Source organism: Pinus tabuliformis, chromosome 9 (assembly GCF_031772625.1).
Source record: "Pinus tabuliformis cultivar Carrire ecotype Pingquan chromosome 9, CPIR1, whole genome shotgun sequence".
Classification (NCBI taxonomy): Eukaryota; Viridiplantae; Streptophyta; class Pinopsida; order Pinales; family Pinaceae; genus Pinus; species Pinus tabuliformis.
Window position 1 is genome coordinate 1,663,536,772 of NC_142307.1, and position 288,358 is coordinate 1,663,825,129.

The window sequence follows — 288,358 nt, forward strand, 5'->3', positions numbered from 1 at the left end:
TCTGTTTTAGTGTTTTTGAGTGAATTTATGATTAAATGTTGGAAAAATAACATGTTTTCACTTATATATGAAAGTGGTATTAATTTCATGATGTTTGTAGGTGTATTTAAGGACTCCAACAAAGTCATATTTGAGCACCAAGCCTCAAATTCGAATTTCTTCTTCAACCCCTTGAAGATTTGATGAATATTTGGGAGATTCCTTCAAGCATATTTCATGGAGAAGAATCATGGAAGTTTTGATAAGGTTTGATATTAAAGATATTAGAGATTTTTGAGAGGATATGCAGAGGTGTTACTTGCTAAGCGTTAGCACATGGTTTTAACCACATGAGAGATGTGTGGCTCTCAAATATTTGTTAGTATCTCAAGTTTATGTATCAATAGGAGTGCCTCCTCCATTCCAAAGGAGAGGAATCTTGGAGCATGTATCAAACTTATGTTGGAATATAGTAAATCCTATTTTTTTACATATATTTCCATTATATAGTTTTAGATGTAACTTTCTTTAATGTATTGTATGAGTTTATGGAATATTTAGTGGCTTTTATCTTAGGAGAATTAAGCTGACTCCAAATGGATATAGGAAGAATTTTCTTTCATTATAAATAGTTGTGAACATTGGTTAGATCTATACATTGGTTTATATTCTTGATTGTTAATAGGTCCCATGAAACATTACGAAGAGACCTACTATAATGGAGCCTAGTGTTTTCTTGGCTACAACAACTAAGTCATGTAACTCATCCTAAAGCTTTCTATAGGTTTATATGCTTTAATGTTTTCATTAGGAATACTTGATAATTTTGATTGTTGATAGCTCTTGTGAAACATTATGTAAGGACCTACTGTAAGGGAGATTAGTTTTTTGTTTCTTATAACAACCATGTTTTCTTAGATTAGAGTCAGTTGCCTACTCTTGCACTTATTTTTCTAGCATGATCACAAGCTTATGAGTATTCCTGGTTGATAATTTAATGAAATAAATTTAAGAAATTGATTTCCCGACATAAGATCAGTCATTGGGTAAGGTGATGTGCATTTGAACTTAGTGGCATGCCCACAATTGCACACATGAATGTGTTTCCACCAGGTGTGTACAATGTATTACTGGGCATGGACTGGTTATACATGAATAGGGCTAAGGTGGATTGTTTTTCAAAGGAGATTGAATGTCTAGATGAGTAGGGAGAGAGAAAAGTTTTGCAGGGAAAAAGGAAGCCTACATAAGTAAGGTAAATATTTGTTATACAAGTTGAATATAGAAGTAGGAAATGATTCACCTTCTTTGCGTTACAAATAACCAATGATACAAAAGATAGTAGTGACCTTGAAAATGAGGAAATCAAATTGCTAAGAAGGTACCATGTTATAAAACAATATGTAGTTATTTTTCCAGTGGAGGTCTCTAGCTTACCACCTCGTAGGGAGATAAACTTCTCACTTGAGTTAGTTTTTGCCAAGGCTACATATTGGATGAGTAGTCCTTAGTTGATGGGAGTTAAAATTGGAGTTAAAGGAAATTTTTTACCGAGGTTACATAAGGCCGAGTGTGTCTCAATGTCCTGAGCACCTTTACTATTTGTGAAGAATTAATGAAGTCTTTGGTAGTTTATTCATAACATACAACTAAATAAGGTCACCATAAAGAACAAGTACCCATTTCCAATAATTAATAAATTTGTTAATTAGTTGAGGGGGGCAACAATCTTCTCCAAAATCAACTTGAGGTCGAGATAGAATTAAGTAAGGATCAAGGAAGAGGATATTCATAAAACTTACTTTAAGATTGGGTATAGATATTATGAGTTCATAGTGGTACCATTCAGACTCACTAATTCTCCTTCCACATTCATGTTATTATTGAACAATGCGATGTATCGCTATTTGGACAAGTTTTTCATTGTATTTGTGGATGACATATTCCTATCCTCCAAGACAACGAAGGAGAATGAAAAAAATTTCGTTGTAGTAATAAAATTACTAAGAGAACATAATCTCTATGCAAAACTAGGAAAGTGTGAATTATTCTAGTCATAGATACATTATTTGGGGCACACTGTCTCCAAGGAAGGGATCTTAGTTGATAATGAAAAGATTAAGGCCATAATGGAGTGGCTAACTCTAGGGAATGTGAATGAGGTATATCATTAATGGGATTGACAAGTTATTATAGGAGATTTATTAAGAATTTCTACAAGATAGGCTATCCCATTACATCCTTGTAGAGGAAGGGGATTATGTTTGAATGGACTTCCCAATTTGTCGAAATTTTTAAGTAGATGAAGTAGTTGGTCACAAACACACCAATGTTGAGAATTTTGCATCATGAAAAGACTTCATTGTGTACACAGATGCCTGCAAGGAAGAACTAGGAGGGATCTCGACACATGAAGTTTAGGTAGTATGCTACAAGTCGAGGAAGTTAAATGAACATGAGGAAAATTATGTGACTCATGAATTGGAGTTAGTAGCTATTATTCATGCATTGAAGATGTCGAGGCACTACATCCTTGGTAGAAAATACATACTTATGATATACCATAGTGAGCTTAAATATTTGTTTGGATAACACAAGATAAATGTTAGGTAGGAAAGATGGCTCGCCACGATTAGTGAATCTGACATTGAAATTAAGTACATCAAGGGAAAATATAATAAGGTGGATAATGCTCTTAGTAGAAGAGTTAAAGCGAGTTGTTGGGTAGTAGTGAGCTCATATAAAATAGACCCACTAGAAAACATCAAGAATGTTTAACTATATGATGAAAAATATTAGCATGTGAAGGAAATACTACTAAAAGGTAGTAAGGATGAGGCATATAACATCGCAAATGACAACCTAGTTAGGTTTAGAAACATGATCTATGTGCCCAACCACAAGGAAAAAAAAATTTATAGTGAAAGAATTCCATGTTAAGCCTTATTTAGGACATCCAATATAATAGAATACCCTTACGTCCATTAAAAGGTATTATTATTGGCTGAACTTGAAGAAGGGAGTGGTTGATTTTGTAGTAAGATGCATTGAATATCAACAAGCAAAGGTTGAGTGCAAGCATCAAATAGGATTATTGTAGCCTATTCCCACTCCAAAATGGAAATGGCGGGTAGTCTCCATAGATTTAATTACATGACTACCTAACAAAACTAAGAAGCATGATGCAATCATGGTAGTAGTGGACAAGTTGAGCAAGGTAGCTCATTTTGTGGTAGTCAAGTATGCCAATTCTACTAGTGAAGTGGAAAAGATATTCATAAAGTGGTTTTTCAGTTACACAACGTTCCCAAGATAATTATATCATACAAAGATGTTGCGTTCACTTCCCAGTTTTGGGACGAATTGTTTGCAGGTTTGGGAACAGATCTGGAATTTAGCACAACCTACCATCCACAAACATATTGGTAAACAGAGAGGATAAATAAATTCCTTGAAGATATTTTGAGGATGTATGTAATGCACCAGGGAAAGAAGTGGGAAGAGTACGTACCGCTTGTACAGTTGGCTTAGAATAAAGGATACCAATAATCCATAAGAATGAGTCCATTTGAAGCCATATATGGGAGAAATTGCAACACTCCTGTCAGCTGGAGTAATATCATGAATATGGTCATGATTAGGCTTGACATGCTCAAGGAAATGGAGTAGCAAGTGAAAATAAAAATAAAAAAATTGAAGGTGGAAAAATACATGTAGAAAATCTATGTAGATCAGAATAGGGTGCGTAAGGATTTCCATGTTGGGGAACATGTGTATCTAAGGATTAAACCTAAGAAAAGATTCCTAAGGATGGGGACATTTTCCAATTTTGAAACATGATATTTTGGACCCTTTGAGATCCTTGAATGGATCATACCAATGTCATATAAGTTGTTTTTACCCCCATCGATGAAATTTCATGATGTTTTCGATGTTTCTTTTCTTAAAATATATGTACACATTTATAATCATGTCACTGATAAGTTTATGGTCTACGTGGAAACATAGTAAGAGGCCCATGTAGAGCCAATGTGCACCCTAGATAGGAGAAGCCTCACGCTCTAGAATCAAGCCATACAATAGGTCAAATTTCAATGGAAACACTTTGGGCCAAAGGAAGCCACTTGGGAAATAACAAACTCCATGTATGAAACATACCCATTTTTGTTTGTTCATTGCGCCAAACATGCATACAAGATAAATAATGTACAAAGATGTGTATATAAGGCTCCATAACACAATATGTAGTTGTATTTTTCATAAGGTGTTACATATGGGAAAAAGAACACCAAGGGAGGTGTTCCCTCAAGGGGGATGGGATTGTAATAGCCCCAACCACAGTACTCGTGTAACACACATTGTAAACATTTCATAGAAATGAAACTAAATGGTTTGAGTCAAAGGGACATAGATTCTGGAGCTAGGAAGTTGCTTTCTTGAGATTGCCATGCGTTTCTTGTGAAAGAAATTTGAATTGTTTTGAGACAACTACTAAAGGAGTTGGTTTTTTATGTCTTAATGGAATGTCCATGAATTTAATATGGGATGTAAAGACGTATGTAGGTCATGCTACTTTGAGATACACTCACAAGACAAGAAGTTACAGTGAAGACAATATGAACTAGGGGTCAGCCCCCTATGTAGTAAAAAAAAAAAAAAAATACAGAAGAAGACATTCAGCGAGGGAGAAGGTTGGAAAAAGGAGAGAGTATCAAGAATGATATTGAAGCAGGAGAGAGAGAACGGTCATAATCTAGAGAAGAGGAAGACAAAAATCTAGTTTTCGTTGGAAATAAGGGTGAGTAAATGGTTTCTCCTTGGTGACGAACAATGCCTCTAGAGTCCCGGTAAAGCTAAGGGGTAGAGATGGTTATCTCTAGATTCCCTTGATGGTGTGGCTGGAGGATTGTGTCCTTGGATTACTGGAGGGAGAACCTTTAAACCTTCTTGTTGTTTGTTCTCATGTGTTTTGGACTCCCCTATGTGGGTGAAACCACTATATGTTGTTCTAAGGGTCGAGAGGTTTCTCTCTGGATTCCATTGTTTTCTTAGGGTCAAGGGAGGTGGCCTCTGGAATCCCTATGTTAATTGACTATTTATTGGCTGATGGGAGGAGGTGAGAGGTCCTCCAGAGTCCCTGTTTTAGCTAGCAGTTGATAGTATCTCTACAGTAAGCCCCTTAGTCTTTGGAATCTAACTTGGGGCACGATAGCTACAAGTGGTTTTGTTTGTAGTTTCCTATGGTCATAGGGCCATAGAACTGAACCGGTTGAAATCATGCCATGTCGTTTCATCCTTGGCTCACCTGTTAGAAATCATGAATAGTGAAATAGTCCAAGCAACTCTTACCATGTAGAATTTTTCTCCATAATTTCTTATAATATTAATCATAATACAATTTTTCTAATGATCTCCTATGAGGGTTGATCAATGAAGAGGCAGGTTCTATCACTGCATTCAGAAAATGGAAGTAAAACATTCAAATAGAGTTATTCAACACTAAGGAATTTACTATAGATATAAATTTGGAATTCTCTGGGAATTGAAACCCATGGCATTTCTAAACAATACTGAATGTGCAAGATCATGCTGATGAATAATCAATAATACCAAGAGCGGAGGAGCCAATAAAATTCATGAATATTAAAAACAAAATATTAAAAAAATGGCTTTCTAATGTTAACTTTACAGAGTATGGAATTTGCATAATCGGGCGCAAGAACAATCAAGGTGTAACTTAAAGACTCGGGAAGTGAGTATAGGCTTGAGTTCATGACTTTACATTATGGGTTGAGGATTAGTTGGAAGTGAGGTGTGAAGGAGCTAGGATTATGACCTTCTGACCTCAAGTTGTGTATATAGAATCTTGTTGGCAGTCGGAGGATGAGTAGAAAGTTTGAAATAGGAGAAAGCCTCCCCTCGTGACTTGGAGTGGGCCCATAACATGTCTTGGCCATCGTGACATAATTCGTTCACGTCAGGTTGTTCCATTATCAAAATCACCATATCCTAAAAAAAAAATAATGGTGTTCTTAATGAAGAGAGTAGATTTTTTCACAAGAAACAATTATCATTCAATAAATGAACCAATAAGCTAAAAAAAAACAAAAAAAAATATTCATCAGAGGGTTTCCCATATCATTTATGGCATCATATTTAAATTGTTTAAGCAAAGCTTAAAGAAAGACTAAAATGAGGAACCTTTTAAAGTCAATATTTTCACCAATCAATATGTCACAATAAGAAAACACAAACAAACAAAAACAAAAACAAGGAAAGGGTTCATCAAAGGGTTGCCCATATCTTTTTCAACATCATAGTTAAATTTTTTGAGGTGAAATGAGCAATATTCTACCATCAATATTTTCACCAATCAGTATGTCACATTTGATCAGGCTTGAGTGTTAAACTGCAGTATTTATTTAATAATCAGAACCAACTAAGTAGGCTAGAAATAAAATGTAAGGAATTATGTTGTGTAAAGGATTTAGATTCAACAATCCAGAGAGGGTTGTCAACTTTCCAGCTATGTAAATATGCAGGTATGCCCATACATGTTCTCACATTTCATTACAAGTGCCTCCTCCACCAATTCATATTACTCCCAACAAATTGGGAAAGTTGAATTATTATCATTATTAATATGTTCTTTTGAAATTATTATGAGGGGAAACCACTGCATGATGACTCTATCAATAGGTCAGACGCATCACATATTATTATTTTTCATATTATTGTTATAGGTAAAGCTAACTCCCAAGCAATACTAAGAAATTCTTCTCTTCTTTCCCACAAATTTCCTGTCAAATTTATTTTCATATTGTGAGTTGGTGCAGCTAAGTTACTTGTGATGTAATTTCATTGTTGAACAATTACAAGATTAGATAAGGAAGCCATCACAATTCTAGTTCATAGTGGTTTCGATCTTCTGAAATTGATCATGTCAATAGCATGATTCAGGTGATTGGAACTAATGATCATACCATATACACTTCTTCTCCTACTACTCATCCTCCCATCACTATCCACACTCTTACCTCCACATCTTTTTTCTCATCCTCTTCGAATTTCTCCTTCCATTTCTGTTGTGGGGAAAAGTATCCGATGCGGATGACACTAACCCTTTCTAAAGGTGACAGACTTTAGCAACAACTGAATGACAAAGTTTTCATGTTCATCTTTATGAAAGCACAGAGAGAATGGAAATAGGGTCAACCAACCTGGTGTCTTGCGCTTAGTCGATCGTTGTCCTTCTCTCTTTGTATCCGATTCCCAGCTCTTTACTCTCCAAGCCGATCCAGCTACACACAGAATCTGCACAACAAAAGAGAGCAAACTACGAGATACAAGAAATCATAATTGAAGCATGGATTAGGTTGCATCAAATATACATGTAAACACAAAAGCATCTATGTAAAACAAGTATATAGGAGAACATGCAAACTTTATTGATAGAAAGTAACAGGGTTCCAGAGGAAGTTACAACCAATGATGTTGGCTCCAATCCAGCAGCACCTCCTCGGCAGCAAGAACTCTCTTCTTCACCTCTAGTAAAACAATCACCCAATAATCCTGGCAGTATACCAACAACACCTCCTTGCTTATACAAAATTCCAGCCTCCTTAGACCTCATAGAAGAGCTCTATATATAGGAGGGAAGAGGAAAGGATGAGTCAGCTGGAGGCTGGCATATAGCTGACTAGTGTCCTCTCCATCTTCAGTTAATCTTCAGTTCCTGTGTCCACTTGGAGATCCTTGCTTACACATGGTGATCAAGTACCTCTTACTCATCACAGGGCGAATCTCATGACCCAAGTGTCAGTTTGGAAGCTTCCTGGGCAACTGACACCTTGCAGGATGACTGTGCCACTTGGCCAATCTCGCTCAGCGCAGGTAGCCTTCATTGTTTTTGACTTCCAGCGCAGGTACAGAGTGGGACAGTTGCAATACAACGCAGAAGCTCAGTTAGGCAGCTGACATGATCCAAAATAAGCCTGTTCTGAAGTGTTTTCAGGTGGAGAACTGATTGGAAGTGCTGTTGATTGATGACCTTGTTCTTTTAGGGGTAAGAACAACATGTTTAGGGACTGAGGATCCCTGTAATTATCGACATTCCCTGCTCCTTGACGCGAGGCACAAAAATGTCTATAACAGTTGCCCCCTAAAGTATGAGGCCGTTAATCGGGTGAAATGCTTTAGCTAGAGGGTCCGAAGTTCGTTCCAGTGCTGAGGAGAGTGCCCTGTAATACAATACAATACAATACATTATCTTTCATTCATCATTATTCTCATGATCTAGCTGAGGCGGGTATTCCCATGCTCAGCTTTCTATAAATACATTTTGGTACATATGACAGACGATCGTCTGAAGACAGACTGATAATCTTCCGCTAAAATTATCATCCTTTGAGGAGGATGATCATCTGCTGCAATGATGTACATGGCAAATGCTTTTATATTTCCTGAATATATATCGCAGCCCGGATGGATGAAACTAGATCTGGGGTCTTCAAACTCGTTCGATCTTCACTCTAAGTACAAGTCGATCCATGTGAGAATTACGCTGAAGTCGAACATGGAAAGACATCGCTTGATTACCGGTCAATAATGAAAACCGTTAACAAGCGCGAGAGGAATCACCAATAATGACGATGACCCTCAAGGTACGGCAGTACAATTTACGTGGCGTGAATAAAGGACTTGGCGTCGAACGCCACGCAAAATCTTCTGGTCGAAGGTCATTGATGTATACCTGTCGCCGGAAGTGAGAAACTTGCCATTGAGGCATGCAAGCTTCAAAGTACTGATGGGGGTGTTCCTAGATCGACTTCTTGGATAATGAGCTGAAGTCGACAAGAAGTGATCCGTCAAAGGAGGGCCTTGATGAATCCCACATCAATGACACGGAACGGAGCTAATGATTTAGTGGAGGTGAAACAAACTGTGACATATGATTCAGGGTGGCGATCATGAAATGGATGAAGGAAAATGTATGGTAGTGGATGGGACACGGTTGACACTTTCTGAATGACCCCTCTTGAACATATAACGACACTGATGTGATGGATCGGTAGCATTACCCCGACTGGATGGTGTGGCGAGGACCATGGTGATGAAACCGGTGAATGAGACAACCCAACCTGATGTGATACGGAAGAAAAGTGTCATGTTCAAGAGTGACTTGCTACCTCTAAACTTTGATGTTCTCCCAATTTTTCCCCAGTCATTTCTGACTAGTACCTCTTTATTTTTGTCAAGCTTGAGGAGGATAACATATGCTTGTTCTATAACCTGCCCTTCGGGCAAGCCCATCGCTAAGATTTAACGAGCCTAGCGATAGGGAAACTCGTTCTCGTCTAAAGACAAGTTTGTCGCTATTTAATCATTTTAACGAGTCTAACGACAAGGAAAACTCGGTCCTTTTCATTTTTAGAGAGTCTAAAAAGGTACAGAAAGTTAACTCCATAATTTCTTTTTCGTCAGCAAATCCCTTAAGTCCGAAAAAGTATAAAACAATACAGAAGGGATGGCTGTTCGGTACTTTTAACGAGCCGAACAAGGCAAGCGCTCGATCCTTTTGTGCAATAATCCCTCAGGTCCAAAAAGGTTAAAATTTAGAGGAGGGATAGCGTTCCGGTCATTTAACGAGCTGGAAGGCCAAAACTCGGCAAACTTTTCATATTTTACGAGTCAGTGAAAAGAGCTGAAAGAAGACTCGTCTTTTGAGGAACGAGTGATAAACAAGGATAGCTACAGATTCCAGGTACAGGTTGGAATTTTCCAATCACGGCAGTGTCACAAGGATGGCTAGGTGAAATCACTCTTCGCAGTTGTTCCTCAAAATGGGTAAACACACAAATGGAAGTGAATGATCGGCCCAATGAAAAGTGGAGGTGACAGTGCACAAACACGACCAAGGCTTTTATGGCTGATGAATTTACGATCTCAAAAGGTTATTTACCGGTACTGGGTTCATTTTTTAAAGAGCTTGAATGCGCCAAAACACTGCTCAAAAGCTTATGTTTATTTTTTAACGAGCATGAACTATGACGCTAAAACTGCTCGAATCTTTGCATGCCCCCAGCATCATAATGACGCATGTCAAAGGAGGGTGCCCCCCAAGCTTCATTGCAATCAACTCGGTGATTGGAATGAAGGTTTACCTTTGAATTTTGAAAAGGGGATTTGTTTCATTTTTTAATGAGGTTGACATAATAGAAGAACTATCCTCATGACTCCTTGTTTCATTGTTTAACGAGGTTGACACGAGATAAGAACCGTCCTCAGGGCCCACTGTATTTACAGTATTTCCATTAGGGCGACGATCCATGCTGACAAAATATTTAGGAATCTTCTGAATCCGTTGGATATGGAAGATTTTATATTGTAGGTTTCCACTGTGGCTACTTCTGCCAGATTACCTGCCGGCGGTAGGGCAAAAGTACCCATTAAGGTTGGGTCTTTTAGGAGACCTACTCCAATATTTTGGAGCGATTGATTACTCTCATGGATTATTGTGCTGCTTCCTGTAACTTGAGAACTGTTGGGGAGAAATGTTTGTTGGTCGACGATTGCAATTTTTCCTTGAAAAGGAAATACAATCCTCCTGAAGTAGGTCGACACAACTGCGGCCATGGCATATATCCAGGGCCTTCCTAGTAGGATGTTGTAATCGAGGTTTCCATCAATTACTTCAACATCAATTCCTACTGTTTTGCCCCCTAGTTCAACTTGCAAGTTACTCAAAATCCCGTATGGAGTGTATGATCGTCCATCAAAAGCTTTTAACGTTGTTGACGATTTCGACAAGGGTGGTGAGCCTAAATCTTTCCAGCAACTCATCGACATAAGACATGTAGATGCCCCCTCATCAATAATTGTTCGATGAACAGTTTTGTTGAGGGCGTTCACTTTAACAAGGAAAGCTTGTTGAGCTGGTAACTTAGGGTCATATCCTTTATGATCAAAGGCCACAAAATTGGAATCCATTGGGCCAATCTCACCTATGGCTGATAATAAAGCTTGCTCTTGGGAGGTGCAATTTTGCACTACCTCAGGTGTCGACATAGCGGACGATGATTGAGCCAGGTCCTCTATTATATTATAATCCTGTGTTACTTTTGCACGAGGATTAAATGTCGATTTGTGTACTACTCCCTTTGGCGAGTTTATTATTGGCTTAGGAACGATGGGCGGCACAACTTCGTTCAAAGTTGTTGTCGAACTACTAGGTTGTTTATCAGCCTTGTTATTCGACCGCTGTGGATTCCGGTAACCTTTATCCCTTGTCAAAGCATTATTCTGCTGCTTTGAGGTGGACAACATAAGCACTTGGGATCGGGAAGCATTTTGATTGGCAACCAGATTTTGACCAGGATTAGGAAACGGATTATTCAACACAGCTGATGTTTTCGGACTCTTAAAGAATCTTTTAAGCTCAGCTTTGCATGGACAATCTGCTGTCCAATGATCATCATCGCATATATGACACCCCGAAGGGGGTTTTCCTTTCTTTTTCTTCTTGCCCCCTGGTTGCTTCAGTTGTTTGCCCTTGTCGTCCGACACGGCACTTACTTCCGAGGCAAGAAGTTCTTCATTTGCATTTTGATTCGAAGTCTTACGGGTTTTCTTAGACGAATCCCGTGTTGACTTTGCATTTGCAGTGCCAATCACACCATTGCCGGCATGAGAGTCACTATTTGATCCAGGAGGGGGAGGAATTGAAAATTCCGGTCTAGGGGCATCAGGTATCTTGTCATAGAGCGTGCCAGACTGAGTATATACTAAGTCCAAATATTGAGCACGAGCAATAACTTGCTCCTCTGTTACGACGCCTCCCTTGGCCACATCTTCTGTTATTTCCGGCAGAAGCGACTTTATAAACCACTCAGCTAATAGCTGATCTGGAACATAGGTTTTTACCATTCTGCGACGACGATGCCACTCATGTATATGATCAGATATATGTGTGGCCATTGTCTGCTTGAAATTGGTCAAGATCTCAGTTCCAGTTTCGTACCTTATAGGTAACTGAAAGTGTGTTAAGAAAGTCGTGGCTAGGGAACTAAAATTGTTGAACGAGGCTCTAGGTAATTCAATATACCATTTAGCCGCCGGACCAGTCAATGTCCTCTGGAAAAGGCGAAGCCTTATTGAATCATCATTCAAGGTATTCGACGAACACCACAGATGGAATGTCATCACATGATTCGACTGGTCTTCACCCGGATTTCCATTGAATTTAGGAATGTCCGAAGGAAGTTTGTGAGGAATCGCTGGCCACCAATGGGCGTAGGCGATTGGATCGTTCGTCAAGCGATGTAAATCTGGTAATTCTAAGGTCGCCACGAATGGCAACTGCTGATTCAGGTTTGGCGAGGCGTACCCAGGGTACGATGGAATCGCCTGAGCAGTAGGTCTTTGCATACCAGTATAATGCAACTGATGTTGATATGACTGATATGGCTGGTGGGCTTGGCCACTGTAAAGTGGTTGGTTTAACCCGTTCTGAATATAGGGTTTCCCACTATTCGCAAAGATCTGTTGCTCAGATCCTTGGTACACCTGTTGAAACTGAGGTTGTTGGTATTGCACCATCCATGGTTGTGAAGCCATGTTTTGCTGTGCGACACTAACTGACGGACCAAGATGCGGGGGTATAGTCCCCGTTCGTATCTGTGTCGTCCCGGCAGTTGGCGATTGTGGTTGTGTTGCAGGGTCAATTGGCTGTTGCATTACAACTTGGGGTTGACATACAACAGGCATCGATTGAACTTGCGACACGGTTACAATTGCTGGCGTCGTCGGGACATGAGACATAGGTACACTTTGTTGCATAGAATATACAACTCTTGGTTGTTGGGGTAACATAGGTACCCAACCGCTCGTCGTTACTTCAGTCAAACCTGAATGTGGTTGAAAACTGCCGTATGGGTATCCTCCCGAAAGAGGAAGTGAAAGGGCATATTGCCCCCCATATGGTAACAATCCGGAGCTCAAGGGTATAGATGGCCTTTGAGGACTGGATGGCCCAAAATGATTCCCAAAGGGATCAATTTGTCTAGTTTCAACATAAGAATTACCGGGTATTATACCGGAAGAGCAAACTGGAACAGACCAAGTTGTCATAATAGTCCCTGGGTGGACTCCTTCTAGTTGATGAGAACTAGTTGGGACAGATGGTATGCCGGCAAACATCGTTGGAATGGCAGCAGGAGCTTCTGCTGTCGCTGTGTCATTTGGCACAGTTCTAGATGTCGACGGTTGTTCAGACATTTTAAGTCTATCCAATAAACTTCCTAACGATTCTTCAGGAGCTTCCTGTGGCGATGGACAAACTTCTGATGCAGAAGGAAAAAGAGTGGAACCTACTCCAAAATGAATTGGAGTATTTTCTTGCTGGTCCTCTACGATTTCCTCTATTGCAATCAGACCAGGAGGAAGAGGCAGACCGTCAGGTCCGTAATAAATTTCTGGTGCCGAAGAAGGGGTTGCCTCAATAGCGACAGTTGTTTGAACAACAAGACTCTGTGGACCGGTTTCAGATGGAACTGGTTCAGTTAAACAAGTACTTGTTTTCAGACTAGGATCAATACAATTGTCCTTCTGTTGCCGTTGAACTTCTTCAATAGAGGCAGGGATTCCAGAAATATCGGGAGTGACCAGAATCTCAGATGTTGTTGGAACTTCTGTTCTAACTTTAAAAGGAGATTTTGATCTGGTCCAGCGAGATCGCTTTGCTCGTACTACTTTCGGTTCCGGAGACAAAGATGGTCGACCCGCAAGTCTCCCTGAACGACGGGGTTTTAATTGACTTTCCTCCACGATTGCGGATTACTTGATCAACTAAAATACAAAAAGGGGAATTATGTTTCCGTATTGAATGAATTTTATTAGACGCTTTTAGACACAACTTTGCTTTTTCATGTTTTAAGAGTCGAGAAAAAGCTAAAGATGACTCTAGTCTCCTTCGATGTATTAACGAGCCCGAAGTGACAAATGCTCGGTTGGACCTTTTCAGTTATAGAGTTTGAAAAGGGCCAAAAGAAACTGCTCTGGAGATCTAGGCAGAGGGTGTGCCAAACCTTTCGCGAAACCACAGAATACGTTTTACGGTACGGGTGGTCGATCTTCGTGAATGCTGTGTTCACTGCATCGCGATCAGTAGGGCGGTCGACACAGCTTCCTAAGGATAAAGGATAATTGCTTATAGGGGTCTCCCAATATACGCGACGGTACGCGGGAGCTCAAATCCGTATTAGTGCTATCGTCCCTCAGGAGGAATCACCCACCTTCGTAGAGATCGACAGTCACTACGTTTAACGACGCCGGAACACGTCTCTACCTAGACCTCTATTGTGAGCGTTATGTTACAATGCGTTTTTAGATTCATTCAATATATTTTAAGTTGATCTTTTTATCAGTTTGTCTTTTAGGATCACCACGTGATGTATTGGTACAAATTCCTAAATGCAGCTAAAATGATAAGCAAGCTTTCACAATCCTTTTAGCTTTGAAAATCCTAACTACTGAGGGGAGAGAAAAACAATATCTTTCCACACAGAGCACAAAGCACAAACTAATGCACTTTCTCCTAGATCAGACACCCAAACTTATCAAAAATGCAAATGCAAGATGCATGTATTTCTTTTCTTTTCCTTTAATGTTGATGCTAACAAAAGGAAAACTGTTGTATGACTTTCGAATTCAATTTGAAGCGTAAACAAACAAGTATTGCCTAAATGAAAAGACGCTTTACAGGTACTTGTTTTACACCAAAAATATATGAATCCAAACCATAAAGTGAAAACAAACCAACTTAAACAGCTATGAACAGTGATAACACTAACTCATAAGATCGCAATCTAAGAGGCCACAGCTACTAGGTTCGCTTTTCACAATGGGAAATTGTAACTGAAACAAGAAATACTGAAAGAACGTTTACAATTTCATCACACAACTGAGGCGGAATAATGTCAAGGAGATGAGGTCTACAACAAATACAATAACCAGCAAGCAATCAGCCAAAAACAAGTGCAAACAGGGCCAAGACACAAAGGAAGAGCTGAGCTAGACTAAGGCCAACTGGACCAGCGCAGGCACTAGTTCACCAGTTTCACTCTCAGCGCAGTTCCCGAAGGGACTACCTGCGCTGTAATGCAGACTGCCTGTGGACAGCCTGCACTGACTTACGAGAGTTACGTCTGCTAAGAATTCCGGGTCATAAAAAGCTCAAAAATGTACTGTTTTGACTGAAATAAAATGCTATGGGTTAAGTACAGGCTAAGGGATGATCAAGAGGATAAAGATCTATCACTAAGAGTAAGGATTCATCTGTAGATTAGCTCTTTAAATCTTGAATTTGCTCAGCAAAGGAGCAAGAGTAGCAAAACCCTCTACTTCGCTTTTGATAGAGTCAAAAGCTTTTCGATTCGGTACTCCTTTCTTCAAGAATTGAATAGCAAAATACTACAACAACAAGATACTAGGATCTCCCCAGCGGAGTCGCCAGTTTGTTGTGGGGAAAAGTATCCGATGCGGATGACACTAACCCTTTCTAAAGGTGACAGACTTTAGCAACAACTGAATGACAAAGTTTTCATGTTCATCTTTATGAAAGCACAGAGAGAATGGAAATAGGGTCAACCAACCTGGTGTCTTTCGTTTAGTCGATCCTTGTCCTTCTCTCTTTGTATCCGATTCCCAGCTCTTTACTCTCCAAGCCGATCCAGCTACACACAGAATCTGCACAACAAACGAGAGCAAACTACGAGATACAAGCAATCATAATTGAAGCATGGATTAGGTTGCATCAAATATACATGTAAACACAAAAGCATCTATGTAAAACAAGTATATAGGAGAACATGCAAACTTTATTGATAGAAAGTAACAGGGTTCCAGAGGAAGTTACAACCAATGATGTTGGCTCCAATCCAGCAGCACCTCCTCGGCAGCAAGAACTCTCTTCTTCACCTCTAGTAAAACAATCACCCAATAATCCTGGCAGTATACCAACAGCACCTCCTTTCTTATACAAAATTCCAGCCTCCTTAGACCTCATAGAAGAGCTCTATATATAGGAGGGAAGAGGAAAGGATGAGTCAGCTGGAGGCTGGCATATAGCTGACTAGTGTCCTCTCCATCTTCAGTTAATCTTCAGTTCCTATGTCCACTTGGAGATCCTTGCTTACACATGGTGATCAAGTACCTCTTACTCATCACAGGGCGAATCTCATGACCCAAGTGTCAGTTTGGAAGCTTCCTGGGCAACTGACACCTTGCAGGATGACTGTGCCACTTGGCCAATCTCGCCCAGCGCAGGTAGCCTTCATTGTTTTTGACTTCCAGCGCAGGTACAGAGTGGGACAGTTGCAATACAGCGCAGAAGCTCAGTTAGGCAGCTGACATGATCCAAAATAAGCCTGTTCTGAAGTGTTTTCAGGTGGAGAACTGATTGGAAGTGCTGTTGATTGATGACCTTGTTCTTTTAGGGGTAAGAACAACATGTTTAGGGACTGAGGATCCCTGTAATTATCGACATTCCCTGCTCCTTGACGCGAGGCACAAAAATGTCTATAACAATTTCCCCAATGGAAACTTTTAATGTCGCACAATCCCAAACCAGCAACTAAACTAGATTGTTATTCTTCTGACGAGGCACGAAGGTGATTCATATATTAAAACTACAAAGTTAAAGATGAAACACATTAGTTGATTCATAGATAGTTGAAAATCAACGACAAGAGTTTGGCTAGTTGCATGTTATGATTCCAATTGCAACATAAGTATAGTAGGTCCTTGCATAGGAAGGACCTGATTTGGCATTGAAGGATACTATAAAAAAAAATGCAGAGGGATGCCTATTGTGGAGGTAGTGGGATCAATGCGAAAACGCTATAGCCAGGGTTGGCCTTGCTAATACCTTTCCATGAAATCAACTGATGGAACCTAACATTGACCTTGCATTGTCTGTTCGACCACTCTGATTGCTAGAATGAAAGGCATTGCATTACAAGTGATCAATCACATCAAATTCAAATTCGATCTCCTTCCATGCTTCAGACGTAAAATGTAGTTCAGTACTCCATTTACAAGTTTCACTAATCACTTCATTACCTTAGTGAGCAAGATCACATCCTTCATTATGAGCTTGTACACAAGCTTTTAGAGAAACTTGATTAGCTACTCCACCAAGTGTGTTTACCCAAGAATGTCCCAAATTTCTCCCAGCAAAATGTAGTATGGAATCATCCCCAAATATCTTGGTCAGAAAAGGAATATGCCAAATTTGATTACCTTCTGAAGCTACAGGCATAACACCTAGCATAGATACCCAACCTTGAGTGAAGTAAATACCACGATCTCAAACTTTTCTCGATAAAATCATCACGTAGTAGATCAAAAAAACCCTAAAGTTATGTCTTGTTCCCTTCAATCTTTCCTACTAGAGTATCGTCGTGAATACAATCTCCACTGAACATACAAAATGCTTTAGCTAGTAAACACAAATGCATACCATTATTTCTTTGTTTGTCAATAACTGCATGCATCGCATGGTGAATGTGAAGAAGTAGGTCATTGTTTCGACAATAATCAGCCAAAGAATTATTTACAGTAAAACCTCCCCTTACCTAGTCATGCATAATGATAGGAACTCCCAATTCTCTTGCAAATACTTCCGTTTTTATCATTTCTTCACATGTACCTACATTGGCATTCAATTAATGTCCCTTAATTTCACCTGTCTCATCTTGAGCATTACAAATTTCTTTCTCACAAAAGAAAAAATGGTCTCTCTGGGGCATGAATGGTTGGGAATTTACATTCTCATCATCCTTGGTAAAATCAAGTCCACCACGGAGACATTCATAAAATTCTCTGCCATAGGTTTTGGCAAATAGAGCCAATTTTGGATTGATAGAACATCCCAATAAAGGATGACCATATTTGCTCAATTTATCTCTTTTAACTTAGATAGCATGAGGTGGACCCTTAAAAGTTTTGGAATAAGAAGGGGGAATCTGCAAATCTTCCAATCGTAGAGCCTGGAGGGCCTTGAATCCAAGTACATTACCTACAATGGAAGTGTACAAGTTGTAACAAAAACTTCCTCGAAAAGGTCTAAGGGGCAAGCTACATAGGCAATAAATTGATTCTCCTCTCTATGAAGGGGCACGATGTCATAGCATCACCCCTTGTAATGATTGATATAGAAATTCCATCAGTCAAAATAGTGGTCTATGTATCGGTGGAAGATTCAATGACTATTGCTAATCCTACTTCCTTCGGTGGCACCCGAGGTTGAGGAGTTACTTGGAGTGTTGCCAGGATATCTGTATTTTTGGTGTGATATTCAGGAGCATAGTAAGTTAATCTATAATCTTTAACACTAGCTTTGAATCTGTCACTATATTTAGTCTCTATTTTTGGTGACATAAGTGCCTCTTTTACTAATAATTATTTCTCGCAAGTACGAGGTCTGATTGACATGGATCGAATGTAAACAATTGATTTTGACAGAAATATCCCCTAAAAGAATCGTTCGTTATTGGACTATAAGATCTACTAGATACAATCTCATTATATAATGTTCTTTATGTATCATGCAACCGAATCTTTACCTAGAAGTATTTCCTCCATGGATTGACCCGAGCACCTTTCAATGGTTATACTAGTTCATGAATGAAATCAAGGAACCAAATTGACCTTTGACGATAATGGTGTGAATTGTCCATATGAAAATACATATACAAATGTGTGTATGAAAAGAAGAGATAGCAATCAATGAGAGAAAGGTCATGAATAGGGTTTGAGTTTTATATTTCACAGATGATATTTTTTGGTTTTAGTTATGGAGAAATTGATTCTAGTTATATATAAATCAAAGACTTCCTCATGATCCCTATTATATCCATCTACCTACTTCATATTTGAAATATGGATGAATTTAAGATTTTCAATATATTAGGATATTACCAAGGTGGCAACTTCCATTTCTCATTAACTGATCTAATCGACCCGATTAGTCAAAATTCAGCTCCGAAGCAGCAGTCGGCTTATCGTAGTCGAAGGTTGTCCATGGAAGCAATGTCATAGTGGAAGTGGGGTGAGGATTCCCGACTTCCGATTTGGAGTGGTTCCGTGGTACCTTTTCTGTCTCTTTGTGTGAGTATATAATCCATAGTTATGGTATAAGATAGTAGAGATTATAGGTTTCTCATAGGGATAGTAATGTCGTACAAAACGTTCATTTTTTTATTGTACAAATTCTCAAAGCGCTAAGTGTTGTCATCCCAATCGGCAATACAAGTCATATTCCAAAATTATTCCCAAAGTATGACGATACACATCATTACTATAAACAGAGGTGAAAACATCACTACGATTTTGGAAAGAGCTAACCAGCCATATATTGGGTATTTAATGCCGAAATATATGCGCGCAAGTTAACGCGATAACACGGGAGCGGGCAATTTCGGCATTAAATAATATTTTCCCGCTCCCGTGTTATCGGGCTAACTTGCGCGCATATATTTCGGCATTAAATACCAAATATATGGCTAGTTAGCTCTTTCCCGAAATAGATCCCAAGGCCTCTTAACCAATCAAAATCCAAAAAAACATGAATTAAAATCATTAACAAAGTAAATTGATTTCATTTGTGATGTTAACCTTACAAATTCTAGTTTATTTGTTCTGTCAACTAAGAGTATTTGAAAATCAACATATTATCAATTGTGTTATATTCTCCGAACGACCGGGATAATAAGTTGTTTGTGAAAACAAAGAAAAAGTGTTAATCCAATTTCCCAATTATTGTTAATCCAATTTCCCAATTATAAGTTTTGAGGTACCTACAAGGCACGAAAGATTACATGCTCATGTATAGAAGATCCAATGAATCAAAGGTGATTGGATATAGCGATTCAGATTTTGCTGGATGCATCGATACTAGGAAATCGACTTTTGGTTACCTGTTTATGTTTGCTCAAGGTGCCATATCATGGAAAAGTGCGAAACCGACTATCGTTGCTTCATCGACTATGGAGGCAGAATTTGTGGCTTGTTTTGAAGCCACAATTCATGCATTATGGTTGCGGAACTTTATTTCAGGACTTGCGGTTGTCGACACCATTAGCAAGCCGCTGAAAATTTATTGTGATAACTCTGCAACAGTATTTTTCTCAAAGAACGACAAGTACTCTAAAGGTGCCAAACATATAGAACTGAAGTATCTTGTTGTGAAAGATGAGGTTCAGAAACAAAGAATGTCAATCATGCACATCAGGACAGAACTTATGATTACAGACCCTTTGACGAAAGGGTTACAACCAAGACAATTTAAGGAACATGTTCAAAGAATGGGTCTTGGTTGTGTTAATAATAATTGATGTGTGACATTCTGAGCTCTTTTATGTGTTTCTGATATACAATCATGTGTTTCTTGTTTTGATGTAGTAATACGTATTTTATGTAATTTTAAAACAAGAAAGAGTCTTATAAAGATATTATGTTTAATCAATATGATATAAGACATTATGTGGACCATTATGCTGTTTTATATAAATTATGAGTATGAATTGATGGATTGTTGGTATTGTAGTATATGGAAGGAAATGCATTGAATTAATAGTGCACAACTGCCATAACTCTCAGCAATTTATCATAGTATGATGTTCAACACTTAATATTATGAATAGTCGGGTCAAGTGGGAGAATGTTAGAAACTGCTATTAGAAATAGCAAAAGGCTCATTGCTTTTTAACGTTAAAGTAGTTTCTAATCTTAATGTGACCCGATTTAATCTTAAAGCTTTTAGATCTTATATTAAAGCAGTTTCTAATCTGAAGCATTAGATCTTAAGCGTTGAATTGGTATATGATGGACGTACCAGATTAGAGTTAAATAATATATAAAGGATTGGGTTCTCTCTCTCCCACACACAAGAGTTGTATTCTTCTCCATCAAGAAACACATAAAGGAAGTGTGGGCAAGAGGAAAGAAACCGAATTCTGAGAAGAAGAGTAGCAGCTGTCAGGAGACAGAAGACATAAGATGGCAGCCATTACATCTTCCGTTGTTAATCAAGGTATGTCATCTTAAAATCATGTTCTGTATGTGAAATATTTGGTATTGATGATCTTTGGGCTGTCAGTTAAGATTTTTACATGTAGTACCATTTTTAAACCTAAGTAGTAAGGGGATAAGGAGTCAATCCAAACTGGAATTGTTTCTTTGTGTAGGTAGCAAGAGGATTCACCAGAACTAAAGATTTTCATCTTCAATGCTAATTATTAAGATGTAATTTGAATAAATATATGATACATGCATATATGACTTCTATTACAATATTGGACAATAACGATATATTTCTTTTCTTGAACTATTTTAATATAGACAAAATTGTTAACATTCTTATCTTTTCAATTATCATGTTATATAGAAAAATCATTAATAAAGTAGTTGCAATAAATTATACTATATAATAATGATATATTTCTTTTTCTTGCACTATTTTAATATAGACAAAATCGTTAATATTCTTATCTTTTCAGTTCTCATGCTATATAGAAAAAGCAATTGTATTGTACAATAACAATATATTTTGTGCTTGAACTATTTTAATATAGACAAAATTGTTAACATTCTTATGTTTTCAGTTATCATATTATATAGAAAAATTCTTTGAAAAATCATTAATAAAATAGAAATACAATAAAGTGAAGTAGGTAGAAAGAACATGCATACGTGGAGTCATGGATTACTATTTGTAAATCCAAGTAGTAATAAGATAAGTAGTCAATCCAAATTAGAATTGTTTATTCTTTGTGAGTAACAAGAAAATTCACCATTACTAAAAATTTTCATCTTCCATGCTAATTATTAAAATGTATTTTCAATAAATAAACCATACCTACATCTACGACTTCCATTACAATAAGTTCTGTTGTACAAAAATGATATATTCGTTTCCATACCTACATCTACGACTTCCATTACAATAAGTTCTGTTGTACAAAAATGATATATTTGTTTTCTTAAACTATTTTAATGTAGACAAAATTGTTAACATTCTTATTTTTTCAGTTATCATGTTATATAAAAAAATATTAATAAAAAAAACAAAATATTAAGAAAGTTTTCCTACTTTCTATTAGAATAATGGAAAATAATTATCATGTTATATAAAAAAATATTAATAAAAAAAATAAAATATTAAGAAAGTTTTCCTACTTTCTATTAGAATAATGGAAAATAATTTTCATTTCAAATTTGAGAAGCAATTTTTAATTTAATTGTTATTTGTTTATAGGACCATGAGGGAAATGCAGACTTCAATTTTAAACTCTGCCAAAGCTCCCCTCCAATTAACCAGCGTAGGCAATGACGGCAAGAAGGCAACGACGACTTCAATTTTAAACCGTGATCCAAAGCTGCCCCTTCAATTTACTGTTAAGAAAGATGGCTGTTTCAGTTTGTTTTTCAATACTAATTCGGTTTATCAGTAGCGATTGAACCACTAACAACTTAAAGAGTCCACATCAAGTGGAATGAACTACTGAGTGGTTTTGCATCCAAGAAGAGAACCATGTCACTATTTTGCATTTGCATTTATGTATGTTTTCCTTAATGCATTAACAACTGGAACAAGCTCTTCCACTTCCACTAAGGGTGGGTTAGTTTTTATGCCTATGAACTGGAATTTGCAAGTTTAAAACCTACAGTTTCCACCTTCAAGAAAGTTGGATTAAAAGCACATCCTATGCTTGAGTTGTACTTTACAAGAAAGGTGGAGTTTCAATCCAGCAACTACCTATTTTGTTGGACCATAGTTGGATTAAAAGCACATCCTATGCTTGAGTTGTACTTTACAAGAAAGATGGAGTTTCGATCAAGCAACTCCATATTTTCTTGGACCAGGCAGATTATAGTCCATAGATATACAACTACAAAGAATACATAAAATACATATGGAGCTATCACTTTATTAATAAGAGGGTATATTTGGTTAAATCTAATAAGTAGCTTATACTACCTAGGTCATTAATGTAACGATAGCTCCATATTTATTGGTGGCAGATATGCCGAGTTAAAGAATCCAGTCTGCTGTCAATTTCCTTTTCTGGTAGCTGGGTAGCTTTCTCGTGCGTGGAAAATGCAAATTTCATCATGTTGACAGATGCCTAACATTGACTCCAATATTTAAAACATATTTATATTACAATTACTATATAGATTTAAAACATATTTATATTACAGTTACAATATAAATTAAACTAACATTGACTCCCTACAAATTAAAGTTACTATAGTTGTTATAGTATTGTCAACGCAGCCAAACTGGACCTCTTTATGCATATTGCAGATATGAAGCACAAACAACAGAGGAACGCGATGGTCTACAATTTGTAAAAGTAGGAGAATGACAGAATTGGACGTCCAATAAAACAGTGGTAGTGTGTGGGCTCATGAGAAGCCAAGAGGATTAGAGTCCAACCACAAAGTAGAAGAATGACAAATTTGGCCGTCCAATAAAAAAGTGGTAGTGTGTGGGCTCATGATAATGTTGGATTTAGAGACGTCTAATTACAAATATTAAGTTGGACATACGTGCATTGTGATTATAATGTCAAATACTGTCAGTGAGATTACATTTATGTAATGATTAAAATATGCCAAATAATGTGATTAATTAAATCATGGCATTATACGTATTTAAATAAGGATTTGGATACAAATACATATAGAATAATGTTAAACAATTATAATTGTTAATGGACCGATTATAATTGATTAAAATAATAGCAGTAATAAATTTGAGCTGAATAAGGAAATCAGAATCTATTCTGATTGATTGATTGATTGATTTCAAAATCTGAAATTTCAGATTTCTTGACAGACTTGTTTCAGCTAAATTTCAGCTGCCCTAGGATTGGGGTTTTGCACTGCTATAAAAGGGCTGAGTCTCCAAGGCTTGCAATCATCTCAGAAAAATTGTCTGCTCCATTGAAGACTAGATACTCTGTCATTTGGGATAGCCAGAGAAAAGGATTGCAAGTTCTTGGAAGGATTCAAGAGCCAATAACTCAAGTCAAGACCAGGAGCCTTTGAGGATGGAAAGTAAGTTCCGCTGTGCATTAATTTCAATTTCTTACAAAGGAGTAGATCTTGGTTGGGGTTTAAAGTAATTAGGAAAACTCACAAATTAAATCTATCAATTGGTATCAGAGCTCCCTTATGTAAGAATCCGTGCTTGATTTTTGGAGATTAGCTGATTTTGTTTCGTATGTGAAGTTGTGAACTCTCATAACAATTTTAATCCAAATGCTCACGCAAAAGAGGATCGAATATGCAGACATATAACTGGAGAAATTAGATGGTTTATGTTTCAGCTCTTATTTCTCCTTTCACTTATGGTTTCGATTTCTTGCATCTCGTTTTATATATGGCCAGTGCGAAATCGAAGTTGGAATTCGAATCTTGCATAACACGATATTGTTCAGAGATTTATTTTTCGATTCCTTCTCTACCCTTGTTTTAATTGCAGGTTAATTTCAAATCTCCCTTCATTTAAAGAGAATTTGGTTCACCAGTTTGTGTTTCGGTTGAGATGTATTGTAAATTTACAGTGGTTGGGATTGACTATTTTGGTTTCTCCGAACTATAATTTTTGTTAATAATTTTACCAATACAAATATATTATTGAAAATCATTCTCCCAAACAATGAACCTACTTTAAGCAATCTGTTGTATAAAATGTTGCCTTCTGGCTGGTAGTCAGTTGGAAGAAATAGAAAAATAGTCACGGGATTGTTTTAAAGATGAGCTAGGGAATGGCATGAAAAAAATGTTATTCCTAATTTGTTGAACAGTTAATAAGCAACTTTATGATTTTGATTCTAAGTTGGTGTGGTTCCGCATTCAAAGGAAACCCTCCAGAATTGCTGTAGATGCCTGTTGCTCTAACTTGGCTCGGGGCGTCTTTGCTAGCAGCAAAGGTTCTAATAACCTGTGGAGTCTTTAAATTGTTGTCAAGCACATTTATCTAATTTAGTACATGTATGTCTATCAGTGTTTACAAACAATAAAAACCCACCAGCGCCCTGTAAGGTTGGCTCTATCCATATGTGCATCAACTCTGGCCATTTTTATGTCTGAATTTTATTCAAATAGAATGTACATGTATATTTCTGTTTATTGGAATAAATTCTTATCATCGAGAAGAGTAATTGTACGTAATTGTAAGTGATTGTAATTTAGGTTATAATAATTATAATTACTATAATTTCTATAATTACTATATGCTATATTTAGGCTAATCATTAGGATTTAGATATTATTTAAAATTGGTATTAACACCAATTAAAGGGTATAATACTAAATTCTAAATTGATCACAATAATGCTAATTATGGCATAAAAATTTGTATTAACGTTAATTACTGATATAATACCAAATTCGGATTTTATCACAATAATGCTAATTATGGCATAAAATTTGTATTAACGTTAATTATTGATATAATACTAAATTCGGATTTGATCACAATGATGCTAATCATGGCAACCATAAAATTATTTAGTATTCTCTGAATAAATTATTTAGTATTCTCTAAATAAATTATTGAAGCATTTCTAAAAGGTAATCATTGTAGAAACTGCTAAAGTTTTACTAAAATCTAATAATTATTTTGATGAATATAGTTGACATATTAAATTTAAAAGTGTTATAAGATACTGTATTCTATATAGGACGAGTAGATTCTATAGGTACGTCCTAGATTAGGTTTTAGACATAATTTTGGAATCTAACTAAAGACGGTGTTTGGTATACATGTGTTGTTTTCGCATGAGTCAAGCATTGATGTTCGCAAACGAACCGCTCTCTGTAAGACAATTGCAAGGATGACTCATGACAAGTTGAAGTAATGTGCTGGCAATGGACGTGGGTGTTAGCTTTCCCAAAGGAGGGTTGGCGCCTGCTAAGTTGTTTGGTGCATAAGGGTTGCCTGAAGGTAATGATTGCACCCAAAGGTGTTTCATTACTGAATGGTGTTTTTGGCTAAGGTTTTAATGGAGCAAATAGTTTTACACATGCCTTTAGATAGATTTTAGAATTATGATTAAGGATCAAATCATGACACATCGTATCTAAATTATTTCCTTGTTCTTGAATTTTTCAGATCCAAACATAATGTCAAGTCTGAGTCAGATTAAGCCCCTCATGGGGAACAATTTCAAACAGTGGGAGGAAAAGCTGAAATTAGTCTTAGGGATCATGCAATTGGACACAGCACTGAGATTTGATCGCCCCAAGCCTAATAAAGAGAGTGAGGTAACTCCTCAAGAGAACGCTGATATTGCTAGATGGGAGCATTCAGATCGCATGTGCATAATGGTGATGAAGCAAACGATCCATGAGACCTTTCGAGGCATCATACCTGATACAGAGACAGGCGCTGTTGCATACCTTAAGGTCCTTGAAGAAAAATTCACAAAGAGTAAAAAGACTGATGTTAGTACACTCTTTGTGAAGTTGGCAACAATAAAATACAAGGGAAATGAAGGGGTTAGAGAGCATGTTATTGAGATGACAAGACTTCAACGTGCCTTGAAAGGGCATAATTATGACATCTCTGATGAGGTTCTCATTGAATTCATTTTTCTGTCTCTCCCGTCTAACTTTAGTCAATTCAAGATGACTTATAATTGTCAAAAAGAGATGTGGACATTACCTGAGTTTGAGGCTCGGTTGGTGCAGGAGGAAGAGAGACAGAAAATGACTAAGGGAGAAAGTGCTCATGTAGTAACATCTAATCCTAAGGGTAAAGGCAAGAAGCGCAAGTTTATTGCCAAGGAAAAGGGACCTACCAAGGTAGCTGCAAACAATGCCACGCAAAAAAGCAAGAAGGAAGATACTTCTGCGAAAGCAGGAGAAAGGAACTGTTTTTTCTGCAAAGCGCCAGGACATACAAAGAAATTCTACACCAACTATCATGCATGGTTGGCAAAGAAAAGTATGTCTCTTGCTTTGGTTTGTTCTGAAGTTAATTTAAGTTCTGTATCTAGATATACTTGGTGGATAGATTCAGGTGCAACGACTAACATCAGTATGTCGATGCAGGGTTGCCTAAGCCATCGCAAGCCAAGTGAGGCAGAGCGCTACGTTTACGTAGGAAATGGCAATAAAGTAGAAGTGGAAAGCATAGGAAAATTTATATTATTATGTAAGAGAGGATTTTATTTAAGTTTTGATGCTTTAGTGGTTCCATCTTTCAGAAGGAACCTAATTTCTATATCTTATTTGGACAAAATTGGTTATGTATGTTCATTTGGTAATGGAAATTTCAGTTTGTGTCAAGATTCTAAGCTTCTTGCTTCTGGTATCCTGTCTTCTTATGATAATCTTTATTTTCTAGATATAGACACTTCACATTCAGAGGCACTGCATATAGATAATAGAAAACGTAAATTAACTTGTGAGAAATCTGCAACATTATGGCACAAGCGATTAGGACATATCTCTATGAAAAAGATAGAACGTCTTGTGTCTAATGATATTCTCCAACCTTTAGATTTTACAAACTTAAGTGATTGTGTAAATTGTATAAAGGGAAAACAAACTAATAAACGTAAGTATGATGCAAAAAGGTGTAATGATGTCTTAGAATTAATTCATACGGATATCTGTGGTCCTTTTCCAAAGGCTACAAGAAATGGTGACCGTTACTTTATCACATTCATAGATGATTATTCAAGATATGGTCATATTTACTTAATAAAAGAAAAGGCGGAAGCATTAGACGTGTTCATAAAGTTCAAAACGGAAGTTGAGTTACAACTTAACAAACGTATAAAGTCCATTCGTTCTGATCGTGGTGGTGAATACTACGGTCGTTATGATGGATCAGGAGAACAGCGTCAAGGTCCCTTTGCAAAATACTTAGAGGAATGTGGAATTGTACCTCAGTATACGTTGCCAGGTTCGCCTGCAATGAATGGTGTTGCTGAGCGACGAAATCGCACCCTTAAAGACATGGTGAGAAGTATGATTGCTCGTACAACTCTACCTGAGAATTTGTGGGGAGAAGCCTTAAAGACTGCAGCATACATACTTAACAGAGTGCCTACTAAAGCAGCTAACAAGACCCCTTACGAGTTATGGGTTGGGCGCAAGCCTAGCTTGAATCATTTGAGAGTTTGGGGATGTCCATGTGAAGCTAGGCCTTACAAGCCAAGAAAAAAGAAACTGGACGAAAGAACCGTTAGTTGTTACTTTATAGGCTATTCTGAACGATCTAGGGGGTTCAAATTCTATAATCCAACAGAACATACAGTTTTCGAGTCAGGAAGTGCAAATTTTTTTGAGGATAATGAGTTTGTGGGGGGAGATATGACAAAAGATAGTATTTTTGAAGAAGAAGAGACGAATGCGAATGAGACTATGGACCAAAGTCCTAGTTTTGTTCAAATTCCGATTGCGTTTAGAAATACATCTTTTGACAATGTGCAAACTTCATCATCCCAAACAACTCAGTTAGAAACTCAACAGGGAATAGAGAACACAAATGGACCTGAACCCAACCCAAACCTTCACATTGACATGACAAATGTTGATGGCCTAGGGCCTGTGGGAGATTCAGAAGTTGGTAATGATGTTCTTCCTCCTGTTGAAGATCAAGTTGTAAATGAACCTCAAGAAAATCTAGAGCCTGTGCCAATTAGGAGATCTACTAGAGAGAAAAGATCTACACAATCAAAGGATTATGCATATCTTCAAGAACATGAGTTTGACATTGGCATGTTTGAAAATGATCCTGTTAATATCAAACAAGCTGTGGAAAGCTCTAACTCTCAAATGTGGATTAATGCCATGAATGAAGAGATGAAATCTATGTAGGACAATGACGTTTGGGATATCGTTCCGTTGCCTAAAGACAAGAAACCCGTTGGTTGCAAATGGATATTTAAGACTAAGCGGGATTCTAAAGGCAATGTTGAAAAATACAAGGCACGTCTTGTTGCGAAAGGTTTCACACAGAAAGAAGGCATTGATTATAAAGAGACTTTCTCTCCAGTTTCATCGAAAGACTCTTTAAGGATTATATTGGCGCTTGTAGCACATTATGATTTAGAACTTCATCAGATGGATGTAAAGACGGCGTTTCTCAATGGTGACATTGATGAAACGATCTATATGAAGCAGCCAGAAAACTTTGTATCAGGTGATGCAGGGTCTATGGTTTGCAGACTTAAGAAATCTATCTATGGGCTAAAACAAGCATCTCGACAATGGTATTATAAGTTTCACCAAGTTATTAGCACATTTGGTTTTGAGTCTAACATAGTAGATGAATGTATATACCTTAAGTTCTGTGGGAGTAAATTTATTTTCTTGGTTTTATATGTAGATGACATATTGCTTGCCAGTAACGATAAGGACATGTTGCATCAAACTAAGAATTTTTTATTTAAGAACTTTGAAATGAAAGATCTTGGTGATGCATCATTTGTTCTAGGGATTGAAATACTTAGAGATAGATCTCAAGGTATTCTGAGGTTATCCCAGAGGAACTATATCGATAAGATTCTAACAAGATTTGGCATGCAAAACAGCAAACCAGGAGATACCCCTATATCAAAAGGAGATAAGTTTAGTCTGAAACAATGTCCCCAAACTGACTTAGATAAAAACCTCATGAAAGATATTCCCTATGCCTCAGCCGTGGGTAGCATCATGTATGCGCAAGTATGCACGCGTCCGGATATTGCGTTCATTACCGGAATGCTAGGGAGATATTTGAGTAACCCAGGTATGGAACACTGGAAGGCAGCCAAGCGAGTGTTGAGATACCTAAAGATAACAAGGGACTATATTCTCACATATCGGAGATCGGAACAGCTCGAGGTCATTGGATACACCGATTCTGATTTTGGAGGATGTGTCGACAGCATGAAGTCAACATCAGGATACATCTTTATGATGGCAGGTGGTGCTGTGTCATGGAAGAGCGCTAAACAGTCATTGGTAGCCTCCTCCACTATGGCAGCTGAATTTGTTGCATGTTTTGAAGCATCTAATCATGGCGTATGGTTGAAGAACTTCGTCACAAGTCTGAAAATTGTGGATTCTATTCAGAAACCACTCAAATTATTATGTGACAACAATTCAGCAGTGTTATACGCAACCAATAACCGAAGTTCGTCAAGGTCGAAGTACATTGACATTAAGTTTTTGGTTGTAAAAGAGAGAGTGCAGAATAATGAATTATGTATAAAACACATAGGTACAGACTCCATGATTGCGGATCCTCTTACTAAAGTATTACCACCCAAGAAGTTTCACCAACATGTTGCTTGTATGGGTGTAATATCTGTTTAGGATAATTAGAAAAATTTGGGAGTCTGAATATGTTTTAAGTTCTGTTTTTTTTTTGATGTTCTATGTAATGCGATTGTAAACAATTTTGATGATATATACAAGTTGCATTCAGTTTCAGTTTCATTATTTCTTTCTTTAAAGTTTAAATTTTTTTGGCCTCATAAAGTAAAGTAAAGGTGACTCAATTAGAAATAGGCACGTCTAATCACACTTGCGTGAAATTTCTAAACTATATGTCCAAATCAGATTCATGTCATTCAGTTATGTTGGCAGCGTGATTTATGTCAGTTTAGTTGCGAATAAATGTGACAAATGCCGCTTAAGTCCTTTGTTAGCATAATTGATGGACGGAATTGTTTAAGAAATACGATAAGTAAAGACAGAAAAGTTGCATGCAATAAAGTTAAGGATATATAATCAAAAGGTTGCACTTGTCCATGTGGGAGATTGTTGGATTTAGAGACGTCTAATTACAAATATTAAGTTGGACATACGTGCATTGTGATTATAATGTCAAATACTGTCAGCGAGATTACATTTATGTAATGATTAAAATATGCCAAATAATGTGATTAATTAAATCATGGCATTATACGTATTTAAATAAGGATTTGGATACAAATACATATAGAATAATGTTAAACAATTATAATTGTTAATGGACCGATTATAATTGATTAAAATAATAGCAGTAATAAATTTGAGCTGAATAAGGAAATCAGAATCTATTCTGATTGATTGATTGATTGATTGATTTCAAAATCTGAAATTTCAGATTTCTTGACAGACTTGTTTCAGCTAAATTTCAGCTGCCCTAGGATTGGGGTTTTGCACTGCTATAAAAGGGCTGAGTCTCCAAGGCTTGCAATCATCTCAGAAAAATTGTCTGCTCCATTGAAGACTAGATACTCTGTCATTTGGGATAGCCAGAGAAAATGATTGCAAGTTCTTGGAAGGATTCAAGAGCCAATAACTCAAGTCAAGACCAGGAGCCTTTGAGGATGGAAAGTAAGTTCCGCTTTACATTAATTTCAATTTCTTACAAAGAAGTAGATCTTGGTTGGGGTTTAAAATAATTAGAAAAACTCACAAATTAAATCTATCAGATAAGCCAAAGAGAATGAGAGTCCAACCACGTTTATTAAAACGTAATGAATCTTATCTTGTGTTAACTAATTCTTGAGGGTGCTATGGGGATTGAATGCCGTTAATTCCGGTGAGTACATATGATTCTGATTGGCCTTATCCACTATAAAACACTGTGCGTGAAAGCGACAAATGCACATCGATGGTATTATAATACTCTTATATTTAAGTCTATCAAGTGTCATTCATGTTATAAGATTCGGTCTAATCATAGTTACGTGTTTCATTCATACTCTAATACTTGTATGATTAAATCTATCAAGTGTCATTCGTGATATAATGTTGCCTTTATTCATGGATCGCGATTTTGCAAAGCCGTTAAATTCAATGTTTTTCCCTGACAAGTATTTCCAGAGAGGTTTCTGAGAGGACACTATGACTTTATGAGTATTATTAATGTGACAGAATAGCTCTACCAAACGGAAATGTTGGAAATGTTATATTATAGTACTGTATACTTATTGTTTATTAATTTTTATTATGTATTTTTTTTATTTATTTCTTATGTATTAAGAGTGAACAAATATTTTGAGGTTAAAACTTACGGAAAAGTTTATATCTAGAAAGGTTTATTCCTTGTAGGTAGATCCAAATTTAAATGAATTTAAGTGGTTTCACTATGAAATTTGAAGAAAAACATGCACCTAAATGGATTTCTTCACTCTCGAGTATGAATGATCGAAAACTAAATGAATTTAATTTGGTTCAAGTTACAAAAAATCATCATTGTACATACATATTTATTTTAGATGGTCATTGATAGTTTGAAATTTGGTAATTATCATCTACAATCAATTTTTTTTTTATAAGAAAATAAATTTAATCTTAAAACAAAGCACTATCACATTTACATTTTTATGAACTTAAATAACACTAAAGTGACCATGTTTATGATGAAGATTTTAATTAATAAATAAAAAATGAAATTATTAAAATTATAAATAGCATATATATTATATTATATTTTTCAAAAATGACATGAAGAAGATATTAAATATACTATATATTATATAGTAATTGATGTAAATATGTTTTCTCTAGCTTTTCTCCTAAACAAACAAATACACTTTCTCATCTTTTCACATTGATTATATGGAAATTAAAGATTATGAAAAGCTTTAATATGAACTATTGCAAGAAAATTTAGACATTATCCCTCTTATTTTTCAATTTTAATTGTTTTTTTGGAATTATGGATTGTTGATCACCAAGCAAGTCACAACTAAATTTATCTATTACTATTGTTCATATAGAGCTTGATTATCATTTTGATTCAAAGCTCTCAGCCGTGTTGGACCCCAGTTCCTAAATGAGGCGACAATGTCACGCATATGATAGCTACCATGGGGTCCAAGGGGAGTGAAAACTACTTTTAAATAGCTCCCTTGGCAGGGGTTCGAGGTCAACACCCCCAAAGCTAAAAATAGATGAAAAATTGCCTTGTAAAATATTGTAATTTCATAGTCAATATGAGTCGTTCATTAGGCGGATGATCTCATGGTAGAAGTTATGTTAATTTAGGGTTTTTCCCTTGAAAGGAAACCCTAGTTTTATATGAGGGAATTGTATTTCTATTCTGCATTATTATTCTGAGAGAGAGAGAGGAGGTTGTCTGAGAGCGAAGAGGAAATTACAACAGATCTAATGTAAGTTGTATCTTTTCATTTTGTTGGATAATATATAAAGAAGGATTGACTATTTCTCCGTGGATGTAGCCCAAATTAGGTGAACCACTTATATATGTGTCTATCTTGTTTTATGTGTTTCTCTATTTTTGTGTCCCAGTATCTTATGTGTTCCATTCTTCTCTAATATATAATTTTCTAACTACTACCCCCTTCAATAGTTGAAATAACATCAATCTAAGGAAATAATTCATCACATGGAACTCCACATGGTTATCAAATATTACTATTATATATGCAAGACGTTCAGGAGGGGATGCCATAGAATTAAACCAAATATGTTAAATTACCCAAAGAGAACCGTTGACAAATCTTGCATTGGCCCATAATTTTGAAGTAAGAATAAGTCTATATCCAACAACAATAGTAACTCATTGTCCAATTCCTTATTTTCTTCCATGACGTCTATCCCTATTCATATCTTAAAAAAAAATTCCAATTAAAAATCATCTAACCACTCATGTCATTGAAAATAATGTATTTGATGTGTCTCCCCTCCTTTTTCAATGTGATCATATGGTAGCATTGGGAATTGGGCATGTCTCTTGCTAGTATATGAGTATAAAGTATATTATCCATGTAGATATGTCGAATTTTGTAACACTATTAGGGCTCAGGCCATGGGCTCTTATGAATATGGGATTAAATTTCTTGGGCATGTTTAACAGTGCCAATAAAGTAAGAACTTATTGTACATGTTTTCCCTTGGATAATCATACACAAGGGTTCTCTGTGAGAACCTCCTTTGGAATGTTGAAGAATTTTATTATATGGTAATTTATGGTTTTTCTCTCAACTTTCAAATATTTAAAAATTGTTTAAACATTTAATATAAGAAATTTCATTTGATTTTTTCTTCCAATATATGAAGTTCATTGCATAATTTGAAGTGTCTTCATTGACAAAGTTGTAGATGAAATTTCCATAATGTTATGATATATGGCTCAATTCCTTCATAAATAATTTCAAAAGTATATGAAACCATTACTACATTAGATGTTGTCCATTTTTTTCATCATCTGGCACTATTTTTAATTACCTAACAACAATAGTGTCTACTAAGGTGGCATGATAGTTGAATGTTCCGAAATTTCCATTTGAATTCCCGTGAGTTCAATTATACTCTGAAACCATAAGTTCTTGCATGTTCTATCATGTTAATTTACATGTATAATTATACATAAAACATGAAGAATACTACTACTGAATATATATGCATAACCATTCTATATGAAAACTACAATAGAACCCATAAATATATAGTACAATAGCATTATAATAATATAAACACACACACTAAAAAATATGTCACTTATATTTACCATATTATTGACGAGTTGTAGAGTTCAAATGTTCCTCCATATTGTATGCTTTGTTACTAAATCAAAGAAAATGATGACACAATGTAAACTATGGTTCACAGTCAACACCAAACATGGTCAAGACCAAGGTACCAAACTCAAGTAGCACTCTAGCCTATAGTTCCTCATCCCCAATCAAATTACAACATCCAAGGAAGTGCACTCCATTCTCCAACTTACAATTCCTCACGTTATGCCACTACCCTTCAGCACAAGGAGAACAACTTCTAGAGGATGTTTTTATGGAACCTCCGTGAAAATTATATGCTTCCCAATTAATAATTGAGATCTATAATAGAGGTTAACAAATGAAGATATTTTTATGGGTTTCCTTGATGGTGTGCCTCGCTCAACATGATGTCATAGTGCACTACATAATCTAACAAAACACTAGAGATAATATAGGGAGCACCAACAACTGTATTATTATAAAATAGTAGAACACCGCTTTTTATTATAAAAACAAAACATATTTTTTCTCCAAACTAAATTAAAATCACCCATGCGTGTGTGAAGATTCAATTGGATTAGATTTGAGCAATTCATTATTCAACAAAATATTTTAATTTAAAAATTAGAACCCTTTATGAGTGTGTTTGAAAATGCATCTCTATAGATAACACGTCACATGCACGGGTCTTATAATAGATTCATTTCATAGTTAAAAATATAATACAATGCATCAATGTGTTCCTATGCGCTTAAACACCTCAAAGAATCTATATCATGGGTGTACTATGAAAGAATAAAAGAAAAGAAAAATTACCAAACTAAATTTCATAACCAATACATTACCTTCCATGATTCAAAACTCTCATACAAGCACCAATTCTCAACGTCATTTTATGACAACTTTGTTTCAAGTGCTTTACAATTTTTGTTTCTTAATTTGATAGATTTACTAATTGATTGAATTCAATTTGAAATTATGTAAAAATAGTGCACATTCTACTTTTTTGTAGTAACACTAGTGAAATCAATCTCTACTTAGTTTTTTTTTTGGTACTACCACCAAAATGACATTGACTAGAGAGAAATTTCATGTGTGGTCAAATAATTTAAAATCAAGATTGTGGTGGAGAAGGAAATCTGGAAAATACAAGGTTTTAGCGGGAGAGAAAGATTGGACCTACATAAATAAAGATTCTATCCCAAATATAGTAGGAAACTCCTACGGATGGAGGACACGAAAATGTGAAAGCTACTAATTATTTTCCTAACGAGAAGGTAGCCTAGAGATTGTAGGGAACTGTTGAGATAATAGTTCATTGGTTGGGAGGAGCGTGGTAACTCCTATTATGTTTCTAGAAATTCATATTACTACCTAGGTTATTTGTGATTCTTTGTTGAGTATATGAGTTTTAAGATTTTCTTATGGTTATAAGCAGGAGATAGAAGTGAAGACAATAATCTATCAATTTTGGATTTTCTGAAGAGGGTGGGTTTAAGTTTTGACATACTTGGCTCTGCGGAATAATATGTATATAAATGCTATGGTTGACACTACATAATTGGTTGTGTATGAATAGTGGAAGGAAAAGGAAGAAATATATTCAAATATTGAAGTGATAGATTCTGATACATTTCATACATTTTATATATGTAAATATACAAATTTATATAAATACATAAGTGGCAGGGTTAATAAGATTATGGTTCAAAACTAGGAGAATACTATCAGGTTAAACCCTAAACCTCATGTAGTCCCTATCAAATGGAAACTCCTTCAAGAATATAGGAGAACAGAAACCTGAAATCTAGGAGTCATGTACTCTATTTCTTATATACAAGGACTTCCCATGACTACTAGAATATATATATATATATATATATATATATATATATATATATATATATATATATATATATATATATATATATATATATATATATATATATATATATATATATATATATATATATATATATATATATATATATATATATATATATGGTTCAACACTAGGAGAATACTATCAGGTTAAACCCTAAACCTCATGTAGTACCTATCAAATGACAACTCCTTCAAGAATATCGGAGAACAAAAACTTGAAATCTAGGAGTCATGTACTCTATTTCTTATCTACAAGGAATTCCCATGACTACTAGAATATATCTATATATATATATATATATATATATATATATATATATATATATAAATATACATATACATATACATATACATATACATATACATATACATATATATAAAGGATACAAAGGTGAAAAAACCAAGTCGAAATAATGTATAAATATTGGTAAAAGAAATTAGTGAATATGGTCAAACTCTTGCACAGTGTTGCTCAGGAAGATGATCGGATGAAAAATCATAGCCTTGAGAACATAGCAGGGGTTTATTAACTATTGATAATTTAAAACATATTAGTGAGTAAATAATCGAAATTCCATACAGGATTTCAAGAATCCAAGACAGAGTGAAAATAACTTGTCAAAAATTTGTGAATCCTTCAAAAAATCATTGCAATCATCACCTTAAGCACATAAGAGCTCCAATCTATGTGTAGTGAGAGGATAATTTAAGCAACAAAGGGTTTTTTCCTTTATCAAAAAAATTATTTAGCAAACTCCAATGAAAATCCAAACCTTGCATTCATCCTTTCCCTATAACAAGGTCAAAATTTCTTAAAAGCATCAGTTTGATAGTTATGAGAAAATGGTTGTATACTAAATAAAAGAAGTTAGATGAAAGATGTAAAAGAAAAAATGTTATGCTTAATATAATTGTAGTTAGAATAACTTATGTTGGAAATCCATGAAACCTCTAACCATTCAACTGGTACCACGAGGAACAAGAGATGTGGTTCAAAAAGATTGTCATCGAGCTATTGTTATAGTGTCAAAACTTGGCAAGGAAACCCATTCCTTTCCATCCTACAAGCAAATTTTTGTCAAGATTTTCTTGGACTACAGATGAAACATAGGGAAGAGGATGGGTAGGCTAGTTCTCTAACCACCAAAAGGAGTATCTAAAATCATCAAATAAAAACCTAATATTTTTCCATTGATTTCTTGACCACCCATATGTCCAGGGTGACGTGTCAGGGGTATATTCATCCATGAAGCCCTAAGATATATGTACATTGGCACGATGAGGAAATGAATACAATGTAACATCGTTTCTAAGGAATTCCAAGATGTATACATGGAATTAAAGCTATAATATTATTTGTAGATGAATAATCTTATAAGTTCAATAATAACACATTGGTAAAGTTTTTGCATTAATTGCTATAGTGTATAGAGTTTGAACATTGTAAGGGTTATGTAAAGTGTTATAAATGTGTATAAGACATATTTTTCCAAGTGCGGTCAATGCGAACACATGAATCACCAACCTTCTAAAATTTACCTTTAACATTGATCTAATATAAGGAAGGTTCTCATATAATAGAAGTGGGAAATTAGAAATGTTAAGCGAAGAAAAATTACAATGGCGAATAATTTCAATAAGTATTAACATATGAAGGGAAGAAATTTAGACACATTGAATAAAATACTTAAATTTAATTTGCGAAATAGTTTCTAGTAAAAAGGTGACATGTAAATAATTATGCAAAATATGATAACCTTATATATGTGTAAAAAGTTAAAACAACGAAACTTAGGAATGAGGTACATTACATATAGGTGCTCCATTAATTGAAGTTGCTAAATTTTGAGGTATCTTACATATGGTATGATAGAAACTAGTTGTGTCATTGTCACCTATGAGCTCAATCATGATTTTGATGTAACAAAATAAATGCGTTGATCTACACAAAGAGTGTAGAGAAGAGAAGAAGTGATGGTAGATCCATCGAAAGAGACACACATTGGTGAAGAACGGATTTGGGTATATTTAGGAATTGAAGCACAACTTCCTACAAGAAAATTCTTGAATATGGTAAAATATTTGATGATAATGTTAATTTGTCTTCATGCAAAAAATAACCATTTACTAATGACCATCACTGAATAAGAAAAACTTGTTAAGAATCTAACAAATAGATCAAACCCAAAAATTGTGGAATTGGTAGTGGAAGAGGAAGATATGGGAGAAACCTCCAAACAAAAGAATACTCATAGTGTATATGAGAGTAGAGATGAAAAAATTAAAAATGTGAAGGAGCATAGTTTAGCCAAAATGCCTTTGAATCAACGAAAGAAAACGAAAATAAAGATGCAAGTGGAATTCAAGAAGATTAGACCTTCGACTTATGATGGAGATACTCAAAACACAATAAAAGCATGATTATTAATGTTATGACCAAAAAATGATCACCTAGTCATTTCTAACTAGGTGGATCGAAATACGCCATGTAGGATAAATTTTACCATAGTGAAATCACTTTCACCATGGGAATTAATTTAGTAAACCATTTTTATTAAATTATTTTCCAATTAAAATTAAAACCCCATGAGAATAACTGAATAAATCATTATTTGTTTAATTTTCTCTAGGAAAAATATTTAAATCATTGTTTGATAATTATTCCTTGTCATATTTGACTAAACCCCATAGGAATAATTAAATAAATCACTAATTATTTATTATTCCTTATTTCTATTATATGAATAATTGTTAAATCACTATTTAATTATTATTTCAATTTCACACCATTCTTAATCCTCGCGAAATAATTAATAAATCATTTTATTTAGTAATTAGTTCTAAATAAAGATATTTGGCCATTTTGAATATCTTTACGCTCTCGAAAAAATATAATAAGCATTCCTAGTGGTTAGATCGTGATTTGGTTAATATTAAATTATTATTCTCCATTTTCGAGATTAACTCAATACTTTGTTATAAATAGGATCGTTTTCCATCCATTCTTCACCGTGATCATTATCAGCTTCACCATTATCATGTATTTTCTTTTCAGCTCCCATTTGAGTCCTCCACATTGTTTTGGGTTTTTCACACATTCAAAGATAAGATCGATTACTGAAGTATCAAGCACATCAAAGGACCCATCCCATGCACGAGGATTTACAGACCCTTTTTGTAGATCTCCTTCACCACGTGTTATCAATAATGAATTTATTCATTTTAAAGTCTTTCCATTAGGGTTATTGCATTAGATATCTATGTTGTTGTTTGTTGTTATAGATCGTATATGTTATCCCACAAAGGGGGAATGTAGACCCTTTTTGTAGATCTCCTTCACTAGGTGTTATCAATAAAAAATTTATTCATTTTAAAGCCTTTCCATTTCGGTTATTGCATTGGATATCTATATTGTTGTTTGTTGTTCTAGATCGTATATGTATTTTTAGGTTTTTCCATTTTTTATTGTAGATCTGAATCATAATAAGGCACAAATTGTTTTTAGGGTGACTTGTCACCTAGTGACTTAAGTGAAGTGCTTTTGGTACACCTTCCAAGGAATTTCACACTAACAATTAAATATTAACTATTATTTTAAAGTTTAGGATTAACTGAGTATTTTGAAGGATACATTAGCTACATATTAGATACAGGACACATATTCTGTGTGGTGCAAAAAAATACAATTTATACATAATTTGGAAGACAATAGTATTAAATGGGAAGAATTTGAAAATTTTTCCAAAGAAAAATAAAATTAAATATATTATGATAAGGTAAAGAATTTCATGAATTGAAACTTGTCCAAATGACCATGGATGAACTAGTTACAAAATTTACCTACCTTTTGGGATACATATCTTATATTTAAGAAGAAAATCCAAGGTACAATGGTTCATTTGTTTCTCTATGGTGGATATAGAAGGCAAACTTTTGAATCAAATTGTTTCTGATTTAATATATCTAGGTACCAATTTAAGTTATATTACTCCCTAGATAGTAGAAAATGTAAATTAAACTCATAAAAATACAAAAACTCTTATTTGATCCAGTTGGTTACCCACACAAAAAACAAAGTTACTAATTGGGTGAAGGTTTGTTATACTAATTTTAATGGAATTAAAACCACTATGAACCTGAATATGTTTCCCTTAGGTTCTTATGATAAACTGGTAGGGATGGATTTGCTCGAAAGACATAAAGCTACTCTTAACTGTCTAGATAAAATAGTTCCCTGTACCATGGATGAAGGAGAGGTACAATATTGATACCCATTTCCATTCTATACATATATGCCTTACAGTACTAAAGGCATGCTTGAAAAGGGTGTGATTCTTTTGTTATTCAAGTAGAGGATAATTTGGAAGAAACAAAAACTAGAACCTTAGATGAACTAGAAGTGATTCATGAATACAAATATGTGTTTTTAGATGAGACTCCTAGATTTCCACCTAAGAAAGATATTCACTTTTATGTCAAGTAGGTACCATGGGTGGACCAGTGTCTAAACCATCTTATAGAATGAGTGTATGAGCATTAATGGAGTTGAAAATGTAGCTTCAAGTATTATTAAATAAATCTATCTCAGATTGAGTGTTTCGCGATGGAGAGCACTAGTTTTATTTGTTAAAATGAAGCCTTCCTCTCCTGTATGCTCAATTTCCCAGCTCAAGGCTAGATACCATTTAGAATTGTGAATTTTCTGAGCTCTAGGCTCACTCATAGTCGAGACTGCACATTTCCCAAAATTAAGGCAAGTTTCCCTCAATAATTGTGTAGTTCCCTGAGCCAAGCCCAGAATTGTTGAGGGGCGAAGTCAAGAGATCGTCTTGTGGGTTGGAAAATGAACTATGTTAGAAAATGAAGGCCAAGTTGAAAAGAATAAGGCTGAGTCAAAGAACAAGTACCTGGATCAATGAAATATGAGTTGTTGTGGTTTAGAAGGAAGGCTTCAAAATCAAAGAATAGGAAAGATTTTGGAGGGTGGTTTTAGCCGCTACAACAATTCCGTATCTCAAATGTGAGAAGGACAAGATATAAATGTTCATTAGTGTACTACCTATGGAATTGAAGGAAAAAATTGATTTGATGGAACCTTAGACCCTAAAGGATGCCATAAAGAAGTTAAAACATTGTTATGAACAAGAAACATGCAAACGAAAGATTAAAAGTAACTAATAGCGGAGGAAGAATGCTAGGAACAAGAAGAATTCATGTAAGAAGATCTTAAAAAAGAGGGAAGATATGTAGCCAACCCTTGTAAATCAATTATAGAAGAAGTCCAATGCTGTTGTCATGAAGAATGGCAACAATTAGCAACAGAGAAAGTTAATTTTGAGGATTGAGAACCACTAAGATGTCGTACTTGTGGCAAAAAACCACATGAAAATGGATTTTCCAAAATTAGAAAAATGTTGGGCCATATATTTTCAATGCTCATGAAGCTCACACAATAGGAGAGGTAGCTCAAAATGTATCATAATTTATGCAACATTGGAAAACTACCAGGTAGATCACCAAGAATCCATCATTGAGATGGAAGGTAAGTTGCATGATCAAATTATCTCTTGTTTAATTGAACCATGTACTAATTATAGTTAGATTATCTCAGATGTTGTTGATAAACGAAATCTAGAAGGGGAATTGCATGAAGAACCATTGATGGTTTAGTTAGCCACTAAAACCAAGAGGAATATGTTGGGTCACGCAAATACCATATTATTTCCAACCTTTCATTTCACTTTTAAATAATATTATTCTTTCCGATACCCTTACATTATACTATTTTCATGATTAAATCTCGTTTAGACTTATTATTTTCCAATGAATTTGTTTTATTGTTTTTGAGTGAATTTATGATTAAATATTGGAAAAAAACATGTTTTCACTTATATATGAAAGTGAGCTAAGTTTCATGATATTTTTAGGTGTATTTGAATACTCCAAGAAAAAATTATTTGACCACGAAGCCTCAAATTCCAATTTGTTCTTCAACCCCTTGAAGATTTGATGAAGATTTCCGAGATTCCTTCAAGCTTATTTCATGGAGAAGAGTCATGGAAGTTTTGATAACATTTCTTCTAAAATATATTAGAGATTTCTGAGATGATTTGTAAAGATGTTACTTGCCAAGTATTAGCACATCGTTGTAGCCACATGACACATTTGTGGATCTGGGAGAGATTTGTCGATCTCAAATCTTTGTTTGTTATTTCAAGTTTATGTGTAAATAGGAATGTGTCCTCCATTCCAAAGGAGAGGACTCTTGGAGCATGTATCAAACTTATGATGGAATAGAATAAATCTTTTTTTTTTTTTTACATAAATTTCCATTCTATAGTTTTAGATATAAATTGCTTTAGCATAGTGTATGAACTTATGGAATACTTTGTCAATTTTCTCTTAGGAGAATTGAGCTCACTCCAAAGGGATAAAGGAAGATTTTTATTTCATTATAAATAGTTGTGAATACTAGTTAGGTTTATATGTTGCATTATAACCTTGATTATTGATAGGTCCCATGAGACATTAAGAAGAGACATCCTATAAGGGAGCCTAGTGTTTTCTTGACCACAACAACTAAGTCATGTAACTGATCTTAACGCTTTCTATAGCTTTATATGCCTTATTATTTTCATTTGAAATACTTGATAATTTTAATTGTTTATAGGTCTTGTGAAACATTATGGAAGGACCTCCTATAAGGGAGCTTAGTATTTTCTTCCCTACAACAATCAATTTTTCTCAGCTTATAGTCAGCTTCCTAGCCTTGCATATATTTTCCTAACATCATCACAAGGTTACAAGTATCCCTGGTTGATAATTTAATGAAAGAAATTTAAGAAATTGAATTGCTCAACATTTTTGGCGTCGTTGTCGGCAATGGTGCTAAGGGATTAGGCATTAGGAATTGAATTCACTACCAATATTTTTATTTGGTTCTATTCAGGGAAAAGCTAACTCATGTTGATAGGATGACTTGGTGATAGAAATATCTTAGTAACATGGGGAAGTATACATAGGGGTTAGCTTTCAATCCGATTTTTAGCTTCATATGTAAAGATTGATAAATAGGATGCAAAAATTGCATTCAATCTTTGCACTATAAGAGTTTTGAATTAATCCATTTATGGACAAAAGATCTAGAATGATGTTCAAACACTTGGAGGAGATCCAAGAGAATGAGGACTTAATTGAATATTGGTTTCAAAAGGTATATAGGCCACGACATTCTTCCATTCTTCAACAAATCCTAGCATTTAATTCAAATATAAAATTGATCTCTCATATCCTTTCAAACATTTAGGTATATTTTTCAAATTTGCATGTGAGCACACTAGAGATTTTGATCTGTAAATTGCTTCATTGGAAATACTACTGCACTAAAAAAAAAAAAGGAATTTCTTTGTCAAAATAGAGTAGGATAGAATAAGAAAATAAAACCAACCTTGAAGAGTTTTTGAAGCTTTTAATTTTCAAATTTGATTTCATTATTTCTTTGAAATTTTGGTGGTGCATTAAGGGTCACCTCATTCACTAACCATTGGCAGGAAGATATACAATCAAAGAGATATTTGTGAAGAAGGAAAACAAGTGGAGTTTAGAGAGCTAAAATTCCATGTTTGAAATTAAATTCTTCTTATAATGCTTTTCAGATTTCAGGTTTCATTTAGATAAAGAATTCCTCAGTTTTCTCTCTTCTTGTGCCTTGTAGGGACATGGAAGATTAGAAAGGAAAGTGGGATAAGTCAACTTTGAAATTTCACAATAAAAAATGACTAGGAGATCTAAATTTTCCATTGACTCTAAAATGAAAAGAAAAATGGATAAAATTTGATCACTAATTGCCATATAAATTTGACTCATAATTTGCTAATTTTCTTTTTCATTAAAAAAAATTGTTTTATTTTTTTTCATTTTCAGTAATAATTAAAACAAAAAGAATAATTAAAAAGAAGGACAAATTTGAAGAAAAGAAACAAAAAACAAAAACAAAAAATACTTAAATAAAAAAAAAATTCAAAATTTCAAAATTTCAAAAATAAAAAAAATATTCAAAAAATTAATAATAAATAAATAAAATATTAAAAACTTAATTTAAAAATATAATCAAAAAATTATTTAAAAAATATTAAAAAAAATAGTATTATAATCCATTTTTTTTTAATTCTCAACTTTTTGTTTTGGCCCAAATGACCATACATATATGTATGGCTAGGCCATAAGCCATGGCCACATATATATCTAGGACAAAGAGGCCAAACACATATGTGCACGGCATGTCCTATGGCCGATGGCAAATATGCGTAGCCCTACACCCCCATGCCACGCACAAAAACCTAGGTTGAGCACATATCACAACTCCCACGTAGAGGCCAGGGCCTAATTTATATTTATATATATATATATATATATATATATATATATAGATATATATATATATATATATATATATCTATATATATATATATAAACTTTTTTAATAAAAACAAAATAAAATAATGAAAAAAATCCCACAAAGAAATACAACCTACCAAGAAATATTCAGGGAGATGTCAGGAAAAATTTTGCTCCCCGCTTCCAACCTGCAACAATAACTTTATTTTTTGTCTGAATTTTGAGTTTTGGCTCAATTTTTATAGAATAAATTGACTGTGAGATCCATTATTTTTGGCAAGAGTATGAGATCAAATGAAAGTAAAAAAATTTGGTGGCATGAAATTGACTGACAAGTGACCCAGGAACATTTTTTGACCATATTTTCTCCTAAAAATCTTTACTTTTTTTGCTATGAGTTTGCAAAAATTGTTGTTGCATTAGTCAAATTTGTCGAATGATTAATATTTATAACTTTAAATAAATTTTTTATCGGTCCTATTTTACAAATTTGAATTTTGGTTTATTGGCAAGTCTTTGAATTTGTAATAAGGAGGTTATGAGTTCATATCCAATAGAGAACAAAATTTGTTAACTATTTGACAATTTTCACAACCCTTAACTATGCAACATTTTCACTACCACATGGCGACAATTGATTGGTCATAAACATTGCACAGTCATTGCCCAATAGTTTGCCATGTCACTTTGTCTAGTGAAAAATGTACTTTACTCTGCCAACTCAACACGCGACATCAACAGTTGATCATTCAATGCAAGGTCATCGCCATGTCAGCAATCCACATGAATGCACATCATCACTACCACATCATCATCTTCTGGGTCATCATGCCACATCAAATCTTTTCCATGTCATCAATCGATGTCGGCATCGTATTGCTAGGTGGTAGCCTCTACAACTGCCATGTCACACTCCCTAGTGCTACCACATGGCACTCCCTGGTGCTACCACATGGTACCCATGCCTTGATTTGTACTATTTTACTAAAAACTTCAAGTAGCCATACGTTTCTCATACGACTTCCATTTGAGGCAATTCAAGTGTCATTGGAAATATCTCAGTGAGATCTACATGATGAGATAATTTTAAATAATGTTTGAGACAATAAACAAATGGTCATTTTTATGGACTTTGCATCAATTGAACTTGGAAAAAGCGTTAAATCGTCAGAAAGATGTTTTTTATATGAATTTTCTTTAACGTGGTTTTTGAATCACTAAAATTCGATATGAAACAAAGAAATTATCAATGAAACATTGACGAGTAGTCCAAGGTGCACCACTTTCTCGCCAGTAGAAAAAGTGCATTTCATTTTTATTTATCTTCCTTGAATTTATTTTATTAGATCTATTTATGAATTGGTTGCATATATATCATAAGAAGAGAGAACTATCACTTATATTATTCAATAATCTTACGTGTTGTTGCATATAAGTGCTAATTTTTTGCAGGCTCGAGGAAGATAAAGGAAGACCAATTTATGCACAAGTTGTTTTCAAAGACCAATCTATTTTTCAAAAAACAACACGAAGAAGTCAAGCTCATTTCAAATCACATCCATAATACCATTGCTACTCATTCATTTTCCTCCTTCTAAGCTTACAGTCCATCTATCAATTTCCATCTTCCTAGAGCATAACTTCAAATCATTTTTCCTTTGCAAGTTTCACACTTTCCTATCTCACTTACATTTCATTTCTAACCCATGAATAACGTCATTCAACTCGCTTACAATGTTGAGTTACCTCATTGTCATTTTCCTTTTTCAAAATAAAACCTTCTTCATAAATGCAAATATTTCATCTATGGGCTTATAAATAATTACTTTATGCTCATGTTAGATGACAGGGGATTCATTAAGGCCATCTTTCTAGCAAGTTTTCACCCATCGACTTCAGCATATTACCTGGGTTTGAGACTAGAGTTCTTTTTAGTAGCTTGAGGCTTGCATGCCTTAATGCCAAGTTCCCTTTCTAATGAATAGTGGGAATACATCAATGTCCCCAGTTTGTCTTATCTTATAGGTGCCTCATCTTCAACTCATTTATTCATACCTAGTAAGATTTACTTGGACATCTTGACTCTCATTGACATTAATAGTGAGTAGTCTCGTGTTGGTTAACGAAATTCATTAATGGTCAGTAATCCAATAGTTTCTTTCTATATTCGACATCAAAAAAGTTTATTCACATAGAAAAGAATTATGTCATGATGTGGATATGAATGAAGACTATATGGTTCTACGAAACTTACACCAACTTGTAGCAATCTTCCAATAAATCAAAATAAAGCTCTATATTTCAACACGAGTATCTTAGTTCGAGCAATAAGATGGTACGAATGTACCAATTTCATATATCATTCTAAGTTCATACAACAAACCAGATCAGAGTGTTTCACTTTAGGATCGATGATCCAAAAAGACTCCAATTATACAAAGATCTGTCATATGCATAGCTAAGGGCCTTCTCATGTAGGTGAAGGTATGTTGTTTTCCACTCCTTAATCAATAATTCCTTGATTTCTAAAATACATGTATTTGGAAAATCCCACTATTTGTCCTTTCATATCCTTCCCTATTTCATGCCATTTTATGTCTTGCTTATTTGCTACATTTTTGAAGGATGGAAAAGACCTTCAGTTAGGGGGATATTCATAATTCTTTATATTCATTACATTATTTGTCGATTCCATATTTCAGAACCTTATATACTATTGAGCAACATGCCTTTCCCAATTGAAATTTTTCGTTCTTATAAACACCTTGATTGACTTCCATAATGCATCATTATTTTTCATATGAAGCATACATTCCTAAGCAAAACTACGATGTTGAGGATGTTCCAAATAATTATTGTAGCCATAGAAACATAAATTTTCAACAAGATATCCATAATTTTGTGGTTTCCTATACATAACCTATTTAGAGAACATGTTTTCCATAATAGCCTAAAATTATTGAATGGCTGAGCACACATTAATGAATCATCATTTCTAATGTATTCATATGGTTGAATTTTCAAGATCATTCTTTGTTGTAGTAAGAAGAAGAGTAGAAAGGAAAGCGTTGTCACACAAGAACCAACACTTGGAATATTTATGGTTGTCACACAAGAACCAGACATAAGAAAAAATGTTGTTACACATCCAATAGGAAGACTCCAATGCACAATTCAATAAAGCCAATGCAAGATTGCATGAGGACATTCATCACCTTCAGTTGGGGGAAATGTTGGGTCACTCAAGTACAATATTTTTTCCAACCTTTCACTTCACTTTCACTTCACTTTAAAACCATATTTATCTTTCTCATACCTTTACAGTAAACTAATTTCATGATTACATTTGGTTTAGACTTATTATTTTCCAATGCATCTGTTTTAGTGTTTTTGAGTGAATTTATGATTAAATGTTGGAAAAATAACATGTTTTCACTTATATATGAAAGTGGTATTAATTTCATGATGTTTGTAGGTGTATTTAAAGACTCCAACAAAGTCATATTTGAGCACCAAGCCTCAAATTCGAATTTCTTCTTCAACCCCTTGAAGATTTGATGAATATTTGGGAGATTCCTTCAAGCATATTTCATGGAGAAGAATCATGGAAGTTTTGATAAGGTTTGATATTAGAGATTTTTGAGAGGATATGCAGAGGTGTTACTTGCTAAGCGTTAGCACATGGTTTTAACCACATGAGAGATGTGTGGCTCTCAAATATTTGTTAGTATCTCAAGTTTATGTATCAATAGGAGTGCGTCCTCCATTCCAAAGGAGAAGAATCTTGGAGCATGTATCAAACTTATGATGGAATATAGTAAATCCTATTTTTTTACATATATTTGCATTATATAGTTTTAGATGTAACTTTGTTTAATGTATTGTATGAGTTTATGGAATATTTAGTGGCTTTTATCTTAGGAGAATTAAGCTGACTCCAAATGGATATAGGAAGAATTTTCTTTCATTATAAATAGTTGTGAACATTGGTTAGATCTATACATTGGTTTATATTCTTGATTGTTAATAGGTCCCATGAAACATTACGAAGAGACCTACTATAATGGAGCCTAGTGTTTTCTTGGCTACAACAACTAAGTCATGTAACTCATCCTAAAGCTTTCTATAGGTTTATATGCTTTAATGTTTTCATTAGGAATACTTGATAATTTTGATTGTTGATAGCTCTTGTGAAACATTATGTAAGTACCTACTGTAAGGGATATTAGTTTTTTGTTTCTTATAACAACCATGTTTTCTTAGATTAGAGTCAGTTGCCTACTCTTGCACTTATTTTTCTAGCATGATCACAAGCTTATGAGTATTCCTGGTTGATAATTTAATGAAATAAATTTAAGAAATTGATTTCCCGACATAAGATCAGTCATTGGGTAAGGTGATGTGCATTTGAACTTAGTGGCATGCCCACAATTGCACACATGAATGTGTTTCCACCAGGTGTGTACAATGTATTACTAGGCATGGACTGGTTATACATGAATAGGGCTAAGGTGGATTGTTTTTCAAAGGAGATTGAATGTCTAGATGAGTAGGGAGAGAGAAAAGTTTTTCAGGGAAAAAGGAAGCCTACATAAGTAAGGGAAATATTTGTTATACAAGTTGAATATAGAAGTAGGAAATGATTCACCTTATTTGCGTTACAAATAACCAATGATACAAAAGATAGTAGTGACCTTGAAAATGAGGAAATCAAATTGCTAAGAAGGTACCATGTTATAGAACAATATGTAGTTATTTTTCCAGTGGAGGTCTCTAGCTTACCACCTCGTAGGGAGATAAACTTCTCACTTGAGTTAGTTTCTGCCAAGGCTACACATTGGATGAGTAGTCCTTAGTTGATGGGAGTTAAAATTGGAGTTAAAGGAAATTTTTTACCGAGGTTACATAAGGCCGAGTGTGTCTCAATGTCCTGAGCACCTTTACTATTTGTGAAGAATTAATGAAGTCTTTGGTAGTTTATTCATAACATACAACTAAATAAGGTCACCATAAAGAACAAGTACCCATTTCCAATAATTAATAAATTTGTTAATTAGTTGAGGGGGGCAACAATCTTCTCCAAAATCAACTTGAGGTTGAGATAGAATTAAGTAAGGATCAAGGAAGAGGATATTCATAAAACTTACTTTAAGATTGGGTATAGATATTATGAGTTCATAGTGGTACCATTCAGACTCACTAATTCTCCTTCCACATTCATGTTCTTATTGAATAGTGCGATGTATCCCTATTTGGACAAGTTTTTCATTGTATTTGTGGATGACATATTCCTATCCTCCAAGACAACGAAGGAGAATGAAAAACATTTCGTTGTAGTAATAAAATTACTAAGAGAACATAATCTCTATGCAAAACTAGGAAAGTGTGAATTATTCTAGTCATAGATACATTATTTGGGGCACACTGTCTCCAAGGAAGGGATCTTAGTTGATAATGAAAAGATTAAGGCCATAATGGAGTGGCTAACTCTAGGGAATGTGAATGAGGTATATCATTAATGGGATTGACAAGTTATTATAGGAGATTTATTAAGAATTTCTACAAGATAGGCTATCCCATTACATCCTTGTAGAGGAAGGGGATTAAGTTTGAATGGACTTCCCAATTTGTCGAAATTTTTAAGTAGATGAAGTAGTTGGTCACAAACACACCAATGTTGAGAATTTTGCATCATGAAAAGACTTCATTGTGTACACAGATGCCTGCAAGGAAGAACTAGGAGGGATCTCGACGCATGAAGTTTAGGTAGTATGCTACAAGTCGAGGAAGTTAAATGAACATGAGGAAAATTATGTGACTCATGAATTGGAGTTAGTAGCTATTATTCATGCATTGAAGATGTCGAGGCACTACATCCTTGGTAGAAAATACATACTTATGATATACCATAGTGAGCTTAAATATTTGTTTGGACAACACAAGATAAATGTTAGGTAGGAAAGATGGCTCGCCACGATTAGTGAATCTGACTTTGAAATTAAGTACATCAAGGGAAAATAGAATAAGGCGGATAATGCTCTTAGTAGAAGAGTTAAAGGGAGTTGTTGGGTAGTAGTGAGCTCATATAAAATAGACCCACTAGAAAACATCAAGAATGTTTAACTATATGATGAAAAATATTAGCATGTGAAGGAAATACTACTAAAAGTTAGTAAGGATGAGGCATATAACATCGAAAATGACAACCTAGTTAGGTTTAGAAACATGATCTATGTGCCCAACCACAAGGAAAAAAAAACTTATAGTGAAAGAATTCCATGTTAAGCCTTATTTAGGACATCCAATATAATAGAATACCCTTACCTCCATTAAAAGGTATTATTATTGGTTGAACTTGAAGAAGGGAGTGGTTGATTTTGTAGTAAGATGCATTGAATATCAACAAGCAAAGGTTGAGTGCAAGCATCAAATAGGATTATTGTAGCCTATTCCCACTCCAAAATGGAAATGGCGGGTAGTCTCCATAGATTTAATTACATGACTACCTAACACAACTAAGAAGCATGATGCAACCATGGTAGTAGTGGACAAGTTGAGCAAGGTAGCTCATTTTGTGGTAGTCAAGTATGCCAATTCTACTAGTGAAGTGGAAAAGATATTCATAAAGTGGTTTTTCAGTTACACAACGTTCCCAAGATAATTATATCATACAAAGATGTTGCGTTCACTTCCCAGTTTTGGGAGGAATTGTTTGCAGGTTTGGGAACAGATCTGGAATTTAGCACAACCTACCATCCACAAACATATGGGTAAACAAAGAGGATAAATAAATTCCTTGAAGATATTTTGAGGATGTATGTAATGCACCAGGGAAAGAAGTGGGAAGAGTACCTACCGCTTGTACAGTTGGCTTACAATAAAGGATACCAATAATCCATAAGAATGAGTCCATTTGAAGCCATATATGGGAGAAATTGCAACACTCCTGTCAGCTGGAGTAATATCATGAATATGGTCATGATTAGGCTTGACATGCTCAAGGAAATGGAGTAGCAACTGAAAATAAAAATAAAAAAACTGAAGGTGGAAAAATACATGTAGAAAATCTATGTAGATCAGAATAGGGTGCGCAAGGATTTCCATGTTGGGGAACATGCGTATCTAAGGATTAAACCTAAGAAAAGATTCCTAAGGATGGGGACATTTTCCAATTTTGAAACATGATATTTTGGACCCTTTGAGATCCTTGAATGGATCATACCAATGTCATATAAGTTGTTTTTACCCCCATTGATGAAATTTCATGATGTTTTCGATCTTTCTTTTCTTAAAATATATGTACACATTTATAATCATGTCACTGATAAGTTTATGGTCTAGGTGGAAACATAGTAAGAGGCCCATGTAGAGCCAATGTGCACCCTAGATAGGAGAAGCCTCATGCTCTAGAATCAAGCCATACAATAGGTCAAATTTCAATGGAAACACTTTGGGCCAAAGGAAGCCACTTGGGAAATAACAAACTCCATGTATGAAACGTACCCATTTTTGTTTGTTCATTGCGCCAAACATGCATACAAGATAAATAATGTACAAAGATGTGTATATAAGGCTCCATAACACAATATGTAGTTGTATTTTTCATAAGGTGTTACATATGGGAAAAAGAACACCAAGGGAGGTGTTCCCTCAAGGGGGATGGGATTGTAATAGCCCCAACCACAGTACTCGTGTAACACACATTGTAAACGTTTCATAGAAATGAAACTAAATGGGTTGAGTCAAAGGGACATAGATTCCGGAGCTAGGAAGTTGCTTTCTTGAGATTGCCATGCGTTTCTTGTGAAAGGAATTTGAACTGTTTTGAGACAACTACTAAAGGAGTTGGTTTTTTATGTCTTAATGGAATGTCCATGAATTTAATATGGGATGTAAAGAGGTATGTAGGTCATGCTAATTTGAGATACACTCACAAGACAAGAAGTTACAGTGAAGACAATAAGAACTAGGGGTCAGCCCCCTATGTAGTAAAAAAAAAAAAAAAATACAGAAGAAGACATTCAGCGAGGGAGAAGGTTGGAAAAAGGAGAGAGTATCAAGAATGATATTGAAGCAGGAGAGAGAGAACGGTCATAATCTAGAGAAGAGGAAGACAACAATCTAGTTTTCGTTGGAAATAAGGGTGAGTAAATGGTTTCTCCTTGGTGACGAACAATGCCTCTGGAGTCCCGGTAAAGCTAAGGGGTAGAGATGGTTATCTCTAGATTCCCTTGATGGTGTGGCTGGAGGATTGTGTCCTTGGATTACTGGAGGGAGAACCTTTAAACCTTCTTGTTGTTTGTTCTCATGTGTTTTGGACTCCCCTATGTGGGTGAAACCACTATATGTTGTTCTAAGGGTCGAGAGGTTTCTCTCTGTATTCCATTGTTTTCTTAGGGTCAAGGGAGGTGGCCTCTGGAATCCCTATTTTTATTGACTATTTATTGGCTGATGGGAGGAGGTGAGAGGTCCTCCAGAGTTCCTGTTTTAGCTAGCAGTTGATAGTATCTCTACAGTAAGCCCCTTAGTCTTTGGAATCTAACTCGGGGCACGATAGCTGCAAGTGGTTTTGGTTGTAGTTTCCTATGGTCATAGGGCCATTGAACTGAACCGGTTGAAATCATGCCATGTCGTTTCATCCTTGGCTCACCTGTTAGAAATCATGAATAGTGAAATAGTCCAAGCAACTCTTACCATGTAGAATTTTTCTCCATAATTTCTTATAATATTAATCATAATACAATTTTTCTAATGATCTCCTATGAGGGTTGATCAATGAAGAGGCAGGTTCTATCACTGCATTCAGAAAATGGAAGTAAAACATTCAAATAGAGTTATTCAACACTAAGGAATTTACTATAGATATAAATTTGGAATTCTCTGGGAATTCAAACCCATGGAACTTCTAAACAATACTGAATGTGCAAGATCATGCTGATGAATAATCAATAATACCAAGAGCGGAGGAGCCAATCAAATTCATGAATATTAAAAACAAAATATTAAAAAAATGGCTTTCTAATGTTAACTTTACAGAGTATGGAATTTGCTTAATCGGGCGCAAGAACAATCAAGGTGTAACTTAAAGACTCGAGAAGTGAGTATAGGCTCGAGTTCCTGACTTTACATTATGGGTTGAGGATTAGTTGGAAGTGAGGTGTGAAGGAGCTAGGATTATGACCTTCTGACCTCAAGTTGTGTATATAGAATCTCGTTGGCAGTCGGAGGATGAGTAGAAAGTTTGAAATAGGAGAAAGCCTCGCCTCGTGACTTGGAGTGGGCCCATAACATGTCTTGGCCATCATGACATAATTCATTCACGTCAGGTTGTTCCATTATCAAAATCACCATATCCTAAAAAAAATATAATGGTGTTCTTAATGAAGAGAGTAGATTTTTTCACAAGAAACAATTATCATTCAATAAATGAACCAATAAGCAAAAAAAAAACAAAAAAAAATATTCATCAGAGGGTTTCCCATATCATTTATGGCATCATATTTAAATTGTTTCAGCAAAGCTTAAAGAAAGACTAAAATGAGGAACCTTTTAAAGTCAATATTTTCACCAATCAATATGTCACAATAAGAAAACACAAACAAACAAAAACAAAAACAAGGAAGGGGTTCATCAAAGGGTTGCCCATATCTTTTTCACCATCAAAGTTAAATTTTTTGAGGTGAAATGAGCAATATTCTACCATCAATATTTTCACCAATCAGTATGTCACATTTGATCAGGCTTGAGTGCTAAACTGTAGTATTTATTTAATAATCAGAACCAACTAAATAGGCTAGAAATAAAATGTAAGGAATTATGTTGTGTAAAGGATTTAGATTCAACAATCCAGAGAGGTTTGTCAACTTTCCAGCTATGTAAATATGCAGGTATGGCCATACATGTTCTCACATTTCATTACAAGTGCCTCCTCCACCAATTCATATTACTCCCAACAAATTGGGAAAGTTGAATTATTATCATTATTAATATGTTCTTTTGAAATTATTATGAGGGGAAACCACTGCATGATGACTCCATCAATATGTCAGACGCATCACATATTATTATTTTTCATATTATTGTTATAGGTAAAGCTAATTCCCAAGCAATACTAAGAAATTCTTCTCTTCTTTCCCACAAATTTCTTGTCAAATTTATTTTCATATTGTGAGTTGGTTCAGCTAAGTTACTTGTGATGTAATTTCATTGTTGAACAATTACAAGATTAGATAAGGAAGCCATCACAGTTCTAGTTGATAGTGGTTTCGATCTTCTGAAATTGATCATGTCAATAGCATGATTCAGGTGATTGGAACTAATGATCATACCATATACACTTCTTCTCCTACTACTCATCCTCCCATCACTATCCACACTCTTACCTCCACATCTTTTTTCTCATCCTCTTCGAATTTCTCCTTCCATTTCCCCAATGGAAACTTTTAATGTCGCACAATCCCAAACCAGCAACTAAACTAGATTGTTATTCTTCTGACGAGGCACGAAGGTGATTCATATATTAAAACTACAAAGTTAAAGATGAAACACATTAGTTGATTCATAGATAGTTGAAAATCAACGACAAGAGTTTGGCTAGTTGCATGTTATGATTCCAATTGCAACATAAGTATAGTAGGTCCTTGCATAGGAAGGACCTGATTTGGCATTGAAGGATACTATAAAAAAAAATGCAGAGGGATGCCTATTGTGGAGGTAGTGGGATCAATGCGAAAACGCTATAGCCAGGGTTGGCCCTGCTAATACCTTTCCATGAAATCAACCGATGGAACCTAACATTGACCTTGCAATGTGTGTTCGACCACTCTGATTGCTAGAATGAAAGGCATTGCATTACAAGTGATCAATCACATCAAATTCAAATTCAATCTCCTTCCATGCTTCACACGTAAAATGTAGTTCAGTACTCCATTTACAAGTTTCACTAATCACTTCATTACCTTAGTAAGCAAGATCACATCCTTCATTATGAGCTTGTACACAAGCTTCTAGAGAAACTTGATTAGCTACTCCACCAAGTGTGTTTACCCAAGGATGTCCCAAATTTCTCCCAGCAAAATGTAGTATCGAATAATCCCCAAATATCTTGGTCAGAGCAGGAATATGCCAAATTTGATTACCTTCTGAAGCTACAGGCATAACACCTAGCATAGATACCAAACCTTGAGTGAAGTAAATACCACGATCTCAAACTTTTCTCGATAAAATCATCACGTAGTAGATCAAAAAAACCCTAAAGTTATGTCTTGTTCCCTTCAATCTTTCCTACTACAGTATCGCCGTGAATAAAATCTCCACTGAACATACAAAATGCTTTAGCTAGTACACACAAATGCATACCATTATTTCTTTGTTTGTCAATAACTGCATGCATCGCATGGTGAATGTGAAGAAGTAGGTCATTGTTTCGACAATAATCAGCCAAAGAATTATTTACAGTAAAACCTCCCCTTACCTAGTCATGCATAATGATAGGAACTCCCAATTCTCTTGCAAATACTTCCGTTTTTATCATTTCTTCACATGTACCTACATTGGCATTCAATTAATGTCCCTTAATTTCACCTGTCTCATCTTGAGCATTACAAATTTCTTTCTCACAAAAGAAAAAATGGTCTCTCTGGGGCATGAATGGTTGGGAATTTACATTCTCATCATCCTTGGTAAAATCAAGTCCACCACGGAGACATTCATAAAATTCTCTGCCATAGGTTTTGGCCAATAGAGCCAATTTTGGATTGATAGAACATCCCAATAAAGGATGACCATATTTGCTCAATTTATCTCTTTTAACTTAGATAGCATGAGGTGGACCCTTAAAAGTTTTGGAATAAGAAGGGGGAATCTGCAAATCTTCCAATCGTAGAGCCTGGAGGGCCTTGAATCCAAGTACATTACCTACAATGGAAGTGTACAAGTTGTAACAAAAACTTCCTCGAAAAGGTCTAAGGGGCAACCTACATAGGCAATAAATTGATTCTCCTCTCTATGAAGGGGCACGATGTCATAGCATCACCCCTTGTAATGATTGATATAGAAATTCCATCAGTCAAAATAGTGGTCTATGTATTGGTGGAAGATTCAATGACTATTGCTAATCCTACTTCCTTTGGAGGCACCCGAGGTTGAGGAGTTACTTGGAGTGTTGCCAGGATATCTGTATTTTTGGTGTGATATTTAGGAGCATAGTAAGTTAATCTGTAATCTTTAACACTAGCTTTGAATCTGTCACTATATTTAGTCTCTATTTTTGGTGACATAAGTGCCTCCTTTACTAATAATTATTTCTCGCAAGTACGAGGTCTGATTGACATGGATCGAATGTAAACAATTGATTTTGACAGAAATATCCCCTAAAAGAATCGTTCGTTATTGGACTATAAGATCTACTAGATACAATCTCATTATATAATGTTCTTTATGTATGATGCAACTGAATCTTTACGTAGAAGTATTTCCTCCATGGATTGACCCGAGCACCTTTCAATGGTTATACTAGTTCATGAATGAAATCAAGGAACCAAATCGACCTTTGACGATAATGGTGTGAATTGTCCATATGAAAATACATATACAAATGTGTGTATGAAAAGAAGAGATAGCAATCAATGAGAGAAAGGTCATGAATAGGGTTTGAGTTTTATATTTCACAGATGATATTTTTTGGTTTTAGTTATGGAGAAATTGATTCTAGTTATATATAAATCAAAGACTTCCTCATGATCCCTATTATATCCATCTACCTACTTCATATTTCAAATATGGATGAATTTAAGCTTTTCAATATATTAGGATATTACCAAGGTGGCAACTTATATTTCTCATTAACTGATCTAATCGACCCGATTAGTCAAAATTCAGCTCCGAAGCAACAGTCGGCTTATCGTAGTCGAAGGTTGTCCATTGAAGCAATGTCATAGTGGAAGTGGGGTGAGGATTCCCGACTTCCGATTTGGAGTGGTTCCGTGGTACCTTTTCTGTCTCTTTGTGTGAGTATATAATCCATAGTTATGGTATAAGATAGTAGAGATTATAGGTTTCTCATAGGGATAGTAATGTCGTACAAAACGTTCATTTTTTTATTGTACAAATTCTCAAAGCGCTAAGTGCTGTCATCCCAATCGGCGATACAAGTCATATTCCAAAATTATTCCCAAAGTATGACGACACACATCATTACTATAAACAGAGGTGAAAACATCACTACGATTTTGGAAAGAGCTAGCCAGCCATATATTGGGTATTTAATGCCGAAATATATGCGCGCAAGTTAACGCGATAACACGGGAGCGGGCAATTTCGGCATTAAATAATATTTGCCCGCTCCCGTGTTATCGGGCTAACTTGCGCGCATATATTTCGGCATTAAATACCAAATATATGGCTAATTAGCTCTTTCCCGAAATAGATTCCAAGGCCTCTTAACCAATCAAAATCCAAAAAAACATGAATTAAAATAATTAACAAAGTAAATTGATTTCATTTGTGATGTTAACCTTACAAATTCTAGTTTATTTTTTCTGTCAACTAAGAGTATTTGAAAATCAACATATTATCAATTGTGTTATATTCTCCGAACGACCGGGATAATAAGTTGTTTGTGAAAACAAAGAAAAAGTGTTAATCCAATTTCCCAATTATTGTTTAACGAATGCTTAATGACCATGTTGATGAAACCTAATAGAATTCGAAAGAGATCACATCCAGTGTGATTCTTTAAAACAATCTTAGGGCACATTCCATTGGTTTGTGATAATTATAAACCAGTCTGACAACTATGCGAACATTTAATCCTCCACGCACACTAATTCAACCGTACCTCTGGCCTCCGGTGATGCTAAACGTGTTCAGGACTTGACATCCACCCCAACACCCCCGTGCATAGTTGCACTAGCCATTGTGCCACATGGTTAAAAAATGACCGAGGTCCGAGAGTCAATTTATACAACTTGGATCTTGTGAAGAAGATCTAATTCGGATGAGATCGAATTGGGAGCCACATATCAGCGACCAGGCCGATTCAATCTTGGCTGTCAGTTTGTTTGTCACAATCTATCCGAATAACATCACGAGGTTTTGAATATCATCGCAATGCGACAATTTTCTTTTGCATGACTATCCACCGTTCGATCTCCCAGTCAGTTTCCAACAACTATAGCCTGGTAAAAATTCACCAATCGCCAGAATTAATGTGATGGAGATATGTTACCCTAGCACCTAAAGTCTATATGACACTTTGGCTTGGTCAGCCATATGATTTTTGATACATTAAATTGTCGCAGTGTTAATCTAAGAGGATATACGAATGAGCGATCTAGATTCGGCCAGCTAACAGGTAATACATGGTTCTTTTACGATTTTTGTTTTCAAATTGTTTTATTACAATATTTGTATTATTATCATTGGGCTAATTCGGCCAGCTAACAGATGATACATGGTTACTTTGGGACTTTTGTTTTCAAATTGTTTTATTGCAATATTTGTATTATTATTGGGCTAATTGTAGCTTTCAAGAATAGAGATTAGTCACCTAACGTTTGTTTTTTGTGTTTTCAATTATGGTTCACCATTAGACCTCTTTAATTAGTAAATTACTTAACAATGAAACTCACCCAATTAAACGATCCCTTGCGACTATCCTTCTTCATCATTGCTAAATAATTTTAAAAATAAAAATTTAAATACTTAAAAAATAATTAAAATAAAATCTATATTAATGAATTTTTTTTTTTATCAAACATATTTTTAATTTATAAAAATTATTATTATTATCTTTACAAGTTTAGCCTTACTAAAATTGTCTTATTAATGAAATAATCATAGCTCATAACTAATTATTGTTCTCAATTTCTTCAACATATTATTATATTTTCTACCGTGATGAACGAAGATATACATATATAAACTTTAAAAATATATTTTTACACAAATTTTATATGATTGTATTTTTATTAAAAGTTATATATAAAGATAAAATATTTAAATGATTTAAATAATTTGCTATTAGTAAAAATAGGAATCACTTCAGTACAAGGCCTTTTGTAATCGCATATAAGCCTTTTTGTAGCCCCATCTCAATTGAGAGGATATGGACATGTAAACAATAACAAGGTCATTAGTAATTAAACTTCCATGGGTGCTAGAATTTCTTTCGCTTCATTAGTGTTAGAATTTGTGAATTAGAGCATGCTATTTTTATGCTTCATGATTATATGTGAATTCTAGTGAATGCCTTTAGCTAATGATTTACTTTAACTAATAGCAATTGATGAATATTTTTCTTTTGTGGATACTAGTTTAGCTATGTGAAGATTTCAAGATACATTATTTCAAATTTTGGAAATAAGATAATAAAATGAAAATAAAATTATTATAAATTTATCTGCTTTTTGATGGAGAGTTATAAATTTAATTTTAAAATTATATTTATTATTTACTAATTTAAAGTTGTATCGAAGTGAAAGTTTATAAAAGACACCTAACAACTAACAATCTTATCAACATTATCTTTATGATATAGCAATCATCTATATTAAATAACAAATAACAAAAATTACTTTAATTATATTAAATAAATTAAATACGAGGGAAAAGCTTAACTTAATTTAAATAGACAGTGACTTATTAATTTTATTATATAAAAATCTTATTATTATTATTATATTGAAATAAGTTTGAAAAGATAATTTAGTTAGTAGAGTTTTAATTAGTCACGGGATCAAATCTTCTCAATGTCATTAGAATTAAGTTTACTATATGAACCGCATTTAAAAAAATGTTAGTTTATTTTTGTAAAAATTATAATAATAAAATTTATCAAAATCAAAATTAAAAATTTAAATAAAATTATATATATAATATATTTTTAACACATTATTCTTATTCCCATGAACAAACTCAACCATCTCTTCAAATCCAAAGCTTTCTTTTCGGATGGAAAGTTACCACCTAATTATCCCTAAAAACTTCATTATCTTTCAATTGTTATTTCTTACTTTTGCATTAAACAAATATTACTTTTATTATAATATTACATTGGAATATGGACTTGTAAAATATTTATTTTACTGATCACGAACACTGTTTTAAGTGTTTAAGAGTATTTCATTTCAAACTTACTTAATATATATATTTATAAATGGTGTAAATATTAAATTTTTTCCTTTAAAACATATATATTTTACTTTATACTATTTTTTAATAAAATTATAGAGTTTTAATATATATTGATATATTTGAATTACTAATAATTTTTTTTTTCAAATTATTAAATATTTTATTACTATCTATTTTTCCTTTATAAAGGTCAAAGAGAGAAGAGAGAAAGGGAAATAGGTAATTATTAGGAAATTTAGAAAAGTTATAATTAGAGATAGAGTCCCAAACAAGAGTGATAAATAAGGGATAGCATCACTCCAGACCTTTCTCTGGAATTGTAGTGGTTTTCCATGGTATAAAGGTCATATGTTAAGTTGGATCTCGAGTGACATTGATCTTATTCCTTTCGTTGAAACTTGGGAGCATGAAAAATATAGTGTCCCTGACCTTGATAGGTTCACTCTTTGGTCTGCCTGGAATAAGAAATCCTCCAAGAGAGTTTTTGGTGGTATATTCTATTATATTAGGAACATTTTTTCCTCTCACATTCGACCTCATAAAACTGAACCCTTCAATCAATACATTTAGATGAAAATCTCTTATTCTACAACCAATAGGATCTTTCTTGCAATATGATATTTCACTCCTATGTACTCTACACCCTATAAGAAAAACAACCTGAATAAGAATTTTCCTTTCAATATCTTAGAAAAAGACATCTACAATGTAAGGAGTGAAGGAAATATCCTTTTTCTTGGGGACTTTAATGCTCAAACTGCTACTAACCGAGCTATTATGTTAAGTAAAAACTCTAACCCCAACCCATTATGGCTTGATGAGGATGGTAACTTAGCTAATAGATTGAAGAGAAAATCTTAAGGCATAACCGAGAACTTATTTGGCACCGAGCTCCTCAAAATTTGTAGTTCCCAAGACCTAATCATTTGTAATGGTGCTAATAACTGGCCTCTCTCTAGTCAGATCATTTTTTTCAGAGGGCAAGGTAGTAGCGCCATGGATTATATGATTTTTGACATCCATGTCCTCAACCATATTAAAAAATTTGAACTTATTAACATGTACAAGCCTGACTCTCACCACTGAAATTTGTCTTTATATCTCAATCTTGCTAGGCATACCACCCACATGTAGGAGAGTAGTGAATTAAAAAGTCACATTCACTTCGATAAAAGTAATGTCTACCTCTTCTTAAAGTATTTGGAAAGGGATTTAGGCTCCCTGGCATATAATTACAACATTGATCAAATCTATTACGATTTTACTACTACCCTTTCCACCACCACTATCAAATTCTATAATAAGACTTCTTATAAGAAGATTAATAGAACTTCCAAAACTTGGTATGACAAAGAATGTAAAAGTGCTAGGAAAACAATCAGAGATGCCCCTAATGAAAGAATCAAGCTCCAGAATATAAGTACATACAAAGCGCTCAATAAGAGGAAGAAGACATCATATACTAATAAGAGACAAGAGCATCTTCTTCGCCTTTCTAAAGTTGCACCAACAAAGTTTTGGTGGAATATTCTTGTTTGTAAAACTAGGATAATCATTCTATTCCCGTTGAAAATGGGGATACATATCTTAAGAAATTGTATGACTCTCAAGAAACCATCGGAACCATCTTAAACACTCCTATTAAGGATGGTATTTTTTCTCTGGAAGACGTTGTGTCTGGGATTAATAAGCTTGCTAATGGGAAAGCCAAATATATTGAAGGTTACCAAGTTGAGATCTTTAAAATTGGAAGACCTATCCTCATTCCTCATCTCCACAAGCTTCTAAATTTCATTGTAAAGGATGGCTTCCGTAAGCTTTGGATGCAAAGCCTTATTGTCCGTATATTTCAAAATAAGGAAAAAATCATTCCCTCTAACTACATGACCATTATGATTAGCCACATCATAGCCAAGCTTTATGGGCTCCTTCTTGAAACAAAGCTTAGCCTTTGGCTTGAGAACCAACGTAAAAGAGCTAAAGGGAAAGCTTCTTTTAGTTGGCATCACTCAACTATCAACCACCTTGTCACTCTTAGGATCATTGCACGGGAATTTCATAATACTAAAATTGATCTCTTCTGTTGTTTTGTGGACATTAGAAAATATTTTGACACTATCCCTTAGGATAAGTTATGGGAGAGGCTTGAAGAGATCACAGTTCCTACTGAACTGAGGATTGTTGTGATTCGCCTCTACAAGATTGTCCTTGCCAAGCTTAAGACAAATGAAGGGTGGTCTAAAGATATTAAATAAAATATAGAGGTAAAGCAAGTTTGTCCGCTTTCCCCTACCCTTTTTGGTATTTACATTGATAAACTAGAGTAGTGTCTAGAAGTTGCAAGCTCCAAAGGCACCAAGCTCGCTGGGATTATCATTTCTCTTCTAATTTATGCTAATGATATTGTTCTTTTTGCAAAGAGCGATGATGACCTAGACAAGCAGCTTAAGATTGTTCATGTCTATTGCTCCAAGAAGGGTATGACAATTAATACCGACAAGACTAAAGTCATGAACATTATATCCAAAAACATTACCCATGGTAGTTTCATATATGATAACCATTGTGTAGAGCAGGTTTCCTCTTATAAATATTTGGGTATTGACTTTCCTCATGAGCTCAATTGGAATTATAGTATCGAGAAAATAATTATTGGAGGTTGGAAAGCTTATTATGAGCTTGAAAACAATTGTAAGTCAGTCGATCTTTAAATTTGGTGTAAAAAAAGGTTCGTCTTTGAGACTCTCGTTACCCCTGATATCTTATACGGATGTGAAGTTTACGGGTGCAGTATATCTAGGGAGTCATGGAGAAAGATTGAGATGATCCAAAATAAATTCATAACCTATAACCTCAAGATCAAGGGAAATACTCCCTACCCTATCCTCTTGGTCGAAGTTGACATGTTCCCCATTGAAAGTGTGGCTATGTTTAGATATCTAATGTATAAGAATAAGCTTCATAATATGGAATTCAAGAGGCTTCCAAAAATTGCTTCTAACTTTAGTCAAACCCCCCACCTACGCCTCAATCACGGGTGGCATCAAGGTGCTCAGTCTTGGCTCAACCTTTGGGGGATTATGGAGGAGAACGTCATGGGGAGCAATGACAGTATCAAATATTTTATTACCTCAAGTTTTAAGGACAAGATGTGGGATGCTATCTCCTGCATAAAAGGAGGCTTAGGTGCTATAAGGAGGTGATTAACCCCACCCTTGATAACCACACTTATCTGTCTATGTTGACTAGCACTAAGAAGAAAATGAACATCGCTAGGATTAGAATTAACTCTCATGATCTTTGAAGTGAGATTAGGTGGTTTTCTACTCCCAAGACTCCCTGGGATGATAGAATCTGTCAGATTTGTGGTCCTAAAAAGGTGGAATATGAAAAGAACTTCCTTTTAGACTGCTCGCCTCTTTGCCACATCCTCTCTCAATTCCCTATTATCAGCCACACCTCCAATATTCTTGACTTATTAAGTCAACCCAACTATATCGATCTTGGAACGCTTATTTCCCTGCTCATTGATCACAGAAACAAGATTTTGAAGTATAACAATTAGATCATTTTTTCTTCAAGTCCGATAGACCACATTAATCTTAGTACGACATTAGTCGTCATCATCATAATTTCATTATCTTTTCATATTTATTTATTATTTTACATTAAATAAACATAATTATTAATTTTGATTTTTTAAAAATTATTTAATTTTTATTATTCTCTATCCTTTCTTAAAACTTCGTTATTTTTCCATTTCTCCTTATAAGATTATAACATTTATTATAACATTTTTCATTTCTATTTGTATTATTCATTATAATAATACATTTAAATATTAATTGAGAAAATATTTATTTATTTATTTATCATTAATCATTAATTTTAAATATAATTAATATTTTTTAAAATAAATATTTAATTAATTGTTTTTTTCACATTAAAAAAATGATTATTCAAATTTTTTAAGATGAAAAGGAAATCTATTTTATATTAACTTTTTAATAAAATTCTACACTCTCAACATAAATCTATACATTTATTTTAAATAAAATAACTTTTTTTCAAAAAAAACTAATTTTCTTTTATTACTTTACAAATATTATTAAATGTCCAAATATTATTATTATTTAATCATTTAACTATTTATTGTTACCAATTGTCCCTTCTAAACTTAGGCATTTCCATATTTATTCATTATAGTTACATTAAATAAACATTATTATTAATTTTCATACGAATTTGTTTTGCCAGTAATTTTTCTTTCTATTTTTATCCATTCTTACCAATTTTCCCTTCCAAACTTAGGCATTTCCATATTTATTCATTATATTTACATTAAATAAACATTATTATTAATTTTCATACGATTTTGTTTGGCCAATAATTTGTCTTTATCATCAATTCTTCCTTCAAAGCTCATTACTTTTCCATCCCGATCTTTTATTTTCACATTAAACCATCATTATTATTCATTATAATATTGCATTTGAATATCAGGTAGTTATTTCGTTTTCCGTGACCTTTGTTTTTATTTTTCGGTAATGAACTAATAATTATTTTTTTAAGCGAATAATTATATTCAAAATCATTTTGAGATTAATGTAAGAATATAAATTTCAAGATGTGAAAGCAGGTCTCGACATGAAGCTTCCTTTCTTCTACCCGCAGGGAAAACATTAAAAGAAAACAATTTTAAGGTAATTATGATGAACCTCTTCGATCGGAGTTTAACCGAGATGGGAAACGTACACTAATATACGATAATAATATTGCAAATTTACAATGTGATGTTTAATATTTATTTTAAATTAATATAATTTATTTTAAATTTGGATTTAATATGAGTTGCATGGGATTTAATTTTTTACATGTAATTTATATTATTTGACTGTTTTATATAGAAGCGTTTTATAATTTATAACCTGAAAATTAAAAGTAATACACTCTATCATATTTTCTTTATAGAAGCAGGTCTTTCCCCTATTGAGAGTCTAGCTATGCTTAGGTTTTTGTTGTACAAGCACAAAATCAGTAACATAGACGATCATAGACTTCCTAAGCTAGCTTTAAATTCTAGCCAAAACCACCTAAGGCTCAATCGAGGGTGGCATAAAGACACAAGGGCCTGGTTAAACTATTGGGAGATCAACGAAAATGATGCATTCCAAAACATAAATAACATTAAAGATATTGTTACTTCTAAGTTCAAAGAAAAAATGTGGTGTGAGAAAGACTTAGCGGCTAAAAGAAAATTAAGTTATTATAAGAAGGTCATCAACCCCACCCTGCAAGATCAAAAGTATCTCTCTATTTTAACTAGCTCAAAGAAGAAAATTAATATAGCAAAGATTAGAACGAATTCTCATGAGCTCCATAGTGAAACAGGTCGTTAGGCAGTTCTTAAAACGCCATGGACGGAAAGGATCTGCCATATATGTGAGAATAGGAACATCGAGGATGAAAACCACTTCCTCTTAGAGTGCCCCGAGTATAACCACATTAGATCTCAGTTTCACAATCTTTGTTACAATATTGACCTTCCTAGCCTTTTACAATGTCAAAATTATAGTGAGCTCGGGAGGCTTCTCTCCAAGCTTTTTGAGCATAGGAATAAAATCTAAAATCAAAATAGATAATTTGTTTCTTTAGGTGCGATAGACCATTATTTGGTCTCATCGGACATTAACCATCATCATCATCATAATTATTATTATTATTTTAATTTTTTTTTTAAATTTAAATTAATATGAAAAATAATTCAACATTACACATTATATTGAACTATGAAATAAATCTCTAAACTTAATAAACACATCATACTAAATTATAAAATAAACTTCTAATCTCAATTTTTTTTTTAATTTTAATAATTTAATTTATTTTTACCATGCCAAAACCTCTAACCAACAAATTACATCCTATCAATGAAAGTAAACTAAACTTCGCACAATAGCTGACGTAATCCACTTATTATTGTTTCAGAATGAAAGTCCAACTCCTCCAAAAACGTCCGTTTCAACTTCATTGTGCAATTTATTCACTAAATTATTCACGTAAGATTAACCACTCTATTGGTAATTATGCTAAGGAAAATAATTGGTCGGATTTACTACATAAACTTCAACGCAATTGCTAAATTCAGCATTAATCATTAGCTTTAGTAAATGGCAAATTTCATTTCTTACTGATCTTACATTGTACTATTTCAATGAAAATTATCATACATTCTGGAACTAGCTTATATTGTTTCTATAGCTACAGTATGGTGGCACGGATCACTCATCATCTGGAGCAGGGCTCAAATTTGAAGGAAGGGTTTACATTTTAATCATTTTAGTGGGAAGGTTTAATTTAATTTTAAAATTTTATATATTGAAAATTTACAATTTAAAGTTTAAAGTTGTTATATGAAGTTTTACTATATAGAGGAAATTCTTCTATAGAACCATTTACTTATAATCTATATAGAAATGAGAAGGAGAAAATCAAGTGGACCATTTATTTATAGTATATATATAAATTATATTAAGGGAATTTATTAGATCATTTATTTTTCTATTACATTATTTATTTTCTTATAAAAAACTGTTGTTGTTTCTTATAAGGTAATTGTTCCAATCATTTAAACATTTGAAATAAGCTTTTCTTAAAAGAAATATAGGTTAAATTTTCCACGCAAATTATTTCCCTTTTGATTGGTGCACATGTGCATTATAATATAGTACACCAAACATAGAAATAATATTATTCCTCACAAGAAAAAATAGTGTTTAAATTGAGCAGTGATTAAAAATGAATGTTTTTATTGCACATGTGCTATAATGTAGTACACCAAACATAGAAATAATATTGAGGAATAAGACATGCCTTGAATCAGTTTTGATTCTATGTAGTGATTTTTTATCATATAAGTCGGCATATCGAAAACACACTAGTACTATTCATAAATCCAAACAAATAGGGGTCTCATTAACACAAGGAATATTGAATTGGGTAGAAATACACTAAACTGGAGTAGGTAGAAAGAAATTCCATAAGTGGAGTCATCGAGTACTATTTGTAAATCCAAGTAGTAAGGGTACAAGGAGTCAAACCAAATTGAAATTGTTTCTTCTTTGTGAGTAGCAAGAGGATTGACTACAACCAAATCTTTTCATCTTCAATGCTAATTAATTAAGATGTAATAGACGATACATGCATCTATGACTTCCACTACAATAAATTCTACTGTGATTTATTTCTTTTCTTTAGCTATTTTGATATAGACAAAATTGTTAACTTTTCTTATTTTTTCAATCATCATGTTATATAGAAAAATGATTAATAAAGTAGAAATATAGTAAAGTGGAAAGAAGATCCATAGGTATAGTCATGGAGTACCATTTGTAAATCCAAGTAATAAGACGATAAAGAATCAATACAAATTAGAATTGTTTTTTTTTTAAGTAATAAAAAGATTCACCACAACCAAAACTTTTCATCTTTAATACTAATTATTAAGATGGAATTTCAATAAATAAACTATACATATATCTATGACTTCCATTACAATAAATTGTAAAAAATAATATATTTCTTTTGAACTATTTTAATATAGAAAAAATGGTTAGCATTCTTATTTTTCAGTTATCATGTTATATAGAACCATTATTAATATTTTTTTATTAAAATAATATAAAATAACTTTATTAGGAAAGTTTTGATACCTTCCATTACAACAATCTAAAATAACTTTCTAAAATAATATTGAGAAGCAATTTTTAATTTTAACTGTAATTTGTGTATCATACGCTGGAGAGGACAATCAGGGCAATGCCGACATCAATTTAAAGTCTGATCCAAACCTCCCCTCCAAAAAACCAAAGAAGGCAATGAGGGTATTAAGGCAACGACGACTTCAATTTTAAACCGTGATCCAAAGCTTCCCCTTCAAATTAGAAGAACGGTGGCTGTTTCAGTTTGTTTTTCAGTACCAATTCCGCGTATCAGTGCCGATTGAACCACTAACAAATTAAAAGAGCCCACATCAAGTGGAATGAACCGTTGAGTGGTTTTGCATCCCAGAAGAGAACCACGTCCCTATTTTGCATTTGCATTTATGTATCTTTTGAATCCTTAATTCATTAACAGGAGTTAATGGTGGGTTAGTTTTTATCACTGTTTTAAAACCTACAGTTTCCACGTTAAGAAAGTTGGACTAAAAGCGCATCCTATCCGTGAGCTATACTTTACAGGAAATGTATAGTTTCCATCAAGCAACTGCCTATTTTGTTGGACCCGGCAGATTATAGCCCATAAGGAGCTATCACTCCATTAATGAGCGGGTAGTATATGCCATTTGTAAAATAATATATTTGGTTAAATCAGATAAGTGGCATATACCACCAATTCATTAATGTAGCCATAGCTCCATATCTCTCTTCCTATATACGACTTAAAGCCAGTCTGAGTGGCAGCATAAGATTTGCTTTTATGGTAGCTTTCTCGTGCGTGGAAAATGAAAATTTCATCATGTCGACACACGCATAACATTGACTCCAGCATATTTATGCTATCAATATAAATTAAAGTTACTATAGTTGTTATAATAATGTCAACGCCGCCAAACTGGACCTCTTTAGAAAAAAAAACAAAACAACAAGGGATCGCGATGGTCTGCAAATTGTAAAAGTAGGAGAATGACAGAATTGGCCGTCCAATAAAACAGTGGGAGTGTGTGGTCTCTTGATAAGCCAAGACGATGAGAGGCGAACCACGTTTGTTTACTAATTTTTGAGGGTGGAGTGGATGCCGTTCATGCCGGCGAGTACATATGATTCTGATTCGCTTTATCTATTGTCAAAACACAGTGCGTGAAAGCGACAAATACTGATAGTATCCCATGGGCAATTCCTATTTCCAACCCCATTGAAACATAAATGCAGCCTGACATGCAAGGGGAATAACAGTTGCTTTGTTGTTAAAATGCCAAAGTCAATTTTGAGGGAAATAAATACAAGAGAACTGCTATATCTCTAGCATGTCAGGGTGCATTTATGTTTCAATGGGGTTGGAAATAGGAATTGCCGTATCCCATGCACATTGCTGGTGTTATAATACTCTTATATTTAAGTCTATCAGGTGTCATTCATGTTATAATATTCGGTGTAATCATGGTTACCTGTTCCATTCATACTCTAATGCTCGTATCATTAAATCTATAACTGTCATTCATGATATAATATTCGCTTTATAGATGGATTACGAGTTTGAAAAGCAGTTAAATTGAATGTTGTTTTCTGTGAAGTATTTTTCCAGAGATGTTTCGGAGAGGACACTATGACGGTTTTATGAGTATTATTAATCTGACAGAATAGCTATACCATACGAAAATGTTATATTATAGTAGCGTATGCTTATTATTTATTTATTTTTAGTATGTCTATTTTTTTTGGATTGATTTTGTATTAAGAGGGCACAATTTTTCTGAGGTTAAAATTTATGCAAAAGTTTACACTTAAAAAGGTTTATTACTGGTGGGTAGATCCAAAGCTAAACGACTTAAAGCTGGTTTTGAGTATGAAATTTATCGGAAAACCTCCACCTAAATGGATTTATTCACTCTTGAGTATGATAAATTCAAAACTAAATGAATTTAAATTGGTTTAAGTTGCGGACAATCATCATTGTAGATATATATTTATTTTAGAGGGGTTTGGATAGTTTGAAATTTGGTAAGTATCATTTACAATAAAAAAATTTGATGGGAAAATAAATTTAATCTTAAAACAAAACATTATCATGTTTAGATTATTATGGAGTTAAATAAGAGTAAAGTGACCATGTTTATGTGACAATTTTTATGATGAAAATTTTAATTAATAAATTAAAAATGAAATGATTATAGCTTATATATTACATCATATTTTTAAGAAATGATATGAGGAAGATATTGAATATATAATATACTACATAGTAATTGATGTAAATATGTCCTTTTTAATTATTTTTTTAAACAAAAACATACTTTCCCATCTTTTCACACTCATGATATGAAAATTAAAGACCCTGAAAAGCTTTAACCTGAACTATTGCAAGAAAATTTAGATATTATCGCACTCACTTTTCAATATTAATAGTTTGTTAGGAATTATGGATTGTTTATCCCCAAGAAAGTCACAACTAAGTTTATTTATTACTATTGTTGGGTATGGAGACCGATTCTCCTTTTGATTCAAAGGTGTCAGCCGCATTGGGCACCAGTTCCTAGATCGGGAGACAACGTCGCCCATATGATAGTCACTAGTAGGGTCCAAGGGGGACGATGACTACTTTTAAAGAGCCCCATTTCGTAGTCAATCTGAGTCGTTCATTACGCAGATGACCTCATGGTAGAAGTTATGTTAGTTTAGGTTTTTTTCCCTAGAAGGTAACCTTTGGCTTATATGAGGGAAATGTATTGCTATTGTGTGTTATTATTTTGAGAGAGAGAGCGAGAGAGAGGAGGTTTTCTGAGAGCGAAGGTAAATTACAACATATTTGCTCTAGGTTGTATCTCTTTATTTTGCTAGACAAGATGAAGAGAAGGACTAACAGCTTCTCTATGGATGTACCCCAAATTGGCTGAACCATGTATATCTGAGTCTATTTTGTTTTATGTGTTTCTATATTTGTGTTTCCGCGATATTTTATGTATTCCATTGTTCTATAATATATAATTTTCTAACAACTAATCCTTCAATAGTTGAAATAGCATCAATCTAAGGAAATAGTTCATCACATGGGACTCCCACATGGTTATCAAATATTACTAATATATGTGCAAGAGGTTCAAGAGGGAACGCCCTAGAATTATACCTAATATGTTAAATTACCCAAAGAGAAGCATTGACAAGTCTTGGATTGGCCCATAATTTTGAAGTAAGCATAATTCTATATCCAACAACAATAGTAACTCATTGTTGAATTCCTTACTTTATTCCATGATGTCTATCTGTATCAATACCTTAACAAAATTTTCTAGTTAAAACTCATCTCATTACTCTTCTCGTTGTCAAGAATGTATTTGATGTGTCTCAACTGCTCTTTCAATGTAATCGTATGGGGACATTGTGAATTGTTCATGTCCCCTGCCAGTATATGACTATAAATTATATCATCCATGTAGATATGTCGAATGTTGCAACACTATTAGGGATCATACCAATGGCTCTTATGGGTATGGGATTAAATTTCTTGAACATGTTTAATAGTGTTAATCAAGTATGAATTTTTCTTGTACATGTTGTCTCCTGGATAATCATACATAAGGGTTCTTTATGACAACCTCCTTTGGAATGTTCAAGCATTTTATTATATGCTAATTTATGGTTTTCCTCTCAACTTTCAAATATTTAACAATTGTTTAAACATTTAAGATAAGGAATCGCATCATATTTTTACTTTCAATATATGAATTTCATTGCATAATTTAAAGTGTCTTCAATCACAAAGTTAGAGATGCAATTTTACATAATGTTATGATCCTTGGATCAACTATTTCATAAATAACTTCAAATTCATATGAAACCATTACTACATTAGATGTGTCCCATGTTTGTCATCATCTAGTACTAAGGTGGCAGAGTTGTTGAATGTCCCGAAATTTCCATTTGAATTCCCACAAGTTTAGTTATACACTAAAACCATATAATTCCTTGCATGTTCTATCATGTGAGTTTACATGTAGAATTATACATAACACATGAAGAATACTACTAATAAATATATATACACAACCATTCTTTATGAAAACTACAATATAACCCATAAATATATAATATAATAGCATTACAATAGTGTAACCACACACACTCAAACATATGCCATTTATCTTTATCATATTATTAACTAGTTGTACAATTCAAATGGCCCTCCCAATTGAACTCTCCATTACTCAATCAAAGAAAAGGATGACACAAAGTAAACTATGGTTCACAGTCAACACCAAACATGGTCAAGACCAAGGTACCAAACCCAAGTACGACTCTAGCCTCTACTTCCTCGTCCCCAATCAAACTACAGAATCGAAGGAAGTGCATTCCATTCTCCAATTTACAATTCCTCGCGTGTTGTGCCACTACCCTTCACCACAAGGAGAACACCTCTAAAGGATTTTTTATGTAACCTCTATGAAAATTGTATCCTTCCCAATTAAGAGGTCTATAATAGAGGCGAACAATCGAAGATTTTTTTAGGGGGGTGTGCCTCACTCAACATGATGTCATAGTGCACTACATAATCTAACACAACACTAGAGATAATATAGGGAGCACCAACAATTGTATTATTATAAAAGAATAGAACATCACTTTTTATTATAAAAAAAAAAGTCATATTTTTTCTCGAAACCAAATTAAAAGCACCCACACATGTGTGAAGGTTCAAATGGATTAGGTTAGACCAATTGATTGTTCAACAAAATATTTTAATTTAAAAAAGTAGAACACTTTACCCATGTGTTTGAAACTACATGTGCCATCGATGTTTGTAGATAACACTTCACATGCTCGGGTCTTATAAATATTCGTTTCTTAGTTAAAAATATAATACAGAACATCAATGTGTTTATATGCCGTTAAATGCATCAAAACATCTATATCATGGGTGTACTATGAAAGGATAAAATAAAAGAAAAATTACCAAAATAAATTTCATAATCAATACATTACCTTCCATGATTCCCAACCTTCACACAAATACCAATTCTCAAACTCATTTTATGACAACCCTATTTCGAGCGCTTTACAATGTTTCTTTCTTGATTTGATAGATTTACTAACTGATTAAATTCGGTTTCAAATTTTGTAAAATAGTGCACATTATATTTTTTTTAGTACCCCTAGTGAAATCCATTTATACTTGGAATTACTTTTTGGTACTATCACCAAAATGATAATGACTTGAGAAAAGAAATCATGGCTGGTCAAATAATTTAAAATCAAGATTGTAGGAGAGAAGGAAATTTCGAAAATACAAGGTTTTAGTGGGAGAGAAAGATTGGACCTACATAAATAAAGATTCTATCCCAAATATAGTAGGACACTACTAAGGATTGAGGATGTGAAACTGTGAAAGCTACTAATTGTTTTCGTAACTCAAAGGGAGCCTAGAGTTTGTGGGGAATTGCTGAGAGAATAGTTCATTGGTTGAGAGATGTGTAGTAACTCCTATTATATTTCTAGAAATTCAGATTAGTAACTAGTTTATCTATGATTTATTGTTGAGTATATGACTTTCAAGAATTTCTTATGGTTATAAGTAGGAAACAAAAGTGAAAACAAAAATTTATTACTTTTGGGTTTTCTGAAGATGGAAGGTTTACATTTCCACATACTTGGCTATGTGGAATAATATATATGTATATATATATATATATATATATATATATATATATGCTATGGTTGACACTATAAAAATGTTTGTGTATAAATGGTAGAAGGAAAAGAAAGAAATATATTTGAATATTAAAGTGATAGACTTTGATACATTTCACAGATTTTATATATGTAAATATATAACTTAATATACACACATAAATGACAAGGTTAACAAGATTATAGTTTAATACTAGAAAAAGACTCTGAGGTTAAAACCTAAACTTCATGCAGTCCCCGTCAAATGAGAAATCCTTGATGAATATAGGAGAACAAAAATCCAAAATCTAGGAATCATGTACTCTACTTCTGGAATACAAGGACTTCCCATGACTACTAGAATATATATATAAGTAAATAAAAGTGAAGAAACGAAGAGGAAATAATGTATAAAAGAAATTAGTGAATATTTTCGAACTTTCTCCGGATAGTGATCCGATGAAAAAACCTAACCTTAAGAACACATCCGAAGGGTTTATTAACTATTCATAATTTAAAACCTATTAGTGAGTAAGTAGTCTAAATTTCCCATAGGGTTTCAAGTAGTCGAGACAGATTGAAAATAACCTACCGAAAAATTGTGAATCCTTCGTAAAATCATTGAAATCGCCACGTTAAGCACCTAAGAGCTCCAATCTATGAGTAGAAAGAGGATAATTTAAGCAACGAAGGGTTTTCTCCTTTGTCAAAAAAATTACGTAGAAAACTCCAATGAAAATCCAAACCCTGCATTCATTTTTTTCCCTATAACAAGGTCAAAAACTCTTAAAAGCATCAGTTTGAGAGTTATGAGAAAATGGTTTCATACTCAATAAAACAAGTTAGATAAATGTTGTAAAAGAAAAATCATTTGGCTTAATATAACTGCAGTTAGAATAATTTATGTTGGCAATCCGTCAATCCTTCGAGCATTGAACTGGTGCCACGAGGAAGTGAGATGTGGTTGAAAAATATTTCCATAGGGCTACCATTCTAGTGCCAAAAGTTGGCAAGGAAACCCATTCCTTTCCCTCCTGCAAGCAACGGTCCGTCAAAAATATTCTCTAACTACAAAATGAATCCTAGGGAAGATGATTGGTAGGGTGGTTACCTAACCACGAAAGTGAGTATCTACCATGATCGAATGAAACATTGTGCATTGATTTCATGATCACCCACATGGCCAGGATGATTTGTCGTGGTTATATTCATCCACGAGGCCCTAAGATTATGATTTATGCACATTGGGCCGGTGAGGAAATTTATACAATATAACATCATTTTCTAAGGAATTCCAATATGTATCTAATGTATCGATCGAGTTAAAACTATAAATTCAACCACAACCCGTTGGTAAAGTTTGTGTATTAGTTGTTAGAGTGTATAGAGTTTGAACATTGTAAAGGTTATGTAATGTGTCATAAATGTGTATAAGACATATGATGCCAAGGGAGGTCAATACAAACACATGAATCCCCGACCTTTTAAAATTCTCCTCTAACAATGTTATCGTATAAGGAAGGGCCCGATATAATAGAAGTCAGAAATTAGAAATGTTATGGGAAGAAAATTTACAATGGGGAATAATTTGAATAAGGATTAACATATGAAGGGAAGAAATTTAGAGACATCGAATAAAATAATTAAATTTAATTTGTGGAATATTTTCTTGTAAAAAGATGACATGTAAATAATTATGCAAAATATGATAACACTCTATATGTGTAAACATTTAAAACAACGAAAATTATGAATGAGGTACATTATATATGGGTTCTACATTAATTTAAATTGGTATATTTTGAGGTATGTTACTTATGGTGGGAGAGAAGCTAGTTGCATCATTGCGAGCTATGAGCTAAACCATTATTTTTATGGAACAAATTAAATTCTTTGATTTACACAATGAGTGTAAAGAAGAGAATAAGTGATGGTAGATCCATTGGAAGGGACACACATTGATGAAGAGTGGATTTTGATACATTTACGAGATCAAGCACAACTGCCTACAATGGAATTACTAAATATGGTTAAATATTTCATGACAAAGTTAATTTGTCTTCATGCAAAAAATTAGAATTTAGTAACAACTTTTACTGAATAAGAAAAAATTATTAACAATCTAACAGATAGATCAAATCTAGAAATTGTGGAACTAGTAGTGGAAGAGGAAGTAATGGTAGAAACCTCCAAATAGAAGAATCTTTATAGTGTATGTGAGAGTAGAGATGAAAAACTTGAAAATTTTGATGAGCATAGTTCATCCAAAATGCCTTTGAATCAAGGAAAGAAAACCAAAATAGCACTGCAAGTTGAATTCAAGAAGATTAAAACTCCAAGATTGATCTAGATTTAAACATCAACACAAAAAATTACAGAGATAACCATAAACACAGAGATGCAACAAAAATAATACTTCATTTCATTAATGTAAAATACTGAAATATGCTTACAAACAAGAATGGAAATAAAGCAACTAGAGCGATGGTAGCTTATCTATGAGAAGAGATGTGGTGGCTACATGCCTCTGAACTGCCTTATAATGAGGCTCAAGGGCCTTTTTTTTATGGAACAATAAGAGCAAACCCTAAACAACCAAAACCCTAACCCGAGGAGATGTAACACCAAGAGTTTATGGGCCCCATTGGGGTGAGTTGGATAGCCAACTTCCCAGGGTTGCGACTTGGTCATATTATCTCCGCTTGATGTGCATGATAGCCCATTGGAAAGATCTCTCCAAGGACTATGACAAAAAAGACAATTTTAAACAAAAAATCACTAGCGGTAGATTTCCAAAAAAATGTCGTTTAGGGCTTCAAAATTGTAAAACTAAAAGAAACAATGGTGGGGCCCAAGTGGAATTGGCGGGTGGCCACAAATATCCACCTGGATCATTCCTCCCGCCTTAGGAAGCAATGGTCCCCATTGCGTTGAGTTCCTCCATGAGATGAGGAAACTTCTGCTAAACTTGGTCCCTCGTGAGCCACCTGCCCTAGTGAAGGAGATGGCCTACTTTGACAACTCGATACAGTTGGATATTCTGTTGGCAATTGTGCTTGATCTTTGTGTCCATGATCCGATCAGTTACAACTTGTTCCAGGCAATCTGGATTTAACTCTGTGGGGGTGAGTTGTTTTGCAATGTCGGATGTGTCTTGAAATGGTGGAAAGTATGGCTGAAGGCGGTCCACATTGAACACTGGGTGTAGGCCAATGAATGGGGAAATGCTGAGCTCAAATGAATTGTCTCCCACAACCTTGGTAATGGTGTAAGGACCATATCAGAGTAGTCTGAGTTTTTGATAGGCTCCGGTAAGGTATTCCTTTTGCAAATGCAACGAGACTTTGTCGTCCACATGAAACTTGTGTGGCACCTGATGTTGACCATGTCACTGCTTGTATGGGATTTGATTTCTCCAGAATGTCATGGGCTTGATGGTGAATATTTTGGACGTGGTCAATGAAGTTGTTTGCATTATCTATTTTGGATTGGACATGAGCCGAATCTGTGTGAGTAGCTGCAATTGGCATTGCGACATCAATGGAACATAGTGGCTGGAACCCCAAGCCCACCTAAAAAGGGTTGTGACTAGTTGAGCTGTGAAAAGCCCGGTTGTAGCTGTGCTGAACATAGGGGAGGCTCTCATTCCATGTGTGTGGATTCTTTGAGTTGTACGTGTGCAGAATGTGTACAATAAACCTATTGACAACCTCTATTTGGCCATCAGTTTGACGATGGAAGGCTGTGGACTTAGTGAGTTTAGTGTCCAGCATTGACCAGAGACTGGACCAAAATGTACTGAGGAACCTACTATCCCGATCTGAGATGATAGGCTGTGGGATTCCAAAGTTCACCCACACTTGTTCAAAGAAGAGTGTCTAGTTAATTTAACGTCTTAAATTGCTCTACATAAATTATCAATCCAGGTATTGTAAACTGATGAAGTATGGTGCACCGTATGTGCTTAGTTAACCTTTTTCTTACTTCGTTGTTTTATAGTTTATGTTGTTTTTGGGGTTTTATTCTTGTTGGTTTCATAAAGTGTTTAATTCAAATGGAAATCCTATTCTGAGGTCTTAAGAATACTTTTAAAGGTCAAATATGGATGGAGATTTCAAGACAAGGTTTATGTCCCTAATGGTAACTTCCAAAACTTAGCACTTCAAAAGATCTCAAAGCATTCTATTGATCAAATCAGTACTTGAACAAACTGTCTCTACTGCTTATCTCAATACAGAAATAAAAGTTAAGCTATTACACTTAAACAAATCAAAAACTTCAAACTAATAAAAGTAAAATCAAATCACATCATTCATAGTTCGATAGCTCGCCAAGTAGTCTAAGCTATGGCTTTAGGAGATAATGTCAATGATATGATCAATTTGATATCTAGTTGCAGAAAATTAAAACTAAAATCAAATCACATCATTCACAGTCTGATACCTCGCCAGGTAGTCTAAGCTATGGCTTTCAGAGATAACGTAAATGATATGAGCAAGTTGATATCTAATTGCAGAAAAGTAAAACTAAAATTAAATCACATCATTCATAGTCCGATACCTCGCCAGGTAGTCTAAGCTATGTCTTTTGGAGATAACGTCAATGATATCAGCAAGTTGATATCTAATTGCAGAAAATTAAAACTAAAATAAAATCACATCATTCATAGTCCGATACCTCACCCGGTATTCTAAGCTATAGCTTTCGGAGATAATGTCAATGATATGAGCAAGTTGATATCTAATTGCAGAAGAGTAAAACTAAAGTCAAATCACATCATTCATAGTCCACTACCTCCCCGGGTAGTCTATGCTATAGCTTTCGAAGATAACGTCAATGATATGAGAAAGTTGATATCTAATTGCAGAAAAGTAAAACTAAAATCAAATCACATCATTCATGGTCCATTACCTCACCAGGTAGTCTAAGCTATGGATTTCGGAGATAACGTCAATGATATGAGGAAGTTGATATCTAAACTAACTAACAAAGCAAATGAATAAGACTGAAATCAAAGCATAACTGAAATTGAAAAGATAAGAAAAACAAAGTCAGCAGAGAGGTAAATCTCATGTCACTATTTGATTCAAAAACATGTAAAGAAAAACTAATCTACAGTCAACTAGTTGAACACACTTACATGAATTAAAATTGCATGAATGAAAAATATAATCTGTCAAACTTGAAAGCAATCAAATGACATAATAAAATCAAAGCAAAATTACAAAATAAAATCTACTCTACCTTACATTCTAATGTGCTTCATAACATCTACTTCACATCTCCTTCCATGTTGATAACATCAAAGCTTTATTCAAATTCATCAAAATTACAAAGTACAACAAATTTCTCCAAATCTTTCCAAAGCCATCTCACAAGCTAACAAGCTTAAGAACTAACAGGCTAAGACTAACAAATGAAGGAGAGAGATATCCTATTTATACAAAAAGATGAGAAGCCATCTCATTAATGAGAGTGCATGAATCTCTCCCTCCTCTAGAGTCCTAATCAAAATATGAATTGATAATACACATGTCTTCTTAGAGTTTCAATACGATTAGGAGATGTGACACATATCCTCATGATCCCATGATTCTTTCCACTCAAATTCGAATTTGGCCTTAGAGTGCCACATAAGGTTCTTCTAGAAGCCTCCTTTTGACCTACACATGTCAACAATCTCAACCGACTTGTTAGGTATAAGAATATGCACATTATTTTCTAATTTTTAACCACAAATTCACTTAAAAGGCTTCGAATTAATAAAGTTTAGAAAAACATAAATGTGGCCCAATGATAATGAAAGTGGGATGAATGTGGTGACATAGTAGTGAAATAGAGGTGATATAATGGACATAATAGTGAAAGTGTAATAGAAATTAATGACATTTTCAAGACCCAACATATCCCCCAATTGAAGCTATTACATGTCCTTATGCAATATATATATTACATTAATTCTTTTGATCCTTGAGCTTTGGCCTAACTTTGCATGATATCATTTGATTACTTCGTATTTTTGCAAAGTGTTTTACTTGAATTGCAACATGGTTGGTTCTTGTGTTACAACCATTTTTTTTGTTGTTGCATTATATTTTGATCTTTGAACTTTTCATAATGATATTTTGATTATTGTTGCAAATTATATCTTTATTGGATTGTATGATGGTTGGTTCTTGTGTGACAATCATAATTTTGTTTGTATCCAATTTATCATTTAAGAACTTTTTTTGAAAAGCCATTGTATGCTCATAATAACAATGTAATAGTTAATATATATGTTGGAAGTATGTGGGCTCCTTAATATGATATGGACATGGCATGATATGAATATGAATGTATTTCCCCCCCAACTGATGGGATTGGCAATTTTATTAAATGAGGAAGAGAAATGCTTTTCCAACAATTATCATCTAGCTTTTTATGGAATTCTATGGTCAAAATTTTAGAAAATGACGTACCTTAACTTACCCTTTGGAATGGATGAGTTGTATGTGTGGTGGCTGCAAAATTCTGATCATATTCTTCTTCAAGTCACTGAACAAGAGGAGTCATGGGTAAAGAGTTAAGATGACTTTTTATTACTTCTGCTCCAAAATGCTGAAAATAATAGTCTTCATGCCTTCAAAACTCATTGGCACAATTCCTACTATGTGAAAAAAAATGTTCTGATGTCGAAAATAGCAGGAAATTGTTGACTTAGTGACCATTAATGGATTCCACTAGTCAACACAAGAACTCTCACCATTGATGACAATGAGAGTCAAGATGCCCAAACACATCTTGCTAGGTACGAATGAATTTGCCAATGTCGAGTTACCTAGAAGATCTAACAAACAAGGGACATTAATGTATTCCTATTGTTTGTCATCATGAGAACTTGCCATTAAGGCATGTAAGCCCTAAGGTGTCTTTTCGAGAAACTTAGACTCAAAGGACTATGGACTCAATAATTTTCGTTGAAGCAGGGCTTATTTGCAAAATGAAAATGATAGGAAAGAGAAGATAAAAATGGAAGATGGCAATGGAGAGCAGAAATGGCAATGGGAAATAAGCATGTGAATGAGCCTCTTGATTTTATTTGTGGGTTATGAATGGAGAAAAAGAGATAGAAAGTGTATGTGAATGTAAATGGAAAATATGGAGTGAAATGAGGTGAATGGTTTATTATGAAGTATGGATGTGATGGAGACAATAGCATCTAAAAGTTTTTCAAGTGTTTGGATCTGATTTTGTATCAGCATATTTCCTCTTTGTTGCTGATCATCCTCTTATGAAACAAATTGGTCTCTTAGAGAGACACCATTCTTTTATAGTCATTTGTCCTTCTTCTTGGAACCTGCAAAAAAAACTAATACTTATTCTGCAATGGAATGTAATATTATCAAAGGAGAGAGATGGCCAATCTCTCTAGTTATGATATTTACACACAAAACTAAGAATTTGTATTAATGAAACAAGTTCTCAAAGGAAAAATCAAAAGAATTTATACCTTATTTGGAATTAGTGCCTCAAGTTGATGTTGCTTCCCTTCAGCAATTTATTTCATTATTTTCCATTTCAAACTCTAATAATGGATTTCTCATTGTGTAAATCTTGTTGAGATCTTTCCAACGATACTTGAATCATCAAAATCTGATTTTGTATGAGAAAGTTAGGCTGATTTGAACAATGAGGTTTTTCAGCTGCGGAATTGGAGAACAACTGTGGAATTGGACTTTAGCTGCGGAATGTCGACGGTTTTTGTAGCTAAAAATATTGAATAAAAAGTTAGTCATTCATCTTTCATCATCAGTCCAAAATTAATTAATACCTTCAGAAAAGTGAGCAAATAACTTATTCATTTCATTGATTCAAAATTAGTATTATTTCTTATTTATTTTTCATGCGGTGACATAGTGTGGCGACTTAGTGATAACACACAACTTGACTTCCCTTTGACTGGGGCCTTTTCCATCGAATTGGATCAAATGAATAGGACACCCTCCATGAACTGACATTTTCCTAGCTACCCATGTGGTTCATTTCATCCCTTGACACCTATAACCTATAGAAGTAATAAAATGGTTGTGGAATTGCCGGTTAGCTATAGAATCAGGCTGCATTCTGCAGCTAAAATACAGTCAACCATCAGTTTTGATTTTATTTTTTTTGTATGTATAGAGGATTTTTTTGCAGACCAACTACTACAACATTCAAACTTGTTTTGGATTTGACAATTCTCAAGAAACCATTTCCCAAAATTTCATAGTTGTTGAATGAGATAGCCATGGTTTTTTTTTGTTTTTTGTTTTTTAGAGTTTAGTTGTTCTTTGTTTAGGCATGCATATACATGCCTTCCTTAATATGCTTTTCAATTGTGGATACCCCTCCATGAATTTAGGCCCGTCCGGTTCTGCTCTTAGTAAAAGACCCATTCCTTCCTCCTGCCTTAAAATACGTCTGTGAGTGATGGACTGTGAGTAATAATCATATAATACAAATCCATTGAACACAGATTTCGCTGTCTGCGTGTGACATTTATAGTTTATACCATCAGCCAAAAGAAAGTCAAGGTGCTGAAGTCTTCCTATCCCATGACCAATGATCAAATTTAACCTCCACAAATCTCAAACATATTTTAGTTTCAAGATGCTCACATTCCAAAATCATCAAGAGAAACCTATCCGTATGGTGAATTTAGAGTAGATGAGAGTCTTACTATGCACTCCATAGTGCAGACAAGGAAAAATATTGTGAAGGCACTATAGAAGCTAAAATTAAATAAAGTTGGAATGCCTTAACCAATTATCTGAACTTGAGAGAAGCTCAAATAGGACAGATAGGGAAACCTATATTGTTGTTTATGAAATAGGATAGATAGAACGACCTATATGATTGTTGATGTCCCAAACGATCTCACTATCGAACTGACTCTTTCAGCAAAAGCATGTGAGGTGATAATAGTTGTGTTAGCAGGGAATGGAGAAGGTTTGTGGAGAAAAACCAGTAGTTATAAATGGGAGAGCAGAGAACAGGTAATGAGAATGAGTTCATGGAGATGTAAATAGGCCAGAAACAACAACTGCAATTTCAATGGGAATGCCACGTCAATTGGTTGGTTGCGTATCCAATTAATATTATTGTTAACAGGTGTTACATCTATCAGCAAAGAGTCGTATCCAATTAGAACTATTATTAATAGGTGTTACGTCTATCAGCAAAGAGCCGTATCCAATTAGAACTACTATTAATCGGGAAGTGTCAGAGCACGTGTTAGATGGGTGGCAAAAGATGTATAATCAGAAAATTGTTAATCATCAGCACGTCATTGATTTCAAATCGAAAGTAGCTAAATTAAATCAACTGTCAATTAATTAATTCAAATCCCATTTTTTTTCTCCCGACCTACAAAAATGGGCTTCAAAGAACCGAGAAATTATCCCAGATCTCCAAGAATTTCTTAAAACGATTTCTGGGTTATCTAACAGACCCTACTGGCGAAAACACCCATGTTTTCTTTTTTTCAAATTCACCTCCGTTTGGCTAAATCGTGCATTCAAAGTTTGACGTTTTTCTCTGTTTTGCATTTTTTTTCTAAATTGTTGTGGTTGAATTTCATTTGCAGGTCTGTTGTTTCTGATTATTGATTCCTAATGGTTGTGGTTTTGACATTATTTGTAGCAAGTAAAATCTACTTTACAGGCAATGTAGTACTCGTGTGCATGATCAGTTGACAAACCCAGGCACCAACTTCCTTTATCTGATCAAAACTGCCTTCCCACTCAATATTCTTCAGGTTAGTATCGGACTCATGGTCTCTTATAGCCAATTTTGCACCAGTTGAATGACAAATTTACTTAGAGTTTACAACACCTTTCCAAATTAAAACACCAGCAAGTGCAACATCGATATTTATTATTTTCTTGCAGTTGCTGAAGCACCAAATGTGGCTATAACTGCCATACTAGGAGGAGTAACCTCACGATAGCTAGGAAGACCTCCAGACTTTCCATCTAAGCCACCAACGGGGAACCTACTACCAAAAGGTCTTGTTGCTATATCATGTTTAGGATTGTGTGTTACTGCATTTACCTTCCCAAGCTCCTTTTCACCATGGGCAAAATGGCACTTATACCCAAATCAACATCTAATATCAGTACCAAAATTACCACAAAGAATCCAGGTTTCTATTGAGGCCATAGTGGAGACTGGAATTGGAGATAGCCATATATTTTTCTTCTTCTCTGAAATTGTGAAATTTTATAAAAATAATTAATGATTTTCGATTTCAGGCACCAAAGTCTTCAAAGAAAACATGCTAAAAACAGGACTTTGACTGAGGTCTTAGGCTGGTTTTTTTATTGATCTGAGCTGGGTGAGTAGGATAGGATCCATGTCAGGACAATTCTGGAGATGCCCATGTGGTCGGTTTCTTCATTGGACACTTGTAACCTGTTAAACCTTCAAATCGGCTGCGAAATTCTTAACTAGCTGCTAAATCAGGCTACATTTCACAACTAAGCTTCAAAACCTTATTAAAACATGATATGGTGTTTTGACGACCATTACAAACCATAACCAGTCAATCTTGGATAGTTGAACCTATCAAAGCAGTTGGGTTTCATTATTTATTTATTTTTTTTATTTTTTTTGTTTTTTTTTGTTTTTTTTTTAATCAATTGAAATGATGAAGTTTATTTTGTCTCATTTTTTTCTTTTTCTATTTTATTTTATTTTTAACATAAAAATTCTTTTTCTGGTCCTTCAGATCACACAAAGTGCAGGAGGAGAGAATACTCAAGAATTATTAATTTTTTTACATAACAATCCTTTTTCTGATCCTCCAGATCACACAAAGTCCAGGAGGAGAGCATACTCAAGAATTAGTAATTTTATTTTTTTTTAGATGTAAGAGATAAGGTCTCCTAATTACACATCCTTGGCAATGGCACCAAAATTTCTAGTCCTTAAATTGCTCTACATAAATTATCAATCCGGATATCGTAAAATAATGAAGTGTGGTGTACGATATGTGCTTAGTTAACCTTTTTCTTACTCATTGTTTTATAGCTTATGTTGTTTTTGGGGTTTTGTTCTTGTTGGTTTCCTAAAGTGTTTAATGCAAATGGAAATCCTATTCTAAGGTCTTAAGAATACTTTTAAAGGTCAAGTATCGATAGAGATTTCAAGACAAGGTTTATGTCCCTAATGGTAACTTCCAAAACTTAGCACTTCAAAAGATCTCAAAACATACTATTGATCAAATGAGTACTTGAACAAAAATGTAAATATCCAGCTACTTAAATCAAACAAAATATGAAATATTGATCATGAAATCACTGTGTCTACTACTTATCTAAATACGGAAATGAAAGTTAAGCTATTGCACTCAAACAAATCAAAAACTTCAAACTAATAAAAGTAAAATCAAATCATATCATTCATAGTCTGATAGCTCGCCAGGTAGTCTAAGCTATGGGTTTAGGACATAACGTCAATGATATGATCGGTTTGATAGCTAATTGCAGAAAAGTAAAACTAAAATCAAATCACATCATTCAGAGTCCGATAGCTCGCTAGGTAGTCTAAGCTATGGCTTTCGGAGATAATGTCAATGATATGAGCAAGTTGATATCTAATTGCAGATAAGTAAAACAGAAATCAAACCACATCATTCATAATCTGATACCTCGCCAAGTAGTCTAAGCTATGGCTTTCGGAGATAACATCAATGATATGAGAAAGTTGATATCTAATTACAGAAAAGTAAAACCAAAATCAAATCACATCATTCATAGTCTGATACCTCGCTAGGTAGTCTAAGCTATGGCTTTCGGAGATAACGACAATGATATGAGCAAGTTGATATCTAATTGTAGAAAAGTAAAACTAAAATCAAATCACATCATTCATAGTCCGCTACCTCGCCAGGTAGTCTAAGCTATGGCTTTCGGAGATAACGTCAATGATATGAGCAAGTTGATATCTAATTGCAGAAAAGTAAAACTAAAATCAAATCACATTATTCATAGTCCGCTACCTCGCCAGGTAGTCTAATCTATGGCTTTCAGATATAACGTCAATGGTATGAGGAAATTGATATCTAAACTAACTAACAAAGCAAATGAATAAGATTGAAATCAAAGTATAACTGAAATTAAAAAGCTAAAAAAAAAAAGTCAGTAGGGAGGTAAATATCATGTCACTATTTGATGCAAAAACATGTAAAGAAAAACTAATCTACAATCAACCAGTTGAACACACTTAAATGATTTACAATTGCATGAATGAAAAATCTAATCTATCAAACTTGAAAGCAATCAAATGACATAATGAAATCAAAGCAAAATTACAAAATAGAATCTACTCTACCTTACATTCTAATGTGCTCCATAACATCTACCTCACATCTCCTTCCATGTTGAGAAAATCAAAGCTTTATTAAAATTCTTCTAAATTACAAAGTAAAACAAAGTTCTCCAAAGCTTTCCAAAGCCATCTCACAAGCTAACAAGCTTAAGAACTAACAAGCTAAGACTAACAAATGAAGGAGAGAGATCTCCTATATATACAAAAAGATAAGAAGCCATCTCATTAATGAGAGTCCATGAATCTCTCCCTATACCTCTAGAGTCCTAATCAAAATAGGAACTGATAAGACACATGTCTTCTTAGAGTTTCAATACAATTAGGAGATGTGACAGATATCCTCATGATCCCATGATTCTCTCCACTCAAATTCGAATTTGGCCTTATAGTGCCACATAAGGTTCTTCTAGAGGTATCCTTTTGACCTACACATGTCAACAATCTCAATCCACTTATTAGGTATAAGCATATGCATATTATTTTTTAATTTTTAACCACAAATTCACTTAAAAGGCTTAGAATTAATAATGTTTGGAAAAACATAAATGTGGCCCAATGATAATGAAAGTGGGATGAATGTGGTGACATAGTAGTGAAATGGAGGTGATATAATGGACATAATAGTGAAAGTGTAATGGAAATGAATGACATTTTCAAGAAACAACAAAGAGTTTAGCAGTGGCTTCAGTTGTGATATTCTTCTTGCGGGATGCCATAGTGGCCATCTTCGAGAACCTGTTGACGACCACAAAAACATAGTCATTTCCATGCTTAGTGAAAGGAAGGCTTGACATGTAATTCATGGATATGGATTCCCAAGGTCGACTAGGGGTAGGTATCGGGGTATAGAGGCCTTGCTTCTTGATGGTCAGTTTGGTAATGGCGTAGGTAGTGCATGATCTGATGTACTTCTCGACATCATGTTGAGGATTCAGCTAATAGAAATACTTCTACAATATTGCCACCATTTTCTCGACCCCGAAATACCCAACATCCTGACTCTAGTGTGCTTCCCAAATCATCTTAGCATGCTCACCTGAAGGAACACAAAGGTGACCTAGGTGGCATAGCAGGGCATCCTCGAGGAGAAAATATAGAACATGCTGACTCTCTAAGAGTGTCTGGTATGTGTGGTTGAATTCTGGGTAACTTTTATAGAGAAGTGGCCAATCAGAAGTCTTGTGCCCACAAGAGTTGAGCACGGTGGTTAATGCCATGATCGGTGGTCAATGAGGTAATCTGAAACATTATTGGTGCTGCCCTTCTTATACTTGATATTCAAATGGAAATGTTTCAGGTATCTGGACCATTTCTGATGGCATCATTCTGCAATTTCCCTTGGATTTGTATGAACTACAGGGGTTGGTGGTTTGTGTGGATGACCATTTTCTTCCCCAGAATGTAATGCTTCCATTGTCGGCAGACCTGCACAATGGAATACATCTCTTTGTGATAAGTGGGATACTTCCAAATTGTGTCTGAAAGTGTCTCATTGTGATATGCCACTGGATTCCTGTGTTGAGTAAGGATTGCCCCAATAGCATAGTCAGAGGCATCTGTCTTGACCTCAAATGGTCGCTGCAACTTTGGTAATGTGAGCATTGGTGCCAAGCAGAGGCGATATTTCAGCTTTGTGAAAGCCTTCTGTTGAGATTCAGACTAAAATAATTTTTCTTTCACTCCTCCCTTGGTGACTTGACTCAAAGCCCGATTGATAAGAGAAAGTCCCAACACGAACCTGCGGTAGAAGTTGGCAAGACCTAGAAAGCTACGAAGCAATGTCAGAGTGGTTGGAGATGGCCAATCCCGAATGACTTGGATTAGGGCTGGATCCACATGCACTCCCTTTTCATCAATAATGTATCCCAGATACTGAACCTGGGTAATGCTAAAAGTGTATTTCTCCAAATTGGCACATAACTTGTGTTGCCGCAATGTTTGGAGAACTTGTCGGATGTGGTGGAGGTGCTCTTACCAACTCTAGCTAAAGATCACGATGTCATCCAAGTATACCACTACAAATGAGTTGGTTAATGGCCACAAGATGTCATCCATTAGCCTCATGAAGGTTGCGGGAGCATTCATCAATCTGAAAGGCATAACCAACCATTCAAAATGGCCCTCCTTGGCTTTGAAGGCAGTCTTCCACACATCGAAGGGTTCGATTAGTACCTGGTGATATCCTGACTTCAAATCAATCTTGCTAAAATATTTTGCCATCTTCAATTGGTCCAGGAGGTCATCAATCCATGGGATTGGGTACCTATTACAGACAATGATCTTGTTCATCACTCGATAGTCAATACAGAGTCTCCAAGTCCCATCCTTCTTCTGTACCAACACGATCGGGTTCCCACAGGGTGATGAACTCGGATGGATGTGACCTTTTTGTTGTAGCTTCTGAATCTACCTCTTGATTTCATCATTCTTTAGAACGGAGCTCTGATAGATTGGTTCATTGGGTAGTGGCACACCTAGGGTCAGATCGATGGAGTGCTTGACCTGACAGTGCAGAGGAACCCCTGCGGGGGAGGTGAAGATGTCCTTGTACTCCTCCACGACCTTGTCCATCTATAGTTGTCGTGTGGAGGGGCCTTGTTTGGAGGTTGTGACCACCGTCTTCTTCTTTCCTTGAGGGCATATCATCAGGAAAACAAATTTATCTGTTTTTGGAATGAGCTTATTGCATTGTTTTGCAGTAACCAAAGAGATTGTGGTAGGCAGTGCTACCTCTGGTATCCTATACAACTTATTTCCCAAAGTAACAATAATAGCACGGGGCCTTGATTCATACACAGCATGTCATTTCCACAAGCATGGTTGTCCTAATAATACAACACAAACATTAAGGGGAGAAATGACACACACAATACCTCATCCATGAAGGGCTTGATGTTGTATGGAAGGTGACATTGTTAGCTTACATGAAGATCCCGTCCTTGGTGAAGCCACCCAATGGTGTACAGTTGTGGATGTCATGTGGTTAGTATGCCTAGCCACTTGACGACCTCTACCCACATCGGGGAGTGGAAGAGACACTCCTCCTACTTTGGATCTTCAGGTTCGTCCTTTTAGATATTCATGGTGGCAATAGTGGTGTTGGACTCTGCATCGATAATATTCTTCCTTTGTCATTCCCCTTGTCGGGTTCCCATTGGAGACGTGCCCCCCAACCCAACTTTAGTAGGAACCTGCTTCAAATTCATCATTTTTAGCATAGCAGCATTTGGCTTGGGTTAGTTGGAGATGTGCCCTCCCACCCGAGGCCATGTAAGCACTTGCTACTTCATCGAAAACCAACATGACAGATATGGGTCAGTCGCACAAAATACTTGTCATCGAAGTTCATTTTCTAGGCCACCTACTGTTAGTATCACAGTTGGTCACAAGCATTACAGGGCATCTCTATCCTTGGATCTTCATTTGTCATGGTTATGGGTCATCCACAAACCCACACTTCATTGAAGTCCATTTTCTAGGCTACGCACTATCAGTATCATAGTTGGTAATAAGCATTACAGGGTATCTCTATCATCGAATCTTTGTTCATCATGGTTATGGGTTAACCACATAAAACCCTTCTCTTTAGTGGGTCTTCATATTCAACAAAGGCTTCAATAGAGGGAACTTCATGCAATGGGGACCATTACTTCTTAAGAAGCGAAGAATGATCCGAATGGAAAATAGTATCAACCCATGGTATTCATCCACCCATGGAATTTACCCATGGTATTGTAAGTGGCATCCACCTGGTGAGCTCCAGTATTGCAGCAATAATTTTGCAACTCTTGGGACTCCCTTCTTTACTTTTATAAACCTAATAGTTCGTAATAAACTTGGAAGCGATGGTTCTGTATGCACAAGTACTAGCTCTTGCCGCAGCTGTCACTTGGTCAGCTAGCACAACTCTGCTAGGAGCTTAGGCCAACTTCTATGAGCTCTGAGAAGAAGCTTTTTAACTGATGGACAAAAGCTAACTCAAATAAGTTTGCTCTAGTTGCAGAAAGAAACTGGAATGCTGAAAGGAAACATAAACCCTAGCAAACCCTAATTTTACTGGCTAGCCCTACTGATGCAAGAAAGAGGATGCAAGCTACTGGAAGAGATTCCATTGACTTCTAGGAAGGTAAATACATGTATCTAAGCTACTTCTATGGTAACATCTAAAAATATCTCGAGATGTTTGTGTATTCGTCCAGTTCCGGTCAGTGGGAACACTTCATGCATGGGTTTTCACAACTGCTCCTACATCTTGAACTGCTCGTATCGTGTATCTCCTACTCCTACCTTTGCCTTTGATGCCGTATCAAGTTTTCTTTCCTCGCCTACCCGCACCCCCTGGTAAGAGATGGTTTCAGGCTTACGATCTTGCTTGGATCATCTACGGAGTGAGTAAATCGAACCGTTCGTTCTCTAAAGGGTTGTGAATACGCTAAGGTGGTAGGTTTTGTATTTTTGAATCAGTTGCCAGAATTATCATGCATGTGATTTGACTGTTTTTGACTGTGCAGAGGTGGATTGGCGAGAGAAAATGCTTGGAGGAGGTCGGGAAGGTTCAGAGAGGGCCTAAGGGGTCCCTAACACCCTTCCAAAGAGTTTCACAGAGTTTGGCTATCAGGAAACCTCATTCATGAGCCTCCACAGGAAGTCTACAGGGGTTTTACAGGATGTCTGTAATTTTCTATAGGATGTCTGTAATTTTCTATAAGTTGTTCAGAAATGGGATTTTGGAGGATGGATGGAGAGATAAAGGTGAAGGAGTGAGTATGGAGGTAGGATAAGGGTTTGAGGTGTTGCAGGACTTTGTGGATTGAGTTGAGAAAAGATGTAGATGGATGGATTTGTTCAAGGAGGATTGAAGCAATGTTGCACAAAAAATAGCGTTATGTGAGCAAATGGAAAACATGAGGCAAGAGTCCATGTTAGGGGATGGAGCAGATGGGATTGATGGAGTATGGGCAGATAGAGAAGTGGTACAGGTGCTTTGCAAGTTGTTTTTCCAATTGAACCAACAAAGACTTGTAAAATCTGAGACCTAGCTACATTGACCTAATCTGACCTAACTAACAGTAAAGAGAATGAACAGAAGTTTTATTCGCAAGGAAACCTTGTATATTAACTATGCAACAAAGCATTCAAGAATCTGAACATGTAACTAACTTATGCAAATTAAAATCAAACACTAATGATTGCATGGCAAAGCAAAGTCACTGTTTTTGTTGGGAGCAAGGTCACCTTGATCCCAACTCCTGATCCCACCGAGGGAGAGGTGAAATTAGAGGTGCTTGATTGCCCTTTTCTAAAGCTTTTCCCTGTTAATAACCTATCAACTCAATCTGAACATCAAAACTATTTCTAATCATCAACAGTGACTTATTTAATCAACAAGATTTAATCTACTTACCAGAAATGATTTTGCAAATACATAAGAACAAATAAAAATACATAACCCTAAGAGTTGCTGGCTCCTATAAAGAACTGAGATCTGATGCCAAGTAGAGCTGCTTTTCATTACTAAAAAATAATCATCATAAGAAAGTTATACAACATTAGATACAAGAAAACGAGCTAAGAAAATGACAACACTATAGTGCAAATACCAACAGTTCCAAAAGTAAACTACGAAGGCTGAGGCCTTCCTATTTATACACTACGAGGGTCCTATCAGCCCTCCTAAATTCAAGGGACTCGGCTATTCCAACTGCTAGTAAACAGTCACTCTTCCCAAAGCTGCTCGGTTGCCTTTAGGATTCATTTTGGTAGCCTGTTGAGCTCGGAGTTAAGGGTGGAGATTTCGAGGAAGGGCCATTTAATTCCAGAGACAACCTCCCTACGAATTCTCACCTCAATCTTGGTTGTCACCTGGCCCATAATTTCTTGGTTTTGCTCCAAAATTTGTCCAAAAAACCTGAAATAACCACCTATTAGCCTCCTTGGTAGAGTGACCACCCTTATCCGTTGAAATAACATAAACATACTAAAAAAACATGCATAATATATGAAAAATGGAGGATTTAACAAGGACAATTAGGTAAAATGAGCCCAATAAGTTATCCAATTCGGGGCTCATCATCACCCCCTTGCTAAATGGGTTTCTCATCCTCTGAGCAACTAGTCCCGCTCATCACCCTGTATGGCTTTGACCTCTTCCCTCACATCCTAGGCCTCCGCGATTATATCCTCTCCCCGGTCATGGAATCCTGCTTTCCTTTCCACCTCCTCCCATTGTCTACCTTCGTCCTCTTCCTTAACTCCTTCTAGCAATCCCAAAAGCAAAGGAGGACTGAATTTCAGGCCAATCCAATTGGCCTGCAGATTCTGCATCAACTGCTTGTAGAGAGGTACCTGTTGTGCTTTACAACAAACCCCCATTTCTTATCATTATTTCTTTAGAAAAACTATTATATGAAATGGGTCCCTTTTAGTTTTGATTGGTATCAATATTGTATTGTTCAAAAAGGTCCGAAAACAAAATGAAAAACATTATGAGAACCTTTTCGATAAACCCATTTTGATCATAATAAAACAAATAATCAATCTTTGATCATTGCGATAAAGCGATCGCAAGATCGCATATCGCAATGACATAGGGAGCATAAGTTGATGGCCCATTGGTTTTCACCGATGCGATATCGCTATCGGCTCTTGGCAATATTCTATGCATGCTCTTAAAGCGCCCCAGGCCATTCACCCCGATGCAATGCGATTTCGCTATCGGCGATCGGCGGTATGCTATCCATATTTTCATAGAGCACCCATACTCCCGATGCGATGCAATATCGCTATCAACGATCGGGGATTTCAAAAGGTGCTAACATAAGAAGTTAAGCTTTCCCTGATGCCCGATTGCGATAAAGCCAAAAGCGCAGATTTCAAAAAGCCGTTAAGATAGAGGGATATTACGATCAATTCATATTAAAAGCTTGATCTGTCGAATAGTGATTTACCTGCACTCAACCGTCAAAACATCCAAGGCACGCTTAAATGAATCATTTGGTCGATTAATGATATGATGGGAATTTAAAGGATTGGCAGGTATAAACGAACATTTAATGTAATAATAAGTTCTGAAATCTTCCCATAGATTGTATTTGCAGCCATTTTGAAAGCTAATCCCTCACCACGCATTGATCAATTTATCTTTCTCATCCAAAGAAGAAAACTCAAGCAGAATGGGGAAGAAATCTAAGAAAACCATGAGCGCTTCCGTTGCGCCAGCCACAGGACAAGCCGTCGCTGATCCAACAAACAAAAAGAAAGGATTGATATATGATACTATATGTTCTGGTCTCGGCAGAAGTACTTGGCAAAGTACCTACAACCTGATTGAAGTCGAAGAACCTAAAGTGACAACAGTACAAGCTTCTGCAGATTCAACTCGGAAATCTGATGGTACTTTAAAAGAGCTGGCTGACTCTTTCCTTCATCGGATAGCAGCTCGGGAGCAAATTCTCCCATATACAGATGTAGTGCGATGGGCAATTGAGGAAATCTCGATCATGGACAGAACCTTCAGCACCAGAGACGGGAGGATTTTCGGGTCATTCAAGGCTGATGATTTAAGGCAAATGTATCATTTTCCTGAGCCAGAGAAGAAGTACAATAAGGCATTTTTGGAGAAATTCTGAAAAGAGAATGAGGTGGAATCCGAACCCATCCGGGATTGGAGACAAAATCTAGCAAAACACAAACATGAATCTTCCGGTAAGTACTCGGTTGATTCCCTATGTTCTCCTTATTGTTATGCTGGAATAATGATGTGTAGATTGTGGGGGTTGAACAACTCTTCTAATTTCACTATAGAAATGGTTCCCTTGATGGAAGCGGCATGCAACAGTGAAATAATAGATTGGGCCGCTATTCTCTCAGATAAACTAGCAACAGCTATTCTTCAGTTTAGAAATAAGACCCGCGTTACTGAAAGGGTAATTCCCCCATTCTATTATAGTGCCTATATTTTAGACACCTTGTTTTTTAACTCTGAATTTCCTGTGCTCGGCTGGAGGTGGACGCCACAAGACCCCATGCCGATTCACATATACCATCAGAAATTATGGAAATCCTCGTATAAGCACCATTTATACCAAGTCTGCAATGGCTTTATGTTACCTATTCATTATTCTATTTTTGATAAACCTGCTTCCAAGATTTCCTACCAAGCTGGAATTGACTTAACATCAGTAGGAAGATGGTTCGGGGAGGAGAAGTTCACTTATATAAGAGTTTTCGACAGCCAAGCCAAACCTCACGTCCTTCCTTTGTACATACCTGATAAACTGCTGGCGAGGGAAATAGCTTACCAGATCATTGTTGAGAGTGTTACACAGACTCTCAAGAAAAATAAAAAATAGGGCTAGCCCTCTTTTCCTTTGAGATGCGGTGTTTATACCTTGCATGATCTCAAACATGCAGAGAAGGAAGCTACTAAAATGAAATCATTAACTCTAGCAACTCTCCCTAATAGGCAATTTGATCCTAACAAAGTTGCCTATAATGCACTCAAACAGGCCAAATTGTCAAAATTTGATCATAAAGAAGATATGTTTGATGACCTGTTCTCCTCAGCTGAGTCAATAATGCAGGTTAAGAAATTTACCATAATGAAATATCAAGATGAAGGGTTGATTGAATTTAACAGACTTAGAGAACAGAGGTTGCAAACTCTGCCTCTAGATCTATTAGCAACAACCCCAACAACATCGTCAAGTGAGCCTGAACGGCAACATTCAAAGGAGCCTCCGGTTACAACAAAAGAACAAGAGAAGCCGCAGGAGAAAGAGCAGGAGAAAGTGCGGGAGGAGACCCAAACTAAAGAGAAAAAACAGACCAACATTGAAATAAATGTGGATACTCATATCGATCCTAAATTGCTCCAGGAATGGCAGCAATTTGATTCTATTATCAGTAGTCTGGAGTGTTCCAAGAACACTGAAACTTCTAAAGCAGCAGACACACAGGAAACCACTTCACAACAGGTTCTAAGTGGAACCAGCGGCCCACCCATTTCAAAAGAAGTAGAGATAATACCGAAGGACCCCTCCGATCAAATCATTTTGCAGGTAGAAGAGATTCCTCCCTTGGATGTCTTCTACAGCCCAAGACATAAAGCTGTAGTAAAACGACAGAGGAAGAGAAGAAGGACTGATCAACCTTCTCTTTTCCCAGAACAGACGGTCACGGGCAATGTGGTTTGGAAGGAGGAATTTGACCCCTCTGATGACCTGACAAAACTGTCACAATATGCTGGAGCCTATTCGGCAACAACAATAGATAAGGCATTGGAGGTGAGTCTTTTACTGAAAACAAAAGACCAGGAAGTCTTCTTATTACTGTTATAGACATTTTTGTGCCTAACAGCATCGAGCATGAAATGTCAATAATCTGAGGGATCCAAAGTCCCTAAACATGCTGTTCTCACCCTTAGAGGAACAAGGTCAGCAAACCACAGCACTGAAAATCAGTTCTCCACCTGAAAACACTCAAAAACAAGCTGTTTCTGGATCATTTCAACTGCTCCACTGAGCATCTGCGCTGAATGTCAACTGCTCCACTCTGTACCTGCGCTGAATGTCAAAACTAATGAAGGCTACCTGCGCTGGGCGAGATTGGCCAAGTGGCACAGTCATTCTGCAAGGTGTCAAATGCCCAGGAAGCTTCCAAACTGACACTTGGATCAGGGAATTTGCCTTGTGATGAGTAAGAGGATCTAGATCTCCAAGTGGAAGCAAGAAACTCCAAGTGGACTCAAGAACTGAAGTATAACTAAAGTGGGAGAGGACACTAGTCAGCTTCATGTCAGCCTCAAGCTGACTCATCCTTTCTCCAAATCTCCTATATATAGAGCTCTCTCATGAGGTCTAGGGAGGCTGGAATTTTGTGCAAGTAAGGAAGTGTTGTTGGTTTGTGTATAGAAGTATTGGGTGATTGCTTTGAAGGAGGTGAAGAGGAGATTTCTTTCTGCTGGGAGGTGTTGCTGGATTGGGCCTATTATGGTTGTAACTCTCTCAGAACTTTACTTCTTCCATTAATAAAGTATTTGAGGTTCTTCTATATGCATGTGTCTCTATGGTGAATTGATGCTTGTATATTTGACTTATTCTAATCCTTGAATCAGTTATAGATGTATGCTTCTTGTAGTTTCCTTTCTTTGTGCTTTTACAGGATCTTTGTGTAGCTGGGCCAGTGAAAGAGCAAGGAGCTAGGAGCAAGCAGCAAGAGGGAAGATTGGATCAACCATTAGCGGAAGATAACGGTTAGTGGATCCCTTTTCTCTTCTCTCTCTCATCTCATAAAGAAGTAATCTTGAATAGCTTTGTATTCAGTTGTTGCTGAGGTACTATCACCCTTAGAGTGGGATAGGGTCATTCCGTATTGGATACTTTTCCCAACAACAAATTGGCGACTCCGCTGGGGATTGTATCTTGTTGGTTGTTTGTGTTTTTGCTATTCATTTCATAAACAAAGGGAGTATCAAATCGAACTGTGTTTGAATCTTTCAAATACAAAGTAGAGGGAAGCTACTCTAGCTCAGTTTCTGGGCAAGTTTATGATTTGAAGAGCTGATCCACAAGGACTCTAATAAGCTCTTAGTGATAGCTTTTCATCTTCCTTGTCATCCCTTAGTGTGTCCTTGACTGATAGCTTCTGATTTGAGCAAAAACTGTGAATTTTTTAGCAATCTGTGACCCGGAAACCACCAGAAACGAAATTTTCGTTCTTCAGTGCAGGCTGTACAAAGGCTGTTTGCATTTCAGCGCAGTTCCCGAAGGGGCTACCTGCGCTGAAGGTCAAACAGGCAATGTTCCACCTGTGGTGGACCAGTCCTGCCTTGTGCTGCTGGGGTTTCCTGCTGGTTCGTGCCTTGTTTTCACTCTTGTTTTTGCTGTTTGTTACCAGTCAGTGTGCCTATCTGAAACCAACTTTACTTGTCATTATTCCGCCTCAGTTGTATAAAGAAATTGTGTTTGTTCTTTGTGTATTTCTTGTACATTTACAGTTTCCCATAACAAAAGTGAACTAGTCTTGCTGTGGCCTCTTAGATCTAGACCTGTGATAAAGTGTCGTTTTGATCTTAAGAGTTAGTTTATTTGCTGTTCATAGCTGATTGAGCTTTTTCTTTCGTCATTTGGTTTGAGTTTATATATTTCTAGTGTCGAAACAGGTAAATCTTAAGGTGTCTTTTGATTTTGGACAAGCTTGTTTGCTTTCACTTGAAATTGAATTCAAAATTATACAACAACTTTCTTTTTGCATTTCACCAACATTAAGAAAGAGAAAAGAAATACTTGCATTGTGCATGTGCATTATGACAGCTTGCATGTTGATTTAGGAAAAAGTGCATTAGTGTGTGCTCTATGATCTGTGTGAAAAGGTGTTATCTTTCTTTTCCCTCAGTAGTTAAGGTTTTCAAAGTTGAAAGATTGAAAAGCTTGCTTATCATCTTAGACTGCATTTAGGAGTGTTACTATACATCTCGTGGTGATCCATAAAGGCAAACTGCTAAACAAGATCAACCTTAAAATAAATTGAATTTACATAACAACGCATTGAAACATAACGCAAACATCTAGAGGTCTAAGCTAGAGACGTGTTCCGGCGTCGTTAAACGTGATATCTTAGTGTCGAGTGGTTGGGTGATTCCTCCACGGTGAAGCGATAAGTATCAATACGGACTTGTGCTCCCACGTACCGTCGCGTATATATTGGGAGACCCCTATAGGAATAAAGCCTTTATCCAATAGGAAACCGTGTCGGCCGCCCTACTGATCGCAATGCAGTGAACACAACATTCACGAAGATCGACCACTCGTACCGTAAAACGTATTCTGTGGTTTTGCGAAAAGTTTGGCACACCCTCTGCCTAGAACTCCAGAGCAGTTTCTTTTGGCCTTTTTCAAACTCTATAACTGAAAAAGTCCATCCGAGCATTTGTCACTTCGGGCTCGTTAAAACATCGAAGGAGACTAGAGTCATCTTTAGCTTTTTCTCGACTCTTAAAAAGTGAAAAAGCAAGTTGTGTCTAAGCGTCGTTATAAAATTTATTTTAAACGGAACATAATCACCTCCTATTCCCGCGTTGATCTTAAAGTTGAGAACATGGAACGCCCCAACCAAGGAACTCCACATGATGGAAATCCTAGTCCATTCTCCTCTTGGGGAGAAGTTGGTGCGCCCCACATGGCCACATTGTCGCTTCCAGGACTGACAATTGGCCTGCCTATTTGGCTATTCTCAACCATTGTAGTTCAGAACACCACGGTTCCTGAACAGTCGAGTCAACAGTTAGATCAGTCTAGAGCTGCCCACCCTACGGAATGACCCTATCCCACTCTAAGGGTGATAGTACCTCAGCAACAATTACAGGCACAACTAACTGAAGCAAAGCAGAAAGCGCAGCAGGCAGAACAACAATTGTTGACACAATAGCAATTAAACAATCAACTAATTCAACAATTGCAGGCGGAAAAACAAAGGATTGACCACAGTGCAATCCAAAAGAAGAAAGAATTATCAGAGGCCTTGGCGCAATTGAAGGCAACAAATGAAAAAATGCTAAAAACAAAAGATGAGAAAATTTCTCAACTATCAGCACAACTCGAGAAAACAAAGGGCGTTCCACAAGTAACTGAATTCAGAATAGAAGCGCTACAGATAAATACTGCATTGATAGCCCAAATTAAGCTTCTATGTCAACAAATCGCCCAGGCAGAACCACTATGTGAATTAACGGCATCCATAAGTGACAAAGTAGAAAAGGCTAGGACGGAATTGGATCAAGATGAAGAAATGATAACGGCATTTCTTGACTAGCAAGATACTGATCAAGGACAAGCGGCGAATTTACCAAGAATTTTAGAGTCACATAAAGATATACTATTTACAGAATGGCAGTCCCAGTTAATGAAAGTAGAGAGGGCAGTTTCAAGATGCAAATCAACTTCAACCAATTTGGTTGAATTAGTTAATAACACTCTCTACTTGTCAAACATGACTTCCCAATGCACACCAGGAAAATTGACAAGGATGAAAACATTGGAGCAGTCATGTTATCCGGATCTAGAAGAAAAGGGAAGATTAATTGCTGGAATTAACAGTTTAACGTGGGACACCTATTGGTTCTTCTTGGTAAAACCACACACTTAGAGAGCCGTCCTCAAGTGCCTTACAGATGCAATCAAGTATATTATCCCCGATATTCAGGATGCCACCTATGCCGCCTAGCTCAGCTCTCGCCTCAACAAACCACCCGAAGTGGAGCCGATGCTTGTGATAAGTCAGCTCAGATTTAAAGGCGAACAGCCTACTTGATGATTCATGCCGTCGACTGCCATATTGCTGAGGAAAATATTATCAAAATCAATTGATACCAATTAAGTAGGATTTCAGTTTCATAGATAGTTAACTTAATTAGGTATTTATAGACCCTTTCATGTTTTTAGAAAGGGTCGTAAAGTTTTGTACTTGACTAAAAGACTGAAGTTGCACTATTGTGCTTCCGTCATATTCTTTTATAAAACTAGACCAGTTATTCTAATTTTGATAAGGAAGCTTTTATGCAAATGTGCACTACTGTCTTTGTTTGAAAGTATTTCTACGTTGAAGCAAGAATCTCAGATAGCGATTGATATTGGGAGTGTTTACCAGCTCATATGGTACTATTATCTATGTCTGAATCCATTCTTTTCATATGAATTGTTATTTGATTACCTTTGCTATTATCGAATATATGTATGTGTTTTAATAGCATTTCTGTATTCCTTCCACTATTGGATGTTTATGGGATGCCTTTCCTTTGATCATATATGTGTCGATGATATAAATAGTGTAGAAATATTGCGCTAATCCTTTGTTTAACGATTTAAGCAGAGTAATTCTGAATGAATAAAAGTCCATGTTTATTGAATAGAGCCATCTACATGTCCGTTTATAAACATAGATCATCAAGCGCTACACTTTAAAAGTACAATAGTTCCTGGGATTAGTAGTAGTTCCTTTATTTCGTCAATAGATTAAGTTATTCACCTATCATATGATTAGTTAACCAATCATTCACTTATCCCGCTTATCCATTTACTGGGAAACTGGTCCCATTATCCCCAGTCGGAGAGTGGTATTCCTTTATCTTCAAGCTGTAAGGCAGTGTGTTCCACCGCCTTGTGCATGTATGCAAGCAGTTTTCTCCCAACAGTGTCTCCATGTCCTCAAAGTGGGCAATAGCTTGAGCCTGTTGCTCAATGTATTCCGGTAGATCCTGAGGGTTGTTGGCCAAGTGCTGGTGGGCACTTATCACTGCTGAGAGGTCATCCGGCTCTGCTCTAATCATTAGTGGCTCACTGAGTTCTCTACCTATGATGCTGCGGACCTTTGCTGCTCTCTTCTCCTCATGACTCATCGAAGAGGCCATGGCCATAAGTTGGACATCTCCTATCACAGTGTTGGGATCCCATGCATTCATGTTGAAAAGGGCGAAGTTGTGGAAGTATAACTCTGATAATTTGGCCCTATCCTTTGATGAGCTACTGCCTCATAGAGTTGGAAACTGATCATAATTTTACAATGGGGTGATGCCCCTTTGGGCGAAGGTGTTGATCTAAAACTGTAACCACTGATCGTTGAGGTATAGGGCATAAGATTTTTCAGGCTGCCTACATTGCAGAGCTTCCATTGCCCAGCTGGCCATGCAGGCCAGTTGGGCCTCCTTTTCTTGTACCTGCTGTTTTAAAGACTATATCTCCAGGCCTGCTTGCAATTCTTTTTCCTGTAGCTGTCGATTCAGTGTCTCAATTTCAGCCTGCATCCCTTCCCTTCTCTGTTGTTCATCAATGGTATCTTTGGTTGTTGTGGGCTCCTCCTGTTATTGTTGTTCTCTGAAGATGTGAAGCATGTCTTCCTTGCTCTGTCCCTGTAACTATAGATGTTGTCTAAGCAGCTCATTTTCTTCTTGTAGCTTGACCCGCTGGCTGCTCTCCACATGTCATACCATAGCCAATTCCCTTCTTGCCTCTTTGATTTGTTCCTCCAGAGGACCTATATCTGCCACACCCTTGGACTTAGCGATCTTCATCCAAGTGTGGGTCCCCACTCTCTCTTCTTCTAGTGCAAGGAAAAGAGGCACTGTGAATTTTTGAGGAATGATCTTTCCAGCCTCTAAGAAGCTATAGTAGGAGCCCAAGCTGACTAGGGGCTAGGTTCCATAATGTTCTCCACCTTTTCTTCCTCCTGTGGTGATTTAGCTGCCTCACCTTCCATTTCTTTGGTCTCCTTTAGCCTAGCCAGTGTTTCCTGTAGAATAGTCTCAGCATCCTGTAGAGAGGCCTTTGTGTCCAACATTTTCATTCTTTCTCGCCAGGTGGATGTCTTCGGGCTTCCCCGTTCATAAGTGATGGATGCCTTGGAGGGATACCTCTCCTTCTGTGTAGTTGGGGTGTCCACAATCGTGATTGATTCCTTTGACGGTGGCTGGGGTCTGCCAGTCTTTATCCTCACACTCCTTCTTGCCTTAAAATACATGGAAGGCTCCCTCTTCCACTTCCCTTTCTGCTTTGGAGATGTGCTTAGGGTGACCAGCACAGCTACTGCCTCCCTGGCTAAAATCTCAGGTGATTTTTCCTTTTGCTGTCCTTTTTCCAGACTTCTTATAGAAATTCCTGTGCTGACTGTTTTCTGGCTTCCTGTAGAAACGGTTTTCTGGCTTTCTGTAGAAACGGTCTTTTGGTTTCCTGTAGAAATTATTTTCACTATTTTGGCCTGCTTGGTTAGGGGTTCCTTCTCTTCTAATTTTTTTGTGGTTGCCTTGGGTGTGCCCTCACTTGCTTGGACATTTTTAGTCCTCTCTGCCCTGATTTGTAATCGTTTCTCCCTTGGTGTTTGTGCCTTTATTCCACCCACAGTTTTGGCCTCAGCAGCTTGGCCTTTCCCTCGTTCCTCTTCTTATTCCTTCTGTGGTGGTCTATCCTGGGTTTCCTCACCCTTATCTTTCTCCTCTAGCTCAATATGCTCCCTTTCCTCACTACTGGATGAAGTGAGTTCCTCGGCCAGAATTCGAACATCATCATCCTTGGACATATTGCGGAAAATCTCCTAGGAGAGAGTGACAGTGTAGGTATGGAGGGCATCTTCCACTAGAAGCCTGATAAGCCCATGATGGGCCAGCTGGTTCTGTGTCCCTTCCTTCAATTTTGTGCCACACTAAATTAATGATTGTAGGAGGAAATAGGGGATGCTTAGCTTTTGTTCTGGGGGTAAATCCATCCTATGTCTGAGTTCACTTAGCAACCGGAAGTGGTAACCATAAACAATACTAAACCGCCCCTCACAGGTAATGTATTTCATGATCTGAAGGCTGACCTCACTCCAAAAAGGGTGTAGGCTGGCTCTCCGGACCCCATTCTTATCTTCTAAAAACTGTTGCTTTGGTAGGAAGAATTATTTCTTGGCTTTTTGGCCCAATGCCCTCTCCTCTTTGTTCCAAGGTATCCCCAATGGTAGATTAGTGACTCAACTAATGAGTTTTTGGGTAAGCTTTAAGATCAACCCTCTGAAATTTACAGTGGCCAATGTCTTTGATTTAGGCTGCAAGGACATTAAGAACTCTTCTGTTACCTCATCGTCATGAACTTGAATTCTGTCATAGAAGGTCATCCAATTGGCACGGGTAAATAGGTCTACCACCTCGAGAGTTTCTCACAATTTCCTAGAATCTGAGGGTTCCTTTCTGATAAACCCTCCTGGCATGGTGAGAATTCTCTGTTTTGGCTTGTGCTCTGATCAGAAGGGGAATTTTGTGTATGGTTTCCTCCCCAGAACTTTGAAGACAGTATCCCTCAGGTGTTTATATTTCACTTTGCACCAATTCCCTAGTTATAATGCTGTTGATGCCCACAACTCAACTGTCAAAAGGGAATTAGGCTCCCACAAAAAGAGTGCAAAGCTTAATTTTCATCCCCAACCACATAAAAGTCACATTCTTTATGCACAGGTTAGCTGTCACAGTGGTTTATCGTTTATATAGGAGGAATTTTTCAACAGGGACTGTGGAGGAGAATTTGATGCAGAACCAACTGAAAAATTCTGTGTATCACACAGGAAAACTACTATTCTTGACCCATAGGAAGACTTGTTTCTAATTCTCCTATTTCAGATAGTTTAATCCACCACCTTTCGAAATATCATAAATGGGAATGGTGTTTTGGAGCCTACCTCTCTTCGAAACTTCAATTTTGAAGTAGAAAGTCCAGGTTTCTCTGCTCTGTGAGGCTATGCCGTGTTTCCTGTAGAGCTCCTTCCTCTAGAGAGCTTTTCTGGGTTCTGGAGGACGTCATGACGCTTCTGAACGAGCCTGGGACATGGGAGGATTTGGAAATGGGCCGAGAAGCTCAGGCTAACAAACTGCAGAGGAGGAGGATGCGTGCTTTGCTGAAAACGATTGCAAGTGTAAATGACAGTGGTTCATCGTGAGTTCTTTGGCCGAGCAATTTTGAATTACGGTGCAATTCATGGTGACGGGGTGAGGTGTCTAGGCCGATCCATTAGCCAACGTCACGACCATCATTCCTCGGCGTGTCTCTGACTTCCATTTCCTTTCTCTGCAATTAACCACCGCGATTACTGCTAATCCGCTGATTCTCCTTGACTGGACACTTTCCACATGTCGACTGCACATCTCTTTGGCGTAACCGAGCTCGTTCGGATCCCACGAGGCCATTTGACTGACTGTGGGTGGCCAGTTGACTGGCCACCGAATTCGTTCAATCCGCACCATTTCACAGACATGCAGTTTTCAGAGTATAGTCTATGCAATTTGACGAATAAGGTTAGACACTTACTTGTGTGGCCGTGGACATGTTCTGCAGGCTTTGGGATGTGGAACGATGGCATTGCTCACTGCTGCTTTATGAACAGCTGCTGGAACTCCTTCTTTCATTGGCTGATGTTGTATGCATGGCTTCGGGACTCGATCCTCTAGTTGTAAACGCTGCATGCACATGCTTCGTCTGATTTCAGCTATTGAGTTGGTGTTCATGTCCAAGCGGAGCTTGTTACATGTCCCCTGTGTCGATTTCAGCTGCTATTGACTCCATAGTATGTGCTCCAGACGGATCAGCTGCTACAGGATTCCTATAGGACATCCTGTAGCTGCTTCTCCTCCTGGGATGCATGCTGAAATGAGCAAGGTTGTATTCGTAGATGAAGGGTTGTGATGGAGCTTTGACAGGTAGAGTCTATGAGCCTTTGTGTGCTTGATTTTTCACTTGGGAAAAAAAATTTCAATCTGAGGAAAACAGGACTCTTTGTATGACTATGTAGGAATACATAACCAGATTGTTGCAATGGTGGTGGAAAGAGATGAAACCGGTGATGGATGGAAGAGAGGGGTGGCTGCAAACCTCATCATTAGAATTCAAGCTTTAAATCGCTTTCCAGAATCGATTTTGGCCTGCTCGAAAGCTCTACGGGATGTTTCCTATAGAAATGCAGAATTTCTTGTAGAAAGCCCCAACACTTCCTGTAGAAAGATCAGAACTTCCTGTAGGAGGTTGAATCTCGACCCGAATGTGTTCAAATCCTGGAAAAAGTAAGTGGATATGGAGGGAGTGTCTATAAGGATGTCTGGTAGCTTGGTACGGACCCCTGTCCTCATTTTGCGCGACCTTCTTTATCTGCACTATATTCCCTGCAACCTGCAATAATTCTAGAGAATAGACCTGTTTCTTTTACTTTTTCTCCTTTTCTCCTTTTTTCCTTTTTTCTTTTTTCTCTGAGAGACAGCAGGGGCGCCTCCATGAGGATTTCAACCCCACTATCTTCCCTGGGCGCCTCAGAGAGGTTTTCACCCAAGGATCTTTTTTATTCCATTTCTTTATTTTTTAAGAGACAGTTGGGGCGTCTCCGTGAGGTTTTCACTGTCACTGTCTGCCCTGGGTGCCTCAGAGAGGTTTCACCCAGGGATCTATTTTATTCCCTTTTTTCTCTCTCTCTTTTTTTTTTCTTTTTTTGTTTTTTTGATGCTCAAGGTGTGGGCGGAATAGAGGCAGAACCCTGCTCCACTACCAGCACTGATTTTTCCAAAGTTTCAATGAACTCCTACCTCGAATGTGGTTTCCTGTAGATTTTCAAACGATGCCCATTGACAAGAATGGGGATGGCTTCTTCATCAATGGTCCTGATAAGGACTGAACCATTGTCATTGCATTTCTCCACTGTATATGGTCCTAACCATCCTGTCCTCATCTTTCCTTTGAAATCCTTGTATCTTGAGTCATACAGCAGCGCCCAATCTCCTAGCTGGAATTGCTTTTCAATAAGGTGTCAGTCTTGCCATATCTTCCTCTGGCGTTGAACTACTTCTGAGTGGAGGAGGGCCTGCATTCTTTGTTCATCTAATCCATTCAGTTGCAATAATCTTTCACGTTGAGCATGGCTGAGATCTAGGTCTAGCTTTGCTGCCACCCTCAATGTGTTATACTCGAACTCTATTGACAGCAAAGCTTTCTTCCCGTAGACTAGCTCATAAGGTGTGAAACCTGTTGTAGTCTTCCAAGTGGTGTTGTAGGCCCAGGTGGCCTCAACTAGGCAATCTGCCCAATCCTTTCTGCTGCTGCTGACCACCTTTGTCAAAATCCCTTCCAATGCTCTATTAGTGACTTCTACCTGCCCATTTTCTTGAGGATGATATGGGGTGGAAGTACTGTGCTTGATCTTGTGATGCGCAAGCAAGTCTTCAATCAAGTTGGAGGTGAACTGGCTTCCTTGATCTGTGACTAACTCTCTTGGCTAGCCAAACTTGTAGAAAATATTTTCCCTTAAAAACTCAACAACCTTTTCCTCTGTTGTTGCTTTGATTGCGTTCGTTTCTACCCACTTGGTAAGATAGTCGGTGCACACAATGATGTAAGACCTTTGCTTTGAAGGAGGGTTGATATGACCCACAAAATCCATGCTCCACTTCTCAAATGGCTCAAAGGTCACTTGAGGTTGGAGAGGCATTTCATCCCTTGGAGTCAGCTTCCCCATCCTTTGACATCAGTCACACTCGCTGATGTATCCTTTGACATCTTGATGAAGAGTAGGCCAATAGTAGCCTGCATGTAGAATTTTAAAGGTAGTCATTTTGGCTGCAAAGTGGCCTCCACAAGGTCCATCATGACAGGTTAGGAGGATGTCAAAGACTTCCTCCTCCCCAACACAATGCCTCAAGATTTGATCTGGGCCAAGTTTAAACAGATTGCCCCCGATCCAAGTGAATGGAGTGCTCTTCCTTACGATTCTGCTCTTCTCCTTTGAGGATAGATGCAGAGGGAACTGTGCTGAGACCAAGTAATTTGCTATATCAGCAAACCATGGAGAGAGTACTGAGATAGCAAACCAATGTTCATCTGGTATCTGGTCACCCACTATTCCGTCTTCACTTGCAGGCAAATCCAATCTAGACAAAAAGTCAGTAACAACATTTTCCTTACCTGGCTTGTCGACAATAGTCAAATAAAATTGTCGCAACAAAAGTAACCATCTAATGATACGAGCATTTACATTAGACTTATTCATTAAATATCTAATCAGAGCATGATCAGTGTGTACAAATGTTTAATAACCAGTGATGTAGTGTCTGAACTTGTTTAGGGAAGGGACTACAGCCAAGAACTCTTTCTCGGTTACAGTATAGTTCATTTCTGCCTTGGACAGGTTTTTGCTGACGAAGTATATGGCAGATGGCAGTTTCTCCTCAACTTGTCCTAAGGCTACGCCTATGGCTTTATTTGAGGCATCAATGTGGATGTAGAAAGGTAGGGCCCAGTTTGTACCTCTCAATATCGGGGCGGACATTAGCTTATCTTTCAACTCCTCCAGCACCCCCTGACAGTCGTTAGTCCATTTTAACTCAATATCTTTCTCTAAGAGGCCAAACAATGGAGAGGCTAGCTTACTGAAATCTTTAATGAATCTTCAATAATATCCTACTAAGCCTAGGAAACTCCAAACATCTCTTACCTATTGAGGAGGTGGGACCTTTTGGATGATAACAATCTTGTTAGGATCCACCCATAATCCTAGCCGAGAAATGGTATGACCTAGCACGGTCCCTTTAGTCATCAGGAATTCACATTTTTCGGGACTGAGGGATAGATTCATCTCAATGCACTTAGTTAGGACTTTTCCCAGATTAGTCAATGCTTCTTGGAAGTTGGACCCATAAGGAGTAAAGTCATCCATATAGATTTCTACCGAATCATGGACCAACTCAGAAAAGATGCTCAATACTGCTCTCTAGAAAGTGGCAGGAGCGTTTCATAGCCCAAAGGGAAGGACTCGGTAGGCAAAGGTACCCCTTGGACAAGTGAAGGTGGTTTAATCTTGGTCCTCCGGGCTTATTTGGATCTGGTTATACCCGCTGAACCCATCTAGGAAAGAGAAGGACTTCTTCCCTGCCAGTCCATCCAACACTTGGTCTATGAAAGGCAAAGGGAAATGGTCTTTCTTGGTGGCTTTGTTAAGTTCTCAGTAATCTACACAGATTTTCCACTTCCCGTTCTTCTTGGGCACAAGCACTAGAGGTGAGACCCACTCACTATCGGAGATAGGGTAGATGAATCGTGCATCCAACAATTTTTGCAATTCTTCTTTGACAATGTCTTTAAGGGCTGGATTCATTCTCCTCTGAAGCTGCCTGACTAGTTTACAATCTTCTTTAATGTATATGTGATGGGTATAGACCGAAGGATGGACTCCTTTCATCTCCTTATAACTCCAAGTGAAAGCCTCTAGGTGATTGTTCAGTGAGCTACATAGCTCCTTCTCCTGGGAGGGAGATAGGGAGGAGCTGATCTTCAAGGTTCTTTTGGGGCCAATTACACATTCTTAATTCTGGGAGTGATCGGATCAGTCACACAGAGGTCTACTAAAGTGTTGGCTTGGGTATCTTCCACCAATTCCTCTAAGGACAGTGCACTGAGGGGTGGATTTTGAATCAAAGTCTCAATCAACTCATCCTCGGTTGGAGGGCCCCCCCTAGTGGTTTCTACTGTGCACAATGGTGTAGAGTAGACCTCATCCTCATCTCCTTCTTCCAACCACAGTGGTAAGTCATGTTCTAGCAGAGGTTGGGCAGGAGGATATAGGACTAGTTGATTGGACATGGGCCCATTCTTGATGGTCATGCTTCTAGCTCGACAACTGATGTAAGCATCTGCAGTGCCTAACCAAGGCCTTCCCAAAATGAGGGGGTATCCAGTGAGCTTTGCCTTTGGCTAAAGGACGAAGAAGTCCGCAGGGTACTCCCAAGAGTCAACAGAGACCAAGAAATCTTCCACAATCGCTTTTGGAGTCACGGTGGAGCGATCTGCCAACTGCAGGACTGTCGAGGTCTTCCTTAAATAACTCTGAAGGTTGAGTTTAAGCATGGTATCCTTGGTCATCACATTAATGGCAGCCCCTAGATCGATCAAGGTATGGGGGATTATAGTGCCATTGATGTGGACATCAACTACAGGACTCCCAGGGTCCAAATACTTTGGACAGATTACTTGCCCCAACATTAGATCAGACAGTTGTTCTATGACATTGATAGTCGAGGCATCTCTCTTTTGCCTACCTGGGTGCCTGAAGCACTTCTCCTTAATTAATTTGTTGTATATTAATACATCTTTGATGGCTTTGAGAAGTCGTATTTTCACACACAACTGTTTAAGTTCTCTCCAGAAGTTCATTCTCCTCTGGGCCTGGTTGCATGGTTACTGTTAGTCGCTCAAGAAAGGGTGTAACGGCTTCGGGTTCACTTTCCTGTTTCTCTTCCTCGTCGTCTGGGGGAGGAGGTTGTCGATCTGGAAGGGTCTTCCCAAATCGGAGGTTGATCTCTTGGATCTCCACTGCATAAGTAGGGCATGTTGTCTCCCCAGTGTATACCTGTTAGGCCTGTTGGTTGTTGGGGTTCGGGTCCGGTTGAGCAGGCATCTGGGGTGGTCTTGGAGGAGCAGGATGTGATGGTTGTGGCTGAGCCGGTGGTGGAGGCAGAATGGCGAGAGGAGAGTTGTATTGGGGCCTCCACCCTCGGTTGAGGTGCATTCCACTGAGGCTGTGGTTGGACATGTGAGTGAAACGAATGAGCAGTGGGTTGAGTATGGTATTGAGGTGGATAAGACCACGGAGGAGGTGCAGACCAGGAAGGATGAGCAGGGGGACTCCAAGAAGGCATGTGAGCAAATTGGTTGGGGCTATAATAAGCTTGGGATGTCCCTTGCATCCCTTACTGGTAAGGTCTGGGCCCATGCGGCCTCCTTTGGTTGAGGAAGTAGAGAGGTTCAGTGGTTGCCTCAGTCCTTTGGTACATGGCTTTAAATCTAGGCAAGGTTGGGCATTGGTTCATGGGGTGGTTTTCCTCACAAACGAAACATACCTCTACTGAGTGTAATGGACACTCGTTCTTAGGGTGCTTCCTCGTACATCTAGGACAAAAAATGGCCAAAGCCCTCTCAGCTTCCTCTTTCTTTTTTGGATTCATAAAGTATCAAGTTACATGGAAATGGTCTGTCTCATCTCATTTTTGACGTCCTCCATCTGATTAGCAAACTCATGCTTGGAGAAGGTAGTACTAGCTGAAAGTGAATTCCCCCTACCTCTTTTCCGGGATGCCCTAGAGTGGTTTCTAAACACAGTATTTATGTCCTCGTAAGGTAGTTGGTAGATGTCTCCTCTAGCTAGCATGTGAAGGGTATTTAGAAGGTCTTCAGGGACTCCTCAGAGCAGAACTAGATTTAGAGATTCAGGGTCAAGTACGCACCTAGCCCGTTAATAGTTGAGTTGGAACCTTCCCTCGTAGTCTTCTAAAGACTCATCATTTCCCATGGTCATCCAAAAGATTTCCCCCATTGTTTCCTTTGACCTACAGTAATCCCGGTATTTGTTGTTAAAGGCTTACTGCATCTGAGCCCAAGTGGTGATATTGTTTCTAGGTAACCCCATGAACCAACGTAATGCTACATTCTTGAGGGTAGAGGGAAAGAGTTTCAACTTTTTCTCGACTTCTGCATAGTCATAAGTTTGACAAAGTACAACAAACTCAAACAGGAAGGTATCAGGGTATTCAGTAGTCAATCCATGGAAACGAGGCAAGGCTGAGGGACTTATGTTCTTCATCTTCATGTCCCCGTTGGTCTCTCGGATGGGGAAGGTACCTTCTATCCTTTCATCATCGTCTCTACTGTTTCTGTTTTCAGCCATGGTCTCAAAAGGAATGTTTTCTTGCTCTTCTTCTATTATAGGATCTTGGTATATCTCAAGAGGTTCACCTATAGGTTATTCTGGGTCACTGCCACCAAAGAAGAGAGAGGTAGGAATTTTCCGGTATTATCTCTGTTCCTACGAGGGATGAAAATATTTTTGGTTTCTTTTTCTTTTTCTGCTTGTACCTGCAAAACTAAAATAGATGGAATTGCAACTAACTAAAATCTATCTTGCAGACATCAAAATTCTGAATTGAAATGAAAACAGGAAAGGACTAATCTATTTTGCTGAAATGAAATTGTGAGAATGAAATGCTAGACTATGCTTGCAGAATTGAAATTGCGGAATAGAAAGGCTAATCTATGAAAGCAGGAAATCTCTAATATACTTTTTCAGAAATGAAATTGCAGAATGCAATTGGAATAAACTACTTAGCAGAAGGTTAGAGTAGGAAAATAGAAGAAAAGAAGCAATCGCAAATACTCTGACGCTTCCCCGGCAGCGGTGCCAAAAAGAGTGGTGAGCTCCAGTATTGCAGCAATAATGTTGCAACTCCTGGGACTCCCTTCTTTACTTTTATTAACCCGGTAGTTTGTAACAAACTTGGAAGCGATGGTGCTGTATGCACAAGTACTAGCTCTTGCCGCAACAGTCACTTGGTCAGCTGGCACAAGTCCGCTAGGTGCTTAATCCAACTTCTATTAGCTCTGAGAAGAAGCTTCTTAACTAATGGATGAAAGCTAACTCAAAGAAGGATGTTCTACTTGCAGAAAGAAACTAGAATGTTGAAAGGAAACATAAACCCTAGCAAACCCTAATTTTACGAACTAGCCCTATTGATGCAAGAAAGAGGATGCAAGCTACTGGAAGAGATGCCATTGACTTCTAGGACAGTAAATACATGTATCTAGGCTACTTCTACAGTAACATCTGAAAAAGAACATCCTTTTTGTATTTTTTAATCAGTTGCTAGAATGATCATGCATGCGATTTGACTATTTTTGACTGTGCAGAGGTGGATTGGCGAGAGGAAATTCTTGGAGGAGGTTGGGAATGTTCAGAGAGGACCTAAGGGGTCCCTAACACCCTTCCAGAGAGTTTCACAGCATTTGGCTATCAAGAAACCTCATTCGTGAGCCTCTACAGGAAGTCTGCAGGGGTTCTACAAGATGTGTGTAATTTTCTAGAAGTTGTTCAGAAATGGGATTTTGGAGGATCGATGGAGAGAGAAAGGTGAAGGAGTGAGTCTGGAGGTAGGATAAGGGTTTGAGGTGGTCTAGGACTTGGTGGATGGAGTTGAGGAAAGATGTAGATGGCTGGATTTGTTCAAGGAGGACTGAAGCAATGTTGCACAAAAATTAGGGTTATGTGAGCAAATGGCAAATATGAGGCAAGAGTCTGTGTTAGGGGATGGAGGAGATGGGATTGATGGAGTATGGGCAGATAAGGAAGTGGTACAGGTGCTCTGCAATTTGTTTTTCTAACTGAACCAACGAAGACTTGTAAAATCTGAGACCTAGTTACGTTGACCTAATCTGATCTAGCTAACAGTAAAGAGAATGAACAGAAGTTTTATTCGCAAGGAAACCATGTATATTAACTATGCAACGAAGCATTCAAGAATCTGAACATGTAACCAACTTCTGCAAATGAAAATCAAACACTAATGGTTGCATGGCAAAGCAAAGTCAGTGTTTTTGTTGGCAGCAAGGTCACCTTGATCCCAGCTCCTGATCCCACTGAGGGAGAGGTGAAATCAGAGGTGCTTGATGGCCCTTTTCTGAAGCTTTTCCCTGTTAATAACCTATCAACTCAATCTAAACATCAAAAGTCTTTCTAATCATCAACAGTGACTTAGTTAATCAGCAAGATTTAATCTACTTACTAGAAATGATTTTGCAAATACATAAAGAACAAATAACAATACATAAAGGAGGCCTTGGCACTCGAGTTGGGCCCAAACCCAAGAGCTACAAGCTCCTATAAAGAACTCACATGTGATGCCAAGTAGAGCCGCTTTTCATTACTCAAAAATAATCATCACAAGAAAGTTATACAACAGTAGATACAAGAAAATGAGCTGAGAAAATGACAACACCATAGTGCATATACCAACAGTTCCAAAAGTAAACTACGAAGGCTGAGGCCTTCCTATTTATACACTACAAGGGGCCTAGCAGCCCTCCTAAATTCAAGGGTCTTGGCCGTTCAAACTGCTAGTAAACAGTCACTCTTCCAAAAGCTACTCGGCTACCTTTAGGATTCTTTTTGGTGGCTTGTTGAGCTCGGAGTTGACGGTGGAGATTTCGAGGAAGGGCCATTTAATGCCATAGACAACCTCCCTACGAATCCTCACCTCAAGCCTGGCTATCACCTGGACCATAATTGCTTGGTTTTGCTCCAAAATTTGTCCAAAAAACCTGAAATAACCACGTATTAGCCTCCTTGGTAGACTGACCACCCTTATTCATTCAAATAACATAAACATACTAAAAAAACATGCATAATCTATGAAAAATGTAGGATTGAAAAAGGACAATTAGGAAAAATGAGCCCAATAAATTACCCAATTCGGGGCTCATCACCACCCATGGTATTTATCCACCCATGGTATTGTAAGTGACATCCTCCCATGGTATTCATTCACCGATGGTATTTTCCCATTGTATTGTGGCATCCACCCTTGGTATTTATTCACCCATGGTATTGTGACATCCACCCATGGTATTCATTCACCCATGGAATTGACCTGTGGTATTGTAATTGAAAAATACTATAAGTAACAAGTCATATTTTGTAAAAAGACAGTTTGTCCACCACAATGTAGTCCTTTCATTTATTATCTGTTTTAATAAAAAGTTTCTTTGTGGTTTGGTTTGATGGGTATTCTCATCTTTTTCTTCTGGCATTTCAATTTTTCAGATCTTGGGGGCCTCCGCCCAAGATCCGAATCAAACTTGTGATGGGGAGACTAAGGAAACAACAAAAGAATGTTGATTAAATATTAACTAATATTTCCAAGTTTATGACTACCAAAGTAATTTTAAGTATAAATTAGGTACATATTACATACAAGTCAAGGCTTCCTTGTGGTGGAAAAAAAAAAATCTACGTAACTTGGAAGACAATAGTATTAACTGGGAAGAACTGCAAAGATTTTCCAAAGAAAACTAAGATAAAATATATTATGGTAAGGTAAAATAATTTCATGAATTGAAACTTGTCCAAGTGACCATCGATGAACTCATTACAAAATGTACTCAACTTTTGAGATACATATCCTGTATTCAAGAAGAAAATCCAAGGGACAATGGTTCATTGGATGCTTGATGGTGGAAATAGAAGGTAAACTTTTGAATCAAATTGTTTCTTATTTGACAGATCCAGTTACCAATTTCAGTTATATTAGTCCCAAGATAGTAGAAAAATGTACACCAAATTCATAAAAATACAAAAACTGTTAGTTCGTCCAGTTCATTACCCACACAAATAATAAAGTCACTAATTGAGTGAAGGTTTGTCCTATTGATTTTAATGGAAGTAAAACCAATATAAACGTGAATATGTTTCATTTGGGTTCTTATGATATACTGGTAGGTATGGATTGGCTAGAAGGACATAAAGCAATTGTTAATTGCATAGGAAAAAAAGTTACCTATACCATGGATGAAGGAGATGTACAATATCGAAACCCATTTCCATTCGATAGATATATGCCTTACATTTAGAAAGGTATGTTAGAAAGGGGTGTGATTTGTTTGTTATCAAGTAGAGGATAATTTGCAAGAAATAAAAACTAGAACCTTAAATGACTTAGTATTGATTCATGAATAGAAAGATATGTTTCTAGTTGAGATTCCTAGATTGCCACCTAAGAGACATACTGGCCTTTCTGACGAGTAGGTACCAGGGAGTGCACTGGTGTCTAAACCACTGTATCAAATGAGTATAGCTGCATTAATGGAGTTAAAAATGTAGCTTCAAGTATTATTAAATAAAGGTGTATCACACTGATTATTTCACGATGGGGAGAACTAGTTTTATTTTTTAAAAATAAGGATGGCACATTAATATTATGTAATGATTACATGCAGTTGACTAAATTTGAAATTAAGAATAAATATTTACTGCTTAGAATTGATGATTTATTGATCAAGTGAAAGGAGCCACTATTTTTTCTAAAATAAACTTAATGTCTTACAATATGTCCATTTGGAATTAGGAATGCACCAACTACCTTTATGTGCTTGATGAATAATGGTTTTAGTTAGTATTTGCATAAATTCATGTTAATATTCATTGATGATATTTTGATTTACTCTAACACGCTGAAGGAACATAGGTAGCACTCATAAATAATGATGCAAATACTTCGGTAACATCAGTTGTACGCTAAGTTCAATAAGTGTTAATTTTCCTAGGATAAAATATAGTACCTAGGATATGTAACTCCCAAGGATGGGATAGCTCTAGATCAAGAAAAATTAAAATAAATTCTTAACTAGCCAATTCCTGAGGATGTGGTAGATGTTAGATCATTTCTGGGTATCATAGGATATTATGATATATTCATATAGGGGTTCTCTAAATTGGTTTACCCCATACCTTCCCTACAGAGGAAGGGGGCTAAATTTGAATGGATACAAAAATGTCAAGGGAGTTTTGAATAGTTGCAGAATTTCCTCATTGTTGCACTGGTGCTTAAAATAGGTGTCCCCGACAAAGATTTTACAGTTTGTGTTGATTCTTGTTTGGAGGGCTTAGAGGTGTACTAATATAGGAGAATCATGTCGTAGCTTACGAATCCAAAAAATTAAAGACCACAAGAAGAATTATTTAGTATATGTGTTGGAATTAGCTAAAATTATCCATGCACTTAAGGTGTGGCATAATTATTTAGTTTGTAAGAAGTTTACACTAATCACTTATAATATTAACTTAATATACTTTTTTAGTCAGCCTAACATGAATGTCAAAAAAGGTAGGTCGATGGAATTCTTCAGTGAGTATGACTTCAATAGTAAAGATATGAAGGGGAAGGAAAATAAAATGGATAATGCAATAAGTTGAAGTTTGAAGCAGATATACAAGGTAACATGAAATAATATTAAAACATATTTGATAGAAAAATCAAAAGTAATAGCTTTGGGAGATAAAATTTATAGTCATGTTTAGGAATAGATGAAAGATAAAATTGACCATTAATAAAAAAAATAGACTATATGAGTAACGAAACTAGTCTGTTAATCTTTAAGAACAAAATTTATGTCCCTAAAGTTCCCAAGATCAAATATTTAATTCTAGAGAAAAACCATCAAAGGCCTTTCTCGGCCTACCCAGTTTATCAAAAAGTCATTTCAACTCTCAAAAAAGAATTATTTTGGCCAAGTATAAAAAAAAGGTCATCATGTATTTGGAAAAATGTAAATAATCTCAAACAGTAAAGGTAGAACGTCAAGATGTAACATGATTTCTAAATCCTTTTCTTATACCACAGGGACTATACTCAATGAATCCTTGACATATCATGTGCATTCGTGGCATACTAAACAGTACCCTTAATTTGACTATAGATTGGAAAATAAATCTGAAAATCACATTATCTGAAATTTTTAAGATTATGCAAAAAGAGAATGAAAATATGGAAGATATTGTAGAACATTTTCAATATAGTTTGCACAGATCACGCCATAGTGACTTGGATAAGAATATCTTGAAGATCATTTTTCTCAAAGAACTAAGGGAGGAATCTCTAGAGCTATTGGACCTAGTATGGAAAAGAGATATATCAAAACGAATAATTTGATATCTTCTGTGAATTATGCGTCAAGTGTTCACAAGGGGCTACAAGACAGAGGCAGGGAATTTGAACCCTCAAAACATCCACCAGTGGAGTTACAAAGGATGAAATTGGGAATCTGTTAGACAACCTGAGAACCAATATCCTGAGCACATTATCATTTCAACTAGACATGTTGCAGGCGAAACAAAAGTAGATGGAAGCAGAGAAGGCTGTGTCTACTTTCTACCCTTAATGTAGGTAGAAGCATTCGTTGAAGGAAGGTCCATTAAATTATCTGGAGACTTGTACGATATGTGAACAGAGTCCTTCCCCTAGCACTTATCTGTCTCTTTTGGGATTGAAGGTAGTCTTTCAAGGAAAAAATGAAGAATCATATCAACTTTATTTTATGGGATCAAGGAAACCATGGCAACTGTGGTAGTCAAACATGAATCAAGGTATCCTTTAAGACCCGTCTCAATATTTTCATATTATGAATTTTGGTCAGCAGTCTCTCCATTTTTCACCTTCTTGGCCGCAATCGTACCAATATCCAATGCCCTGGCGACCATGGTACCCTCAATCTGGTCTAAATTCTTCATGGTCCAAAAATTGGCATGGACCTCCTCCTCATCCTTCAAGATAATTCTCCCAACGTTTGCCACAACAACAGCTACAAATTCCTACTAATGCACCCACAAGTAATCCTCCTCTTCATCCCCAAATTTCTGTCCAATGCAATACAAATCCAAATAATAGAGGGCCTCAATAGGTTGAGACACTCAATCTCCCTGTATATAGTATTTCCACCATGGAATGTGAAGAATTAAATCTTCGATCTGGTTGGGTGGTCAGTACTTAGAATTCACCAATAATTGTTGAACATACAGATGATGAAGTATCAGAACTAGAACATAGAACAATAGGTGATGCACCATCATATATTCCTATAATGTAGAAAACCCCTTTGCAAACTATTATTACTAGAGGATGTCAGAATAGTCCGCCTTATCTGAAAAGATGATCTTTGGGAAAAGAAAGTCCTCATCCTGAATTTGACCTTTTAGGGGAATTGCAAAATTTATTCCTTAAACTTCCATTACTTCAGGATATGAAAGACATACCGATTTATGCGAAGAAAATTAAAGAATATTTTCTAAGAAACCTGGAAGAAAATGAAACAAACAACTTACTATTCATGTCATGGGTAAATTATCAGATATAATACTGGAGAAATATATACCTATTAAATACGGGGATCATGGGAACCTGATTCTGACAGTATAGATTAATGGGGTGGATACCCCGAATGTACTGGTAGAGGTAGGGGTGGTGATTAATGTTATAACCTCTGCAACCGTAATTAGCCTGGGTCTGCTGAACCCTAAATCAACTCGTACCATTCTACAATTGGCAGATCAGTATACTATAAGACCGACAAGGAAGATGGAAGATATCACTATTTTGGTAGACTCATGGTAGTACCCTGTTGACCTTTTGATTTTACATACCCAATTCCCAGTCGGTGGGCATCCTCTGATTTTAGGAAGACCTTGGCTTGCAACCGCAGATGCTTACATTGGGTGTGGACATGGAAACATGGTAATATCCAATGGGGAATTTACAAAGAATCTTATCCTTTACCCCCCTATAGAACCAAGTTCATCAAATAAACCCATATTTATCTTGATATAAAAGTCTCTATCTATCAAAGGGCCTAAATATGAGAATGAAGAAGTTAGACCCATCCTTACCATCAGTGACTCTCTGTTTTAAGGATGAAACATAGGATGATTCCATTAGCACCTTTCTCAGTAGTCTCAAATCCCTTTCTAATTCAACCCATTAGTTGTTAGAAACTGTCATGAGTCGCAATGTTTAGGAAGATATTAAACTAGAAACAGAAGTAGAAAAAATTCTTGAAATTGTACCTCAAATAGTGTTCGTGTAGGAATTGAACCATGGAAAGCATTGAATATTAATCCTGACCTTTCACACTCCCAATCCAAACAACTACTGAAAGTCCTTCGGGAGCATAAAGAAGCCTTTTATTGCGAATACACATATATGAAAGGGATCCCTGCTGATTTATGTAATCATCATATATATATCTATATATATATATATATATATATATATATATATATATATATAGATATATATATTAAAGAGGAATGTTGACCTATTATGCAGCCAGAAAGAAGAATGAATCCTGCCTTAAAAAACATTGTCAAAGATAAATTACATAAGCTATTAGATGTGGGTTTTATTTATCTGGTATTAGTTAGTCAACAGGGTTCCCCGCTAGTCATTATTCCTAAGAACAATGGAAAGTGTCATATTTTCATAGATTATAGGGAACTAAACAAAGAAACTTAGAAAGGCCATTTTCCCTTACTCTTTATTGACCAAGTTCTTGATACATTAGCCAGGAAGGAGTTTTTGTTCTTTTTGTACAGGTTTAGTGTATACAATCAGATACAAATAGCTATGGAGGATCAGGAAAAAACTACCATCACATCACCTTTGGGAACCTTTTCCCACCGAGTCCTTCCATTTTTCCTCGGTAACACACCTGCTCCCTTTCAAAGGGAAACATTAGGAATTTTCTCTGATCTAGTAAATGGTAGTCTTGAGATTTAGATTGATGACTTCACCCCATATGGGGATTCCTTTACAAAATCTTAGAAAAACTTAGAGAAAGTACTTGACATATACAACCAAACACATGTTTCTCTTAGTACAATCAAATGTCGTATGATGATGAAAGAAGGAATAGTTTTGGGACGCTTGCTTTCAGTTGCCAGAATTTGGGTTGATCCAGTGACGGTAGAGGTGTATTAAAATTTCCTACGCCTAAGACACCAACATAGGTACGTAACATTTTTTGTTATGCTGGCTATTATAGGCATTTAATAGATTTATTTTCTAAAATAGCATTCCCACTTTTTCAATTGCTACCTAACGATGGATAAATTGTGTGGACTGGTGAATGTGAAGCAACTTTTGTAGAAATCAAAGATCTAGTTTGCAAGGCTCCAATATTATGTGGTCCTAACAAGAATCTCCCGGTTCACATCTCTATTGATGCTTATTAAAAAGAAGTAGGGGCAGTTTTGGGGAAATAGGAGGACAAGAAATTGTACGCAATTTACTATGTCAACAAGAATTTGACCCCTACTAAATTCAACTATATGGTAACTGAAAATGTGTTCTTGGCTGTTAATTATGCTATTAATAAAATTTGGCATTATATCACAGGTTATCCTACTTTCGTGCACATTGATCATACATCTATCAGGTATCTAATGAGAAAACCAATAACCCCTGGTCACGTTACAAGAAGGTTACTGTTAATTCAAGAATTTGATATTACCATTGTAGATAAACTAGAGAAAGATAATGTAGTTGAAGATTTCCTATCTAGGATGTATACTAGTGATGAAGGTACACCTGTAGAGGATAGTTTTCCAGATTAACATCTTTTTTCAATTTCTACTCACAATCCGTGGTATGAAGATATTGCTAACTATCTTTCCATAGGAAAGGTGCCTCAACACTTGACTTATAGAGAACAATGAAGGATTATCCATCATAGTGCTCTTTATTCTTGGATAGAGGGATAGCTCTTTTACACATGATTTGACCAGAGAATTTTTCATTGCATAAGTGGTGATGACATCTATGATGTCATGAAAGATGCTCATGATGTCCGTAGTGGGGGACATTTTACACATAAATGGATAGCTCATAAGGTGTTACAAATGAGATACTATTGGCCTTGTATTTTTCGTGATGCAAGGAAATATGTTAGAGGGTGCGATAGTTGCCAGTGGATGGGTAAGCCTAGTTGGGTAGATGAAATGTCATTACAGCCACAACTAGCTCTTGAACCCTTTGAAAAATGGGCGATCAATTTCGTTGGGCCAGTTAATCCACCTTCACAGCAGAAAGTTCACATTCTGGTTTGCATGGATTACATGACAAAGTGGGTAGACATCAATGCGATTGTGAAGGCAACACAAAAAACTTGTTTTAGAATTTTTTTTTGAAGAAATTCTTGCACGATATGGAGCTCCTAGAGAGATAGTTTTAGATGGAGGGGCACAATTTACATCATATTTGATAGCATGACTTATGAAAAAGTATGGAATCAAGCATAGCGTAACATCTCCATATCACCCACGGGCGAATAGTCGAGTTGAAAGAAAAATCAAGGTAATAGAGAATATTATTACAAAGACTATAGAGAACCACTGGCTGAGAAGCTTCCTGAGGAACTGTGGGCATATAGAACAACATGGCGGAAGAAAATAAGGTTTTCACCATATGAGCTTGTCTATGGCAAATCCCCGTTGTTTCCAGTGGAATTTGAAATTAATATGCTTAGGACAGCCCTTGAATTAGGTATAGACATTTCAAAATCCTAGAAGCACCACTGGAACAGTTGAATGAGTTGGATGAAATTCATCTGGTAGTTGTCCAGAATACTGCTGCAATCCAACAACAATGAACAAAACGACACGATAGGTTTATTAATAAAAATGTGTTTCAAAGAGGAGATTTGGCATGTGTCTATGATTCTTGGTTCAAGGATTTTAAGGGAGAGCTTTGCTCCAAGTGGATGGGACTGTATGAATTTGACATGATGTTCTATAATGGGACTGTTATCCTTATAACAATTGATGAGTCACATACTCCTTTTGTCATGAATGGACATCGCATTAGATTATATCACCGTCTAGATTCAAGAGACTCTTTTATTAAATATCTCTCGAATAACTCTGGTTTTGAAGTTATTAGTGCAGGGAATTCTTCCTCTACACTCCTCATTTAAAAATGAAAAATAAAAAAAATCAATAATATATGTATGTAATATAATAAAATGTCATTACTATATCAATCTTTTTCTTGTAGGTACCTCACCGGTGTTGTTACTCCTCCGATGCTATTACTCAATCACGATTTCGTTGAAGTACTCAGGTGGTTTTAGTCCTTTGGTGTTGTTAGTCCTCCAGTGTTGTTACCCAGTCACGATTTTGTCTAAGTACTCCAGTTTTGTTACTCATCTAGTGTTGTTAATCCATCGCGATTCCAACTAAGTGATCAAGTGGTGTTGTTACTCCTCGGGTGTTGTTACTCCATCGATGTTGTTATTCATTGGGTGTTGTTACTCCTCCACTGTTGTTACTCCATCAAGGTAAGTCGCTAGGTACGTCCCCGATCGACTGTGTGGATTTGATCTATAATTCATTTGACATGACTTGATATGACCGATGACAGTCATCCCTTAGTTGGGGGGAGGTACTATAATAAATGAAAAAAAGATGCCATAATTAAATTACAATAATGACTTGTTATTATCATTATTGAACCTTACGCTAAGGGCCTACACTCCACGATTTCCACCATACTTCACACAGTTACCCATATGCATCGGGACTTGAAGTTAGTACTATTTTATTAATGAATGAACCTTTCCAATGCTGCGAAGTAATTATCGCAATTACCACTCATTATTACCATATTCTGCCATGGATTTTTCCATATTTCACTATTACCCTTCCAGATTTCACTCTCACTACACCCCATCGCTATGAAAACCCTCTTATTGAAAATCTACATACAGGCACTCCTCCTCGAAGGTATTTGGTCACTCCAAAGTGTTGTTACACAGTAGTTGTAGAATGGGTGGGCAGGCTGTGAGACATGAACCAGAAAGCACAAAGCAGGTTTGACGCAATGCCGATGTTTGGAAAGTCTTCTTAGATTCAGGATTACATGTGTATTTCGAGAGGCTACAAGGATTTGACGAAGCTATGATAGGTGAATTTGTCTTAAAACTAGAAGGAGATCATTCCAGAGTTCTTGGGCTAGATATTTCTATCATGGAGGAAATTATTTTGATTGTCAGTGGGTTGCAGTGAGGAGATCAGAAATGGTTCTCTCGGAAATCTCCTCTTCCATAGTTTCTAGAATTGTTTTTGTAGTATAGGGAGACAACGGTCCAGAAAGGAAGAGGGTATGGGCTAAGGTGGCATATTTTGTTATCAGGTTCATTCTTTAGACATGCCATACTTTCTATGGAGAACACTTCAACTGATGGCACAGTCTGCTTGCTGGTCTCGAAAACCATTAGTGGCTCTCAGAAATCATGGGTTGGTTAGATTATTGGTGGTGCATGTTCTTTTTCAAACCTCCGTGGCTTGGCCACAGTTCGCTGAGCTAACAAAGGAAGGATTTGCGACTATGATTCCTACAAGTGAGGAGGAAAAAGACTTAGTAATGGAAAAAGAGGCCACAAACAATGCTTCTCCAGCATCACTTGTTGGGCCAATAGAAATAGATACAATTGAGATAGAAGAGATTGCAGTCATTGCTGCTCCACAAGAACCAATGTCAACTGCCAATTTAAGAGGAGAATCACCACCCTCAGATGCAACTATAGTTGTTGCTAATAGACAATAACCAACATCACTTGTCCAAGCAATTGAAGAACCTTTGGTTGAAAATGTAGGTGATGCTGACAAATAAGAACCAACACCACCTGTCCAAGCATTTGAAGAAACTTTGGATGAAAATGTAGGTGGTGCTACCACACAAGAACCAACACCACTTGCTCAAATGAATGTGGAGCCTTTGGAGGAAACATAGGCCACAATCAACACTGCTCCACAAGAGCTAGTGCCAGTTGCTGCGTAGAAGGAAGATTTCAAAGAAGCACATGCAGAAGGAGAAAAAGGGAGTATAGAATATCTTGTTAACAGAGGACAAGGAGAAGGAGATCCTGTGTCAGCAGGCATTGAGAGATTGAAAATTGATTAAATTATTTGTCGCACTCCTTTTCTTGCGTCTTTGCCAAAAGGGGCAAGGAAATTTCTTTCCCCTAGAAGCATGGAGAAAGAAGAAAATTTATCCCCCAATCCTAAAATTTGTCGGGATAGTCAGAGGCCATTATGAACACTATTACTCAAAAACTAGTGTGGACCGGTGAAAAAATTGAGAAAATTGAAGGGTTGGTGGTCGACACTGCCATACAACAACCAATGTCAACCAAAGGACAAAATGAAGAAGCGATGGCCAATGATACTTCTATAGAACCATCAGACAAGGATTTTGCTGATAAGACTAATCTGCAAGGGCTAGAGACAATTCCTGAGTATATGGAAGAGTATGGTCGGGCAACAAAGAAACAACAAAAAGAGGGTGTCAAATACACTACCCCACAAGACCCTGTAGTGGTTCCAGAGCCACAGAGGGAAGATGTAGAGATCCTAAGACCTGAAGAAGGAGATGGAAGGGTTGTTCCCCATGTCGATGAACAAATGGAAGAAATCAAAATAAAACAAGGACTAGTGGATGGTTTTGTCAATGTCAACCTGCCAAACCCTGGAGCATTTGTGAGACCTGTGGAAGAAGTGGCTGTAAAAGAAGATTTCATTGAGAAATGTGCAAGAATGAGACCCTCTCTTAAGGAAAGATATAGTCACAATTTAGAGAAAACATGCAGATGAAATTGGAAATCATTAAATTGAGAAAATGTGTACGACACTTATGAAGAAGAGTGAGGGAGTACAACAAAAATGCTGCAAAGCCCCAGCCTAAAACTGTTTCAGTAGCAACACAGACCGAAGATAGTCGCACGACTTCAGCAGCTGCACAAACTGTGTCTTTCTTGTGTTTATTTGAGTCTCGAGAGTTCATGATGGCCACAAAGACCCAAAAATGGTAGGTTGCTACAACTCGCCTCCAACGGGGATCCATTTCTCTAGAAACCCACCAGGCAGGAATACGGGAAATTCACAAGAAAGCTGCAAAAATAGTCTTCAACTACATAGAATAGATAGATAAAAACACAAGCAGGAGAGACAATAGAAGTGATTTGAGGGACTGGAAGAGCAGGTGAAGGTATTAAAGTCTGATAAGGAAGAAATGTTTACCTTGGCGCATCAGGTAATGGCTTCCCGACCCCCTTCTCATACCTATGCTCTATTCCTCGATGAACAATATCAATTCTTTTCTGTAGAAAGTGTCTACTAGGATCTCATCCATGAGATAGAAGATCAATGCAGTGTCTGCACATCTTGAGATGCCACAATATTCTGGATCAACAATTGATGTGCGAACTATATATGCATGATTACTTTCTTGGTAATGATTAATCATTTAACCCAGTGCCATGCGTGGAGGACATTTAACTGAGAGCCTTTACCTCATACACAGTTAATCAGTTTGAATGGAAGAAGGCCTTCAACATGTTTGAATAGAATCAAGAAAATAGGCAACTTGTCCTTCAGATGGAGAATTGTCTATCTGTGAATGTTTATAACAAACACGAAACCCTCTTAGGAATCTAGGGATGGAAAGAACAAATGTTCGTAAACCAGAAATGGTGCACTGAAATATGCAGAAAACAAATATTTACTTTTCAAGAGGATTCCTAGGATAGCTGCCAAAAACGATTGATGCTATCGTCATCAACTGTCAGGATACATGAGCCTTTTCGCCCCCCCAATTTTGCTCAGACTCTAAATAAGGTACCTCGGTATATTGCATGCATGTGGCTTCGTGGGGTTAGATGGATGGGTTTGAGGTTTTGATTCCCCATTATGTAGCTACCAGTTGATCAATATACTACAACATATGAGGTAGGTGAGGATTGGTGGATGTAACTCATCAAGACAAATGGATATAAGCCTTTAGGGATAGAGATGGCTGCAAAATATGATCTTGTACAATCTCATGCTGACCATTGCAACTCCAACCCCAATCTGCGTAGGCGATTGGCTGCATGAGGAAATGCAGTGAGGCCAGTTGGGGGAAGATGTTGGTGGCTAGATTTGCATATTTTTTCTCACCCTTTTACCCTTTTCTTTTTACCCATTTCACAGCAATAATGGTTAATTGATATCTTAAAATGCACAAGTATACCTATTGTCATGTCATTATGGATTATTGGTCAATGCAGCATAATGGTAGGGTATTATTAACTAAGAGTCTTGCTAATTCAACTATTTTTGTAGATTTGAAGGAAGAATCACTAGGACTGTGATTCACTAAATGATACCATCAAAGCTGGGAGCATTATCCTTGAACACTAGCTGCAATGGTGAATCAATCTCTTGATTGACACACTGTTATCTTTTACATTCTGTTTTGTTCTGAAAACCACCATGTAATTAAAGGCATACAACACTATAATTCTAGGAACTGTATTATTGTGTATAAAGTAGAGTTGTTGGCTGTGAAATATATCTTTGTTAAGTGTTGTTAAGGTTAGAGGAGAAAGACTCTAACTCTGAGTCTGCAACAAAATACTTGTAATATTTATTTAATTAACGACAAGTTGATCTTCTGAGCATATTGTGATCCGTTGATCTCGCCACAACCTTGATAAGGGAGTTGAGCCCACTCTCCTCAATAGGTGCTGCTAGATTAGATGTGCGTTTAGGTTTATCTCCGTGAGTTTATTGTTGTTGTGAAAGTTTATCAGTGTGTATTGTGAGTCATAATTTTTGTTACTCTTATTTTTGTTAGTGATTACTTGTTGTTACCCTTATTGGTTGTTACATTTATTGCTTGTTGTTACACATTCATGAATTTATAATTAATGTGCCATGTTGGGTAGGAAAACCGTGTCATTCATATAAAGTGCATAATAGCCTTAAACTAATTGGTAGAACCATAGGTTGAGAATTAAATGTGGATTGGGTCAATTGCATGATTCATACTTGAACACCAACGCACTCCCTCTGAAAATGAAAAATCCTTCAAGAATATAGGAGAACTTAAACCCAAAATAGAGGAGTCATGCACTTTATTTCGTATCTACAAGGATTTCCCATGAATTATGGAATACGGATACACACACACACACACACATAGTTAAATAAACAAATGATATAAAGGTGAGAAGACCCAAATGAGATAATGTATAAATGATTAGTAAAAGAATTGTATAAACATCTGATTGTATTTATACATGTTTGTATATATAAAATTTATATAGCATTCTTGCGAGAAAGAGAAAGATATGCTAAGTAAAGATTATACAGAAACATTGAAAGTCAAAGATATTTATGGAAGCAAAATATTTACTTTAAAAAAAAATTCATTAAAAGGAATGTATGTTACAAATTAGAAAGACTAAGAGAAAACCAAAAGAATTTAGATGTTACAAATATGTAGATATTAAAATGTAGGCTCAATATTAAAAATACTTAGTTTTTAAGAAAATAAAATAGTAGGTTACAAAATTTTAGGTCACTAGGGACCCAAAATGTGTATGTACAAATCCCCTGCTATGTAAGATAGAATAACCAAAAATCCAGTTCTGGAGTCAAAATGAAATAAAAAAATCAACATCTTGACCAGAAATAACATGTCTAAAAAGTTGACATTAGTCAAGTGGGGACTATGGCCATGTTTCCATATAATTTCTCTCGAAACACGAAAACAAATGCCAAGGAGAATAAATGAGTAATATCTTTTAGGTAGCTGGGAATAAAATTTGAATGAAATCCTAATGCTTTCCTTGTAACCTTCAGATAACCCACCAAAACTAACCCACAAGAAGTTAATCAATGTGAATAATAAGGGAGTGAGGAAGATTTATAGAATTTTAATAATTCCTACATGATGAAAATAAAATAATCATTTATTCTCACCTAAGAGAGTCGAAGACATGAGAAATTACGATTAGTACCTCTGACAGTATGTGAGTTGGTCAGACAATAGGCTATATAACTATGATGACAGAAGATAATACTGGGAAACTACAAATAATAGAATGACATCAGTGAATACCTTCGAACTCATGCACATTATCGCTCGGGAAAGCGAGCTGATGAAAACCATAACCTTGAGAAGAGAGAGTGAGGGTTTATTAATTGTTCATAATTTAAAAAATCTTATTGAGTAAATAATACAAATTTCCCCTAGAGTTTAAAGTATCCAAGGCGTATTGCAAATGACTTACTGCAAAATTGTGAATCCTTAGAAAAATCATTGTAGACTTGACCTTAAGCATCTTAGAGTTCTAACCTGAGAGTGGAAAGAGAAGAAATTAATCAAAGAAGGCTTTCATCCTTTGTTGAAAAACATTACATTGCATAATTCGAGGAAAATTTGAATACTATGCTCATCCTTTGCCTTGTAACAAGGTAAAAAATTATTAAAAAAAATAGTTCGATAATTATGATAAAATGGTTGCATAATCAATAAGAAACGTTAGCCAAAAAGTCTTAAAAAAAAAAAATCCCCGTGCTTAATATCCCTGTGGTTAAAAGAATTTGTGTTGTAAATCCATGAATCCTTTAAGCATTCAGCTGCATCCAAGAGGAAAAGGATTTGTGGTTTGGCATGATTTCCACAGGGCTACTCTTTGACAATAAAAAATTAGCAAGGAAACCCCTTCATTGCTAGCCTGTGAATAGAATTGTTTAACCTCCAATTTTTCCTCATTTTCATAATTTAACTTCCATTTTTCCACTTACGATGTCATTTCATTTCATCTTCTCCATGGATTAAGAAATCAACTAGGTTATACAATTACATTGAAAAGGTAAATTTCCATCATCAACTCAAGTCTATATTTGTGCTTTGTGAAACTAGTTTAACTAGAAAACAGGTACCAAAATGTGCATTTTCTTTAGCTAACCTAATATTCCACAGTTACATCCAAAGTTATGTGTGTTCACGCATGCTAGATTTCAGCCAAAGCATAAAAATAGCTGCCAAATGTTGTCAATAAAGAGGTCCACCTATTGGTGACAGATGGAAGTTCATAGGATGGTGTATCTAGTTTTTTAAACATGTGGTAAACATGGCTATGGCACACCGATAATGCAAAAAAATGTCAAATGACAGGTTCTACAATCAAGTGAGAGAGGAATTTTAGCAGGAGAGAGAGATCTGAAGGTCATATTGAAGCTATTGATGTGTCAAGAAGTCTCTTCTCATGATTCACTCCTTCAATAGCGAATCATGAGAAGAAAAACTCCTATTTCAATTTAGAGACTTAAATATCAATATGAATTCTAGTATTTAGGTACCAATTTCTCAAAGTTGTTTAACTATGAAAACATTATCAAAATTCTTCATTTTTAAATGAAACACAGTTTCGAGATTATTGATATTATTTTGAAATTTATTATTGTGAATAATTTGTTTACATGTTGTGAGTAATATAGACTCTATTCATCGCATTCTCATTCTCACAGTTTTCAATAACCTGCACTCGTCAGGAGACCCTCCTAAAGATGTGTGAGAATAGTATAAACATTCCCCATTATTTCTATTTAGTTTCCTTATGCTCTACATGTAGATTAAAAACTATATTTCATTTACATACTTTGTTCGTTTTAATGCTTTATTTCATTTAGGTTGTTTCATTTTCCTTTTACTCATTTATGATTCCTTTCCTATCTGTCAAGCGCCTGATAGAATATAAAAAACAACCGAAAATGTTTACTCTAATGTTCTTTTCTATCTTAGACTCGTATTTATGTTTGAAGAATTATGATTAGCTTTGGATGAAGTATGAAAACACCGGTAATCGCTTAGGCTTTATTTCATGTTCTTGCTTTCCATTTTAGTATAAGATTTCATCGATTCCTTCTTTCTAGAATAATTTTTCTTTCGCAAGTAAAATAATATTTATTTATTTCCAAATCCTTGTATATTAGGTTTGTCTTGAATTCATAGATCAAATTTTCTTTGAATGGATTAAGATTATCTTTAAATTCAATATATTAAAGCTCCCTAGAATGGATTTATTTTGCAAGTCAAATAGCTTAGATTTTCTTTAAAAATAGAATAGATTAAATCTTATCTTTCAAATTTCAATCGAATAGATTTCATTTCGTGCTCAATAGAATATAATTTTGATTCTTCCACTTTATCACAATTTTCTTTGAATTCCATTACATTTCAGGTATTGAATTTGATGTTTTCTGAGATATATTCTTTGGGAAAGAGCATGTGTGTGTTCACTAGGATCTTTTCATAAGGAGGTCTTATGTTCATCTCGCAATTAGAATAGTTAATTTTCAAACATTTTTGGTGTCATTGTATAGGAGGCATACATAGGTGTTCTCTTTTAATTTAGGACGCCTTTTCATTTACACAACTCTATTTAGGGAGAGTGTAAGGCGAGAGGTAAGAGCATGCCCATCATCATTGTGGATTTCTTCCTAAATTAGAGTTGTCGCAAATTAAATTTCATCATAGTTGTATTCATACTTTAGATGCATAATCAATTCATATAAAAATAATTTAGAATGCATGTATAGAGAAAGATATTCTAGGGGTAGATTTGTGACTAGAGGGCATAGTTCAATTACAACATCACTAACCACCCCCGATAGACCACATAGTTCCACACCACCTTCTGATACATTTTTTCCATTATTTTGAAATAGATCAATACTTCCTGAAGTTCTTATGTCAAAAATTCAACCTAGGGAATCAAAAACTTCATCTACATAAATTTTGGTAGAAAATCCTACATCCCCAACCCAAGGATTCATATTACTTTCTTTAACAGGTGAAAAAATCATCAGACAAGAGTTAGAGGTACCTAGTTAAGAGGAAGAAGTACAAGAAGAAAATTTTCCTAAACAATCATTGATAGAGGAACCGGAGGAACATGAATTAATTGAAGAAGACCTGATTTTGGAATCCTATATAAGTCACAAGGAATATACAATGGAAGATGAAGGAGAAGTACAGAATTGAGAGGAAATACCAAGAACCAGAGGGGGTAGAGGTAGAATAACACAAGTAGGTGGTAGATGGGTTCAAGGTGGAAGAGGAGGAAGAGAATCTAATGGAGGTTTTCATGAAGAAGAAGATCATTTTGGATTCCCTATTCAAGATATTGATACCACTGATACCATGAAAAATATTTCTCCATACATCCTACCTAAGCTCCATGGGTTACGACTGAGGATCCAAAAACATTTGTTTTGAGGTTGAGGTACTATGTAAATCCTATGACTAATTACTTGATACTTAAAAATTAAAATCGATTCCTACTACATTAAAAGGTAGTTCTCTTAAATGGTTCATAGGTTTAGGAACAAATTCTATGAGGACATGGGATGATATGAAAAGATTATTTTTAGAAAAATATAAATAATAGTGCATAAATTTAGACTTTAGAGATGAAGTTTTTAAGATGGCACAAAGAGAGGACAAAAGCCTTGAATATTTACTGGATAGATTTACTTATAATGTCAAAAGAGCTAAATTTCATGCTTTAGGAGTAGACACATTAAAAACTCTCTTAATAAAATCTATGATGGATTAATGGATTGATCTTCTTAACATAATGGGTAAAGGAGATGTGTCTCAATTGTCATTTCAAGGAATTTTTGAACTACGCAAACACATTGCAAGAGGAAAAGCAAAATATGGTAGGAAAGAGATCTAGTTATGTCAAGGGTAAGAAAATTTGCATTAGTAATAGCGAGTAGAGTAAAACATTGAAATTTTCTTGATAAATTTAAAATGATATTCTTTGAAATCTTAGTGAACAACTAGATATGCTAAGAGTACGAAACAAACAAAAAACTTAAGGTGTTTCTTTATCTATTATTTGTCCTAGATGTAGGAAAAAACATTCATTACGAGAATGTCCCCCTGAAAGTGTTGAAATATGTGTTATATGTATAGAAAATCATCCTACAAAGGGGTGTCCTTCAATACGAAGACTTAAAGTTTTTTACCAAGAAGTTGGGACAACTCAAACATAACCACTTTGCTATGTTGTTCCTAGAAGATCTTGGCAGCCTTGGAAAATAGGTGTTTCGCAAGATCCCAATGCAAAATATCAATATTATGCACAACCAAAACATAATTGAAACAAACGCATACCATCGAAATTTTTTCCACCTCAAAGACAAAACCAATCTTGTTCACAAGGATGAAAGAATTCTTATGTTAGAAATCCCTAATATTCTCAACGTTTCAAACAAAATACCCTCAATACCAACCTTAGTATTATTCTTCACCCAACCTTTACAACAAATCCAAACACACTTCCAACCTCAATTTACCTCAATTCAACCCCTTCCATTACCAACCACTTCTTTTTCTCATAAATCTAATCAACGACCTGCATGACCACTATCCAATCCCAATAATAAAACACATTGACAACCCATGTATAATGTTGCAACCCAAAATTCTTAAGCTTGTATGATATATCCTATAGATTTAAACAATGTCCAGGTTAAATTATTTCAGGTTTCAAAAAAGAAAACACCTCTAGTTGTCATCCAAGAATGTGCAGAGGATAAAATTCATAAAAAGAAAACATCTCCTCATCAGGAAAATACACCTCCAAAGGATGATATTCCTACATAAATAGATGTCAACAAAATAGAATCAGCTTCTACAATTCCTATAGTTGAAAAACCCTAATTTCCTTGAAAAATCCCATGTTTCTAAAGAGACTTCAACTTAACAAAACTTTACAAAATTTAACCCAAGGGGACCCTATCCCAACACTTTCTAACAAGGTATCGTATGCGAAAAATGATATCATATCACCAAGTTACAACAGAAGGAAATTGTTTGTCCAACTAATCCCAATAGGGCCCACAAACTCTTGTTGTTCCATCTCCTAGGGTTTAGGTTTTTGTTTTCTATGGTTTCCCATTTTTGTTTAATAATAAAAAGGCCCTTAAGCCTAATTGTAGTAGACTTAAGAGGCATGTAGCTGCAACATCTCTTCTCAAAGATAAGCAACCATTACCCAGCTAGTTTATTGCCTTTATCTTTGGAAACATATTTTAGTTCTTTCATATTAATTAAATGGAGATTTATTTCTACTACATATTTGTGGTTATGCTTATTTTCATTATCTTCTCTATTCCTGCATATGTCCAGATCAATGGGGGAATTTTAAACCTCTTATTCATTCTCATTTTTATAGTTTATCTTCCCTTTTTCCACTTATTTTGTCATTTCATTTCATATTCTCCATGGATTAAGAAATCATCCAGGTAATACAATTACATTGAAAAGGTAAATTTCCACCATTAGCTCAAATATATATTTTTTCTTTGTGAAACTGGTTTAACTAGACAATAGCTATTGAAATGTGAATTTTATGTAGTTAAACTAATATTCCTCAACTAGGTCTAAATTTCTTTGGGTTCACGAATGCTATAGATCAGCTAAAGCATATTAGTAGCTAGAAAATGTTGCCAATGTGGGGGTCCACGTATTGGTTACAGATGAAAGGTAAAATGATGGGTGTATCTCATTGGTAAAACCTATGGTCAACATGGCTATGGCACAACTATAATGTGCAAAATATCAAGTGACCAGTTCTACAATCAAGTAAGCAAGGATTATTAGTAGGTGAGAAATATAAGAAGACCATATTGAATTTCATGATGTCTCAAGAAGTGCCTTCTCATGATTCACTCCTTCAATAGCGAATCATGCGAAGGAAAAATCCTGTTTCAATTTAGAGACTTAAATGTTGATTTCAATTCTAATTTTTTAGGAAACAATTTCTCAAAGTTGTTTAAATTTGAAAACACTGTAAAAGATCTTCATTTGTAAGTGAAAGGAAATTATTGATTATTGATATTGTTTTGAAATTTATTATTATGAAGACTCTATTTACACACTGCAAGTAATATAATATTTGTTCATGGAATTGTCGTAATTTCTACTAGCAAATTTCATTCTTGTGATCTGAGTTTTCAATACCTCACACCTATAAAGAGGCCCCCCCTGAAGATGTGCGAAAATAGTATATATGTTCTTCATTCTTTCTATTTAGTTTCCTTATTCTCTCCATTTACATTAAAAACTCTATTTAATTTACATGGTATGTTCATTTCAATGCTATATTTCATTTATGTTGTTTCATTTGCATTTTACGCATTTACCTTTTATTTCCTAAAGTTCAAGTGCTTGATAAAAGATTAGAAACAACCAAAACGATTTACTTCAATGTTATTTTCTAGGTTAGTATCGTATTTATGTTTCAACAATTATCATTAACTTTGGTTCAAGTATGCACACACTAGTAATCTCTTAGGCTTTAGTTCATGTTCCTTCTTTCCATTTCAGAATAACGTTTCATCATTCTCGCTTTCAAGAATTTTTCTGCATTCACAAGTACAATAATCTCAATTTATTTCAAAAGACTATTAGTTTAGACTTTTCTTTAATTCATAGATCAATTTTTATTTCAATGGATTAATATTGTCTTTGAATTCAATCGATTAAAGATCAATAAAATATATTTTCTCAAGTCAAATAGCTTATATTCCCTTTCAAAGTAGACTATCCTAAATTTATCTTTCAAATTTCAATAGAATATATTTCATTTCTTCCTCAATAGAATAGAATTTTAAAGTGTTCACAATAGCATAGTGTGCTTCGAATTCCTTTAAATTTCAAGTCTTGCATTTGATGGTTTCTTCGATATAGTCTTTGAGAAAGAACATGTGTGCATTCTCACTAGGATCTTTTCGTAAGGAGGTCTTATTTTCATCTCACAATTAGAAGAGTTTCATTTCTAATTAAAAGTTCATTGCCTAGCATATATAATGCAAGTATACTTCACAAGTTCATGAACACTGGGTCGATAATTTAATGAAAGTAGTTTAACCAACAATTAAATTACCCAACAAGATCTTTGTCGATAATTTAACTATAGTGAAAATGACGATGAGGGTATAATAGTGGGTAGGATGGCTACCATAACTTCCAAAAGGATTATCGACTATCGTGAGATGAAACCCTAACATATTGTCCATGTTGTCTTAAGGGGGCTCAACCCAGGTTCAGAGCTATTTGCACCAACCAACAAAACCCTACACTCCTAGCCCTTTTGGCAACAACTTGTGTAGCACAGCTTAAAGTCTCACTTGAAGAAGTATTGGGGGATGCTAGATCTAGGTTTCTACATCCAGATACCATGTCATGTGTATTGTGAAGCTCTTATACCTCTGATCTAACTTCATGAATATCTATACCTCCTTCTGTCTACTACTGCAACTCTATCGAATTGACCTTCAGGTATTTGCGAAGGTACATGATCATGCTTATCAGACATAAAAGAGACATATTCACTCTTTTCGGTTAATCACTCGCAACCCTATATATTCATTCACACAGATTTATTCACCAGAACAGTTATCATACCAGATTTAGTTACTGTCTTTGTGGAAACATCTCATTACTTATTTCATGCATAGATATTAAAGATTCAATGTATTTGCACAGTAGAATGCATTCATTTATAGGAGAAAATTTACAAAAAGAAGATATATTAACTCAAGAATATATGAAGAAATAATCACAGAAGTAATTTATTCAACCCAAAATTCATTTTCATTAGATTCAACATTCAATTTACAGACTCTTCTACCATGCGCACTGATCTATAGGGGCCCATGCACTCAGCTGCGAACTTGCCACAGTCTCCATGCACTCAATTGTAGGAGTCGTCCCCTTTCACATAAGTACAAGAAACAAATATTTCCTACCTTAGCACCTTTCCTTTTCAATTATTCTTATCCAAAATGTATTCTCTTATACTTGCTATGACTCAAATATTTATAGCCTTTCTACTTCAATACCATGGCCCGCAGTCTATGGGTAACACTAAAAACCATCCTATTCCCTACCCATTAAAGGGGCTAAAGACCCTTTGACTCTTACTTAATGGCATGGTCCACTTCTACATTTCGCGGAGAATTTACCTTCTTTACCAAATTTTAGCCAAAAGCTTATTAAACTAACAAAAATTCACCCTACGGACCATATCCCAAGAGGACCATAACACAAATATGGTGACTTGACCTCCAATCACTTAGTTGGCTTCTCTACTTTGTGGAAAAGCTCACTGAAATCATGCTTCAATGCTTCCAGCTCTGCAATTCCTTGTACTAAAACCTGCTTCACCTCTTTGACTAGCTTTTTTGTAGTTTGTCCCGCTACTGCAAGACATCTGGCCCTATGAGTCTATTGTAAAGCTTTCAATTTTTCCTAAATAATCTGAAAATTCTGGTTGCCCACTTCTATCCAAGGTTGAAGCAAATCCTTTAATATTGATTCTTTTTGTTGCAATTTCTGAACTTGTGCCTGTATCAGCTTCCCTTCCTCTAGGCGCACGAAGCACTAGAATGGCACCAATGTGTGCACATTCACCCTGATCTCATCATATCTCTGTTGGGCCTCTCTGATGTATGTACTCAATCTCTGCAAGTTTGGTTCCTCCTACAAAGTGTCCCATAATTCCATCGAATTATTAAAAATGAAGTCATAGCCTTTGAATGGATTTTCCAGTGTAGTCATGTGCTCCTTGATGGCTGCATCGTGCTACTCCTTGATCTCTGGTGGAGCAGGCGGATATAGTTTCAGTTGTAGTTCCAATATCTTCATCTAGAAATAAAAAGTGACTCAGCCTATTCCATATTTTGATCTTGAACTGAGGATTCCACCTCTTGGGTAGTTTTTTTATTTTGATGCATGGCAGCAGCCAATTTCCTAATCTTTTCTGCAGCTGCTGCATCCTATGGAATATGTAACTATGGGACTAAATTACAAACATGTGTAATTGCTAAATTCGAGGCTCTGATTTTGGGCTACTAGCTCTTTGTTTTCTTTTAGGGCGTGAGCCTTCTTAATAGATATCTATTCATTTTCCAGCTTAACCTCACTGATCACTGATCACTGATCACTGATCACTGATCATGAAGTGTGTGGAGGGTCTGAAGTGGCAAAATGGCTAAGTTCACCCTGATGCCTTTAATCTTTCCCAGTTGGGCGTAGTCTTCCTCTGATTTTGCGTGGAGGATACCTTCTTGTAAGGAGATGGCTCTGAGGTCCAGAGTCCTTTCTGTCTCCAACATGCTCTTGCTCACTTACTGCAGGCTCGCTTAAATCCTTCTCACTTATCCAAGGCTCGGCTCAATTCTACCTGTTTGGATCTGCAATTCGCACAGATCCTTATGTACACTCCCTAGTGTCTGCATGTATTGTTGTTCAAAATGTTTCCACAGTTCTATTGTGGTGTGTCTGAGCTTATCCCCAATTTCATCGAGGTCCCCTTCTGTGAGGAACATTGGGTCAAGGCCTTGCTTGCTTGTCTGATTGGTGCTTGTTCCTTTGCCTTGATGTTGTTTCCTTAGTTCGATTGTTCAATGTGAAGGGATTACTCTACCCATCCCTTCCATATTTTCCCTACTCATACAATTCTTTCTCTTCATTATGCTAGGAATCCAATGCTTTGAGTTCCACTGTGTCCTCATTTTTGGTGTGCTCTTTCTCAACACGCAATTTTTCAGCAACTTCCTTAGCAATAACTTCTTTCTTTCTCTGCTTGGAAAATTCCGGCGTTGTTGCCTGTGTTTCTCCTTTTCAATTCTGTGTAGCTATCGTCTGCGCATTAGAGCTTCCTCCACCCTGACTGGTACCTAAGCCAAAATCTGTTGGTCGTCACCACTTTGCTAGCCAACTGCCCACAATTTCCTACACATATGTTTCTAAAACTAGGTATGGAAACTTGTGCCATATCTGCTTCGAGAATTGTCGTGCCTAAATAGAGACATTATGAAAGTTGGCCTTAAACTCCATGAAGGCCCCCAATGTCTTAAACAAGGTTGGAAACAACCTTGGTCGCTAAATTATCACTGTGTGTAGGAACATCTCAGCCAGTATCCAAAAAACCTTTGATTCCATGATCCTCTACTGATCCTTCGTTTCCCATAGCGAAGCAATCTTTGCTACCTTCGGTAGAACATCTTCCTCTGGAGGAAATTGACTATCCTGCAACAATTTCCATTCTACTAATAAAATTAGTAACAGGAGCCAGACATTGTGAAATGACTTGCAGTTCACTAGGAATTCTTTACATAGGTACTACGCCCAGTTGTATTGCACCCCCTTCGTGCATTATGCAGCAAATGAAACGACTATCACTGAAACCTCATCAGCACGACATTTTTTCATTGTATTCAGACCTAAAATTTGGGCAGAAAACTGCAACACTTGGTCTTGAATTGATAATATAGAATATCCATGTGACTTTTTGATCAGCCCAAATTCAATTTTCATTTGATCTACTAGCTCCTTTTCTTTTATCTTTCCTTCGACTTACTTGGCTAGGTCCGCCCCTTTATAGGGAAACTTCATAATTCTATGGATAAGCATATCAATTATAGGGATGGGTTCACCTACAAATAATCACCCATCATGCACCATTGTTGGGAGCTGGTGCACACAGAAAATGTTGATAATCCACTTGTGGATGTGCGGCACGCAAATCATATGTAGTAATCTAGCTTGCTTGGTATCGTTGACCCATTTCATGGGTTCCACCCTTGTGACCCCAGTTTCTTCATATTACATCTTGGTCATGTATTTATTGGCGGCCAAGTGAGGGAATTTCTCATGATCAGTTAGATCCCAATCCTCCATATTCAACACTGGGATGCACAATGAGAGCACACCTTTAAAAACTACCTCCTCTGGCAACAACAGTGTAGAGATCGTGAGTTTTCCGGAATCAGGGTCCTTCATTACCTTGGATTTCCATTTTTGTAGAGGGATATCCGTTGGGAGTCATGTGATAGGCTTGCCCTCCTCAGCATCGAACTCCCCAACTCCATCATGGAGCTCTGTTGCCTCCAAGTCCACTAGTTTCTCTGCTTGCTTTTCCTTGTACTCCTTTTCTTTTTCTCGAACCTCTATGTTTTTCCTCGGTGACAGCCTCAGTAGTACAGGTTTCTTATGCTTCTCCTTAGAATCTAATTTTTTTGGCTAAGGTCGCCTCGACACCATAAGTACTAAGGATGTGGCTTCTATAGACACAACTTCAGGGGTATATGCTGGAGAGACTATGGCTTCAGAAGTTAGTGGAGCAGAAATTTATTCAAGAATAGTCTACTGGATAATTTCACATAGTGTCGTGAATGTCAAACTGGAAACTAAGCCCTCCCAAACCTGTAATTCATATAGTGTAAACAAGAGGCCTTGTAGCAATTTCTGAGAAAGAAAAGTGTTTTGCAATAGCCCAACATGCCAAATTTATATGCGTCTTTGAATTCAAATATGATTGTTCCATCCATATTATGGTCATAAATGCAGCTTTGGCGACAGATCTCCAAATATTTTTGCCCTAAATGTCACCTACCCACTCCTCCTAATGAGATTTTTTCTATCCAATCATGAACAGTGACTTCAACGGCTACTTTTGGACCCGACTGTGCGGCACCACCCCTTGTGGTGTAGCTCACCCATCGCAGCTCCATCCGTTGCAACTTCTTCTATCGCAATGTCTTCCATTGTACCTTTTTCATCCATCATGCAACCCCCTTACTATATTTGTTCCCTCTTTGGGAAGTTCAGTTTAAATTATCACTCCCCCTTCCAACTACCTGGAGTGTTAAGGCTGTCCTGCAACCATATAATCATTGTGCGGGGCCTGGATCACCCGTATAAAGCTTCAACCTACTTCCATTCATTTTCCAAGGGAATGATTCCCCATTCAGCTTCACGAGCTGAACTATGCCACCATCTGTGATTTCTTTAATAGCATATGGCCCTAACTAGTGCATTTGAATTTTCCCTAGAAGCTTCGTCAATTTTCTCTCATACAGCAACACTAAATCATCCACCTTGAAAGTGCACAACTTAATATGCCTATCCTGCTAGGCTTTTACTCATTCCTTTTACACCTGCTGGTAAAATCCCACAATAAAGTGATCTTCTTCTAGCTCTAGTAACTGCACGAGCCGTTCCTCTAAGGTCTCATGATCCGCCATCTCTTTAAATGTTGTAATACAGACGCTTGGCACAATGTATTCCATAGGCATCACCGCCTCGATCCCATAAACTAACCTAAATGGGCTTTGGCCTGTCAACTTCTTGCAGGTCGTCCTATATGCCAATAGAACCGCTGGTACATGCACATCCCAGTCATTCTTCTGCGCATTACAAACCTCTGTCAATGCATTATCTAGAATCTTATTAAATTCTTCCACAGTACCATTGGCTTGGGGATGATAAGGCATACTCTTTTGATGGTACAACTAGAATTCTTCAAGCATCATGCAGATTGTTTCATTCAGAAAACGTGTACCCCTATCACTGATAAAAACATTAAGACACCCAAACCGTGTTGAGACATACTCAAACAGGAACTTCGTGGTAGTTGCATCAGTGCAATCCTCTAGTGGCTATGCTTCTGCCCATCTTGTTAAGTAATACGTTACAGTAATAATATACCACCTGCCTGTATTCTTTCCTAATGGATGTATCAGTCCTATAAAATCAATAGCCCATTTATCGAATACTTGCAGTGAAACCTGAGCGTTAAGGGGAAATTCATTTCTTCGTGAAGTCTTTCCTATCCTTTGGCAAGTGTCACACACCCTATAGTATGCTTTAGAATCCTTACGTAATGTCGGCCACCATTAACCCACATGAAAAAGCTTCTGCGCAGTCACTTTTCCTACATAGCGTCCTCCTATCGCTCCTCCATGTTCTTCGGCGAGGATACTAGTGCACTCAAACTTTGGAACATACCTTCATAGTATTTTATCTATTCCCATCTTATACAAGTGACCCGAAAACACTAAAAAATCTGTAGAGCAGACTAATAATTTCTTCTTCTGGTGAGTGGAATATCCTTCCAAAGTTGTACTCGTGGTTAAAAACTAAATGATATCAGCAAAATGGTCATCCGAAATGCGCACTGCAAAGAACTACGCATCTAGCAGTTCTTCCTCCAAACAATTTGTTTCTTCACTGTTTCAATCCTTGACAGCTGGTATGGCCCTGCATTCAGCCTTCCAGGCTTCACAATTACTTCAAAGTCATACACTTGAAACAACACTAACCACCACATACTGCCCCCCCCCCCAAAACACAGGCTTATTGACTAGGTACTTCAGTGCGAAGTGATCTGTATACATTTTAAAATGTTCGCACAACAAGTAATGTCTAAAGTTTTGTAGCACGTAGACCATTGGCACTCCTTCGCACTTTGTGGTGCAATAATTATTTTTATGTTTTCAAAAAAATTTCCTCACAAAGTCTATCGGATGATCAATATCCCCCTCTCCTTCCTTTGTTATTACAACACCTAGCACAATGCAAGGGGCATCCACATGGACATGGCATTCTTTCCTCCAGTCTAGAAACACCAAAATAGGCACAGTCACCATCTTCTCCTTCAATACATCTAGGTTGTGCTGACATTCTTCATCCCAACAAAATGTCACATCTTTCTTCATAATTTTTCTATCGCTGCGTGTGGAGTCTCAAAATTATCATCCATATTTTCATCATTTCATAACTATTTAGCACTCATTTCATAACTATCTAGCCTAAAACTCTACATCAAGTGACCATGTTCATGGTTATATGGGTTAGGATCCTTGTTTTCCAAAGTTATTTATTTTATGTATTTAAAGTGAATTTATGATTAAAATCTAGGAAATTAACATGGTTTCATGTATATATATATATGTGTGTGTGTGTGTTATGAGTTTTGTGACATGTGTAAGCTTATTTGGAGGCTTTAGAAGGGTCTTACATGGCCTCCCAAGATAAAATTCGAATTTCAACTCAAGAGGTGGACCATATTCCAAGGAGAAGGATCTTGAAGATATTGATGTGTCATAGGATTTGTATCTAGCATTTAGGGATAAGTTGAGACAAGTATGGATCTAGTAGATATTTAAGGGAACTATATTTATTGAGTAGATATCCCTAATTCATGTAGAAATAGGAGGAGCATCCTTCAAACGAAGATAACAGTTGTTAGATAACCATTGGCATTAGATTTATTATTGTTCATTAATCATGAATAATATCCTTTTCTTGAAATCATGGGTTATGAGTGTTGTTTGATTCTTAAGATGTGATAGTTGTTCAGGTGTGCTCGTTAAGGAATGGAGAGCCCCCATACCAAGCCAAGTACAATTTTTTGTATGATGTTTATATTTGTTCATATGATAGTTTGGTCCTTCATGTTTATTATATTCATTTGTTGTAAATATTTGTAAATATCTTTAATGTGAATTCATTTTATGGCCATGTGTTACGTTACATGTGTGAATATTTGTTATGCTTTCTAGATGATTCTTGGTTTAATTCTAATCTGCATATTAAGGTACAAAAAAGACTTTAAGTTAAAATCTCCTTCTATCTGATCACGAACAATAACTGAAATTCATCCTCCTTTCCTTGTTTGAGTTATTTTTGAATCTCTAGTTTTAATGCAATGGTATCAACGATGGAATATAACCATAAGGAAGGACAACCTGGATCTCCTAAGTTAGGAACCTCTTCTCTTGCTATCTACACATGATCAACCATTGCACTTTAGTTTCTTTTCTTGGGGACAGTACTATGAAGAAGGACAACCAAGACCTCCTAAGTTAGGAGCCTCTTCTCTTGCTTGTTACATCTTGAGCTACAAACTTTTTAGTTTTAGAAGTTATTTGTAATATGCATTTCCTTTCTTTCTTTCCATCCTAAACAAACCTTCTACAAAAATTGTATCTGAGGTCCCATATATTTTGGTTTGCTTCTAAGTTTTCGAAAACCCCAGGTTGACATATTAAAATAACAAGGGATTAAACATATCATTAATTCACCCAACATTTTTGGCACCATTGCCGGTGAAGCAAACTTAGATGTAACTAAGTTAGGAGGATTGTTTAGCAATCATTTTCATTTTAAGGATAACTGCTTTTAGGCATTAGGAATTTAATTTAGTACAACTATTTTTCTTTTGCTTGATTCATAGAAAGCTAACTCATGTTGAAAGGATAACTTGGTGACAACAATATCTTAGTAACATGGGATAGTGTACATAGGAGTTAGCTTTAAATCCTATTTTTAGCTGATAAATAGGGTGCATAAATTTAAATCAATCTTTCCACTATAAGAGTTTCAAACTAATCCATTTATGGACATAAGATCTAGAATGATGTTCAAGAATTTGGAGGAGAGCCAAGATAATGAGGACTACATTGAGGATTGGCTTCAAAAGGTGACAAAGCCACAACATTCTTCCATTCTTCAACAAATCCTAGCATTTAATCCAAATGTGCAATTGATCTCTCATATCCTTGCAAACATTCAGGTATATTTTTCAAATTTAGATGTGAGCATACTAGAGATTTTGATCCGTAAATGGCTTCATTGGAAATATTCCTTCACTTAAAAAATAAGAATCCCTTTCTCAAAATAGAGTAGGATAGAATAGGAAAATAAAACAATCTTGGAGAGTTTTTTATTTCATTTATTTTCTTGGAAATTTTGTGGAGCAGTAAGAACCACCCATTTACTAACCCTTCGCAGGAAAATTTTGCAATAAAACAAACGATTGCGAACAAGGAGCGCAAGCGACGGTGGAAGAATGATATTTTCAAGTAAGAGATCAATTCTTTTCACTTTATGTTTTGCATGCAAATTTTTAAAAGAGAGGAATCAACTAATAAAAACTTGAGTATGCTCTCCTCCTATATTTTGTGCAACTTGGAGGATCAGAAAAAGAATTTTCATGTTAGTATATCTTTTGTTAAAAAAAAACGATTCTTCTTTTTCATTATTTGTTTCTTTTAATATATATATATATATATATATATATATATATATAGAAACATTAATTTTTTTTATGTTCCATTTCAAATTAATTATATATATAAAAAATTTAAATGTTTCATTAAATTTTAAATGAAACATAAAAAAAATTTAATGTTTCTTTATATATATATATATATATCTATATCTATATATATATATATATATATATATATATATATATATATATATTCAAAGTGAATGGCAAACATGTAAATTAAAAAAATAATAAATAAATTAATAGATTTGTTTGTTTAAACAATTTTGAAAAGAAAACAAATACATTGTAAAAATAAATTGTTATTTTAGGAGATTAATTTAAAAAAAAAATAAAAAATTTTGGATAGATTATTTTAATAATAAAAAAATAAAAAATTAATTAATTACAACAAATTAATAAATAATAATAAAAAAATGATAATACTTTTTTTTTAAAACAAAACAACAAAAACATTTAATGGCCCATGGCCTGCCCACACAAACAAAAGAAGTTTCAATGGTTATGACTATATCTAAAATATTGACCGCCATTGTATCATGTGTAACGACTCTGATGCTTATACATATCATACCAGATTTGTTGTGTGTAAAGACCCGAGAACTGTTTTTGAAAAATAAGGCAGTAGAGGTTGATAGGCAAATGGATATAATATAGAAAGAAACTGGAAGGCATGTGAGGATGCTGACTCATGAAATCTATATAAATACCAAAGGAGGCCCATGCATATGTGTGACACTAGCCTTTGGCTTGGTCTTGCACATATGCGTAGGCCTCCAAATTTCCCAGTGACCTCCAAACGACCAAGCCAGTAGCCAAGGCCAAGGCCACAACCAATCAAGACATGGTCCAGCCACCCAATAGCATTGCCAAGCTATAGAGAAAAAGAAAAAATAAATCAATAATTCACTTTATGGGCAAAAAAGATGAGTTCAAAAGATATTAGAAATGATTTGGCAAATATTTTGGAATCCCATTTTCCTAAAAATATTGGAAAGGATGAATTCAAAAGATATGAAAAATGATTGGGAAAATATTTTGGAATCATATTTTCCTAAAACTCTTGGATCTAGATTGGCCACTTGTCAAGTTGTTTCAATTTTCATTTTTAGAATAATTAAAATTTCTAAAATACCATTAAGTTCATAAAAGTGACTTCTGATTTGTTGGTAAGTCATTCAAATTGCATAATGGATGTCATGAGTTCAAATTCTATGGGGATTTAAATTCATTAATTATTCTACAATTTTGACACAACATTAATTAAACAGCAAGTTTGCCACCACATGGTAGCACAACATTGGCCAATATTGCACATTCATCGCCACATTATTAGTCAAATAGTCAACATGTCACATCATCCATTTTCCGTGTCACCCACTGCCACATCACTATTACACAATCACCCTCCATATACCAGCTCATTTTTCAACATTGAAATGGATTAAGAAGAAGAATGATAAGGGTGCTTCATCGACAGTATTATTGTTTTGAAAAATCACTTGAAGAGAATCTTGTACATGGAAGATTGAATCATGTAGGCATGTGTTTTCATTCCATAAAGTATTTTTATATGATCATGTTTCTTTGAGTCTTGCAGTTATAGAAGCCAACAACATCACAAACTAGAAAAATTTATGTCATGACTTAGCTGAAGAAGATTAAAAGGATTTTTAGATGCAAGAAGGGCACAATCCTGCAATTGAGAAACCTCATGACAATCTTCATTGTTTCAACCAAATTTCAAATCCGCCTAACTTTCTCATATGACATTGGATTTCAAAGATTCAAGCATTATTGGAAAGATCTCGATGAGTTATACATAACTAGAAATATATCATCAGACTTTGAAACAGAAAAGGAATGAATAAATTTCCGACAAGACACAACAGGTAACCTAAGGCACTAGTTTCGATACAAGTAAAAATTAATTTGGCTTTCTTTCGTGAATTTGTTTTATTAGTACCAGTTCTCTGTCTTTTTATTTAAATGTCATTAATAGAGAGATTGATCACCTCTCCCTTTTTATAATATTACATTCCAATGCAGAAGAAGTACTAGTTTTTTTTACAGGTTCCACAAGGAAGAATAGATGACCATAACCGAATAGTGTCTCTCTCAAAGACCACATTTATTTCACAAGAACATGGTCAAAGAAAAATTAAAGATGAAACATCAAAGGACGAGCATATGATGTCAGATCAGATCCAACACTTGAGAGCTTTCAAATGCCAGTCTCACCATTGCATTCCTCCTTCTTTAGTTAATAAAACCTTCATCTCATTTTCCTTCACATTTATACTTAGTCAGTTAATAAAATCCTCGTCTCATTTTCCTTCACTTCTAATTTTATTTCATAGTCATTTTCCTAGCATGATTTCACTAACTTGTAACACACCAATAAAAACGTTTAGCTCCTCTACAAAGCTGACTCATTCAATTTCCTTTTCATTTTTCCAAATAAGAGTTGATCCACTGCAAAATCTGTCATCCATAATCCTTCAAAATTATTGCTTCATGCTCGATGGAGCATTCCTTAAGGCCTCCCTTCTAACAAGTCTTGGCCTATGGACATCAGCACATTATCTAGGTTCAAGGCTAGAGTTCTTATTAGTACCTTGAGGCTTGTATCCATTAATGACAGGTTGTCCCATTGACAATCATGGGAATATACCAATGTCCCTTGATTATTATATCTTGCAAGTGGCTCGGCGTCACCTCATATATTCGCACTTCGCAAGATCTACTTAGGTACCTTGGCACTCATTGACATTAATCATGAGTTTGCCTCACATTGGTTAATGGCATTCATTAATGGTCGGTAATCCAATGACTTCTCTTCATGCTCGACATGGACACAATTATTCGCATGACTAAAATTGTACCACAGGGTTTTGTAACGATTGAAGACTACATCATTTCAACAGTTTGCAGCAAGAATCAACTTGTAGCAGTAGCAATAAGGATCCCAGTCTTGTCATCATCATAAAGAAAACAAAGAACCAGATCAAATTCCTTTGTTTACATATTCCACGATCCAACACCATCAGTAGCCACAAACTTCAGTTTTCACAGCTCATCCACATTGAGGGTAAATGAAGGTATGTGATTTTGTAATTTTTAGTCATACAATTCCTTAGAATGCTCCAATTGTAATTTTGGAAAATTCCTCACTCTCTTTTTCACATTGTCATATTTTTAATTGGGGGGAAGGGACATCATTTCATATTCAGATGTCATACACTATCACACATTTTCATTTCATTCCAACTCGCATATACTTCCCAATTGACAATTCTTGTAGTATGATTCCAAAAGATTATATGCTTGCAAATTATCAATTCATTCATAAGATATTATAGGACTTGAAAACAATTCTAAATTTTTTCATAAACATTGATGCAACAAAGAAAATAAAGCATTGTTACGCAAGAACCATTGCTAAAAAAAAAATGGTTGTGACACAAGAACCAACCATCAAAAATATATGTTGCAGTCAAATCTATCACCCTTTGCAAAAACAAAAAATATTATCAAGCAAAGTTTGGAAAGAATCTGTACAAGTCAAAGCTCATAAAGAAGTAAAGCAGTTCAAAAAAAGGATCGACTCATGGACAAGTGAATCAATGTAATAGTTGCATGAGGACATTCAACAACTTGAGTTGGGGGGTATGTTGAGTCTCAAAATTATCGTCGATGTTTCCATCATTTCATAACTATATAGTCTAAAACCCTACATCAAGTGACCATCTTCATGATTATATGGGTTAGGATCCTTATTTTCCAAAATTATTTATTTTATGTATTTAAAGTGATTTTATATTAAAAGCTAGGAAATTAACATGGTTTCATATATCTATATATATGTTATGAGTTTTGTGACATGTGCAAGCTTATTTGGAGGTTCTAGAAGGGTCTTACTTGGCCTCCAAAGATCAAATTCGAATTTCAGCTCAAGTGGTGAACCATATTCCAAGCAGAAGGATCTTGAAGATATTGATGTGTCATAGGATTTGTATCCAGGGAAAATTTTAGCGACTAATATTTGCCCATGGGCTAATTTTCTATACTTTTTCCAAAAAAGGATTCGCTAATTTCCATTTTTTTGTAAAAATGATTTGCCCAATTTTTATAGAATGAAATTATTTTACCCTAAAAATCGCCAAAAAATTATATATATATAGATCTAGTAGATATTTAAAATATTTACATTTATTGAGTAGATATCCCTAATTCATATATAAATAGGAGGAGCATCCCTCAAAGGAAGCTAATAGTTGTCAGATAATCATTAGCATCAAATTTATGATTGTTCATTCAACATGAATAATATCATTTTCTCCAAATCATGAGTTATGAGTGTTGTTTGATTCTTAAGATGTGATAGTTGTTCAGGTGTGCTTGTTAAGGAATTGAGAGCCCACCTACCAAGAAATGTACACTTTGTTGTATGATGTTTATATTTGTGAATATACTAGTTTAGTCATTCATGTTTATTATATTCTTTTGTTGTAAATATTTGTAAATATCTTTAATGTCAATTCATTTTATGGCCATGTGTTAAGTTAGATGTGTGAAGATTTCTTCTGCTTGCTAGATGATTATTGGTTTAATTCTAATATGCATATGAAGGGATAAACAAGGGTTTGAATTAAATTCTCCTTCTATCTGATCACTAGCAATAATCTTTATTTCCTTGTTTGAGTTATTTTTGAACCTCTAATTTTAATGCAATGGTAACAATGATGGAATATAATTGTAAGGAAGGACAACATGGATCTCCTAAGTTAGGAGCCTCTTCTTTTGCTATCTACACATGATCAACTGTTGAACTTTAGTTTGTTTTCTTGGGGATAGTACTGTGAGGAAGGACAACCAAGACCTCCTAAGTTAGGAGCCTCTTCTCTTGCTTGCTGAATCTTGAGCTAGAAACTTTTTAGTTTTAGAATTTATTTGAAATATGAATTTCCTTTCTTTCTTTCCATCCTAAACAAACCTTCAACAACAGTTGTATCTGAGGTCCCACATATTTTGTTTTTATTCTAACTTTACGAAACCCATGGGTTGACATATAAAAATGAAAAGGGATTTAACATACCATTAAATCACCCAACAATGTGATTATCTCAGCATATGCCTTGATAAAATTTCTATAATACCCAATGTGCTCCAAGGTCTTGCGCAACTATTTTACATTTTTGGGAGCTTCCAAATTCATAATCACAACAACCTTTGTAGGGTTCACCATCAATCCTTTCTTACATACTACATGACAAATTAATATTCCAAAGGGCATTCAAAATATGCACTTCTTCAAGTTTAGCACGATCTAATATCTTTGGCATGTATCCAGTATAAGGTGTAGACTTGCAACATGGCACTTCACCAACCCAAACACATTGGAATCATCAAAATAGGCATCCAAAAATTTATGAATAAATTCCTCAAACAGTGTGATTACTACCTAGGAGAAGATTGGAAGAACTTTCTTCAATCCAAATGGCATTACTGTATAGTGAAAGTTTCAGACGAGGAGGTAACTCCCCAAATGTAATCATATTATTCATTTAGGTTGTTCATTATTATATAAAAGAGGGACTGACTGTTAAGTTCATCTCCTGATGACTCTCCATTTTCTCTACTATTTATTTACACTAATTACAGTTGTTCACCCAATCCCTATGATTAGGTGTCAACATTCCCCCCCTTAATCTGAAGGGATGTTGGTGAGTCAAAGCATCATTCTAAATATTTCAAGATTTTCTCTTCCAAGTGCTTTGGTGAAGACGTCTGCAATCTACTCATTAGTGGAACAGTGGCGAAGATGGATTGTTTTGGCCTCAACATGATGTTAAATGAGATGATATTTTGTATTGATGTGCTTTGTTCGATCATGGAACTTTGGTTTCTTGGCGAACATTATTGCCAAGATATTGTTAATCATGAGTGGAGTTGATTGTACTTGTTTTACCTACAAATCTTCCAGAATTTTCCTAAGCCACACAATTTCTTTTGTTGCCTCAGCTACTGCCAAATATTTCGCCTCTGTTGTGGAATCTGTTGGAACTAATTATTTGCGTGATCTCCAGGAGACAACTCCTGATCCAAGACTCATATCATAACTCAAAGTAGATACCCCAGTTTCTTTGTCTCCATCAAAGTCTGAATCAGAGTATCCAATCAAGCTGAAGTTGCCCACCTGTGTATACTTGATTCTGAAATCTTGAGTTCCTTTCAAGTACTTTAGAACTCTTTTTTCATCAGACCAATGTCCCTCACAAGGCTTTTGCATAAACCTAGAGAGGATTCCAACAACAAACAAAATGTCTGGTCTGGTAGTAGTTCGGTAGTTGAGACTTCCTACAAGATGTCTATACTTTGTTGAATCCTCAAATTCTTTTCCTTCAATGGATGTGAGTTTTAAGTTTTTTTCCATTGGAGTAGTCAGAGGATTGCATTTAGTCATACCAAACCTATTCAATGGATCTCCAATGTACTTCTTTTGATAAAGGAATATGGACTTTAGATGTTGACTTACTTCAATACCAAGATAGTAATGAACATAGCCCAAAGCAGTCATTTCAAAACCTTTCATCAATTCCTTCCTTATGGATGTAATGTAGTTCTCATTGTTCCCTATGATCAAAAGATCATCTACACGTACCACAAGATATACAACTATTTTTCCAACCTTCTTGACAAACAAAGTTGCAGCATCAAGATTATAATGTTTGAAATTGAGTTTTAGAAGATGCTTAGTTAGTTTTTCATACCAGGCTTGTTGTGCTTGTTTGAGGCCATACAAGGATTTCACAAGTTTCCATACTTTATGTTCATATCCTTTTACAACAAATCCTTCAAGCTAAAACATAAAAACATTCTCTTTTAGATCTCCATTCAAGAAAGTAGTTTTTACATTCATTTGATGGACTTTCCAACCGTTTTTAGCCGCAGGGCAAAGAGTGTCCAGATGGTATCCCATTTTGCTGTGGGGGCAAGAGTCTCCTCATAGTCAACTCCTTCCTTCTATGCAAAAGATTTTACCACAAGCCTGCCTTTGTGCTTGCCAAGTGAGCCATCAACTTTATACTTCTTCTTGTAGACCCACTCGCAGCCAATTGGTTTGGTTCCCAATGGAGGATCAACTAGCTTCCAAGTGCCATTCTTTATCAAGGCATCAATCTCCTTTTGCATTGCTTCTTTCCATTCTTCACAGGAAGTAGCTTCTTTGAAGGAAGTTGGTTCAAAATCTGTAAACAAATTCAATTCACAATCATAAGAAACATCCATATCAACAGGTGAATCAGATTCATCTACATCACCTCCATTTTGCCGGGTTGAATTTCTAGTTCCTGACTTTCCAACCTCATCAGGATGAACACTTTCAAGTGTCCTTGTTGTCCACTTTGGGGGACCTTTCTGAGATGGTCCAGGTTACTCCGTTGATTGAGTTGGGACTAAATCAAGATTGAATCCCCCATTGTTGGAGTTTCATGTGGGGGATAGAGTGCTTCAGAAGAAGATTCGATAGGTTGATCTAGCATAGGAATACCCCTTTCAAGATGTGGAATCTGATTATAAAATTCTTTAAATGATTTTGCATTTGTGAATCTATCCAAGTGATCAAGTTTCTGCTCAACAACATTGTTAGTTTTGGATTATTCAAGAAAGATTACATCTCTAGATACAACAAACTTTTTATTGACTTCATCATACGGATTGTATGCTTTGGAGGTGTTTGAATGCCCCAGGAAGATACACTTACAACTTCTTGCACCAAGTTTGTTTGTATGTACCTTTGGTATCAAGGCATAACATGTGGAACTAAAGGCCCCGAGATGCTTTACCAAAGGAATGTTCCCATACCACGTTTCATAAGGAGTCTTGTTTCTAATAGCATTAGATGGACATCTATTCTTTACATATACAACACATAGAACTGCATCAACCGAAAACATCATTTTTACATTTTTTAAAAACATCATGGAGGTCACCATATTTAATATTTTCCTATTCATTCTTTTAGCTACTCTATTCTGTTGGGGATTATAAGGTACAATTTTTTGATGTTTGATCCTAGGTTGGTGAAGATATTTTTCAAATTCATTTTAAGTGTATTATTTTCCATTATCAGTGCGAATAGAGCCAATATGAGATTGTGCATCATTTTCAATCCATGTATGAAAGTTCTTGAATGTTTGAAAATTATCAGATTTGTTCTTCAATAAATAAACCCAACACATTCTGGTGTAGTCATCAATAAATGTCATCATATATTTATTTCCATTTGCAGAAGGAACATGCATTGGACCACAAAAATTTGAATGAATGAGTTCAAGTTTTCTATGTGCTCTGGAATGTGAATCATTGAAAGACTGTTTGCTATGCTTTCCTAGAATGCAAGCATCACATTGCTTAAGTTTCCTACTAATTGTAGGCAAACCAGTAACACCACTTTTCTTCAAAAAGCGGAGGTTTTCATAGTTCAAGTGTCCAAATCTAGCATGCCATAATAAACATGATGGAAATGTACCTTCTTCATAATGAGAATTGTATGAGAAATTTTGTGCATGAGCAGAGGTACCCTGCAGCTTGAGAAGCCTTTCTTCTTCTATCCCCCTCATGACAAGTGAGTGGTCTAATGCTTTTCTCAACTCAAATCTTGCCATCTAACATATGAATGGAGTTTCCTTTCTAGCGGATGTAGACAATGGATAGCAAGTTTCTCCTCAGTTATGGGAGTTATAAAACATGATGCAGAATAAATTTTGGAAGGCCAGGCAACTTAAGCTTGATTGTATCAAGCCCTGATGGCTTGATTTTTGATTTGACTACAAAGTATATTGTTCCATCAACATTGCTAGTAAATTCTTCAAAAAAAATCTCTTCTAAAAGTCACGTGGCAAGTTTCTCCTAAATCAAGAAACCAATCATTTTTCCAAGAAGCAAGTGAAGCATTAAATAAGACTTCATTTACTCCAATATTACAGTGTGCCACAACATAGTGAGTAGATTCAGGTGCTATACATTCCTCTTTGTCAATAGTTTTACCTTTGGGTTGGTTTCTTTCATGCTCAATTCTGTCTCAAGGCAACTTGCATGTGGATGCATCATGTGATCCATCTCTTTTGCAACTTATGTAGTGCAAATCTAACTTTTCTCCTTGAGAGTGTCTACCCCCCCTGCCTTTGAAATTTCTTCCTCTTCCTCTTCAACCACCTCTTCCTCTCAAATAATCTTGAGCAAGATTCTTCTCTCTATGTGCAAGGCACACAACCTCTTCAGAAGATTAAGGAGCTGTCTTCTTCCCAAAAGCTTTCTCTCTTTCAGCAAATTTTTTCACAAAGGAGTCAAAGGTAATATCTTTGAGGTTTCCATTTGCTTGCAATGACTCAAGATAATTTGAATAAGTGGGATAAAGTGCCTTGAGAAAAGCTATCAGAGGAATGTCCAGATCAATATTAGTGACTTTCATATCATGCATAATAGATTTTACTTTTGATGTAAGAGCAAGAGGATCATCATTTTGTAATTGAAATGTGAACAATTTAATCATGACTTTAACAAATTGAAGTGCAGAGTGTGATTCATAGAGTTCCTTCAGTTTTTGTAAGGTTTCGAAAGCATTTGAAAATGGCGAAAAAGGGTGACTCACCTCTTCATTTACTGATGTTGCAATCAATGCATAAGCCTTTCTGTTCTTATTTTCCCAAATGGAAAATTCCTTGTTTGAGGTTGTTATAGCTCCAAATCTCACTCTTATGGTTTTTGATGCTGCACTCATGGCCTAGGGCAATCCCTCCTTCTAGACCTGGTCCTAAAATTTAAAAAACAGTGTTTTATTCCCTATACGCGACATTGCCCTGAGTTAAACGCGTGTACATGCGGGTCTGTGTATACCCAACCCGCCTGTATGTATTAAAACACTTAAAAAAATAAATAATTCCTTATTTTCAGGCGGAGATCGCGGGTTTTACCTGCTGATCACCTGTTAGTGCCCATGGCCCAACTGTTCCCAACCAACTCCTAACTAAAAAACTACTTTGGAGATGGTATAAAAATACATCAAAGGGAAGGCCTAAGGGAGAGAGAGAAAAAAGGGAGAGAAAAGAAGAGCAAGATTATTATGCTGAGATTTTCCCCTTTGCCCAGGTCTGAAGTCCTTGGTGCCTTCTGCACTTCCCCCATTCTTCATAGGAAACCCTTGTTTCCATGTGTATTGGTGATCATTCATCCTTCATATCACCATTGAGTAAGACTTGGAAGGAGCTCTTGTTGGAGGCTTGAGGCTGGAACGAATCTGGGAGGAAGCTTTGCTTGGAGCCTGCTGAAGGTGTTTCAGGTGAAATCATTCCGTTATATGTACTTTACTTGCCTTTATATAAAGAAACACGTCTTGGTTCCCGAAACAATCTTTCTTTATGCTTATGAGATTCTTGTCTTGAATTCTTATGCAAGTAGTTACTTAAAGATTTTTATAACTAACTCTATAGCATGAAGATGGTTTTCATATAAGTATTTGTCCATGTACTGTTGTGTTCTTTGATTTGTTTGTTTTACAGGTCAAAGGAGAAGAAGGGAACTCCAAGAATGGTTTGGACCCTAAAGGCCTTCTCAAACGTAGGACCTTAGCTATGTACCCTAAACATTAGAATTTGCTTATAATAAAGATAATGGTTGTGCGTGTGTTTCTTTGAATAAGCAATTTTCAGCCTGGTAGAGTCTCAACCCAAAGGACCCTAGGGGTACTTTCCCCTCAAACAAAATTGGTGACTCCGCTGGGGACAACACTCTTGTTGTTCCTAGTTTGGCTAGTCTTCAAGCCAATCAAGGCTCAGCCCCTCTGTTTGCTGGCTCTAACTGTCTGATCTGTTCTTGAACTCTAAGCTTTTCCAGTTTTTTCAGTCTGTGTTTTTTATTTTTCTTGAAAATCTTCAGATACGATGTTTTTCTGGATTACAGAAGCGTATATACACAAGTTGTACTAAGTGAACCCGCGTATACGTAGGTTTCCTCAGTTACAGTCACGTGTACACGCACTCTGCACATCACTGCAGGCACGTATATTATCTAATTTTCAAGATTTATAAATTTTCTTTTTGTTGAATGTTTGTCTGGTAGTTTGGGTCAGTTTGAAGCAGTCATTTTCCAGTAATAGTCCTCTGTTTAATAGGGGGCATCTTGTTCTGAACTCTTTCTAGTTATAAGGAGTATCAGTCTCGTTTTCGTTGATTGCAAGCGTCATTGTTTTTTGACACACAAGTTTTCTGGTTAAGAATCTTGACTGCTCTGTTTTGGCAGAGTAGGAAGATTGGATTCAATCTTTGTGTTCATTTTGTTTTGGTGACCCTTTTGTTTGCTTAACGAAACCATTTTTGTGACCGTTTGCTCCTTCGTTTCGGGAAAGTTGTTTGTTATCACTTTCTTGAGACTTGTCTTTTGATATTTTGGACTTTCATTGCTGCTTTTGATTGTCAAGAGCGATTTCAAACACATTTATTTTTGTTGGGTTTTCATCATTTGAAAGGTGTCAATTCGCAAAAGTGTTTGGTTGCCTATTCTTCAATCATTAGTGTCAGTATTTTTGAGAGCATTCTTTGAAAAAGACTTCTTTGCTTGTTGTTTGAAAGAAAATCTTTTGAAAGTTTTAAGTTTCGCTTTCTTAAACTTGCTTTTCATTTGATTTCCTTTTTTGCGAAGTGAAAGTGCTTTATGTTTATCTGAGAACTTGTTTTTTTTGTTTGGATGAAATGATTGGTAGCACATCATATTCTATCTAAGCATTTTAGTGGCAAGACAAAATTACTAAGTGAGCAACTTTCCTTCTTTGTTTGCAGAGTAGTCTTAAAATCTTGCATTCACATATAGTTGTTGCATTAGGATAGATTTGCATCCCTTTTTATGCATACATAGCTTTGTTAGCTTTTGTGAGTGTGGAGTTTGAAAAGAAAGCAGAAAAATTTGTTTATTTGAAGTTCCTCTAAACCCTGTAGAGATTACTTTTCATCGAAAACAAAAAGTGCATGTGCATGTAGCTAAGTTTTATTAATTTCTTTTGCGTCCATAAAAACACCACAAGTTTCATCTCCATTACCCTGTGACTTAAAGAACAGCCTAATAAAATTAAGCGCTAAGTAAAATCCACTAGAACTTTTTGTTTTAGTCAGTTACACCAACAAGTTTAGGATTTTAGGGCCTTGGATTAGGCGAGTGGAGAGTTAACTCTCCAAGGCCACATAAAACGTCAAACATAAGAGTCTGAATAACGAGAGAAAATCCAATAGCGTTAGGAAGACCAGGAAAGCTCCAGATCTGGGAGTTAAGCACGAGGGTCTGTGAAGACAGGGAAGAGAGATACCCCCTCTCCTACTTGTCCGAACTTACCTCACGACTATTCCGCCTGGCTTCTGCGATGAGTTGGTGTCCATAGTTGCCTCTCCTAGGGATCTACACAGGTGGCTGCGGAGGGGAATCCCGTGGCACCTGAGGTTGATGTTGCATCACTCTCGATATTACTACTGGAGGGCACCCTTGCGAAGCTTGGGGGCTTGCACCAGCACAGGTTGTTGTTAGGAGGACAACGTAACTTCCTCTGTTACCTTCGCTGATAGGGTTGGGCCGTCATTATCCCAGACTATCTTTGGAAGGCCCCTGACTCCACTTTCTTGTATTTTGGTGTCCAGTCCTCACCACCCGGAGCGGAAATACTTGGAAGTTGTTTGACTGGCTGTATCTTTAGGGATTTTATAGTGTGTGCTCTTTGTTCCTTGTATATAGTTGGCTTTAGGTATTTTTGTCTAGTCACGTTTGGACTTTGTGGTCTGAGTGACTGGCTGCTTACCGCTCTACCGATCTTGAAAGGATTTTGGTCGTTCTTTCAGAAGTTGTGGAGTTTCCTCCTCAAGGGCAAAGGTTTTGGTTGCTTACCCATATTCCTTGAAGAGTTATTTCTATCAGTTCGACATGGCAATTGTTCCCGTGGAAACCAACCAAGGGGCCCTCCCGAAAGGGGATCCTTGTGCTTTTCCTTCCTTTGGAAACGTTGGTATTCCCTTGATGGCCACTTTGAATATTCCTGGGTTGAATGTTGGACTACCCGTTTGGCTGTGGTCCACTCCGAATATTCCAAATGCTCTTGAAGCTTCTCAGTTGAATGCTTTATTTCAAGGGCATCACATGGGTGCTAATTGTTCATCTTCTTTCAAAGAGAAATCTGGGGTTCCTTCTTCTCCTCCTTCTTGTCACAAGAAATCTAAAAAGAGGAGAAAAAGGAAGTCAAAGAAGAAGAATAATTCTAGCATTTCATCCTCAACCTCTGCCAGTCATGTTGGAGATGAGCCTTCAGCCACTGCTAGTCATGCTAGGGGCACAAGTCTAGTCACTGCAAGTCACACTAGCACTTCATCCTCAACCTCTGCCAGTCATGTTGGAGATGAGCCTTCAGCCACTGCTAGTCATGCTGGGGGCACAAGTCTAGTCACTGCAAGTCACACTAGCACTTCATCCTCAACCTCTGCCAGTCATGTTGGAGATGAGTCTTCAGCCGCTGCAAGTCATGCTGGGGGCATGAGTCTAGTCACTACGAGTCATACTAGCAAAGAGTCACCGACCTCTGCAAGTCATGTTCAGGACTCTCCGCAAACCACTGCTAGTATTGTTGGCGGAATGGAGGTTGATAAGAAACCCGGACGTAGAAGTTTTAAGCCTAAGTTCCCCTGTAAGATATGCAAGGGAGACCATCTTACTCATTTATGCCCTGGTATTCCAGAGGTCCAAAAGATATGGTCTGAGTCTGAAAGTACTTCTACTCCTAAATCTGATATGGTTTCTCATCAATCCCATCAACCATCGGTTGAAAATGTGGTAAATCCAGTGCAATCGCTGGCCGATTACACTCCTCTTTTGGGGGGTGAAGTGCCTAACAAAAGAGTTTGTTTGATCTCTAGTACAGAGTCTTCTAGTATAGGGGGCATTCCGGTTACTTCGAATGTTCCCCCTCCAAGTGCTAAGAGTGCTTCCTTTGATTGGGATAGCCTTGTTGAGCCTCGTCTTTCTTCTGCTGCACCTTTTCAAATAAAGGTCAGGGTTAATTCCACAAATGTATATCGATGTATGGTGGATGAAGGATCCTCTGCAAGTATTATATCCTCTTTGACTTGGAAAGCTTTGGGTTCCCCAAAGTTGTTGACAGCTCAGAGTCAGTTGTTAGCCTATGATAGAAGGCCTGGTGAATCTATGGGTGTTCTTCCTCAAGTGCCTATCACCTTAGGTGGGAAGACTGTCTTAATCGATATGATGGTGGTTGATAGCCCTTTAGAATTTAATATGCTACTTGGGCGTGATTATGTCTATGCTATGAATGTTGTGGTGTCTTCACTCTTTCGAGTAATGTGCTTTCCTCATAACGGGAATATTGTCACTATTAATCAGCTTGCATCTGATAATCACCACCCTAATTCGACTTTACTGCAGAATGCCCCTTGGTTTGTTCCAAGTGTTCAAGTAGACTCTACCCCGCCACAGGTGAATTATGTGGCATTGAGTCCTCAATGCTCAATTTCTTCTGAGAAGGATCTTTTGATTTATTATTCTCCTTCTTGGTACTTGGTCCCAGTAGTTGACCGAGAGATTCATCCTATAGGGACATGGGACCCTTTAATTCCCTCTTTTGATCCTTGTAGTTCTCATGATTTCTTAGAACTTGTTTTGCCTTCACAGGAGGAACTCTTTGAAGCCATGAGTTATGACTACCAAAGGAGTCCTTGGTCCGATCCCTGCAAGGGGTTTGTCCAGAAGAACTATTATGCGTAAGCTGCAAGGCTGCGCGGTTCCCTGTACCATATTGTATATATGAGGTACGCATTTTCAAGTTTTGTATTCTATAACAGAAGATCTTATATGAAGTTTATATGTGGGATGTATTAACTTCGTGTCTAGTGTTCCTATTTATGTTTGCAGAACTTGGAAGATTTCTCCTTTGGAAGTTTATGGTTGGTCCGTTCTGACAGGTATTGGTTCTCGAAACTGGCATATAGGTTAGGTTTTTCCACCTGCATTGTGAATTTATCAGTTTCCTTTCCCATTTTGCCTTAGGATCGACCCCACCAAGTTATGGTGCGAAACCTTCTCATTGCTTAGAAGTATCATGACTTGTGTGGCAGAGCCTACCTTATTATGGGTGCCCTAGTTAGTACCTTTTTTTCGCTTGGCACTCATGCTGATTTTTCACCCCTAGTCTCGGGAGTCCTCTGTAGTCCCGCCATGACTTATGCGTTGAAGACTCATTCCTCTTTGCTTCTTCGCTTCGTTCTGGCCTTATACCCTAGAGGCTCCTATGTGTGTTGAGTTGTACTTCTGCATTGCATGTTGACCATTTGCACCTTTTGGCCTAGAGTCGGCTTCACTTGGACTCGTGTTTAAGCCAACTTTTGACCTTGACATCTGAAAAATCAACCTTGCATACCTTTGACTTCTGCAGCTTGACATACCCAGATCCATGGAAAGAACATACCTCTGAGTGTCACTGACCAGTTTTCACCTCCCTGCATTGAGCATAAGAACGTTCCTTTCCCAGGAACTAGATCATCTGTTTCACCAACACTCGTTCTTTCCACTGTACCATAACATTCTTTTATTCTTTTTCCGGCTTAACAGAAAAAGACAAAAAAATTAAATATTCCAAAAAAGAGCGGGAACAGGGACATTATTTCCATTTATTGTTGGCAGCTAGAGTCAGTCGAGTCGCCCTTGAACAAAGCACTCAAAACAAAGTCTCCTCCGCATCGGTGGGATTTAGTTTGACTTAGGTATGCCATAACCATGTTATTGAGTCAGTTCTCCCCCGATTGGTTATCTCTTCCAATCATATGGAGGGTTCCTTCATGCCTCCTGCATGGCGAACTTATACAGAGTCATCATATGCTGCCACATAGTCACATTGAGTCGTGCTTTTGTTCAAGGGAAGTTAGCCTAAGTCGGCCTCTCTGCGGTGTCTCTTGACTCATTCAGTCGGCCATCCCTGGTTGTCGGTATCATGTCTATCATCACATCAGTTATATTGGTCCTTTACTCGTGCCAGTTTGAGAAGGTCCCCATTGACTTCTTGCTGGCGGGTCTTGTCCTTATCGACGATGACACCTTGCTCTGAGGACAGGCCTAGAGCCGCACCCTGGCCCTATTTTCATTATTGATAGGTCACCTTGTGCTTAGCATCGATCAGTATCATGGGTCTTTGACTGAGTGGTTTCCCTTGTGTTCGACATCAGCATACATTATCACACATTGGGATTCGAGCAGTACCTTGGTTTCCATTTGACCCTATTGGTGGATACCTCGCCTCTGTGTCAGCTTTCCTTATTGGTTGGTTCAGAGGGTTTTTGCCGTGCGCTAGCCACATCTTGTGTACGCCGGAAATGTACTTCGGTTGGGTTACTACATCTTTTTCGTTCGATTCCTTCCACATTATTGGCCTACAGGTTACACTCGTGCTAGATTGATGGAGGATGCCTTAATGCCCTCCTTCTAGCGGATCTTTCCCTATCGACTCCGACTCATTACTCTGGGGCAAAGATCTAGAGTCCATTTGGCAGTACCTTGGGGTTTGCAGTCATTAGTGGCAGATTCCTCGCTATCGACAGTGGGAAACCATCATTGTCTCCTGATCGATAGATTCTTACAGCTGTTCGACTTCAGCTCATCTATTCACACTTGTTAGATTGTACTGGGTACCTTGACGCTCATTATCATTATCGGTGAGTAGTCTCATGTTTGTTAATGCTATACATCAATGACTGGTAATTAGACGATTTCTCACATGGTCGACTTTAGATCATTTATTCCCATGGTGTAGAAATGTACCACGGCGGTCGGTGAAGACCTCAGGTTGTATCAGCATTCATTGGTTCACTTGACAGTTGCTCCTGTTGCTGCTAGTTGATACCACTCCACCTTATATGTTGCAGTCAGTCATGGCGACATTCTATATGCTGGCACCTGAGTTTGCAGTGTAGTACCATCCTATTCCATCATGTTCAGTTGGTACCTTTTGGGATCAGTCTTTGATATCAGTGATCCGTTGCATCTTTCAGCATCATTGACAGTCTTATATGTGATATTCAGACATGTACTTTCTCCTTATGATCAGATGATCCATTATGTATCTTCCAGTCATTTATACTTGTATACTTAGTGGATCCGCTTGTACTTGATATGCGGACATTCTTTACTTTTTCTGAGCATGGGTATGCCCGCCTCAGACAGTGTTTCTTTCTGATCTCCTTTTGGTGGCTTGGCAGGCTGAATTCTGGTGAAGTCCTCCTTAGTTATTCGACACGACTTCCTTTCCATGTTCTTACATAATATATTTCGGCCATCATGTTCCCCTTCTGACCTCATACATTAGGGGGCATCTGTCATAGCTCCAAATCTCACTCTTATGGTTTGTGATGCTGCACTCCTGGCCTAGGGCAACCCCTCCTTCTAGACCTGGTCCTAAAATTTAAAAAACAGTGTTTTATTCCCTATACGCGACATTGCCCCGAGTTAAACGCGTGTACACGCGGGTCTGTGTATACCCAACCCGCGTGTATGTATTAAAACACTTAAAACGCGGGTCTGTGTATACCCAACCCACGTGTATGTATTAAAACACTTAAAAAAATAAATAATTCCTTATTTTCGGGCGGAGATCGCGGATTTTACCTGCTGATCACCTACTAGTGCCCATGGCCCAACTGTTCCCAACCAACTCCTAACTAAAAAACTACTTTGGAGATGGTATAAAAAGACATCAAAGGGAAGGCCTAAGGGAGAGAGAGAAAAAGGGAGAGAAAAGAAAAGCAAGATTATTATGCTGAGATTTTTCCCTTTGACCAGGTCTGAAGTCCTTGGTGCCTTCTGCACTTCCCCCATTCTGCATAGGAAACCCTTGTTTCCATGTGTATTGGTGATCATTCATCCTTTATATCACCATTGAGTAAGACTTGGAAGGAGCTCTTGTTGGAGGCTTGAGGCTGGAACGAATCCGGGAGGAAGCTTTGCTTGGAGCCTGCTGAAGGTGTTTTAGGTGAAATCTTTCCGTTATATGTACTTTACTTTCCTTTATATAAAGAAACACGTCTTGGTTCCCGAAACAATCTTTCTTTGTGCTTATGAGATTCTTGTCTTGAATTCTTATGCAAGTAGTTACTTAAAGATTTTTATAACTAACTCTATAGCATGAAGATGGTTTTCATATAAGTATTTGTCCATGTACTATTGTGTTCTTTGATTTGTTTGTTTTACAGGTCAAAGGAGAAGAAGGGAACTCCAAGAAGGGTTTGGAACCTAAAGGCCTTCTCGAACGTAGGACCTTAGGTACGTACCCTAAACATTAGAATTTGCTTATAATAAAGATAATGGTTGTGCGTGTGTTTCTTTGAATAAGCAATTTTCAGTCTGGTAGAGTCTCAACCCAAAGGACCCTAGGGGTACTTTCCCCTCAACTAGAGGTAGGTTGTTTTGGCTCTTTGTCTCTGTTTCCAACACACACTCCTTTACACAACTCATTAAAAATGAGAGTGTGTTTGATTTTTCGAGACCACTCAGGATAATTCTCCTTCACATTGAGAACGAATCCCAAAATAGATATCAATGAGTGCATTTTAAAAATGTGTACTGTGTAAAAAAATCATTCTTCTGCTAGTAAAAAATGACGTAGGAGGTTGATGAAAATGAGGTGGTAGTCTGTAATTTGACTACTGGTTAACTTTGTAACCAATCAACTACACTTAAATCTGGTTCTGTACGTGGATTTTCACCCTGAGGGTGCCACTTATCTGACCAATCACTATCGGTCCCTCGTTGACTTATCCTTTCATCAAGCGCTTCAATCTGCGCCATTGACCTCACTTCTCCAGATCCAACAAATGTCGCACCGTCTACTCACCAACTAACCTGGACGATCTCCATCATCAATGTGACCCGCCCAATCAAACGACTATCGTGCAATCTCGCATGAAATCTTGCACGACCGATATCAGGTCGAGAGCATGCAAGAACAATGGTTTTCCCATGCCACGTGTCGCCCACTAAGGTTAATCATGTGAATTTTAGGAATATTGATTACATCCTTTAGGGCATGTGACATATTGTTTCCCACTTATTAATACCACCCATGTGATTAATTCATACTTTTAATAAAGGAACTTAAGGAAAGATCCAGAACTTAAACTCAGTATTAACACTTAACACTAATTCACTGTGATTTATAAATAAAATGTATGAACAGAGAAAAATACCTGATTAGGATCCAGAATGACAATACACAGTCATAAGAGAATTTCATTCATCACACCCATGTGTAACACTATGAAACCAAGAGAGTGATGAAACTGTGAGAGGTATATCGGTAGGTAGCATGCATGCAGGTGTGGGAGTGATACCTCAACTACACTTGTGGAGCAATTGCCTCACATAACCAGTCAAACGTCTGCAACAGTTGCTAGAGAGGGGCAGCAGTTGCGAGAGATGGGAAAACGTGCAGAACGGTTATCAAATTCTTGAGATAGGCGCACCTGTGGAGTGGTTGCAAGAGGTCAATTCTACAAAATAGGTAGAGCATAGGTATAAGGGAGTTACAAAGGAGAGAGGGAAGCCAAGAATGGTGCTGGCTCTGATACCATGTCAGACCAGGAGGTAACTACTCAAATGTAATTGTATTATTCATTCAGGTTGTTCATTATTATATACAAGAGGGAGTGACTATTCGGTTCGTCTCCCGATGACTCTCCATACCCAATCCCTATGATTAGGTATCAACAGAAAGAAACCCCACTCAGTCGCGAAGGTTGTCTTGATTCGATCCTCTAGTGTGATCTTTATTTGATGGTATCCCGAAAATTCCTCAATAAATGAATAAGCCTCCTGTCCTCCAACATTCTCTAGCATTTCATTTGTAAATGCTATTGGAAACGGATCACACACACATGCATCATTATATTTACATAGATATATGCCAAATGATCGCACGGATCATCCTTCCCACTATAATTCTCTGTCATCGAGGTATTGGCATATCCAAACCTTAATCTCATCATTATTATATATTCCTTTCATCAAGTGAATCTCTCCTTTTGTGGAACCCACCAGCAGATAGTCGTAGCGCGCAGTTCCAACTGCAGTGCTTGGAAGCGATGTTCTTCATGTATTTCCCTTTCAAATTCATCTAAAATTAGATCCACATCAGTAGAAACATCATAATGTGGAATCTTTATTACCTCAATTGAAACACACCTCAGTGAATTTCTCATCATATTACACCGAAGTTTAGATACTTCATGCAACTCATTCAACAAGTGCTCAAGCTCTCCATATGAATATGAGGTGCAGGGACTATCCCTATCCCATGGAATTTGTCCATTGGCCTTAGGATTGATCCAACCTTTGTCTCGTGCTATGATATTTTATATATGATCCAGATCATCATCATACTCCACAAAGTCGTGAATAGGTTCAATATAGCGTGCTCCCTCAACAGGGTCTAGTGGTACTACAACCCGAAGCACCTTCCTTTCAAAAACCATCTTCTGCTTATTCAAGTTGACGACTGCATCCATGTCAAAAGCCCAGAAAATCACCTGTATCATGGGGTATGGGTTACTATCATCGACTATTTCTATGACCTCAAAGTTAGCCAGTGGGCTTGCACCCTCAAAGTCTACTGTTACACCATATAAGTGCCCCATCAGAATAATCTTTTGTCTATTAGCCATGTGCAGCCAGATAGGAGACCACTGTGGTGCAAGCCTCCCTATTCTCTCCCACGTCTACTTAGGTAGGACATTTGCATGAGATCTCAGATCCAAGATTACCTAGTCCATTTCATATTCTCCTATTTGTGCGGTCAGCCTCATCTCGCGCCTCGTTCGCTTCTTATGCTTACAAATTTCTCTCAGGCTGCACCATTCAGCATGGGTCTCTTCTTTATTCGTGCACTTGTTGATTAGCTCTTGAAACCCTTCTAATACTTTCTTATCATGCAAAAACTTCATACAGTTCTTTAGAAAAGTAGCTAATGCTGACGGATCTACCTCCTGCATCACATTGGTTTCTGGCAATTTCCATTGGTTTCCTCACTTGGAGGCCTTAGTGAATCTCTTCTTCGCTTCCATGAATGTTTCTTTATCTTGGTGAAGGTCTATTCCAACCTCCTTTTCAGTGACCTTGCACACCCATCTGTTGGGCTTTGGCTGTTTTCCTTATCTTTGTCATTGGTCATACCATTTCTTCTTACTATATTTATACTATGATCTTATTTTCATGGTTCCGTCCTCATCATTTGGATATTCTGCGTAGGCTATTGGGGATGAGTCTTATTTTCTTGCATTTTTCTATAAGGATTGTACAATTTTCTATCACATGGTCGAACTGTCTGCAATATTAACATGATGGATGTGTTGAGTTTTGGCAGTCTCGTGCGAAGTGTCCTGCCTCGCCACCCTTATAACAAATCACTTGTCCCTGACCTCTATGAGCCCCTCCTGCTCTTGAGGCCAATTTTATGCCTACATGCGGTAGGTAGGGGTGCTATCCATCATCAATTGATACATTCGACAATCACGCTCGTCATGACCTACAGGCTTGCAGATATTGCAAAACAATGCTTGAGGATCTGAACAAACTTCTGTAGTAGATGACACATTTCCATTTCATTCTATGTTGTAACCTGACAAATAATGCACCATGGCATAGTCCCCGTGCTTAGCCCAGTGGTATTCTTCAATTTCATGGGAACAGTCCCTCCCCTAATAAGATAATTCTGATAAAATGGGCAATGGCCCTTGCATTTCAAGCACCAAAATTCAGCATGAACCTGAAGTTGGGCTTCCTTTCCTTTCTTCAGGCTCTACAACTCTAAGTGCAAGCTTTCCAGCTGGGAGTGAATTTGTTGCACTCCGAAATTTGTATCCTATATGGGTGAGGCTTCAAACCTTATCATAATTTCTAAGGCTTCTTTTGTTTCTATCTTTTATCGTGACAACGACAATCTTAAGTGTGGCACGAGAGACACGATATACCAGTCTCGATGTTATGAATCTGTAATCATGATATTGGCCTTCCTGATTAGGAATTTCAGCTTCTGGTCGAAGACCCCAGATGACTCATCGATCCTTCGGTGAATTTCTTTGAACTCGGTTATCGACTGTGCCTCCGACTTAGGCTTTCTAAACTCCTTGTTCAAAGCTTGTTGGGTCTCAACCAATGTTGCGTTGCGGTTATCAATACAATACTTGATGTACCACTTCAGTGCTCAATCTTGTAAGGTTGTGACTAGTTACGCCTTGTTTATTTATTATCCATAGTCTATTGTGTTTTCCACACAACATCTGCAACAAACCATAACTGTTTGGGGTCTCCACTCTTGAACCCTTTAAAAACTGACATCTTCATCATGTTCAGCATGTTGAATGGTTGAAGTGGAGGTGGAGGTGGAGGTGGAGGTGGAGGGGATGGACTAGGTATCTATGGGATAACCTAATTAATCAATTATACTACACTTCTTGGTGTAGTCAACATTATTCCTTCATCGTCACCTGAAGGGGATTCGAAGAATGGACTATACTCTGAGCTCGTTCCTTTGTTTCTTCTGAAGAATTTACAACTGCGTGTATCTCCAAACATCAAGGTAATTGCGTAACCCTCTTTTCACATAACAACATTTTAATCCACGTTTTCAATGATTTCAAATACTTACCTCATTGTCCTTTGAAGAGCCTATGCTCTGCCTCACTATAGTTGATAGTTCGATTAACCACGAACTCAGTCAGAAAACTTCCAAGTGTTCCATCAATCGAAAGATCCACGGCCCATCTGATATTTATTTCTGATGCTTTGAGACATTGCACCGGTCCTGGAGTCCACAATATAGGACTGCCGAGCCTCCACATCCCTTGACTATCTACCAATCTAGACAACCATTCATTTATTTCCTTACGGAAGAAATAGAAGAACGCTTCGGTCTTGTCTGTGTACAAATATCTCTGCAACCACCACTCCTTGGACAATTTAGGGCTTCTTTTCTCTTAAGCCACAAACATATGTAGTTTTCAGTCATCCACTTCTTAATTTGTTTCTTTGTAGGAAACAACTAATCACAAATCTCTTAGATAGATCTCAAACCCTGGTCCTGGTAATGGAACCATTTGTTGGCTTAAGGGGGTCTGACCTAGCTTCAGAGTTATTCATGCCAACCAACAAAACCCTATGTTGCTCGCCCTTTCGGAAACAACCTACGTAGCATAGGCTACAGTCTCACCCGAAGCAGTATTGGGGTATGCTAGAACCAAATTTCTACATCCAGATACCATGTGATGTGTAATATGAAGCCCTTATTGTTGTTGGGAAAAGTATCCAATACGGAATGACCCTATCCCACTCTAAGGGTGATAGTACCTCAGCAACAACTGAATGCAAATCTATTCAAGATTACTTCTTTATGAGATGAGAGAGAGAAGAGAAGGATGATCCACTAACCGTTATCTTGCGCTAATGGTTAATCCAATCTTCGCTCCTTGCTACTTGCTCCTAGCTCCTTGCTCTTTCACCAGCCCAGCTACACAAAGATCCTGTAAGAGCACAAGAAAAGGAAACTACAAGAAGCATACATCCATAACTGATTTAAGGATTAGAATAAATCAAATATACAAGCATCAATACGCCACAAAGATACATGCATATAGAAGAACCTCAAATACTTTATTAATGGAAGAAGTAAAGTTATGAGAGTGTTACAACCATAATAGGGCCAATCCAGCAACACCTCCCAGCAGAAAGAAATCTCCTCTTCACCTCCTTCAAAGCAATCACCCAATAGTTCTATACACAAACCAACAGCACTTCCTTACTTGCACAAAATTCCAGCCTCCCTAGACCTCATGAGAGAGCTCTATATATAGGAGATTTGGAGAAAGGATGAGTCAGCTTGAGGCTGGCATGAAGCTGACTAGTGTCCTCTCCCACTTTAGTTAAACTTCAGTTCTTGAGTCCACTTGGATTTTCTTGCTTCCACTTGGAGATCTAGATCCTCTTACTCATCACAAGGAGAATTCCTTGATCCAAGTGTCATTTTGGAAGCTTCCTAGGCATTTGACACCTTGCAGAATCACTGTGCCACTTGGCCAATCTCGCCCAGCGCAGGTAGCCTTCATTAGATTTGACATTCAGCGCAGGTACAGAGTGGAGCAGTTGACATTCAGCGCAGATGCTCAGTGGAGCAGTTGACATGATCCAGAAACAGCTTGTTTTTGAGTGTTTTCAGGTGGAGAACTGATTTTCAGTGCTGTGGTTTGCTGACCTTGTTCCTCTAAGGGTAAGAACAACATGTTTAGGGACTTTGGATCGCTCAGATTATTGACATTTCATGCTCCATGCTGTTAGGCACAAAAATGTCTATAACACTTATAACTTTGATCTTCCTTCACTTAGATCTATACCTTCCTTCTATCTACTACTCCAACTCTATCTAATTGACCGTCAGGTCTTTGCAAAGGTACACGATCATGCTTATCAGACATAAAAGAGACAGATTCACTCTTTTTTCTTAATCACTGGCAACCCTAGATCCATCATCATGTAGATTTATTCACCCAGACAGTTATCATACCAGATCTAGTTACTATCTTTGCAGAAATAGTTCATGACTTATTTCATGCATAGATATCAAATATTCAATGGATTCACACAGTAGAATACAGTCATTTATAGGAAACAATTTACACAAAGAAGATATATTAACTCAAGCATATATTGAACATAGGATAGAAATAATTGATTCAACCCAAAAATTGTCTTTATTTGATTCGACATTCAATTTACAAACTCTTCTACCCTCCATGCCCAATGGCAGTGGCTCGTGCACTCAACTATGGACTTTCCAAGGTCTCCACGCACTTTGCCGCAAGAGCCTTCCCCTTTCACCTAAGTATTCAAAACAAAGCTTTCATGCATTAACAACTTGCCTTTTCAATGATTCTTATCCAAAAGTTATTCTCCTATACTCGATATGACTCAAATATTTATAGCCTTTCTATTTCAATACCATGGCCCACAGCCTATGGGTGAGTATCCAAACCATCCTATTACCTACCCATTCAAGGGGCTAAATCCCCTTTCACTCTTACTTAGATGCACACTACGCTTCCACATTTCACAGAGACTTTACATTCTTTACAAAATTCTAGCCAAAAACTGATTAAACTAACAAAATTTGGCCCTAGGGACCTGATCACAATAGTCCATCTATTTCTTGACCACCCACATGGCCAAGGTGATGAGCCACAATTACATTCATCAACGAATCTCTAATATGTATGCACATTGAGCCGATGAGGAAATGAATACAATATAATTCCATGGTACAAGGAATGACAATGTATAGCTGCATAGTTAAAACTATAATATGATTTGTACATAAATAATCCAATATAAATTCAACCTTAAAACGTCGCTAATTTTTATTTTATTTATCATTATATTGTATAGATTTCAAACATCATAAGGGTTTTCAAAAGTACTATAAATGTTTGTAATACGTATGATGCAAGGGGGGATGATACAAACACATGAATCCCTAACCTTTTTAACCTTTTCCTCTACCATTTTCCTAGAATAAGGAAGTGCCTTATAGAGTACAACGAATAAATTATAAATGATAAGGGAAGCAAAGTTACAATGGAAAATAATGAGATTAATTATTAACATATCAGTAGAAGAAATTTAGAGGCATCAAGTAAAAGACTTAAATTTAATTTCTGCAATATTTCCAAGTAAAAAGATAACATGTAGATAATTCTCCAAAATATTATAACCTTATGTATTTGTTTAAACAGTAAAAAATAACTAAATAAATAGGAATGAGCTACAATATATATTGGTGATACATTAATTTAAATTGGAACATTTTGAGGTATGTTACATTTTTTATCTACGATGGAATCAAAACCTCCTTGGGAAAAATAAGTCTAAGTAAATTGCGTTTTACCTATTCATTTTCAATTCCACTAGAATAAAATTTGCAATTAATTTTGGTTATTTGAGCATCTTTCATATAAAAAATTACATGGTGGAACTCAAAGGTTCATGTTTTGGTTTACATGTTATTCCCTAGGTATTCAACAATGTACCCTACATTTTTTGGCTAAAGTTGACACCACTCTAATTCTAAATGTGTTCATATTTTCCCCATAAGTCCATGGGGGATGATATGTACAATTTTTTTCTATGTAGTATCCTATATTTCCTTAGGTTGATTGTCATGGGAAATCATTTTAGCAACTATCTTCATTTCCTCTGGGTATCCGATACTTATGTACTGAATACCTGATGGTGGTTTGTAACTCCCCACATTAATGGGAATTTAATGTCATAGGTATTCTTTGGAGGTATTGAATATGGATCTAATGGGACACATGATATATGGAATCCCCTCATTAATCACTGACGATTACTTCCATGTAAATTTGATTGCGCTATGCAATGGTGGAAACATGCATGTCTAGCACACCTATTTTACCCCCCAAATGTCCCATTTCATTTTATGTATGATCACATTTTTTTGTAGTTAATTTTTCTCATCAAATTACATGGTACTCTCATAATTCAAAATGCATTTTACATTCCTTGAGGCACATATCATAGTCTTGAATGTATGAAAATAGGTCTTGTACAGTCTCTTAGGAAAACTAGGACATCTACTAGTCAAAATCATCCAAAAATACTTCTTCAAAGTGTTGTTTTATGCTTTATTTCTTCTCAAGAGAGGGCCAACTTCTCACGATATATATTTGGGTCAAAGGGATGATGTGGAAAGTCACTTAAGTGACAAAAAGGTGAACTTATTCAAAATGTGATGCATCAATCCTCATATACCATAAATAAGCATGGAGGAAAAGAAATCAAGCATTAATTCATTAAAATAACTAAGTTCAAGACTAAGTAAGATATTATTTTACCTTCAAGAGATCCATTGGTTTCAAAATTTCAATTCGAAATGAATTTTGATGAAGAAAAGAAAGGCATTTTGTGTCCCATAGCCTCCAAGAAGTATTCCAACTCAACCAAAGCCCATTTTGAGGTGAATTTGGGACTTCTAAAGAAAATTTACCTTCTTAGAAAGCAAGTTGAAACTCCATGTGTGGAATTAACCCTCACCTTGACGGGTTTTCAAGAAATGCAAACCTACTTTTTGTAGTGAGTTAGTTTTCGAGTCTATTTTGGATGATAGGTAAGCCTTTCATGAATTTACTTGCAAATTTTATAAGGAGAAAAAGGAAAATATATGTTCAAATCCTATTCCATAAATTGAGAGCTCACTCTCCTCCAAAATCATTATGAATTGTTCGAGATTATTATGTCCTAATGTAGCTATTTTCATGAAGCTTTAGAGTCAACTATTGGAGTATCTCTTTCTAATTTATTCGTAATTATTTTCAAATGAATTATTGTGATAATTCAAGATTACAACAACACTACTAGTTTGATTGATTGAAGGGTAGCTTTATCACTAGAAGGATATACCAATGGTTTTTTCTCTCATTTATTGTTTGTTTTTTAGAGTTCAACATTTAATATCCTTGTTAGGTCGTAGCCTCTAAGGTTAATTTAACATGATTTTTTTTGTTTTTTTCAATCCATAGATGATCTTGTTGTTAAAGGGTTTCTCGTTTGGAGGTACCTAATTTTGTAGGGATTTGATTTGTCATAAATGATATTGATTACACAAGAGGTTAATTTAAGTTCTATGGATATATCCTCTAGCCCTTATCGACTAGCATTAGATAACTATATTTCAGAGGGACACTCCTATTTTCACCCATTGCCCTAGTGGTCATAAAGCGCTTAAAACCTAATCCCAACAACTAACTACTTATTTCAATATTCAAATTCTTCTCTTTTATTTTATATAAATTTATATATATGAAAGAAAAAGAGAAAAGTAGAAAAATAAGGAAAAGGAAAAGGAAACAACGAACCATCAAAAATAAAAAAACAAACTATTGGAAACAATTTATTTATTAAATTTTTATTGGAAACCATCATGGATTAAATTTTTAGTCTAGTCATTTTTCCTCGGAACGGTAACTAATTCTTGATCTAATGATTGACCTGTGAAATAACATTCTTATTTGGAATTTGAATATTTGTATAACATTTTTTTGACTTCGCATGGGGTGGGGTAAGATGGAATAGGTGGATATGAATAGGATAGTGGTCTGAACCGATAATAATGAGAGGGAACATGTGAAGCCAACTACCCAAGTGTAATTAAGAAAATCAACATTGCTATTTTTTCCATGCTTGATTATAATGGGACTCAATCACAATTGATATTATCTAGTTCTTTTCATGCAATCGGAGATATGGTTACTCTAATGCTACATGTGATAATGATTCTTCTAAGTTTAATTATTTTTATGGTGATCAAAATTTCAATTTCGCTGTAGTAGGGAGAGTCTGATTTCAAAACATGTCCACTGGGACTATTATGTAGATTTACAACATTTTCTTGTTGTTTATGTTCTTTACTCTATCCAAGCCATCTACCTAACAATTACCCTCCACTCTCCCTTCTCTCTCTAGTCAATCTTCTCTATCACATATCCTTGAGAGGAAATCTCCCATCTATATCTTTTATACTTTCATCACTCTTTATGCCATATGCTCCCAGCAGAATCCAATAACTCTATGTATTCTTGGTCTAAATCTACAAATGTTCCACAACAAAATGCATGTTAGTGTCATTAGGAAGGTTACTATGATGACAGAGGAGGGACATAATCTCACTATCATGTGGAATTCACTACCCAACATGTCGATACAAGTTTCATTAAAATCTAATGTTGTGTTAAGCTACAAAATTACCCCTATATAATTGTTGTATCATGTTTTAGGTGACCTTAACCTTTTTATATTTTGACCTACTCTGTGACCAAAGGAAGGAGGACACCGTATAAAAAAAGTGATATTTCATCAGTCGATGATATGTGAGATATGTACTATGTCAGAAACAGTTGATATGAATGAGAATGATGGCTAATGTTAAAGACTTATTATATTTTTCGACGTATACTTATGGATGCCATACTATCCGAATGCTTGAATATAAGGTAATGAGAATGAATTTCTTGAAGAAGTACACAAAGGTCAAAGGATAGAGGAAACATGTGTTTTCCTCCAATTTGATTACATGTATGTGACATTGGTTATATAGTGGATATGATATGGAAAAGTTTTATATGTTGTGGAAATGGCTCACATTTTATGGGGTTGAATCATTTTCATGATACATATGATATGATATTTTGTTTGAATCACACATATAGTATGATATCCTATTTAAATTCTTGGGTGAATTTTGGTTGTCTCCATGAATTGGACTTTGGTATATGGGTGTTGTAAGTTTTTTGGCTCCTCTATTGTGTATTTCAATGAGATTTTGCTACAAGAATATTGACAAGGATTCAATATACCCCTCCTTTGAATTTCATCCATAGGTTGAATGCATATGTGTTGATTCATTTGGATGGTATGATATGTTATTATTTATGCAATAAAAGGATGAATCTGCTACTGAGTCACCCCTGAGCATGACTAGGTTTTGTTTTTTAGCCTAATTCACCAACTATTTGGATGCCATATTTGAACCCACCAAGTATGATGTGGTTCGGAATAAATCTTAGTATTAAATCAAGGGAATTGAAATGGGGAATTTCCACTTAGGTATTGAATGCACCTATCAATAATGATAATCAAGGGTTAGAAATAGTTTTGGTTGAGAAAGTGATGACCCTATGCAGTAAGGGCTCTCTACATGGAAATTATGCATTTTTAAATTGGGAATCTTCATTCCTTTGGGAAGTTTTATTTGTTGTTTGTCATGTTGTTACTCTAGCTATTACTATATCAAGTTATAATTTTGAAGGGTAAATAGTAAATCAACTATCAGACAATTGTTGTACCTTTCTTACATGTTGTATGTCAACTAGTTGAAAGGAATAATTTGGTAAGCTGATATTTTAATGGCTAATTGCATAGTGACTTTGATTTTTGACACTGGTATATGGCTTTTTGTTCCTTTTAATTTTTCCCTAGCTCGACCATATTACTAGTCATTGTTATGTATTCCCTCATTTGTAATCATGTTAACAACATTTTCCCTACATAATATTTCCAAATGCAATTGGAAATTATAGAAATTATATAAAATTAGTTGTTGAGCCCTCGATTGCTGAAATCCCTCTTTATACCTAGGTTTTATCAAAAGTTATAGTTATAAACATTATTAAGATCTATTTCATGAAATACTCTTTGTTTAGGGAAAATTACGAAAATCCCTCATACATATCGTGGTTTGATTTGTCTTTGAGTCATCATTTCAACTGTAAATCTCTCTTCCATGTGATTCTTTTTTATCTTCACTTGCTATTTTGAATCATAAGCTTAAACCCATACATCTCATAAAAAACGTAATCCTGGAGGTTCATGCATTGTGTTGTTCGGTATTACACTGAACTATTATGGGCATATTTGGGAATTATATATTAAACTCCTATCAATTTTATAATGTGCCACAAAAGAAGATGTTGTAGTGGCTACAACCACCCTCCAAAAGTTTTCCTTAGCCTCGTGTTGGAGCCTCCCTACCAACCATCCTTAGCAACATGTCTTTCACTGATGAGTACATGAGATTTAGTGGTTTCTCAGTAGCTTGCTGGCGTGTGCATGATAGCTTGCTTCACTCCCCTCAGAGGCTACCACTCCAGACTCAGGACAGCTCTTGGCTAAGCAACTCCCTCTAGAAATTACAAAATTCTGGAGGGTAACTATCCTTCCCTCCAGGAATTGCACAAATATGACTGGCAACCTATTGGGCACTCTAAATAGTCTTCCCAATGAAAACTGCGCAATCTAGCTCAATAGTGCAGCTCAACCCAAAAATTGTGCAATTTTGGGCTGTAGTTAGTTGCTCTTCCCAGGAATTGTGCAATCCCTCTAGACAACTAGCCAAACTTCCTCCCAGAAATTGTACAAAAATCCCTCTAAGTCAAGCATGCTATTGCATGTGCCTTCAAGTTGATCAGTTCTCTCTGGGACCAAGAAAAAATGACTTGCATGCATGGGTTTATTTTTTCTGAAATAGCAAAGAGAAACATGAAAAAATCATCCCTAGATTTTAGGATGTTATTTTTAGCAGTTGGAGGTTACATGCAAAGACCGTTTTAGAAACGTTCCTCCAAGTGTCCCTTTTTCCTAGATTTGTGGCATGCCCGTCATGAGCCTCAAACTTATTTATTCCGTGCTTCATAGTTCACTCTTTACATCGATCTTGGAGCACTGACATCCCACAGTACATCCAAGAGTTTTTGAAACATCTAGCTTAGTCTATTTCTAAGTAAGTCTACCTTACTTGTCTTTTGCAACATTTTTGTCGCTTTTTGTTTTTTGGCTTGTTTGAGTGTTGTCTTCTTGATTTCTATGAACACTTGTTGTTGTTTTCATCCATGTTATCTTGTAAAATCATCGTTTCATTTTTTGTTAGCATCTCACTGTTGTCGCATGCATGACACTATTTTGCACGAGCGTTCATTGATTCGGCGACTTGTTTCACACACATGCATGTTGTTCCATTTTCTAAATCTTGCATTCACTATTCACATGCACAACCATTCACTCCTGCTTACACTCAACATTGCCATGCATTCACATATTCACATGATTTCAGTTTCCCGTCAACGGTTCTAGGCAACCTTGGCACGGACTTTGACTCACCTAGACAACATTACGCAATTTTGAGAGGGAAGGCTCTACCTTCGTCCTAGAAAATGCACAAATATGGCCAGTCAGTCTCCTTGAGTCTTGCCTTGTGAAATTCTGAGAGGCAGTGACTGCTGGCATAGAAAATTGCGCAATGTAGTCCATGGGCCTACATCCCTTGCAAGCTAAAATTGTGTATTGCGTAATCTCAACACCCAACAAGCTAGTCTGGATTCTGCATTTCATAATTCTAACAGTCAACTAGCCTCCCAATAGTTCGAACTACCTCTTGCTTAGTTCCGACATTCATTCTCCCAGCCTTCCGGTGAAAATTGTGCAATCCTTTCCAGCAGTTCCCCCGGTATGTTGCATGTCATCCATCAAGTTGCTTTGGTTTTAACTGATAGATTTCTTGCCATGCATGTCACCATGTCTCTAAATATAGCAGGTGTTCCTCCATCTCTCATAAGTTTAGGATCAACAACCTCCAAAAGAGAAGGGTCAAAGGACACTGACGAAAGTGAAACTGGAGCAGAAGTTGAGCGAGTGTCTATGAGCTTGCCGATATAAGAAGGCACTGAGCTGATCATAGACAAACACATCAAGCTGAAATGGCAATAGGTCAATGATGCATTCGTAGGCACATTTGGGGAAAATCTTGAAGACTGCCCAGTCTATGTGAATATTCACAAGTCTGGCTTGTACCGGATTGCATGCAAATATCCCACCTTCCCATGCATCGACATGAAACATTGGATCGTCTCGCACATTGATCCTGAGACGATGACATCAGGAAGTGTCAGCGGGAAATAGATTGATACCTTCAAGGCACCAGATTATTAGCAAATGTACCACTTGCCGAAGCTAGTGATCACCATGGAGACACCCTTGAGCATACCCAGCAACAATACCAACTTTAGGGATATCTTGAAAAACTGGGTGAAGGAGCCAACCAAAATGAGGATGACACCCAACCATATTTACAAGATGAAGATAATGTGGAAGGCATATCAGTTTGTCATATTTTCCTTTCACTTGTATGGCCAAGAGAACAGGGAGGCCTTCACACAGAGTTGGGTGATCATGGTGGACCAACTAGCCAGTGAAGGCAGCACATGCAACTGGTCGAACATGTTGTTTCACAGGCTTAAGGAATAGGTAGCAGGAGCTCGGTAGCCACCCAAAGGTCAGCAAGAAAAATTCTACATGTTTATGTACATCTTGGATGGAATCTATTCTCGTCAAGAGTTCCCGGGCTTAAAGTGGTCATGGATACCAGCGAAAACCTTTGTTAATACTTATTCTAAACTCTTTTCCAAATGAAGTTTCTGAGGGGTCATTAAACAACTCTTAGATAATTTTTTCAGCCCGGTGTACAAGATTATATTTGAGTAGGATCCACCTCCCATGTCGAAGGCAACCATCGAGGCACTAATTGACATAACCGATTCATATGCCTCACCGTCTCACACCTTCATATTGATGTATAGCCCGTAGAAGCCTCTACATGTTTTTCTGAAGTTTGCCATGGACAAAAATGTCATGCAAGAAGTGTCATGGAAGAAGAAGGCACCTTGGCCTACCCTTCCACTATGGACTCGGTTGTACGAGATATGGAATCTCAAGCATGTGGATGTCGAAACAAAATAGTGCAAGAAATATCCTTTCGACACCCAAATCTATAGTCCGTATGCTCTGTATTGTTTTTTGAAGGATCACTACATGAGAGTACAATTTTTGGGGATCCATGGGGCCTATCATTGTGCTAAGGAAGACCCATGCAGATATTGTCATTTCTTTTCAAGGCCCAATGAACTAGTCGACATCATGGTGGAATGGTTACAAAAGGAGCATGAAGCAACATCCATGAGGGTGCCAACAGAAGTAGCAACAAAAGTAAACATATTGGTCCAGGACAAAGGCAAGAGAAAGATTTTCAACAACATAAACATAGAGAAACGTTGCAAGTTTAGAGTAGACCCACATGTGCAGAAGGCAGCTTTGGTAATAGAGGCGAAGAGGCAACAACGAGACATGAGGAACTCAAAAGGCAGAGAGAAAAATAGAGGATGGCAAAAACAATGAAGGAGTTGTAAGAGTTGAAGGAGGAACTCTGGAAGGAATAGGAGCTACATAGATAGGAGAAGGAAGTGCAACACAAATAGGTACAATAGGGGGTGCAACATGTACAGACAGATAAAACTACACCTGTACAGGTGGTAGAATCATTAGAGCAGCTCGCACAAAGCAGACAAGGTGAGCAGTTGAAGGAACAAGACTTCGCTCAAGAGATTGAACGAGCACTTTAGAAGATGGATACGGAGATGAAGCAACTGGAGTTAGAGCAAGACATCGACCTCATGCCTTACCACCAAGAGCTCGACCCACCAACTTCAACGGATCTGGAGGTAGAGCAAGTCCCAAGCGACCAAGGAGACAATGAGATCCTTGGAGACAATTTGGAAGAATAGATGCACAACATATCATTTGATGAGTCATTACATAATGTTGTGCAATCGCGCATAGTGTCTAATTCTAAATACCAAACATCTCCTTCGCACTTTGAGGAATGAGTGATCATGTATGATGTGCTCGATCATCCAACCAAATTGGCCGATGCTACCAGAGAATATGTCAAGGTCGCTAGCTCGAGTGTCCACTTCTTAATAACAGAGAACGAGCGAATGCCTAAGGAGTTACATACAACCAAGCAGGGAGGATAACTGGTTACTGTATCTGCCTAAGAACGGTTGAAGAAAGCAATACTGGATGAATGATCATCCCTTGAGACAGCAGGCATTGTATTCCAGATTTCGTACCGTGCATAAGGCAGTTTTCCATCTCAATAGTCGGCAACAACGATGTGTTAGGAGATCACGTATCTTGTCAAACATGCATATTGTTGTTGACCACATGAAAACATGGACAATGAGATACAAGCGAGCCTCATTACACTTTCCCAAGATGATAAAGCCTAGAGTGGTCAAGTTGAAGGCACGTATTAGGAGTCAGCTCCTGAAATATGAAGAACTCTAGCAGCTCATCACAAGATTTTAGTCTTCCTATGCATGGGTATTCAGAAGCATGGATGTTTATCTACACACACATGTGATCCCATATATCAGGACACTCACCGAGCCAAAGGCAAAGGCAAAAGTCTGAGTAGAGCTTGACCCATACTTTGATAAGCTGATGCACATAACCACTAGCGCAGACTTGGCGATCACTGCAAACACCATGCATCAATATGTCGTTGGTCTGATCACACTGAAAAAAATTATGCACATGTTATTAGACAAGTTGAGCAAAGAAGCTACAACAGTGTACTTGGATGCAAGAGAGGCAAGAGTTCGTTTCCAGAAGGATATCACCACAAACTACACGGACACCGTCGCGGACTACCGAGCTTAGCTTTAGTTCGCTACTGTCGACCATCATGACGATGTCTAAGAGTTGGTATTCCCACGGTTTTTTGAGTCATAGTGATGGATTCCATGACTTTCTAAAGCCTTTTTTCTCTCACATGGCTACATGTGCAAATTGTATGTGACGTCTTGTCAAGTGGAAGTTCAAGTGTCAATAGTTGAATGTAACAGTCATAGAGTAGTTGAAGAGTCATGAGGGTAGATGAACAGTGACAAAGCAGAATGTCAAGGGTTATGATGAGCCTCATAAATGGGTAATTATATGGGCTCATTTTACCTCCTAACTTAGTCAAATCAACCATTCTCTTAGCTTATTGTATGATTTTCTGATTATATTTATGCTTATAGAGTGAGTTGAGTTAGTTATTATGCCATGTGGTCTAACATGTACTTAATGCAGATTATTGATGGATTTCGAGGTCAAAGTCAATGATCCAGTGTAAAAATGGAAGTAATAACTCAAAGTGGAAAAGGGAGAGGACTTATAGGAGGGAATCACCCTCATTTATTACTCCTTACTTTGAATTCCCCTTCATTCAGCTCGGAGTACAAGCAGTCGAATCATGCACTAGAAGGTAGCCGAGCAAGTGGAGGATGACTGATAGTTATCTCGAGTTTTGGGAGCCAAGCCTCCCTGATTTTAAGGAATTTGTTCGTAGCTTCAGATGTATAAGTAGAGAGGCCTAGGTCCTCACTAGGGTCAGATTTTGGCTTCTGTAAACTCTGGTAAAATTTCGAGCTTATTATTTTTTGACAGTTTTATGTAACCTTGCTATTGTTTTGATAATGAAATGGGAATCCTTTTTCAGTTAGCACCAAGTTACCTTAGAGGGATGAAGCTCTTGGGTTAGTTCCCAATCCAAGTACTGAAGCTCCTCCTTACTTGTATTTGTATGATTTTCTTCAGTTGTAGATCAGTTTCCTGCTAGATGTATTTCTTTTATGGTTAAGAATAGGTTGCTTTTGATGATTTAGTAGTTTACTTCCATTTTTGTTTTCTATAGCAGGTTAAGCAGTGATGAAGAGAAGATTCAAAAGGCTAGCAACAGCTCCTTGGCCTCTCTTCCTCCCTCTGGGACCATGGTTTGAGGCAAAGACTCTCTTGGTGCCCCAAAAACATAGATTTTCCTCATTCATAAGACTTCTAGTGTTTGTAGCTTTCAATAGGTTAATAATCCAGTTTTTCCTTGCTTCAGATCTTTCTTATCATGTTCACTTCCTGATTTACAATATTCCTCTTTCATGCTTTCCTTGCTTGAACCATTTCTCAGAATTTCCTTTCATAGATCATAGTTTAGACCATTTTAATGAAAAACTATGTTTTTCCTAGAATGCATTCATTTCAACAGTTGCTTGATTTTCTTGGTTTCTATGTAGCATATCTCTTCCAGAAATAGGCCAGCTTATTAGAAATCATATCCTCCATCTGATCCATTCCCTATAGGTCTCCTAAACCTCACCTCAATTCTATCGTAGTTTCTTGCATTTTTCATAGAACTTCTTCCTCTCTCTTTGAGCAAACCCAATCATCTTTCTCTCTCCTGGTGATTCATGGTAGACCTTAGGCACCCTAACACCTCACCCCAACCTTCAACCACCTTTTACACCCACTCTCACACCCTCAAGATATCAGAAATTGCTCTCAACCTCCTCCTGTAGGCCTCCTGTAGTTTCCCTATTTTCCTCTTGTAGTGTCCATGTGTCATCCTGTAGTTTTCCTGTAGGCTTTCTTTTGAAGGTCAAGTGTGGCAAAAGCCTCTAGAAGGCCACCTAAGACCTCATAGGACCCATCCACACAATATTCCATCCTCCCAAACTCCAAAACCACCCACCAACGCCATCTGTTCACTGCCACACTCACACACAATAAATTAGATGCATGTCAAATTCACATAAAAGCACATACAAGTCCAAAAATATCTTTTTTGCTTATTTACTTATATAGATAGCATGGTTAGATGTTGTTTACTTTATTGAGTAGGTAATGGCATTTATTTCATGGTTTTCATAGTGTTTTTGGCAAAAGTAGAATTAGCTTGTTAATTAGTGTTTACTAGGTTTTGCTTCACATTTTAGTCTTTCTCATTTTTTGCAATTAGAATAGTATCTTTAGAGTAATCTTTCTTTTCTTTCATCATACATAGAGCTTCTTCTGAATTCTATAGAAGTTGGCTTGAGCTCCTAGTGATCTTGCGCTTGCTGACCAAGTGACAACCTGCAGTAAGAAGTAGTACTTGTGCATATAGCATCGATGCTTCCATGTTTGTTACAAACTACCAGGTTGTTAAAAGTAAAGTTGGCAGCCCATGAGTTGCAACATTCTTGCTGCAATACTAGCACTCACCACTTTTTCGCATCATTGTCAGGGAAGCGTCATATTATTCTGTGATCACTGCTTTCTTCTACTTTTCCTTACAAAATTCTGCTAATAGTTTATTTCAGCAAAAGTAGACTAGTCAATTCTTTTCTTTCAGTTCCACATCTCCTTGCTTTCCTTTTCAATTCTGAAAATTTCCATTCAACAAGTTTATTTCAGTTAGTTGTAGTTTCTTTTTCCCAATCACAATTTCAGTTTCTAAAGGTACTTTCAGTGATGGGAAAAAGAAACAAAAACGAACCAAAAATATTTCCTTTCATGCCTCGTAGAAATAGAGATAACTCAGGAAAAATTTTTCCAAGCACCCCCACTGCTTCACACAGCTAACATTCTCTCTTCTTCAGTGACTACACTCAATAAGAACCCTTAGGTGAAAAACTATAAATATTTGAAGAACCTATATGGGAAGAAGAGGAAGATTCAAAAGAGAAGATCAAAGAACCATGGGCTGCACTTGATGAAGAGAAGACATCAAAATCAGAGATCGAGAGAGCTCCCTCATGGTTACCATCAAATCCTCCATGTATTCAAGAGAAAAATTAGCAAAAAGAGGAAGATGTGAAGGTCATGGTAGAATAAGACATGAAGAATGATCGAAATCAGCAAAAGGACCAAGGACATCACAACTATATTGAGATATGGTTCTGAACAGTCACTAAGTTGCAACATCACGCTCTTCCTCAACTATGCTTGATCCCTTCAAAGTCAAATCATTTGGTCTTTGAAATCCAGGTACATGTCAAAGCATACATTTCAAGCCTCCACATAATTTTGTCTATCATCTCGATGTGCACATGGCTCCATTGGAAGTATTATTATACTTGAAAGTGATTTTGTTTTTCAAGTAGGGTAGGGTAGGAGAAAAAAAAATGAAAAATAAGAGAAAAAATAAAAATATAAGGTGAAAACCTCCTTGGAGGTGCCTCAGATTGGCTCATTGATTGAAAACCTCCATGAGGCGATCAATGGGTTGGAAAGAAGAAAAAGGAGAGAAAAATATCCTAGGTGAAAGCCTCCTTTTAGGCACCTAGGCAGACCTACTAGTTGAAAACCTCATTGAGGCAGCTAGTAGGCCTAGAAAAAAGAGAAAAAAATAAAAATCCTTGCTCAATGCATGCATGTACTCTCCAACATCTACAAGAAACAAGAAAAAGTTGGTACCAAAAGGAAAAGTGGTCATGTCTAGTCAAAAGAAGTCAAATTTTTACTTTCTCCTACTTTGCTCAAATGCTCCAACAAGCCCAAGGCGATGCCAATCCATCACCGTCATCTATTTTCACCATCCACCCATCATTCTCGAGCTCCTACCACTCATTTTCCTTGTTGTCCTAAAAAACTACGGGATGCTCTGTTTTAGTATAGGATACAAAAATTCATAGAGAAAAAAATTGTTTTTCTTGCCAAGTTGTTTCAGGGGGAGATGCATATGGATGATGGTAACATGCTCAAGAAATTTTTGCAAATTCCAGTGCACGGTTACCAAGAAATTGACCTCCATCACCTTAAACCATTTTTTCATTTTCTCAATATCCATGCATCCGTTTAAAAAACTATTCCATGTGGAGATTCATATGGATGATGGTAACATTCCCAAGCAATTTCAGCAAATTCCAACGCACGATTTACAAGAAATCGACCTCCATCACCTTCAGCCATTTTTAGTTTCTCTCGAGATCTATGCATCCACTGACCAAAATTCTACAGGGAGGTGCATAATGATGATAGAACATGCTCACAAAGTTTCAGGTAGATCCAGTCTAACATTTGGGAGATATGGACAAAAGAAGTCATTGTCCTGCAAACCCATAGCAACTGATCCCATAGAAGTCCAACACTAGCAGCAAGGGATAACACATCTGAAGGATGTAAAGGCACATGCAGCTCAGCTCCACCAAAAGAAGAACCTGCAAAAACACACAACAACACATCAACAAGCAGAGACAACATGCATGAAGGAAAAATGAAGGCATGCAGCAGAGAAAGCCACAACACCTCACAGTCGATGGCAACAAATACACTTGGATTACAGGTAAGTAGCTAAGTCACCCCTCTATCTGCATTTTTGTAATTAGGAATCATAAAAAGGCAACGAGATGGTTGAAATCAAAGGAGGGAAAGGTGGCCAGTTAACTTGGCCACCTTTAGTTAGTTGACTCCACTTAACCGAGATATCACCCACATATACGCACATTCAACTCAAGCAAAATATGAGAAGGATAGGTAGTGGGAGGAAGAGTTAACTTCGATGCATTAACGAGGGGATGATTATGAGGGGTGGTCATTATGACCAAGAAAGTGGGGACCAACGGTCCTAATCTGGGCAACGTACACCTTGCGAGCTCAGAATGTTTTCCATGTGGAAAACAAACTCAGGGAAATGGGCAGAGAATTGAGTGCTCTCAGAGACAGAGAAGCCATCACAAAAGGCCAGCTTGAAAATGAGAATGAAATCCTAAGGAGGTAGCTGCAAGAGAAAGATACTCAGCTGGCATACATTTCCAGCTTATCCATGGAGGCATTACAATGTAGAACACCAGCCAAACCCTATGGCCTCTATCTGAAGGATCAATGGCTTCAATTCCAAATAAAGACTTTGGCACAAGGAGGCACAACGCCTTTCCAAGACTACAGGCAGTTCATGGAGTTGTGTGACCAAAGCACCTCAAAGGATAAGGTAAAGATGGTAGAGTTCTACCTACACAACATGGCCCTCATAGACATGAATGTGTGGGACCCTAATGCCAAGCTAGTGGACCTGAAATTAATGGCCATGGCCTCATGGATGAACCATGAAGAATTAAGTGCAGTAGAAATAAAAAGATTGATGATCAAAGAGAATAATGAGCCATTAGATCTTATGGCACTCATCATCACACACAACCTGCTTGCCAATGACCCTCAGATTGCCCCTAGATATCTAGACAATCAAGCACAGGCCATTGCACACTTTGAAGATATGAAAAGGCTATTTGGGGATGACTATGTACATGCATGCATGAGAAGATGGAACACCTTACCTTACAGTTTGCAGATCAGGGAATATCATTCCCCCATGAGGCTGAAGGAGGCATTGAAAAGAGTGCCAATGTAAAAACACTCCATGTAGAGGCTGAAGGTCAATTGGATTAGCCTTAAACTAAGTCCTCCACTCATATTAGGCATGCTAGAAGGTAGAAGAGAAGAAGAAGAGGAGGAGTAGTGGAAGGAAATAGAAAAGAAGGCAAGATTTTATGGAGAACATGAGTAGACCACAACAAAGGCCTACGATGCTAGGGAGGCCACAATGGCCATAAAAGATGAGGATATTGACTAGGTTGCTCAGAGGATGAGCAACACCTTCAGTAGGGGGTGATGATGAGCCTCATAAATGGGTAATTATATGGGCTCATTTTGCCTCCTAACTTAGTAAAATCAACCATTCTCTTAGCTTATTGTATGATTTTTTCATTATATTTATGCTTATAGAGTGAGTTGAGTTAGTTATTATGCCATGTGGTCTAACATTTATTTAATGCATATTATTGATGGATTTCGAGGTCAAATTCAAGGATCCAGTGGTAAAATGGTAGAAATAACTTGAAGTAGACAAGGGAGAGGACTTATAGTAGGGAATCCCTCTTATTTACTACTCCTCACTTTGAATTCCCCTTCATTCATCTCGAAGTACAAGCAACCAAATCATGCAATAGAAGGTAGCCGAGCATGTGGAGGATGACTGATAGTTATCTCGAGTTTTGGGAGCCAAGCCTCCCTAATTTTAAGGAAACTGTTGGTAGCTTCAGATGTATAAGTAGAGAGCCCTAGGGCCTCACTAGGGTCGGATTTTTTCTTATGTAAACTCTGCTCAAATTTCAAGCTTATTATTTTTTGACAGTTTTATGTAACCTTGCTATTGTTTTGATAATGAAGTTGGAATCCATTTTGAGCTAGCACTGAGTTACCTTAGAGTGCTAAAACTCTTGACTTAGGGCCTAATCCAAGTAGCCAAGCTCCTTTTAACTTTTATTTGTATGATTTGCTTCAATTTTAGATTAGTTTGTTGTTAGATGTATTTCTTTTATGGTTAAGAATAGGTTGCTTTTGATGATTTAGTAGTTTGATTCCATTTGTAGTTTTTGTAGTAGGTTAAGTAGTGATCAAGAGAAGATTAAAAAGGCCATCAATAGTGCCTTGGCCTCTCTTCCTCCCTCTGGGACCATCATTTGAGGCAAAGACTCTCTTGCTGCCCCAAAAACACAGATTTTCCTCATTCATAAGACTTCTAGTGTTTGCAACTTCTCAGTAGGTTAATAGTCCATTTTTGCTTTGCTTCAAATCTTCCTTATCATGTTCTCTTCCTGATTTACAGTAGTCCTATTTCATGCTTTCCTTGCTTACAACATTTCTCAACATTTCCTTTCATAGATCATAGTTTAGACCATTTCAATGCAAAACTTTGTTTTTCTTAGAATGCATTTATTTGAATAGTTACTTGATTTTCTTGGTTCCTATGTAGCAGATCTCTTCCAGTAGTAGGCCATCTTATTACAATCATATCCTCCATCTGATCTATGCCCTATAGGTCTCCGAAACCTCACCTCAATTCTGCCCTAGTTTCCTACATTTTTCATAGAACTTCTTCCTCTCTCCTTGAGCAAACCCAATCATCCTTCTCTCTCCTGGTGATTCATGGTAGACCTTAGGCACCCTAACACATCACCCAAAATTTCATCCACCTTTTCCATACACTCTCACACCCTTAAGATAGCGTAAATTTCTCTTGCCCTCCTCTTGTAGGCCGCCTGTAGTTTCCCTATTTTCCTCCTGTAGTTTCCCTGTGTCCTCCTGTAGTTTTCTTGTAGGCTTTCTTTTGAAGGACGAGCATGGGAAAAGCCTCCATAAGGTGACCTAAGACCTCTTAGATCCCATCCACACCATCCCAAGCTCGAAAACCATCCAACAATGCTACCTGTTCATTGCCACAATCACACATAATAAATTAGATGCATGTAAAATTCACATAAAAACATATAAAAGTCCAAAAATATGTTTTTTTCTTATTTACTTCCAGAGATAGCATAGTTAGATGTTGTTTACTTTCTTGAGTAGGTAATAAAATTTCTTTCATGGTTTTCATAGTGTTTTTGGAAAAAGTAGAATTCACTTGTTAATTAGGGTTTACTAGGTTTTGCTTCACATTTCAGTCTTTCTCCTTTTTTGCAATTAGAATAGCATCTGTAGAGTAATCTTTCTTTTCTTTCATCATACATAGAGCTTCTTCTGAATTCTATAGTAGTTGGCTTGACCAAGTGACAACCTGTAGTGAGAACTAGTATTTGTGCATATAGCACCGATGCTTCCAAGTTTGTTATGAACTATCGAGTTGATAAAAGTAAAGTTGGCAGCCGAGGAGTTGCAGCATTCTTGTTGCAATACTGGCACTCACCAGGTTACACCAATATTTGCTATATATAATCCCTCATAACTCATTGTATAGGCTTTTGGCCAGCCAAGCTTCCGATAGGAGCATCTTAGAGAAAGCTTGGAAAGTATTGTAACGAGCCTTGGCTTCTCCACAATGGAGAGCTAGTACATTTTGTTGGAGGAGCAAGCAGCAACTACTATAATGTTCTGTTATTAGGACTAGTGGTTGGTCATGGTTGTATTGTATGATTGGAACTTTCACTTCTTAATATACTAAAGCCAACACGTTTCATGCATATGTTTTTATTGTATTTCAGTTAACTTTTTTACTCTAATGACATATGTATTTGTTTTCTTACGCATGTATGTATGGACTCTTTTGGTATATTTATGTATGAATCTTACTGAAATGTGTTGTTGGTTTAACCATCACTTTGGATTCTTGGTTCACCTTCCTTCCGGCTTGTGATACATTTTTTCTTGTGTCTTCCCTTTCAAGCTGCGTGTTTCCACAAGTTTCCAAGGATCCACTCATTCCTCCATTAGTATGATAGAATTGTTCATACACCTTCCTTGCTTTCTACACATGTCACAACCTTGCTACCAATAGGGACATCTCACCTGCCTCTGCGTGCAACCACGTTCAAGGCAATACTGTACGACCCACTACAGGGACTCCTACACCAAACGATCTGAGGTCTAGTTGGGATTTCTTACCGGGGAGATCCCCTGACATGTTGGCGGGTCCAACACCATCAACATTTATAGCAATAGAAAGAGCTCTAGATGACAAGATGTGTCATCTCATCCTGTTTTGAACCTCTATACATTTATCATGGATTCTATCAGGCTCATCCTTCCACCGTGTCTTTCGCACACCGAACCTCTCTACTTCATGCGGTAGTTTTTTGATCTCTTGTCCGAATTCACCAATATGGTGAAGGCGAAGTAGCCTAGACTGGTACTTAGACATATCCTATGCACTCCTTGAGAATGCAGACAATTTATATATAGAAGAGGTCAGTTGGCTTCCTTCATACGCACTTCACAAATCCCCACAATGGTGGTGCTCGAGTTTGCCTCTCGGCAGCGTGCACTCACTCGAGCCATTCTATGATCTCATTGAATCTACCTTCTATCATTTTTATTTAGAACCTATTGACAAAAACTATTACAACAATGGAAGGCCCCGCATGAATCACCTATGGAATTTTGGGACCACTTTTGTGTGTTGCAGTTTTAGGCTCTGAAAACTCAGATGAAAGTCGAGTATCTCATGGAAATATTTGAGCACTTCCTTACCAAATCTATTAATCCTAAAATAAATTTCAATCCCAAGCCCTGCTCAGCATATGTCAGTGATGGAGTTGACCAATCATAGATGGACATGGTTGCTGTCACAAGTGATTGTTTGCTTTCCCATCATCGAACATCTCTACCACTGCAGAGTGATGTGAGAGAATAAGCACACACATCCGTTCAGCTGTCACATCCTCCCAACATCCCTTCACTCAATTTTCATGCAAATTTGGTTGCGAACACCGTGGGTTGTCACATGTCTATTTTACCTCAACCTCGTTCTTTGTGTTATGTTGATCCTCCGGATTACACTATCTTGTGCTCTTCCATTCCAGGCTCTACACTTGTTGTGAATAAGGATCAAGCTATCGACGGATTTGGTGTTGCACAACCAACCTGCGCTATCATTCATGGAGAGTATGACTAGGAGCTTGAGAATCAACCCTCGGTGAAGGATGACTCCCTTCTATAAGAGCCTCCTTTATTCTTTCCTAACATATTTGGTGATACTTCCATCCATGATTTTGCATGTGTATCTCCATCTATGAATGCACTCATCATTGATCATTCGTAGAACACACCGGATGTAAGTCCATCATCTGACAATGGAGAGGACAAATTATTCATTGAAAATCAACTTGATTTTTCATATGATTTTTCCAGAAACAGAGAGGGTGAAATTCTTTTCTTCTCATCTACCCCTCTCTCTGATTCATCAAACCATGAAGATGCCAATGAGATCATTGATTTTTCTAATTGTAGCTGTCGTGATCTCATTACTCCTGTATTTGATCATGATAATGATTATATTGTAGTTGATTTTTCCAAGCCACCTATTTATGATGATCTATGTGTCGATGAAGTTGAAACCCCACACACTGTCGAGGAAGTTCAGCCTGAGCCGATGGTTATGTCAAGCCCTTGCTATCTTGAGGCTGGTTTTACTTCCGATTAGGAAATTTTTGAAACACCCAAGGCTCCTCATCGCTCATCTGAATGCATTGAAGATCAATCTCACACACAGATTATGCTTCCTCCACTCATACTACATGATCCCATTACTCATGCATTGGAGGAATCTTACATAGCAAGAACACATGCATGACGCATATGGCTTTGTTTCTTTAGTTTTCTTGCATGTCAAAGTCAAGAGTATGCATATTGTTAATAGCTGCATGCAGTGTCACACAACATCGTGGCAATTCCATAGATTGTATGTCACGCACTTGCACTCACGTATCTCCTATGGACACATTTGAACTGGGAGTGTGTTTGTCTTCATTGTTATATCTTTCATGTTTGTTGGTTCGCACAACTTTGTTTTTCATGAACCATGCCTTCACCAACATGGGTTGACCAATGCGTCGGTGGCTGCATTCGAAGTATCACTTCACGTGAGAAGACCCATGTACTATTAGCTTAGGAGTATGAGTAGTTTTTGCTTTTGGTTTGTTTTCTTGAATGCTTGTTTTCTTCCTACTTTCCATGCTTGTTGTCTTGCTTTCTTGTTTTCTTATTCACTTGCTCACGCATTTACTTTTGCTCTTGCTTTGTTTTGTTGTTTGTTTCCTTGTTTTACGTTCGTAGCTTAGTTTCACATGAAACTGTGTGTGACTCTTGAAACAAGTTGGGTAAAGTACAAGAGGACTTCTGTAGTTATCAACATTTGGTTATTTGTCGTCTTGGCTCTGTATGAAGAACTTATTATCTTCAGTCCATGGTACATTGATGGAAAATATGCAATGTTCGAAGTGAACCTTCGTGAAGACACAATGCTAGCATGCTAACTAGTGTCACCTACTCTAGTCAGTTGTTTTCGGGTTTATCCTTGTCAGCTCAGTCAAGTAGGGTAAGCTAAGGGGGGAAACCTTAAAAATCACGTCAGATGTATATATAAACTACTTCTCTAAAGGAACAACCTCTTCTACTCTCAATAAGTTGGGATCCATCTTCTACGTCTGAAATGAATAAGTGCTATGCACAGTTATGAAAAGTGAAAAAATGAAAAATTGAAAATTTCAAAAAAATTAAAAATGAATAAGGCAAAAGAAGAGAAAGACTTTCTGTGTAGAGAGGTGATGAAAGTAACTCTGCCAGGGTACTGACCAGGCTTGCTGGCAGCGAAGTGATGCATGTGTTCCTGTGTGACTCCATGGGGTTACTGTCAAGGCCTGCTCGGAGTGGACCAACACCAGAGATGAAACTAAAACTCCAACGACCATATAGCTTGTGCACCAATATACCGCTCATCCATAATTGAAAGAACTATGTAGGCTTGTCTTGGAATGTGTGTCGCCCGACCAAGGTCTTGGTAGATGCTACATCTTACAATCAATCAAGTGTAGAAACCAAGATGAATAAAGAACTGAACAATACTTCCAGAGGTGTTAGACACACTTTTCATGAACAAGGTCCATTCATAGAGCTAGAGTTCTACTAGTGTGTCGCCAAGTGTTGTAGTGACTACAGACACCCTCCAAATTTTTTCATTATCTTCGTTTTGGATCCTCCCTAGCAATCATCCTCATAAGCATGTCTTGCACTAACAAGTACGTTAGCTTCATTCATTTTTCTGCAGCTTCCTAGCCTGTGCATGATAGCTTGCTTCACTGCCCTCACAGGCCGCCATTCCGGATCTAGGCTAGTTTTCGGCTGAGAAACTCCATCAAGAAATTACACAATTCTGGAGGGGAACCAACCTTCCCTCTAGAAATTGTGCAAATCTTACTGGAAACTTGTTGGGCCTAGAAATTGTGCAATCTTGTCAAATAGTATTCCGAGTGAAAATTGCACAATGTGGCCCAACAGTATAGCTTAGGCTAGAAATTGTGCAATTTTGGGCAGCAATCAAGTGCTTCTCCCAGAAATTGCGCAATCCCTCTAGACAGATAGCCCAGCTTCCTCCTAGAAATTCCGTGAATATCCCTCTGAGTCAAGAAGGCTATTTCATGTTCCTTCAGGTTGATGGGTTCCCTCCGAGACTAACAAAACTTGACTTGCATGTATGGGTTGCTTTTTTCCGAAATAGAAAAAAGAAACATGCAAAAAGAATCCCTAGATTTTAGGAAGCTATTTTTAGCAACAAAGGTTACATGCAAAGGTCATTTTAGAAACTTTCCTCCAAGTGTTGATTTTTGTTAGATTTGTGGCATGCACATCATGAGCCTCAAACTTATTTATTTGATGCTTCAAATCTAATTCTTCACATCGATCTTGGAACTCTGACATCCCAAAGTACATCTAGGAGTTTTTGGCCCATCCAACTCAGTAATTTCTGGGTAAGTCTGCTTTACTTGTATTTTGTAGAATTTCTGTCGCTTTTTGTGATTTAGCTTGTGCGAGTGTTGTCTACTTGATTTCTGTGAATGCTTGTTGTCATTTTCATGCAAGATAACTTGTAAAATACCATTTACTTTTTCATTAACATCTCATCGCTGTCGTATGCATGACACTGTTTTGCACGAATGGTCGCTGATTTGGCGACTCATTTCACACACATGCATGTTGTTCCACTTTTTAAATCTTTCATTCACTGTTTCCATGCACGATCATTCACTCCTACTTACACTCAGCATCGCCATGCCTTCATACCTTCATATGCTTTCAGTCGCCCATCGGCGAGACTGGGAAACCTTGGCCCGGGCTCTCCCTCACCTAAACAACATTACACAATTCTGAGAGGAAAGGCTCTGCCTTCCTCCCACAAAATGCACAAATTTGGCTAGTCAGTCTCCTCCAGTCTTGCCTTGCGCAATTCTGAGAGACAGTTACTGTTGGCCCAGAAAATTGCAAAATGTACTCCCTAGGCCTACATTGCTTGCTAGTTGAAATTGTGCATTACACAATATCATCACCCAGTAGGCAAGTCTATATTGTGCATTGCACAATTCTAGCAGTCAAACAACCTCCCGATAGTCTAAACTGCCTCTTGCACACTTCCGGCGGTTAGTCTCCCGGCCTCCCAGTGAAAATTATGCAATCATTTCCAACAGTTCCTCTGGTATGTTGCATGTCATCCCTCAAGTTGCTTTGGTTTTAGTTGATATATTTCTTGCCATGCATGTCACCATGTCTCTAGATGTAGCAAGTGTTCCTCCATCTCTAAGTAGTTTAGGATCAATGGCTTCCAAGAGAGCAAGGTCAAAGGACATCGACAGACGCACAACTAGAGCAACAGTTGAGCGAGTGTCTATGATTTTGCCGATATACAAAGACACCAACCTGATCGTAGAAAAAGACATCACGCTGAAATGTCAAGAGGTCAATGATGCATTCACAAGCACATTTGACGAAAATCTTGAAGACCGCCAGGTTTATGTGAACATTCACATGTCTATCTTGTACCAGATTTCATCCAAGTACCCCATGTTCCCATGTGTAGACATGATACATTGGGTCATCTCGCTCACTGATCCTAGGACGATGACACTGAGAAGTGATAGCAAGACGAAGATTGATACCTTCAGGGCACATGATTATCAACAGATGTACCACTTTCCAAAGTTAGTGATCACCACGGAGACACCCTTCAACATACCTAGGAGCAATACCAACTCCCGGGACACCTTGAAAAATTGGGTGAAGGAGCCAGTGAAATTCAGGATGAAACACAACCAGATTTACAAGACGAAGATACTGTGGAAGGCATATTAGTACTTGGTCATCTTTGCCTATCACTTGTATGGAAAAGAGAGCACAGAAACCTTCCCATAGAGTTTTGTGATCGTTGGACCAACTGGCCAGTGAAGGCAGAGCATGCAACTAGTCCAAAATGTTGGCTCATAGGCTGAAGGAACAGGTAGCAGGACCTTGACAACCACCCAAGGGTAAGCAAGCAGAAATCTACATGTCCACATAGATCTTGGATGCAATCTGTGCCTGTCAAGAGTTCTCGGGCTTGAAGTTGGCATCTCCACCAGTGGAAACCTCTATCAATACTTATTGTAAAATGTTTTCTGAATGTAGCTTCTGAGGGGTTATCACATAGCTGTGAGATCATTTTTTCACCCCAGTGTACTAGATGATATTTGAGCAGGATCCACCTTGCATGTCGAAGGCAACAATGGAGGCACTGATTGACATAGCCAAATGGTATGCGTCACCATCTAGAACCTTCATACAAATGTATACCACGAAGAAGCCTCGGGATGTTTTGCTAAAGCTCGTATCATACCACATCTTGACAAGACTGTCAGCTAGGGTGCACTGGAAGAAAAAGGCCTTGGCCTACCATTCCACTATGGATCGAGTTGTAAGAGATATGGAATCTAAAGCATGCAGATGCAGAAACAAAAGAGTGCAATAAATATCCTTTCGACACCCAAAGCTACAATATATATGACCCATATTGTTTTGTGAAGGATCACTGTGTGAGAGTACAGATTCCATGGATCAATGGGGAGTGTCATTGGGTTGAGGAAGACCCATGGAGATATTTGTAAATCTTCTCCGGCCCCAAGGAACTGGTCAACATCATTGTGGAGTGGTTACCAAAGCAGCATGAAGGTGCACCCAGGAGAGCACTAGCACCACCAACAGTATAGGTAAACATACCGACTCACGACAAAGGCACGAGAAAGATTGTCGATAGTGCAGAGGCAGAGAAAAGCAACATGTTTAGAGCAGACCCACTTGTGTAGAAGGTAGATTTGGAAATAGAGTTGAAGAGGAAACAATGCGATAAGAGGAACTTGCAAAGGGGGAGAGAAAAATAGAGGATGGAGTAAATAGTGAAGGAGTTACAAGAGTTGAAGGAGAAACTCCAGAAGGAATAGGAGATATGTAGGTAGGAGAAGGAAGTGTAGCTAGGACAGGTACATCAGGGGATGCAACATGTATATATAGATGAAGTTGCTCCCGTACAGGTGGTAGACTCATCTGAGAAGTTGGTGCAAAGCAAACAAGGTGAGAAATCGCAAGATTAGGACTTCTCTCAAGAGATTGAACGAGCACTTGAGCAGATGGATGCAAAGAGGGAGCAATAAGAGTTAGAGAAAGACATCGACCTCATACCTTACCACCAAGAGGTCAAACCACTAGCTTCACTAGATCCCGAAGTAGAGAAAGTCCCAAGCAACCAATGAGACACTGAGATCCTCGCAGACAATCTAGAAGAAGAGATGCACAACATATCAGTTGACGAGTCGCAACATAGATTTGTGTAATCATGGAGAGTGTCTACCTTGGATGACCACACATCTCTTGCACAGTTTGAGGAATGAGTGATCGCATCTAATGTTGGGAAGCATCTAGCAGCATCGGTCGATGCTACCAGTGCATATGCCAAAGCCACTAGATCGAGTGTCTGCTTCTTGATATCAGAGAATAAGACAATGGCTAAGGAGTTACAGACGACCAAGTAGGGAGGAGAACTAGTTACAACATCCACCCGAGTAGATTTGAAGAAGGTGATATTGGATGAAGTATATTCCCTTGAGACAATCATGCAAGTTTTGTATTCCAAATTTGGTACCGTGCATAAGGCAGTTGTCCATCTCAACAGTTGGTAGCAGCGATGTGCTAAGAGAGCATGTATCTTGTCAAACTTGCATACTGTTGTTGACCACATGAAAACATGAACAATGAGATACAAGGGAGCCGGGTTACACTTTCCCAAGATGATGAAGCCCAAAGTGGTCGAGTTGAAGGTAGGTATCCAGAGTAAAATCCGAAACTATGAAGAACTCTCGCAACTCAAAACTAGTTTTCAGGCTTCCTGTGCACGAGTATTCAAAAGAATGTATGTTTTTGTGTGTGCACATGTGATCCCATCTATCGGGATACTCACCAAGGAAAATACAAAGGCACAAGACCGATTGGAGCTTGACTCGTACTTTGACAAGTTGATGCACATAACCACCAGTGCAGACTTGGGGATCAGTGCAGACACTATGCATCAGTATGTCATTGGTCCAGACACACTCAAGACAATGATGTGCATGTTATTAGACGAGTTGGGTAGAGGAGATAGAGTAGTGTAGTCAGATGCAATAGAGGCAAGAGTTTGTTTCCAGAAGTATGTCACCATAGAGTACACGGACACCATCGTGGACTACCAACCTTGGCATTAGTTCACTACTGTCGGCCATCATGAGGATGTCAAAGAGCTAGTCTTCGCATAGTTCTACGAGCCATAGTGATGCCTTGCATGGCTTGCTCAAGCCCATTTTGTCTCACATGGGTACATGTGTAGATTGTATGTAACCTCTTGTCAAGTGGAAGTTCAAGTATCAATTACTGAATGTAACAATCATAGAGTAGTTGAAGAGTCACGAGACTAGATGAATAGTCACAAAGGGGAATGTCAAGGGTTACCGCACACTTTGCTATATATAGACCCTCATAACTCATTGTATAGACTTTTGGTCAGTGAGGATTCCAATAGGAGTATCTTAGAGAAAGCTTGGAGAGTATTGTAACGAGCCATGGCTTCTCCACAGTGCAGAGATAATACATCTCTTTGGAGGAGTAGGTGACAATCACTGTAGCATTCCATTATCGAGACTAGTGGTTGGTCATGGTTGTACTATATGACTGGAACTTTCACTTCTTAATATAACAAATCCAACATGTTTCATGCATATGTTGTTATTGTATTTCAGTTAACTTTCTTACTCTAATGACATATCTATTGTTTTTCTTACACATGTATGTATGGACTCTTCTGGTATATTTATGTATGAATGCTACTGAAATGTGTTGTTGGTTTAACCATCACTTTGGATTATTGGTGTTTAACCTCAGAATTACCCTCTCCCTGAAAACTTTTATAACCTCTTTTCCTTGCTTTTCCATAAGATTACATATCCCCATCAATGATAAATGATAGATTTTGTCTTAAGGAGAGCATTAAATGATTGACATGTTATATTTTTATGTTTTTTCTATTTGAATAAGTTTTTGCAAATTAGCTACAGAACAAAGCCTATTCTACAACTAAATGTGCATTCCATGAGAATTTCCATGGTCTGGCAGGTTCTAGGTGTCAAATGAAGAAACTGTCCACATGGGAATCTCTGGAATTGGCTACACATGAATCCTATCCTAGTCACTCAGCCCAGACCGTGTTAGGTCCCTACACTTGGGTCCCTATACTACTAGTGTATCACCTTCTTATTGTTAGTACAACCCCCTTATTATATTGTTTTGCCCATGTAGTCCCCATATTGTTATTATTGTGGCCCATAGAAGCCCACTATTGTTATTATTGTTTCCTTACATTATTATTGTTATGTCGGCTCTCATTATATTATGACCCCTTAGACTCCTATATATAGAAAGGAGGTCTTGTCATTTGAATCATCTAAGAATTGTTCATTTGTGTAATGTAAAGGAGTTTCCCCCTCAAAGAGGTTTATTTCTAAGGTGTTGATATATCTTTTCTCTCTTTTTGTGAGCTGGTTTCATAACATTTGGTATCAGAGCTTTGGATTCTAGGGTTTCACTGCTCCAAACCGGTCATCGCAGAATTTTCGCTATAACTATTTTTCTATGACGTTTTAGAAGCTAAAAACGAAACCCATTGGAGACGAAATTGCTCTAAACCGTGGATCCAAATTTTAGATCTTGTCTCGCTATATTTTCGGAGATATGATCTGAGGAATTTAGGGTTTTTGCAGACTCCTGAATTACATTCCAAATAGGTGACCTAGGGAAAATCATCATAACTTTGCTTCTGATCATCAAATTAAAATTTCATAAGAAGTTTCATAAAGAGGACAGCCTATAGTTTTTTGTATATCAGTTTCAAGTACTAAGGTCAAAACAGTGACACGTGGCACTTCGTACAAGGTCACTCTATTGAAATAGTCTATAATCAAGTCACTGTAATCAAGTCACCGTGGGAGATTTGGCATAACTCTTCCTTGGATAATCTAATTGCGATCATACTTGTAGAGTTATAAATTGGACTCAGAAGGCTATTACAGGCCAAAATTACAGAACCTAAAGATTTGAAATTACAGAGTTACAGTCGTTTCAAGATTGAGCTCCTAAAATCAAGAAAAAACGAGATGAGGATGTTTGATGGCAAGGATGCAGTAAATTAGATACTACAGATGGAGAAATATTTTGATATACATGGTGTACTATTGTTACAAAATGTAGGTACTGCATCTTCATATTTAGAACTAGATCAATTTTTGTGTTATAAAGGGCTTTGTTCTCGTAAACCACTTGTTACGTGGTCAATTTTCATGGAGGAAATGATAGCACATTATGAGGATGCAAACAAAAACACCTTCTTTAGCCAATTGATAAATCTAAAGAAAAGGTGTTCAATGATAGAGCACATTGAGGACTTTAAAAAATTGAATATAAGGGAAAATGATATTCCAAAGAAGCAGAGGATTGATGTCTCCATAGGGACTTTAAACGATAACATTCAACATGAGGTTCATCTTTGGGAACATAATTCATTGGAGAGGGCATTCAAGTTGGCAAGAAAAGTGGAAAACAAAATTATGGCAAAAGGAATTCTATCCCTCACAACTATAAATATGGAAGTGTTGTTTCTCCTAGCCTTCCACAACCTACAAGGCTGACACCACAACAATTGGAAGAAAAAAGAGCAAAAGGGCTTTCTTACAATTGTGATAACAAATACACTAAAGATCATAAGTGTGCTGAGAAGAAATTATTTTACATAGATTATGAAGAGGAGGACGAAAAGGATCAAAAAACATCAAAAGAAGAGGATATACACTAGGAACCAACCCCAGAGAAAGAATAAATGAATCCGACCATATCTTGTAAATAATTGGAAAGAAGTACCACTTCTCAAACTCTCAAGATAGAAGGACATATTAGGAATAAAAAGGTTCAAGAAGTGAAAGATCACATCGAGAAAGAAGAAGTGAATCCTAACATATCTTGTAATGCATTGACTAGAATTACCACTCCTCAAATATCAAGATAGAAGGACATATCAAGAAGAAAAATGTTTAAGAAGTGAAAGATCACATCGAGCATCAAGAAATGAATCTGACTATATCTTGTAATGCATTGGAAGAAATTACCACTCAAAATATCAAGATAGAACGACATCAAGAAGAAAAAGGTTCAAGCAGTGAAAGATCAAATCAAGCATCAACAACAAGTTCTCCAACTTTTAAAGGATAATGCAACTTTGGTGTAGAATCAAATGAAACAAGAGGTAGATCAACATTGTAGTGAAAGAAGCTTTGATGTAGGTGATTGGGTATTTTTACGGCTACATCTCAAGCAAGATATTGATGAGAAGGAAACGTTGGCTATACTACATGCACTTAAGAAAGGGTGACCTTACCTAATGGGAAGACACTTCAAGGTAAAACTGGATCATGATAGTTTGAAATAATTTTTAGAACCAAGATTATCTTTAGAAGAAAAGAAAAAATGGGTCACAAATATGTTGGGTTATGATTTTGAAATCATCTACAAAAAAGGGAAGCAAAATGTTGTTGCAGATGCACTCTCAAGAAATGATGAGGATGTGGAACATTTTTTTGTGCTATTTCTTTTATCCAACCAGATTGGATAAATGAAGCAAGGGATGAATGGAAGAAGGATGAATAAGTGTCGTCACCCATTCAAAGGTTGCAGAAGATCGCAGTTCAAACAATATTGCCAGAACTTGAAGAGGAAGGAAAAATCATATTGGAACTTGGAGCACTCACAGAAACAAGAACGTAACAACTACAAAATCAATTTATTTCAGAGTATCTCATCAAGTGGAAGAACTTACTCACTAAAGATTCCACATGGGAGGACAAGAATTTTATACAGAAGCATCAGAACTACTCAAGTGTTGAGGACAACAATTTTTGAAGGAGAGGGGCCTGTTAGGTCCCTATAATACTAGTGTAACCCCTTATTGTTATTAGTACAACTCCCTTATTATATTGTTGTGCCCATGTAGTCCCCATATTGTTATTATTGTGCCCCATAGAAGCCCACTATTGTTATTATTGTTCCTTTACATTATTATTGTTATGTCAGCTCTGATTATATTATGACCCCTTAGACTCTTATATATAGAAAGAAGGCCTTGTCATTTGAATCATCTAAGAATTGTTCATTTGTGTAATGTAAAGGAGGTTTCCCCCTCGAAGGGACTTATTTCTAAGGTGTTGATCTATCTTTTCTATCTTTTTGTGAGTTGGTTTCATAACAGATCGATAAGAAAGCCAACTCAAGACCATAGTCAAAGGTGGAGTCAAACATATGAAACCCGAAAGCAATAGGACTCTTTGTCTACTCTTTCATGGTTAATTAATAAATCCAATAGTTCTGTTACAACATTAACTCAGATCAGCAACCTATGTTAACGGGGTTCTGTGCAACCATCTTGCTCGAATTCAAGTCATCTGTAGCTGATCAAACATTTATGCAGTACTGTTGTGATACATGTAGACCACCTGTAGCTAATTTTCCTCAAAGACAGTTATGAATATTTTCTTTTAAATACCAGTTGTACATAAGCGAGAAGGTTCGAAGTTTTTGATATATTAAACTCAGACTTACAGCTCTATAATTTTTCAACTTTTTGTTCTTGTTTATAATATAAAGCTTTGTGTTGAACAATGATAGTTTAAAAGAGTATTTTCAACTAGTTAGCATGTTATGAAACCAGCTCATAGAAATATATAAAAGAGAGATCAACACCTTAGAATTCAGCCTCTTTGAGGGGGCAACCTCCTTTACATTACACAAATGAACAATTCTTGGATGATTCAAATCACAAAACCTCCTTTCTATATATAGGAGTCTAAGGAGTCACAATATAACCTAGCCAACCTAACAATAATAATATAAAGCCACAAAAATAACAATAGAGGGATTCTATGGGGCACAGTAATAACAATATGGGGACAATAGGGGAAGAATAATATTAATAAGGGATACAACTACAATAGTAATGGGCTAATCACTAGTATTATAGGGACCCAACATGCCTCTCTCCTTCAAAAAAGTGTTTTCCTGAATGCTTGAGTAGTTCTGGATGCTTTCATATAAAATTCTCATCCTCCCATGTGGAATCTTCAGTGTATAAGTTCTTCCACTTGATAAGATACACTGAAATTGATCGATTTTATAACTGTCAAGTTCTTGTTTCTGTGACTGCTTCTAGTTCCAATATAATTTTTCCTTCCTTGTCAAGTTCTGGCAATATTGTTTGAACTGGGAGCTTGTCGCCTATAACCTTCTTTAAACATGACACATGGAAAACTGGGTGAAATTGAGAAGCTACAGGAAGCTCCAATTTTTATGTCGTAGTACCAATCTTTTGCAACACCTTGTATGGACCATAATAATTTGGTGATAATTTATTATCCTTCTTAGCTTGCTTGAGGGACATTTGCTTATATGGTTGTCGCTGTAGGAATGCCCAATCACCTACATCAAAACTTCTTTCACTGCGATGTTGATCTTCCTGTTGTTTCATTCTATTATGTGCCAACATGAGGTTATCCTTTAAGAGTTGGAGGACTTGTTGTTGATGTTCGATGTGATGTTCCACTGCTTGAACCTTAGAATTTTCTCTTAAATATGATGTGATGTATGGTGGTTGATATCCATAAAGTGCCATAAATGGGGTCATTTTTGTTGTTGTATGGAAGGAAGTGTTATACCACCATTCAGCCAGAGGCAAACATTTGACCCATTTTGTTTGTTTATCAGATACAAGGTAACGAAGATATCCTTGCAAATAGTTGTTTACTATCTCAGTTTTCCCATCAGATTGAGGATGATAGGATGAGCTATGAGCTAAATGAGTACGAAGACAAGAAAATAATTATGTCCAAAAATTTTCAGTGAAAATGGGATCTTTGTGACTTACAGTAATCTTTGGGTTTCCATGTAGCTTTTGAATTGTTTCAATAAATGCAGTAGAAACTGTACTGGATTTAAATGGATGTGATAATGCAAAAAAGTGTGCATACTTGGTAAGTCTGTGAACTACCACCATGATGACACTCTTTCCCTCAGACTTGGGTAAACCTGTGATAAAATCCATTGAAACCTCCTCCCAACATTGGCTTGGAATGGATAAAGGTTTTAATAGACCTGGTGCCTTAATTGCTTCAACTTTATTTTGTTCGCAAACCAAACATTCCACCACAAACTTTTGAATATCTGATTTAAGGCCCTCCCAAAAAAAATCCTTCTTAACCCTATGGTAAGTTTTTAAAAATACTTAGTGCCCTCCTAAGGGAGAAGTGTGCAATTCCATAAGAATCTTTTATTTTAGCTGGGAATTCTTACAGAGGTATAAGTTATCTTCGTACTATAAAGAATCATTTTTCCAGCTAAATGTATCAGACGTACTGGAGTCTTGTTGTAACTTTCGAATAAGTGCACTCACTTCTTCGTCGTTCCTCCATTCCCCCCTTGCTTCATTTATCCAATCTGGTTGGATAATAGAAATGGCGCACAACAATGCTTCCACATCCTCATCCTTTCTTGAGAGTGCATCTGCCACCACATTTTGCTTCCCTTTTTTGTAGATGATTTCAAAGTCATAACCCAACATCTTTGTGACCCACTTTTGTTGCTCTTCAGAGGATAGTCTTTGTTCTAAAAAGTATTTAAGGCTATCATGATCCGTTTTTACCGTTAAGTGTCTTCCCATTAGGTAGGGTCACCATTTCTTAAGTGCATGGAGTATTACCAACATTTCCTTCTCATAAATAGCTTTGTGTAAAAACTTTCCATTGATTGGATGACTTTCAAAAGCAATGGGTCTTTCATCTTGCATTAAAACAACACCAATTCTGGACATTTCCTGAAGCATCAAATTACATAATAAAGGTTTTTGTGAAGTCTAGTGTAGCTAAGACCAGTGCTTGGCACATTGCCTCTTTAAGATGCTCAAAGGCCTTTGTTGCTTCTGCAGTCCATGAAAATGCATCTTTCTTCAATAATGTTGTTAGAGGTGTTGCTATTCTCCCATAATTCTTAACAAACTTGTGATAATACCTTGTCAACTCGAGAAATCCTCATAGATGCTTTATGGATGTGGGGATTTTCCATTCTTTAATGGCTTTAATTTTGTTAGGGTCTACCTTAACTCCTTCATGAGATACAATATGACCCAGATATTCCACCTCTTGTACTCCAAAGAAACATTTGGATCTTTTTGCATATAATTGCTTCTCCTCGAATAGTTGTAGCACCCTGTCAACATGTTCAATGTGATCCTTCCAAGACTTGTTGTAGATTAGTATATCATCAAAAAATACTAACAGAAATTTTCTAAGGAATGGTTTGAAATTAGAATTCATCAAACCTTGAAATGTTGGAGTTGCAGTGGTAAGGCCAAAAGGCATGACCAAAAATTCATAATGACCCTCATGAGTTCTAAATGCTATTTTCGGAATGTCTTTAGTCTTCATTCTAATTTGATGATATCCCGAACGAAGGTCCATCTTGGTGAAGTAAATTGATCCATTCAATTCATCCAGTAATTCATCAATGACAGGAATGGAAAACTTATCTTTAATAGTGAGCTTGTTGAGCTCCCTATAATTCGGACACATGCACCATGATCAATCCTTCTTGTGCACCAATACTACTAGAGCAGAGAAAGAACTTTGACTCGGTTGAATTATACCAGCCTCTAGCATTTATGGAACCATATGTTCAATTACACTCTTCTGGGCATAGGGATATCTGTACGGCCTGATGTTTGGAGGAACACTTCCTAGAATCAGATGAATAGCATCATCATGATCATGAATAGGTGGGAGACCTTTGGGAGTCTCAAATACCTTGGAATGATTGTCCACGACTTTTTGGAGATCTGGAGAAATAGATGATTCCAACGTGGAAACATATAGCGAACATAATTGTGCAATTGCACCTCTTTGTTCCTTTTTTAGAAGCTTTGTCATATTGTTAGAGCTAATTATCTTTCTCGGTTTCCCTGCAATACCCCTTAATTCAACTCCCTTTCCTTCCACAGAAAATTTCATGAAAAGTTCTTTAAAATTAAAAGTTATTGTACCCAAGGATTGTAGCCATTGGACTCCTTGTACAACATCAACACCTCCCATTGGAATGGAAAGAATTGGGCTAGTCAATACATATTCTCCCATGGATAGCTTGATATTATGGCACTTTCTAGAGAAATTTATTGTTCCTCCATTTGAAACCATCACTCGACACTCTTGTGTTGGATATAAGAAGCAATTCAATTCTTTTGCTACCTTACAATGAATAAAATTGTGGGTACTTCCTGAATCAATCATTACTATTACCTTTTTGTTCTTGATTTGTCCTTCTATCTTGATGGTTTGAGGAGTGGTGATTCCCGCCAATGCATTACAAGATATGGTTGGATTCATTTCTTCTTTATCTAGGTTTTGTTCCTAGAGTATATCCTCTTCTTTTGACCTTTCTTGCTCCTTTTCTTCTTCCTCTTAACAATCTATGTAGAATAATTTCTTCTTAGCACACTTATGACCTTTAGTGTATTTTCTATCACAACTATAACAAAGCCCTTTTGCTCTTTTTTCTTCCAATTTTTGTGGTGTCAACCTTATAGGTTGTGGAAGACTATCGGCAACAACACTTCCATATTTATAGTTGTGAGTGGTATGCTTCCTAGTTGCCATAATTTTTCTTTCCATTTTTCTTTCTAACCTGAATGCCTTTTCTGTTGAATCAGGTTCCCAAAGGCGAACATCATGTTGGATATTATCCTTTAAAGTCCCTATGAAAACATCAATCCTATGCTCCTCTGGAATATTTTTTACCCTTTTGTTTAATTTTTGGAACTCCTCAATGTGCTCCATTATTGAACCCTTTTGTTTGAGACTTATCAATTGGCTAAAAAAAGTGTTGCTTTTTGTATCCTCATAATATGCTGTCAATTCTTCCGTAAAAATTGCCCAAGTGATAATTTGTTTAGAAGAGCAAAGCCATTGATACCATACAAACTGATTTCATTCCAAATATAAAGTTGCAATACATGCCTTTTGTGTGTTTTGCACATTATTGAGATCAAAAAATTGCTCCATCTGTAATATCAATGTTGCAGGATCCTTGCCATCAAACTTCCTCATATCGATTTTTGGAATATGGTGGATCTTCGATCCAACATTAGAGTCTATGGAATCATGATTAACATTTCTTTGGTTCCCATCATGAGTTTCCTTTACTACCCTTTTACCATTAGTGACCATTTCTTGTAGCAACATATTCATATTTATCTTCAATTCTTCCATCTTATCATCCATGCCATCAATTTTAGCGTCCATTCCATTCATCTTAGCCTCCATGCCATCCATCTTAGCTTATACGCCTTTCTTTAAACAATCCATCTTAGCTTCTACACCTTTCTTTAAACCATCTATCTTAACTTCTACATCTTTCCTTAAACCATCCATCTTAGATTCTGTTGCTTTTTGTGCAAGTGACACTTGTTGCACTTGGTCTCGTAATTTTGATATATCATGTTGCATTTCTTCCTCTTGTTCAGGAGTCATGCTAGAGCTTTCAGGTTTATTAATAGGGGTTTGCATTTTCTTTCCTCGGGGCATCAGTTACCGATTCAAACTAATTTTTTAGACCAATCTTATGCAAAAATTTAAAAAAAACTACACACCTTTTTTCACTTTGTAGAAGCTTGATATTGAATTTGATGTATCTATGCAATTTCGAATCATCCAGTTCTGAAATTGAAACCTATAGTAGCCCTCTATGTCCTCTTTCCAATTCCTCCAGTCTTATCCAAATTGGATTCTCCAAGGAAGAGTTAGGCACAATCTCCCAAGATGACCTGATTATAGACTAGTTCAATAGAGCGAACTTGTATGACGTGCTACGAGTCACTATTTCGACCTCTGGCTCTGAAAAATATATACAAGAAACTATAGTCCATCCTCCTTTTGTACCTTCTTATGAAATTTCAATCTGATGCTCAGAGAGAAAGTTATGACCATTTTCCCCAGGTCACCTGTTTGGAATGTAATTCAGGAGTCTACAAAAAGACCAACTTCCTCAGATCATATCTCCGCAAATATAGCGCAAAAAGATCTGAAATTTGGACCCAAGATTCAACGTGATTTCTTCTCGAATGGGTTTTTTTTTATCTTTTGAAACATCGGAGAAAAAAGTTATAGCGAAAATGCCACGATGACCTGTTTAGAGAAACGAAACCCTAGAATGCAAAGCTTTGATACCAAATGTTATGAAACCAGCTCACAGAAAGATAGAAAAGAGAGATCAACGCCTTAGAATTCAGCCTCTTTGAGGGGGAAACCTCCTTTACATTACTAAAATGAAAAATTCTTGGATGATTCAAATTACAAAACCTCCTTTCTATAGATAGGAGTCTAATGAGTCACAATATAACCTAGCCGACCTAACAATAATAATATAAAGCCACAAAATTTAAAATAGAGGGATTCTATGGGGCACAGTAATAACAATATGGGGACAATAGGGGCACAACAATATTAATAACGGATAAAACTACAATAGTAATAGGGTAATCACTAGTATTAGGGACCCAACATAGTAGCTCAACCCAGTCAGTTGTAGAGGGCCCCTACACTGAAGGAGGTTTTCTTTTCATTTGTTTTCTATTCAGTTTTAATTTCATCATTTTCTTATAGCAATGTTTCTAACGTAGGTTGATTTCTTGTAGTTTGATTTCTTTCAAGTTTTGATCAATAGCATAATGTTAGAATTCAATTGTGTAGTCTTGTTTCTCCAATCAATTTCATAAAGGAAACAACTTTGTTTCTAAACAAAGTAAGGTTGAAAATAATGAGAATGCATTGCTGATTAGTTTACTCACTGTTTTTGTTATTTGTTTTCTAGTTCAGGTTGTCAATTCACTGTGTTAACGAATGTTTTTTATCACCATTTCAAGATGATACCAATCACAAACTAAATGGTTAACATTCAATTTACACAATTGTTGAAACCAATCAGTTACCTTATGCATTTTTTTATTTACTTCTCTAGATCATGAAGTACACAAAGTTGTTTGTATTCTATCTCAAGAAGGTTATCTTTAAAAATTGGAGGATAGAATAACTAAAAGTAATTCAATTAATTTCATTTCGTGTATTTATTTCAACATGCCTCACAACTTTACCTCTTAATTCTAAGAATTACATTCATGACTTAGGATTAATGGCAAGATAGGAAAAATGCTCCGTTTTCCTTCTTTTAACTTAGATTTTGACTAGTTTTAAGCTCTTGGTTCACCTTTAGGAAGTTTAGGTTAAGTTTCTCATAATTCAGTTTGTACATCACTAGGAATCAAAGAATAGAAACCCCCAAAACAATATAAAAATACAAAACAACGAAGTAGGAAGGGTTAACTAAGCAAATATAGTGCACTACACTTCATCACCTTACAAACCTTAGTTCATAATTCATGCAAGAAATTTAGGACACTAAATTGACTAAACATTTTGGTGTTGTTGCTGAGGAAGTGTAATTAGGTAACCTTATCTCAACATTCAAAAAAAAAAAATGATATGCATAGAGAAAGAGACTCTAGGGGTAGATTTATAGCTAGAGGCAGGAGTTCAATTCCTACAACACCACCTACTCCACGAAGAACAAGAAGAGATACACCTCCATTTAAAGCTCATACTCCTAGCCATAGAACTCCTGAAGTTCTAAGGTCAGAAATCCAATCAAAAGGATCTCCTATTTCATCTACTGAGGCAGTCCTAGAGGAGAAAAATCTTGGGTCTCCAACAGAAGGAGTAGCCTTTTTCACCTCCACAAGGGAGCACATTTTAGTTGAATAATTAGGAATACATAGTGAGAAATAAGAAGTAGAACCTCTCTCCCACATACCATTAATAGAGGAACTAGAGGAAGAGAAAGTAACCTTGCAGGTTGAACCTTATACTGACTCTGAAGAAACTATAATTGCAGAAGAAGGAGAGGACGGAGAATTGACCATATTTGGAGGAGGGGGTAGAGGAAGAGGTAGAGGAAATAATGGAGGAGGCAGGTGAAATAGGGAAATAGATAATTCTTTTGGATTCCCTATAGTGGAAGAAGAAACAAATGCCACAATGAAAAATATGTCACCTTCTATCCTCCCAAATTTCCATGGGTTAAAAGGTGAGGATCCTGAAACATTTTTATTTGAGTTTGGAGTCTTGTGTAGAACTTATGATTCCTTAGAAGACTCTCAAAATCTTAAGTTGTTTCCTTCAACATTGAAAGGAGCTGCTTTGAAGTGGTTCATGGGGTTAGTCATTTAGTCCATTAGAACATTGAATGACATGAAGAAATCATGTTTGGATAGGTATTTGCATTACTACATGCCTACCAATCACAGGGATGAAGTGTTCAAAATGATACACAGAGAGGATGAAAATTTGGAGGATTTAATTGAGAGATTCAACTATAACTTGAAAAGAGCATAGATTGAAAATTTAGATGAAGATACCTTAAAATATATTTTATTAAAGGCCATTAGAGATGAGTGGATAGATATCTTTAACATGATGGGGAAGAGAGATATCTCTCAACTCCCATTAAGTGACATAGGAGAATTATGTGTTCATCTCTCAAGAGGGAAATCCAAAACTGGGAAAGGTCCAAGAGACCCTTCTCTTGTTAGAGTGAATAAGTTTGCAACTGGATCAGTCAGTAGGGCAGAAATTGGGAATATGCTTGATGAATTCAAAATAGATATTCTAGGGAGCCTTAGTGAGCAAATAGACACCCTTAAGTTGCAAAACAAGTAGAAACCCGAGGCTGATGCTTTAGCTATTTTCCGTCCCAAATGTAGAAAAAGGCACACTTTAAGAGAATGTCATTTGGATGAAAAAATCATAGAGACTTGTATGATTTGTTCAAAAAACGATGAGACCAAGGGTTGTTCTTCAATTCTAGGTCTTAAAGCTGTTTTTCAAGAAGAAACAGTTCCAAACTTAGCAGAATCTCTTTGCTTTGTCTCTATAAGACCTTGGTAGGGGCCACAAAATCACGGATTTAACAATCAAATGTATCTTCACCACCCACCAAATTGGAATTCTTGGCAGCAACCTTGGCCTCAACCTCAATCTCAATCTCAACCTTGGGCTCAAGCAGTACAAAATCCTTACGGAAGATTTTCTCAATATTATGAATATCCTCAATCATACTAGAATTATCCTTCCCCACGCATTCCAAAACAAATTCAGCATCCACAACTTCAAAATCAGAACCCTCAACTTTCATTAGCATTTCCACAAAAAAACCAAAATCCTCAACTCTTACTACCATTTCAGCAGAGACTAAATCAGCGACCTACCCAACCATTACCAAACCCTAACAATAGAAATCCTTAGAATACTTACATGGTGGAAGGACAAAAATTTCCAACTTATATGATCACTCCTCTAGATCTCAATGATGTTCAACTAAGATCCTGTAGGATATTAGAAAAGGAAAGGCCTTCTGTAGTTATTCAAGAACAAGACAATTCTGAGGAAGATTCTCTACAACCCAATAAAAGTTTTGAAGGAACATCTCTCCAAAACCAAAATACTGAAAATGAAAAATAAAAAGAACTAGTGAACTCAACTCCTATCATTGAGAAACCAGTATCTACTTCTGCACCTCCTTTTCTTGAAACATTACAAGTTGATAGAGGAGTAGAAAGGCAGATTATGTTGCCTAATTATGATTTTCTAGATGAATTGAAAAATGTATGTATCAAAAACCCTTTGTTACAACACATTAAGGAGATTCCAATCCTAGATAAAACAATAAAGGAGTTGAGCATAAAGAAACCAAGAAGAGAAGAAAAGGAAAAAAAAAGAATTCACCTAGTAGGAAAAATACCAGATATAATGATGGGAAAAATTTCTATACAAAAATATGTAGATCCAGGAAGTCCAATTGTGAAAACACATATCAATGGAGTTGAAATTCCAAATACTTTGATTGGTTTAGGAGCAGCAATAAACATCATGAGCAAACAAACCATGGAATAGCTCAAGCTTCCTAATCTTCTTTACACACCTACATTACTACAATTAGCAGACAAGTCTGTAATCAAACCAAATGGTGTGTTAGAAGATATTTTAGTATCCTTAGATTATCATGAATATCCTATTGATTTTATGATCGTAACCACCAAGAACAATCTAGGAGGACATCAAATCGTATTAGGAAGACCTTGGCTAGCCATAACTGATGCTTTCATTAGTTGTAGATCTGATGACATGTATATTTCTGATGGGAATTCAACAAAGAAATTCACTCTATATCCTCTAGCAAGAACAGTCACAAAAATAGATGACAAAGAATGGATTGATGATGAAAATGACATTTAGACTCTCTTTACTATTTCAGGAATTAGTGAAGATAGTTAAATCTTGAATACAAAAGAAAATTTTGAATCATCTCCAGAATATGAACATGATCAATTCCAAGAAAAATGCAATATTGAATATTTCTCATCTAGGAAAATGTATCTTTATTCTATGGAAGAATTTGGTAGCTCTACAATTGAGATCTTTCTAAGGAGGACATTGAACATAAACAATAACTTGGAGAAATTACAGAAAGAAAAGATAATAAAAAAATTACAACAACATTCTGTTGCATATGAATGGGAATATACTGACATGAAAGCAATTAGTCCTAAGTCTTGTATACATCACATCTACATTGAGGAAAATTGTAGACCTATTAGACAACCTCAAAGAAGGATGAATCCAAATCTTAGGGAAATTGTGAAAGAAGAGCTGCAAAAACTACTGAATGTAAACTTCATTTACCCAATTTCAGACAACCAATGGGTTTCCCCTTTAGTGATTGTGCCTAAAAAGAATGGTAAATCGACGGTGTGCATTGATTATCAAGAATTCAATAAAGCTACCCTTAAAGATCATTTTCCTTTACTCTTTATAGATCAAGTGTTAGATACATTAGCAGGCAAGAAGTATTTCTCATTTTTGGATGGTTTTAGTGGTTATAATCAGATTCAAGTGGCACCTGAAGATCAAGATAAAACGACATTTACTTGTCCATGGGGAACGTATGCCTATCGAGTACTTCCTTTTGGACTATGTAATGCACCTGCAACATTCCAAAGAGCAGTACTAAGATTTTTTTATGATCTAATACATGATTGTGTAGAGGTATATATGGATGACTTTAAAGTTTATGGGAATACATTTGAAGAAGCTTTGGAAATTTTGAAAAAGTTCTTAAAAGATGCAAGGAAGCAAAACTTTCACTAAGCCATGAAAAATGTTTTATGATGTTTACAAAAGGGATTGTTTTAGGACATCACATTTCAGGAGATAGAATGAAAGTTGATAAATCTAAAGTTGAAGTCATCTCTAAATTATCAATTCCAAATTTCCAAAAGGATGTAAAAAGTTTTATAGGATTTACATGATACTATTGACGATTTATAGAAAATTTCACTAAAATAACATCCCCACTCTTCAAATTACTCACCAAGGATTTTGAATTCAATTGGAATCCTGATTGCCAGTTAACATTTGAGACTTTAAAAGAAAATTTTTCTAAAGCACCCATCTTGAGAGGTCCAAATTGGAAACTTCCTTTTCACATTTTAACAGATGCTTTAGATACATCTCTGGGAGTTGTGTTGGGACAAAACGATTTGATTCCCTATGACATCTACTATACAAGTAAGAATTTGACTCCCACTGAGTTAAATTATACTGTAACTGAAAAGGAATTTTTAGTTTTTTTTTCATCCAATCAACAAGTTCAGACATTATTAACAGACTATGAAACCTTTGTTCATATAGATCACTCTGCAATTAGATACTTAATTAATAAACCTGTTACTAATGGCAGAGTTACAAGATGGCTATTACTCTTGCAAGAATTCAATATTACTGTGCTAGATAGACCTGGAAAACAAAATACAGTTGCTGATTTCTTGTCCAGAATTCAAAATATCAAAGATGAAACTCCGGTTGAAGATAAGTTTCCTCATTAATATCTTTTTGCAGTGACTACTCAAACCCCTCAGTTTGCAGATATTGCTAATTACTTAGTCATAAGGAAATTGCCTTCACATTTGTTTCCTAGAGAGAAAAGAAAAATCATTCAAATAAGTGCAAGATACTCATGGGTCACTAATGAATTGCATAAAACAGGTCTAGATCTCATGATCAGAAGATGTGTGAGCGAAAATGAAATGCCTGAGATTCTTAAGGCATGTCATGATGAACCGTGTGGTGGACACTTTGATGACAAGAGGATAACCTATAAAATTCTTTTTTTAGGATATTAATGGCCATCCATCTTCAAAGATGCCAAATAATATGTTAGGAGGTGTGACAACTGCCAAAGGGTAGGGAAACCTGCTCCTTCAAATGAAATGCCACTAGAAATTCAGGTACTCATTGAACCTTTTGAAAAATGGGCCTTGGATTTTGTTGGACCAATTAATCCCCCATCTAAGCAAAAGAAGTAAATATTGGTGTGCACCGATTATGTCACTAAATGGGTAGAGGCTAAAGCATTACCTTTTGCTAATGAAAAATCTGTAGTTAATTTTCTTTTTGAGGACATCTTCACTCATTTTGGTGTTCCAAGAGAAATTGTGACAGATCAAGGATCTCAATTTACATATAAAATGGTGAAGTGTCTTGTGGAAGATTACAAGATCAAACATATGAAATCTACTCCCTATCATCCACAAGCAAATGGTCAAGTTAAATCTACAAATAAAGTGATTGAAGAAATTCTCACTAAGAATATGCATATACATAGAATAGATTCGGCAGAAATGCTTCCTGAAGCCTTATGGGCTTCTAGAACTACATGGAGGAACACAACAGGACATACACCCTATGAAATTGTTTATGGGAAACAAGTACTATTCCCTACGGAGTTTTAAATCAAAACCTTAAGGATGGTAGTGCAATTGGGACTAGATTTATCAGAGGCATAGAAACATAGATTGGAGCAACTCAATGAGCTTGATGAAATCAGGCAAGATGAAATTCAAAGAACCAGTATAGTCCAACAGTAGAGGGCTAAATGGCATGATAAATATATCAAGGAGAAGAAGTTTCAAGCAGGAGATTGGGCACTGTTGTTTGATTCAAAGTTCAAAGATTTTCAAGGGAAGTTTCAAACTCATTGGCTTGGGCCATATGAGATTGAAGAAATATTTAATCATGGAGTAGTAAGGATAAGGAAAATAGATGGAAGAAAAATACCTCTTCTTGTGAATGGTCATTGGTTGAAGATATATTTGAAACCAATTTCAAGAGAGGAGTTCATTAACATTTTCTAGAATAACTCTGAAATTAGGCTAGTGAAGAAGAATTCTTCTTCTCCACTAACCTATTCTTTATTCTTCCTAAAAGAAAAATAATAATAATAATAATAATAATAATAAATTGTATGAGTTTGAAAACTAAACATTGATTGGCATATTTATACAGAAAATACAGGGTGAAAATCAGAGATTTCTGACATCCTATATTTTCCATTTCCTTTCTGTAATTAGTGACAAAAAGCTACATTTATTTGCAGTTTAGAGTCTGTAAATTCATAGTCTCATTCCATCTCAATTTGTTTTCATTTTATTTTAAATCTCATTTCATCTCACTGTCATAACCAATTTCCATTTCATTTTCACACTCATATTCCATAGCCATACTTCACTTTTCCTTCTTTTCACATTCTGCAGTGGATTCCATTCTGCAGCTAATCTGATTCTACAGCTACAACTTACTTATCAGCTCTGGCACAATTGTACAGCTCACAAATAAATCATGAATGTAGGAAATTGAGGAATCAAGTTTTGGAGACCAACCATGCTAAAAGTACCTTCAGATCAACACCAAAGGAGTTATCAAGAAAAAGGTTAAGTTGTAAAGGTAAAATGCAAAATTTATTTCAAATAGCAAGTTAAAAACATAAGTCATATATGATATGAATAATCATATGTCTCCTTAACAAGTCATCATTTGATTTGGTTGCCACTTCATTATACCACATCTCCGCTACACTCTCCATACTCTATACCTAAATGGTCCCTAATAACTCCATATGTTTACAGTGAACACTACGATGTGACCAATGTATACACACCTATCCAAACACTCACCATCTACTTATTCCACACAAACCCATAGTTATTTTTCACCATAACTGCAGTCAGTCCATTTCGTAAACCAGGAGAGTAATTCTGAAGGTTAAGAAAAAAAAGTTATACGAAACAGAAGCCATGGGACTCATTGTCAGGATAGATCCAGTAGGAGCAAAATATATGGAGGGATTCCCACAACTCAAGGAGATGTTGCAGAAGGCTAGATGGCTCAATTTCATTGAAAAATTTGATGGTTTCCACAAAGAGATCACAAAATCTTTTGCTAGATCATTCAATGGTACATAAGTGGAAATTGGAGACATCAAGTTTGCAGTAACATAACCCTACATAGCAGAGGCTACATAACTGCCAAGACATGGTGAGATATGGTTCAAAAACAAGGGATTCCACAGTGAGTCATGGAAAGTGATCCTCAGGAAACTAGGTATGGATGTCTCTGTGTTTAGGAAAGGAATTCCTATTTCAGCACTTAAAAATAAATGGAGAATCATGCTTTTGATATTATATAAATTCATTGCCTGTGAGGGGAGATTCGGGTGCATGTATGTCTATCATATACGTTTATTGATGAACTTTCTAGAAAATTGAGACATCAACCTCCCTTTGTTCCTACTAAAGAGTTTAAGAATGATGGCTCGAAATGTAGAAAATAAAATAAAATTCCTAGACACAACCATGTACCATCATGGGTTGGTAAAAATATTGGTTCAGTTTCATTTGAAAAGAATAGGAGATACTTGGGAAAATTTCCTGATAAGAAACTATTTCCAAGAGGAACCAAAATCACCTGAAGAGGGTAATGTCAGAAGGAGTAGGAGGAATAAGATCAGTATAACCATTCAAAGAAAACATGAGTCCTCCACACAGAAAAATGATGAAGAGCTAGTCTCTGAGAAATTGACAGAGATCAGGGAGTAGATCAAGTAAAAAGGGAAGATGAAAAAGAAAGCTTATGGAATTACTAGAAACAAACCTGAATCTTCATTATAACAAGATGATGAACAATTAATCTTTGAAAAATTGATATATATTAGGAAACCACTCAAGAGAAAAGAAAAGATATGAAAGGAGAAAGAGGGTAGAAAGGAGGAGAACATAAGCCCTCTACAACTTAGAAGGAGCTCTAGACTCCGAAGTATGGTAAAGAAGGTATCATCAAAGGGAACAAAGTTCATAAATCTGGAAGAAGAAACCCCAGTGCCATCTCCTGATAATGTTCCATTTACACACAGTCCTCAAAACTATCCTAATTAGTATTTCGAAGGCAACCCCAATAGAGGATCTCCAGTCATAGACCCAGTGCAACAACAAATTTATGAATATATAGAATAATTGGAGAAGAAAAGTGCCTCAATTGATCTAGAATCCTCAGCTAATCTAGAACTCTCTATCAATCCATAAGAACCTCTAATTGACTCTCTCAAACAAGAAATCTATGAGTTAGATATATTGAACAGACACATCAAGAAAGAAAATGAAACCCTGAGGGAACAAAGTAAATTGGATAAAGATATTCATGATAATACAATACTGCACCTAGGGCTATGGTACAAGAAGAGTAGGAAGTTGAAGAGGAAGAATAAAAGCTTGAACAAAAAAATCATCAACCTCAAATACACGCTTCTTATGAAGAAACCCAGGATGGCAGTCACTTCAAAGAGGAGCAAAAGAAGAAAACTAGATGTATTAGCTGAAGTGTTTGAACAAATGCAATAGGAAAGAAGAATTCACATTTTTGGCAAGTTGCATGGGGACATGCAATGATTTTGTAGTGGGGGTATGTTGAACCTCAAAATTACCCTCTCCGTGACAACTTTTCTCACTTCTTTTCCTTTCTTTTCCATAATATTACAGATCCCCTTCAATGATAAATGATAGATTTTGTCTTAAGGAGAGCATTAAAAGATTGGCATGTTATATTTTTATGCTTTTTATATTTGAATAAGTTTTTGCAAATTAGCTACAGAACGTAGCCTACTCTGCAGCTAACTGTGTATTCCATAGCTATTTCCATGGTCTGGTAGGTTCTAGGTGTCAAATGAAGAAACCAACCACATGGGCATCTCTAGAATCGACTCCACATGAACCCTATCCTAGTCACTCAGCCCAGATCGATACAAAAGCTAGCTTAAGACCACAGTCAAAGGTGGAGTCAAACATTTGAAACCCAGAAGAAATAGGACTCCTTTTCTACTCTTTCATGGTTAATTAATAAATCCAACAGTTCTGTTGCAGCGCTAACTCAAATCAACCACCTATGTTAACGATTCTGTTCAACTATCTTGCTCGAATTCAAGTCACCTGTCGCTCATCAAACATTTACGCAGTCCTGTTGTGATATGTGTAGACCACCTGTAGCTAATTCTCCTCAAAGAAAGTTATGAATATTTTCTTTTACATACCAGTTGTACAGAACCGAGAAGGTTCGAAATTTTTGATGTATTAAACTCAGACTTGCACCTCTGTAATTTTTGTTCTTTTTTTTTTCTGTTTATAACATAAAGTGTGTTGACCAGTGATCATTTGAAAGAGTATTTTCAACTAGTTAGCAGCTCAACCCAGTCAGTTGCAGAGGGCCCCTGCACTGAAGGAGGTTTTCTTTTCATTTGTTTTCTTTTCAGTTTTAATTTCATCATTTTTCTATAGCAGTGTTTCTAACTTAGGTTGATTTATCGTAGTTTGATTTCTTTTAAGTTTTGATCAATAGGATAATGTTAGAATTCAATTTTGTAGTCTTGTTTCTCAAATCCATTTCATAAAGGAAACAACTTTCTTTCTAAACAAAGTAAGGTTGAAAGTAATGGGAATGCATTGTTGACTAGTTTACTCATTGTCTTTGTTATTTATTTTCTTGTTCAGATTGTCAATGCACTGGTTAATGAATGTTTTTGATCACCATTTCAAGCTAATACCAATCCTAAACTAAATGGTTAACATTCACTTTACACAATGGTTGAAACTGATCAGTTACCTTCTGCGTGTTTTTATTTAGTTCTCTAGATCATGAAGTACATAAAGTTGTTTGTATTCCATCTCAAGAAGGTTATCTTTAAAAATTGAAGGATAGAATAACTAGAAGTACTTCAGTTAACTTCATTCTATGTATTTGTTTTAGCATGCCTCGCAACTTTACCTCTTAATTCTAAGAATTAGATTTATGACTTAGGATTAATGACAAGATAGGAGAGATGCTCTGCTTTCCTTCTTTTAACTTAGATTTTGACTAGTTTTAAGCTCTTGGTTCACCTTTAGGAAGTTTAGATTCAGTTTCTCATAATTCAGTTTTTACATCATTAGGAATCAAAGAACAGAAACCCCCAAAAAAATATAAAAATAAAAAACAACGAAGTAGGAATGGTTAACTAAGCACATATAGTTCACTACACTTCATCAGCTTACCAACCTCGATTGATAATTCATGCAAGCAATTTAGAACACTAAATTGACTAAACAGTTGGTTCACCTTCCTTCAAGCTTGTGATGCATCTTTTCTTGTGTGTTCCCTTTCAAGCCGCGTGTTTACACAGGTTTCCAAGGATGCACTCATTCCTCCGACAGTGTGATATAACTATTCATACACCTTCCTTGGCTTGATACACATGTCACAACCTTGCTACCAATATGGAAATATTACTTGCCTTTGCATGCAACCGCATTCAAGGTGATACCATACGATCCACTGCTGGGATTCCTACACTAAATAGTCTCAGGTCTAGTTGGGACTTCTTACCGAGGAGATCCCATGACATGTTGGCAGGTCCAACACCATCAATATTTCTGGTGCTAGAAGGAGGTCCAAATGACAATCTGTGTTCTCTCACCTATTTTGAACCTTTGTACATCTATCATGGATTCTATCAGACTCATCCCTCCGCCATGTCTTTCATACGCAGAACCTCTCAACATCATGCAGGAGTTTTTTTATCTCTTGTCTATATTCCCAATGATGGTCAAGGCGAAGTAGCTTGGCCTGGGTACTTAGAAGACTTCTATGTATCCCTTGAGAATGCAAACAAGTTCTATGCAGAAGAGGTCAGTCTCCTTCTTCCACACACACTACATTAATCCCCACAACGGTGGTGCCGGAGTTTGCCTCCCATCAGCGTGCACTCACTCGAGCAGTGCTATGATCTAATTGAATCTACTTTCCATCATTTTGATCCAGAACCTCTTGGAAAAAAACTATTACAATAATGGAAGGCCCCCATGAATTTCCTATGGAATTTTGGGACTGCTTACGTGTGTTGCAGTTTCAAGCTCCAAAAGGTCATATTAAAATACAATATCTCATGGACAGATTTGAGTAGTGTCTTACCAAATCTGTTAATCCTAAAAGAAATTTCAAGCCCATGCCCCGTTCACCATACTTCTGTGATGGAGCTGTGAAATCACTGACGAACATTGTCGTTTTCCCAAGTGACTGTCTGCCATCCCCTCATCTAACAGCTCCACCACCACAGAGTGATGTGGGAGAACATGCACATACATTTGTTCAACTGTCACATCCTCCAAACATCACTTCACTCATTTTTTGCACAGATTTGGTTGTGAATCTTGTGAGTTGTCACATGTTTGTTTTACCTCAACTTTTATCTTCGTGTTATGTTGATCCTCCGGATTGCACTATCTTGTGTTCCTCCATTCGAAACTCTACACTTGTTGTGAATGAGGATTAGTCTATTGATGGAGTTGGTGTTGCACAACCAACCTGTGCTATCATTGATGAAGAGTATGACTGTGAGCTTGAGCATTAACCCTTAGCGAAGGATGGCTCCTTCTATCCAAGCTTCCTCCATTCTTTCCTGACATATTTGGTAATCCTACCATCCATGATTTCACATTTGTATCTCTGTCTAGAGATGCACCCATAATTGATCATTCTAAGAATAGACTGGATGTCAGTCCATTATCCGATAATGGAGAGGACAAATTATTCATTAAAAATCCACTTTATTTTTCATCTTTTTTTCCAGAAACATAGAGGATGAATTTGTTCCCTTCTCATCTAACCCTCTATTTGATTCATCAGATCTTGAGGATTCCAATGAAATCATTGATTTTTCTTATCATTTCTATCGTGATCTATTTACTCTCGTATTCGATCACGATGATTATTCTATCACAGTTGATTTTTCCAAGCCACCTATTTATGATGATCTATCTGTCAACAAAGTCAAGAACCCAAAGACTATCGAGGAACTTCAGCCTGAGATGATGGTTGTGTTAGGCCCTCACTGTCCTGAGGTTGGCTTCACTTCCGATCAGGAAATTGTTGGAACACCCAATGCTCCTCATCACTCATTATATGCATTGAAGATAAATCTCACACATAGATTATGCTTCCTCCACTCATACTACACGATCCATCGCTCATCCATTGGAGGAATATTACAAAGAAAGCACACGTGCACGACGCAAGCTATATTTGTTTCTTTCATTTGCTTGCATGTCATAGTTAAGGGTATGCGTATGCTTAAAATATGCACGCAGTGTCACAGAACATCATGCCAAGTCCACAGATTGCATGTCATGTACAAGAACTCACATATGTTCTATGGACACATTTAAACTTGGAGTGTGTTTTTATTCATTATTATATCTTTCATGTTTGTTGGTTCTGATAGATGTGTTGTTTGTGAACTATGCCTTCACCAACATGGATCAACCAATGTGTTGGTGGCTGCATTGGAAGTCTCACTTCACATGAGTAAACCCATGCACCATTAGCTTAGGATTAGGAGTAGTTTTTGCTTTCGGTTTGTTTTCTTGCATGCATGTTTTATTCTTACTTTCCATGTTTTTTTTCTTGCTTTCTTTTTCTCTTATTCACTTTCTCATGCATTTACTTCTGCTCTTGCTTGGTTTTGTTGTTTTTTTCTTGTTTTACGTTCGTAGGTTAGTTTCACAGGAAACCGTGTGTGACTCTTGAAACAAGTTGGGTAAAGTACAAGAGGACTTCTGTAGTTATCAATATTTCACTATCTATCATCATGGTTCCGTATGAAGAACTTTTTATCTTCAGTCGATGATACCTTGATGGAAAATACGTAATGTTCGAAGTGAACCTTGAAGAAGAGACAACACTTGCGTGCTAACTAGTGTCACCTACTCTATCGATTGTTTTTGGTTTCATCCTTGTCAGGTCGTTCAAGTAGAGTAAGTGTTATACTCCTATACCAGTACGTGTCATATTTCATGATTGACTTGTTTAGCTCTGTAATATGTTCATCCCTTCCCTTGTTGCAAAGGTTTTCCATATTATCAAAAAATAAAAAAAATGTAAAAAATGTAAAGTGGGTATGCCCTAAAAGAAAAATCAAAGGGTAAAAAGAATAAAATGGTAAAAAAAAAGTGAAAGAAATGAACCCAAAACAAAAATAGACTAGGAAAGTGTGCAAGTCCAAAATGCCACTAGTTTATCATTTTCTATAAATAAGCATTGTGAACAGCTTGTTGAAGCTTTATGCAACAGTTGATGAATGGCCAAGAAGCTCAATCTTGGCTGGTTCATGTTTGAATTTCTTGTTATAGAGATAGAGAATAAAAATATGACCAAACTGTTTAATCTTGGCAAATAAGTAGATAGGTAGAGAAGCAAATGAGCTCAATAGTTTAATCTAAGACCTTGGAAGTAATAAGGGTAGACTTAGGTAGGCTTGCTATGAAAAGAAAAGAAAAGTTGATGTGGGTATGCTAGTCTAAATGCACCCAAAGAAAGAAGAAAACGTGCTAGGCAAAGTAGGCAGGGTAGGTAGATTTGTGTTGCAGAATGATACTTGTGTTAGATTTTGTCTCTAAATATGTCAATCTTTATCTCTGTCACAAGTGCAGGTAGACATTATACTTGGAGTAGCTCAAGCGAGGCAAGATTTCATAACTAACTTCCCTCCATATTTTTCCTTAATTATTTACTAATTCCCCCCCTAAAATACTAAGAATTTGTTCTTGATATCACTAAAAACCATTCATTTCATTTCATAAACTCATTTCCTTAAGTAAATCCCTACTTTACTTGGGAAATATATAAGGTCACCTCAAAACCCCTTTTTTCATCCTATGCCTAAGTTTAACTACAAAAGCCAATTGTTTTTAACTAAGCGCTTATTCCCAATTCATTTTTTCATATTAACAATTAACATGTATTATATATAACTCCCTTGTAAACGTTTTTTCCCTATCCCGTATTATATAAATATATTAAAAATCCTGAATAAATACATATCCCCTCCCCGGTCGAAATGCGACCATATCAATGTTTAAAAGGGATTAATGGTTTATTCGAAACCTATTAATAACCTTCCCGCACATGACAAATGGAGTTAATTAACCATTTCGGTTAATTAACAACCAACCCTGACCAATGAAATTGCACCCGAAAACCATTAAAACATTGGTTTATTACATCAGGCCCATGAGTTAACCTCCCTCCATCTCCATGCACCGTCCGCCGTCTGATTATGACCTGTTCATCCAACGGTTTTTAACCATTTCACGCCACCCTTCATCACCATTATTTAACTCATGAGGAACTGGCGGTTTTGGCACCCGTACTAAGACACCCGTCGTGCTCCCGCTGTGATCACTCGCCCTCTGCCTGAAACCACCCAGCCCCAAAAATGGTGCAGGCAAAACCGCTTACCACTGCCCTCCGTTGATGTCAGCTATCCTTTACTGATGTCACCTACGATGTCACCATCCATACTACCATGTCATCTGCCCTTCAAAGCAAATTCCCGCCAAAATTTCACTTTGTCGAATAAAAAGGGTAAAATGTCATTTTTGCTATATTTTCGCTACAAACGGTGCTTCGGGCATTCAATCGACCGAGTTTACAAATAAGTCTAAACCGGCCCCCAACCAGAAGGGCTACATCGACAAGATCATGATCGTTCAAACTACAGTATGCGGTTTTCCTCTTTAAAGACAGGTACCTTTTTTAGCTATCTCCAACAATCGGCTATCGGTACATCAATTGCGAGAACTTCTCAGTAATCTCCCCAGAAAGATCTGAAGGCTATGAATTGGAAGGTGTAGGGCAACCTCCACCATCCCACCAATAGGTGTTTATCCATAGCTACATTGTAATCCTTGGGAAAGGGAAATTTTGGGCTCAATATCAGACAGCGATGAGCAGGGGAAAGTGCATTAAAGAGCATCAAAACAATTCAAAGAGTATCATAACAACATTAAAGTGTGTCAAAGCAGAATTAAATGAAGCAGATCAAAATTAAATGAAGAAGATTAGCATTGAAAACTATCAGTTAAGACAGGCAGTCGAAGCAGAGTTACTACATAAGACAACTGCAAGCTGAACACTAAAGGCCTGCCTCCAGCACAACATCAATTAGCTGTTTCTATTTTACTTGTAAATCTCTTATTAGTTAAACCTATATATTATCTCACAGCTGTTATGAGATATAGGTTGTACATATTTTGTTGTATAAATACCCCCTCCATTAGAGGATTAGGGTGGTGTGTGGATTTCCTAGACTGTGTTGTAATACTGAAATTTTGGAATAAAGAGTTGTTTGGAACCAACTGTTGTCTAGCCTACTGGATGAAGAATTGAAGAACAGGACTTGTCACAGATTTCTTGAATCAACCACCGAACCAATAAGTCCCCTATATCTCATGTTTTACAGTTTTCTTGTTTATTATATCATCTGTGTTTCATAAACTGAATGATAAAGAAAATGGTTAATTTCATAATATTCTTGACTGCATTCTATTTTCAGTATTTATTATTCTTTGTGTTTTCTTCAGAATTAGTATAAACAGTGAAATCTTAATTGCTTCTATTTCTTGATTCTTTCATGTTGATTATTTGCAAAAGAATTCTTAACTGCTCCTTATCAGTAATCATCCATTCTCCCTCTTTCAATAGTTTGAAGGATTCTTAACTACCCTTCACCATTTGAGCCCATTCCATCTGCTTCAAGTCTTTTATTTGTTCCCTGTTTGACTACCTTGCTTTGTGAGACCATCCTTTGTTAAGAAACTAAATCTAGAAATCCATCTTCTTTGAATCCATCATGCCCAATGGACTGAACTATTCCGTCTTACCTCCCAGTTCTATCGAATCTCACCACCCAAACTTAAACAAAACCCTTGAACTTCATAACTAGCCTAAATACCTTTAAAAAACAAAGCTAAATCATAAAGAGAGAGCCCTCTCAAGATACAGATTGGCTAGATTCTGTATCTAAAATATTGGTCTGTGGTTACCTTGGCATCCTTCCCTTTTCTTACAACTTTGGGGAAAACCTGAGTGATAACAGTAAGCTGAGGCGGAAAACCTTAAAAAGCATGTCAGAGGTATATATAAACTACTTCTCTAAACAAACAACCTCTTCTACTCTCAATAAGTTGGGATCCATCTTCTGCCTCTAAAATGAATAAGTGCTATGCACATTTATGAAAAATGAGAAAATGAAAAAGTGACAAATTTAAAAAAAAATGAAAAAGGAAAAAGGAAAAAGAAGAGAAAAGTTTCCTATGCAAAGAGGTGATGCAAGTAACTCCATTGGGGTAATGAATAGGCTCGCTAATAGGGAAGTCATGCGTGTGTTCCTATGTGACTTCTCGGGGGTATTATCAAGGCTTGCTGGGAGTGGAGCAACACCAGAGATGAAACTAAAACTATGATGACCATACCATTTATGCACCAATATACACCTCATCCCCAATCAAGATAACTATGCTAGCTTGTCTTAGAATGTGTCTCAGCCGACCAAGGTCTTGGAAAATTCTACATCTTACAATCAATCAAGTGTGGAAACCAAGATGAATAGAGAACTGAGCAATACTTCCGGAGGTGTTAGACTCGATTTTCACGAACAAGTTCCATTCAGAGAGTTGGAGTTCTACCAGTGTGTCACCAAGTGTTGTATTGGCTACAACCACCCTCCAAAATTTTTCCTTAAATTCTTGGATCCTCCCTACCAATCATCCTCAATAGCATGTCTTGCACTGACAAGTACGTGAGCTTCATTGGTTTTTCAGCAGATTCCCAGCCTTTTCATGATAGCTTTCTTCACTCCCCTCACACGCTACCACTTCAGATTTGAGCTGGCTACTATCTGAGCACCTCCCTCAAGAAAATGAACAATGTTGAAGGGGAACCAGTTTTCCCTCTAGAAATTGCGCAAATTTGACTGGCAACCTGTTGGGCCAAGAAACTACACAATCTTGTCAAACAATATTCCCAGTGAAAACTACTCAATCTAGCCATGCAGTGAAGCTCAGCAAAGAAATTGCGCAGTTCTGGGCAGCAGACAGCTACTCCTCCAAGAAATTGCATAATTCCTCCAGACAACCAACCGAGCTTCCTCCCAAAAATTGCGCAAAAATCCCTCTTAGTCAAGAAGGATGTTTTTAATATGCATTTAGGTTGAATGGTTCCCTCCAAGACCAAAAAAAATTCACTTGCATGCACGGGCACTTTTTTCACGAAATAGAGAAAAGCATCCCTAGATTTTATGAAGTTATTTTTAGCAACTGGAGGTTACATGCAAAGATCATTTTAGAAACTCTCCTCCAAGTGTCTCTTTTTCCTAGATTTGTGGCATGCAGATCATCAACCTCAAACTTATTTATTTGACACTTTTGATCTCATTCTTCACATTGATCTTGGAGCTCTCACATCGCACAATACATCGAGGTGTTTTCAGCACATCCAACTCAGTTATTTCTAGCTAAGTCCGCTTTACTTGTCTTTCGCAGCATTTCTGTTTCTTTTTGTGTTTTGGCTTGTGTGATTGTTGTTTGCTTTATTTTTGTGAATGCTTGTTGTCATTTGCATGCATGGTAGCTTGTACAAGCATCGTTCACTTTTTTGTTATCGTTTCACTGTTCTCCCATGCATGACATTATTTTACACGAACGGTCACTGATTCAACGACTCATTTCACACACCTTCATGTTGTTCCATTTTCTGAATCTTGCATTCATTGTTTTCATGCATGATCATTCACTCCTACTTACACTTAGAATCACCATGCACTCACATCTTCATATGCTTTCAGTTGCTCGTCAGCAAGTCTGGGAAAACTTGGCTAGGACTCTGCCTCATCTTGACAACATTATGCAATTATGAGAGGGAAGGCTCTGCCTTCCTCCCAAAAAATGTGCATATCTGGCCAGTCAGTCTCCTCCAATATTGCCTTGTTAAACTTTGAGAGGCAGTGACTGTTGGCCTAGAAAATTGCGCAATGCAATCCCTGGGCCTACATCCCTTGCCAGCGAAAATTGTGCATTGGGCAATCTCATCGCCCAACAGACCATTTTGGATTGCACATTATGTAATTTGAGTAGACAACCAACATCTCGACAGTCCTGAATGCCTCTTGCACTATTCTGGAAGTCAGTATCCTTACCTCCCAGTGAAAATTGCACAATCCTTTCTAGTAGTTCCTTGGGTATGTTGCATGTCTTCCCTCAAGTTGCTTTGGTTTTAGCTGACAGATATCTTGCCATGCATGTTGCCATGTCTCGAAATATAGCAGGTGTTCCTCTATCTCGCATCAATTCATAATCAATGGATTCAAGGGAGCAGGGTCAAAGGACACCGATCCAAGTGCATCTGGAGCATTAGTTGAGCAAGTGTTTATGAGTTTCCTGATATATGAAGACACCAAGATGATCATAGAAAAATACATCAAGAAGAAATGGCAAGCGGCCAATGATGCATTCAGAGGCACATTTGGGGAAAATCTTGAAGAATGCTAAGTCTATGTGAAGATTCAAATGTCCAGCTTGTACCTGATTGCGTGAAGATAGCTCGCGTTCCCATGCAAGAACTAGATACATTGGATCGTCTCGCACACTGATCCCAAGACGATGACATTGAGCAGTGTTAGTAGGATGAAGATTTCTACCTTTAGGGCATAGGATTATCAAGAGATGTAGCACTTGCTAAAGCCATTGATCACCATGGAGACACCCTTCAGCATACCAAGCAACAGTACCAACTCCAGGGATAACTTGAAAAACTTGGTGAAGGAGCTAGCCAAATTTAGGATGACACACAACCAGATTTACATGATGAAGATACTATGGAAGGCATATCAGTACTTTGTCATCTTTGCATGCTGCTTTTATGGCCAAGAGAGAAAGAAGACCTGACCACAAAGTTGGGTGATCGTCTTGGACCAACTGGCTAGTGAAGGAAAAGCATGCAACCGGTCTGACATGTTGGTTCACAGGCTAAAGGAATAGGTAATAGGAGCTCGATAGCTGCCCAAAAGTCAACAAGAAGAAATCTACATGTCCACATACAACTTGGATGCAATATGTGGCCGTCAGGAGTTCCCGAGCTTGAAGTGTGCGTGGACACTAGCGAAAACCTCTATCAATACTTATTGTAAATTGTTTTTTGAATGCAAATTCCAAGCGGTCATCACATAGCTGTCTGGATATTTTGTCACCTCGATGTAAAAGATGATATTTGAGCAAGATCTACCTTGAATGTTGCAGGAAGCAATGGAGAAATTGATTGACCTATCCGATTGGTAGGCCTCATAGTATGGCACATTCATATAGATTTACAGTGTGGAGAAGCCTCCACATGTTTTGTCGAAGTTTTCCATGGATAAGATCGTCATGCAAAAAGTATCATATCACTACATATCTGGTTGTACGAGATAAAAAATCTCAAGCATGTGGATGTCGAAATAGAAGGGTGTAAGAAATATCCTTTCGACACCTGAACCTACAATCCGTATGACCCATATTGTTTTGTGAAGGATCATTGTGTGAGAGTACATTTTCCATGTATCCATGGGTATGTCATTGGGATGAGGAAGACCCATGGAGATATTGTCACAACTTCTCCAGCTCTAATGAATTCGTCAACATCACTGTGGAATGGTTAGCAAAGCAGTGTGAAGTAGCATCCAGGAGAGCACCAGTAGCAATAGCAGAGGTAAACATATTGGCATGCGACAAAGGGAAGAGAAGGATTTTTGACATCGTAGAGGTAGAGAAAAGATATAAGTTTAGAGAAAACCCACTTGGGGAGAAGGCAGGTTTGGCAATAGAGGTGAAGAGGCAATAGCTTGACAGGAGGAATTCGCAAACGAAGAGAGAAAAAGAGGGGATGGAGGAAACATGGAAGTAGTTGGAAGAGTTAAAGGAGAAACTTTTGAAAGAATAGGAGCTACGCAGATAGGAGAAGAAAGCATAGATAGGATAGGTAGATCAAGGGGAAAAACATATATAAATAGATCAAACTGCGACCGTACAGTTGGTAGACTCATCTGAGCAGCTGGCACAAAGTAGACTGGGTGAGTAGTCACAGGAGAAGGAATTCGCTCAAGAGATTGAATGAGCACTTCAGCAAATAGATATGGAGATGGAGCAACTGGAGTTAGAGAAAGACATTGACCTCATTCCTTACCACCAAGAGGTCAACCCACCAGCCTCACCAGATCCAGAAGCAGAGCAAGTCCCAAGTGATGAAGGAGACATTGAGATCCTTATAGACAATCTGGTAGAAGAGATGCACGGCATATCATTTGACGCGTCACAGCATAGACTTGTGAAATCATGCAAAGTGTCTACTCTAGATGACCACACATATCCTACACACCTGGAGGAATGAGTTATCATGTCTGATGTGCGCAAGCATCCAGCAGGATTGTTCGATGCTACTAGAGCATATGCCAAAGCCACTAGCTTGAGTTTCCGCTTCTTGATAAAAGAGCACAAACGAATGGCTAAGGACCTACAAATGGCCAAGCAGGGAGGAGAACTGGTTACAAAATCCGCCTGAGCAGAGTTGAAGAAGGGGATACTAGATGAAGTATCATCCCTTGAGATAATCATGTGGGCATTGTATTACAGATTTGGTACTATGCATAAGTTGGTTGCACATCTCAATGGCTCGCAACAACGATGTGCTAGGAGAGAATGTATCTTGTCAACTTGCATAGTACTATTAACCACATGCGAACATGGACAATGAGATGCAAGTGAGCCCCATTACACTTGCCCAAGGTGATGAAGCCCAAAGCGTTCGAGCTGAAGGCACATATCTGTAGTCATATATGGAACTATGAAGAACTCTCGTAGCTCATTACTAGTTTACAGGTTTCCCGTGCATGAGTGTTCAGAAGCATGGGTGTTGTTGTGTGCGCACATGCAATCCCATCTATCGAGAAACTCACCAAGGAAAAGACAAAGCAAAAAATACGATTGGAGCTTAACAAGTACTTTGATGAGCTCATGCCCATAGCCACTAACACAGACTTGGTGATCAGTGTAGATACCATGCATCAATATGTCACTGGTCCAACTACACTCAAGACAATGATGCACATTTTATTAGACGAGTTGGATAGAGGAGCTAGAGCAATGTACCTAGATGCAAGAGAGGAAAGAGTCCATTTCTAGAAGAATGTCACCACAGAGTACACGAACACCATTGCGGACTACAAAGCTTGGCATCAGTTCACTACTATCGACCATCGTGAGGATGTCGAAGAGCTCGTTTTCCCATAGTTGTCTGAGTCATAGTGATGTCTTGCATGACTTGCTCAATCCTATTTTGTCTCACATGGGTACATGTGCAGATTGTATATAACGTCTTGTCAACTGGATGTTCAAGTGTCAATAGCTGAATGTAACAATCATATAGTAGTTAAAGAGTCATGATGGTAGATGAATAGTCACAAAGCGAAATGTAAAGGGTTACCCCACCCCTTTCTATATATAGTCCCTCATAACTCATCGTATAGACTTGTTTTTAGCCAAGCTTTCAATAGAGTCTTAGAGAAAGCTTGGAGAGTATTGTAATGAGCCTTGGCTTCTCCACAGTGCAGAGCTAGTACATCTCTTCGAAGGAGTAGGTGGTAGTGACTGTAACGTTCCGTTATCAGGACTAGTGGTTAGTCATGGTTGTACTATATTATTGGAAATTTCACTTCTTAATATAACAAAGCTAACACGTTTCATGCGTATGTTGTTATTGTATTTCAGTTAACTTGTTTACTCTAATGCTATATGTATCTGTTTTCTTACGCATGTATCTATGGACTCTTTATGTATATGTTTGTGTGAATCTTATTGAAATGTTATGTTGGTTTAACCATCACTTTGGATTGTTGGTTCACCTTCCTTCAAACTTGTAATGCATCTTTTCTCATGTGTTCCCTTTCAAGTTGGGTGTTTACACAGGTTTCAAAGGGGAGCACTCATTCCTCCATTAGTGTGATAAAACTATTCATACACCTTCCTTGTGATGCAACCTCAGCCGCACATACCCACAATATCCAAATAAAATTGCATGTCACACTATGTGTCCCAGGAATTTTATAATTCTTTTCCAGTAAAACCTTCTTAAACCAAAGTTTTATCCAGTGGAAATATAACGTCTAATGAAAACCCACTTTATCAACGTTTAATTTCTTAAGCGAAAATATTTCATCTAACTATCCCATGTTTAGAATTTAATAAACCTTTGAGCAGAACCTTATAAAACCTTCCATAATCTTTGAACATTGGCTAAAACTCAAACTTAAAGCATAATCCATTGATTCCACTTATTTCTATTATAATTCACATATAATAGAAATATTTCATAAACCGCACTCAAACCTTAAATTTCCTCCATTCCAAAAACCTTTTCACATATATCGATGCTCTCTTTAGCGCATTCAACCTCCACCATCGATCTCATTCCTTAATATGACGGTTATCGCATCACCTGATCGTCAACTAGCCCAGACAATCTCCACTGTCGATGTGACCCATCTAATCAAACAGATATCGTGCAATCTTGCACAGATAATTGCATGAAATATATATCAGGCTGGGAGCGCACGAGAAAAGTTGTTTTCATTTTCCATCATGTGCTACGTGTAACCCACTTAGGCTAATCGTGTGAATTTTCCAAATACCATTTACGACCTTTTTAGTGCGCGAGACACTGCTTAGCCCTTGCGAATACTACCCCATGTCCATTAACACGTGGCTTCATCTAATCTCTTCATTTCTTGACATTACTTTGCATGACCTAATCCTAGCCCTCTATCACCCTCACTCTCATTCATTGATCTGATTGATCCAACGACTGTGCTTCGCTGCTACATTCTTCTGTATCTCAGCGTGTAATAGTCTTCTCACTTCTCTATCTATGTATTCATTCTTGCCTTACGGTCTTCAATTCTTCTTCAACTTGACTCCTTCCGAGCTTTGTTCTGTGTATTATTTAAACACTACCACTCCTGAGCTTTGATTTGGTTATTCAATCAGATTCCAACTTGTCCGATCATTGCAATATGTCTCTGTGCATTATCATCTCTCTCGGATTCTTTTCGAATTTCCTGCACACTTGTGATATGCAAATAATCTGGTAATATGCATACTTTATAACTCGATTATACAATACAATCCACACAAACTAAAAAATTACGCTTTCTATATTAATAGGTCAATATTTACACAATGAATTCCTTCTTAGCCTAAACCTTCTGTATCAGTGGCCCTTTGAGACTACTTCACTCTATCTACCCGTAGGCTACAATAAAACCCTATCTAACTCTCGAACTAACTAACTAAATCTCTGCCTTTTAGGCTTACATTTATACAAAAGGTTCTGTAACCCATTTCTAGTTCAGATCCTTAATCTGCTCATCAAGTCCTAAAATCTCTCAATGATCCCTTGGAGATCTCAACAACTCAACTAAATCCTAAGGATTGTTCTTAATCCCCAAAATAATGAAACCAATTCCTAATATAAGATTTACAATATTTCAAAATCTCTCAATCCTCACTAATGACTCATCATCACTCATGTTCTCCTACATTTGAGAACATTTACAAATATCCTCACAATATTTAATTAATTCCTATTCTAAATATCTCTCACAAACTTCCTTGAAAACCCTTAATTATTACATTAATTTAATACTCAGGAAACCAACTCCCTTAAAACACAAACCCCCTTATGTCTATGAAAATACAATGAAATTTCTGAGCTGGATGCTTCTGCATCAGACTCACAAGTTTGAAAACATTCATGATCTCCTGATCACGTGTTCTCATATGTCGATAGAAAACCTCTAGGGTCCCAAACTTTACTTTGTAGTTGTCTGAATGCTCTATTCCTTTGTTGTTGTTGTATGTTGTCTTTTGTTTCATGTAAATCCCCTTATCAATCAGGTTCAAATTCTAACTGATCACTCTTCCTACTACTGTCAATCTCCTCCATCTGGATTGCTTCATCATTAACTTCCATAATTCTTCAATCTGTATCTCTAGCACATCCTTGAGTTGGTACATACTCTTCCATTTGTTGTTGCACTCTATCCACTCATCTTCAAACTATTGTTCATTATCTTCTGTTTCAAGCTGTCAGATTCTTACTACTGCCCTTTCATCCTTACCCTCTTGAGACTTTCCAAACAACCTCTGTTCAATATCTGTAAATTCACTTTCAAAAATAAAATGTCCTCCAATTCCCCTTGTACTTGATTCCTCTCAAATACATCACTATGATGTTCATCAATTCCAACATATTTTCCTTCCTCTTCCATATTTACTTGGCTGCTCATATGTGCCAATTTTTCTCCAGCATCTGCAATAGAACCTACACTCAAAAAACAATTATTAAAATGAAAAACATAAGGCCTCAATGCCTCCTCTTCCTTTGGAATCATTTCAGTATGTTTCACTGACTTTTCCTTCTCTATCAGCGCATCAGTAGGCCGATTCAACCTCTCTAAAGAATTCTCGAAAGGACTCTCAATACTGTCAGCAAATCTCTCTTCCATAGAATCTACTTCAATGACGCTTTCTGCTCTTGTTCACTGTAGTGAACTCCTTTTTCTGCAATCACACTGTCATAATGTGAGTTTTCCAGCAAATACTCCAGTAATTCAAGTTCTTTGTGACACTTCATAAGTATTTCATCATCAATTATAATTCCTACATTTATACACAATTTAGCGGTTTGAGAATTACAAGGTTCAACAGTCTCAATTGTTGCTTCACATATTAGTTCTTCAGATTGAATGTCATCTCCTTCTTTCACAAGAAATTGTTCCTATGTTGTAACAGTTTCAAACATCAACGTATTACTAAATTCTTTTCGATGTAATAATTGACGACTTTCCCTTTTAAAGACATTCTCCATCATTATTTACTTCAGAATATTCATATTCTGAAAGATACTCTTCCAAACTTTTGATAGCTTCCAAAGACTACTCATCCTCTGCAAAACCTGTAATCACATCAAAATTATTAGATTCAAATATATAAGGCTTTATAGCCTCTTCTGCTACCTTTGTCCACATTTCTTCATGCTGCTTTGAACTATCACATCGTTCATGAGATCTTTAACTAATCTCCATTCTTCATCTTTACCCAAAACTTCACCCTGTTCTTCTTCACAAATGGAAACTTCCATTTCCAACTCATCTTCTTTAAGTTTTTCCACCAGCCACTTCACTTGCCTCTGCTGTAGCCTTCTCTGTAACTTAGACCACTTCACTACCTTTTTTCTCAAGACCCAACCATGTCTTTGGTTTTCCTCTAGTAGCATCCTTAATACATTGAGTTGTTCTTTTAACTCTGCAATCTCCTTGTTAAGCTCCTCTTGAATCATTCTCTTGCCATTTACCTTTGCATCCTCCTTCTTCACTTTTCTTCTGTTGTGGTCTTCCCCAAAACCTCTGTTATCTCTGTTATGACTATCAGAAGTCATCTTCTTCTCTATCTTCATGAGTTCCTCACTCACTTACTATGAGCTGCATTAAATCCTTTGCAACATCAAGTCCCCCCCTACTGCCACTTACCTCATTAAGCTTTCCTCTATACTTGGTCTTTTGTCAAGCACTTGGTTTGCTATTCTCTTGAACCTCTTTGAGCACTTCTTTCTGCTCCTTCTAGGCTTCAATTCATCTGCACTTTTTAAGAACACAACTGCCCTCTTGCATTTCAATCACAAATGAAATACTACGTTCTGGCCACCTCTTCTTTCACTCAGAAATTCTTACCAACTTTCTTCATCCCTTAGCAATTCTACCCACATCCTCTGTGGAATTTCCTTTATAATCTTTCTGTGAGCTACAAAAAAACCTATGCAGTAACAATTCCTCCTTGCTACATGATACCTCACTAAGCTTCTCTCCTCTGAGCTTAGTCTTTTGCATCTCTCTGGTTCTCTCCTATGGAACCAATTGAGCACTCCTGGCTCTAGCTTGTTGCAATCTTCTCACCTTCTTCTGCCACTACTTATGTGACAATATAAATACCACAAACTCTCCAATCTTCAAACCAAATTAAAACAAGAACATATCATCTCACCTTCAAGATCTTTGCATGATCTTGTTCTACCATTCACCTGCACTTTGAATGGATTATTCTTTGTTTCTTTGCATCTACAAATTCTACTACACTTTATCTCTCTGTGCCTACTGTTTGTCAGATTTAAAATCTCATCTCCTCTTGCCTGTGTACATACCTTGAAAACATAACTCTATTTTGAGTTTTCTCAAACAATTCTTACACGCAGAATTTCCTTGTTTTGCTCTGATACCAATTGATGCATCCTAATCCGCACATACCCACAGTATGCAAATGAAATTGCATGCCACACTATGTGTCCCAGGAATTTTATAATTCCTATCCAGTAAAACCTTCTTAAACCAAAGTTTTAACCAACAGAAATATAACATCTGATGAAAACCCACTTTATCAATGTTCAATTCCTTAAGCGGATATATTTCATCTAACTATCCCAACTTTAGAATTTAGTAAACCTTTGAGAAGAACCTTATAAACCCTTTCATAATCTTTGGACCTTGGCTAAATCTCAAACTTAAACCATAATCCATTGATTCCACTTATTTCTATTATAATTCCCATATAATAGAAATATTTCACAAACCACACTTAAACCATACCTTTCTTCCATTTCACAAACCTTTGCACATATATTGATGCTCACTTTATCACATTCAACCTCCGCTGTCAATCTGATTCCTTAATCCGATGGTTATTACGTCACCCGATTGTCAACTAGTCGGGACAATCTCCACCATCGATGTGACCCATCCAATCGAACATCTATCGTGCAATCTCACGCAGATACTTGCATGACCAATATCAGGTCGAGAGCACATGAGGAAAGTGGTTTTCCTTTTCCATCATGTGCTAAGTTTCTCCCACTTAGGCTAATCGTGTGAATTTTTGAAATACCATTTACGACCTTTTGAGTACATGAGATACCGCTTACCCCTTGCGAATACTACCCTGTGTCCATCAACACATGGCTTCATCTGATTTCTTCATTTCTTTACTTTACTTTACATGACTTAATCCTAGCCATCTATCTCCCTCACTCTCGTTCGTTGATCTGATTGATCCAACAACTATGCTTCAATGCTACATTCTTTTTCATCTCACCGTGTAATAGTCTTCTCGCTTCTCAGTTTGTGTATTTATTCTCGCCTTACGATCTTCAATTGTTCTTCATCTTGACTCCTTCCTTAGCTTTGTTCTATGTATTATTTAAACACTACCACTCCTGAGGTTTGATTTGGTCATTCAATCAGATTCCAACTTGTCCGATCATCACAATACTCCTCCGTGCATTGTCCTCTCTCTCAGATACTTTTCAAATTTCTTGCACGCTTGTGCTATGCAAATACTCTCATACTATGCATATTTTATAATTCGATTATACAATAAAATCCACACAAACTCAGAAATTTGATTCCTGTATTAATAGGTAAATATTTACACAATGAATTCCTTCTCGGCCTGCTATTTTGTATCAGTGGCCTTTTGACACTACTTCACTCTATCTTCCTGTAGGCTACAATCAAACACTATCTAACTCTCAAACTAATTAACTAACTCTCTGCCTTTTAGGTTTTGTAATTACATTTATAAAAAGGTTTTGTAACCCATTTGTAGTTCAGATCCTTAATTTGCTCATCAAGTCCTAAAACCTTTCAATGATCCCTTGGGGATCTCAACAACTCAACTAAATCCTAAGAATTCTCTTTAGTCCCCAAAATCATGAAACCAATTCCTCATCTAAGATTTACAATATTTCAAAATCTCTCAATCCTCACTAATCACTCATCATCACTCATGTTCTCCTACATTCAAGAACATTTACAAATATCCTCACAATATCTAATTAATTCCTATCCTAAATATCTCTCACAAACTTACTTGAAAAACCTTAATTATTACCTAACTTTAATGCTCAGGAAACCAACTCCCTTAAAACACAAGACCCCTTATGTCTGCTAAAGTACAATGAAATTTTTGAGCTGGATGTTCTTGCATCACCTTGGCTTTCTACACATGTCATGCCCTTGGTACCAACAGGGACATTTTACTTGCCTCTACGATCAACCGTGGTCAAGGCGATACCATATGACCCACTGCTGGGACTCCTACACCAAATAGTCTAAGGTCTAGTTGGGACTTGTTACCGGTGAGATCCCGTGACATGTTGGCATGTCTAGTGCCATGAATAGAAGGTCAAACCTGTGAAGGAAAAATAAAAAAATGAGAATGAAATTCAGAACATAAAAAAAGAATATTTAATCCAAAGTGGCATTTTCCGTGGATAAAAGGGGGCATGATCTCAAGTATTTACAAAGGTTCCATTCCCCTATTTTATTTGAGGTAATTTTTCATCGTACACCTCCTCGCACCTCACAAACCATCATTTTTGCTCTACAATAGAGCTTACTGGTTTTTGTCTTGAATACAAACTACCTGAAGTAATTTTGGAGGGAAATGTGTTGATTTTTTAGGTGTCAACTTCCTTTTTTTATTTGTTGTTGTTACGCCTTCACAATATGCTCCATTTAAGGCACTTGACACTGATTCTAGTCTCAAATAAATTATTCTTATTACTGGAATTGATCACGTTAGTTGTATCGATTTCACTGCTAATAAAATTCTTGTTGTTGTTCACTATGCCTCCAAATTTGTTGATTCTAAGCCACTACCTGAGAATTCTTTCAATCCCAATTCTGAGGAGTCTACCCCTGATCCTAAGCATCATGATTCCATTCATGTTTATAAAATTACATCAATGGAGGGAACATATAAGGAAAATAAATTTTGGTCTAGTGAAAATCTTGTAGAATCACCCACACAGTAACCAGTAATTTCCATTGAAAAGTTTGTTTTGAAACAACTTATAATACAACTATTTTCTCTTATAGATTATGACTTATTATGTTGTTGATACATCTTTTTTATTGTTATATAGTTTTTATGGTAACTTTTTGGTCATTTAATGGGTCATGTCAAATGGACATTTACTATGCACTTCTTTTATGGACATTATAGATGTATATGGAAACTATTTGATGAAATCCAATTTTGCTAATTCATTGTTGTGAAATGCAATCCTATGTGGAAAGAATAAGAGATTATCATGCATGTCTTGAAGTTTCTTAAGTCACCCCTCCCTCTTAAGTCCCCAGATTTTTCCTACTTTTTAGGAGTACAATATTAAGATTGTTTTCCTCATATATTTGAGCCATTTTTTATAATTAGGCCAACTTAAGTAAAATAAAGTAGTTGCATAACCATATCAAGAAATATTGGATACAAATAATTACTTGGAGAAGGAAAACATTACTGAATTTTCCAAAGAGCATGATATGCTCTAGTTTGATTTCTTTAGTTTTTGGATAATTTAATTTGTTGTTTAGATATTTAGATCTCATAAAATCTTGTTACATGGCTCCTTTTAAATAGTAGCAATCAATGGAGGTGTTGAAGTTTCACTTTCCAAGGAATTATTTACTTTAGTAATTGATGATTTTATATTTGTTGTATATTTGTCAGTACTGATAATTGGCATTCTATGCAGTAGGACGCTAATGTACAAAAGTTCTCACTAAGCTAGTTATAGTAAGGCCAATGCTTAACTATTGTTCTTTGTCAATTGCATTTGAATTATATGGTTCATAAACATATTCATTTGTTAATGAGATCCTTGTCATGCATTACTTAAATTTTCCAAGTTTTAGTTTATTTTATCTGAGAAATATTTTCAAGAATACTTAATGAAGGATGCATTTCTTATCTTACCACCATGTGTGCTATTTCTATTGTTTCTTTTATTTACATTTTTTTTATAGAAGTATCTTTTGTATTATATATAGAATCTCTTTTTTTCATAAATTTATATTTTAAACATAAATATTGAACTTTCTGTTGAAGTTTATTTTTTATGACTGTAATTATATTTTTGATTACTTCTGAGACAAGTTCTACGTTTGAAAATTGTGAATTCACCTTCTATTAATCACTTTAATTTTGTTAAATTATTTTCAAATATGATGTAGTTTTTTTTTTTTTCTTCCCCTAGGAAAAAGTCGTAATTTTATTCATGTTGATAAAATTACATTTTGTAGATGCATAATGCATATTCAGATGGCTGTTCCTGTACCCTAGGAAAGCGAACAGAGTAAAAAAACACAAAATTGCAAGTAATTGTTCCTGTTGTGACAGGAAACTACAAGATATAGAGAAAGGAAATGAGAAATTAAACTTTTCTACCCTTCTTCTTCTCCACCCGTCGCCAACCTCCAGTGTCGGGATTGGGTGTGATGATGGCAAGCTGGTTTTCCATGGTTTTTAGTTGGTGTTCTTTGTCAGATTCGGAGCCCTCTGATCCATGAGTTCTTTTGATACCGTTGATTTCCATTTGTGGCCCTTGTTGCATATTCATAATGTGAGTCCCCGAACGTATAACTAGAGCATTCTCCTCATGTGTAAATGATTGTTTCATTGGAATATCGGGTTCTGGTTGATTCTCTGTTGGCTCCACGTATGTGTCTTCTTCTTCTATTGGTGCAGTATGCTGCCAGCCTTTGGGCTTTTTTTGCTGATTCTTGGTTCTCCTGGTGTCCTTTCGAGCAAGTGGGCAATCATATTGTAGGTGCCCTGTTTGCATGCATCCCCTGCATCGGAATGTTGTGTTCTCATAGTCGAGCTGTTGTATCCATTGAGAGTTGTTAAAGTTCAAAGTAATGTGGTCGGGGAGTCCTTGACTCAGGTCCACTTCTACGCATATTCTGGCAAAAGTAAATATTCCTCTGATAACCCTGTCTTCGTCTGTTTTTAGGAATTTCCCCAGGGAATCCCCAATGGCAGCTAATACTTTTTGATGCCAAAAATGTAAGGGGAGACCATGAAGCCTCACCCATACTGGCATCGTTGTAACCTTCATTGTATTAGCGTCAAATTCAGGGAACCAGGGGGTAAGGAAGAGGCCAGCACTGCCCCAAAACCAAGGCCCCTGGTTGATAATGCTGTCTCGTTCCTGTTCTGAGTTGAATCTGACTATGAAGTAACCTTTGGGACAAAGGTATATTTCACAGTCTGTTGTCCATTGTGTAAAGATCCATTGGTGCAAGGCATCAGATTTTGGCCAGTAGCCATTAAACCTGCAAATAACTGCACATTTACATAACTCAGAATGCAAATTTGTTACCTCTGGCATAGCAACTTGTAGCGTAGGTGATTCTGTTTTTTGTTCAACAATGTAAGGTCCAGGGGCCTCTGGTGGTGGTGCTTCAGTGTTTTTCATTTTTTCCCTTCCTTTCACAGCATCCCGAAAGGTTCCTGTAAATTTAGAGCTGGTTCCAGTGCTCCCGCCACGCAGTCGGAGGTTTAAGTTGATGGTTGAATCTTTGGTAAATATGATGTAGTATATATATATATATATATATATATGAAAAATGATATTAGTTGAATGTAGCTACTAGGTAGTTTCTTCGAAGTTGTAAGAGAAGAATGCTATAAACTTCTTGTAAGATTCACATATTTCTTGGTTTAGCCCCCCAAGGATTCCATAAATGTTGAGTGATCATCATTTCTATTTCATCCATCAACATTTCTTTGGTGACCATATTGGGAATGTAAAATCATCATTATGTTTTCTTTTGATTTATTTTCTTTAGGTTTCTTTTCTTTCTTTTTGTGAGTTTTCTTTGTTAGGTTTTTGGCTTCTTGTTTCTTTCTCATTTTGTCTTATTTTTTCCCTTGACTTATATTAGAGGTTATGACTAGAATTTCTCCATTTCAAAAAAGTATTAAGAAATAGGACATTGGTGCATCATTATTAGTGCTTGCTAAATAGTTTTCAAGCGAGAGCTTTAACGAAGATGAGTTGTTCAATTTCTCAATTCTACTTGCTAGAAATATTTACGATATATTGCCTCCATTAGAAAAAGTTGATTAATTTCCACATTCTCTTAAATGAATGGAATTACCAATCCTTTTCAACCTAACGTTTTCCCAAAATTTAATGATCCAAATAGTATTTCAGTAGGCTTGTTTAATGTCATGTTAGATACGGCTAAGAAGAGGGGATAAATTGAAATATATTATACCAAAATATCAGGAGATATTGGAATTGATGATGCAGGATTTAGAGATTGGTTATCTAGAATACAACCTAATTCAATCAAAATTTTCCAATTAAATGCATACAACCTCTCACCAATTTTGTTCTCTTCTCATCATGCATTTGACAACCCTCGCTAGTCACAAAGACTTGGACAGAAATCTCGTAGATTTGTCAACTATCAAGAGTAGAAAGGATAATCTTAAGAACCTTAAAAGTATTCTTAAGTGATCCCTTTCTAAGTCTAGTTCTATGCTCTTACAACATATACTAGAGTTAATATAACACCTTTCAAGATGGATTCACCTCCTGTGGGTAGTGTATATAGCAATTACATAACAACCGTCTCAAATACCGACCCTAATAAAGTCATTAAAAGAGATGGTTTGTTTGAGATTGAAAATGATTTGAATGCAACTCCATGGAATCTACCCTCTCGCTTGGATTTACCTCCAACCACTACCCCTTTACCTAAGTTTAAGGATTACTTAACTAAATTTTCAGGTAATGGCACTTATACCGTCGAAGACCATTTAAACTCCTTTTCCAATGACTGTAATAAAATAAGAGATACGTCCAATGACGTTTGGATGAGGATGTTTATAAATACTTTGGAAGAGAAGGATGCATATGATTTATTTAATTCCCCCAAAATAATTTTCCACTTGGGTAGAACTTTGTTATTGATTTAAATCTACATATGAGAAACAATATAGGTTTTTCCACTTGGGTAGAACTTTGTTATTGATTTAAATCTACATATGAGAAACAATATAGGTCTGTCAATTGGGAAAAGAATATAATAACAGTTTATTTCAACCTGGTAAAATGATTATGGATTTCAATTTAACATTTACCAAATTATACATTCAAATTCCTAATAGGATTAGAATTTAGATTCAGGCTGCTATGCTTCATTATTACAATTGTATACTTCCTTCATACAAAAATCGGTTTGAGGAAAAAGCAATTAATAATCTAGCATCATCCTTACAAACTATCTTAGAATTCGATTATCAAAACTTAAGAACAAGAATTCGTTTGAATGAATCGAATAAATGTACGGATATGTCTACGATTTTGAAGTTGATGCAAGCAACGAATAACAACATGATATCATTAAATTCTCTCCTTTTCCAATTAACTCCGCTCTCCCTTCATTGTCTTAATTTATTCCTATGGCATCCTCATATGGTAAGTTTCTTGTAAATTTGTCATGGTGTAATTCCTATGAGGATTATCACAATGAAAACAGATGTGAAGTTATGAAAGCGAGAAAGGAAACGATTTTTAGAAACAAACCTAATCCTTGGGTAAACATTTATTTGTAATTAGTTTATATTGGTTAGAAGAAGATGCTCACATTCCAAATAATATTGGACATAACTATAATAAAAAAATTCACAATAATTCTCACAATCATGATTTTACTTTTAAGGAGTCTCCCCCTAAAAACCCTACTAAGGATGGAGTCAACACTAATCCAAAATAAACTTCAACTCATTCCAAGGTTAGTGGTAAATAAAATATAATTGATGATCTAACTAAAATAAAATAGAATACTACATTATTACATTTAAATGGAACTCTCGAGAAGATTGTGGATCTCAAAAAATTTCTTGAAAAAAAACCTGAAAACCGGACTTCCTAAGTAACTATTATTGAAATAGAATACTAATTTGAACCCTCTTCAAATGAAGTGGTTAAAATTTTAAACAAGAACCCACCCTTTTATGTTTCTATGAAAACATTTGACAAATTTTCTCATTGTTGTGTAGTTGATGATGGATGAGGCTCAAATGTTATTTCAAACACTGTAATGAAAGCATTAGGACTATTTTGTACCAATGAGGTGACTAGGAACATGCTATCTCTTAACAAATAAAATAAATCAACCATTGGGGAGGTCAAGGATGTAACATCGGTTATGTGTTCCCATCCCAAAATCCATACCATTTTAAATATACAAGTTATTGATATGGTTTTTAGAAATTATTCTACCATCCTAGGTAGAGATTGGCAATCTATAATAGGGGGATATAGGGGGATATTACTCAATGGAAGGAACTCATATAATTATTCTTAGAGGACCTCAAAATATCATCCTATATAGAGAGGAAAGAATAGTTACGTACATTGAAAATATCCCTCAACCTTTAGTTAAATATGTAAAAGATGATCTAGTAATTTATTCCATTTTCAATGAAGAGGAAGTTGAAAGACAAAATAATTTCAATGATCCTTTATATCATGATCCGATTTCGAAATTATTTTTCATGGAGCATCATCCGAAGAAGGAAATGGTGTTAGTATTGTTTTACAAAACCATTTAGGTAAGATACATCCATTTTATTCTAGATTAAATTTTTCATGTACTAGCAAATAGTATAGTTTGAAGTTCTCCTACTTGGTTTAAAAAATGATCTTAATCTTGGCTTCCAAAATCTAACCATTTTTGGAGATTTAGAAATCATCATGAATTTTATTAAAATGGTGTGAACACCTTCAAATAATCTTACGAGATGCTAATAGTTTAGCGCTTGACATCACTTTTATATTTGATAGTTTTATTAGTAATCATATTGATCAAACCATGTTACGATTGCAGATGGCCTAGCCACTTATACTCGAAGACCTAAAATATTTAACATGTATAATACAGTTGATTGTATTATAGAATCCTTATATAGGCCACACATGCTTGATAATGAAGATTCATAGAAAAATTTTGAAGATAATAAGACTGTAGGTTTTAACCCCGTATATAAATTACCTGCATATGAATTCCAAAAACAAAAAATAAACAAAGGCGAGAGCATAACGCATAAAACAAATATACAAAGAGATTTTCCATTGGATCCCAAAATCAGGACTACTAGATTGATTTTTCTTTATGTTCCTTTCAATGTTACAATACATATATAGGCATGCCGAAGCATTCAATACCATGGATCGAAAGCCATCGCGCCTAAAAGCATGTGTTGAAACCATGCACAAAACCATAGGTAGGTTTGCCCACCTAATATAGGGTCCAAAAAAAAAAATTCTGAGACACTACCTCACACCCCGTAGATCAGCGCTATCACCCTCCTCAAACACCCCATACATAGGTGTTGCCGCCCCCCTGTGACCCCCACTACACATCAACTCAACCTATTGATCCACTACTTGCGCTAGTAGTAAAAAGAATATTACACAACGCATCAAAGGCTCCATGATTTTCTTGTTAATGAAATTCAAGAATCTTCGAGATTATTAATCAAGGGCAAAAAAAATACTACAAAGGTGTCGTTACCTTACAAGATACCTTCTCACCTAATAATGAAAAAAATATTAAAATCCAAAATAAAACTTTCACTGAAATAATTGATAAAGTTATTAAAGTTAATATCGTCAGTGAAGAACCTAGGATGTCATATATTTCAGAAGGTGGCTCTGCTGAAGAAACTAAAAATCCATCTTTGAAACTAAAAATCCATCCTTGGAGTTAAATTTAAGAAGTGGCTTTAACCTAAAATCTCCAATTATGGAATCAATATATTTCCTAAAAGAGTAGAAGCTATCCAAGCCCTATCTTCTCGTAAATCTAAAAAGGATATCCAATATTTCAATTGGAATGATTAATTTTGTATATGATTTCACAAGGATTGTGAAACTTATCATCATGCGTTGAAAATGGTAAAAAAAGGTTACTAGAATTCATCAACTTAGAAAGCTTTATCAATAAATTAAAGATTTTATTTCACCAACCCTTTTTTTCACCTCCGCACCGCACCGCACCCACCCCACCCCAGCCCAGCCCAGCCTTTACCAAAGTCTTCATTATAACACCAATTCTACCCAAGAAGATGTCTCTACTATTTTAATGGATAAAAATATTAAAGGGCGTGAACAACCTGTAGCATTCATGAGACAGAGCCTTCTAGATGAAGCTATGAAGTATTATTTAATAGAAAAAAATGCTTATTCTTTGGTAAAAGATATTGAAAAATCCAAGCATTTAATTAATGGTAAACATAAAAAAAAGTCAGAACTGCTTTACCAACTATTGAATTTGTGTTATCTCAAAATCGTGTGTTTAGAAAATTTAAGAACATGATTTATCAATCAATACCATGCCTACAATCAAAGGATGTGACATGTATTTACATTTGGCATAAAGTATGAATAATAATGAAGAGGTTGAATTGCAAAATGAATATTTTGCTAAATTATTCTTCGCTCACGGTGAAGAATCTGAGTTGCATCAACACACTTGGTATCATGATATGTTTTTTTATTTAATTCATCAAAAATATCATCATAACTTGTACAATACATAGAGGAGAATATTAGTATTAGATAGTTCAAATTATGTATCCATAAGAAATATTTTATATAGAAAATTCCATGAAGGTATATTGTCGAGATGTGTAGACGATAAATATGAAAATCTAGTTTCGAAAACATTGCATGATTCATGTTAACAATATCATCATGTAGGAGATCATATTTCTACAAGAGCCATTGCTTACAATATTTTAAGGATCAAATAATTTTGTCGTCATATCTTTTGTGAAACTTTTAAATTTGTGAAATCTTGCGATGATTTTCAACGTGTAGTAGGAAGATTGAAATATTCAATTATGACTCTAAAAACTATTATCTATTCTTTGCCTTCTATTAAGTGGGGATTATATTTTATCAAACCTATGAGTCCATTATCCTCAGTTGGACATATTTTCATTCTGACTGCAATGGAGTACTTTATTAAGTTGTATGAAGCAGTTCCCCTTGAAAGGGAAATTGAGGAAGTAGTTATTAAATTCTTTGAAGATATTTTTCTCCCTGGATTTGTAACAGCCATTCACATTGTATTTGATAATGAACCTATATTTGTTCCTAAAAAATTATTTTCTCCTCTATAGCAGCCATTCACATTGTATTTGATAATGAACCTATATTTGTTCCTAAAAAATTATTTTCTCCTCTATAGCAGATTTGGTATTAAGCACTTCTTTCACTCAAGGGAATGGACTTCAAAAGTCTACAAATAACAACTTAATTAAAATACTTAAGAATATCATAAATAATACTCTGATACAATGACATCATTTGCTTCCTTATGCCCTATGAGAAGATAGAACCAGAACAAAAGTTTAGACCGGTGTTGCTCCTTTTCAACTAATTTATTTCTAGGAACCCATTATGCCAATTGAATTATAGTTAGCTTCCTTGTGCTCAATGCTTCAAACTGAAGAATCTAACAAATGTGATCTGATTAATAGATATCATTCCTTCTTGGGCATTGATAAAAAGAGGAATTCAGCTCTTAATCAAATTGAAAAGAGGAAAAGTACTATGAAAAGGTATTTTTGACAAGAAAGCTAAAGTTACTACTTTTTAAGTGAGTCAAAATGTATTATTTGGGGATTCCACACATGTAAATAAAGGGAAGCATACAAAGTTTCAGAAGCTATGTATTGGCCTTTATGAAATAGCAACCGTAATGGGAAATAAGTCGTATTTACTAAAGGATGACGATGACATGATCGTGTCATATGCTACAAATGGAGCTCATATCAAACATTATATAGATCCTTCTTCCGTATCAATTCAACCTTGAGCAATCCTGTAATCGCGTTTCTTTGTTTTCTTCTACTTTTCTTTTTTGTTTTATCTTTCATTTATTTTCCTTATTTACTTTTATTTTTAATATTATTGCCATTGTTTTTTTTAATCATTTTGAGTGTTATATTTGAGATGTTACATGTACATCTTTCTAAGATAATTGTATAGAACAAAAATACAACTGGTATGGCTACAGTTTGCATAGAAGATGCGGAAAAGTAATTCTAAGGCTAAATATCCATTATCTTAATGACTTTTAGACATGGTATTGGCTTATTTTATTCCATAAAGGTGTAAAAATGATGACTCTTGTATTTCTTTGGAAAACATTGCCCCTAAATACTTTTGTCTTAGGAAGATTTCAAATAATTACGTGAGTGAATATTTTTTCTCTTTGTGAGCTTCGTTTTATGGTTGGTTTTATAAAGTCTGTCTTTTGTTGTGAAACCAAAAACCCTAAGATCAATGTAGTCACCTATGTTTCCTTTTGGAGTTGCCCATTGTTATCTCAATTTCACTAAAATATAATTTTGTATAAATTTACAAAATTATCCTGCTATCATTGTTATGTCAATTTTTAACCGACCCTAATTTTGTTCTCTTTTAACATATTTCATGGCCAAAGGAGGGACAAAACCATATAGGAAATTCAATATTTCATTACTACATGTTATGTGAGATATGTCCTATGTCAAAAATATTTGATGTGAATGCGAATGATGGCTAATGTTGACAGACTTATTATATTGTTTAACTTATGTATGTCATACTAGAGAAATACATGAATATAAGGTAATCATAATGAATTTTTAGAAAAAGTACAAAAAGTTCAAAAGATAAAGGAAATATGTGTTTATGTCTTTCTCTCTCATTAAAAGTATGGGACATTGGTTTTATAAAAGATATGGTAAGGAACAATGTTATTTGTTATAGCAATGGTTTAGATTTAATGGGGTTGAATCTTTTTTATGATACAAGTGATATGATTTTGAGTTTTCATTATGCACATAGTATGATAGAAAATTTAAATTCTTGAGTGAATTATGGTTTTTCTCGTGGCTTAGACTATGGTATATGATTTTTTTTTTTTTTTTTTTTTTGTAGGCTAGTGCGGGACCTTTACATTTTCCAACATACAACATTATACACCTGCCGTAGCAGGACTCGAACCTGGGTGGGGGGTGCTACAGCCATCCGCCCCTACCATTACACTGTGCACCTCATGTGCTAGACTATGGTATATGATTATTATAAGGGTTTTGGGTCATTTATTTTGTATTTTTATGATACATTTCTATATGCATATCATGAAGGTTCCAATATACTCTGCCCTCGTATTTGATGCAAACACTAGATGCATGCTGCATGTTGAGTCATTTGGATCGTCAATGTGTTATTATTTATGCAAGCCAAGGATGAATTAGGTATTAAGTCATATTTGATCATGGTTAGGTTTTATCATTTAGCCTGATTCATTTGTTGTTTGTATGTGATTTCTGAATCTACCAATTATGAGCTCGCTTCGCACCAATCTCAGTCTTCAATGTAGGGCATTGAAATGGGGAATTCTAGTCCAGGTATTGAAGGCAGCTATCGATAATTATAGTCAATGGTTGAAATTGTTTTGGTTGAGAAATGGATGACGCTTCACAATAAGGGTTTCCTACATGGAATTTAGTCATTTCTAAATTAGGAATCCAAGTTCATTTGGGAAGTTGTATCTTCTATTATTCAGGTTATTACTCCACCTATTACTATAGCAAGCTATTTTTTTTTAGGGTAAGTAGAAATTTGATTGTAGGATGACTATTGTACCTTCCTTGCAAGATGTGCACTCACTAGTTGAAAGGAATTATTAAGCGAGTCAATATTTTAATAGTTAATTATGCAATGAGCTGTATTTTTTAAATTTATTGATGATTTTTGGTTCCTTTTAATTTTCCCTACATATGTCCATACTACTAGTCATTATTGGGTGTTTACTCATTTCTTCTCATGTGAATAACATTCTCTTTGCATACTATTTTAAGTTGCAATTCGGCATTATCACAATTCTATAAAATTATTTGTTGAGCCCTTTGTAGCTCAAAACACTCTTTTGACCTATGGTTTTATTAAAATTTCTAGTTATAACCATTATGTAGAGCCATTTCATGTAATGCTCTTGGTTGAAGGAAAATTATGAAAATCCCTTATTCAAATCATTACTTAATTTCTCTTCGAGCCTTCATTTCAACTATGAATTAATCTTCCGCATGATTTCTTCTTGTGTTCATCGAATTTTTTGATTCATAATCTTAAATCATCATAGCTCATAAAAGCCCTATCCCTAGAAATTCATGCATTTCATTATTTTCTACTACACTAAGCTATTATGGCTATATTTGGAAATTATATATTCGATCCCTATCAATTTTATAATGTCCCACAAGATAAGATCGAACCTATGAAGAAAAAGGAAAATAACGAGAATGAAATTTAGAACAGAATGAGGAAAATTTAATTCAAAAATGACATTTTCCCAAGATAGGAAAGGGGCATGCTCTCAAGAATCTACAAGGATTTTTTTTCCACAATTCAATTTTACATCATTATTCATCGTATCCCTCCTCTCACCACAAAATCCCTCATTTTCCCTCTACATGAGACTTTATTGGTCTTTTCCTTGAATGCAAACTCACTATATTGATTCTAAAGGAAAATGTGCTAATGTTTTAAGTATCAACTTGCTTTTGTTATTTCTTGTTGTTAATATTCTTTTTCACTTATAGATATGAGTTTCAATACATGAAGACCATGTAGGATTGGATGAGGATGATGAAATAGACTTCGTGGAATTTGGGACACTGCAAGGAACAAGAAGATATGTTTCTATGTGCATTTCAATTATGGCTATAAATAATTTCACTAGTTGGCCACAACAAAGCACTTGCTTTTAGGCTCTTCTAATGTCACCTTTCAATCTCCTATCTTTCAGAGAAGCACGTCTTCCACTCGGAGGCCTCATTTGAATATTCATGAGATTCCTTGTACAATAACTTGTCAATAATTCCTATAGAAAGGATAATGGTCATAACCCATCACCAACCTTCCCATGTAGAATATAAAGGTTGGGAACAAATCCTCATAAGTCCCTCTTATCTTGCATCTACTCATTCTCATTATTCTTCTACTCATTCACAATTTTCTCCATCTCAGGCATTCAACCCTAATTCTAGTTAGTCCTAATTAATGTTAGTCCTACCAATTTCCCTACTAGTGAAATTATTGTTTTTTTCACTTTTTCTTACAAATTTGTTGATTCTGAGCCACTGCTTGGGAATTATGCTAGTCCCAGTTATGATAAGTCTTTCCCTAACACTAAGTGTCATGATTCTAGTCTTATTTTGATAGCTACATTCATGAAGGGAACATAAAAGGGAAATAAGTTTGGGTCTAGTGAAAATATTGTAGAATCACCCACATAATAGGCAATACTTTCAATGGAAAGTATTCTATCTAAAACAAATCATAGTATAATTGTTTTTTGTTATAGATTCTAGCTTATTATGTTGTTGATCCAATTTTTGGACTGTTATATGGTTTTGATGGAAGTTTTGTGGTGATTTTTGGTGATCATATGACATGGACATTTATGATGCACTTCTTTTATTAACATTATATATCTATACGGTAGCTATTTGACAAAAGACAATTTTGACAATTGACTATTATGAAATGCTTGCCTATGTGTAAAGCATAAGAGTTGATAATGCATGTTTTGAATTTTATTTATAAGGATTTTATGAAATATTGTAGTGTAATATGGACATGAATGTGGGTCCTCTCTCCCTCCTTAGTCACCATATGTTTCCTATTTCTTAGGAGTCCAATATCAAAATTGTTTTCCTCTTTACCTTTTCAAGTATTTTTTTATAATTAACCTGAGTTATGTAAAATAAAACTGTTGCATAATAATCTCAAGTGAACTTGTATTCAAGTACTTACTGGAAGAAGGAAAATAAGACAAAATTTTGCACGGAGTATGGTACGATCTATTTTTTTTACTCAATTATGGGATAATTTGTTTCAATCTCATAAACACTTGTTACAAGGCTACTTTTAAATTGTAGCAATGAATGGAGGCTTGAAACTCTCACTTGCTAAGAAAGGTGTTATTTAATTTGGTAATTGAATATTCTATAACTGTTGTATATTTGTCAATAATGATAATTGACATTATGTGCGGTAGCATACCATCCTTTGGATGTTCTCACTAAGCTAGGTGAAAAAATGCCAAGGCTTATCTGTTGTTCTTTGTCACTTTCATTTGACTTATACACTTCGTAGAAATAGTCATTTGTAAAGGAGATTATTGGCACATATTACTTTAATATATTGAGTTTGAGTTTATTATATGTGAATAATATTTTCAAGTATACTCAATGAAGGATCCATTTCTTATCTTACCATCATGTGTCCTATTTCTATTATCTATTTCTTTTACTTTCTTGATTTCAATATCTTTTGCATTAGATATAATATCTCTTTGTTGATAAATTTATATTTTAAACATAAACAATTAACTTTTTGTTGAATTTTATTCTCTGTGACATTGATTATATGTTTGGTTACTTCTCATACAAGCTTTTTGTTTGAAAATTGTATATTTACCTTCTATTAATCACTTTAATTTTATTAACTTCTTTTCTATATATATACCCTCACTCATATTAATTGTATTAAGCTACTAAGTAGTTACTTCAATGTTGTAACATAACCAGGCTATAAACTGTGGCTAACATCCCCATCTTCCTTTACTTTTCCCACCAAATATTCAAAAAAAATGTTGAGAAATTATCCTTTCTATTTTTTTCCATCAACATAACATTATCATAAATAGAAACTCCGTGTCATTCAAGTGAAACTTAATGGAATAGAACGTGATATAATACGAGATGATATTTTTTTGTCCAAAATAGGTATTATGGATGAGGTAGCGTCTTGTATATTTGATATGTGTTATATTAGGCACATGAAAAAGCAAAATATACACACAATTCATTTATATGTGCATATGAAGATCATATTGTGATCAGTGATCAAATTTGAAGGGCAGGTCTTAATTTCATTTAGAAGGGCACATATTCAGGTCGCACTTCTATAATGAAAAGCATAAAAAAAAGAGCAATTCAATTGATAACAATAAATTATTTTCAAATTTCTTTTTATTTTTTCAGAGAAGAATGGTGGAACAACAACCCCATGGATGTCATGTATAAGGTAGGTCTGATATGAGCTGCAACTAATGTATTGGATGCATTTACCATTAATGGATAAACAGGAGACCTATATTCCTGCTCCAGTTCAGATAAGGATTAATTTTGTAGGAAATTTTTGTGACCAGAACGCAGGTTTGATATGAGCCGCAACTAATATATTGGATGCATTTACCATTAATGGATAAACAGGAGACCTATATTCCTGCTCCAGTTTAGATAAGGATTAATTTTGTAGGAAATTTTTGTGACCAAAACGCAGGTCTGATATGAGCCGCAACTAATATATTCGATGCATTTACCATTAATGGATAAACAGGAGACCTATATTCCTGCTCCAGTTCAGATAAGGATTAATTTTGTAGGAAATTTTTGTGACCGGAACGTTCAAGCCAATATACGAGTAGCTCAATCAAATTTAAGTTTATTGCATGAATGAAAAAATTCAGTAAAATTCTAAACAGGTTTAGGATTCAACAAAAGAGTGTACAAAGGTGTATATGTTTTTGGTATCTCCTTTTTTAATATGAAAACATACCAGGAATTGGGAATCCACAAACAAATCAAATCCAGTGTGTTAGGAAACCTGTTGAATGCGCTCCTCTCCAAGCTAAGTTGTGCTTAAACCTTGCTTGAAAGGGGTTTGTTGAATGATGAATCTATGCTCCTCTCCAGCTTAAATCGTCATCAAACCTTGCTTTGGGCAGCGTTCAGGCACAACCCAGTGAAATTACAGACCTAATACATGGCCCATGTTGACATCTAGTCGCTCTCAATTGAAACTACCAAATGTAATTGTATCAAAGGGCAATTGTGACATAATAATTAATAAGAACTTCCATCATATGCACAATTAGAAAAAACAACTCAAAAAGAAACTGTTGTTTTTGAAATGGGAGCAACTCAAAAACTGCCAAATGTAATGGTATCAAAAGGTAATTGTGACATAATAATTAATAAGAACTTGCATCATATGCACAATTAGAAAAAAACAACCCAAAAGGACACTATTGTTTTTGAAATGGGAGTTTCTGAAATGGGATTTAAGTTTTAACATGAAAAGAAATTTACAAATTCAACAGTCATAAAATTCTAATTCATAAAATTCTAATTTCAGAAAAAATAAAATTAAAAAAAAAAGGTTGACAATTTGACAACACTTCTTAAAAAATTTTAAGATATTATTCCAATTTTTTTTTTAAATGACAAAAATCAATTTTTAAATTTTTTTTGACTGGTAAAATTTTCTCCCTACTTCTCTGACGTGCCAGAGACCCTTTGAAGGGCTCTGACGTGTTCAATTTTGATCCCTGATTGGGATGACTATTGTATATTTGATGTGTGTTATATTAGGCACATGAAAAAGCAATATATGCACACAATTCATTTATATTTGCATATGAGGATCATATTGGGATGACTATTGTTAGATAGGAACAAAGCTAAAGAAGATATTCTTCTAATGCTCTATGAACTCCATCTTTACTTGAATAAGTTGGCAAGGATAATTTTAGGGGCGAATGTTCGCCCTTTGGCGAAATTAGGGGGTTTTAAATTTTTAGTGGGCGAATATTTTGTATCATAGTACATTTTTACAAATCACCTCAAATAGCCCACCTTATTTTAAGGGAGAGGGTAAAAAAGGTAAATTTAGCCCTTGAAATTAGGACTTACAACCTTCCATTCGCCCATTTTCAAGAATAGGTTTTATTTAAGTGAATCCATTCGCCCATTTTCAAGAATAGGTTTTACTTAAGTGAATCCTATGGGCCAAATACCATATTTACAAAAGAGATATGGTAAATTAATAAAAATATAAATAAATGAGAGGTATGGTAAATAAATAAAACATTTTTTATATTTATTCCATAAGTCACCTTATATACATGTATGGGTGTAAACAAATAAAAATATAAGTAAAGTGGAGGTATGGTAGATAAATAAAACGTCTTTTTATACTTACTCAAAAGGTATGGTAAATAAATAAAAATATAAATAAACTAGACGTATCGTAAATAAATAAAACCTCTTTTTATATTTAGTCCATAACCCTTGTTCTATTTATGAAGGCTCAAGAAAGAGGTTTTATTTAAGTGAATCCTATGGGCCAAATACCATATTTGTAAAAGAGGTATGGTAAATTAATAAAAATATAATAAATGAGAGGTATGGTAAACAAATAAAACATTTTTTTATCTTTACTCCATAATTCACCTTATATTTACGAACACTCAAAAAATGGGTTATATTTAGGTGAAACCTATGGCCAAAATATTATGGGACAAATACCATGGACTAGATTGTTATTAATTCCATGCAAAAAACCATTATTAACCCTAATATTAGAATTAATAAAAATAAAAATGGCTGACCCATGGTATTCACCAAAATGGCACATGGTATTGACCCGTGGTATTCACATGGAATGTAGCCTATTTAAATGGGGGAATTAAACCAGCATGTAGCCTATGCTAAGATTCACTAGGACTTTACAAAGTTTTATTATTTAGTGAAAGACTCGCCAAGATCTTACAATATTTTATAATTGAGTAAAATATTCGTCATGCCTGGTGAGGGATTCGCCAAAAAATTATATATACATATTATATTATTGATAAAATCGCCTTCCATTTTTTCTATATACCATGGAGATTCGCCCATTTATTATATTTATAAATTTAGGGGGGGTTCTTAAAATTTTCCCTGTAAGTTGGATAACTACAAGTAGATAATTTAGGATCGTTTGGGTCTCCTGCAATATCTAAGAATCTCCTATCAAAATGGCAAGGAGATAATTGATGTGGTGCCTTAAGGCTCATCTTATTCCACGTGCTCTAATAATATACTTTTATGTTTATCAGTTTGTTATGGTCATGTAGATATGTATAATGAATTTCTTAATAATATTTTTTGTGACTTTTTCTTACATTTTGGTTATAAAACTCAAACCCTTAAATATTTTAAGGGTTTGCCACTAGTTTGGTTTCTTAAGTGGTAGAACACGGAAAACCACAACTCTTAAGATTGTATTCTTTTTATTGATGAATGTAATCTTAAATAAACACACAAGAAAAAACAAAATCATTATTTTAAATGTCTTAAGGTCTACTCAATTTTGGAATTTTTTAAGAGTTATACTCTTACAAGGATTAGTTAGACCCCGAACTTAGGGCTTCATGAGAAAATGTTATCTCCAACACTCAAGCCCTAGTTTCATTTTAAATCGTTTCAAGTGCTTATTCTTAACGTTTGGAAGTTATTAGAACCATGGAAATGGTTACAATTTTATTTACCTTGATTGGGAAATTTTCTCGTTTTTGCCCTGGGAGAATTGGCGTTGCCTTCTATTCAAGTTTGTTTCAGATTTCTATAATACTTTATTGTTTAGATACTTTTTACTCGGTAGGAAATACTTTTACTCATAATTCATTGCCCAAGTAAAAACACCTAAGGAATTTTCATCCTATTATGTTTTCACACTTCAAGTTTGCTTGCAATGTGCTTGGAATTGGGGACATATTGTGTTTTCCCATGTTTAAGATTTGGAAGTGTAGGAAAGCATCAAAATTTCCCAATACAAAATAATAAAATAAAGTGGTAACCAAAAAAAATAAAAATTAGGTGTTGTATGTATCTTTCTATCATTATCTTATAAATAGCAATCGAACTAAAATTGGGACTATGATAATATGAAACATTGAGGCAATAAGGTACTGAAATTATTATATATTAATGCATAGTTTTATGAGATTGATTCATGTACCATGTTTTTTATGTTATAATATATGTTTCCACAATTGAATATACCAAATATTATCTCGCCATTTAATCAAATTCTTAGTTCTTAAATCATACACATCCATTGTGAATTGTTCAAATGTACATATAGAAAGATTTTTTGTTTTGAAAAACAAAAAAAAATTACAATATAAAAAAATTATAATTTGAAAATCTCCCTATTAATGTCTATAATCTTTTACAAATTGTAGATAACTGATAACATTATAGTCCTTCCCCATATAGAGTGAGATTACTCGCATTTCATATATATATATATGATTTTAGGCTTTAGATTAGACCCAATATTAATTTTTATTTAGTCATGTTTTATTTTATTTTCCAAATAGAAAGATGTCAATTATAGGTTGAGCATAGGACTTACATGCCTTCCCCATATTATTCTATAAAAAATATTAGTGTTCCACAAGGATGAATCATGATGGTGGGGCTCAAACGCCTCATGTTTCCCACACATCTAGGATGAAGGGATGTCCAGGGAAACATTCCCCCATGTCCCCTTCTTGGGGAGACATAGGGAGATGCAAGGGGAAACATTTCAATAATGTGGGGCATGTGTTTCCGAAAAAGGGGTGCTTCTGGGCACACTCCCTTAATTTTGTTTGAAAACAATAATTTATGAGTCAGGAAGCCTCATGTTCCACCCTAGGGCCTTACTAATGCTATGTAATTAATGAAAAGGATAAATTCTTAAAGTAAAAGTGGCATTCTCCTTTGTATTTCATTTTCATCCTTTTATTTAATTTTTTCACATTACCATTAATTGAATTAGCATGTATGAGAGTGGTTTTGAACTCATTGGATTTCATATGGAGAATGTAGAATTTAAATCCCACTCAAAATCCATCAAACTTACAATTTTTACGATTTGAGGATCGGGGGGATTTCAATGATTTCAGTGGATTCTATCATGTATAAGGGTATGAAACTATCATTTAGTAAAGATAATCATGCCTAGAAGAACCCATTTTGTGAGGGGACATGTCCCCCTTAATTTTTTCTAATAACCCTTGATATTAAAAAAAAAACTAAAAAGAAAAACACATAACAAATATCTTAACGTAAACTAATTTTCCATCCCTAAATCATTTGGCTTTACAAGATTACCTCTACTTGTATTACCTAGAAGCACTATCTACCTTACTAGTTAATTTCTGCCTCTCCTCTCTCGTAGTGCTCTTTCAATGGTCATTGTCCATTTTTAATTTTTATTTTTTAAATGTCAAGTCTTAACCCTAGATATCGATCACCTTAGACTAAATATTAAGTCATTAGTATTTACTATTTTTGAGTTTGAGTTATTCCAATTTACTATTCCAGTCTTCAAACTTTAGTATCAACTATAGTCTATTTTTCTTAGCACTAATTAGATTTTAGAATAATGAATGAAAAATATAAATTTTAAATCATTGTAGATTATAGAATGATGAATATTGATCAATGTATTTTTATGCTTTCAATATTGAATATGAATTTGAAATATATATATATATATATATATATTAAAAAAATTATATGCATTGACATCCCTTTGTTCCCACTTAATTTCCCTAAAATTTTAGGGTACTCCTATTAATATTTGTAACTAGGCTAATTCTTAATAATGACATATGTAAACATGATTTTATTTATTTTATGTAATGAGAAAAATAAATTTATCAGTTTTATTCTTGAGGCATGGGTTTCATTCTCAAGGAAATTTATTTTATTGGTCAAGCTCCCAGTGAGAGGTTATAAGGCTTGTCATTGAGTCTAAATGTCAAAGAAATTCATTGCCATGTATGAAAGACCCTTATTGGGAATGTTATGTCTTGTAAAGAAAAATATTTAAGTTAAAGTTAGAGTCAAAATACCCTCCAAGATCTTGTCATAATGCTATTATGAAGTTGGCCTAAAAGAAGCAACTTGACCTTATGAAAGACCTATATATAAGGGAGACTTTGACCTCACTTCGTGCATTTAACTCACTCACGTAAGTTTGATCACAAGAGAGAGAAAGGAGAAAATGGAAGAGAAGGACGAAGGAAGAAGAAAATTAAGTACAAAATCCTTGGATTTTTTTTTGTCTTCCTCTCTCACCATGTGCGAAAGCATTAGTGTATTTATTGCAGAAAAAAAAGGCTGAGTTGCAGAATTCCAATTAGGGCATCATTAAGGTCACTTTTGTAAGCCGAGATCTCTAGGAGAGAGAATCAGCTCAAGTGAAGAGGAAAGGAGGAATAACTTACCATTATTTTCCACAAGAGTAAAGGCTAGGGTTTCAGCATAAGAATTGTTTGCAGAGGTTGAAGTTGCAGAAGAGTTTGTTGGGCACGTCAAAGTTGCAACAAAATGTACTGGGAGGTTGAAGTTGTAGAAAAACCTACTGGGGATTTAAATTTTAAAATTTGTTGGAAAGGATTGACATAGTCTTGGAGGGGCTGGGTTAAGGGTCATAGATATTGGAATTATTCAATTTAAGGTCTATAATGGGATAAGAATTCTTGTGGGTTTTCCTCTCAGTTGGAGAGGTTTTGGACCTCGATGATTTCCTATATTTTGTGTTCTCTTTTGTTATTGTTCTCTATGGTTTGGTAGTTGTTTGATGAAGAGAACACTAATGATAAACACGTGAAAGAAAAATCTATTCAATTTTAGTAAGAATATATAACAAATAGTTATCAACAAGAGAGAAATCACCTAATCTAGCTGCCCCTAGATTTCTCAACGTGGCATGAGAGCTAAGGTGACAAGTGAAGGAAAGGAAGCTTGACGAATTAAAATGAAAAGGAATATCAAGATAGTTAAAAACATCAAATACGACATCAATGAGGAAGTAGGACTACAGAAGGACCACACCATCTATAAGAAACAATAAGGAGAATACCTCAAAAACCCTAGCTCATCTGAAGGAAGGTTCTACACTTGAAGCATTCTTGAGGAGCTCACATACATAAGATCTCAAGGATCCTACCTCCTCTCAAATAAGGACTACACATTGAAGCATATTGAAGTCTCCACATCCAAGGCAGGTAAGAATAGGTGTTGTCATCATCATCAAGGAATCAAGGTGATCTCCCTCTCTTTGAAGGATCACTTTTGAAGAAAGACATATTCAAGAAAGGATAAAGTTGAACATATCATCAATAGGAAGCATCTTCACTTGACAAGTAAGTATCTCTTTATTTATTTCTAACTTTTCTATCAAAATGAGTTCATTTTGCAAGGAAAACAACAAATTGTGTGGGTCATCAAACTTTCTTCCACGGAAGAAGAGGAAGGATTTGATCCTAATAGAAAATGAAGTCATTGAACATGTTAATGGTTTAATCACTAAGCCTCCAAAATAAGAAGCTCAAGCTCTAACAAAATATATGAAGGGCGAAAGAAGGGCTCAAAGGATTCTTATAGAACCCATAAAATATCCCCAAATTCTGTAACTAGAAAAGTTAGAGACGTCAAAAGAAATATATGGGATGCTAGTAGAATTGTTCTCCGTAAGTACTACTAGAGAAGTGATATCTCTTAGAAACTAGGTATACAAAATAAATATATCAAAGGAATAGGGAATAACCTCATAATTTATGAGGGTATCAAAAATAAGAAATGAACTAGAAGAGTTGGGAGATATAATGTCTGATAAAGAAATGACCAACATGGTGCTCAATGCAATTCCAAAGGAATGGGGCAACTTTGTATCAATCATATATGGAAAGAAGAAATATACCCAACTCAATGAACGTTGGTCATTGGGTAAGGTTGGAGAAACTTGGTTGAAGGAAAAAATTGATGTATGATCAAATTATCAAGTTCAAGCATTTTCTACCATGGCTAGGAGGAAATGAAAATTTGGAAAATTTGATCCTTAGAAAAAGAACAAGAAGGATATGTCAAATATACAATGCTATGGCTATCATTAATATGGCCACTATGAAATAAATTGTCCTGAATTCAAGAAGGGAAACAACAAAACAGGAAGTGAAGAATATCATATCACCGAAGAAGTGGAAGAACTTGAGAAGAAAAAATCAAAGTAGGAGGAATTGAGATATCTCTACTATGACTAATATAACCTCCTTGACTATCTTTTTTTTCAGTTTTGTAAATATAGTTATGATGGTAGAAATAATAATAAGTATGATAGAATGCATCATATTTGGAGATGGCATCATAGAAGCATACAATTGAGGCAATATTATAAAATCATGAAAGGATAGATGAAGTAGAAGTATACATGAATGTAGTAGTCATCATAGAAAGAAACTAGCTCTTGGTTACCTCATGGAAAGCATAAGTAGTAGAAGAAAGTCATCTAGCATGATGAAGGATAAAAATAATTCGTCATACATCATCACCATTTGGAAGGAGAATTTATAGGATGATGATAATCAAGATCCTCCATTGGAATTTTCACTAGAAGGTTCACCTTTCCTTGGAAGAATAAAGTGTTGCACTCGTCATTACACCCTCTATGGAATACATTGTTTAGAAGGATGATGATATGGTGATAAAGGACTATAGCAGGTCAAGAGGATTCTAATACCCTCAATCAAGGAAAGGAATGTATCGAAGGAAGTCTATATGGATAAGATAACGGAAATGTATCCATACATAGATAAGGTAATTTCATGTCATCGTATAGCTGTAGACATCATAGGAAAATTATCTACCTTGTAAGTATGATCAAGGATATCTTCCTTTGAAAAGATGCATGAAGGCATGGTTCACATATTGAAAATATGAAATCAACATAATATGTCCTCATATGGAATATGAGGTAGTTGACAAAGATGAAGGAACTATGAGTTCCTCAGAAGTGATATGTGAAGAAAGAAAGAATATTTTGTGAAAAATGCAACTATTATCACATAAGAGGAGGGAAGTGAACATATGATGACTAGTATAATTGATCATGACATATCCATAGAGAATAATACCATGATAATGTGTGTAAATAAATTATACCCTTGACTTATTAAGTCTTGGAGATGTATTTGTGAATGTGCATGATGTTCTAGGAAAGCAAGATGTCATGATGAAAGGCCATTACAAGAGGAAACTATGAATAGATATTCATTTTTTTTAGCAATATCTCGATGGGTTGATACAGGGCTACCAAAAGATGGTTGTAGATGTCACCGACAACTAGTAATCATGTGGTTTCATAGAAGATCCTAAAGAATACATGTCTTGGAAGAGGTAGTCATATGAAGAAAAGCTAGATGTGGACTAGAAGATCACTTTCTGATGAAGAGAAGGATGACATGAATGATATGTTTTATGAAGGAAAGTGATGGATGGAAGATGCCCTATGACTAATGAAGGTTCAATAATGGAAAGGATGAACTTCATGACATCGAAATAAGGAGACCCGAAAGTTGATTATACCATGATCTCCACGAAAGAGAAAAAAGTTACTGGAAGCAAGTCCTTGGTGGTTAAGAGGGAGCTTGGACAAGTCCTTTAATAAGAGAGAGCTTGGGTGCATTCCTTGATAGGAATGGGTATATCTTCCCTAGTTAAGAGGGAGAGATAGACACATCATTCTTATCTTCATCTTATGAAAAACAAAATGGAGGATTGGGTAAGAATCTGGCATCGAATACTCTTTGAGGATGTGTTAGGGAATCTAAGATAAGAGTAGTCAAAGAGGACCAATATTAGTTGAGGTCTGGGGATCCAAGATAAGAATACTACTTGAAGGACATAACCTATGAACACCTGGGTGGCATATGTGCCTTGGGAGATAATGATGATGGTTCCTATTAGCCACTGGTCTCACCAAAATTATGCTATGATATTTTGGAGAGATAGAGCTATTAGTCAAGGCCTTGGTATGTAAGAATGTTGGTTGATATGATGCAAATAGATTTCTTACCAATCCGACTCTTCTTATGATAATTCTTTATATTACAAATCTCTAAGTACCTAGTATGGATTATGAAGAACTCCCTAGTTAAGGGGGGGGGTGTTGAAATATGTGACTAGGTTTGGTCTTCATAATGACATATGTAATCATGATTTTATATATTTGATGTAATCAAAAAATAAAATTTATCACTTTTATTCTTGAGGCATTTGTTTCTTAGTCAAGGAAATTTATTTTATAGGTTAATCTCACGTTGAGAACTTCTAGGGCTTGTCATTGAGTCTACAAGTCAAAGAAAGTCATTTTCATGTATGAAAGACCCTTCTTGGGCATGTTACATATTGTAAAGAAAATTATTTGAGTAAAATTTAGAGTCAAAAGACCCCCCAATAACTCATCATAATGCAATGATCAAGTCAATCTACACATAAGATCAAGTTGACCTAAAAGGATAATTTCGACCTAATGAAAAACCTATATATAAGGGGGGATTCAACCTCACTTGGAGCATTCAGCTCACTCACATAAGTTCGATCAAAAGACAGAGAAAAGATAAAAGGAAAAAGAAGGACGAAGGAAGAATAAGAAGAACAAGATTTTGGGATTGTTTTTGTGCTATTTCCACACATGTGAAAGTATTAGGGATTTATTACAGTAGAAAACGTAGGTTGTGGAAGTCGAATTAGGGAATCATCAAGGTAACTTTATAAGTTGAGTTCTATAGGAGAGGGAATCAACTCAAGTGAACAAGAAAGTAAGAATAACTTACCATTATTTTCCACACGTGAAGAGAATAACTTTTCTGTGGAAGAATTTGCTAGGTAGATTAAAGTTGCAAAAGAATTTGCTAGGTAGGTCAAATTTACAGAATAATTTTGCTAGGTAGATTAAAGTTGCAAAAGAATTTGCTAGGTAGGTAAAATTTACAGAAGAATTTTGCTAGGAGGTGAAAATTGTAGAAGAATCTATTAGGGATCGAAATTGCAGAAGTGGCTGGAAAGAATTGACTTGGTCTTGGAGGGTATTGGTCAAGGGTCATAGGTCTTGGAATTTTTTAATTGAAGGTCTATAAGGATAGCTACACATGGAGAAGGGTTTCGTGCATGGATTGTGGGAGGTAAGTTGATGATATTCACAATATCTTCCTTCATTAACTTAACAAGAAAACCATAGGCCATTTTCTAATATTTTCAATACCACATTTTGGGTGAAGGACATACAATTTCATGGTGGTCTCTTTCTACCCCACAAATTCAATAATCAGAGATCTGTTATCACCAAATATAACTTGTAAATTATTCTAGTTATAATAGTGTGGAAATAAATCTAAATTTCATAAAATAAAATCTATGAATATTTAAACTTGCATACTTGAAATATTTACTGATGTTGAGGAAAACAAACTTCCACTTTCTCCAAAAGATAAAACTTGGATGAAGTTTCATCCACTTTTTCTAATAGAGGCTTGACACAATCATAACAATCCAGCATTCATTATTTATCTATGTTAGCAACATAAGAAATTGATGATGGTGTGTTCTTCTCAACCTTGCATTTAAAAGGTTAAAAACAAGTAGGATAAAAACATCACATCAAGATTGTCATTAAAAAGGAAATTATTACACACAAATTATTCTACATACTTTATTATAATCATAATATTACATACTTATACAATAAATTACGATTAAGATAAATTGACTATTCATTGAGTTGATAAAGTTATTTAAGATAATATCTAAACCATACCTAAAACTAGGAGCTAACTCACAATATCCTAACAAGACAACTCACATAGATATTACAATAACCAATAAATTTTATGTTGATCAATATCACACAATAAGCACAAAACGGGTAGGAGTTAATATCCCTAACACCCTCCCATAGCATGTACTTGTCTTGAACTTTGATCTTTACCTAGGAAATTCTTCATCCCCAACTTTATCCATCGTGAAATCTCAGAGATTGAGCTCCATCATAACCATTAATATTAAGTTATACTTCCATTTGATGTCTTGATTATATAGTTCCTTCAAATGATCAATTAACCTAAAAACTCATGTAAATACTACAATAACCAATACATACTATGGTAATGAATATCACACAATAGGAAAAAATAATAGGAGTTAATATCTCCAATGCCCGTCCTTAATGAGTAATTCTTTTTTATCTTTGATCTTTGTCTCAAATGGTCTTCATCAACACCTTTATCCATTTTGTAATTTCAAAAACTGAGCTGAAGAAAAGCCATCCATATTGAGCTATACTTGCACTTCATGCCTTGAAACTATAATTTCTTTAGACTCTTAATTCTCTATTTGATATTACTACTACTAGTCATTCATTTCATGTACTTCCATTTGTTTAAATACATGGTTCACCATTGTAGGTGCTAGTTATCTAGGAAAGTAATCTAACTACTATATGTATCTAGAGTTATTATTACAACATGACCTTAGTCTATGTTCATTATCATTTATTTATTCTATTTACTAATATAGATGTTGGTGAACAAGTTGATGAATCCATCCATATTTTCTAGTGTATGTGTGATCATTGATATCATAGAAGACAAATATGCTTATGAAATTGAGGTTATGGAATCCATCTTCTAGAAAAAACTATAATGATTGCATCATTATAGTCTGTATATAATCTCATAAATTCCTTTTCCAAAATGATAACTAATATAAGAAGGAAAGGAGGAGAAAAATTTATGTCTCTTTCATTCTTGTCAAGCTATTTAGCAACCTTATAATGATAACTAATATAAGAAGGAAAGGAGGACAAAAAAAATTATGTCTCTTTCATTCTTGTCAAGCTATTTAGCAACCTTCATTTATAGGCACAAAAATCCAAAAAACATCATGTAATGACACTGGTGACAATCTAAAAAAACTACCCAAAGCTTCTGAATCCTCCTCCAAACGCCTTTCATAATACACAAATCAGTGACAAAAGGAAAAGCACAAAATCGCTAAAACCAAACGCGTTTCATAATACACAAATCAATGCCAAAAGGAAAAGCACAAAATCGCTAAAACCTCTCATGGCCAACAATATAATAGTACTGATAGATATAACCATAGTTAGCAAATTTGGCGTTGACAGATTGACGAATTCAAATAATTTCTAGTTATTGGGCCATCACTATGTTAAATTTGATTTGATACATTTTAAATATGTTAACTGGTCATACTTCATTTGCCTAAGCGGTCAAAGGGCCCCTTTCCGGTACATCAATTATATATAGGAAGATCCAGTTATAGTGGAATCAATTGACGATTTGAAATGGCAATGGGCTAATTTGAAATGGCAGAAGAATGAATGAAATTGTAGGAGCGAGTGAGGGTAATTTAACTGGTATTGGAGGGAGTGAGGGTAATTTAACTGGTATTAATGGCAATGAGGATAACTATATTACAGATGCGAAAATCATTTGCAGCATGTCATAATCCCTAACGCTAGACACGCTGTAATCGTCCATAATGAGCTTGGGAATGAAAAGCATTGATATATATTTAGCAAGATCCTTTCCTTCAATGCTACTGGGCTTTTAGATTTTTACTGTTTTCAATTTTATTGAGCCTTCGTGACACCCTCAAATGCATCATTAATGTATATGGGCATATGAAATGTATATTTTTATTTTTTAAATTTAATTTTCATGAAAGAACTTATCAATGAAGACATCTCTATCAAATTATTGAAATAAAAAAACAAAATAATTTATATTTTATCAAATAAAATAAAAATATTTTTCAATATTTTAATTTAATAAAAATAGTGATGTGTTTTGAACTAATATGTCGGTTTGATTTGAGGTTGAGATTGGTCATTTACTTAAAAAAAAATACAACTTTGTGTATTTTCTTTTTTAGAGATGGAATTAGACAATATTAAATAAAAATAACAATTATGCCCACTTAACAGTAGCAAATGTTTCAAAATCAAGAGAGAATGTACTCTATCTAGGAGCAACGAGCTTAAAACATAGCCATATTTTCTAATACTTTGAAGAAATATCATATTTTAGTAATTACAAAGTATATATTCCATTGTTTTTTGTTGCACAGGCGTGCATGATATGACGGCTGGGGCAGATGGCTTTCGCTCCCCCAAGCCGTGTTCCATCTCTGCGGAGGACCTCTCGCTTCGGCGATATATATGACGGCGAAGCGATATATATGACGGCTCTGTTGTAATCAGCTGGCTTCGGCCATAATGTAATCTGGCTTTGGCCGTATTCTGACTGGCTTGGGCCATATTGTAATCTGAGGGCTTCGGCCATATATATGGATTTCTCTCTGAAAAAAAAAAAGTACTCCATTGTTTTTTAGAAACGAACTCCATTGTTTTTTAGAAACGAAGTGGAATTCAAACATGGTAACTATGGATATATGTTTTTTAGAAACGAAGTGGAATTCAAACATGGTAACTATGGATATATGGCACAATGTGTTTAGTCCATAACTTATGGTTGATCGTCCGTTGGTTCCAAAATTTTTGGAGAATAAAGAAAACCATTTAATTGGACAACAATCTCTCTATTCCCCTCGCACTATACTCAATCTGTGCATCCCAAGTTATATTGCCATTAATGCCCTGATCCTTCGGTAATGAATAGTTTGGAAATGAAAAAATATTACTGACATCGATCCCAACTCGATTACTCTTAAATTAAATTGCCATTTTCTATGAAAGAATTCTACTACTGGTGAAAGTATTGAATATACCATTGTACATGGTGGACAATAAATTGCCATTTTCTATGAAAGAATTATACTACTCGTGAAAGTATTGAAAATACCATTGTACATGGTGGACAATAAATTCCCCGGTGCTGGCTCCGAGCTAATTGTTGCAACAAAGAACGCTAGTATGGTCTTTTAGGAAATTCGTAAACTAAAAGTGAGATTGAAATCTTTCAAGAAGCTCGAAAATATTTTCTCATTGCTAATATATATCTTTAAAGCCGTGCATGTGTGGAAACAAAAAATTTACTTCCTATTCTAACATATTTTTACAACCCATCTGCACATATTTTGAGGCCTTCCCTGCGGGCTAGTTATACGTTGAGTTACTAGCTGTGACACTTTCTTAGAAATATTACACGCATAAAATTATTTTATGTATTTTATTATAATCATAATATTACATCTTTATACAACAACCTATGTTTCAGGTAGATTGATTATCTTAATTAATCAATCTATTTAGTTGGGATAATATGTCAACCATAACTAAAACTAAAAATTAGTTAACAACTTTATAACCAAACAGCTCACATAAAAGGTACAGAAACTAATACATGCTACAATAAGAAATATCGCATAAAAATTAGTTAACAACTTTATAACCAAACAGCTCACATAAAAGGTACAGAAACTAATACATGCTATAATAAGAAATATCGCATAATAAACACAAGCAAAATTTCGTAATTTTAACATAAAAACATGAATTAAATATTAAAATCGAAAACATATTTCAATACAGTCGAAGATGCTACACTTACAAATAGGTTGTTTACGGAAACAAAGGGAATTTCAATACAATTTCAAAAATTATAGTTTACCGAATGTTTAATGACCATATTGATGAAATCTGTACGATATAGTTCTAAATGGATCACATTCAATTTGATCCATGGAAACATTTCTTCTAGCATAATCCAGTGATTTGTGATAATTATAAATTAGTTTTATGCTCACAAATTAGTTTTACAACAAAATGAATATTTATTTCTTCACCAAAACAGATTTAATAGTATTTTTTATTATTGGTGATTGAGGAGAGAGATTTATTTTACAACCCAGTATGAGGACAATGTGTAATTTTGTTTTTTTTCAACATGGAGTTGACACAAAATAAAAAAAACTCAAAATGAAAATTCTATATATATTTAATTTAGTTAATTGTCCATATGATGTAATATGATGTCATTTCAACTTTAAAAGAAAGTAAACTGATTAGAAGTAAAAAAAAAATGTGTTAGTTAGATGTTTAAATCTTGTACTTTTCAAAAATATTTTAACAACAGATTTAAAAAAGACTATTTAAATTTTTTTACTCAATACAATTAAAACAATGAAAAATTACAAATCGTAGATATATAAAGAGAACTACTACAGATTTATTAGAACCTACTCTAGGACGAGAGAGATGCAAATTATTTTTCAAATATTGCACTCTAAAAAAAATTTTCATTTGAAAATTTTTGATCTGCTAAATTCATAGATCCATACTCAATATTAATCTATATTAATATTTTTTCACCCTATCTTAACTCATATTAAATTTGTGCTTAAAATAAATCTATATTCAACATCCACGTCGTCTGGAACTCCACTCCTAAGGTTACGTGCATCGTTAAATTTGTACTTAATATTAATCTATATAAATCTTAATTATATTCAACATCCACGTTGTCTGGAACTCCACTCCTAAGGTTACGTGCATCGTTACACTCTCGATTTCCCCACATGGTGAGGAAGATGAGCGAGAGTCAATTAATCCCACTTGTATCCAGATTGTCTAGAACTCCACTCCTAAGGTTACGTGCATCGCACTCTCGATTTCCCCACATGGTGAAAAAGATGAGCGAGAGTCAATTAATGCAACTTGTATCATATGAAGTAAATCCAACTCGAATGATATGAAATTGCGAGTTACACGTCAGCCACTAGGCCGATTCAATCCTGTCTTTTAGTTCATTTAGCACAATCTATCAGAATTCTGTCATGGAGTTTTAATTATCACCGCAGTTTCAATTTTTTTATTTGCACGTGTCTCCATCGTTTGATCTCCCTGCATTGATCAAACAACTATATCCTGGTCAGCTTTCATTAATCTCCATGTATTTAATGTGATCGAGAGATCTTACCCCCCACCTGAAGTCTCTATGACACATTGGCTTCGTCAGCCATATACTCATTTATACATGGTTCTTTTGGTATTTCCTTACTTTTTAAAAATTTTAAATCATTTCTTTTTAAATTAATTTGCACTTTCAAAAATAATGTTGATTCACCGTATCCCTTTTCATCATTATTGAATAAGTTAAAAAATAAAAATTTTAAAAATAAGATTTATATTCATTAATAATTTTGGAATCATAAGATTTATATTAATCAATAAATTTAGTTGTAATTTTTTTTATTTATTTTTAAGTATTTACGTTGTAATGTGTCTTTTTGGGAAAAACTTCTGCCACTATCTACCTTCTTGTATCCTTGATCTTATGTGTTAGATGATTAAAAGAGCTTTTGTTGTTTGATCGTCATAGGCAGTGGAGAATGTTGTGGTGGAAGTTGGTTACAATTTGATGTATGATCTACTCTATGATGTGAAATCCATTCACACCTTCTGTAAAAATATCAATCATATGGTTGATGGTCAAACATAGATTCTATTGGCATACAAGGTTCGTTACTGGACCACTGAATGCTTCAAGGATCTTCTCGAGGAAGGCTTCAGGTGGAACAAGGTCCCACAGGAGGAGCTTCATCCTCGATGGCGGAGTGAGGATATTGGTATTTTCAGAGTCTTTAAACAAAATTGGGGGTTTTTATTTTAATCCTGATTCTACTATTTGTGTGCTAGGGCTATTTCAAGATGAGTGTTACAGGGTTAAGGCATATCCATTCTACAATTACAACACCTTTTGTTAAATTTGTGGCTAAGTATTTTTCTTCACATTCTGTTGTGCAAACCCTAACAAATAATTTGTACTTTCTGTGTAGGGGTTGTTGGTTGTGGCACTATTCTTCCAACACCGAACGCTCTTGTCTAAAGCTTATTCCTACTCCACTAGCTAGGTTCTAACTTACTCAATTTTTACCTTGCATTCAATTTTTTTCCTCTCAACAGTCCATTGTGAGATTATGCCATTATATGTCATTAATGGCACCAGCCTTCTCTTAGTCGGTATGCATAGTTATAGAACCTGAGTTTTACCGCTATATTTTGATTTTAATTGTTTTCATTATTAGACTAAGAAAATGGCTATGGCCTCTAGTTTGTAATGAAAATATAGTATTAAATATTTTTTTTCAAAGGCTTCTCCCTTTGTTGTTATCTTAAAATTATGGCCATTCTTGGCTTGACAGACCTTCACTAGAGGAATTTTGAGGTCGTAAATTTGTCTCAAAACAAAAATTTACAACCCAAACAAACTATATAAGAACCAATAGGATTCAAAATTATGATGTCAACCATGGGGAATGATTCATCATTTTTAGAGTAAAAAGGTAAGAATATTAAAAAATAAAAAATATATAAAAAAAAACTACTTTCTTAACTCTATTTTCAACTTATCTCTCTATATTTTTACTCAAATTCGGTGAGAACACTCATTGGATGCAAAATTTAATTCAACATCCAAGGAGTACCGATGTTTCATAATTTTGATGGACCTTGCTACACGAAAAAATGAAAAATACATGAAAAATGTCATTTCAATCAAGTTTTTCCATGTATTTCTCATTTTCGGTGTAGCAAGGTGACTTGTAAGTGTCCCACATGGGTACTCCTTGGATGATGACTTAAATTCCACATCCAACAAGTTCCCCCACTTGAAATTTGAGTAAAACAGTAGGGAGATAAGTTGAAAATACAAGTTGAATTTTTTTTGAAATTTGAGTAGAGCAGTAAGGAGATAAGTTGAAAATACAAGTTGAAAAAGTTTATTTATTTAATTTTTTTTTTCCATCTAAAATTTAATGATGTAATCTAATCTTATTTTATTATTTCCACTATTATCTTATAATAATCTTTTAGAGGACATTTTAGACCTCAAAATTTCTCTATTGGGTTTAATATGAAGATATTTGTTATCGATACTTCTAATTGTGAAATGATTCTCAGAATGCATCTATCGTTTACTTGTAGCCATGCTCGTCGTCTGTAAAAATATGAACTAACTTGCTGATGGCTGAACATAGATTCTGCTAGCTTACAAGGTTTGTTAGGAGATCACTGAATGCTTCAAGGATCTTCTAGAGGATGGGTTCAGGTGGATGAAGGTCCCACGGGAGGAGTTTCATCCTCAATGGGAAAATGAGGATATTAGTCTTTAGGAAAAGTTGTGGGCTTTTATGTTAACCCTCACTCTACTATTTTTATGCTATGGTTATTTCAACATGAGTATTACAGGAGAAAATGTGTACCAATTTTGTAGGTACAATGCCCTTTGTTAAATTTGTGGCTAATTATTTTTCTTCACATTTCCTCACTCAAACCCTAAGATAAAATTTATACTTTTTATGCAGGGACGTTATTATAGCTATCAAATATGGCACTATTTGTTAGGTCCCTATTATACTAGTGTATCCCCCTTATTATTATTATTCATTTAACCCTATTATTATTATTGTTGTGATGATGTATCCCCCATATTGTTATTTTTGTGCTCCATAGAATCCCATTAATGTTATTATTGTACCCTTACATTATTATTGTTATGTAGGCTATGATTATATTGTGACCCCTTATACTCCTACACATACCAAGGAGGTATTTTCATTTGTAACATCCAAGAATTGTTCATTTATGTAATTTAAAGGAGGTTTCCCCTCAAAGAGGCTAATTTTCAAGTCATTGATCTCCTTTTTCTTTTGTTTTATGATTTGGTTGCATAACACTATTCTTCCAACCCTCAATGCTCTTGTGTAGAGATTCTTCTAGCTCCACTTGCCAGGTCCTAACTTACTCAATTTTTACCTTGAATTCATGTTTTTTTCCTCTAGACAGTCGACCGCGAAAGTATAGTATTATATGCCATCAACGGCATCAGTGTTCTCCAAATCTGTTTGCATAGTTATAGAACCAGGGTTCTATAACTAGATTTTGATTCTAATTGTTCCCATTATTAGAATGAGAAAAAGGATATGTCCTCTCTTCTATAGAGAAAATATACTCAATCATTTTAACGCCTTCCAACTTTGTTGTTACATCAAAATTATGGCCATCCTGATCGGACCGACCTTAGCATAATGTGACAATATTTGTTATAAAAATTTCTAATTGTAAAGGGATTCAATAAATGCGACAGTCATTTACTTGTTATAATTGAATTATTTTCTCTAATTCAACTCTCCAAGGTGAGATCAACCAAATCTTTAGCCTTATCATCAACACTTTTTAGAGCAACAAGGAAATTATTCCTAGAGATTTGTTGTAACTGCTACAACGAATGTCCAAAATTTTCCCATTCTTTGATTTTTGAGCCTCCCTTCTGTCCACAAGAGCTTATATTTCACAGTGATAAAGTATTCATGCTATGATATATAATTATATTTTCATTCTTTTCTTGTGATGCATTGATCCTAGATTGATATCTTTCACACCTAATTTATCTCTTTACTTGACCTTGTAGCATTATTGGGCTTGCCTCCTGGTGGTCTGGTTGTAGGTGTAAGGGATAATCGTTCAAATCCAGAAATGATTTCCTTAAGAACAGGAGGAAGTCCTTCTTCTATTTCCCTTGGATTTTCAGTCATCCTCCTCCAAACTTAGATATTCTACTAAAACAACAAAATTCTTAAGATTACCCGAAAATTAGCAAAACTTCACTTGCCACAGATCCGAAAAGAAATAACACTGTCGTTCATAAACTCATCGCATCCACCTTTTTCCCAAAATTTATCACGTTAATTCTCCACTGTTCATCCTCTTTCTTCAATCCGACCATTGGCACTTTCCCCGCTCACAACCTAAACGATTGATCCTACACCATTGATCAAGCTCACTTGATCCAACAGTCGGGGCTTGATATCGCGTGGAATTCTTGCTAATGATTATCCAGCCGAGAGCACGCGAGCAAAGCACTTTCTCCGTGCTAAGTGTCGGCTACTAAATGGAATAACATTTACCTTCTTGAGCCCACACGAAAACAACTTTTGCCTATGAAGATTGATTACTCCTTTATTTAACTACGGTGCTTGTTTGCACGTGACTACCATAGATCTAATGTTTCTATCGATCGGACAATTCTATGCTTCATCAGGTTTCCTCACAATTTTATCATACTTTTCTCCCTTCGCTATGATTTTAGCGTTACCACCAGACTTAGCTCTTCACTAAGGAATTCAAATATTAGCTAACTAAAGCTCTGTGGTTCGAAACACATTTAATTTAACTTAATATAAAGTGAACGAGGAACTAAACACGAGAACACCAGGTCATATAGAACTCTAATTTTAAAAGCAAAACTGGAATTCAACCATACACAAAGGTATTTTGAAGGAATTCAACCTCTAGGATTTAACCATTCATGCGTAGGATACACAGACATACAGAGATATTTCAATTTTTTTACAATCTAATTCTCCATAGACAAATCCAGCCAAGTCCTCTTACAACAGTTCAAAACTTACATAAATACTTTACGTCCAACAATCTGATCCTTAATCAATGGATAAAATCTATCTATTCCTAGATAAATACCTAAACTACTTGATATTCTCCTCGAGAATCTCAACTAAGTCTGAACTACTTGGATTAGTTACAAAATCATTCGAATGCCTATACTCTAGCTCAAATCCTATCTAGAAAACTTTGTAAATTGACAGTTAAAGGATACCATTCCTTTGCTTGTAAACTTTTTTGGAGTTTTGGAATAAAATGAAGTCTTTTGCCTTCAAGCCTCATGCTCCTGCATCAGACTCCTGAGGACAAAATTCTTCATGGGCTCCTTTCCATGAGCTCTTCTACAGAACTTCCCAACTTCTATAGCATTGTATCTATCACCCAGGTAGCATCAGCAATTGGTTGATCTTTCCATTTGACCAAGTACTGAAAATACTCATGTCCCCTCATCTTCTTAAACACTCTTTTATCCAATATCTTTTCTAGTTGCAATGCCTTTGTTGTAGGTAACTGTTTTACCGAATACAACTCTTGTTCTTCCTTATCTTCTGTTGTGTCATCTGCCTATCCCTTTTCATACCTATACAAATCAACAACATTGAAAATTGGAGATATTCCAATACTAGGGGGTAATTCAATTTCATATGAATTTGCAGAAAAATTCCTTAAAACGCTGCATGGTCCAATCTTCTTGAATTTTACTTTTTATACTCCTTTTTTGGAAATATTTCCTTCCTTAGGTGTGGTAAAACCAAATCTCCAACTTCAAAATTAACTTCTCTCTTCTTCAAATCTACTCTATTCTTATACTTTATGTTGTTGTCTTTTAACTATTGTTTTACCTCTTCATGTACTGCTTGAATCTCTGGAGAAAATTCTTTTCCTTGAGCACTCCTCATTTCAGCTTTACCCAAATCTCTTAATTTAGACACTTCTCTTGGTTGCATTCCATAAACTATATGGAATGGACTCTGCCCTGTACTCCTATCAGGGGAATCATTGTAAGCATATTCATCCTATGCCAATACTTGATCCCACCATTTTGGATGTTCACCTGCAAGACTTCTCAGAAGATTACCCAAGCTTCTGTTTAGAACATCAGTCTTCCCATCAATCTGAGGATGATAAGCAGAACTGGAACTCAGTTTGGTACAAGGTTTCTTCCATAAGGTCCTCCAGAAATGACCAACAAATCTAGTGTCTCTATCTAAAACAATGCTCTTAGGTAACCCATGCAACCTTACAATTTCCTTAAAGAACAAGTTAGCAACATGAGTAGCATCAGTGGTTTTATAACATGGAATAAAATGTGCCATTTTTGAAAATATGTCAACTACTACATAAATTGAATCATGACCCCTTTCAGTTTTTGGTAAACCTGAAACAAAATCCATACTTACCATATCCCAAGGTCTACTCGGAATAGGTAATGGAACATACAAAATTATGCTTTGGCCCCTTCCCTTTTCATACTTACAAACTTTACAATTCTTCACATACTTTTCCACTTCATATCTCATCTTCAGCCTGAAATAAAACTAGTTCAACTAATCATAAGTCTTGTCTGCACCAAAATGTCCTCCAAGTCGACCACTATGCTTCTCCTTGATCAGATTTTCTCTCATAGAATAATTTGATATGCACAACTGATTTCTTTTAAACAACAATCCTTCTTGCAAGAAATAATCCATCCACTTACTTCTGTCTAACAAGACAGGATTCCTACAATCTTCAAATGCCTCTTTAAAATCTAAATCTTTCTCATATAATTCCTTAAGAAAATCGAAACCCAACACTTGTAGTTGACTTTCTTGAACTAAAATGATTTTTCTACATAAGGCATATTCTACTTTGTTTGATTGGCCAGTAATATGTTTCAAGACAAAATTAAAACTTTGAAGATATTCTACCCACTTTTCATGCTTCTGATTAAGCTTTGGCTATTGCATAATGTACTGCAATGCATGGTTGTCTGAATAAACTATAAACTCCTTAGACATCAGGTAATGTATCCACTTCTTCAAAGACTGCACCATTGAATAAAAATCCTTATCATAAGAAGAATATTTCTTCTTTGTTTCATTCAGTTTTTCACTGTAATAAGCTACAGATCTGTCCTCCTAGCTTAAAACAGCTCCAATGGCTTCTCCACTGGCATCACACTTCACTTGAAAAGTTTTATTAAAATCAAGCAAAATCAAAATAGGTTTCTCAGTAATCTTTCTCTTCAACAGCTGGAAGTTCCTTTCTGTTTCAACAATCCATTTAAATGATTGTCTATCCTTTTTTATAGTGTCAATAATAGAAGCATTGATCTTACTAAAATTCCTTATGAATTTCCTATAAAAATTAGCAAGACCGTGAAAAATTCTTACCTTAAAGTCATTTTTTGGTGAAGGCTAATCTAGGATTGCCTTGATCTTCTTTGGATCCATCTTTAACCCATTAGCAGAAACAACAAAACCTAAATATACCATTTCTTCCTTCATGAATGAATATTTATCTAAATTTAACAATAGCTTCTCTTGTTGTAGCCTCTGTAAGACATAATTCAGATCTCTCACATGTTCCTCCATAGATCTGCTAAAACTTCATTCATGAGCCTCATAAATGTACTAGGAGAATTTGATAACCCAAAAGACATCACCATACATTCATACAACCCTTCATTTGTCTTAAAATCAGTTTTCCACTCATTCCCTTCTCTAATTCTGATTTGATGATAACCACTTTTTAAATATAACTTTGTAAAATATTTTGCTCCACTCAAGCAATCCATCAAATCTTCAATTCTAGGTAAAGGAAATCTATACCGGATTGTTATCTTAGTGATTTCTCTTGAATCAGTGCACATTCTCTAGCCTCCATCTTTCTTTGCACTCAACACTGTTGCCATTGCACAAGGACTCAAACTCTCTCTAATTAGTCCCTTATCTAGCAGTTCCTAAACCTGTTTCCTGATTTCCTCATTCTCTGTGGGAGTCATCCTATAAGCTACTTTATTAGGTAGATTTGTTCCTAGAATCAAATCTATATGATGACTGATTTTTCTAATGGGTGGTAACTCATCAGGCAGATCTTGTACAATTATATCACAATAACTATCCAGCATTTCTTAAATTTCCATTAGGAAATCATAAATTTTGTTGGAAGTAATTATTACCTTGGGTTTGCAAATCAATGAAAAATTTACCTCATCCTCTTCAATATGTTGCAACTACTCCTTCCCAAACAATAGGGTCTTTGGATCAAGTTTCCTTGATGCATCCTATTCTTCCATAGACAGCAATGTATGATTGACACCATCTTTACTAAATTTGGATGTATTCTTCTTTCCATCATGCATAGCTCCTCTATCGTACTGCTAGGGTCTTCCCAGCAATATGTGCCACACATCCATGGGAAGCACATCACATAGAATTTTGTCTTTATATTTTCCCAACTGCAACTCCACTTCACACTGTTCATTCACTATCAACTAATATCCCTTTTGATAGCCATGACACCTTGTAAGGTGTTGGGTGTTTCTTTGTCTTCAATTTCAACTTCTCTGCCACTTCTGTGGAGACCAAATTATCTATACTACTATTATTGGGAAATCTAGTGTCTATGCAGAGCTGCCAATCCCACTAAGATTGGTAGCTATCTTAGAAACAAACAATCTAAAATTACTTTTGTTTTCCTTTATGAGAAGTAGATGAGAGGGGAACAAAGGAGACAAACCTCTATCTTGTGCTTGGTTCCTTGGTTGATTCCTCTCTCTTCTGATAGATCTTTGCCACTCGCTTCCTCATCTACCTAGCTTCAAAGAGCACCTGTGGAATCAAAGTAGCATAACACTATCTAAGAACAGAGATCTACTATCACGAACAATATAGGACCAGATATATATTGACCACACAAATGCATATATCATCAATCATACAAGAATGTGGAGGAAAACTTGAATAGCTTTATTAATATCAAGAATAGAAAAGAGGATTACAACCAATTTTTCTAACCCGGCGTCATCCTCTCAGCAATAAATCCCTTCTTCACCTCATGAAAAGCTAAGATCACCCAACACTATGATGTTACACCAAGAAACCATCAGCACTTCCTTACAAGATACAAAACTCCATCCCTGAGATCTCTGGGATGAGGGATCCATATATAGATGATTGTAGGGAGGTGAGTTATCTTCTGAGATTTGATTAGTGTCCTCTCTCTGATAGTTCTTGATTCCACTTGGAGATTGATGATCTCTTACTCATCACTGGGCGAATTCAGAGAGGCAAGTGTCACAGGAGAAGTTTGTGGAAGATTCCATGATCATCCACGTCGCAAATTGACTCTGCCATTTGTCCACTCTCACCCATTTCACCCCATAGAATGGCTTTTCAGTATGCATCACACCTCCTGTGTGCATTAGGTGGGATGCATCGCACTTTGACCATGGAGCAGGTGAGATGGTCCAGTTTTGACCAGTTCTGAGTAGTTTTTCAGGGAGAACTTCTGGGAGATGATGTAATCAGCTAACCTTGCTCTTTTAGGGGTTGGAACAACACTTTTAGGGACTTAGGATCCCTTGGTTTATGGACATATATGATTGGGGTTGCAGTGCCCAAAAATTTCTATAACAGTTCCCCCCTAAAGCATGAGGTCGTTAATCTTTTGATGTCGGGTGAAATGCTTTATCATGAGGATCCGAAGTTTTTTCGAGTTGGAAGGCGACCTGTAATAAGATACAATACAATACATTATCTTCATAATATTTTCATGATAGCTAAGGTAGGGATTCCCATGCTCAACTTTATAAATTCATTTTCATGTACATAATACAAACAATCATCTGTGTGCAGATTGATGATTCTGGTAGAGCCATCATCCCTTAGATTGGATGATTATCTGTGCAGCAATGATGTACATTTGATGTCTTTATTTTCTTGAATATATATCGCAGCCCGGATGGATGAAACTAGATCCGGGTTCTTCAATCTCGTTCGATCTTCACCCAAAGTACAAGTCGATCCATGTGAGAGATGTTCTGGAGTCAAACATGGAAAGACATGGCTTGATTACCAACCAATGATGTAAGTTGTTAATAGGCACGAAAGGAATCATTGATAATGATGATGTCCCTCAAGGTACTACAGTACAATTCACGTGGTGTGAATAAGGGACATGGCTTCGAACACCACGCAAAATCTTTCGGTCGAAGGCCATTTGATGTAAACCTGTTGTCAGAAGTGAGAAACTTGCCATTGAGGCATGCAAGCTTCAAAGTACTGAAAGGGTTGTCCCTAAGTTGAATTCTTGGATAATGAGCTGATGTCGACAAGAAGTGACCTGCCGTAGGAGAGCCTTAATGAATCCCACATCTACGGCACGGAACGGAGTAAATGATTTTGGAGGTGAAAACAGTCTGATGATACAGGGTTCAGGGTGGCGGTCATGAAAGAATGGAGCATGAATGTATTGCAGTGGATGAGACATAGGTGAATTCTCTGAGCGACTTCTCTTAAACATACCGGCAACACTGACATGATGGATTGGTAGCGTTAACCCCAAATATGGATGGTGTGATGGACCAATGGTGATATGACCAGTGAACGAAACAACCCAACCCGACTCGGATGTGGAGTGAAAGTGTCATGTTCAAGAGCGACTTGCTACCAATAAAGTTTCTTCAAGTTTTCTTCCCAATTTTTCCCCAGTCATTGCTGACCAGTACCTCTTTATTTTTGTCAAGCTTGAGGAGGATAACATATGCTTGTTCTATAATTTTCCCTTCCAGCAAACCAATCACTATGTCTTAACGAGCCTAGCGATATTGAAACTCATTCTTGTCTGTATGGACAAGTTTGTCACTATTCGGTTTTAACGAGTTTAACGACAAAGATAACTTGGTCCTTCTCAATTTTAGAGAGTCTAAAAGGGACGTAAAGAAAACGCCAACAATCCTTTTTCGTCATATAATCCCTTAAGTCTGAAAAAGTATAAAATAATACAAAAGGGATGAATTTTCAGTAATTTTAACGAGCCGAAAAAACAAGCACTCGATCTTTTTGTGTAATAATCCCTCAAGCCCAAAATGATTGAAATCTAAAGGAGGGATAACACTTCCGGTCACTATAATGGGCTGGAGAGGCCAATTACTTGGCAATCTTTTCATATTCTATGAGTTAGATGAAAAGAGCTTAAAGGAGACTTGTTTTTCAAGGAATGAGTGATAAATTCGGGTAGCAACTAATTTCAGGTAAGGTTTGGAATTTTCCAATCACGACAGTGTCACAAGGATGGCTAACAGGATCACTCTTTGCAGTTGTTCCTCAAAAAGGGTAAACAATCAAATGGAGGTGAATGATCGGCCAAAACAGAGTGGAGGTGATGAGGAGAACACGACCAAGGCTCAAAGTTTGATGATAATGCATTCACGATGGTTATTTACTAGAAATTGGTTCATTTTTTAATGAATGAGCTTAAAATCTGGGGGAAACATTTGCTCATTGCTTATGTTTAATTTTTAACAAGATTGAACTCGACATAAAAACCGCTAGATGCAGTCGTATAATAAGGATGTCTCATCTACGATTCCATTTTTTATGGAGCTTGCACCTTAGAAAGCTTTGCCCCGGCACCTCTCGCATGCAAGCTAGGAACGACCAACTACACCCCTCTACTTAACTACCAAGATCACTACCAAGGTTAGGTAGGAAACTTTTTCCTATACTTTGCCGGTGCCATGGTGGACCCTGCAAAGATGAATGGTCGATTTGACCACTCACCTAACCTAGGTGGTTGAATTCAGCGGAATCATAGAGTTAACATTAGTTAGTAATTTCTTGCTTGCTCATAAGAGGTTTGCATGCCCCGAGGTATAGCGAAGTAGAGTTCCTAGGTTACCCTGCAATTTGCAGACAAAACATTTGTTCTATCGGGAAAGGCCTACCTTTTAATGGAGGTATCTTATACGGTCTAATCCCCATTTTCCTAAATGGATGGCTGTGTCAACCAGTCATATATCCTTCGCGGAAACCTACTCTATCCCGAAGGTTTTCCTCCCGAAATAGACTAAGGTGCATGCCCCACGGGTTTCAGTCATGTCCTCCAGAATCACTCGCACTCATCAGGTGGATGGACTGGGGATTGATGAGACATTCCTTGCATGAAAAAGCCATTCAGGGATGGTATTTAACTATTTGCTATGTGCGAGCCAGGGAATGAAAGCTGGTCTATGAGCTTGACCACTCTTCCTTCATGCGGAAGACACATTACTCTAAAGAGCAAGGAGAGAATGGCTCCCATGAAATAAATATAGTTGCATCTAAGGAGTAGATTATAATCTAGGGGTCCTTGGACTACCATTACGTTCATGTGAACGATTTTCGTTCTCAATGTTATCGACACATTAGGAAGGATCCCTAACGGTCGACTGGTTCCTTCAAGTCAAAGCTTGTTAAGTTTCTCATCTCAGGCAAAAGTGATGGCGAACCAGGCATTTTCCAAGAAGTTGAGGAAAGGATACTCACAGAAGCCCCTTCATCTATGATGGTACCAGCCATGATCATTCTATATATTTGCACAATGATTTGAAATGGTACACTAGCTGGTAAACGGGGTCTGCCTAGTAGATTCCAATCGAAGGAAACAACTAGGTTGCTTGGAGGTGGGACCGAATAGATGGCCAAATATGACTCTGACGAACTTCCTTCCTGCGGTGAAGGAACGGGTAGACTGCCCCCACGTTCATTAGAGTCTGTGTTTACGAAGAGAATTTGAATGGTGTCGCTCTTGTTCTCTCCAGTTACTGTATCATCTGAAGATGGATCCTCTGAAGGCAAGACCGGGTCAACTGCCACCTCGACCTTTTGACTTTCATCTGGTGTGGATTAAGATGGTTTATCTTCAATGATAGACGCTTTGACCGAACATAATGGTGTGTCAGTCAGATTTTCAACTAGTGATGGACTCAGCAAAACTTTATTATATCCAGGAGGAAGCTGTAACGGTGAAACTGGACGATCGTCCAAAACTCTTTTACCCTTGTCTAGGAAGGGACGACTGTGGATGGCATGATTGCCTTCACATAGTTTACAAGGGGATTTACTTTTCCTTTTCTGTCCCGACACTTTGCTTTCACTAATTAACTGTGTACTTTCAACATGATCATCAAAGGTTGTTAACACCGAATTGTGAAAACGAGGAGACCAGTCCCTTAAGATCTGATGGATGCAAGGACAATCTCGATGATAGTGATCTCCTTTGCAAATGACACATGGAAATTTAGGCTTCGATAGTGGAGTGTGTGGATTTTCACTAGATGATGCCTGGTTGCCCCTTTTTGCCTTTGGCTCCTTCTTCTTCTTCTCTTTCTTCTCCTTCCCCTTCTTCTCTTTCTTCTCTTGCCCCTTCTTCTCCTTCTTGGTGACTTTATTTTTGGCCTTACTAGCTTCATCAAGCAAAGAGAAAGGAGGAGAGGGAGAATCGGACGAAGTAGAAGGTTGGGGGGTAGCTTTGGTATCGTCTAGTTGCTTACTTGATTGCTTAGGAATCACGATGTTCTAAACGGCAGAGGTCGAGAAGAGCCATACGGGCAAGGTGATTGTCAATCTTGGAAGCGACAATGTGGCCATATGGGGTGCACCAAAATCTCCCCAAGAGGAGAAAGGACTAAGATTTCCTCCAAGGGGAAATCCTTGGTTGGTGGACTCCATTTTTCTCAACCTAAGACCAACGTAGGAAAGGTGATGTTTATTCCAATTAAAATAAATTTTATATGCTTTGACACAACTTGTTTTTTCAATTTTTAAGAGTCGAGAAAAAACAAAAAATGACTCTAGTCACCTTCAATTTTTAATGAGCTTGAAGTGACAAGAGCTGAGATGGACCTTTTCCTTTAAGGAGTCTGAAAAGGAATGAAAGAGATTAATCTGGAAATCTAGACAGAGGGATTACCAAACCAATCGTAAAACTGCAGAATAATTTTTACGGTACGGTAGTCAATCTTCCCGAATGCTGTGTTCAATGCATTGCGATCGATAGGGCGGCAGACACGGCTTACTATGGATAAAGGATATAGCCTATGATGGTCTCCCAATATATACTCAATAGTACGGGGGAGCACAAGTCCATACTGGCACTCGTCATCTCAAAGTGGAGGAATCACCCAACCAGCAATGAAAACAACAGTTACGAGGCCTTATGATGCAAGAATACGTTTCTAGCCTAGACTTCTAAATGTTGTGTGTTAGGTTCCAAAGTGTTTTTAGATTCATTAAATTTATTTTACAGTTGATCTTGTTTAAGAAATTTTCCTTTTAGGTTCACCGCGTGATGTAGATATACAATTCCTAAAATGCAATCTAAGATGATAAACAATTGTTTCATACTCTTTTTGCAATGAAAATCCTAGCTACTAAAGAAAGAGAGATGATATTCTTTAAACATAGAGCAAAGAGCACACACTATATGCACTGTCCTAAATCAAACCAACAAACAATCTAAATGCAAATGCACATGCATGTATTAGTTTTCAGCCTTCTTAATGTGTGAATGGTAAAAAGATAGCTAAGCACAAATCTGAATTATTTTTCAAAGCGATATTACTAACAAGCTTCTTTTCAAAACAAAATGAAGACAATGACGACACTTTGTGATTTGGAATTGAAAACTTGCTTTCGATACTTGAAAAACTACTAATTCAAATCAAATACAAGAGTAATAGTGTAATCAACTATCAAGAACAATTGGATTCTCTTCTATGACTGAAAATGACACTTGCGACACTTCCAAATCAAGAAACGACAATTCAATTACGCTACTTCTTTGTAAAAGAGAACTGAAAATGGCTCACAATACATAAAAAAATTTACAGTTCTTTGCACAATGGAGGCAAAATAATGGCAAGGAAGGGGGTTTCCACAGAGGTATACTGATTACAGACAACAAAACTCCTGAATAGAGCTGAAAAGAGTGAAGAAAAACAAAATTCTGGAGGCAAAATTAGCCTTCTCTGACCATCGTACCTGTTACACAGGGATTCCAATATGAATCCCACCTAAAGCACTCGAGAAGTGCGATGCATAATGATATCGTTGAAGAGAGGGTACGATAGTACAGTGTGGGACTTTTGATCCAGTTCTTGATCACAGTTTGCAGCACAGTTCAGGGATTTAGGCCGAGCAAGTGATAATCAGTAAATACCTCACATGGGTGGATCTAAGGAGGTTATTAGAGCCACCACAAGGGCAATTAGGATGTTTACAAATCAATTGTTCAGTTTATAAACAAAACCTAGAGATAGACTGAAGCAGCATTGATCTACATTACATTTGCATAGCAAATGTAGTTCGAAGGCTAGCTGGCTTGACTTGAAGCTCCATTTGTAAGTTTAAAAGACAAACAAGTATAGAAAAGAAAACAAGCTATTCGCTCCCCAGTGGAGTCACCATTTTGTTATCGGGAAATCTAGTGTCTATGCAGAGCTGCTAGTCCCACTAAGACAAGTAGCTATCTTCAAAACAAACAAACTAAAACTACTTTCATTTTCCTTTATGAGAAGTAGATGAGAGGGGGAAAAAGGAGACCAACCTCTGTCTTGCACTTGGTTCCTTGCTTGATTCCTCTCTCTTCTGATAGTTCTTTGCCACTCGCTTCCTCATCTACCTAGCTTCAAAGAGCACCTGTGGAATCAAAGCAGCATAACACTATCCAAGAACAGGGATCTACTATCACAAACAATATAGGACCAGATATATATTGACCACACAAATGCATATATCATCAATCATACAAGAATGTGGAGGAAAACTTGAATATATTTATTAATATCAAGAATAGCAAAGAGGATTACAACCAATTGTTCTGACCCAGTGTCATCCTCCCAGCAAGAAATCCCTTCTTCACCTCATGAAAAGCTTAGATCACCCAACACTATGATGTTACACCAAGAAACCAACAACACTTCCTTACAAGATACAAAATTCCAGCCCCCGGATCTCTGGGACGAGGGATCCATATATAGATGATTGTAGGGAGGTGAGTCAGCTTCTGAGATTTGATTAGTGTCCTCTCTCTGATAGTTCTTGATTCCACTTGGAGATTGATGGTCTCTTACTCATCCCTGGGCAAACTCAGAGAGGCAAGTGTCACAGGAGAAGTTTGTGGAAGATTCCATGATCATCCACCTCGCAAATTTACTCTTCCATTTGTCCACTCTCACCCATCGTACCCCATAGAAGCGATTTTTAGTATGCATCGCACCTCCTGTGTGCATTAGGTGGGATGCATCGCACTTTGACCATTGAGCAAGTGAGACGGTCTAGTTTTGACCAGTTCTGAGTAGTTTTTCATGGAGAGCTTCTGGGAGATGATGTAATCAGATGACCTTGTTCTTTTAGGGGTTGGAACAACACTTTTAGGGACTTAGGAGCCCTTGGTTTATGGGCATATATGATTGGGGTTGTAGTGCCCAAAAATGTCTATAACAACTACCACTATGAATTATCATCTGACAACATTTCCCTTGAACCTTTCACACAGTCCTGAACAAGGTTTTTCTCTGTGTTGGTTCAATGATTTCCTTAGTTGGCTTTAATAAAAGTTTGTTAACTACAAAATATTCCCCTTTCTCTGGTACATTTTCTTCTTCTATTACCTTTGCTTCTTCCTCTTCAGTATTAGCAAAAATTGTATTTCTTTGATTTATTCCTATATATTTTGGGCACTCATAAGATCTGTGTCCCAACTTGTTGCATCTATAACATCTAACTTCTCTTCCTCTGCCTCTGCCTCCTCTTCCTTTGGAAAAACTCCCTCTGCCAATTGCATCACCTCCTGTGGGTGCATGCTGACTTGAGCTGCTACTAGATCCATCTCCAGGTGCTATAGACCTTCCTTTACCACCTTGACTTCCTCTTCCTTGGAAAGTACCTCTATTTCTGCCAGATTGCTTCCTCATGAGTTTTTCTTCAGCTGTCAATACCATCTCATAAGCCTCTTCTACTGTTTTAGGAGACAATAAACTTATCTCATCTTAGATTTCCATTTTGATACCATTTACATATCTTGCAACCTTCTCATATATATCTTGGATTTTTCCTTCTCTTATGCTCAGTTTGTAAAATTCCTCTATATATTGCTTTACTATCATAGACCTATGTCTACGATTATGCATCTGCCTAAATAATGTATGTTGATAATCACTTGGAAAAAAATTACCTTTCAACTTTGCCACCATCCTGTTCCAATTTTTAATTGGTTGTTTACCAAGTCTTTGTCTTTCTACCTACACTCCATCCCACCAAAGTGATGCATGTCCTTTCAATTTTGTGATAGAAAACTTCACTTTCCTTCTTATGTTTCTTCATAATAAAAGAATTTGTCGATGTCATTAATCAAGTCTATCAATTCATCAGGGCTTAAACTTCATGTATAAATTGAAACTTCAAGTCTGTGTTTAGATGTGGATCTCAATATTGACTTAAAGAATCTCATTTCAGGAGTTACATCTGTAGGTTCCTCTTATTCTATGGCTCTAACTTCAAGCTCACTGACATCTTCAGCATCTGCATCTCTTGCCATTTCCATTGCTTTTAGTCTAGCTTGCATTTGTTGCAGAGCTTCCAACAATTCAACATTTGCAACTGGTCTTCCTCTCCTTCGACTGCTACCTCTTCCTCCAACTCTGAAAGCCATGTTGGATTTCTTTTTCCGATCCTTGAGATCTTGTTTAGTGTCAGAAGGCTGCTTTGATACCACAAATGGTGGTCTGGTTGCAGGTGTAAGGGATAATCGTTCAAATTAGGAAATGATTTCCTCAAGTGCAAGAGGAATTTCTTCTTCTATTTCCCTTGGAGTTTTAGTCATCCGCCTCCAAACTTTGATATTCTACTAAAACAGCAGAATTGCTAAGATTACCTGAAAATTAGCAGAACTTCACTTACCATGGATCTGAAAAGAAATAACACCTTCGTTCATAAGCTCCTTGCATTCGCCTTTTTCCTAACCTTTATCACGTTAATTCTCCACTGTCGATCCACTTTCTTCAATATGATGGTTGGTGCTTTCCCCACTCACAACCTAACCGGCTGATTGTCCACCGTTGATCAAGCCCACTTGATCCAACAGCTGACCCTTAATATCGCGTGGAATTATTGCCGATTTTTATCCAGCCGAGAGCATCCAAGAGAATCAGTTTCTTCGTGCTACATGTTGGATGCTAAATGTAATTGCGCAAGTATTCCAAAATACCACTTACCTCCTTAAGCCCGCGTGAAAACAACTTTCACCTATGAAGACTGTTTACTCCTCTCTTTAACTCTAGCACTTGTTTGCATGTGAATACCGTATATCTAATGGTTATGTCAACCGAACAGTTCTATGCTTCATCAGGTTTCCTCATGATTTTATCATACTTTTCTCCCGCCACTATGATTTTAGCATTTCCCCCAAACTTAGCTCTTCTCTAAGGAATTCGAAGATTAGCTAACTAAAGATCTGTGGTTTGAAACACATTTGATTTAACTTAATATATAATGAACAAGGAACTAAACACGATAACACCATGTCATACAAAACTCTAATTTTAAAAGCAAAACTAGAATTCAACCATACACAAAGGTATTTCGAAGGAATTCAACCTCCGGGATTTATCCATTCATGCGAAGGATACATAGAGAGACAAATATATTTCAATTCTTTTACAGTCTAATTCTCCATAGCCAAATGCAACCAAATCCTCTTACAATAGTTCAAAAATTACATTAATATTTTACATCCAACAATATGATCCTCAATCAATAGATAGAATCTATCTAATCCTAGATAAATACCTAAACTGCTCGATATTCTCCTCAAGAATCTCAACTAAGTCTGCACTACTTGTATTAATTACAAAATCATTCAAATACCTATATTCTAGCTCAAATCCTATCTAGAAAACTTTGTAAATTCACAGCTAAAGGATCCCACTCCATTGCTTGTAAAATTTTTTCTGGAGATTTGGAATAAAATGAAGTCTTTTGCCTTCAAGCCTCATGCTCCTGCATCATTTCTAGAAACCATCCAATCTTGGAAGGCAGACCAATCGTGATGACCTGAACTGCAAAATCTATAATGTCAGTTCTACCTTGAACTCATAAATTGCAAAATCTTGGATGGTAGCCTCACCTTGAGCTCAGAAATTGTGTAAAGCTTCCCTTGAGCTCAAAAACTATGTAATTCATTGAGTCAAGAAGTTTTTGGGTGGTTGGGAACTGTGCAATATTCCTTTTGAGCGTGAATGGTCAGTTTTCCTTAAAATAAAAGAGAGAAAAAATAAAATAAAAAATCATCCCTATAAAATACGGAATGGATAATTAGTTTCTCGAAGTATGACACAACTTGTTATTTTAGGAATTCCATCAAGTTTCGCTTTTCCTTGATTTTAGGCATGCACGTCATAAACCCTAACTAGTCTAGGTCTATATAATGGAGATTTGTATAGGTCATTTGTACATTCAATCTTGGAATTCTAGCCTTCCCTAGGATATCAAGGAGCCTTTAGTGGATTTTGTGGTGCTTTTCTAGGTGAGTTTTTCTTTTGTCATATTTTGTCGTTTTTCTATCACTTTTCGTTATTTCACTTTTTCGAGTATTGTTTTACTTGTTTCTATTCATTGTTGATTCTTTTAACATATATTAGTTTTTACAAGTGTTGGTTCGGTCCATCATTCATCTTTTACAAGTGTCACATCATCTTTCTTGTTTTTTCCCATTACTGGTCAATGTTTTGGTGACTCTCCATGCATGCTTATTTTTCCTTTTGAATATTAATCTTTTGCATTTGATTTGCACTAATCCATCTATCCTTAGTCATATATACATTCTAACTTGAACCATCACTCATATCTTCCAATTTCCGTAGTATTTCTGGGCATATCTACCCTTCCCTTGGCCAATAGTTTCCTTGTCCAGCCGGGCATTGTGCAAGTCCAAGGCTCAAGATTTATGACTTTCCTCTAGGAATGCATAATTCATAGTACCTAGCTATCACCACTATGCATTATGCAGTTTCAGGGCTCAATCCTATCCCTTAGCCACTGAGAATATTTAATGTGTAGTCTCTCCCTCAGTTTTCCCAGGGTGAAACTGCACAGTCTCTAGCCTCAAAATTATCTCTTCGCTACTAAGACTGTGTAAATCACAGTTCATGTAGCGAGTCCCTCTCCCTTCACCTAAATAATTGTGCAATCCTTCCCTTCAGTCATCTTTCTTTGTGAGTCATTTTGTTGAAGCTAATTCATCTTTCCCATGAGTGCATTTTCCTCTTATAGGTATTGCAGTTTTTTAGTGCTTCTCTTCATCAATGACTCACATCAGGGCACCAAAGATATTTACTTCAAATGAAACCACAAAAATCACCATCGAGGCTAAAGTTGGGAGTACACCAGTGAAATTGCAAGTTTACTAAGTTACTTAATTGTTCATAGAGAAAGAATCAGACATCACATGGTGGAAAGAGAATGAAGTATTCTCAGCAATAAGCTTCAAAGAAGACCTTGAAGATTGAAAGTTGTATATCAATGTCTAAAGATTAGGGTAACACTAGATTGCATGATGGTACTTGAATTTCCCATGTGCATACATTCTTAGATGTATATTGTCTCATACAAATCCAAAGACTATGACTCTAAACAATGCCAGCAAAGAAAGTCTTGCTTCATTTATGGCACCAGATTATCATCTCATATACCACTTGTCGGAGCTGAAATCACTCATGGATTCTTAATTTTATGTGACCATCAACTATTTGAGGATAAAGGATATTGTTAAAAGCTGGGTGAGAGAGCCAACAAGTTTCGTGAGACACCCATCAATAACTATGATAAAAAATCTCTCACGAGGTCCTATCAACCCTTGACAGTTCTATGTAGTAGAATCTATAGTCAACAGAGCATTGAGAGCTTCCCTAAAGGGTGGGAATTCTTACTGAATCATGTTGTGAACAAAGGAAGACCATTCAACTAGTCTAAATTGTGTGCGCAATAGCTAAGGATCCATGTAGTTAATTCCCTTAATCCTCCCAAGGGAAATCAAGCTATATTTTACATGTCTGCCTACCTATTGGATGTAATCTGTGCTCACGATTCATTCCCTAGCATGAGTTGCACTTGGACACCACAATAACATGATGTTGTTGGCGGGAAAAGTTACCTAAGGTAAGGTTTGAAATCCTCAACTGAGTAGTGTAAGATAATTGACAATCAGCACTCAAATAAGCATGCTAAACATACAAATTATCAAACATGTATTGGAAGACATACTCGAAGGTCCTATGTTTGACAATGTTCCCGTATGGTCCAAAACCTTTTCTTCCTCCAAGATGTGGAGACCCACAAATCAACCTCAGAAGCATATACATAATAAATAATTCAATGTACATAGATATAAATATATTATATAATCATATATAAACATATAAACAATCATTCATAAGATGACAACATATATCAGGAACAAGAAATGAGCTTCTTTTTTAGTTCATAGCAGTAAGTACATGAGAGATACAACTTGATCTAGGCAAAAGGAAATTATGAATCCTTCCTCCGTATGCATCCAGCCCGAGCTGTGAAGAAAACATCTCTAATAACTACAAGTAGATGCTAGATAATGATGTTGAGCATCTATACAGAGGAAACTAGGGTTTCATAAATATTGGGAGTGCAAGAAGCAAAAATTGAATGAAGTATTCTCAGCAAGAAGCTTCAAAGAAGACCTTGAAGACCGAAAGGTGTATATCAATGTCCGAAGATCAAGGTTACATTATATTGCATGATGGTACTTGACTTTCCCATGTGCATATATTGTTAGATGTATATTGTCTCACGGAGTTCCAAAGACTATGACTTTGAACAATGCCATAAGAGAAAGGCTTGCTTCTTTTATGGCACCAGATTATCATCTGATATACCACTTGTAGGAGGTTAAATCACTCATGGATTCATAATTTTATTTGAGCATCAACTATTTGAGCATAAAGGATATTGTCAAAAGTTGGGTGAGAGAGCCAACAAAGTTTCATGAGACACCCATCAACATCTATAATAAAAAATCTCTCAGGAGGTCTTATCAGCCCTTGATAGTTCTATGTAGTAGAATCTATAGTCAACAAAGCACTGAGACCTTCCCTAATTAGTGGGAATTCCTACTGAACCATGTTGTAAACAAAGGAAGATCATTCAACTACTCTGAATTGTGGGCTCAATAGCTAAGGATCCATGTAGTTAATTCCCTCAATCCTCCCATGGGAAATCAAGCTATATTTTATATGTCTGCCTACCTATTGGATGTAATTTGTGCTCACGATTCATTCCCTAGCATGAATTGGACTTGGACACCACACTAATATGATGTTGTTGGCGGGAAAAGTTCCCTGAGGCAAGGGTTGAAATCATCAACAGAGTAGTGTAAGATAATTGACAATGCACACTCAAATAAGCATGCTAAACATGCAAATTACCTAACATGGATTGGAAGACATACTCGAAGGTACTATGTTTGATCATTTTCCCGTAGGGTCCAAAGCCTGTGCTTCCTCCAAGATGTGGAGACCCACAAATCAATCTCAAAAGCATATACATAATAGATAATTCAATGTACATATATATAAATACATTATATAATCATATATAAACATATAAACGATCATTCATAAGATGACAACATATATCAAGAACAAGACATGAGCTTCTTTATTAGTTAATAGTAGTAAGTACGGGAAAGTTACAACTTAATTCAAGCCAAAGGAAAGGACGAATCCTTCCTCCCTACCCATCCAGCCCGAGCCATGAAGAAAATCTCTCTAATAACTATATGTAGATGCTATATAATTATGTTGAGCATCTATACAAAGGAAACCATGGTTTCCTAGAGATTGGTAGTGCAAGAGGCATGGGAAAAGTAGACTTGATATGGGAAAAATCTAGAATAACGTTCAACTTCTTCTTCTTGTATCAATTAGGACTACCTAAGTGGTGTATATATACCACCTAAAATTGATTATTTTACTTAGGCCACGAGATCCTGTAGGTGCTTTCCAGTAAAACCCATAAACCCCGCCTGAAAATAGCATTTGATTTGATTTTTTTCATATTTTAAAAGGTATACATGGGTAGACTGTTATGGGATCCGTGTAAGTATGTGATTTAGTAGGGAAGAGTCGTGTATGGAATTTGAGATATTATATTTTATTATAACGTCAAGTTTTCATAGGAAAAAGAACTTTCGAGGGCCATACAAGAGCATCAGGCCTATAGGAGTGTTGAATGATGCTATAACAACCATGCACATCTCCTACAAGAAACTTTCACAGTGCAGCCATAGAGGAGTAATGGAAAATCTGAGTGATCACTTCCTTATTTTTTTGTATAATTTGATCTTTGAGGAAGAGCCACCTTGCATGTCATGTCGGGCAATGGAAG